General features: G+C 36.3%; 1 pseudogene; it reads left to right on the top strand.

The window, feature by feature from the left end:
* Positions 1-76,719: 76,719 nt before the first annotated feature.
* On the top strand, positions 76,720-201,148 carry LOC121497675 (annotated as a pseudogene).
* Positions 201,149-288,358: the final 87,210 nt, after the last annotated feature.

Here is a 288,358-nt window from a genome sequence, read left to right as displayed (position 1 = left end):
TAGAGTGGTGGAGGAGTGTCATGACCTGCTCAGAAGGAGAATGGAGAGCAAAGGGGTGGAAGCAGGGAGACCAGGTGAGAGGCTACTGCTAATAAACCAGGTGGGAGACCATGGTGTCATAGGTCATAATGGAAGCAGCAAAAATGGTTAAGAAGTAGTCAGACTATGGATATATTCTGAAGACAATCTCAACAGTGTTGACTGTAGTATTGGAGGAGGGAGTCAAGGATGATTCCACATCACTGGGCTTGAGTAACTAGAAGAATAGAGTTTCCATTGACTGAGATATTGCATGAGGAGGAGATTTCATGGTGAATGAGGGGGCAGCAACATAAAAAATGTAATGCATTTTTCACTTTAAAATTTAAACAATTCTATCTGGCTTTAATTTTGGCTTGAGAGTCATATTAATCTGCTGAGAATTTCTTTGGAAGACAAGATTTTCTCTTTAAGGCAGTGAGTACAATTTTTATTCATCATAACTTAAAAGGATAATAAACTAAAGTTCATCATGAAAAAATATAAAATCTCTGCAGTCTGTGTATACAACTGTCTTGTGGCTTTCACCTCCTTGAATAACAGGGATGATTTTGTGGTGTGTGAAGCCAGAAAGCATATGGTAAATGTAAATAGTGAACTAGCTATCTGGGATGTTAAAAGTCTGGGCTTAGACTAAATTAATGGCAACTGTTTACTCAGAACCCAAGGTGTAGATTTAGATCGGGTACCCCATAGTGGCCAAGATGTCCCCTAGCAGAGGTAGGTCCTGGCTGCTGTGGTGGCTCAGGAATATTTTCTGAGTGGCTTTCCTGTGCCCATAAAGAGGAAGACATGCATGGATGGCCGAGAACCCCCCCCCCCTTCAAGGGCACAGAGATATTTAATAAGCAGGAATGCCTGCTTCTTTTTTTTTTCTCTGTATGCGCAATTGAGAATTGTTGACTCTGGATTTACTTTTCATGCACTGGTTTGAAATCCACTTTCTTTAACAATTAATCTGTCTTTCTTATTTAATCCAAACAACTATACCTTGTAGCTATCATAATGTTTACTCAGAGTAGTAAGTGGTAAACCCCCACAGTTAATATTCCTCTAGGGAGCAGCTATAGTAGCCTCTTCAGACCCTTGTGTGAAAAGTCTCTGCCCCCTCAGTGCATGCCTAACAAATGCTGTTCCTCAACCAAACACCACTAACGCCTAAATTAGGAAACAAAATCCTAGGAATAACAGACTTCTATAAGGAGGTAAGACTCTCTGACCAGCAGCTTCAACAGAGCAATCTTGTTTCTAAACATAGAAGCAATTTTCGGGCCTCTTTTCAGGGCAGAGAGACAATTATTGGCAAAACAAATAAGGCAGTGTCTATACCTCAGGCACTGAGTGAATGCCGTCTGGTCAAGGTCTATAGCATGGGACAACAGCACATCCGTTTTGCTGGGCTGTGCTAGGCTAAAGACCACTCCTAATTGTCTTTGAACGGTTGCAGCATGTCCCCTTAAATGATGGATTAACTAACTAAAACAGAATGTGAGACACAGGGGGATCACGATGCACTTCACACCCGCTCGCCTAACAACACAAATATATGGTACTCACTGGAGACGGACGACTGTAGTCAAGAATGCTAATAACGTTTGAAGCTTCAGGATACAATTTCCAAGTACTCTCAAAATTCTGATTATGCCCTGAAACTATCCCTTGGAATTTATCTGAGTGTCAGGGCAGGGATGTGATGGATTAATGTTCTCCTCTCCAATGACGCTAGAACTATGAACGGAATATATACAGTTTCTACAAATAGCTTCATTGAGCTTCCAGATTGTTCCTCATTAATGACCACTGTAGGGTATTATTTCAGGCTCCATGACATCTACCTGCATCAATGTGCTTCCTCGGAATTCCACCCCCATCCCTACTTCATGATTTTACCCCAGGATTGCGTTCTTTATTTCCACCCATCCACAGTAACTTCCACACAGGAGTTTAAAGAAAGGTTGTTCTGATCTCAAAATTCTTTTATCTTCTTGACCTTTTCCCTTCTCCTGTTTTCATCTTGACATCTTTCGACTCTGGATGGCCTTCATGTTCTTTCTTCTCTGCTTTTGCTGCCATGCCCCAAAGCAAGTCACAGTAATTTCAGTCATTTTTTTGTGTGTATGAGCATCCTCAAGGTTTTCGCTTCACTTCCCTTCACATTTAGCCAATGACTTCATTTCTGCTCTGATGAGAATGAGATCACTTCATGGGAATTTGTTCCACTTCACTTCTCCTGCATCCTTAGCCATACTGTCCTCTTTTGTTCATTTCTCTCTCTCTCTCTCTCTCTTTTTCTCTTTTTGCCTGGCACATAGTAGTAATTAAAGAAATACTTGTTGAATGAGTGAATAATTGCTTCTTGATATCAGTCCCTCAAACTAATGGTAGTACTTTGCCCAGCTCCCCTTCACCTTCATTCTTTCCTTTTCTTGAATACATGATTAATTTTCTTTGCTTTACTGTTTTTTTCTCTAAAGGACATTCTCTTTTTTTGATTGTGCTTGTTGTATAAGGGGAAAAAGATGAAAAGCTCGAAAAATATTTTAAAAATTACTGGTATATAGAGAAAATTGCTGATAACATTTAGGTGTTTTTTTCTATGCTTTTATTTATTCAAACTAAATAACTCCTATGTTTATCCAAAAGCCTTCCATTTATGCCTCAAGTTCTTCCATTTATGCAAGTTTCTTCTACTTGCCACATTTTTTAACTGAGTCACTGGAAGCAAGTGAATTTTTCTCAGCTTAAGTTTATGCATCTATGAAATCAATAATAAGAATCACTCACATAACTATATGGTGGAGATTAAAGGCAATATTAGATATAAGAATTTATATAGGGCTCGGCACACAGTAGCTGCTCAATAAACAATAAACATTAACCCTTGTCATCTCCCTTCTTTCATCTTTAAGATTCTTTAAAAATTATCTACTTTGGATAAAAATTATCCACTACTTCCCTTTCACAACCATTAATTTACTTCTTACCTACTGTCTGGTGTATTCAAGAGAATATATGTAGCAGGCTCATTATAACTTGTAACAATAGTATGAATACTTGTGAGTCCCATCATCTTAAGAACTACAACATCCTCAGGGCACCTGGGTGGTGCAGTGAGTTAAGAGTCCACTCTCGGTTTTGGTTTAGGTCATGATCTCCAGTTCATGACATAGAGCCCTGCATTGAGCTCGGAGGGGTCTCTGCTTAAGATTCTCTCTCCCCCACACTCCCCTCTACCATACTCTCTCAAATAAATACATCTTTTAAAAAAAGAGCTACAACATTCCCAATATCTCCACTCGTTTTTGTACTTGATATCTTTGCATGTACAGTTATCTCTTTTTGGAGAGACAGTCCTCCATTTCCAACTGCAGAAATTCTTCCCATTTTCTTGTGTCCAGACTACACACCACCCACTCCTTTGTGTTTTCCTTGATTGCCAGGCTGCATATTACCTCTTAGTTCTCTGAGCCTTTATCATGGTTCTTTCCTAATATAATTTTTTGCGTTGCAATATAATTATTTGTGTGTAAACATACTCTACTAGATAGTATGGAAGTCTTGGTGATAGAAGTTGTGTCATTTTTACTTCTTTGAACATAGTATATTCTCAAAAAATATTTGTTGGTTGAAAAATTTGGCTCACCAAAATATTTATAATATTCTCATGAGAAAGGAAATCACATCATGCTTCTAACACACACACACACACACACACACACACACACACACACACACACACACTCCATAACAGGAAGCAGTTAACTGATAGGACCAATTAGGAAATTAGAAAGTTTAGATGGAAGAGTCATTTTCAGGATGTGTAGAACTCCCTCTTTCCATCTCCTACTGAAGCTCCTGCTTCTGTCATCCCAACCTCCAAATTTCACAGCCATAATGTTCTTTAGATGAGATTCAAATTCCCACCATTAGCAAGAACTGAGAAGTTCAAGAATTAGCATAGACAATCACCATAAAATGTGTTCATGTTAAATCAGGTTGGAGATAACATCAACAAGCAATAATACAACTAGGATGTGCCTTGCCCTACAAGGCAGGGTCCTAATGGATAAGATAGACAAAAAGGTAATGTTTTGAGAGAAAAAAACTTAAACTGGTTTATCTGAAAAGCTATCAGAATGTGGACCCTACTTAGGAGAGGGTAATTCCATGCAGACTCTGACTTTCACTCTTAGCTAAGGACTAAGGACAGAAGCATAGGATAACTACAAGGCAACATGATAGAGTTAAATCTTGGTCGACTTTATAAGGTTCTTTCTTAGCTTAGAAGTTGTATAAAATATATTACATTAGATTTTCTCATCTTTAAGTTCTATAAAACTCAGGTAATACTTTTAAGAATCTAAGACCCTGAAAAATATACTCTAATCAGTAGCACCTAGTGAAAATAAAATCTTGCATAATTTATAATTTTATGGTCCACTTACTATTTTCACTGCAGCACAATTCTACTTAGGTACCTTCTGGCTGCAGTGGAGTTACTAGCTGTAGATCAGCCTTCCTCCTGTAAACATCTATTACACTGGGAAAAGTTTTTTCAGGCATTAGACTGCAGGTAGTGATTCCTGAGAGAATGCAAAGTCATGAGGTGGCTGTCATGAGCCTCAGTTTCTTTCTAGAAACAATTTCCAAATAATAGTTCAGAGATGGGGAGTCTGAGCAGAGTACACAGTGGTTCCTCTGAGGTAAGGAGGCAGAGATTAGGTTTTGGGGTAAACAAGTGGCTAGAATCTGTGATATTTAGCATGCAGAGAAAGAAGCTATGCACAGAAAGGACTATACAGATGTATGCCTGGGTTGTCTATAAATCTGTGGCTGAAGGCTAGGCTGCACACATGAAAAGCAAGATCATCTCACACCTATTAGAGAGTGGCTAGCATGGCATTGGGAAGAGAAGAATGGAATTACAGATGTAGCAATTTTCTAGGAATATCAGTGTCAGAGAACTTTAGACTTCTAGATTGACAAGCATGGAAAATTCCTATTAAGGCATGCTCTTAGTAAGGAGCATATCTTAGAAGTAAGGATTATGAGTTAGAGGAAGGTCTATCTGTCTTAGGCCCTCCCAAACAAAACTTAAAACAAACTCCAACAAAAAACACAGGGAGAGAGGGCTTGGAGATTGAGTCCTGCCAAATTAGGAAGACTTGAGAAACATTAGAGTCACTCCGCAGTTCTGTACTTATAGAACAACAAACCAGAGACAACATTAAATTCAAGGCTATAAATGAAAAATTGGACTACATGTTAAAACAAGCATCCAAATTTGTCAGAGGAAGATAGCAGCATCTATAACCTCTTCAATGTATTATCCATGACTTGAGACCTAAAAGACAGAAGAAAATGTGATCCATAAGAAAAAAAATCAAGAAAAAAAATGAGTGTTAACCTATGCAAACTTTTTCAAAAGAGAAAACACTTCCAAGTCTTTCTATAAGGCCAGAATAACCCTGATAACAAATTCCCCAAAGATATTTTTTCAAAAGGACATTATAGACCAATATGCCTCACAAACATAGACACAAAAATCTGCAGCATATTATCAATTTAATCAAGCAAGTGAGGGTTTCCCTAGGAATATAAGGTTGGTTTAACATTTAAATATCAATCAGAATAATTCACCACAAAGAAAAATCATGTGATCATCTTTTTTTTTTTTTTAAGACTTTATTTATTCATGAGAAACACAGAGAAAGAGAGAGGCAGGGACACAGGCAGAGGGAGAAGCAGGCTCCCTGCAGGGAGCCTGATGCAGGACTTGATCCCAGTACTCCAGAATCACACCCTGGGCTGAAGGCAGGCTCTAAACCACTGAGCCACCCAGGAATCCCCCCATGTGATCATCTTAAAAACGTAGAAAATTCATTTGACAAAACGCAATGCTCATTCACAATAAACATTCTACAGAAACTAGGAAAAGGTGATAGCTTTCTCAATCTGATAAAATGGCATCTATGAAAATCTATAGCTAATATTATTCCTACTAGTGAAAGATTTGAATTCTTTCTCCTTAGGTTCAGGAATAAGCTTAGATGTTCACACATTTTCTATTCAATACTGTAGTGGAGGATCAGGAGTTCAGAGAAGGCTGGGGTCGTTGAGAGACAGTTGAGGAAGGCTATAATATCTTGACACTATGATGTATGCATAGACTGGGAAGAAGCAGGACCAATTAGAGAAAATGTGTAAAGGCAGAAATAAAACTAGCATAATGGTAATAAGTGAGGATCATAGGTTGGGTATAGGTAAAAATGCAAATTCCTGTTCTTATAATTTAAATAAAACTTTCTTTATGGGTTCTATATTAATTTTTCTGTGTTATATAACAAGTTACCACAAATTTAGCAGCTTAAAACCACATGTACTTATTATCTCATAGTTTCTGTGGGTCAGAAGTCTGGGCACAGTTTAATAGAGGTCTTCTACAAGACTGCAATCATGGTGTAAGCCATGACTGGTTTCTCATCTGGAAGCTCTACTATAGAAGAGTACTTCCAAGCTCACTCAGGTTGTTGGCAGAATTCAAATCCTTGTGCCTATAGGATTCATAGTTCTTTGGTTCTTCAAAGCTAGCAGTGGAGAAAAAGGGATAGTAGAAAGTGTCCTCTAGTAAGATAGGGTCATATAAATAATATAACCACAGGTGTAACATCTCATCATCTTTGTCATATGATCATGGTCACACAGGTCCATAGATACCACCTTCACTCAAATGGAGGGCATCAGAAAGAGCATGAAGCAGCAAGGGACAGGCATTGTGGAGACAGGCTGTGGTAAGAACTGTCCACCACAAGCCTCTGTTTCAGCTTATCTATAGAAATCATAAATATAGCTGCTTCTGTGTATTTTAACCACTTCTGGCTCAAAACAATCTGTTTGGGTGAATTTATTCAATCCGGTCTGATTATCCACTAAGAACCCCTATCAGAGGCTTGTCTCGCTTTTGGAGTCTATCCCAACCCTCCCTCTTTGATTTTATTACTAATTAGCAGAACTCATGTAGGAATAATCCAGAAGTGACCAGAAGGAGAGAGAAGGTGGGGATGAGAGTGAAATGGACAAATCATGTGTGTATAAGGCCAAGTGCAGGTTAGAGGAAAAAGTAGAGCTGGCCACTACTTAAGTCAGGCCTGCATTTCAGCGTGGTGTTGGCACCACTGTGCTGCTTTATAACTATTCCTGGGCTGCCATAAGAATATACTGGATGGCCTAAAAAACAGGAATTTATTTTTCATAGTTCTAGAGGCTGAGAAGTTTAAGATCAAGGCTCTGGTTAATTTTGTTACCTGGTAAGGGCTCTATTCCTGGCTTGCAGATGACCACCTTTTCACTGTCTCCTCACATGATGCAGAGAGAGAGTGAAAGAGAAGAAATAGAGATAAAGAAGAGATAGAGAGGGAGAGAAGGCTCCCTGGTGTCCCTTCTTACTTCTTACTAATCTCACCATGAGGGCCCCATCTTCATGACCTTATTTAAACACAATTGCCTCGAAAGGCCCCATCTCCAAACATTATTGCATTGGGGATTAATTTTTCAACATATGAATTTTGGTGGCAGGGGGCATAATTCGGTTCAAAGCTGCTGCTAATATCCCACTGGCTTCTTCAGTGTCTGATTTAGAGTCACTCATTTGCCACATTAGATATTCTTGGGGAACTTAGGCAGCTACCACCATAACACTTCATCCCCATGGTTTCTGTGGTAGATGATCTTATGGGGGCACAGCAGCTTCTTTTTTAATGGGGGATCCATTCCATGTCCCACATACTATGTTGGTGGGGTAAATGGACTTCAGGGTTGATATTGGGAATTTTGAATCTGGAAAGCCAGTTTATTCCTCCTACTACCTTTTATAGACTTCTATAGGCCCACACAGAAAACCTAGGAATTACCATCATGCCAAATAGGACACCCCAGGAAACCAAGTGCAATTATATACTCTTCCATCTCTCTATGCCACACTGTCTCTCTGAAGTCCTTCTTCCACATGCTAGTAGTGCTGGATAAGCTCAGCTTAGCAAAAGAGACAAAACTCAGAGATTGGTCCCTTAGGTTCAGAACCACCCCCAAAATATCTAGGGAGATTCTTTTGGAGATTTTCTCCTCATTTGGAGATGACTGAGCAGATGAAGGTGGCAGAGTACATAGTCCTTTCCTTCTTCCTTAGTCACTGTTCTTCCCAAACTCATTTCTAGTTCCTTGTATTAATCTACACTAATAACTTTCCCTGAGTTGAGGGAACATTAGTTCTTTAGGCTGCCATTTCCTCCATAACAGCTTCTTCATCTACCTGGCTGATTCTGCATTAAATCTAGTAGTTTGTAATCTTGCTATGTCTCAGCAGTATGTGTTGGGTGTGGGGGCTGAAGAGTTAGGGTGGGAATCAGGACCAGATTGAACAACCCTGGGGAAAGAGAAGGAGAACATGTGCATAAAGTTATTGCCAGAAATAAACATTTCACTGTTTCAACATTTGGAGAGTAGACTTTGGGAGAATGAAGAAATCAGCAAAAGGGGAGAAAGTTGGGGCCATGAGACCAGACATATGAGAAGGGCAAACCTGGTGTTTGCCTTCAAAGTCTGACAGAAGAGTGAATTAGAGGCATAACTTGGTTTTTGCTTGTACTGACAGTCCTGTCCATCACTGCTTCCAATGGGTTATATTTGGAGGGTGTAGGAATGGAATTACAAAGTATTTTAGGAATTGAGTAGAGAGTCAATTTTGGGGGAAAAAATTGAGACATAGAAATCTAAGAGTTGGTATTCTCTTAGTTTTCTTTCCTTTTTAAAAAATGATCTTTTTAACTTAAACTTTTATCATAATTTCTATTCATACTTTCTTCATTTATTTCATATGGACTTCTTCATAGGAATAAGTTAAATTCAAGGATAAAATGCCAGCTTTATTTGGAACATAAGAAATGCACACTGATTTTGATATGGGTAAATGTGTTGGAAGCATCAACTGATTTGTAACCTTAACCCAATGCAGAGCTAGAATAAGGTTTCATTTAAGGAGGCTTCATCTGAAGATGATGAAAATCCTTTGGTTATGCAGCAGTGATTTTGGGAATCCTGCAATAACTTGGGCACAGTGAATAATATATATCATTTGTTATTGACTGTGGAATAAGAGGGAAATTAAAGAAACATGATTTATAGGTGTTTTTTGTTTGAATAATGCTTTATCTAAAAGCTTGGCATTTCCCATTCTAACAGGGAAATTAAAATAACCACCCCCTCTATAACAAGAGACAGAGGACACTACTGAATCATTAAGAAGACAATCCCACAAGATGATATAATAATTGTAAAAATTTATGCACCCAACACGGGATCACCCAAATACATAAAACAGTTAATATGAAATGTAAAAGAACTAACAGTGATACAATAATAGTAGAGGACTTTATCATCCCCCTTATATCAATGGACAGATCATCTAAACAGAAAATTAACAAGGAAACAGAAGCTTTGAATGACATACTGGACAAGATAGATTTAATAGATATATTTTAGAAAATTCTATCCTAAAACTGCAGAATACATATACTTTTCAAGTGCATATGAATCATTCTTCAGGATAGATCACATATTAGGCCACAGAATAAGTTGTAACAATTTCAAAAAGATTGAAGTTATAGCATGCATCTTTTTTGACCACACTGCTATGAAACTAGAAATCAATCATAAGGAAAAAATCTAGAAAGAGCCCAAATACATGGAGGTTAAATAACATGCTACTAAATAATGAATGAGTCAACCAAGAAATCAAAGAGAAAATAAAAAAACACATGGAGACGAATAAAAATGAAAATCCAATGATCCAAAATCTTTGGGATGCAGCAAAAGCAATTCTAAGAGGGAAGATTATAGTAATACAGGCCCATCCCAAGAAGCAAGAAAAATTTCAAGTAAGCAATCTAACCTTATGCCTAAAGGGGTTAGAAAAAGAACAACAAACAAAACTCAAATTCAGCAGAGGGAAGGAAATAATAAAGATTGGGGAGCAGAAATTAATGATATAGAAACTAAGAAAAACAATAGAACAGATCAATGAAACCAGGAGCTGGTTCTTTGAAAAGATCAGTAACATTGATAAACCTCTAGCCAGACAAAAATAAAAATAAAAATAAAAATAAAAATAAAAATAAAAATAAAAATAAAAATAAAAATAAGAAAAGGGAGAGAGGACTCAAATAAAATCAGAAATGAAGGAGGAGAAATAACAACCAACCCACAGAAATGCAAAGGATTTTAAGATAATATTACAAAAAATTGTATGCCAACAAACTGGACAACTTAGAAGAAATGGATAAATTCCTAGAAATATGTAAACTACCAAAACTAAAACAAGAAGAAAGAAAACTTAAACAGACTAAGCCTAGAATCTTCAGCAGGCTCTACACCCAGCACGGAGCCTGATTTCAGGCTTGATGTCAAGAACCTGAGCTCATGACCTGAGTCAGAATCAAGAATTGACTGCTTAATGGACTGAGCCACTTAGGTGCCCCTATTGCCTTTTTATAAAATCGAAGCATTTATTTTAGGTTTTTAAACCAATATGCATTTAGAAAATTTTCTAGTTTTGTATAAAACCAGATTCTTTTTCTTGACACAAATTAGTCTATCTTAACTGTCATCACTATGAATTCTGAATTATTATGTGTTTGTTTTCTGTGGCTAGATTTTGCCTAATCTTCAGTTCCATAAATACACTTAATGACTTCCTGGAACCTGGCAACAAACTATTTCCTTACCCTATTGATGATATCTACAGTGGCTTCCATTTAACTTTAAAAACTGAATATTTGTTTCTCTTTTAAAATGAGAGAAAATATTCATGATATTTGGAAGCTCTATGTTGACTGCATAAGCCTAGGCTTAGCAAAGTTTCACAAGGGCAGTTTTAGGGTGTTGCATTTGGAGATTTAAAAAATTTTATGTGTAAAGGATTCTGTAGCACTGGTTTTGAACCAGTAAAGGGAGTTGGGTGTCACTTAAAAATTGCTCTGTGATATTCCTGTAACCAATCCTTTTGTTGTGATTGAAGAAGATATTGAATATAAGCTAGAAAACATATGTGAAATTATGAATTAGCTACACCTACAATATTGTATGTAGTTTAACACCACTTAATAATTAACAAGACAGGAAACAACAAATGTTGGAGAGGATGTGGAGAAAGGGGAAGCCTCTTGCACTGTTGTTGGGTATGTGAACTGGTACAGCCACTCTGGAAAACTGTGCGGAGGTTCCTCAAAGAGTTAAACATAGATCTGCCCTATGACCCAGCAATTGCACTGTTGGGGATTTACCCCAAAGATTCAGATGCAGTGAAACGCTGGGACACCTGCACCCTGATGTTTCTAGCAACAATGGCCACAATAGCCAAACTGTGGAAGGAGCCTCGGTGTCCATCGAAAGATGAATGGATAAAGAAGATGTGGTTTATGTATACAATGGAATATTACTCAGCCATTAGAAACGACAAATACCCACCATTTGCTTCGTCGTGGATGGAACTGGAGGGTATTATGCTGAGTGAAATAAGTCAATCGGAAAAGGACAAACAATATATGGCCTCATTCATTTGGGGAATATAAAAATTAGTGAAAAGGAATGAAGGGGAAAGGAGAGAAAATGAGGGAAAATATCAGTGAGGGTGACAGACCATGAGAGACACCTAACTCTGGGAAATGAACAAGGGGTAGTGGAAGGGGAAGTGGGTGGGGGGTTGGGGTGACTGGTTGATGGGCACTGAGGGGGGCACTTGGTGGGATGAGCACTGGGTGTTATGCTGTATGTTGGCAAATGAGCTCCAATAAAAAATAAAATTAAATTATCTACACTTTAAAAAAAATAAATAAAACCACTTAATATCAAGAAAAGGCCCAATGAAGGGAAAAACAAACTAATTACAGGCTTGGTGTGGTATCTATACCATGAGAGTCTTGAAGCACAAGATACTAAAACCTCAAAGATAAAAATGGGTAAGGAAACATGTGTAACATAAAATTAATAATAAAAAACACTGATTAAACACAAAATGTTAGATGCTGTGCTAGGTGCTTTACATATATGAGCTTTATTGAATCCTTACCAAAATAAAACTAAGACAAAAACAGAAACACTTTAAAGGTTAAGTATTTATTATTTCCATTTTACAGAGAAAGAAAAACTGTGTTCAAAGCTGAAGGCAGACTTGTATGGTAGAGGGTGAACTAGAAGAGTAATCTGATAAATGACATTTGTGGGTAGAGAACAAGAAGTAGCACATTGACAGCAGTAGTAAATTCATGGACTTAATACCTCCAGGACTAGTATTGGAAGAGAATCTAAAATAATTTAAAAGGCTTTAGAACAATTTACAAATCAACTGTAAAAATCCACTGAGGGTGACTGTACATGCTGAACTTCTAAGATTGATATCAAAGAACATCCATTTGTAGCACCTTACCTGAGACTGGCAATAAATTGGTGCCAGACAAAATATGAGTTCAACCTCAAAGGTTAATTTCTCTGTTTCATTTATCAGTGTTTTATTGAATAAAAATAGTCAACTATGGGGGTCCCAGGATGACTCTGTTGGTTAAGCAACCGACTTTTGACTTTGGCTCAGATCATGATCTCAGGGTCATGAGATCAACCCCCAGGTCAGTCTCTGAGCTCAGCATGGAGTCTGTTTGAGATTCACTCCTTCTCCCTACCCCTTTGCTCCTTCCCTCTCTAAAATAAAGAAATAAAATCCTTTAAAAAATCGACTGTGTTAAATGAGTGAAATTTTCTTAATCACCTTAGTTCTTTAACTTAAAAAACGTTTAAATTGGGCAGCCTGGGTGACTCAGCGGTTTAGTGCCATCTTCAGCCCAGGGCGTGATCTGGAGACCCAGGATCGAGTCCCACATCGGGCTCCCTGCATGGAGCCTGCTTCTCCCTCTGCCTGTGTCTCTGCCTCTCCCCCCCTCTCTCTCATAAATAATAAACAAAATCTTTAAAAAAATTTTTAAAAAGTTTAAATTTATTAATAGTAACTCATAAATACTATAATAACTTATATTGTAACTTTCTAAATGGCAATACATAAGACAAATTATTTCCCCATAATCTACTACTCCAATGTATTTTATTGTATTTTGTTCCCTGGTCATGTTTCTTCTTTAGCTATATTCATAATATATATATAATACATATGTGTGCACGTGAGTGTATTTTGTTCTCTACTTTTTGAATATATTCTTTCATAAATAGTTTTCCATGATATCTCATAGTATAAAAACAATAGTTTTTAATGGCTGTTTAATATTTTGCTGAAAATGGAAATTTAACTCCCTGCTGATGTTGATATTCAGATAGTTTTACTTTGCCTGTAATTGTAAATAATGCAATAGATCTTTTATACACATTTGAATATATTTGGTAATGTTTATTTAGTATAGATCCTAGAAGTGGATTTATTGGGAGACTTTGTATCAATTTATACCACCAACAAAATTGTCTCAGTATACCTTTACCTTTATTTTCTAATTAACAGTTAAGAGTTTTAGTACTTACAGATTCCTCATTCTTCTTTAAAGTCTTTATGGATCCTTGATGTATTGTAAACTCTCTTATTCATCAATAGGCTGTCAATGCTTTGCGAGGTAGAATGTGATTTCTACTCCACGTAGGGGGTATGCTCTTTCGGGACACAAACTTGGGTATACAAAAAATTAAGTTTACTTTTCTACAACAGAAATTTCTCACTTACCTATTTAACCTCATGGTAGAAATGAAATTTCGATCAACTCAAAATAACCCAAATGGATTCTGTTTTGATTTTTTTTCCCCCAGTAACTTCAGTTCAGAGTCGTAAGACCATCTTACCCTGCTGTTCAAGACTGCACATGCAGAGTATGTTGTCTCCTGGTGAAAGCATTGCTTTTGTCTCATCATAAGCATGGGCTTGGTAGTTCTGACAGCATGAGTCTTATGCCATCTTGGCTTCTCCTGGAGTGTAGAACAGATATCGATGTTGTGTCTCTCACAACATCTCTACTAGGTAGATGCTAATGTCATTTTCATTTTCAAAATAGGAAAACTGGGCATACTGAGGTGAATTAATCTGCTATAACACTAATGTGCTATAACACTAATAAGTGGTAGAGGTAAGAAAGGCAACTGGCAATAGGATCTGGCCTCCATCAGCTCTACAGTACATGTAGTAGATATCATGTGATACTAAGAATCTTTTCTTAGTGATTTTTGTAAGTTAAGTGAGATGATTTTTGTGAATAGCTGAACATAGTGCCAGGCCCACCATCAATTCTTGATGATTATTATTTATATTTAATTTTCCATTACATTTACTTTCTTCTACGTTCAGATGAAGAAACTAGAGAATTTGTAAAAAAAAAAAATTGTGTATGTGTGTCTGATCTGGGCTGTTCTTGTTTCAGTATTTAAACCTTAAAATGTTGAAATAAATGAAATGTCATGTTCAAAATTATTGTGTTTTGTCTTGTTTCTATACACAGGTCTGCACTATTTCTATGACCAAAAACTAAATTCTGTGTAAATTTAAGGTTTCCTTTTGAATGGATTACAACAAGTGGAACTGACTTTTCCAATTACCTACTCAATTGACCTGGTACAAAGAAGGTTAAAGTTCCCACCTAATATATGATCATTAAAGCTTTTCATGTAGCTTTTCAGACAAGGCAGTCTGGGAAAACCCTGACACAACATCATTTTTGGTGCCAGACTGATGAAGCATTTAGCATTTGTCAGTTATAGGAGGAGAAGAGGATATATTAATTAGATGTACTACTTTACTTAGACAACATGGAAAAAATTTTCTGTTGTTGTTTTTTTTTAAAAGAAACATGTCAGATAATAAAAGGTAAATATAGGGTGGCTTAGATAATCTAAAGAATCCCTTTTATAATACCAGAATTTTGAAATATATTTTATGTATATATGCATGTATGTGTGTGTGTGTGTGTGTGTGTGTGTGTGTGTATATATATATATATAATTGGGAAATATGCACTAAGCAATATTTTTCATCATCACTTTGTTAATTTTATGGTTGATAATTTCACCAAGGATGATTTCTAATGCCTAGTACCAGCTAAGGTAAATTAGGAAAAGAAGTTTTGGGAAAAAAACATTATTTACCTAGAGAATCAATTTCTCAGCTGTCACACACTTCTTCAACTTTGTAAACAATTTTTTTTTTTGCGAACTTCCGAAATGTTGCAAAAACAAACAGTGAGTAAATCCAATAATTGTCCTCTAAGATTTTAGTCTTAGTTGAAATCAATCATGTAAGCCATTTATCTCCTCTTTTTCCTCCTTACCCGCCACCCCCAACTAGACCAGTGTGGGCTGGTCACTTGAATGGCGTTCATCCACATGTGTTTCAGTTTGAGGATCCTTCACCATAATTGATGAAGGATTATTTTTCTTTTTCTTTAAGACAGCTACACAGCATGCTTTTGGCACTGGGTTCCATAAAAGGACTCTAAATTCCATATTTAAAATATTTTACAAGTTTTTTGAACATTGAGTTCTGTACATCAGTATTCAGAGAAAAAAATGTCTGGATTGCATATATAAGATCAGCACTTTATTCTAGGGCACCAATTCATGCTTATCTTATTTACAGAACTAGCTACTATTGTAAAAATCATGTATTGTATTGTAGTATATTATAGTGAAATCCTTAGGATGGCTTTATTTTATTTCTTTTTAATTTTATTTCTTTGAGAGAGAGAGAGAGAGAGAGAGCATGGGCGGGTGTGAGGGAGAAGCAGGGGGTGAAGCAGACTCCTCGCTGAGCAGGGGGTTTGATCCCAGGACCCTGAGATCATGACCTGAGCTGAAGGCAGACACTTAACCAACTGAGCCACCCAGGCCCCCCTTAGGAAGGTTTTATATTATTGTTAACTTACACTGTGGTATTAACCAAACTAGATTTGGTTTCTTAATTTATCTCCTTGGGTGGAAATTTAAAAAAAAAAAATGTTTTTGTATTGTTTTCACATTTTTGCTACAGAATATCTGATTTCAGTGTATATTGATGGTGGGCACTTAGGTTTAGTTCCAACGATGCAAAATAGCTATTGCTAACCTTTCTCCCTTTTTTCTCTCTCTTGAAGATAAACTAAGACATGGAAGACTTAGGAAAGCATCTAAGAAAACATGTGTAGAACTAGTAGTTGTAGATAAAACCCAGATTTTCTACCTTTGATAAGTGCTCTGTTTTAATTATATTCTAAGTCTTATGAACTCAAGAAGAAAATGTAAATCACAGCATTTTCTTTGTATTTTATTTTTAAAAGATTTTATTTATTTATTCATGAGAAACACAGAGAAAGACAGAGAGAGGCAGAGACGCAGGCAGAGGGAGAAGCGGGCTCCACGCAGGGAGCCTGACGTGGGACTGGATCCGGGGTCTCCAGGATCACACCCTGGGCTGAAGGCGGCGCAAAACAGCTGAGCCAACCAGGCTGCCCTTTCTTTGTATTTTAATGTATCCATTTAAAATATCATTTTTCATGCCTTTGTCAGTTACAGGAGGTAGTTGCACATTCCTACGTTAATAAGATGTAATATTTAACTATACCGCAGAATATGTCATTATTTCCCTTCATTTTGAAGGGCAAAAATCTTTCTGGACCTTGGAAATAGGGCTTAGAAATGAGAGACAAAAACCTTAGAATACCATATTCAACTTCCATTAAATTATGCAGATCTCAAGGTATTGCATGTCATACTGCTATGAAATATTTTATAGATATTGCCAATTTGTGTATGCTAATGTCAGCTTTGTATCTGTTTGTTAGCATTAGAGAGTACAAATAGTGGGAGGAACTGCCTATGTGCTAAACTAGCTGTGAGTCATGAATTCTGACTCTCGATCTCATCTGGACTTATCTTATCATAAACCAGTGGGGAGCAGAGATTGTGAGGCTCCTCCCGTGTACATTTAGATACACAGAGCCAGCTCTCTTGGTGGGGCTGATGCCAAAGATAAGTGTTGAAGGTGAATGGTTGTGGCCATCCTGTGCTGTCTGAGGAAAAACACTGTAATGTGTTACGCCCAACATCCACTTGTAGTGATATCAAGATCTGAAGTTTGGGTTCTCAACAAGTCATTGCAAGCAGAGCTTAGAATTGTGCAAGAGACTTAATCATATTCTGTCTTTATTCTAGTAAGAATATTTTAAATCTAAAAGGTCTTCTATTCAGGACTTTATTTTTATTGCCCCCGTGTGTCACATCTGCAATTGTTTCCGTATAAAGAGTCGATAGCCTGCCTCGGATTTTGGATATTGTTATCCAGAACTGTGAAATTATTAGCTCTTTCTGAACTATGCTGAAGTAGAACTTTAGCTCTTCTGTTCATGTTTACAATGTTTTTCTTTTGCCAATTGAAGGAGACACAAGAGCTTAGTATAGGCTCATGCACAGGTTTTATAGGATGTCAGACAAAATGATTTTTTATTGAGGAAGGGTCAAAGAAGTTGTGTTTTCTGTTGAGTCACACTATACAATATGAGGGCCACGTTATAAAAATTCAGGGCTCCCACAAGAAGGCAAAGGCTAAGAATGGTGATTTAAGGCTACATTATCCTGTTTCTAATTCCTTCTCTTTCTTCCTGCGGAAATGTAATTGCAGAAGCTGGGAGAAGGGATTGGAGCATGGGCTTCTATATCTGCCTTGAAGAGAGTCGTAAAGTCAGTTTTATGAGTCTCTCTCTAGCCTCGTTCTACTTTTCCAAATTAAAGGAGACAATATGACAATCTCACCAGGCTGGGATCTTACATCTTAATTTGCAAACTCAGCAGCAATATCAGTATCTGGTTTAAGTAGCTCAGATGAAAGTGTTGAAATTAACGGCTTATCTCTAGAAATTCAGGAAAATGTTCTATGTATTAAAGCTAAAGTCATTTTTTAAAAAAGAATATCTTAATTACAGAAATTATTATTTCCTAAAATTGATGTACTCTATATCAGTTTCTTAGTTCAGACAAATGTACCATGGTAATAGAAGATATTAGCAGTGGGAGGAACTGGGTGAAAGGAATCTCAGTACTGTTTTTAAAAACTTCTGTAAATCTAAAATTATCCTAAAGCAAGTTGATGTATACATTGCAAAGCCATTATATTTGTCCTAATACATTTGTGATATGACAACCTAAAGACTGGGAAGTAAATTCGAAGTGCAGTATTTCTGCATCAGATTAACCGAGAGCTTTCATGGTGTAGGCTGTTGCCCATTTCCAGGATTTTAACTACCATGAGTACTTTTTTTCTTAGTGTCATGTAAAAGGGCTATATCTGCTTGCCTGAAGCGTAGTTACCAACTGTTGTGTTTATAGTCCGGTCAAACAGAGCCTCACGTATTACGTGAGGTCCCTTCACCTGCACAGGCTTTGTCAGAGATTTGAAACAACCATGACCAACAGTGTCCCTTGATTATGGCTTCAAAGGACCACCCACTTCTGAGGGTGAGAGGCTAATTCTGACTCTCCAACAGGCCCATTTCAGACCTTAGGAAAACAAGCATTTCATTTAAGCTTTCCCAAACAAGGACAGAGCTTGTTAGGAGCTATGGTTCTAGTATTTGGAACAGAGTCAAGATTAAACCTTCTTACTATTTAAATAGAAGAGAGATGAGAGTTTACAGTTTATCTCATCAAAACCAAAATAAAAAAAAAAAAAACTTGAGTGAGAAAAAAATGCGTGTGGGCTTTACACCGATTTTACATGTAATGACACACTATTGATCATCTGGAGAGAAAAGTATCCTTTGACATGTAAATCTGTACACAGTGCTTCTGGAAGCTAAATCTGTTCCTTTGTTGCAGTGAAACATTACTAATGAAAACCAAGAAATGCACAAACCTGCATGAAAAAAATAAATATATTGCTAAGACTTTACAAATCACAATGAATTGAGTCACAGCAAAACCTCAAATAAAGGAAACAATGTGGTAATTGGGCCCCTTGTCCTATATAATACACTTGTTGGCATACATTATGGGTTTGCTATCTTCTAAGAGTATTAAATCATTGTACAAGAACATTGCCAAAAAAACTCTTCATTTCCTTTTAGTGACTTCTTACTGCCCTCAGTGGAAGTTTAATAGAAAAGGAAGGACATGATGTAGTTTTAATGACAGGAAACCCATAGCCTTCCAAATGAATAAATTCCATCACTGGCTGCCACAAAGTGTGCTAATTATTTCCTTTGATAAATTAAAAGCTGTAAAAGTCCAAAGTATATAAGCATGTGGTTTACAGTTATAATCAACCTGTCTGCATCACTGAAAGTTCATATTATCCTCATTATTTAATAAGCATTACATTTATTTTTTTAATTCCAGAAAACTGTATCAAAAACATGTGTTAAACTTTTACTGATTTGACAGATTACTGCATAAACTAATTAACCATCCTCTTTCTGGGCTACAGGATGCTAAAATCAAGTACTAATCTATTCCCCAATACCAAACTTTGAGGATGAAAAGAAACTATATTCATAAAGAAAATATAAACTATATTTATGAAAATGTGAAACAAAATCAAGCGAGAGCCACTCATATTCAAAATGTGTAAATAGGTATTACAATATTATACTTGATTTTATTTCATTTTTTATACTTGATTTTATTAATTTATTTTAAATATCACCAAAATCAAACTTCTGGGAGTGCAATAGAGCAATTCTTTTACTCAATAAAATTTATTATGTACCTCTGTGTGCTCTGTATGAATTTATTAACTTCACAAACACTTATTTAACATGTACCACGCGTTCTGGGGATGCAATAGGAACTTAGATAACCTCCTGTCCTTGCCTACATGGAGCTTGCAATGTAGCGGGAGAGCTGTGAATGAAGTGATAGTACAATTGTAAACTTGGAAATAGGGTTTGTAGTTTGATGAAAGCCCACTGACTGTGGGGAGAACTGTCCATATCAGAGAGGTTAGATTTTCTTCATGGAAGGGGTATCAAACTGAAATACGAGCAATGTGCTTAAGAGGACAGGGAGAAGTTTAGGCAGAGGTATGGCATATGCAAAGGCTTTGTGGTGGAACTCATAAAGGTCCCTGTGACATCAGGACATGGAGCGAGGCTGGCCAGAGTCTAGTTTGCCCATCCAGTGCCTTTGTGTACCGTTTATTCAAGGTAGATGCAAACTGTACGTGGATTGTCGAATGGAGTATGGTTGCATTTCATCCTCCATCACCACTTTGCTGAATGCCCAAATGCCATGATTTGCACAATACATATGGCAGTCCTGGGAAGGTGGAATGAGATAAGGTAATGGAGGGGAGGTAGGTAGAGGTCAATTCCTACAAGATGCTATAGAATGAATGCCTGTGTTCCCCACCCCCCAATTCATATGTGGAAACCGAATCCCTAATGTGTTAGTACTTAGAAGAGGGGCTTTGGGGAAGTGATTAGGTCATGGGGTGGAGCCCTCATGAATGGGGTTAGTGCTCTGACAAGAAATCTCAGGGAGCTTGCTTGCTTGCTTGCTTTTTAAAGATTTTATTTATTCATGAGAGACAGAGAGAGAGCATGCAGAGACATAGGCAGAGGGAGAAGCAAGCTTCCCACAGGAAACTAGATGCAGGATTCGATCCCAGGACCCTAGGATCATGACCTGAGCCAAAGGCAGATGCTCAACTACTGAGCCACCCAGGTGCACCCCCCAGGGAGCTTTCTTGCCCTTTCTACTGTGTAAAGACTCAGCAAGAAGAGAAGATGCCACGTATGAGCCAGGAAGCTGGTACTCACCAGACACTGAATCTGCCAGTGCCTTGGTCTTGGACTTTCCAACCTACAGAATTGTGAGAAATAAATTTCTGTTGTTTATAAACCACCCAGTCTATGGTATTCTGTTATAGTAGCCTGAAAGGACAAAGACCTAAGACTTTGCAACTTTGTAGCAAATTAAAAAGAATGGCTTCTCTTAAGCTTCACGTTAAATGAACTAATTTTACAACTTTAATTTTGTACCATTTCCAACATTTCTCAAGTTCTAACTCAAGTAGCTCTTTGACTGAAGTGAACATAACATCTTACCTTTGTCTTGTCTTTGGATTCAGACATATCTGTTGGGTTCTCAACCATTTGATCTTGTTTAGAATGCCTAGAATAAAAGTCATTCAAAGTCATTTAGTAGACCTACATGTATGTTAAATTGAGGCTTCATAATGCCTTACATAAAGGTACTGTGGTTCTGTTAGAATTTAATGGATGTTATAATGGTGTCTTACAAAAGGGTTGTAGAATAAATAGGCTATGGTTTCATGCAGTCATTCATTTATCCTTTTTTTTTTTTTTTAAACTCTTAAAAGCTCATGTTAGGTCTACTCTTATTAGGATCTACGAGAGAGAGTAGAAGACTCATGGAATCAGTCCTAGGCCCTGCCCTGACATAGGGCCTAGAAACTGATTCCTACTGGGGAGATCACCTGAACAAATAATTAAGAGACAGAGACAGAGCAATAAGACTCTGACAGGGTATCTTAAATCAGGGTGAAGGACGTCATTCCAGGCAGAGACTGTAAGGAGCTAGCCTGGCAAAGAAAGGGGGAAGAGCCTTCCAAATGGAGGGGTCAATGGGAAGGGAAGCAAGGGACAGGAAAAGCATGTGGCTGGAGTATAAATGTAGGGAAGAGTGGAGCAGGGGCTGAGACAGGGTGGTAGGAGGGCTCCGGTCAAGGGGAGGCTTGAATGTTAAGAAGCTTGGACTTCATTTTTTAGAGATGGGGAGCTATTGAAGAAGCTATCACTTCTTCTCTAGTGATCCAACCAAGGAAGTCCATACATATCTGGGGTTAAGGCTTCAGACCAGATACTATTCTATACAACTTTGGGTCCAGCAGGTGTTACACAAGTGTTTTTCAGAATGACATGATAAGGAATATGGTGGGAAGACTTTTTCATAACTCAGTTTAGTAGCTCAGATTTGCATTTTAGATATATCACTGGATGTCTGGAAAGAAGCAGAGTTTGCGCGGGCCCCAGCCCTAAGGACAGATACCAATGAGGAAAGTGCTGTAATTGTCCAGGTGAGAGAACCTCAGTAAAGACTTTCTTGGTGTGCGGGAAGAGAAGACAAAAACCTGAGAGGCGTGTAAGAGAGAAAAAACAATTGCCATGCTCACTGATTAATTGAATATTTGGAGGAAAGTAGGAGCAGAAACCAAGGATGACTGTTGTTAGCCTTCTAGCTTGGAAAGCAGAATAGAATGTGGAAGATTAGAAAAGATAAAGGCATCAAAAACACCAAAGCATTCATACATTGAATTAGGAAAAAATTCAGTGCAAGAGGAAATTTCAACAAACGTAGACTTTGTTCTTATCCATATGCAATAGCATTTAGTGACACGTAATTGTCCACAATGCTATTAACAAGTTTTTCTTTGGCAAGATGATGGTACTCTACACAGGCAGCTTCTTGGCATTGTCCAAGACAAACCTTTCCTGTGGCAGATTCAGTACATTTTCTTTTACTGTATCTCCACATTCTTTCTTGTCATTTCAGATACTAATTAATCACACCTAACCTCTGTGTATCTGCTTTCTCTTCTCAGTACTAAATAAACCTAATCCTTTAGCTTCCACTCAGAGACTTTATTTTGCAAACCACGAATCACTTTGCTTCTTCTCTTGGGATTCCATCCAGGGAGTTCATTCCTCAGTTTCAAGGCCTTAAATCAGACACATTTTTCTGGCATTTCTACGCCTTGCATCCAGTAGGTGTTTGATAAGTCTTTTCAAAATGATAAAATCCTGAGGACGGTGGGAAGACTGTCTAGTAACTCCTGCATGCTACAATCCTATTTATTTCAGCTTTTTATCAGCACATTTTTAATCATTAACATGGCATTGGTGACTTATATATGATCCTCTATAATCCTGTCTTTTGTTTATGCTGTATTTGCCTGTGACCAGGTCTTATCATCATTTCTGTACAGTCTGTTCTCCCCTTTTTGCTTGTTCTGATTAAGCTTTTATTCTCATTATTTCTGTTTATTTTCAAGGTCACTTAAAATTATAATTATCTTCTCCAAGTTGCTAAGCTTCCCACTCAACTCGGTGCCACTAGTAATTTACTGAGCTCCTCCCAAATTCATCTGTGCCATTAAAGATGTTATAAAATATTTCTGGCTCAGGGTGATTCTTATGAAAACACATTCATGTTGTCCAGGCTGATATTGCATTGTGGATAACTAACTCTCGAATATTTTCTAACAGGTTTGTGTTCTCATCTAGTTGCAAAAGAGCTTAAATAGTAGTGAATAAAATAACATACGTCTGTAGAGGATTATAGAATCCTTCCATCATAGATCATTTAACTTCATGCTTAAATAACCCTGCAAACCAGGGAGGAGAAGATTTTCAAAGACATGGAAGCTGAGATTCAAATTAAGTGACTTGAATAAGGTCACTCTGCTAGTTAGTAGAACCAGGTCTTAAATGTATATTTACTAGCTTCAAAACCAATGCCCTTACTAGTCTACTATGCTGAACCACTCTGTTTATATATTAATAAATGGTTTAAGACTAAATTAAGATCCCTTATTAAAAAAATTCCTGACTACTCTATTCCAACATTGATCTTTCCATTCTTTTTTTTTTTTTTTTAGATTTTATTTATTTATTTGACAGAGAGAGAGAGAAAGAGAGAGAACAAGCAGAGGGAGGAGCATAGAGAGTGGAAGAAGAAGGCTTCCCCACTGAGCAGGGAGCCCGATACAAAACTTAATCCCAGGACCCTGGGATCATGACCTGAGCCAAAGGCAGATGCTTAACTGACTGAGCCACCCAGGGGCCCCTGATCTCCCCATTATTTTAATAGCTAAGGCATAATTGGTCTACACAACACAGTTCAATTCAACTTGTACTGATGGTTCAGGAAATGCATAAGGCACTGACCTCAATGCTGAAGGGTACATATAATAGTCACGACACTATCTGAAGGAGCTATCTTAATAGATACCAAGGGGTAGACAGTCTAATCTGATACGAAGAGCCATAAGAGAAGAAAAAAATTGTAGGGTATTAGGTAGAACTTATTTATGTGAAGTTTTGAATTTTCATATTTATTGTTTTAAGAAAAATGGCTCACTCCTTGAGAGTAGATTCTATATAGTCTATATTTGCATCTTCTAATCACACATGGCAAGTTCTGGGCAAATGGTATAGATTTTTAAAATACTTGGTGACTTATTTTGCTGGTTGCACTCCATATTTACTGAATTCCTACTACATGTCCAGTGCTGTGCTAGGCATAATGTGGAATGCAAAACTCGATCTCCTGCAAAGGGAGCACTGATGAACAGGGTGTGTTTGGTAGACATTTAGGACACTCTTTGACCTGACTAGACTCCTGATTCCTGGGTAGAGTTCAGGTTTTGAGGTGAGGAGGAGGAGGAGGAGGAGGAGGAGGAAATAAGCTTGAAAAGATCAAATTGGTCCATATTATAAAAGACTTTGAAAATCAAGCAAAAAAAGTTAGACTTGAGTGGTAAACAAGAAGTATAATTTCCATATCAAACAAATCCATTACCGAGGATGAGAAGAAACATTAAGATCATATTATCAATTGTTTTGTGTGTGGTAAGGTAAGTATTCCAATTCATATTATTTGAGAGATAATAAAATAAAAAGGAGCTCTTCCTACATTCTTGAAACAAAATAGATTTTCCTTAGTGTTACTTTTGCCCACCTGTCTAGACATTCTTTATCTAACAGCACATTCATGGCATCCTGTTGCTTCTTCTGGAATCTCTGCCTTGCTTCTTTTTCTCTCTTTTCCACACATTTGTTTCTTCTGGAGCTAATGAACTGTCTTAGCCATCATTTGTGTTTGCAAATGATTATTAAAATCATCATGGTTTCAGTCCAAATGATTTAAGTTCTAAAAAGCTACTCATTTTGTCCTTTAATCAATTGACCTATCCATTCATTTGACATGAATGGAAAAGACAAATTACATGGAAGGAATCTGGATTCTGTGGGCAAGGTAAGGAATAAAAAGAGACAGTTGAGAGCGCTGAGAGGCTTCCAAGCAAGTAATGCATTACAGTGTCATATATCCCAAGTGTCTTATATAGTCTCACATTTAAGAATACCATTATAGGGGATCCCTGGGTGGCGCAGCGGTTTGGCGCCTGCCTTTGGCCCAGGGCGCGATCCTGGAGACCCGGGATCAAATCCCATGTCAGGCTCCCGGTGCATGGAGCCTGCTTCTCCCTCTGCCTCTCTCTCTCTCTGACTATCATAAATAAATCAAAAAAAAAAAAAAAGAATACCATTATAGTATGTTGTTTATTCCATAAAGCAAAATACAATTAAAAATTTTTAAACATCTCATTAGTATATTTCTGCTACAGTTTTACTTACTTTTTTCATGATGCTGAAGAAGGCCGTTCATGTGGATGCTGGGGGTTGGCTAGGTTCACCCAATGTTAAGTACATTGCTCTCAAATAATTTTATTTTAGACTTTTCCTCAACAACTTGCAAGTGATCATATGCCATAGAACTTTTGTTACTAGTAAGCATGATCAAACCCATAAAAGTTAAATCTGAGAATGTTTAGGTCTGCTGAAGTGAGAATAAAGTTATTTTTGTAGAAAGAGGCCCCAAAGAATGCTAAAATTTGAAATGGCTTTATTTACAAGGCAAGAAGAAAGCACCAGTCGAGGAAAAAATCAGCATGTCTAGAAAGTAAGTAGACCAACGTGGAAAAAATAGCCTTGGGTGTTGTTTGAATTAAATAAATGTTACTATGTGAACAGCCTCTGGTAAGTAGCATGCTCTTAATGAATGTAGCTTCTAGAATTACTACTACTGGCATTGTGTTACTCTTATTTGTGTTACTGAAATAGTCTTGGTGAGAAATGAGAAAGGATTAGAACATGTAAAAGTTTCAGAAGTAGGGATGGAAAAGGAAACTGAGATTCTCAAAAATCAGCAGGGGAATGAGGTAGGAGAGGCTAGAATTAAGGAGTATTTTTAGGTGACAGGATAATGTAGAGGGAGAGGTCTAGAATGTGCTTCAAGATTTTGAATCATGGCCTATTAGTGAATTGTGAAATCAATCTGAGGGTTATGACTGGCCATTAAAAAAACCCAAAATAGAATAGAATTGAAAAGTTCACATGGAGTATCACAGATAATTATTTTGCAAGACTTTTATGTGGACGGTATATGTGAGGACATTTTCAGTAGGTCTACAGTGTATCAAGGCACTATATTTAGCACAGGTCTGAATGAGTCTGGGTGATTACAGACAGCAACGGGATGGACAGCTCAGAGAAGACTGGTACTCAGACTCCTGAAGGCATGCTGAATGCAATGGGGAACAGAAGCTAAGAGATAAAAAATCAATCCTCTTCATGGATTACAAATATGAATAAAGGACAGAAGTGGTTTCTGTTGTTGTTGTTGTTTGTTTGTTTGTTTGTTTTAGGAAACTTATCCATAGGGGAGCAAGAGGAATTTGGAGTGTGTCTTCTCTGATAGATGATTTATCTTCTTCCAATTTTGATGAGGTTATTGCCATAATTTTTAGTTTCATGGAGATTGGCACTAAAATGGACTTAAGATGACAGTTTTGTGAATTCAGAAATTCAACCCAATATCACTATGCTAATATATCTGAAGAATTTTTGCTTCCATAAGGAAACAGTATCTTTCTTAAGTGGGAGCATATGGGTCTCCTGGTTTTCTTATTGCTAAAGGTAGTGTCTGAACAGTGTTTTACTGTTCTGAAAGAAAGACTATTCTAAGACTCTGAAGATGGAAACAATATAATTTGATTTTTAAAATAATTTATAACTGTCTATCATGAATGTCAAAATATTAACTTGTGATATGGACGCAGATTCTAACTGATTGGACCATAAGATTTCCAGTTTTCTTTTTTTTTTAAATTAATTTTTATTGGTGTTCAATTTACCAACATACAGAAAAACACCCAGTGCTCATCCCGTCAAGTGTCCCCCTCAGTGCCCCGTCACCCATTCCCCTCCAACAACCGCCCTCCTCCCCTTCCACCACCCCTAGTTCGTTTCCCCGAGTTAGGAGTCTTTATGTTCTGTCTCCCTTCCTGATATTTCCCAACATTTCTTTTCCCTTCCTTTATATTCCCTTTCACTATTATTTATATTCCCCAAATGAATGAGAACATACACTGTTTGTCCTTCTCCGATTGACTTATTTCACTCAGCATAATACCCTCCAGTTCCATCCACGTTGAAGCAAATGGTGGGTATTTGTCGTTTCTAATGGCTGAGTAATATTCCATTGTATACACAAACCACATCTTCTTTATCCATTCATCTTTCGATGGACACCGAGGCTCCTTCCACAGTTTGGCTATTGTGGACATTGCTGCTAGAAACATCGGGGTGCAGGTGTCCCGACGTTTCATTGCATCTGAATCTTTGGGGTAAATCCCCAACAGTGCAATTGCAAGATACATCCACAAAGGCAAAAGAAACAAAAGCAAAAATGAACTATTGGGACTTCATCAAGATAAGAAGCTTTTGCACAGCAAAGGATACAGTCAACAAAACTAAAAGACAACCTACAGAATGGGAGAAGATATTTGCAAATGACATATCAGATAAAGGGCTAGTTTCCAAAATCTATAAAGAACTTATTAAACTCAACACCAAAGAAACAAACAATCCAATCATGAAATGGGCAAAAGACATGAAGAGAAATCTCACAGAGGAAGACATGGACATGGCCAACATGCACATGAGAAAATGCTCTGCATCACTTGCCATCAGGGAAATACAAATCAAAACCACAATGAGATACCACCTCACACCAGTGAGAATGGGGAAAATTAACAAGGCAGGAAACAACACATGTTGGAGAGGATGCGGAGAAAAGGGAACCCTCTTACATTGTTGGTGGGAATGTGAACTGGTGCAGCCACTCTGGAAAACTGTGTGGAGGTTCCTCAAAGATTTCCAGTTTTCTGTTTTTTTTTTTTTTTTAAATTTTTCTTTTTTTATTTATTTATGATAGTCACAGAGAGAGAGAGAGGCAGAGACACAGGCGGAGGGAGAAGCAGGCTCCATGCACCGGGAGCCCGATATGGGACTCGATCCCGGGTCTCCAGGATCGCGCCCTGGGCCAAAGGCAGGCGCCAAACCGCTGTGCCACCCAGGGATCCCCAGTTTTCTAAGCTGCGCATAGCTCTAGGATTCTTTTTTTGGCCTTTATTTTTCCCAAATCCAGAAATACAACCTCTTTTAAACGAATTCTTATTAATTCTCTTTGAAATGTATACTGGTTCTGATTCATCCTTCCTAATCACGATACCACAGGGGTATAGCATGAATTATCTCTGCCTGGATCATTATGACTTACTTCTTCTCTGCCTTCCCTAGGCAGCCCTTCCTAGACTCATGGGCCTGTCTTCTAAGGGGCTGCTTCAATGGGATCACTTGCCTTGCTCAAAATCCCTTGATGGCAGGGGTACCTGTGTGGCTCATTCTGTTAAGTGGCTGACTATTGATGTCCACTCAAGTTATAATCTCAGCATATTGAGTTAGAGCCCTGACTTGGGCTCTGTCCTCAGCAGGGAGTCTGCTTGAGATTGTCTCTCTCCTTCTCCCTCTGCCCCTCCCCACCTCACATGTGTGTGATCTCTCTCTCTCTCTCTCTCTCTTTCTCTAACAAAAATAAAAAACTGTCTAAAACAAAACAAAAACTACTTGATGAGACAATTAGATTTCCATGTAAGAAAAAACAAAGGGAGGGATTCTGGTCCTATCTTACATCATGCACATAATTCCAAATAGAATTAAAATCTAAATGGGCATGGCAAAACAAAACACGGCTTAGAAGGCAATTCAGGAAAAGAACATCATTAAATGGAGGGTTACCAAGGGTTCTTTAAACAAACATGAGAAGCACTAACAACAAAAAGGATAGATAGCTCAGACTAAATACAAATGAGAAATTAATGTTAATTAAGATTAGGTTTTATTCAAAGACACCACATAAAAATGAAAAGCTTCAGAATAGAAGGTATTTGCAACACATATCCAACAAAACTCTAGTATCCAAAATATTTTAAAGAACTCCTACAAAACAATATGAAAAACCAGACAACCTTAGAGAAGGAAAACAAGCAAAAGAACAGGCGCTTTACAAGAGAAAAAAACAGAAACAACTCCTTGATGAGTGTTTATTGTCTACAATGCAAACTCCAAATTCTGCCTTCAAGATCTTTTGCAAACACGCCCTTCCAAAGACTGCCTTTCACTTTCCCTCAGACTTCCAAAGAGTCAAACTCAGTATTTCTCAATTAAACCTTGTCTTTTCCTCTCTCCAGGCTTTCAAAAACAGATAGGGAATGCCGCAGCTCCTAGAATCCCTCCCTGTTCGCAAACATACATATGCTATCGATCCCCTCTAGTATGAGGAAGGATCTATGTTCCAGTCATTTGTTTTAAAATGTCTCATGATCCTTGTGTTCTTCCTTTGTATCAAATTTTCCTTTCTCTGTTCATCTCCTTTCCTTCAACCAGACCCTGAAACTCATTGAGGTCAGGAAGCACATCTCCTTTTTTAAAAAAATCTGTACATTTTTCTAGGATGTACTTTATGTAGACTAGATATTTTTGATTGATGGTAGTGAAAAGAGAATGTCTTTTCTGGATATTTTCTCAGTGTAAATGAGGTCATCATAATAGCATCTGCAATTACTCTGAAGCTTTGCTCTTCAGCTCATTTAGTTTGAAAAAACATTTTGCTAAAATAAAAGTAATTTCTCTCTCCTTAGTTTGTGTCATCCACATTGTGTCCACTTTCTCTTCTCACATCAAAGGACTCATACTATGCTGCTGATCCCATCCCCTAGGTATTTCTTGGATCTATCTTAGATCTCTGATCTCATCTCCTTTCCATCCTCATGGCTACTGTCTGGGTTTTGGTTCTCATCATTCCACCTGGAACTTTCCATACACTCTTTCTCGATGTGGAGCTGTCCTCCAAACTGCTATGGACTGAGTTCTCACACCCCTGCTTTGACAGCTTTGCTTCCAGGCTAGTGCATAAAGTTCTCCAAGGAGGGAGAAGCACAGTGATCCTGCCTTGTACAAATAGCCCAGCACTTGAATCCTGGCAGTGCCACTTGTAATTTGAGTGGGGATAGGAGGAAAAGGAGACAAAGAATTAATGCAAAAGAACTTCCAAAGAAATAACCACTAATTGACAACAAGAGAGGAAGAGTAATCAGTGATGACTTTGGGCTTTTGAGTTTGAAAATGGTATGTATGATGAGACAATAATAGGAAATTTATAACAATGAGTGAACAAATAGTTCTTGTTCTGTGGTTGTTAGTATGGTACATTTGATCCTTAAAATATTCTCACAGAACTGATACCGTTTTCTAGAATTGTTTATTATTATTTTGAGCAAGTCACTCAAGCTGTGCCTCAGTTTCTTATTTACAGAATGTGGTTAACAACACCTACTCCTTCGGGGTATGATAAGGATCAAATAAGATGAGAAGTTATAATCTTAGAATGGCAACAGGCACATAGTTTGGGATGAGAAAATGCGAGCTGTTATAATGATAATGGTGGTGGCATATGAAATGTCTGACCAGATTCTGGCTCCCGACTCCACCCAAGCCAAATTAATCACACTCCTTAAACACATTTCTTAGCCAGGGGTGTTCTCATCATCCCTTTTCTGCAAATAAAATGTAAGCATCCTTGTCATTCTTTAGAACTAATTCTAAATTCCCTCTAATATTTCCTTATTATTCTAAGCACTGTGAGCAATTCCTACTTCCAAGGTCCCTAAAAGTTTAATATAATTTTTGAAGCACCTGTAATACTGTAATACTGTAATGATATTTGATGTGATAATATATTATGGTTTTTAACACATGGAATTTAGGGAAAATGTGTATCTGAAAATAGGGCTTATTGTTTTATTTTCTCACTGTAAGAAAGTGCACATTGTAAAAAAGTTGGGAAAAAACTAAAAATTAAAAAAAAAATCTGTAATGTGATCACCTAAGATAACTATCACTTATAATTGACAATGTTTACCTAAAATATCTAAAGGCATTAAAAAAAATTCCATTGGGTTTGTCCTATGTTACAATTTTGATTCTGGTTTGTTTTATATTTGTTTTTGGCTTGAAGATCGTACCATTTAAGGGTGTCTATCTCAATCATTTCGTGTTGACCACGCTATCAAACACTTTGTCATAAAATCTCATGTGCTCTGCTTTTCTCATCCTCGTTTCTTCCTTCACTCATTTCAAAAGTGACTAAAGAAGCTATATTAAATAAATGTCTGTTTCATGAATTAAAGTCTAGGTAACCATTATGGCATTAGACCCTCTACTTTGTTTTCTAAGAAATGAATCAATTCATTGTCCTTATTAATTGATATTTGAAATTCATCTTGATATCACTCATTAGTTTTGCTTCAAAGGTTTGAAAACAGTTAAGAGGGATTTCTGGGTGGCTCAGTGGTTTAGCGCCTGCTTTTGGCCCAGGATGCGATCCTGGAGTCCCGGGATCGAGTCCTGCCTCGGGCTCCCGGCATGGAGCCTGCTTCTCCCTCTGCCTGTGTGTCTCTCTCTCTGTGTGTGTCTATCTTGAATAAATAAATGAAATCTTAAAAAAAAAAAAAAGAAAATAGTTAAGATGTGAAAAATTAAGTTGACATGGTGATGTCTACACATGCTGCCTTCTGATCATTCTTTGTTTGGAAGAATAGAGTATTGAAGAGATGGAAGAAAAATGTAGCACATTTGTTCTTGGGCAAAGGACAAATTTACATCTGCAAATTGCCCTTTAAAACAGCAACATTTAATGTCAACTGTGTCTTAGCACAGTTCAATTCAAAGCGAATCTTACATTTTGTTATTTCTTTTAACGATTAACTCTGCTTGGGAGGTTAAGTGTATCTCTGAGGTGTACTTTGATAAATATTTCCCCATTCTTCTGGATGAGAAAAGCATCAGGAAATCTTTTTTTCTTTTTTAATTGAAAATGTAAGGATACTATTCTTGCCTTCATATAACAAGTTTGTTTCCAGGCTTCTGGTTAGTGGAGGACAGATCTAGAAGACACAGGAAAAATCACAGAGGTAGGTTTTATAAAGAATTCCTTAGAGAGAGAAAAAAATACCAATATTATTATTAATAAATTATGAGGGTTTTTTTTTTTTTTGGTTTATATGTGTTTTAGCAACCTATAGGCATCAGTTGCATTTTTTAATCCTCTTGGGAATATTTTACTTTTGGCTAGCTGAATGCTAGGAATGCTTTATGCAGTATTTTCTAATTTCCTAGTGTCACAACTGAGTGTAAAGGGCTGCTTCCGAAAGAATACCCCTGTGTAGGTTCTGCTAGGTTAAAGAAAACTCCCTGGGAAAAAAAACAATTATCCACACTTATCTGAAAGTTGGCACTATCATGAATGAGAGGCATAATAATATTATGGTAAGATACATTTCCTTTTTCAGTCAATGTGGGGACAAAGGAATGGGAGATGAAACAGCTTCCCCATGGCTCTTGGAGTTAACTAAAACAGAGTTCCTTAAAATATTGTTTATTGCAGTGATATTTGTGCTACTTGGTTAAGGATCTCAACATCTCTACCATCAAATTTCTCTTCAAAGCCTTGTGACATTTGTAAAGCCTTGTGACATTTTTAGAAGAAATAACTCTGGTCTGAAAATTGGCAAATAATATCTCAGTATAAGGACAGATCATTTCAGGAGGAATAAGAAAGACTCAGACATGTACAGAGCTTTAGAGGAATTCTCTTTTAAGAATTTTTCTCTGTTTAAGGAGGAGTTCTTCATTAAAACAAAACAAGGCAAGTGCTAGAACTTGACTTACATATACTAATCATGAAATAATGTGAACAACCGTAAAATTTAACCAGTGCTTGTTATGGACCAAATTGAATTAGTTTATTTGAACAAAATACTTTTCTAATGATTTTACTAACAGACTCCTAATTCTTTGCAAAAAGGATATAACTAGAGATTATTTAAAAGACTAGAGAAGCATAAACAAATGATAAATTTAGGGCAAGAACTTTACCTTGTTTTGTCACGGCTGTGTTTCATTTCTTTGGATAGCATTTTTAAGAGAAGAGTGTTTGGCTGCTAGTTAGAGGGTTATACTCCCCCTCTTTTTCAGGGAGAACCAGGCAAGGAAATTATGATGTGTGCCATATTGTAAAAAGAAACATTTGCTTCGAAGCCTGTAGCTGACATTTTTATGCAAGATCTTGTGCGTTCAAGGCAATGAAAAGCTGGAAAATGTTTTCCTTTTAGAGTGTGAGGAGGATCTCACATTAAAATAAGCCATATTTACTGGTTTCTGATTTAAAATGTCATGTTTTGGCTTATTTCTTCCACTAGGTGCTGGTTAACCACAAGTATGATATGCTTAATATTGCTACAGAACTGGACTCACTCTGAATATATTGTGGAGTTTGGACAAAATAAATTTTCTTTTTCTAGAACCTTTGCAGAATGTATCTGATAAGAGTTTTAGTAAAATATGAAGAAATGGTTAAGTTCTTAGAGTGTCCCATTAATTTAATTTCATTAGCTCATCATGCATCTGAAATGGACATATCTCATATTTCAATATTTCAAAATTTTCTTATTTTCTCCTTTGCTAAAGAATCACGTTTTTCTTCACAAGCCCAATGTTCATGAGAGGACCTTTATGGACCTGTCTTCATGTGTTCCACCGTCCACTTTTGCCTCTGCCAACAAAGGGCTTTACAGGTTAATGTGATTCTATTTACTTCTTCTCTTCATCTCGGCTTATTAGTGGGTAGATGAGTGAAGAGCACAGAACACAGGGCCCTCAGCTGGAGCTTGTTCCTGCTCATGTGAAGAATGTCTCTTGATGACCGATCATCCAAATGGAGTAGTCAGAGATAAAATTGCAAATCTCACCTTTTACACAAACTTGGTTTAAAATTTGTATGAATTTATAAGCTTTAAAATAGTCAGAATAGCACAGATCCTGACATAATCAGTAATAAGTGTAAATATAACAAGTGTGTGTCATCAGTTTTCTTATTCACAAATCATCAAGTTAATAGGTAAATAACAGCTTTCTTACTGAATGTTACCACCACAAAAGCAGAAATTATTTTCTATATTGTTTACTGATGTGTCTTCAGTATTTCATACTCATTCACTCATTGATTGATTGATTCATTCTTTCATTCAAAAAGCATTTACTGAGCACCTAGTGCAAGCTTGCCAAGTACTGGAAGGAGAATGTTGAGTAAAACATGTATGACTTCTGCTTTCATGGGTGTGTAGTTTAGTAGGATAAATTACCAGAAAAGAAAATAACAAACATATAAATGCTGATGAAGCAAAAAAGTGTACAAGAGATTTTAAGAGACAAACTAAGTAGTGTTATTAGTAATATAATAGTAATTAGGAATATTTGGAGAAGATGGCAGTCAGGAAAACTTCTCTGATGGCAATGACATTTAAGTGAGATCTAGGTGATGACTAGGATTAGCCAGGAGTGCAATGAGTAGAAGGGTAGCTCCAAGTATGGCTGGAGAGATAGATGGGGTAACTCATGTAAGATTGGGTATGAACTGGGAATTTATTCTAAGAACTAAGAAATGCCATTAATGATTTTTGGGCAAGGAATGACCCAAGTTATATTTTAAAAAATTGTCTGGATGCTGCATCGAAACTGAATATAGGGGAATACGAGTAGAATGGGAAAGAAAAATTAGGGACTATCACAATACTTCAGGACCCAAGAAATTGTTGGCTTATTTCCAAGAGTATGGCAATGAAGATGTAAGAATAAGAATGGTAAGTTCAATATGTTTTGGAGATCTGATTCCTGGATCTTTATGATGGTTTGGATGTGGAGTTAAGGATGAGAAAGGTGTCAACAATTGCTACCAGGTTTCTAGGTTGAGCAACTAGGTGGGTTTCAGTGTGATTTATACAGAAAAGGGAGAATTAAAATAGAGCAAATATCAGGTTGATTATCAAGAAATCAGTTTTAGATGTATTAAATTTAGGATGCCTGTAAGACATCTAAGTGATGATGTCAATTAGGAAGACATAAAAAGTGTTTGGATTAGATCTATAAATTTAGACTTCACTAACATATAAATGGATTTTAAAACCAGAGGGATAGGCAAGATGGCTTAGAGCAATACTTCCCAAACTTGTTGAAACATAGAGATTCCTGAGCAATTGTTTAGAATATATACTCACAGGCTCTATCACAGATCTACTGAGTCAGAATTTCTAGGATTGGTTAAAAGGTAATCTGTGTTCTTAATAAGCACCCTAGCTGCTGTTTATAAGCAGGTGTATTTGGGAAACACAAAGCTAGACAAAGCATATAGACCAAGCTCAGAATTCTAGTATTTCACGATGTGGGGAGGAGGGATGTTGGGAGTATGGTTATCAGGAAGAAAAATGAGAGAACAGGGGTGCCTGGGTGGTTTCTTCCTTTGGCTCAGGTCATGATCCCAGAGTTCTGGGATCAAGCCCTGCATCAGGCTCCTTGTTCCCACTACCTCCTGCTTATGCTTTCTCTCTCTTTTTTTGTCAAATAAATACATAAAATCTTAAAAAAAAAAAAAAAAAAGAATGGGAGAACCATGGAAGCATTAGAAATTGTAGGGTCTTGGGATCCCTGGGTGGCGCAGGTTTGGCGCCTGCCTTTGGCCCAGGACGTGATCCTGGAGACCCCGGATCGAATCCCACGTCGGGCTCCCGGTGCATGGAGCCTGCTTCTCCCTCTGCCTATGTCTCTGCCTCTCTCTCTCTCTCTGTGACTATCATAAATAAATAAAAAATTAAAAAAAAAAGAAATTGTAGGGTCTGAATCAAAAACTAATGCTCTCAATCCCTCTGCTACAGATTTAATAAACAGTACCACTAAATAGCTTTATTTTATATTTTCACATTCCATGTTACTTTTGAAGATGTCCGTATCTTTATTTAATATGGATTTATAGGGATCCCTGGGTGGCGCAGCGGTTTGGCGCCTGCCTTTGGCCCAGGGCACGATTCTGGAGACCCGGGATCGAATCCCACGTCGGGCTCCCGGTGCATGGAGCCTGCTTCTCCCTCTGCCTGTGTCTCTGCCTCTCTCTCTCTCTCTCTCTCTCCCTCTCTCTCTCTCTCTCTGTGTGACTATCATAAATAAATAATAAGAAATGTTTTAAAAAAATAATATGGATTTATACACACAAGGCTTTCCCATACATTTTACCAAATTATGAGGCAGCAGGCAATTGGAATTATTTTTGCTCTTTCTGTATTTAAAATATTGTCTGTCTCTTTCAAGGAAAACAGTGCTGTGTAAGTCAAATAAGTATATTTTGACGAATTTGGAAGCTAGAGATAAGAATCCTGGCCTCATAAATGGAAGCAGCCCCAGAACTCTTTCTGTAAATATGGCGTTTTACCATTAGAATATGATCATTTAAAATCATAAACAGCAAGTATAATGAGGCTATGAAGATTGCATATGAGGTGTGACATTCTTTTCTGTGAATTTCATAACTGCCATTTTGATTTTATTGTGGTTTACTTCATCCTCAGTGGTGCTATTAGGAAAACCAAAAGAGTCTCTTGCTCTTAAAATTTAAAGTTCTTGCTCTTAGCTCAGCCCAGGCCACAAAAAGGGAGGAGGAAATGCAACCCTATATTTCACTGTCATAGACTTATACCCTATATTCAAGTCAAATTATATTTATTAAGATCAAAAGGAATTTCTATGGTTATTTGTTTGCAGATTTAAAGCTTAAAGGAAAATATTAAATAGTATGAAGATATACATTCACTTCCTATCTCAACATGAGTGAAATTGGTTGAGTTTATTCTATAAGTTTTGGTGGTTCTATTTTCTGTCTTTATTATCTAGTGTTTAAGTGAAGGTGAGCTTAGCCGATCTGTTTTATGTCTATGTGACATGCATCCTCCTTCTTTTTTGGCTCTCTTCTCTCTCTTGGGTCTTGACTTCTATCACTATTTTGGAAAGTCAGGAAGTCAGCCAGAATAAAATGAAGTCTAGCAGATTTTTTTAATAGCATTTATTTAGGACAGTAATTCCAGGGGCAGCGAGTCCACCATTAGCAAGGATATATTGGTTACTTTTATTATGTATGTCTGAATTCCTTGTCTGTCATGCCACACGTAAACCCAGAAGAGAACAGTTAGCAGATTTGTGGTTTGCACTGTCTCTGAGATGTTGCCTTAAATACCTGATTCATAATTCTCTGGAGGGAAATCTCACTCTCTGGACAGTGGAATATGAAGGGGCTGGGATGCCATTAGAAGCAGTGTTGGGCTTCTGTGCACTGCAGAACCCAGTTCTTTCTCCAGCTAAGCCTGGAATTTTAAATCCAGGAATATAGCTAAGAACCCTGACTTCTTGGTTCTGCCCACTGCTAATTGTCGATCAAGGCAATTATTTAAAAAAAATTAAAATTTGGACTCAACGATGTATTGAAGGTATATTTTCCGAGTAATTCATGGTATTAAGTATGGACTTGCTGATGCAGGAACACGTTGGTGATGTTTACGCTGACAACATCTGATAAAATGTCATGTGGGAATATATCCCAATGTGCTAAAATATGGGAGTATATCAACATAAGCTCTGAGGAAGAGCAAGTTATTGAAAGGCACCTGGCTGTCATGACAATAGCGATCCCTAATGAATCTGCACGGATAAAGACTTGCACTTCTCCTAGTGGCTTTGCTATCTCCACACATTTCATTTATTTCAGACACATTGAGAAAAAAATGTATGTTCTAGAACTCGAATGGAATTTTCTTGATAGGTGGAAGGGCTAATGAGGTAAGGAAGATTACCAAGAGAACAGAAAGAGAGGTCTTGTATTCTATTATTGGCCTTTTTCGGATTCCTTTGCACTTTGTGTCCTCAGGGTGTGATGGAATGGATGGACGGCAGTGATGATGAAATTAGGCTAAATTAAATGACCAAAGTGTGGGTTCTGTTCACATGCTGCTTATCACCTCTGCAACTTAATGCCTGCATTTTAAACTGAGAGAGTAATACCTCTCATGCATCTTTCACAGGGCTTTTCTATAGAAAGCAAGTGAAAAAAGTCCTATAAAACTCTAAAATTTTATGTCAATTCAAAAATATTTGTTCTTTTATAAGTTGTACAAGTTGAGTATTGTGAAGGACTGAAGAAATTCAAATAGTAGTTAGTAGTACGTCAAGTTACTCAAATAAAAATAAAATTTTAAAAATCAAATTAGGAACGTATAATTTAAAAACAAAAAAAAAAAAGAAAGGAGAAAAATGAGTGGGAAATATCAGAAAGGGAGACACAACATGAGAGACTCCTAACTCTGGGAAACGAACTAGGGGTGGTGGAGGAGGAGGTGGGTGGGGGGTGGGGGTGATTGGGTGACGGACACTGAAGGGGTGACTGGGTGATGGGCACTGATGGGCACTTGATGGGATGAGCACTAGGTGTTATTCTATATGTTGGCAAATTGAACACCAATAAAAAATAAATTTATTAAAAAATAAAGGAGCTGAAATGTTACTTAAATGCAAAAAAAAAAAAAAAGAAAAAAAGAAAAAAGTTGCGAAAAGAGTAAATCCAAAAACAAAGCAAATGATAGTAGTAGTAATAGTTGTAGTAGAAGTTGTAGTATTGGACGTAGTAGCAGTAGCCAGAATTTGTTGAGCACCTGACACATGCTAAGAGCTGATCTGAGGGTCAGATTCTTTAGAGACATTGCCTTAATATTCACAGTAACTTTATAAAGTAGATTAAAAAAAAATCTAAGTTAATTAAATAAAAAAAAATCTCAATTGCATATATGAAGAAATTGCATTTCAGAGAGAAATGAAGCAATTTGCCCAAAGTCACAACAGATAAGAAAGAATGGTGTCAATAATCCCCAGTCTATGGATGACACACAGACCTGCATGGAACAAAAAGATACAGATGGCACCGATTTCCAGTACTTAGCTTTTCTTCCTGCTTGGAGCTGTCATTAATACATTCCTAATTTCATATTTTTATCTTTTGCACTAAGATGCAAAGAATCAGCTCTACAGGGTGCTTGTTTTTCTTTGAATTTTTGGAAACTAGCATAATTGGAAGAGACTGAAATTACCAAGATCTTTATGTGCAACTCCACATACAGAATAAGAATAGTAAGCATATTGTCCCTGTTGCATTCTTCCATTAAGTTTCCAAAATAACCTGATGGAGATTTTGAAAATATCTGTACCTAAGTAAGTGTGTTAGTAAGACTGATGTCAGAGAAAAAAAAAAAAAAAGAAGATAACTTTATAAAATAGGTCACTAACTGGAAAATATCAGTGAAATTGCATATATTTTTCTTCAAATGAATGTGACTATAAGGTAAGTCTTAAAATGACTAAGCTTTGGAAAGATCAAACTGGATAGTTATTACAAAAGGTAAAATAATTTAATACACAAATAATGACACAGCATCTTTCAAAATTATGTCCTTAAAAAACTAAACATGCAATATGAAAAAAAATGCCATATAATTATTCATCCATTGTAAGATATTACTAAGAGAAAAAAAAATCTTGTAATGTCAATTTAACTGAAAGTAAGTTTAAGGAAATTACTCATCTCAAGAAAAAAGAGCCCTAATTGGCAATTCTTAAAAAACTTTCTAACAGCCAACAAACATAGGAAAAAAACCCACAAAACCTTGCAACTTACTATTCAAACACTCAAATTAAAAGGAGAAAAACTATTTCAGTATCAAAAAGCCACAGGGTTAAACAATTTAAAACAGGTAAGCCTTTCTGTGACTGGCAGGCTTGTTGGCTGCTAGTAGAAGGGAAGGTGATACAATCATGATGAAAAGACATTTGGAAATGTTATTAAATAACTTCCAAAATTTCATACTTTTTGAACCTGTAGTTCCATTTCTGAGCAAATAGAGATGAAGTACGTGAAGTATAAGTATCATCTTTTAATTGTTGTTTTTCATAGTAAAAAATTAGAAAAACACTATGTTCAAAATAAAGAAATATTTTGGTGAAGATGCATATGGCAGTGCACTATCCAACCATTAAATATATTTTAGAAAAAAATATATTTTAGAATATTATCTAACAGAGATTATAATTAGGTGGAAAAAACAAATATAAAAATACATACAAAGTATACACATGATTTTGTTTAAAAACATGGAGCACAGGAAAAAAATACTAGAAGAAACATGCTGAATTTGGGTGGAGGCATAAAATTTAATTTTTCTTTATAAACTCTGTATTTCCAAAGTTTGTACAAGAATATATAATATAAAAAGCTTATATGAAATTGTTTGTAAGCGTATTATATGTTAAAAAAAATGAGTGATGCTAAACAATAAACTACTTTGACAGTTAATTAAGGAAGTGAGTAATTAACCCTAATAGGCCATCGTTTTATTTGTAAGAATAAAATATTTATAATTTTCTAAAAGATCTCTGCTTGACATTTTATTTGGCTTGAAGGGGACTCTGTCATTGTCAGACATAAGATCCTTCAGTTGTTTAAAATGAATCCATCGATGCAACTGCTTTCTTTCCCTGGAAGTAGACTTTGCACTTTTTCCGATTTCTATTGTTGTATTTTCTTAGTTGTCTAAATAATCTATGCCCAGAGAGATAATGTTTTGGCAACCCATACTGGTTGTTCCTTTCTTCATAGTCACTAAAAAAGTAAATCCTTCAGGAGAACATTTCTTTAGCTTACTTTTTCATTATTTCCAGAGGCAAAAACTGGCAGGGCAATTTATAATTCAATTTTTGCTAAATCCATGACACCCAATATATATGTCAGGCATTTCAACGGCAGGGTACTTTGGGGATAGGTGATAAATTGTACTGATTATAAGTGCAAGCTGTTCTTCTAAAACATCATATCAAAAAGAAGGTAGGTACCATTAGGAAAATGTAATGTGTCTTTCGATTGTCCAGAAACATCAGAAATAATCACTTCAGGTGAATATATTCCCCTTAGTGTTATACAGCAAAATATTATGGTTCTTACCATGTTTTTGATAGCACTCATCTGGAGAAAGGGGAAAAAAGACCCTATCAGTTCACAAACCTATCACAGGCTGGTAGTCTTTCAGCAGGCACGTAGCTCTTAGAGTTGCAATAACTCATACCTGCCAGAAAGGACTCACTCTGAAACCCGAAACATGGCCCTAATCATTTTAGGACCGTGTTGGTATATATGAGTAGTATAAATATTATTTTATAATATAATCTCCTCTGATCTTTTTAAACATCCTTTCAGTGTTCCAGATATTGCCCTGTGTGATATACACGGCTTAAGCAAAGCCACAGGATCTCTTAGGTTATCTCCAAAAAAATGCTTAAGAAAAAGTGGACAATTGAAATATAAAATTCTGCTTTGGTGGTAGACATGTACACACCCACACGTGCTGCAGTGAAGTTTGGCATTCCATTAATGAGTGAAGTAATTAAGCAAAGCAAACTGGCGGGTTGGCTACTCCAGGCCTTTAGCATAGGGAATGGGCTAGAGAGCCTTTCACCTCTGGGTCAATGGTTTCTGTTTAATCGGGCTGTTAATGACTAAAAGTCATTGTTTCCATCTGAGAGCTGTTTGGTCTCAATGTGAAGTAAGTTGGTGGTCTGCTATCAGTTTCTTATGTGCAAATGTACAGATCGTGAAATCCACTGCTGCTTTTGCTAGGCTGTTGGACAACTCGGTAAAAATCCTGCTGTTTGAAGGAAATGACAAAACAAGTCTCTCTCAGAACAGAGCATACCTCTATCAGGAAAGGTATTCCTAAATAGAAAGCTATAGAGAAACAGTAGTTTACATAAAGTAAGAGAGGACTAGTGAAAGAATGTGCATTTAATCCTCATGGTAGTCTTTTTATATAGTTGTTTCACAAACCCTAACTTACTTGAACCTTCAAGTTACTGTATAGCATAGAGGCCATGCTGATGATCATATTTTAAAGTTTCAGAAGCCAAAGCTCAAAGGGGTCAGGGCTTGCCCACGATCATGCAAGTAGTACATTTTTATGTCAGTGCTGGAGTGGTATGATAGCTTCTTGGAAGAGGGGGGCTTGAGGAGGGCTTTCAAGACCTGGGAAAATTGAAGTAGAACAGAAAAATAAATGATATTTCAGGAAGGATGTCAGTATGAGCAAATCAAAAAGGTAGAGATTAGCACAGCATGTTCATAGTTGATGACACTGCATACACTTTATGTTATGTGTTCTCATGGGAATACATTTGACTATAGTTTTCAAATAGTTTTAACACACACACAAGTACATTAATGAACACCTGTATGTTCACACAGACTAAGGTTATGTAAACAATAATGAATTGTAAGTGGTGTTCTTTCAACAGAAAAGGTAGCAGTAAAGATCCATTCAGAACAAAATGTTTAACTACTTATGAAGAAGCAGATGTGAAGCTGTTGCTGGAGACAGACAAGAAGTATATAAACCTCCTTTGGGCAGTGGTGGACAGATACAGACTGTTACGATCCTAATAGCAAGCTAACAATATCTTGATTAGGGAAGAAGTGCTTCTGGTGATCTCACAGATAAGAAGTTCTTTTTAAAAAAAAATTTATTTATTCGTGAGAGGCACAGAGAGAGAGAGAGGCAGAAACAGAGGCAGAAGGAGAAGCAGGCTCTCTGCAGGGAGCTCAACATGGGACTCCATCTCAGGACCCTGGGATCATGGACCTGAGCCACCCAGGAGCCCCAATAAGAGCAGTTCTTGTACTTTTCAGTCAAGAAAATTCCTGAAGTCTGTGGAACATCCTGCTACAGTTGTGAGAGGAAATCTAGCTCAGGTATCTATGCTTCTGAACTGGGAGATGAACTCTCCCACACACAGGGGTTGGAGAAGAGTAGGGATAATTTTGATTTTCACTATGATAGGGGCTCTAAAGGGCAAGGCCAGACATGCTCAGCTTCGGTCCCACCCTGTGAACCCTTGCCCGGTCCCCAGTGCCAGGAGACACTGTTAACATTTTTCTCATCAGTTTCTCCGTAGACCCAAGACTATAACTCTAAGACTGACAAAGCAAAAAGACCAATACTCATTATCTCAGTAGTTTTATCTTTATTTATCCTTCACCTACTTCAATTTTGTCTTCATTTCTTTTTTTTTTTCTTTTTCCTTTTTTTACATAGGCTCCATGTTGGGCATGTGTGGCTTGAACTCCCAGACCTGAGATCAAGACCTGAGCTGAGATCAAGAGTCAGAGACTTAACCAACTGAGTCATCCAGGCACCCTTTCCCTTCCCTTTAAAAAGTGATTTTCCTACTAAGATTATTCCACCAGAAGTGTGCCTGAGTGAGGAGAGTCTGCTTGAGATTCTCTCTCTCCTCCCTCTACCTCTCCCCTTGCTCATGCTCTCTCTTTCTCAAATCAATTAATAAATCTTTAAAAAATGATATTCCTACTAAGATTTTCCCTAAACAAAACACCTAATCTAATGGGTGCTTTTGAGTTATCATCTTTGCTGGACATCCACTTTTGCTGGAAACTCTCTTCTGTCTTGACCACTTTAGCTCCCTTTCTTTAAGTTTTTTCCCTATGACCTCGGCCTTAGCTACCATCACTGATGATTCCCAAATCTCTATCTCTAGTGCTAATCAGTCTCCTAAATTTGAGATCAATAGTATTGAGACAAGACCAATTGTCTACTGCACATCTCCATCTTCACATCACACAGACAGATGTGGGTTTTCAGAAGTGTCAAAATTATGCCACGGTAATCTTCTCTTTTCTGTTTTCATCCAAGTGACAGATTTTTCTTAAGTGGAGCTAAAAATAAAATATAACTAGCGCCTTCTAGTTTGGCTGAAGATACAAACATAGGTAATTATGAAAAAGGAGTGTCCACAATTCCATGGGAGACAAAAGAGGGAGGGTTCAACTCTGGAAAGAGAGGTAGAAGAGGTGACTAGTCAGAGTCCAGGAAACATCTTAGGGTACATGTTACTTAAGCTCAGAGTCCCCCATGATCAGAGGACAAACTAACAAGTAACATGTACATTTGGCTGAGAAAGATTAGTGTGTGTTCTTGCACCTCTTTGTCATTTGGTGTAGCTTCAAAATGCACAGGAGGAGGGCAAAAGTGCAGTGAAAGAGAGGCAGCAACAATATCATAAAGGTATTTTATTTCTCTACAAATTAATTTGGGCCTTATTCTATAGGCAACTGAACAATTGAATTAGTTTAACTAGAGGTTGCATGATAGCGTAAGTTTTGTGTTTCTGATGATTATTCCCAATGTGGTAAAGAGGATGATGGAGAATACAGAGCAGTACATAATGGAAGACAAGGACAACATCAAAGGATTTTTGGCAACCAACTTAGAAATCACGAGACTCTGATTTAGGATGTCAGAATTGAACACAGTAAGAAGTGAAGTCCCTATTTCCTATTCTGTGGAAGTAAAATCAACAGAATTGAAAGAATTGAGTAAAATCAATAGAGAATTGAGGATGACTACCAGATGTCTGGGTTTGGTGATGCAGGGCACGATGCCAATGAAAGAAAGAGAGATAAAAGAGGAAAGAAAAATGAGAACATTTTTTAACTTCACCATGGGCTTAAACACACTCAGCCTTGAGGGTCAAGCTGAGGAATGATCTCTTTATTCTAGGTAGGATCTGCCCTATACCAACCCTTTCCTTCTTAAGACATTAAACTTTGGGCTTATCCTTAATGGTAGAATGGGTACAATAAATAAAGAGCATTGGAAAATATCTCAAAAATATCATTTTTGCGATATTAAAATGCCATGTGTGATCTTTGACGTGTCACTTAAACCTACTTGAGTTCACTAGTCCCACCTACCTAGAGAGCAGAATGATATCTACTTCATGGTGATGCTATATCAAAAGAAAATGACTCATTTTAAGGTACCCACACACCTTTTTACACTCAGAAGTCTCTCTCAAGATTAGGTGCATCTTTTCCTTCCCGCAGTGTGGTTTTCAAAGAGCTTCAGAAATATGCCAAATGTTCTCCAGATATTCTTTGCCTTTTAAAAATAAAATCATGCTTCTTATTGAACTCCTATATTTTAGCACCTTTGACAGAGAATAAATAATTTATTGGCATTGTTCTTGGCCTGTTTGATGTGCTTAGAGATTCAGCAGTCTAGTCTTACCTAACTGTGAAGCTTTGTGGCAGCTATATATTTTTCTAAAAATAGTACTTAGAAGAAAATAACCACCTTTAAAGGGCAGGCTTTAAGAGTCCAAACAGTTTTTATAAAAGTTACCATACATAGAGGCAAATGACTGCAGCAATTGGAATCCAAAAATGAAATTTTCCTCACTGTGGGGGTGGAATGGTATGAGCAGAGATGAGAAAATCCCAACTTTAAATTTGGTAGGTCCAACTGATGAAACGTTTTAAAACTGATGGCTAAAAGTGGAATTTGATGTAGGAGAGTCCCAGAAGACCTGATAACAAAGAAATTATCATTTATAATAGCAAGATTGGGGAAAACTTTTGGTATAAAACAAAACAGACCTAGCAGTTAAGTTTCTATGGAATTATTCCAGCCACAGGGTTCCTTATTAGAATCTATATAATTTGGTTTGGTTGATGTAGTTGTGTGGCTGATTTATGCTACTGATAACAGAAGCTTATAAATTTCTTCAAGGGAAGTGTAGGACTTTGTAGTGGACTGTGTTTTAATTCACTTACACAACCAGTTTCCACTAGCAGCAACTTAAGTCTTTTGTATAAATCAGAAGTGCCTGCCCTTTCCAAAGTCTTGTCTGTACCCTTGTATATCCATTAAAAACATATCAATATGGAATATAATTGGCAGAACTTTGGACCTAATCCACTTTCTCCCTGTTTAATGCTGCGTTTTGGCTCATAGATCCACACAGAAGATGGATGAGGCATTTTCATTTATAGCAGTGGTTTTCAACTAAATATTTATAGTAACATGAAAAAGGGAGAAGGCAAAAAAGCATGTGTTTATGTGAAATGAAATACAATAGAGAAGTAAATATTGATGAACTCCATATAGGCCTACATATGGGTGAACTGATTGACAGAGGGAAGAAAGAATGAGACACGAAGAAATCCTAGGACTTAGACTTGAGTGACTCCATACTTGGAAAGGCAGGATAGAAGATGATGAGTTGTCCAAGTCGACTGAGTATGAGATGCCAGTGAAGAAGGAAGACTACATTTGCTCTTACTAGGAAGCCAAGAGCAGAGAGAATGTGTTTGGTTTTGAAGGGAAGGTGAGAAGCAGTATATAGAAGAGGAGCTAAGAGTATTTTAGGACTTGAGTATATTTAAATGCTAATAAAAAGGATCTAGTAGACACAACATGAGCAAAGAAAAAAAGGAAAGTAGAATCCCAAAGGGGTCTTGTTTATATGGGTTATATCTAGTAATATTTACCATATGAGTAATTAAAACTAAGAAATTATTAAAATATTCACCGATATTAACTCACTCAAATTGCCATGATACACCCATTATATATTAACACAAATGCTTTAATTTAGAAAAGTATATTTTCTAAAATATAAATAGTGTTGAGTGCCACTGTTTTATACTTTCTCAATTCTTTCTAATATCATGCTCAATAAAAGACATCTAGGCTCTTATTTCTGCCTCTGCATTCAGTTAGTTGCCGTATGTTGTTTTGGTTAATGTATATTAGGCAAATCTGGCCTCACACAAATATATAGTTGAATAATGGGAGAACTGTCAGTATGTTTCTTTGATGATAAACTAGGATTCACCACATGGTAGTTTCTTAAAGGTTAGCTGCAATGTAAAATCTGCAGCCTTATCATTAAATGAATCTCTTGTACCCTACAATACATTTTTCTGTTTTGGCTTTGAACTGAGTTATACAGATGTTCTACATGCTGACTGATTTTACCACACAATGTTAAAAAATCACATTTGTTACTATTATCACTGATCTCATCAGAAATATCTTTAAGTATTGGGAGGCTGTCAAAATTATGATGTTAGTTACAAGTTTCCCAAAATTCTAATATTCACTTGAAAGCTAAAATTTTACATGTGGCAATACTTTAAATAGTTTTTCCTTAAAGTGGCGGGTACATTTAGTTCATTTTCAAGAAAATGTCTGCTGGGTACCTGAGTCAAAATGACCCTTATTTGTCTATCAGTTATTTTTTCAAGTAAAATGGTGTTTCATGAAGAAGCTCTCAATTCAAACAATTGCACAAATGTTTTTCCTCAAAACAACTATCATTTTCACTATACAGTAGAAGTATTTTAGGTGTACTTTCTATTATGTCACACAGAATATTATAAGGTTGAGTATCAAGGTTTGAGATTCTATTTTTTAGTTTTTTTAAAGATTTATTTATTTATTTGAGAGAAAGAGAGAGCATACATGTGTGTGCACACACATAGACACACACGTGTACCAAGGAAGGGGAAGAGGGAGAGGCAGAGAAGTAGACTTGCCACTGAGAAGGGAACCCTAACCAAGCTTGATCTCACAACCCTGAGATCACGACCGGAGCCAAAATCAGGAGTTGGAAGCCCCTCAAGGGAGCCCCTCAAGGGTTGAAATTCACTAAGATTAGCAATTTTTGTGGTTTCTTCAAAGTTATTTTTAAGCAAGCTGGCTTTCCTTCTTAAGTGCAAGTGTGTGGACATGAAGAATACAATGATTACTAGCACATATGTGTTAAAACTGCCTTGACTGGTGCTAAGGCATCCCGACGTTCCACCTGCCGTAGACTATGCTTCAGTGCAAAAGTCAAGACAAGTGAAATAGTTTTAAACTTGTGGAGGCTGTGACATTTTCTAAGAAATTCCTGAGATCCATGGACCACACCTTGAGAACTGCTACTCTAAGAATTTACTATATAAAGACAGAATTTAAACCCATTTGAGAAAATCCTACTAAATAAATATTTATGTAACCATCGGAAATGTATTTGGAAAGTAAAAGGTCTATTTTTACCTCATATCATACAAATATAATTTTAATAGATTAAATGGTTACATGTTTATTATTTTATTAGCTAAAACTAATAGAAAATATAGGTGGATATGTATTTAACTTAGGGGGAAGATTTTCTCTGCATAAACACAAAAGAAGAAACTATAAATGGAAATATGGATAGAGTAAAAAAATTTGAAAGACTTTCATGTCAACAACAACAGTGTCCAGAGAAGTATAAACAAACTGGAAAACCGAGAAAACAATATTTGCAACATATGACGGTTAAAGAGTTGGATGCACCTTTTATACATAGTTAGCTCTCATGAATTAATAAGGAAGAGGGAAAATATGACAAATCACTTTTAATAAAATAACTATAAATGGTCAATGAAACAAGGGAAAACAATGTTCAAACTTTCTTTCTTTTTTTGGGGGGGGGCTGTGATAGAATCTGTTTTCTTTTATTTATGGTAATACTCTGAGAAAGCGAAATAACAAAATTATTTAAATAAGGAAATGTATTCTATTTGGAATTATAGGAATAATGAAGAAACATAGATGCTTTTGTTCCAGTCATAATAAATTTTGTACTCTCTAATGTGTTTTGACATTTAAGCTATTAAAAAAGATGCAACAAAGAAATAGTAACCGACCTCTTTTTAACTAAAAGCCAAAGAGAATGGAATCAGCTTGTCATCAATACTTACTGATTGGGTTTATAAAGCTTGTTTATTTTTTTATTTTTTTAAAAGCTTGTTTAATATCAAACTTTTTTTTTTTTTCAAAATTAGTATTAGTGAAAGAATAAACAGTAGTAAAGTTCTTCCTTATGGACAAAAGCTCCCTGGAACATTAAAGATCCCAGCCATACCCACCTCACACAAAACACTATGAAAAAGCAGAACCAACCATTTGTTAATTCTTAGCAGTTTCCCATCTTAGAGCATGCAAAAGCAAGATTGCCTTTCTTGACACTACTAATCTATATCTATGTATATATCTATGTTTTTTAAAGTTTATTTTTTTATTGTAACTCACATTTGAATCTTTAAACAACTATCTATGAAGGAGGAAGGTGGATAGACCACTGACAATACTTGTTTCTCCTTAGCCACAGGAACAAAGGCAGAGTTCAGACCGGGCCTCTGAGGGTAATAAGGCTCCTGACCCAAACCGACCCCCCTGCACTGGGTTCCTAATCACAAAAATTACAGTTTTGGTAACAGGTTCCTGGACAGTCTCCTGACCTATTTCCAGGGACTGCATGGCTTCATCCAGGCTGCTCATTACTGCGGTGGAGAGGAAATCATCAGAATGAACATTTTCTCTTTCAAAAGACTTCATGGTTTCCAGGCTGAACATCATCGTGCCTTCGTAGCGTCTCCCTCGGGGCTTCGCCGCCAAAATGCGAATCAGCCTTTTCGCACGCTTCCCGGTACCGGCGCCTCCCCCTGGTGAGGACCTCAACCTTGCCCTCGGGGTTGGGCTCTCTCATCTGGGGCAGGACCTTGAACTCCCGACGAGGGCTCTGCTTGGTCCCAAAGCCTTCTCCAGCAGACGGGCATCCACATGAAGCACCGATGGCTTCGGAAAGTGCTTAAACCTACACCAGTACCGTTGAGCGTGGACAAGGAGCCAGTTCTTGGAGTGACAATACTTCTTGCTGGCTCCTGGGCCGTGCGCTCGGCGCAGGGTCTTCATCACGAAGGGCGCCGTTGCTGCACCCTGGACGCAATCCCTGTCCAAACTTTCTATTGATACAGCAAATCAGTAAAGATAGAAAAAAACGATTATCTTAGTTACGATTATGGCTACTGAACAACTTCCCCTAACTAAACTCAGCAGCTTAAAATAACAGACTGTTTCTCACAGTGTCTGTGAGTCAAGCATCTGGGGTAGCTCAGGGTTGGTTCTGGCTCAAGGTTTTTTATGATGTTGCCTTGAAAGATTGAACTGGAGCCAAAGGAGTCTCTTTCAGACTCATCCCGTGCCTGCCTCTCCACTGGACTTCCAACAACACGGATGCTTGCTTTTCTCAGCATTGAGTGATGAGAGAGAGAGAGAGAACAAGATGGAAATAGTCTTTTTATAACTCAGTCTCTGAAGTGATAGCCCATCAGTTCTGCTATGTTCTATTCGTTAGAACCGAGACACTCAGTGCACCCTACTCTGAAGGGGAGAGGATCATTGGACAGCATCTTAGAGGCTATCTCACTCAATGATCATCTCCAACATGGCTGGACTATGATGATACAGGTGGGAAAAGGTATAATTTCTGTCTCTCTGGAGGAATTGGGCAATTATATCAAAGCATTAAACATCTTGGCCCTTGTGACATAGCAATTCTATATCCAAGAAATAACGAATATAAAAAGTATATAAAAGATATTCACAGTAATGTAAATTACAATAGTGAAAAATTAGAAGAAACCTAAGTGCCTGAGAATATTTAAAAATTAGTTAAGTAAATTATTATATATTGGACAGCCTGGGTGGCTCAGCGGTTTAGCGCCACCTTCATCCAGGGCATGATCCTGGAGACCCGGGATCGAGTCCCACATCGGGCTCCCTGCATGGAGCCTGCTTCTCCCTCTGCCTGTGTCTCTGCCTCTCTCTCTGTGTGTCTCTCATGAATAAATAAATAAAATTTTAAAAAATAAATTATTATATATTCCAGGAATATAAAATTTGCAGCTCTTAAAAACATTTTTTTAAAAACTTTTGCTAACAAGGGCAATTACTTGTGATTTACAGTTTATCGGGGATATACTCTATGCTGATATGTTTTTTAAAACTTAATGCGTGTTTATATGCATTGAAACCATGTTTAAAAGGATACAATTCTAAATGTTAGTGATTTGTCTGTGTGTATGGTGGGGAAAATTTCTTGTTTTCATTTGTATTTTTTCTGTTTCTCTGTTTATACTGAAACTATTATACGGGCAATCAGAAAATATACTCTAATAAAGAAGTAATGGGGATCCCTGGGTGGGCAGCGGTTTAGCGCCTGCCTTTGGCCCAGGGCGTGATCCTGGAGACCCTGGATCGAATCCCATGTGCATGGAGCCTGCTTCTCCCTCTACCTATGTCTCTGCCTCTCTCCCTCTCTCTCTGTGTGTGACTATCTTAAATAAATAAAAATTTTTTAAAAAAAAGACTTGCAGTTGTCTTTAAAAAAAAAAGAAGTAATGAATTAAGTTTTTTAAAAAATCAACAGAAAAGGAACTTTGATAGAAATGACTTTGAGACCAATCACTAAAACCATAATATAGAGTATAATAATTATGTTTTAAGATGCTATAGTTGTGATTCTTTTTTCTATACTCAATATAATATCACATAAATGGCAACATAGTTTTATATGTGCAGTCACAAATAAAATTTGAGTTAGTGGGGTTGAGGGTTCGAGAAAAGTCATTAACAGTTTAAAAGTTTATCATTTAAAAGTAAATTATCATTTCTTTCTAAATTCTTGAAAAAGCAGACAGGTTCCAGTTTCTTTATTAAATGACTGTCCTGTTCGCAAAGAACATGAATTAAGTGATTTAAAAGATTATTTCTAGTCTAAGTTCAGTGATTTTGACCAATTTTATTGGAATTCTATCCTTAATTTTTGCTTTTAAGAAAGAATGCTAGTTCAAAACACATTGGTATAATTTAAAGTAAATTTCCCAAACCACCCCTGGGTATCTTTCCTTGTGTCCGTGGTAGTGCTACACTTGACTCCAGTGAAGCATACCTCTTGGTGAGGCTCGTAATACTTTCTACTGGCTTTTAATACCGTCTTATTTCTGAGGACATACCATTTATAAGTGAGAACTTTTGCAAGAGGATATTTTTTTTTTTTTTTGTTTTTTTTTGCAAGAGGATATTTTTGAGACTATTTGATGTCATGCAAGTTAATTTAGATTTGGACTGAGCTGATACACATAAGCAGAACAAGAAGACACCCCCCCCCCCCGCAAAAAAAAAAAAAAATCAAGCCAGCAAACTGAGATTAATGCATTCTTTAGTAGGTATTGTGGAAATCCCCTTAAGAATCTCCATTTTATAATATGTTCTTATGCGATGCATTCAAACATTAGGTTTCATTTGGAGTTTCACAATTGCCCTGTTATGATGGTTTTTAGTAGCTGGCCCATTGTAATATATCTTTGGAGAGTGTTTATTATGTTTTAAAATTTGGATCTGAATCCATAGCCAAACTTAATGCTGACATTCATAAGGGCTTGATAGGCTCTATCTCTGGCTGGAGAAAGCTCTTATTGTGGTCAATGTAACTGAGCCAACTATTAATAATGTCAGAATACCATTCTGCAAAGCAGAGCAATACTTAGTCAAAGTGATTCATATTAGCTGAGCATGAGCAAAGAAATCTCCACAGGCTATTTCAGAATCCTGGACTGCCATTGAATCCATTGCTGTTGTGAACACAGTGGAAAGAATCAGGGTTCATGCTCCTGGCTGTTCAGACTTCTTAGTAAATGTTTCACTGTGTCCCAAGGAGAAGACAGAGTGTTTTAATGTGGGAAATGGAACCTTCTGTGCTGTCTGTTCTGGAGAAAAGAATGTGGCTTCTAAAATATTACTTTTTGAACTTCCTGCACTGTATTTATACAATTCTGACTCTTTAAAAGGCTAAACTGTGTTATGACTAAACGAGTTACTGATAGACTTAATTTGTTCTCTGAGAGAAGTGGTCTCCTTGTCGCTATGCACTTCCCTTTATGTGGTGTGGTCATCTCTTGGTCTGTATTATTCAACATTCAGCAAATCTTTGACAAGGAAGCATTAGCTGGGGGACCTGTTTCTCCACTTACCGTGCTAGATACTCATATTGTTCCTTGAGAATGTGTTATGATTCGGTGGTGAAAAACAAGGTTGTGGAATGAGACCCAACTGGAATTTCATCTTGTCTTGGGGTTCCCTTCACTGAATCTCAATTCCCTTTTTGTAAAGGGAGGATAATAGTACTTCTTCAAGCTGTTTTGAAGATTAGTTCTCACAATTAATAATTGTTCAATAAATTATAGTTTTGGGCCAGACGACCAAAACATTTGATTTCATTTGGCTGTGGAAAATGGGTTCGGTTGATGAAAATGCATTAGTGAATTTCCGAGCACTAGCATGTACTCCAGGTCATCATTATGTACACTTGGAAAGGCAAAAATAGACCCTGATATCAGAACTGAGGGAACAGATTAAGTAAGCAATGCCTTATTTTTTGAAAAAAAAAAATGCAACCCACAGTAAGAAATACATTTGACTTTGTGACCTGCTCTACAATACAGAGACATGCCATATTTGTAACTGAGACGACAGTTTAATGGAACTACATTCTTCTGCGTATGAGATACTCTGATATTTTCTCTCTTTTTCTTGTCTCTTCTTTTCCTCTCAGGTTAGAACCAACTAAGTTAATTTCATATGCACTAATGGTGTGTAAACAGTATGAAAAACACTAATTCAATGGAGAGTAAATTAATTTATTGCACAAATTTGTTTAGGACAGTATTCGTTATTGAGTGTCATTTCCTTGTACTTGTATTTTGTAATTTTTAATTATATTAATGAATGTTTGCTTCTAGAAAGGGGAAGGACACTGACAATTGCGAATATGTACTGTGCCAAATATCATCTATATCGTTTTGCACGTTATCTCTTCTTTCATTACAAGAGTCTTACCATTCTTTCCATTTTACAGATAAGGAAACCAAAATTGCAAAAGATAAAATATCTTACCCAAGAATTCAAAACCTTTGATTTTCCACTGTCTCTAAATGCAAGAGGCAAAATAACTTACAGTAACACATTGATAAGATTTTGTCTGTGAGCTGTACTCTGTGTTCTTTAATTAAATTGTGCATCCTTGATCACTTTTAATAGAATTTGAATGTAAATTATAACACAAACATTTGGAAAAGGGATCACATATTAGTTCTACTTTGTATGATCTTAATAAAGAGTAGCCCTCACCAGGAAATATTCTGAAATGGTAGGATAATTAGGCTAATTTAGCATCTCTTGGTAAAATAGAATTTCCTGGCATGTGGCTATTTTGCTCTATGATTCTAAATCCAATAGTTTTAAATTTTTCCTGTAAAAAATACTTTTAGAAGAGACAATACGGGAATCTTACTCTCTTTTAGTTAAAAATAAACCAACTTTGATAGTACCATCATAAACCTAGAAGGATTTTAGTTTGATTCAGTGTTTGAAAGAATGACCAAACTCTAAGTTTATTTTTTCATAGTTCTTTTTTTTCTTCTACAGATCCTTCTCCACAATGGATTAACAACAGACATCTAAAGTTGTACTGTTTAAATATCTTTGAATTATTTTTGTTTAAAAATGTCAATGGGTACGATAGGAAAAGTACATTTTTTTCCCTGTAACTTCAAAACAACTGAACAGAACCTTTGGACTGAAACCAAGAATTGAATGCTTTAGCTTTAAGAAGATTTTCCTTTCTGAAAAATAATGAATGAGTCTCTTTATAAGTTTAACTATTTCAGGTTTCAATTCTCTGACTTCCAGTGTGCTATTTTTTTTTTAAATGTAATGCTTCATGAGTAAACATTTTTTTCTTCTTCAGTTTTCTCTCAAGTCATGTAGATTTCAGATATAAAACTTCTATACAGATGAGTTACATCATGCTTTTAGGTATGTAAAAAGTAGGGTTCCATTTTCTTAATGGCTACTTTTGAGTGTGTATTCGTGAGTGACAGTGCTTGAGGACAGCCTGCAAAGACTGCTGGAATGAGAAGGACATAGTTTTTCTACTTGCTACACATGGGATTTTAATAGAGGTTCATCTTTGTGATATTCCTTGGTGGGGGCACAATGATGTTTAGTAATTTTTATTTTAGTAGATTACAGAAAACGTGTTCAGGCCATTGGACACTGTGGAGACTGACCAAGATCCGTAGTGTCTGAGACTTCATGTTGGGACCATTAATTCCTGAGGTCTGCTTCTAGATACAGCCAGACATGCAAAGCAGACAGATTACCATAGGCCTTCTGTTTTAGAAATCAGAACACATAAGGGCATCTGGCACACTCTGCTCTGTCTTCCAAACCACCAGAGCTTTCTAAGGCCATCAAAACTTGCACCTGCTACCTACTTAAAGTGCACACATTCCTTGACTCACAGTGTTCCAGCTGAAGCCTTCTCAAATCATTTGTGGGGAAGGCAAGCCAGTGAACAATGTGAAAATTGCAAAGGCAGATTTTAAATTATAATGACTTTATGAAATTACTCTTAATAGTCTTAAGTGTACACTGGCTCATTTTTCCCCCAAGAACACAGTATATACATCCCTTTTGTATTTCCATTCAAAACGTGTATCTATAAGGCAAATGCACTCCTCTGTGAAGGAAATTTGTATAGATAAGATGAATGGTAGCTATCACCAAGAGTTAAAATGGTGACTCAGTTGATAGGTGAAGGTTTATCAGAAGGAAAATATGGAATGATAGATTAGCAAACCTGTTGATGGACTCATTTTGCTTTCTTATTTTCTGCAGTGCTCTTTGATAAAACCAAATTTGATAAACCAAATTTGGGACAAAGAGCTGTAATACAAAACAGAATATAATATTAACTTGGTGTGATAGAAAATACATTCTACTGGTTTATCTTCTAGTCTCCAAAGTGGTTCTATGGAATATGTATAATATGTAAACTAAAGTAAAAAGGTAACATACTTATTATAAGAATTTGTTATTTTTATTGATCATGATTTAATATTTTATAATTACATAGAAATAAAGGAGCAGTATGTTGAGAATTGTATTTCAGGATGATTTATCTGGCATCGTGTGTGGTAAGAAGAGAAAGACCATGAGAAGAAAAAGCAATTTCATTTCTAGTAATAAAGGTTATGTTTTAAAAATCAGTATTCCACATTAAATTTATTATAATAGGATAGCCATACGGTATAGTAAAGAGACATGGGAAGATAAGAAAAGACACCAGTGTTCTAGTTAGAATTTGTTTTCTAATGAGTGACACTTTGCCGTGCTGAAATTTAGCTTTCTGAACTATAACATAAGAATTACATCACCTGTAACATCTTTTAAAGTTCTAGAACAAAAATTTGGAAGAAAAAACCCTATTTCACCAAAACCGAAGTGCCTGGGAACCTAATAAACAAAATTGCTTTTTATGCTTCCCAGAATAGGGCTCTCCGTGCCATTCCCTGGAGGAGTCTGGAGCACCAACTTTTAAGGCTGCCATCCTGCAAGTTGTGAAACTCACTGTCTTGTCAGCAGTCCATCTTTATTTGCTCTACCTGGATTCTGTGCTTTGACCATTCTAGACTATTCCATGAAGAAACATCACACCCTCTTCCTTCTCTGGGTCCTTTACCCTCCTCACACCAGTATCTTTCTGTGTTTCTGTCATAGCTACCATCCTCAGTCTTGGGTAACTTTTTCTTTTTCAGTCTCAATTATAATCCTGTGGCTATGCTGTTAGACACCGGGTGTCTGAGTACCGAGATTCAAATTCCGAGCCCATTGCTTTTAAAAATAGTTGACTATGGGTAAGCAACTAAGTCTGTGTTTTTCTCTCTGTAAATGTAAGGACCCACCCCTTAGGCCTGTTATGAGGTTTAAGTGAGCTATTAGACTTGAAATGCTGGCTCTCTGCTGCACAGTAAGCCTTCTTGGAGTGTTTAATACTATCATGAACCCTAGAGCTGTTGGTGTTTACCTGTAGGATAGCATTTAGCTCCTTGTTTTAGAATTGCCTTTTTAGTCAGTTATCTGTATCTATCCATTACCTACTTCTACCTCCCAGTTAGGCCAGATGGTCCCAGAGAACAGAAACTAGGTCTTGTTCACTGCTGTGTCTTCAATGCCTAAAAATTAGCCTGTCTCATGGTGGAGACCAAATGAATCTTGAATGACAGCATGGTCATTACATCTTAGAATCTAATAGGGGAAAGAATCAGCAATTCTAATTCAGAGATATAATCTATAGACAACTAGAATGATTTATGAGTTAATTTTTTAAAAAAGATTTTATTTATTTATTCATGAGAGACACAGGGGGAGAGAGAGAGAGAGAGAGAGAGAGAGAGAGAGAGAGAGGCAGAGGGAGAAGCAGGCTTTATGCAGGGAGTCTGATGTGGGACTTGATCCCGGGTCTCCAGGATCACGCCCCTGGCTGAAGATGGCGCTAAACCACTGAGCCACCAGGGCTACCCAGGAGTTAATTTTTTAACAACCCAGAACTTTTGGCATGCCAACAAATCATTTGAAAAGAACTTACTCATTTTAATATTTTGGTCATTTCGGAAGACTAAGCAGGTTTGACTTCCCTCACTGGGGAACATTGCTCTATGGTGGTTTGCTCATGGGAGACTAAATTTTATGCAGATCTATACTGATAAAGGAAACTGACAATATGTTGAAGTATTTCTTTATTTGGGATCTTGCTGATGAAGGTAACATAAATCGGTAGATTTTCATTTGGCCAAGGCAGCCAAGAAAACACTTTGTTACCTCTTTTCTAAATTCTAGCAAGTAATTCAGGATCAAGTGGGTAATCTGTGGGCAATTCTTCAAAAATGACAGAACCTTATACAGATTCGTGTCTAGGAAACTTCACCGAAGTTTCCAACCGAAGATAGTCATTCTTATTTTCTGGAAAAAGAAATAAGAGGAAAAAAAAAAAGAAGTGATTTGTTTGGTCATTAGGGGTTTAACCTCAGGGTTCTTTCCCATTATTTTCTCTATAATATAAACTGTTGCCTGAACCTGTTTCCTCCTGCACTGTCCACTAGGTTAATGTTATCACATCCCCTTTGTCTTGTAAGAATTTGGAGCCATCCCCACCCCTTCATATTCTCTCTACTCTCCATCTTCTTCTGGACCCTTCTGTTGGTGACCAGGTGTTTTGTTCTTGAAGGATTCCCCTCTTCAACTCAAGTGCCACTACCAAACAGTGGCAGCTCAGGGGCCACTTATAGATGAGTGTTACTGAAGTTAGGACAAATCTGTAGTAAGCTCATTTCCCTTAAGATGTCAATCCTAAAGGACAACACTCAACTGGACACATAGACTCAATTGGACACATGTGGTCATGACTTTGTCAAAAGACATCCTGGATATGTGTGTGAAACAACCAAAAAGTTACTCCGAGGATAAAGCTTTCTTAAAATATGAGACTTAGCACCAGGAAAAAGGAGAAAAGTTAGAAGTATGGAACTCATTTTAAAAAATTATGATAATTTGAGCGTATATTTTTTTCAAATGAATCATTGATGAGAAAATAATTATAAATCTATGAGGTACACGAAGACCATTTTCAAATTAAAAACTATGTTTATGTTTTCCAGCTATAGAGTAATTTAAAAGTAAAGGAGGTCACCACCTAACCTGATTCTTTAAATAAGCATTCGCTTGCTTCAATAATTGTGGCTTTACAGATCATCTTGGAGTTCTTCCTATGATTTAGTTAGTGATATTGAACAGGCTCTAAAGCAAGAAAAGAAGGGAAGCTGTATAAAGTAAATAAACTTAACAAGGCAGAAGATACATGTGCCCAGAAAGTTCAACAATTTAGAAGATTTGTCGGACTTTTTTTAAGTCCAGAAGTAATCTGTGTTGATTATAACAGGAAACTAGTCTTCCAAATTAGAGACTGTACATGTGTGTGGTCAAAACCCTCTTTTAAAAAAAATGCATTGAAAAATGTAAAAGGCTGTTTAAGGAAATCACAACTTCCTATATTCTCTCTTCATTAAGTCTCTAAAAATAGTTTTGTCAATTCATATGTACAAATGCATGGTTCTTCTAAAAAGGTGTGTGGGAAAAACTCACATTGAGACCTATCTACAACACTGTTTTGTACATAGCAAAGTTGTATACATGCTCACCATTGATGAAACATGCTAGCAACTTTTATTTTGGATCTCAGTGATGAAGATAACATAAATTAGTAGCCAGCTTTTCATTTGGTCAAACTGTCCAAGAAAATGCCCCATTGTCCGTTTTTAAAGTGCTAATAAAGTTAAAAAAAAATAATGAAAAGGCCTTGATACGACAATGCCATCATTTCTCTGGTCAACATTTTAGGGATGTCAAGTGTGATCCCAAAACAATCCATATTATTCTGGAGTTCGGAGGTTCTAAGTTTATAATAATTTTTAAATGAATGCAGCAAACTAAATTCATTTTTGTGGGGGGTGTTGGGATGAAGTGAGGGAGGCGAGTTATGTTAAGAGAGAGAAAAGGGAGAAAAAGAAGGCAAACTGGGAACTAGTTAATTAAAATAATAATGATGTCAGTCTTTTTACATTGGAAATATGTGCTCCATCATGCTCAAATAACGGGGAGTGCAGATTTACTGATAAGGACTGGGGGACTGTAGTTGGGGTTAGATGAATGCTTACCATGTGTGACCAAGTGGGAGGAAATGGGTGAGGCAGGGAAGGGGAGAAATAATTCACTTGGCGTCTGGCATGATGATGTTGAAGCTCTTTAGCAATGGTTTGTGTGTTATGTATGGGTTATGAGACTTTGCTCTTGCGCTGTGCCTGCTGCAAAGAAATGCCTTTTGGCTCAGATTAAGTTGTAATCACTTCCCTTTGGCACCCCTTCAGTGGTGTCAGCATTTGCAGTTTATTCCCAGACATGGCTTCAGGAAGTCTTTGCTTCTCAAAAGCTGGAGAATGCAAACCCAGGTCGCACACATTGAGGGGACTTGCCCAATTCCCTAGGGTAATGACACCTGACTCTCTACCCATGATCTAGTCTGTTCCACCATCAGTGGCAGCTCTTGCCAGTTAATTGGGTTCATTACAGCAGAAAGGGAATCAGGAAGATAGAACTGGACAAAATACTTCCACCACAATTTTCTGGGGTATTTAAACTGGAGGAAGGAGTTCTTGGCTTTTCCCCAGACACTATGGAGAAAGGAGAGAGACAGTTGAGGTAGAAAGTCTCATACACTATGCAGATTATTATGATTAAATCCTCCTAAGTAAACTCTGCTGCTGGGTATCCTTTACATTTTGTCTTTTTGAAATCCCAAATGTTTTTGAAATTTGAAAACTCAAACTACTGGCCTACCAAACCCTAGAGAAGCAGCAGACCAGGAAAGGAAACCTGGCAAAATAAGAATAAACAACGATTCTGTTTAAGATGGATGTGAATCGTCAAAAGAAAGGGACAAGGCAGACAAATTTCAATCTCTCCAGACCTTTTCCAATTCTGCTTTTCTTTTTTTCCCCCTCTGACAGCTCCCTAGTGGTTTCTGATGTCTTTCTTGAAAAATTCAGGTAGCTGATTCATTCATCAGTATTCCTTAGTGTCCTCCAACATGTTTTTGCCTTCCCTGGGGGGTTTCCTTACATCTTTATCTGTGATAAAAATAATTAGATTTTTTTAAGCCTATAAAAGTCCTAAAAAAAAAAAGCCTATAAAAGTCCTAACTACATGCCTTTAACTACTTTTTTTTTTCCTTTTTACTTTGTTTTGTTTTTCTTGTTTTTTAAGGAGGTAAAGTGCTGCACTGCTGGATTGCTGTTTTCTGACTGCACTTCCAAAGGCAGTAATTCAAACAAAGGCTTCCAAGACAGGTGAGGCTGGTATCACCAGCTCTGAGACCCTGGGCTTTCATTTTGTCATTTGCAAGATAGGAATATTCATATTGCGTAGTTATGTAATGATTAGATTATGTGATGCCTAATACACATGAGCTACTCAATAAATGTTAAAACAGTTTTTTCCTGTAAAGAAGGTAGCAACTGAAAGAAGTGACTTAAAAAAATCCATAGGATTGTCTACCACCAAACTTTGTCACCAATATAATGTTAAGACCAGATTAAAAAAAAAAAAGATACATCTGACTTAGATCTCTCCATCAGGCTACATCTGGTAACTCAGAACTGCTCAGCTTTGACCATTCCCCAAGATGCACTGACAAATCACACTGCAGTCCTGTATTTGTCATTTAAAGATATCAGCTCAATTAAAACAGTCTCTATATTACCCTTACTGCCTCTATTCACACTTCTTACCTGTTGTTTCTTTTGGTTTCCCTTGAGGCGATATCGCTCCAGCAAATATGTGCCTCTTCTATAAGACCCAGACCTGATTAATATTCTTTTTAAATGATTTTTTTCATTCAGTAAAGGCCTATTAATATCTTTATTTACAACCAGGTGTGTGTGGTTATTTGCAGTACTGGATCATTTAATCCACTGGATTATTTAATCTTTTATATTATTTCTAATAACTTCTGTTTTTAAATATAAATCTGTGAATTCTAAGACTTGGGCTAAGGGATCTAACAAAAGCTTTCCCTAAAACTAAAGGTTTGCCATCATGGTAACTGGTTGTTTTCCAGGCTGAATGTGGAGCACATAATCAGTGTGAAAAGTATAAAAATTTAAATATTAAATAAATTTTAATTTATTAAAATTAATATTTTAAATATTAATTAAACAAAACAAAACTACCATCATGATTCCTTGGCCTTTTAAACTGGACTTGGCTCAAACCTCTTGGAATAGTTATTTTTATCTCAACTGTCTACTATGGTGGTCTCCAAAGTGGAGTATACAAAATGATCCATTAGGGTGCAATAAAAATATTAGAATTCTCCTCTTATTCTTTTATTTTTAAAAAGAAAGAAGTGAGCTCTACTATACTTAATAAATTAATTGTTATGAGTTTCTCCCTCAGCCCACCATTGTTCCTATATGTCAGATGATTGCCTGTCCTGCCCTTTATGCAAAATAAGCTAAGGTAGGAGTGTTAGCTCATTGAGAGGAGTGTTAGCTCATTATTAGCAATATCTTTATTAAATTCTTTGATCTAATTTGATCTCTGCATATTACAACATAATATAGTTTTTGTGTGTTCTGGTTATGTGATTTTATGGCTATCACTAAAACACCCCCATATAATAAACATGAGGCTTTAAAATATTCATTCTGGAAATTGCTCCTTAAAACAATATTATTAATGCAAGCCCAAGGGGCCAAAAACAAAATAGCACAATCAGTACATTTTTTACTATTAATAAAGCTCTCTGTCAGCCACAAAAAAAAAAATGGTAAAAACATTGACAGTCAAATAGTATTTCTCAAGTGGTCAGCCAAAAGAAAAATATCAAGAACACTACATAAAACGGATTCACATCCACCACCTTTAATTCAAACATTTCATTAAGTATAGACTGTACGAAAAAATGTTAACTAATGATAGTATGAAGCTATCACATTGAACTACTCACTTCAAAACATAATTTCCTCTTTATTTCTCCTTATCAAAGAATTTGTATTTTTGTGTATTTTTTAAAATATGTAATTAGCATGGTAGTCCACATCTGTCACTTGTAGATAAATGAACAAAAATGAAGGGCATACACAAAAAACACCTTTACAGAGAGGTATGAAAATCAAAATGTTTGGGCAGCCCAGGTGGCTCAACGGTTTAGCCTCGCCTTCAGCCCAGTGTGTGATCCTGGAGACCCAGGATCGAGTCCTACGTTGGGCTCCCTGCATGGAGCCTGCTTCTTCCTCTGCCTGTGTCTCTGCCTCTCTCTCTCTCTCATTCTCTCTCTCTCTGTCTCTCATGAATAAATAAATAAAATCTTAAAAAAAAAAAGACAAGCTAAATGTAGACACCAGTGCTCCTCTAGAATGTATATATCTTGCTAAACTGTAAGGCTCTTGAGGGCAAGGGTTATAAACTAACTGGAATCTCTGTAAAGAGTGAATGAACAGGGGAGTAGATGAATGAGTGAAGATTTCAGTGACTCACATTTCTTGACTTTAGGGCACTTAGGCATCTTTAGTGTTCGAGGCAGCATTTGCTATAAAAAATATAAACTGTGAGTATACTCTACTTTGGAATTGTGGCAACAGCAGACTGACAAAAATAATATCAGCTTTGACCTCATTAGATAATAAAAAAGATAATATCTTCTTTTTTGATAGAAATTCATCCCTATCCTTATATTATGTTGCTTTTTTGTCTAACAGAAATGACTTATATCTGTAAAAATATAAATTTTCTTCATTTTTGGAATTATCTCTACATCTATAGTTACTTCTAGACTTCTACATTTTGCCTATTTTCTAAAACTCATAGTCCTTTTTCTTATTAACCTTGCTCTATGAAGAAATGAACCTCTGTCAATTTATGACCAAACTTCATGACACTGAAATTATGTGCTCCATTAAATTCAATTCCACAGTTATTAAGTTCCACTTATTCTGAGCCTCGACTGTGATTCTTATGAGTTATGCAAACAAATCCTCATCTTCAGAGAATCTGTAGTCATTTTATTTTTGTAAGCTTTAAATTATGTGTGTATACATGCAAACACACATGCATATTTATATAATTTTTATTTGGTATGATGTTTCCTTTTGAAGCCAGATATAAACTACAATTAGAACCCAGGTTTATAATTCCAAAGGTACTCTTTCAAAACCCCAGACACTTCTGTCTGTTGAAAGTATGACATAGATACAAGCAGAAGGATGAAGACTTCAAGAAATATGATCCCATCATGTGCTTTCTCCAGAAGCAGAACCCATAAGAGTTGAGCAAAGGCATGAGATGAGCATGGTCTGAAGATAAGAAGATGTGGCTGGTAAATAGGAGTTATGGAACTAATGTCATTCTGGGGTCCCAATGTTGGTCATAGGTTTACACACAACCTCCTCTCTCCAGGTTCAGAAATTGTCCCCTGAATTAAGGAGCCAGGACACTTCCTAAGAGAAACTGCTATTGTCAGTGACATCCCAGCATTCTCTGGCAGTTCAATTTTTTTTCACCTTTCCCTTTCACCACCTGCCCTCCTCTCCACTGTGTGTGCATGTGTGTGTGTGTATGTGTACACACACACGTACACACACAACTCCAGAGAAGCATCTGACACAACTGCTCTTCAGTTCCCTCAATTCACAAAAAGAACTAAAAGGTTACTGATTCCTATATTAGACTATGGCTTGTATAGAACATAGAGACAGTCAATTTTTCCTTTAATAATTCATTCAATAATTAAGCAATGAACATTGAGAACTTAGAGTGTCAAAACCGTTTAATTGCCCCCTGCTACCCAATCTCCCTTTCCTCATGTTAGCAAACTCTTTGAACTTTCCATGGAACACAAGCCTCCCAGCTAGGTCCTTTCTGTTGGCTAATGTGAGCAACATCTGGGTTGCTTCCTTAGAAAAGAAGCTTCTTACCCTCCACCTTCTTTCTCTCTCTTTTTTTTTAATTTTTATTTATTTATGATAGTCAGAGAGAGAGAGAGAGAGAGAGAGGAAGAGACACAGGTAGAGGGAGAAGTAGGCTCCATGCACCGGGAGCCCAACGTGGGATTCGATCCCGGGTCTCCAGGATCGTGCCCTGGGCCAAAGGCAGGCGCCAAACCGCTGTGCCACCCAGGGATCCCCACCTTCTTTCTCTTTATCCAGATATAGGAATATGGATGTGATGCTAGTGAGCTAGCTTCAATCTTTTAGATGAGGGCAATATTGAGGCTAACAGGGCAACAGGTATAAGGAGCCTGGGTCCCTGTATGACCTGGTGGAGCACAGAGCTACCTACCTGCCCTCGAGTGCCAGCTCACAGTTGATTGAGCTTGTTCAACAAGGGAGAAAAAAACTTTCCATCTTGTCTGGGAAACTGTGCTTTGGGGAATACTTAGTCAATATTCTAATGAGGAGACCAACTTTGGAGATGAAAGGGTGGAAATTTATGTAAATATTTAATAAAATATTTTCTTAGATATAAAATAATTTCACCTTATACCTTTACAGCATCAGACTTTATATATGGTCCCCCGCCTCCTGCTCCTTATAATGCCTCTATTCCATGGGCTGAAATTCTACTTTTCTGTCAAGGTCTTGCTCAAACATTACCTACTTAGTAGTTCTTGTGAATTTTGTTCCTCCTCCTGAACCTATCCTATGCCTTCTATACTGTTCCACATAAGATCAATCTCTTCCTTTGTGCTTCTTTCAAAATATAGTTTTTGTCTAATATTATGACTATGCATATGTTTGTATATTCCACTAGAGGCTTCAGAACAAAGACCATCATCTCACTAATTTTTTTATTTCCCTGACATCTAGAGCTATGTCTTCAATAATCAAATAAATGTTTGTGGAATATTCATTGAATGCAAGCTTTATCCTTTGTATATTTATCAGACTAAAATAGTAGATGTTTTTCATAGTTAATCTGAAGAAAATGTTCCTATTTACTCCTTTTCTATATATCAAATGGGAAAGTAATTGTTTTTTCAAAAATTGCAAGAGAAGGATATCTTCTTTTTCTCCAATTAGATAGTACTAGGCTGTCTTGGAAACATATGGCAGAAAAACTATTGTTAGGATAAGATAATTATGATTGTAATAACCCATTTAAGAGACATATCAGCTGCTCCTGTTTTATTTTCCACATAATAGAGCTATGGGCTGTTCCAGTATGATGTTTTCAGGACCCGGTATATATTTTTATTTCCCTTCATGAATCTTTCATCCTTTTACTGACATTTATTCTTTTTATGCAATTATCCTAAAAGGAAAGCTCTGGCCAGGCAAATGGGTTGTTGTCTGCCTCTGAAAAGACATTCATACTTTGTGGCTTAGCTTTCAAGTTCTGCGATCAGGAACCCTCGGGCCCCTTTTTAAGGAGGTTGCAGGCTAGTTGAGCTTCACTGTCTCCCAAAATGTCCAAAATGAGATTACATGATGGGCAAGATCAATTTACTGGAAGGTACTTAAGCAATAAATCTGCAGCTTTTGGTCTCGTCACTGTTTCTTTCAAGCTTTGTGGCAGAAAATTAAGCCGCAAGAGCTTTGACAAATTGGATATTACTACATCTAATTGTGTATGTTTAAGCTTATCACAGTGAATCGCTGCATTGTAACTGACTAGTGTGCCAACAAGGCCTTCGTTTAATCGGTGCAGTGCCATTTAATGGCGATTAATCACCCGACTAAAATGTCATATTAAGGTCACAGAAACTTGAAGGCTCAGAAGAGAGAACATTAAAGCCAGCTGATAAATGGAGGAAAAGCGCATGTTGTGCCAAGGGAAGTCGAGCACTTTGCTTTGTTAGAAGCTGGTAGGACCTCTAACGAGAACTCGGGCTTAACTTTCAACTCAGATCAGAAACACTTGCATTTTCTGGATTGGGAAGGAAGTCAGTCTATCTCAGTTCTTTAGTGAGCTTCTGTCTGTACATAGGCAACTCCTGCCCACAGAATATTTGAAACTGGTGGTCCATTTTACAGATGTTTGTATCTCCACGGATACTACTCCATGATTTAAATTTAAAATTTAAAAATTTAAAAATTTAAAAATTTAAAAATTTTTTGGCTTTCTTCCCCTTGCTGTTTTTTTGAAGAAGAGATCAGATAGGATACAGTGTTCAAGACACGATGAATCACATCACTGTTTTGTTCACGTGCAAAATATTTATGAAAAGGAACAATCTGAACAATTTGATTTTGTTTGCAAGAACGCTTGCCAAGTTGAATGTTACGGGACAAAAGGAAAATGACTAAAGATTTTTTTTTCACTTTTATTCTTAATGCCTACGAGGGAATTATGCGAATAGGTAGTCTAACAAGTCCATTTAAGGTCCTTATAAGATAAAACTTGTCAAAAGTGGAAGTAATTTTACCTCAGTGGATGTAGGATGGAGACTCCTTAGATGCAGAGACTCTGGTCCTCGAGGTTTATTCTAAGCACTTTAACCATGCCTAGCCCTGGTAAACAGTGCTTGACTAATCAACTGAAACAGAACCGTGGCAAACGGTAAACAGAAAAAGAAAAAAAAAAGGCACAACTAGTGTCTCTTTTCATTAAGGAGAACTAGGTAATTACCAATAAGCTTATAGACTCCATGTAGAATTTTGGAATATTTTTGTAATGTGATACAACTTCCTATAATGACTGTTGTTTAGACTTGGAATAAATAACACAGAGACTGAGAACAAGGGCCACCTCAAATAAGAAGAATGGATTTATCTTTATGTCCAAGTGAGTTTATCAGCATGGGAGGGTTCCATGTTTTGAGCAAGGTTCACGGAAACTGCCAGCCAGTTTCTGTAGGCATGTGTGGTCCCATACAGTACCGGCTAGCCACATGTGGTTGGGGAATGCTTGCATGTGACAAGCCTGAAGTGTGATGCGCTGCAAGTATCAAATACATACCAGCTTTCAAGGATAGCATAAATAATAATGTCAACTATTGCAATAATAATTTTGTTTACTGATTACATGTTGGGATGATAATATTTTATCCTGAGTTAAATGCAATATATTATTAAAATTAGTGTTGCCTGGGGCACTTGGGTGGCTCAGTTGGTTAAGAGACCAACTCTTGATTTTGGCTCAGGTCATGATCTGAGGGTTTTGAATCCTGTGTCAGGCTCTGGAATCAGTGGGGAGCCTGCTTGAGATTCTCTCTCTCTCCCCCTCCCTATACTCCTCCCCCTGCTTCTGGGCCCTCTCACTCTTTCTTTCTAAAATAAATAAATAATTCTTTCTTTTCACTCCTTTTAATGTGGCTTCTAGGAAATTTAAAATTACATATATGACCCACCTTATATTTCTATTGGACAGTGCTGGTATATATACTAATGAGGAGTCACTTATGCTGGCATCTTCATTAACCTGGACCAGATGTGATCCAATAGCCAGGAGTGAAATGCTTCCTGACCCATTTTAATCTACTAAACCAGGCTGTCTCCCAGAGCTTTAAGCTCTTAATCAAAGAGATAGAGCTGCTATAATACCGAATGGAAAACAAATCTAATAACATCAACAGTGTACTTGACAATTTTAGGATTACTTCTGGAAAGACAGAAATTGCCATCATTCAGCTTGAAGGAGAGAATGACAAAACACAATTTAATAGGCACCTTTTAGGGACATAATAAAGCAAGCTAAGATGGCAGCATCAAGGGTGGAGGTTAACTGAAATGATTTCTTAAGAGTCAGAGTTGTTTAACACTTGAGACAGGTTGTGACTCTTTTTTTTCTGGAGGGCAGTGATAATAAAGTAGGGCCTCCTCTGAAGTCCTAGATAAGTATAAGATTGGAGAAGACAATTTAAGATAGTGACTCCAATATCAGTACTTATTCAGATACCTGGAGTGCTTCTGAAAGTTGGTGACAAGACAGGACAAGATTACTAGTCTTTACAAACACAGTGAGCCTCTAATTGGAGCCATCTTTAATTTCTCTGTTTAGATATTAATGAAATTCACTTTTAAAATTTTGTGATATCTGATCTTTCTCTATAATATTTGCATTTAAGATTTATCAAAATAAAAAAAAAAGATTTATCAAAATATTATATCTGGAACTGAATTGAAAGCTCCTCAAGATCTGAAACAGTGTATTATTTTAGCTTTTTATTATTATATGCTTTTGTGTGCATATAACTATGTTGTATTTATTATATAATTAAATGGGTACATATACTGTAGGACATAATAGCCATTCAAGAATATTTGATGAACGAATAGATATATTTTGAATAATGCAAAAATCAAATCTATATGCTGCCATAGCTTAGGTAGAGAAAGCAACTAAAGTGTGCCAGAAATCTCCACCTCCCTAATTCTAGCCTAATACATTTATATAGCAAAACCTTAATGAGCAAATACTGCACTTAAAATGTAATAGAGTTGGATTTTTTGCCAGTGAGATATGATGTTAGATCAGTTCTGCTTTAGGAAGCTAGCACTAATTTCTCTAAAAATATTGATGTTTTAAAATACTTTGCAAGATAAGTTCTTCTGGTAGTATGGCATTAAATCACAAGGTGAAGGAATAATCACTACATGTATCAATATGAGAAAACCAAATGGAATTCCAAAGCTCTTAAAAAAATGCATTCTACTTAAATAGAAGTACCTGATCAAGTTAAAAGCAGGGTTTATAACTTGTAAGGCATTATCTAAAATCTACATTCAAAATAGCTTCTCGAATGGAAGACCCCAGGTTTCTTTTTTTTTTAATACAATGCTTCTGGCCTCCATTTGTATCGTGTTTGTAAACTCACATGCTGAAATCTTTGGTGAATCACAGGTTTATTTTTTTTAATACATTTATATCCAGACATCAGTTTTTAAATGGAAACATCTGAGTTTTCAGTGGCTATGAGCCAATCCTGATTGGGGAAGGAGTATTCACACAACACATGGTATAATATCCAGGTGTGGCCAAAATAATGCACATCCATATGCATCTCTGAGTTTTTGCCACATAAGGAAATTGATAGTAGAGCTCATCACTTATGGGAATGTATTGGCCTATTCTTACTCTGTTACTGAGAAAAAGTAATTTTATCTCGGTCCAAGATTCAAACAATAATCTATTGTTTCTTCTTAAACTATCAGCTTCACATCCAACGTTTCTAACAATGCCAAAATTAGTTAATTTTGAGCCATTTATTCTACCTCTAGCTGGACATGTTCCTTTAATTTCAATGCCAGCACACAACTATTTGGCCTTTTATAAAGGTCACATATTTCCCTTCTAAGTAGAGTTAGTTGCTCTATGTCAGAAAACATGTGTATCCATTCTTCCAAATGAGAGACTGATAGTCTCAATGATGAGGATCCTACAGTGAGCCCCTCAAGCTTTTGTTACCTTTTTTTTTTTGAGGGGGAGAGGGAAGACTATTAGTACCTGTATAAAAATTGACTTAACTTTATGCAGATATCGATAAATTACTTGGCTAGTCAGGAGAGCAACACTGGATTGGGCTGTGATGTTTATACCAATACCTGGAAAACTAAGTTGCTCCTATATGCAAATCATATGAAAAATGAAAACAAAAAAACACATAAATTTTATCATCTTTCCAAGAAGTTAGTGGAACTGTTCCTTTAAATATTCAGAAAACACACTTCAGCTAAGATAGTACTTAGTAATAATTAAAATGCTGTTTTGGAGAAACACAGTGATATTGCTAACTGTCCTTTAAAAAAAAAATCCTTCTGTGCCCCAGGCCCCATCTTCCTTTGAATGAGTAGCCAATGCTTGGGCCAGACAATTTAATTCTTAGTACTTTTATCAACATGAGAGGTCCCAGCCTAAAACAGGGAACTTGGTTTTTTTTTTTCCTTTTATTTGTTTTCTTTTTGAGATATCAACGATATGCCCCTATCAAATGTACAGTTTAGTGAGATGGATGACACTTCACTAACTGGCAGTTCAAGGAAGTCTTACCCTGGCTTGTTTATATGAACACGTTTTAGAACAGCCATTTAGCTTCCAGCCGGCTCTGCCCCGCTGTCCAGCACTAAAGGGGAAAAGCAGTCCATGGGCCTATAGGTTGCTGATAAACTAACTCCCCATTTGGCAAGCAAGGAAGCAGAATGATAAGGGCTCTGATTTATGTTTTATCTGTCACTAAGTTTTCAGTCAAGTTGGGCAGCCAACCTGAAATGACTCCGTTCTGTTATCACCTCAGATGCCACAGGTTTCTTAAGTGAGGCAGATTCTTTGGCGACTTTTAAGGAGAACTTCATTTCACCTCTTGGAGAAGGTTCCTGATGCTGTTTTAAAACACCCGTGTGTAGCTTGGGGAGATTTGAGGCTGTAAACCAGTCTGTGGGGCTCCATTCCTGGGCTAATTCTTAACTGCCTATATTGCCAACACATGTAACTGGTAACTCTGTTGGGAACACAAAACCCGTCTGGATGATATTACTATGGGAAGGCTTGAAGTTTTATTTTAATTTTTTAAAAGATTGTATTTATTTATTCATGAGAGACACAGAGAGAGAGGCAGAGACATAGGCAGAGGGAGAAGCAGCCTCCCTGCGGGGAGGGGAGCCTGATGCAGGACTCGATCCCAGGACTTTGGGATCACGACCTGAGCCAAAGGCAGATGCTCAACTACTGAGCCACTCCAGTGCCCCAAGGCTTGGAATTAAAAGAAAAAAATAGACAGCTGAAAAATATGGGATAATATGAAGACTGCATACACCTTTCCATTCAAATCTACCTAAAAAGAAAACATTCTACAAACAGCACTCATCCCGATTCAGAATAAAATACAGGTCGACTTCAGATAATGCAAAGGAACTTGAGGGAGAAGATCATCTATCTTCAGGGAGAAAAAGAGTGTCAGTGGATACAATTAGAAAGCAAAAAACTCCTGTTTACTCTGTGATGGATGCCGGCAGTATGGCCATGGGGGTCAATGGGAGATTAGCCTACATAAAAGTGAGGGAGCATGTCCTTATCTAGTCAACTTACACAAGTCAGTAAATGAAAGCCCTCTGTACCCTTCCCCAACCTGTTTCAAGTTGTTTCCCCCCACTTTTAAATTGGCTTGTCTTTTTACAAGGATGGATGGGTATTATTTTTAAGCTTTTATTTTATAATGAAAGAATGTGTCTCACCAGTGAAATTTTCCCATAGAGAAGGGCATAGTAATGAATCATAAACAGTGTAAACACTCCCGAGCTTCTTACATACATAAGGTTATATTCCAGTATCTTCTCTCCCGGTCGTGTTTTCTTTCCAAACATCACACAAGGAGATGTGGGGGGTGGGGGGGGAGGCCATTGGGCGCTATCTTTTGAAAACAGTGGAAGTCTATCTCTTGTATTCTCAATTGTATAATTTTTTTTGCTATCTGACACAGGCCCAGAGAAAATGGCTATGTATTTTCTCTGAGGAATATTGTTCAGTGATGCCTCTCCTCTCTCCTCTTTGTTCAGTATAAAACCAAAACTTGTTAGGATGAAAACTAGACCTTTAGGATCTGCCACCGTTTGCCTATCTGGCTCATTCACTGCTACTTTCCACACATGCTTTTCACACTAAAGTACCAGAATATTCCATGTGTTTGTTTACTCTTTATTGATTTTATTCCTCTCTGTGAGAGTGGGGGTCTTCAAAGACAGCAGTTTTGATCATTACCGTTTCCCCCAATGCCTGAAACTATTCCTAGAACTTACTTCCTGTCAGATAACTAGTTGTGAGTTGAATAATGTGTGCATGCTGGTCCCTTAGCCTGAAAAACCTTCTCCTTTCTTCCTCTGACTGAATTTTGCTTACATTTCAAAATTTAGGTGACTTTTTGGGGAAGTCTTCAATCTCCAATATCCAGATCAAGGAAATATGTCACCATTGCACCACGCACCCCTTCCACATTTTCTACACCGCATTTTATTTTCTAAATTGTTTCTTCTTATTATTTTTAAAGATTTTATTTATTGATTCATGAGAGACACATAGAGAGGAGGTAGAGACACAGGCAGAGGGAGAAGCAGGCACCATGCAGGGAGCCCGATGTGGGACTTGATCCCAGGACTCCAGGATCACAACCTGAGCTAAAGGCAGACACTCAGCCATTGAGCCACCCAGGTGTCCCTCTACACTGCAGTTTAATTGTTTGTACCCACTAGCAGGCAGAGAGCTCCTTGGCAGGCACAGAACTTGTTTTCCAATTCGGCATGCCTTGTGTCTGCTTTAGTATATGATAAGTTTAATTACTGGCCAAGTTCTCTCCATGCCCAAGGGCCTGAATGATGTGCTTCCTAATTAACCTTTCAAATCTCTCCGACTGCTCTCCACTCTCCCTCGCTCTAATCTAGTGACAGGGCTTCTTTGCTGTTCCTCCACAGGCAATGCAAGGCTTAACTCTTTCACACTCTGTTCCTTCTGCCGGGATTGTCCTTCTTTTAGGTATTGCTCTAAAACTGCTAGCCTTACTCAAAAGATCACCTGTTCATGAGGTCATCCCTGCCCTCACCACCTAAAACTGCATTCCTTCTTTACCTCATTCCTGACTCCCTGTACCCTTGTTACCTTCTAACACACGGTAGGATAAGTAGTTTGTGGGTTCGTTGCCTATTATGTCACCCAAATGAAGGTAAGTTTCATAAATGCAAGGATCTTTGTCCATTTTATTCATTGAAATATGTAAAGCAATTATTATGATGCCTGAAACACAGTAGGCAATCAATTAATAATTGTTGAAAAAATAAACACTTATTGTATACATATACACATTTATATATACACATAAAGTTATAATTACCATTTTAACCTATATAAATATATGCAATTATACAGTTGAATAGTGTTATTATCTAGGTTAACACATGTCCTTTCTTTCCCTTAATGAAAGCTATAAAGAGGTTTTTATTGCGTCTTTTGAAGGCTTCTATACAACCTAATGGAAGTCACAGTCTGGTTCTTAGCATGACATTTAAATTTTCCTTTTAAATCAAATACTTGCCTTTATAAAGAATACCTTCTTTGGCTCAAACTTTTTACCAACTGGCAATCCTGCCTCATAAGCCACAGTTTTCAGCCCCTATTTAAAATCACGGTTGATCTTAAATTGGCTTCTCCAGTTTTGATGACTTCAATAGAAATCATATAGTAGGTTTTTAAATTCCTCAGTGTATTTACAGTACATGTTGGTCAACTGAGAGGAAGATGCCAGAACCAGACTGATGTTCCTGCACTTTGGCTTCTGAAGTTTTCTCTTGCTGTGCAACTGACTATGAAAGAGTTCATATTCCCTATAAAAATATTTTCACTTTATTTACTTACCCACTTTTTACCACCAATATGTATATATTTTTGACCACTAGTGAGCACAACATGAAAATATTTATACTTGCTTTCTCATCACCATGTTGGCACATTACCACTGACACTGGGCATGGAAGAGATGTCAGTGGAAGTCCAGCGTACATTTTGCCATTCTCCACGTAGTCCTGTCAGTAGAGAACAGAGGGATGCAAATTTTGCTGAAACATGGTGATTTGATAGTTCTCTTGAGTTTATGTATGGCAGCTTAAATAGTAGGTTCAGGAAATAGAATCATTTTGCTTTTGTTGTATTTGATTTCTCCTTCTCTTTATGTCTTGCTGTGCCTTTTCTAATATATTTCTTCCTTTCTACTTTTTTGCAGTTACTTTTTTGGGGGCAGTTAATGAGGTTATCTCATATTAGCTCCCTCATTTTGATGTACTTTTGTCTGTTTATATGTACTTTGTATCAGTATTATTACCACAATCTTGTTATTAACCAGTTGCTCTTCCCTTGTTCACAAATGTCATATCCCCATGGAATTATTTTAGGTATACATGTGATTTTCTGTATTTGTGCCTACTTAATAACAAATGAATCAGTTGGCATGCAGTAAATCCATGTTAGTTACATGCATGACAATTATGTACAATGGTATGCATAGTTGATCTATATCCTTAAATCACTGCTTACAATTTATAATAAAAGATTTGCATGTACTCTGTTAAGGTGAGTTCTTCAAAAGGTGTCCTAATTACTTTGAAAACATTGTACATATCTTAAACACATTGTACCGGGAAACAATATCTGGGCCTTATATATGGTAGAACAATAATTCATTTGAATAGGATATGAACCAATCCAGGCTCAACTAAATGGTATCATTAATTTTTAACATCAACTAAATATCTTCAGTGCATATTAAGCAAAGACTTGGTGTTGAATTTATGTTTGAATGGCATCTGTGGTTAAATTTAATCACCACAATCCAGTGAGGTTAAGTATCTTTTTAAAAAATAACTTCTCAAAACATCTTTATTGAAAGTCACTCATTTTTATTTAGAGAAAAAGTTGCCACAAATTACACTAGTACATTCATGCTTATAAATTGTTATGAATAAGTTTCACCCAGCTCATTGTAATAAGGTTCTGGAGGCAAGACTGGTACATTTTTAGAGGGATGAAGGGTGGTAGGTTATTGGAAACCTTTATGTTGGGTGTATCCAAGGTAGCCAAGCCTGATAGATTGCTGCAATGGAAAACTGTGGGTAGGCTGGGGCCTTGAGAACTAGGTAGAAACAAAAAAAGAGAGCAAGGGGTTAAAAAAGGAATCTTTAGGGATCCCTGGGTGGTGCAGCGGTTTGGCGCCTGCCTTTGGCCCAGGGCGCGATCCTGGAGACCCGAGATCGAATCCCACATCAGGCTCCCGATGCATGGAGCCTGCTTCTCCCTCTGCCTATGTCTCTGCCTCTCTCTCTTTCTCTCTCTGTGACTATCATAAAAAAAAAAAAAAAAAAGGAATCTTTACTTCACTGGCTATGGTTGTAATAATTCCAAAATTTTATAGTGGGAAGCATTCTATTTTTATAATAAGATAAAGAGTGGCATATGTTAGACTGTCCCTTGGTTTGATCTTCATTGTAAATAAAACTTGAGGCACTTTTCTCCACTCAGCTGGACTTACCTTCGCTTAATAGCTCAAAGGAAGGCTATCAGAGACCAAGCCTTGGGCCATGTACAAGAGATCCAGGATTTAGGGGAAATGGGTCAGGATTTTTTGCACTACCAAACTCTTTGGGTTAGAAAGGGAATTGGAGGGGTACCAAGTAGGTAGAGCTGACTGGACCTCAAAACTCCGTCTGAGCAGACTATCAAGCATTTGTTGTCACTGGTACCCAAAAGCCTATGCATCCCGGAGATCATTCATGATCCCCTGAGGTATACAGTGGATATCATTGGTCCCCATAGGATTGAGAACTGTCCCTTTCTACTTGCTACTTTTCTTTGAACTTTAAACAGATAGTTTAGTTCATACATCACAAGGGGAAAGTGACTCATCACATGCACAAAGACTTTTGTTTTGTTTTGTTTTGTTTTGTTTTGTTTTGTTATTAGACTTTTGTTTCTCTTAAAAAGCCGACACCTGCTGACAGTTATGCCTAAGCTAAGACTGTCAGAGGCACAATATGAACTGAAGGTTAAAAACCATCCCTTAAAAAAAAAATCCTGTATCTTTAAGAGAGTGAGTGAGCCCAACAGATAAAAAAGTGAAACATACATTCATTTCCATTTACTCTTGAATTGCTTTGGTGCTTCACAACAAAGCAGGAATTTTGTTTCAATCATTTAGATAAACTAAAGCTGGATAAATCTAGTACAATTCCTGAATATAAATTACGAAGTTTCTTAAAAGAATCTATGAGATTAAAAAAAATAGTGTCAAATACGCTACACAATATTGTCTGCCATATATGTATGTATAATATATAAATGGCACAGTCTGCCATTTATGTAGATTGTCTCAGCTGTATATTAATAAGGTCTAGAATACTGCAGCAAAACATTGATTCATTTCTAGGACTTAAGGCATGAAACAGCCACCAAATAAAGATAATATCCTAAAGAAGTGTCAAATAATGAATGATATCAGTATTGTAATATGTGCAAACAGCAGACATCACTAGTGTTGACAAGTTTGTGACTATTTCACTAACAGACTGTGTCCCTCAGGGAATACTGTTTGATTCTCAAAGCTGGGCCTTCTTTGGATTACAGCTTTTCCAGCTGTCATCTAGGAGAACCCCAGAGCATGAGACAGCTGCTGTTTTAGTAGAAAATGTAACAAACAATTTCTCCTAAAGCATTTGTAAATCTGAAGTGAGAGATTGTGCTCTCACATCCTCATTTCTGACTTTTGCCTAAGGATGTCGCTGCTTCTGATTCTGGATTTGGGAGAGAGATTTTGAACGTCTTGTTATGTATTCATATGCTGCCCCAGAAGGCCTCATCAAAAACTTAACACTTTTTCCATCAACTTTATTTTTAAAGGAAATGGTTTAGAAATAGCCATGTGTTCAGCCGTTGCCAAGGATATTGGTGAGAAAACACCTAAAATATGTACAGCTTATGTCATACCATTGCCTAATAAATTAGTACAAAGAAAGTGCAAAGCTTCAAGAATATCTAATGATGACAGTATATTTTATCACACTGTACAATATGAAAACAGTCTGGAAAGCTTGCCAGAAATTTTAGGGACAAAATTCAGCAGTCCATTTCACATGCTATATGATATTATGGGTGTCCAGATGTGGAAAATCCACTTGGATATCCAGATTGGAGACACTCAGGATCCTTATCGAGACCTTGTCTACCAGTTTTTAAAACCATTTTCAAGTATACACAAAGGTATAAACAACCCTACAATGTGTCCTTTCTGCCCCTCACTGAGTTTCAATAGTGATCAACAGTTTACGACACTTTTTTTTTTTCTCCAGACATCTCTCCCAACATTTTTAAAGGAATATTTATAAAAAAAAAACTCAGGCATCATGTCATTTCACCTGTAAATATTGTCAGCATGCAACTTCAAATTCTAGGGGCTTTTTAAATTAACCACCATACCCCCACATCAAAAATGATTAATAATTGCAAATATCATTTATATTCATATTTCTAGTCTGCACCCAAATTACCCTAATTGTTTTGAAAATACAACCTATGGCTTGTTGTTTCTAATAGGGATTCAAATAAAGCAAATAAATACAAATACTGCAAGGTATCATTTACATGAGGACTCTTAAAAAAAAAAACCCTCAAACTCATAGAAATAGAGAATAAAATGGTGGTTGCCAGGGTTTGGGGTACAGAAATAGGGAAAGATTAGTAAAAGGGTACAAATTTTCAGCTATAAAATGAAAAAGTTCTGATAATGAAATGCATAAAACATGGTGACTATAGCTGATAATACTGTATTATATAATTGAAATTTACTAAGAGGCTAAAACTTAAATATTCTCACTATATATATATATATTCATATATATATATATACGTATCTCAATATATGGTAATGGATGTGTTAATTAACTAGATAGGAGAACTCTTTCACAATGTAAATATATATATATATCAAATCATTATGCTATACACTTTAAGTATCTTACAATTTTACTTGTCAATTATATCTCAACAAAGCTGAAAAAAGATCAACACATTGTATTTTTTCATCAGTCTGAAAATCTCTTTTATTCTGTAAGTCTTCCTCACCACACTCTTTTTGCATCATTGATTTGCTAGAAGATTTAGAATGTTCTGCCTTCTGGATTTGGTCAGTTGCTTTCTCTTGCTGTCTTTTTGGTCTTTGGATTTTTCCTAAAAACTGGTATTTAAATCTAGAGGCTTGATCACATTCAGCTTTCAATTATTCATGGGTGGTGCTGAATACTTACTTCAACCAGTCATGAGGCACCTGTCTTATCACTCTGCTCTTAGTATGGCTAATACTGATCAGTAGGATCAGATGGGGTCAGTCTGATTCTTTATTATAAGGATATCCATCACTTAGTTTTTTTTAGCAGTAACTGATGATACAGATCCACTATTTCACTGTGGTTGGCAAAATGATAATTCTCTGATTTTGTCATTTCTGAAATTCATTTATAAGGGAATTAAGAGTACACTTGTCTTGATGAGCACTGAATAACGTATAAAATTTTTGAATCTCTATATTGTATGCCTGAAACTAAATAACACTGAATGTTCACTATATTGGATTTAAAAAAAATTAAAGTTAAATAAATAAATAAATGTTTAAATTGAGTCTCTTTAAAAAAAGAAATTCTATTTTATCAATTATTTAGTTATCTTAAAGACAGGACAGTTTCTGTTTATTTATTGATGCTCAGGATAATGTACTATTGTACTAGCAACCTCGAAGATACCCAAGGGGGTTCTTTTTGATGTAATTATGAATGTAGAGATTCATTGTAATCCATTGCAGTTATTATGCCAAAACTGTCCCATATTAGGCTAATGCAAGTATCTTCAAGTTGTCTCCTATACCCTTCTGACATGACTCAATTTCTCTTTGCTAGATTCCTTGCTTTCTCCATTAAGATCTCCCAGACTCATTTTTTATATTTGCTGGACCTAATACCAGTTATTTCCTTAAGAATCTTTTGTTCTTGTTAGTGGGAAATATGATGAGCAAAATTTTACTTTTATAAGAAATATGCCTTTGTGTCATGGGTATAAACATTGCATGTAGTGTCTTTCATATTTTTCCTCCAAATTCCTAAAGTATTTGAAAAAGCTAGACATAGAAAAATGGACCTTAAAAATGGACCTTTCAAAATCTGATCACTCAACTGCTACCTCTATAACAATTTAAAAATTTTATGTAAACTTGTAAGTAGCTTGTATAAGTTTTTCATCTGTGTCTTTAAAATTTTTATTTAAAATAATTTCAGTTTTCCAAAACTAGAAATGTGTACACGAGTGTTCACTAAGTAATCCTAAAATGCATGCAAAATACAGTTTAAGGGATGATATCCTTAATCACACTATTATTGTTTCTTATTTTCAATGATTTTTAAAAAATCCTATGTGAATCTGCTTTTCTGAAGCTAGCATGGTTTTTTTTTTTGTATGTGTGTGTGTGTGTGTTTGTTTGTTTAGAGAAAGAGAGGGAAAAGGAAGAGAGGGAGAGGGAGAGAGAGAGAGAGAGAGAATCTTAAGCAGAGGTTCAATCTCACAACCCTGAAATCATGACCTGAGTCAAAATCATGTCAGACGCCTGACTTACTGAGCCACCCAGATGCCTTATGAAGCAAGTGTTTCTATAATGGAACAATCTATAGTTTGAAGTATAGCGTTGAAGTAGGTTTTTGGTTATAATTTAGATAAGTCAAAGCCATTTTTGTAAGAAGAAATGGCTTGTTTGTTGCTGGTAATTAGAAATACGGCATTTAGGATTCAGCTTCTCAATCGCACTCACAGGATGCAGAAAGGAGAATGACTTAAAGGAAGGACTATTTCATCGATTGTCTGGACTTCTTTACCAGTTAGTGTTCCTGCTCAGACCCGAAAGATAAGAGTTTTGTACCAAAGAAAGAATTTCTTAGCTCATTGTCTTCTGAAAATCCCTACAGCCTGGCATGCAAATAACTCTATTTTGTCCAGCTGTCTTTCAAAACAGTGCAATCCTTAGTCAAGTAGTGCTGGAAATTTCAATATGAGTAGAATCTTCCTATAATTCCAAGGTCTAGTCAGTGTCCGTGGTGCGAAATTCACCACCTAACCTTAAGCCTTTGTTCTTCTTCTTCCCTTTCTCCTTTCCCTTCCCTTCTTTCTCCTTCTTCTCTTCCTCCTCCTCTTCTTTTTATCTTTTATTTTTGCATTATTTATTTTGATTACTTGACCCTTAATAGGTAGATTATAAGAGTCAATGTTACTTAAAGGTCCTTAGGCACCTGGGGCTAGTAGTGCTAAAATATTTTGAAATCGTGCCAAAGAATCTCATGAGCATGCTCAGCATTAGGGGACACAAATGGGTGAAAAATCAAGGTGGAAAGATGAAGTAGTCTCTGGGGTACTGGCTGGTCCAACACAGCTGTCCTGAAATTGGCCTAAATGGATATGGACTCTACCTGCCTCCCCACCACCGTTTCTCTTTTACTGCATTTTGAGTCATTTAGGTCATTCATTTTTAGATTTTATATGCAATATTTTTGATTGTCAAATCGTCTCTTGTGGCCTTCTGGAAATATTGGTCAAATTAGAGATTTGTTGTTTATCTATTATGAAATAATAGCAAACCCTTATATGACACGTTTTCCGTGAGTTGTCCTAAGACGCTGTCCTAAGAACTATACATATGTCGACTCACAAAAGCCCTGTAACAAGGCTACTGCGATCAATCTCATTTTATAGATAAGAAAATTGAGATGCCAGGCGAAGATCAAGTACCTTACTCAGCATTACACAAACAGTTAGGGACAGGGCTGTGGTTTGAACCCAAGAAATATGCCCTCTTGTCTTAGAGCCACTTGAAGCTAGTTTAACATAAAATTAGCTTCTGTGATCTGGAGCTATGAGGTGTTATTAAGAACTGGGTTTTGGTCTTCAAATGGTCTGCAACTTAATCTTGGAACTGTGAAAATAGCATAAAGCCATTCTTCATTACTGTAACAAAAATTGCAGTGAATTTCTCCCTAAGGTAAACAAAGCAGCAACTATGTAGGTCTCTGATAAATAAAACTGATACCTTAGGTTGTCCTTGAAGATAAAGTGGAAAATTATATATCACTATTAAAACAACTGCATTCTGCTCAACTAAAGTTCCTGGGATATAATTTGAGAGAGTATCAAAATAAAGGTTGCAAGGTAACAGTCAAAGGAATGATGTGCATGTTAGAAGGTATAGATTAGAATCTGGACTAATCACAATGTATAAAGAAATATTCTAAACCAAAATCATGAATTAGAGTATCAACCTACACACAAAAAGTTGATATACTATCCCCACCAGCACCCGGCCTATACAAATTATTTTCTACAAAACTGGAAGTTAGTGGAAGTCAAAACAGAAAGTGTGCTAGATCTGGAACAATGGGAGTGAAGGGAAATGATATGTTGTTCCCCACAATCCTGTACCCACACATTGGGCTGCCATTTCCTTCTTGGGATAAATGTAATGTTGCTTCAAGTGCCATATGGTTGTGTGGCATTGAAAACTAGCTGGTGTTGACTAGGTAGAGACCACCAACCTCTAGACGAGCTTGGAACCCAGGTCTCGGAAGGTGAAAGGTCACAGCCTCACCTCACAACACCACGCTGGGTCTGTTTCTTATTACCAAATAATTTCCAGAAGGAGACCAGGCTGTGGGCCTGATTTTCCAGTAGTGGTACAGAGGGAAATGAAGAGTTTGAGAGGGAGAAGTGATATTCTCTGTGCAGCAGGTTTTCAGTGACAGAGTGAGAGCAGTGGTAGTGTCCGGAGAAGGCATCTCTCTCCCAGTCCTGGCCCCAACTAAGTGTGGCTGCTCCCCACAGGACAGAAGGTTCCTGTGAGGAGATAGGAGGAAATCAAGAATCTGTTAACAGAAGGTCCAGCTAACCTTCAGAACCCCATTTGACAGAGCCTTTGGCAGGCGCAGTCCAAAGAGAGGAGGTGAGAATCACAATCATGTACCTGAGGTGAAGGACCACCATTAAAAATAAATAAGAAACTCCAAATGTGTAAATCCGATATAAGCCAAACCATATGGTATGAAATGAAAACATTTTCTTTGTATACCTTTGGTAAAATGGTTTCTTACCAGATTTTACATACAGGCAAGTATTAACACACCTTTTGTCATGTAGTTTCTCCCCTGATATATGGCATTGATAATATAAGTAGTTCAATGATACTTCCACTGTTTGTGTAGCGAGGTATATAAAAAGAATGTTGTGCATGTACGAAAAGTGCTAAAATCCTGGGGTAACACCTCATACATTAGTGGCCTTCCATGGTGAACAAAGTCATTTTTCAGGCAAGTCATAAAGTAGCCTAAAACACAAGTATTTCAGTGTTTGCTCCAAATGAGGCAGTGGCCCAGGGACCGCTGTTCATCTGACATCATTTCTGACACAGCGCTGGTTTGGTATCTGATTAGGGCTCCCCGACACAGTGGTGCCAGACTTACTCTTTAAGTGAGGTGGCTGAGGGAAATTAATGTGTCAGAGTTACCAGAAGGTGAGAGTGTCTGCTTCAAGTTTCCTCTGGAGCGCTTCAGCTGCAATTGCCTTTGATTCTTTCCCAGAGGATCTTTTGAAGCTATTTATGGAGTTCAGTAATAGGTAAAGATGAGCTCCCCACAGAAAACTTAGCCAGCATCAGAGGTGAAGCTGCCCTGGAGGATGCAGTGATGTTTATATACAAATGTAGTAAAATAGCTGAATTGTCTAAAGGATGCACTGGGGTCTCCTGGGAAGTGAAAGCAACCGTATTCCTTTACCCCTAAAAGGTTACATTTTTAACTTGGCCGTGCTACTGACCTACTGCCTGGTTCTGGAAAATCACATAACTTCTCTCAGTGTCGATTTATTTACCTTAAATAATAAGGGAAATGCTCTATGCCTCACTGATGTATGGGAAAATTGGGCAGAAAATACCAAAATGTGCTTCGAGATTTTTTGATGAAAGGTGATACATACATAAAAGTATTATTTCTGTAACATGTTTTTTCTCTACCCCTTTTCCTTCTCCTGGCCTGTCAGCTGCTACATACATAAAACTTATCCCAACTCCCGACAGTTTTCATTTATTTTCACTTTCCAGGCCAACTTTTGGATCTGAGAATGGAAGATTCTGGGGTGCACCCTTTCTTTATTCAGTTGAAGAAAGGCACACAAAAAATATTTGCAGACCTTAAAATCAAACAGAAGTATCAGTTATGGGTGCGTGGGTGGCTCAGTCAGTTAAACATCTGCCTTCGGCTTGGGTCATGATCCCAGAGTCTTGGGATCAAGCCCCATGTTGGGCTTCTGCTCAGTGGGGAACCTGCTTCTCCCTCTCCTTCTCCCCCTGCCTGTGCTCTCTCTTTATCTGTCAAATAAATAAGTAAAATCTTTTTAAAAAATACAGTTAGTATTTCTTTTTTTTTTATTAAGAAAATATAGCATAAAGGTACATGCTTTGCATCAGACAAATCTGGACTTGCACCCTCGTTCTGCCATTTACTCACACTTATGTACAGCTCATTTATGCACACATGCATTCACATGTGCACACATGAGCCAATACAGTCACAGACTACTCACACACATGTACACATGTACACAGATGCTCTCATGCATACACGTATACACATGCTCAAGCATATAAACTCACAGGCATGCCTACAATATGCAGCTTCTGCACATTTAAGCTACTCTTTCAGAGGTTCTGGGATCAGAGAAGCAGTTATATGTGTTTGGCTACTTTTGAGCATACTGCTATACTTTCTAGGAAGGATGTTTTATTTTACATCTTTTATATGGTACAGAAAGTCTTTTCTCTTAGTGTAGAGGCCAATGGCACCAATTCAGGGCCAGAAGGCTGGGTTTGAATCCTACCTCCACTACAGCTGTGTGCCTTGGACAAATCCCCAAACATTGTTGCCTCTGTTTCTTCATTTGTAGATCAGGAGTAATAATAGTACCTACTACACCACCTTATAAAATTGTTTTAAGGATTAATTCATAAGCTACTCAGAACTGCGCTTGGCATGTGGTAAATGCTACATACTTGTTTGCTATTAATATAAAGAGGGGCAACAGCACAGCTAAAAGGGAGATGTTTTTATGCAACGGTCTTTAATGCAATTTTCTATATGTGAAGGGGTGAATGAAAGATACCATGTATAAATTACCAAAAATTTTAGTGGACCAGGTTATCCTAATACTACAGAGTAGGAAAGAGAGGAAAGGAGAGAGGGAGAGGAGAGAGAGAGAGAGAGAGAATCTTAAGCAGAGGTTCAATCTCACAACCCTGAATCATGACCTGAGTCAAAATCATGTCAGACGCCTGACTTACTGAGCCACCCAGATGCCTTATGAAGCAAGTGTTTCTATAATGGAACAATCTATAGTTTGAAGTATAGCGTTGAAGTAGGTTTTTGGTTATAATTTAGATAAGTCAAAGCCATTTTTGTAAGAAGAAATGGCTTGTTTGTTGCTGGTAATTAGAAATACGGCATTTAGGATTCAGCTTCTCAATCGCACTCACAGGATGCAGAAAGGAGAATGACTTAAAGGAAGGACTATTTCATCGATTGTCTGGACTTCTTTACCAGTTAGTGTTCCTGCTCAGACCCGAAAGATAAGAGTTTTGTACCAAAGAAAGAATTTCTTAGCTCATTGTCTTCTGAAAATCCCTACAGCCTGGCATGCAAATAACTCTATTTTGTCCAGCTGTCTTTCAAAACAGTGCAATCCTTAGTCAAGTAGTGCTGGAAATTTCAATATGAGTAGAATCTTCCTATAATTCCAAGGTCTAGTCAGTGTCCGTGGTGCGAAATTCACCACCTAACCTTAAGCCTTTGTTCTTCTTCTTCCCTTTCTCCTTTCCCTTCCCTTCTTTCTCCTTCTTCTCTTCCTCCTCCTCTTCTTTTTATCTTTTATTTTTGCATTATTTATTTTGATTACTTGACCCTTAATAGGTAGATTATAAGAGTCAATGTTACTTAAAGGTCCTTAGGCACCTGGGGCTAGTAGTGCTAAAATATTTTGAAATCGTGCCAAAGAATCTCATGAGCATGCTCAGCATTAGGGGACACAAATGGGTGAAAAATCAAGGTGGAAAGATGAAGTAGTCTCTGGGGTACTGGCTGGTCCAACACAGCTGTCCTGAAATTGGCCTAAATGGATATGGACTCTACCTGCCTCCCCACCACCGTTTCTCTTTTACTGCATTTTGAGTCATTTAGGTCATTCATTTTTAGATTTTATATGCAATATTTTTGATTGTCAAATCGTCTCTTGTGGCCTTCTGGAAATATTGGTCAAATTAGAGATTTGTTGTTTATCTATTATGAAATAATAGCAAACCCTTATATGACACGTTTTCCGTGAGTTGTCCTAAGACGCTGTCCTAAGAACTATACATATGTCGACTCACAAAAGCCCTGTAACAAGGCTACTGCGATCAATCTCATTTTATAGATAAGAAAATTGAGATGCCAGGCGAAGATCAAGTACCTTACTCAGCATTACACAAACAGTTAGGGACAGGGCTGTGGTTTGAACCCAAGAAATATGCCCTCTTGTCTTAGAGCCACTTGAAGCTAGTTTAACATAAAATTAGCTTCTGTGATCTGGAGCTATGAGGTGTTATTAAGAACTGGGTTTTGGTCTTCAAATGGTCTGCAATTTAATCTTGGAACTGTGAAAATAGCATAAAGCCATTCTTCATTACTGTAACAAAAATTGCAGTGAATTTCTCCCTAAGGTAAACAAAGCAGCAACTATGTAGGTCTCTGATAAATAAAACTGATACCTTAGGTTGTCCTTGAAGATAAAGTGGAAAATTATATATCACTATTAAAACAACTGCATTCTGCTCAACTAAAGTTCCTGGGATATAATTTGAGAGAGTATCAAAATAAAGGTTGCAAGGTAACAGTCAAAGGAATGATGTGCATGTTAGAAGGTATAGATTAGAATCTGGACTAATCACAATGTATAAAGAAATATTCTAAACCAAAATCATGAATTAGAGTATCAACCTACACACAAAAAGTTGATATACTATCCCCACCAGCACCCGGCCTATACAAATTATTTTCTACAAAACTGGAAGTTAGTGGAAGTCAAAACAGAAAGTGTGCTAGATCTGGAACAATGGGAGTGAAGGGAAATGATATGTTGTTCCCCACAATCCTGTACCCACACATTGGGCTGCCATTTCCTTCTTGGGATAAATGTAATGTTGCTTCAAGTGCCATATGGTTGTGTGGCATTGAAAACTAGCTGGTGTTGACTAGGTAGAGACCACCAACCTCTAGACGAGCTTGGAACCCAGGTCTCGGAAGGTGAAAGGTCACAGCCTCACCTCACAACACCACGCTGGGTCTGTTTCTTATTACCAAATAATTTCCAGAAGGAGACCAGGCTGTGGGCCTGATTTTCCAGTAGTGGTACAGAGGGAAATGAAGAGTTTGAGAGGGAGAAGTGATATTCTCTGTGCAGCAGGTTTTCAGTGACAGAGTGAGAGCAGTGGTAGTGTCCGGAGAAGGCATCTCTCTCCCAGTCCTGGCCCCAACTAAGTGTGGCTGCTCCCCACAGGACAGAAGGTTCCTGTGAGGAGATAGGAGGAAATCAAGAATCTGTTAACAGAAGGTCCAGCTAACCTTCAGAACCCCATTTGACAGAGCCTTTGGCAGGCGCAGTCCAAAGAGAGGAGGTGAGAATCACAATCATGTACCTGAGGTGAAGGACCACCATTAAAAATAAATAAGAAACTCCAAATGTGTAAATCCGATATAAGCCAAACCATATGGTATGAAATGAAAACATTTTCTTTGTATACCTTTGGTAAAATGGTTTCTTACCAGATTTTACATACAGGCAAGTATTAACACACCTTTTGTCATGTAGTTTCTCCCCTGATATATGGCATTGATAATATAAGTAGTTCAATGATACTTCCACTGTTTGTGTAGCGAGGTATATAAAAAGAATGTTGTGCATGTACGAAAAGTGCTAAAATCCTGGGGTAACACCTCATACATTAGTGGCCTTCCATGGTGAACAAAGTCATTTTTCAGGCAAGTCATAAAGTAGCCTAAAACACAAGTATTTCAGTGTTTGCTCCAAATGAGGCAGTGGCCCAGGGACCGCTGTTCATCTGACATCATTTCTGACACAGCGCTGGTTTGGTATCTGATTAGGGCTCCCCGACACAGTGGTGCCAGACTTACTCTTTAAGTGAGGTGGCTGAGGGAAATTAATGTGTCAGAGTTACCAGAAGGTGAGAGTGTCTGCTTCAAGTTTCCTCTGGAGCGCTTCAGCTGCAATTGCCTTTGATTCTTTCCCAGAGGATCTTTTGAAGCTATTTATGGAGTTCAGTAATAGGTAAAGATGAGCTCCCCACAGAAAACTTAGCCAGCATCAGAGGTGAAGCTGCCCTGGAGGATGCAGTGATGTTTATATACAAATGTAGTAAAATAGCTGAATTGTCTAAAGGATGCACTGGGGTCTCCTGGGAAGTGAAAGCAACCGTATTCCTTTACCCCTAAAAGGTTACATTTTTAACTTGGCCGTGCTACTGACCTACTGCCTGGTTCTGGAAAATCACATAACTTCTCTCAGTGTCGATTTATTTACCTTAAATAATAAGGGAAATGCTCTATGCCTCACTGATGTATGGGAAAATTGGGCAGAAAATACCAAAATGTGCTTCGAGATTTTTTGATGAAAGGTGATACATACATAAAAGTATTATTTCTGTAACATGTTTTTTCTCTACCCCTTTTCCTTCTCCTGGCCTGTCAGCTGCTACATACATAAAACTTATCCCAACTCCCGACAGTTTTCATTTATTTTCACTTTCCAGGCCAACTTTTGGATCTGAGAATGGAAGATTCTGGGGTGCACCCTTTCTTTATTCAGTTGAAGAAAGGCACACAAAAAATATTTGCAGACCTTAAAATCAAACAGAAGTATCAGTTATGGGTGCGTGGGTGGCTCAGTCAGTTAAACATCTGCCTTCGGCTTGGGTCATGATCCCAGAGTCTTGGGATCAAGCCCCATGTTGGGCTTCTGCTCAGTGGGGAACCTGCTTCTCCCTCTCCTTCTCCCCCTGCCTGTGCTCTCTCTTTATCTGTCAAATAAATAAGTAAAATCTTTTTAAAAAATACAGTTAGTATTTCTTTTTTTTTATTAAGAAAATATAGCATAAAGGTACATGCTTTGCATCAGACAAATCTGGACTTGCACCCTCGTTCTGCCATTTACTCACACTTATGTACAGCTCATTTATGCACACATGCATTCACATGTGCACACATGAGCCAATACAGTCACAGACTACTCACACACATGTACACATGTACACAGATGCTCTCACGCATGCACGTATACACATGCTCACACACAAGCATATAAACTCACAGGCATGCCTACAATATGCAGCTTCTGCACATTTAAGCTACTCTTTCAGAGGTTCTGGGATCAGAGAAGCAGTTATATGTGTTTGGCTACTTTTGAGCATACTGCTATACTTTCTAGGAAGGATGTTTTATTTTACATCTTTTATATGGTACAGAAAGTCTTTTCTCTTAGTGTAGAGGCCAATGGCACCAATTCAGGGCCAGAAGGCTGGGTTTGAATCCTACCTCCACTACAGCTGTGTGCCTTGGACAAATCCCCAAACATTGTTGCCTCTGTTTCTTCATTTGTAGATCAGGAGTAATAATAGTACCTACTACACCACCTTATAAAATTGTTTTAAGGATTAATTCATAAGCTACTCAGAACTGCGCTTGGCATGTGGTAAATGCTACATACTTGTTTGCTATTAATATAAAGAGGGGCAACAGCACAGCTAAAAGGGAGATGTTTTTATGCAACGGTCTTTAATGCAATTTTCTATATGTGAAGGGGTGAATGAAAGATACCATGTATAAATTACCAAAAATTTTAGTGGACCAGGTTATCCTAATACTACACAGAGAAAGGATATGTAGTTTTCATAGTAAATTCAGGCTTTTTTTTTTTTAAGATTTCATTTATTTATTCATGAGGGACACAGAGAGAGAGAGAGAGAGAGAGAGAGAGACAGAGAGACAGAGACAGAGACAGAGACACAGGCGGAGGGAGAAGCAGACTCCATGCAGAGAGCCTGATGTGGGACTCGATCCCGGGGCCTCCAGGATCATGCCCTGGGCCAAAGGCAGACACTTAACCGCTGAGCTACCCAGGCTTCCCAATTCAGGATTTTCTGGTTCACCTATAGGTTGAGTCAGGTCTGTGCTCCAGTGACTTCCAGAACTGAGACCACAGCCGAGCTAACAGCCCTAAGTGCCTCGAAGTTCATTTCAAGCTGTTCTCCTAAGAGTTTAATGGTAGGCATTTTTTTGCCTTCTCAAAAATCTGGGGTGCTGGATCTGGCCTCTAAATGTGAAAGAGAATAGGCCTCACTATTTAATATTTAATTTTTTGAGTGATGTAATAAAGCTGGTCATCATTCTCCCATACCCAAACCCCTTATGTATGGCTGTATCATTTTTTGTGTCATATTTAGCTGCTTTAGTTCATTTTTAAAAAATATTTTATTTATTTATTCATGAGAAACACACAGAGAGAGGCAGAGACATAGGTAGAGGGAGCCTGATATGGGACTTGATCCCAGAACCCCAGGATCACAGCCTGAACCTAAGGCAGATGCTCAACCACTGAGCCACTCAGGCATCCCAGCTGCTTTAGTTCATGAGAATGGTTTAAAAATGTTTATTGCTTCTCAGATTCTGTCTATATAATTGTGATGTACTTTGAACATATACCTTGATGGTGGACTCCTGGGCTGAATAATCAGCCTTATGGAGATGCTAAGAGTGGGGAATGTGTATTAAGCACTGTACCTAATCAAGATTTGAAGACTTATCTCCAAGTTATCAATCTTAGTTATTCATTCCAAATTATCTTTCATCACAGCCTATCTGAGCCTTGATTTCCAACAGATGTGGAGATATTCCATCAACTCGGAGTGAAACTTTCTATTTGTAAAATAAAATAAAACAGAATAAAATTTCCTTCAACATATAGTCTTCTGGGCCTATGCCATAGCATAATATGAAAATCTTTAAAGGTTTGATTTCTAAATAGAAACTTATTTCTGTATATTCTCTTCTAGAACTACTGTTGACAGGTCCATACCCCTTTAGTTTGACTCATGGAGACATGGTATACTTACACCTGAGTTAGGTGCTTTCCTTTCTCTCAACTGTAAATTTTCAGTCACATTAACAACTTATTTTCTGGGTTGAGCAGCACAAAGTTTTTAGAGAAATATAATTAATATTTGTATTTATTCAGCTTACCATTTCTTTCTGTGAGAAATCCCCCTACATACCAGAAAAGTTTGATAAAAATTGCTTTCAGAGAAGGTTTGGAGTTATGCTAGATTTTAGCTGAAATATTTCTATTCACACGAAATTTAACAAAATGTGTAAATGAGATTAAATGATGGGAAGGAAATTAATTTTTTGTTAATCTAATAATTAGTGATGTCTCAGGAATTAACCTATATTTGAATTACTTTGTTTAATCACCACAACAAGCATGTGAAATATTAAGTTATAAGGACAAGGAAACCAAGGAATTGTTGAAACCAAAAAATTGCACTCATAAATATAAGAGGTAAAGTTTTTTCCCTAGGTGTAAATAACTAGATATTCTGATTTCCTAATATAGAAGTGCTTTATGAATATTTCAAGCTATCTGTAGTATCATTTTTCAGTCTATGAGATTTATAAAGGCCTTAGAATATACAGTGTTTGATAAGAAACACTGGAAAAATGAAAAAATTGATCTTCATATTCAAAGATGGGGATTTAGTTGGAGAGAGAAAACATACAACCCACACCCTCAATAATCATGTCACTTTATAAAACAGAACGTAAGACAGACAAATAGGAGTAAAGAAACCTAGGTCAGTACTAATTTATCCTCAAGGATGGGCAAGAGTATATTGGGTGAAAACAGAATCTATCACCAACTTGGTGACATTAGAAAGGCTTCTCACACTACAGATGTGCTTAAATCAAAAAGTAATGAGAAGGTGAAGAGTTGGTCAAGATTGGAACAATAGGTGAAAATTCTGGACTTAGTGATGTAAATAAACAAGATAATATTAGAATTTTATGAGCACTAAAGTATCATAATGGTGGAAGTATTTAAAAACATTGTGGGATCAAAAGGGCCTATAAATGATTATGTGATTTGGAGGATAATGAGGGCAATTTAGGCTTGAAGTGATACAACCTGGTTCAAAAAGATGGTAGTACATGTATAAAGCGGGGGGAATAGAATCTGGTGACTCATCAAAGCTATGAGATCTAGGGGAAAGCTTCAGTGATAATTATTTGATTTGGAAAATGGTTTTGCAATTTATTTGATGTATAGGGGAAACCAATGATCCGATACAGTTGTCACTGGTGTTTGGTTGCCTAACTGAATCACTTAAAGGGTAGAATCATTTGGAAAATAATATAGATTGGCAGTTTAAACATTTTAGTTATTTTGAAAAATACTCATGAATTTACCAATATTTGGTGCAACTCCTGGATTTGTTCATTGGAGTTCTATATCATCTTTCTTGTATAAGTCACACCCTTAGGGCATTATTTACAATATCAGATTATTTTCATGTAATTCAGGACAGCTAACAAAACAGTGTGATAGAAAAATTCATCTGTTTTGATTTTTTTTTTTACTCAATGTCTCAAAGCAGCTTCACCTACACCACATTCAATCACATTCAATAGCAATCATTTCAGTGATTAAGTTTATTGAATCTCTCCAAATAATTCCCGTTAATTTTCATAGAAAGACATCTTTTTTACTAGCATTTCATTGATTTATATAATATCTAACTAAATTACATACATAACAAGTGTAACCGATAAAAGTAGTACAACTGATATAAGTAGGTTAAGAAAGCAAAACTGAGAGGCCCCTGGGTGGCTCAGTTGGTTGTCACTCTTGATTCAGCTCAGGTCACGATCTCAGGGCTGTGAGATCCAGCCCCAAAATCAGGCTCCATGTTCATCATGGAGTCTGCCTGAGATTCTCTTTCTCTCTCTTCCTTCTGTCCCTCTCTCCACTCAGGCACACTCGCTCTCTCTTTCTAAATAAATAAATAAAATCTTTTAAAAAAAGAAAATAAAACACAAAGGACTCTTGGCTTGAAGGTGACTCACTTGGTGGCCACAAAAATGCATGAGACCTTGGGGCTTTTGCTCCAAGGTGGCATAGGAGCTCTTGGTGGGCTCCAAGCTGCAGTTACAATTTGTTTGTTTGTTTGTTTGTTTGTTTGTTTCCATAGCATGATGACATTAGTTAATCCAGCAAGTCAGTGAAGAAGAGATTAGTAAAAAACTTGTATTGTTCTGTACAGAACACATCCTTCTAAAAGCTAAATGGTAACAGACATTTAGCATAGTTACTGCTTGCATTAAAATGGAACCTGGAATGAAGTGGTCCTCATTTTATAAAAATAGTATACATTGAGTTGAAACATATAGATCTGTATTTTTTTGGAGAATTTTTAGTTCAATTTAGAATAAATGTCAAGTCTAATAATTTTTAAATTTGTTGTGAAATCAAGGCAGCAAGCAGATAAATGAGATAGAACTTGGCATTATAAAATAAAAAAAATTAAATGTATTTAAGCTTTGATTTTATTCTTTTTTAAAGATTGGATTTGTTTGAGAGAGAGTGAGGGAGTACACACACTGGTGCACATGAATGGAGGAGAGGGACAGAGGAAGAGGGAGAAGCAGACTGCTGAGGAGCTTGATCCCAAGACCTGGAGATCCTAACATGAGTTGTGAGCTGAAGGCAGATGCTTTAACCCACTGAGCCACCCCAGGCACCCCAAGCCACGATTTCATTCATTTTTCACATAGAGGTCAATCCAAATGAACATCCATTTATTTTTTAAACACTTTGTTTTTTCCAACATTTATAAAATTATAAAATACTTATTTGTAAAAATCACTTAAGGGATTTTTTTTCAACTTTAGAAAACAAAATCAATGGATCATTCTAATCTCCTAAATAAATGAAGTGAAGCCAAGAAGTTATCACATATTACTTATTTTCTTGAAGTGCCCTGAAAGGTCTATGAGAGCCAACTATAATGAAGCAAGTACTTACATAATACAAAGTTTCTTCTTTGACATGATGCCCCTATATATGTTATCCCATCTCATTCTTTTTTAAATCTAAGACTTTCATGGACATATCTGAATACAGAACTTTGGACACATGCCAGATCCCTAACACCATGGCAGGCTGGTTAAAACAGTTCCTGGCTTCCACTTTGGTGTCTCGGGTCCATAAATTAGAAAGCACTGCAATGGAGGGTGTTAAATTTACAGAGTATGACACTGCACACTATGGCTGGTGATCAAATCATGCCATCACATGCCAAAAGGAATCCTTTGTAAGGGTAAAAAATATAAATGTGAATATCTCAACTCTTTATTTTAAAAAATAATGTAATTTAGCACCATGAATTATCTAAAAATAAAAATCAACAGAAGGAACCTCAGTGCATTAATCACTGAAGATTATTTCCACCATAGTTCATCTTTTAAACCCCTATGTGTGATAACCATGTCACATCTAGTTTTTATAAATTGAGTGACTCTCAGAAATCCATTTTAGTGGTATATTTCTCTTAGTGAGCATTTGGATGGCCATTAACTGCTTTTAGCTCTCAGAGATTTTTAATTATGACATGATGGGTAGGCATGCAATGTAACACCAAAAACCAGCAATAGATTACCTAGATGACATTGTACTTAAGAAGCAGGGGAGTTTGGAGCTGAGTACTTTCACTGATAAAGCACTCATTTTTCACCTCTCAGATCTCAGTTCCAGTTGTCTCTCACTCCTTAAGCAAAATTAATTTTGTTATGTCAACTATGCTACCATTAGTAGGTAATCCAGGAGGCAATAGATGCCAAGCATATTTTATTCTTCGTTAGATTCATGGTGAACATGGGCTGAATGCAAAAAGAAAACATTTCAGATGTGCTTAAGACCTGATGACTTTAGCTTTAGCTCAGAAATTATAAAAGTTTGGTAAATTGTTAACAGTTCTGAACAGAACTGGTGAGACACGTGAGGTGATCATTCCAACTTCTATAAAGGAAAAAAATATGAACAGATTAACTATTGTCCCATGTTTACCAGATTCAGAATTAATTTGTGTTTCTATTATTAACTTTGTGAGGATATGAATTACTTTCAGAGTTCTTGTGTTCTGTGTTTGCCTCACATTTGGGCCCCCGAGGTTCCTCTAGGATGAAAGCCTAAATGCCTAGTGCAGTGTTTAGTATATAATATGTGCTTAAAATACAAAGTTGGGGGTAGGGGGATAAAGGTCCCACTGAACCCATTAGGAGCATTGTCAAAAAAGATTTAGGAATTAATGATCAGACTTCAAGATACAGGAATTAAGATTCTGGAAAGATGGTAGAAGAAGCCTTCAAGGAGTACTTCAGATAGACAAGAAACTCATACAAAAATAAGAATGAAAAAAAAAAAATAAGAATGAAAAAAAAAAAATAAGAATGAAGCAGATGTCTGAGTTTTGTCCTAGGATACTGATTGAGTTGAAGGCAGAGAGTGCGCTACACTTTTAGGTAAGTGCTTTTAGATTCTACTCAATTATCCTCCAACTCATCCTTGGGAAAGCTTATAGCAAGTTCTGTGAGGGGGAAAAATCAGGAAGCTAAAAAAATAAGATCACTCTTCCAGGAACCTTGAAGAATTACTTATACCATAATCAGGGAGGGAGAACTCACTTGTGAAGCACTTGAGAACTTTAATAACAAAACATAAGGACAGGAGAAAGCCCATGATCTACCCTAGTTACATACTTTAACAACAGGGCTGGCTTTGAGGGATTAGAGGACATTCTCAACCACAGTCCCTACACTTGGGCTTGACAGGGAGATAGTGTCATTCACCAAGAGGGTCTGGCCTGGTTGTTTGGTAATGTTAGCAATCGGTCATGGGCAATAAGTGGTGAATGAAGAGAAGTTCCATGGGCAGCAAGATAAAGGAATTAATTACCTCCACAGAAAATGTGTGAGTCACTAGGATTGTATCTGGGAATGGAATGGCCTTTGGGGGCAGAGTTCAATGGTGCTTCTAGTTTCATACCTGAAAATTGGCTATATTACTAACATAGTAGATTTATTAACACTGCAACTTACACAAATTTACCCACACTACAATATAGACACATAGAAAAATAATGTAACTTATTTTGTCTGTAACTAGTTTATGAGAATAAGAATCTTTAATGAGAATTGAGATACAGAGAAAAGTAATTTTTTTTTCCTGTTTCCTTCTCAAATTTCTGGAGAAAGATTGCCCTTTGACTGCACTGAGCCACTCAGAAATATAACCACATCAAAATAGACTTGGTGGTTCCCTATAGTCAAGTAGAGGGAAGCCTGGATGTTCAGCTTCCTTAGAGTGCTCTAGGTTCTATGTAAGAAATGGCCTGGATGGCAGTCACAAGTTTCTACAGGCTCCCAGGTGGATGATTTGCCAATCAATAGGTTTGTCCTTGAGCCTGCTTTAAGAGTAGGTGACATGATTCCACAGAAGAAGTCAGGAGCTGAAGAAGTCAGTAGTGGAGCACCTAGTAGAGAGCTAAAAGGGGATCTTTTAATATGCTGCTTGGATTTTCTTGGCCATACCCTTCTTGTCATGGAAAGAACTAGCCACTGTCATGTTGCCACCATACCTGTATCTTAGATCTCATTAGAAAAGAGAGATTATCCTTCGGTGTCATTCAGCAACATTTCAACAATTTTATTATGATGATATGTAATGAACATAAATGTTATCTTTGAGAATCCCCCCATTAAGCTATCTGTTCAGTAATTAAAATTTGGAAATAAAAGAATTGCATTGCACTGGTGCCATACACATTTTTTTTCTTTATCTTCTCTGCATCTACAAGAAGTCTCAGTCTACCTGTAACATAAGCATTTGCATTATGAAAGTTGCTCTTTAAATATGAATCAAGGTGTGAAGAGCAAGAATATGATGTGAACTCTTTCATCTAAACTAATTTTAATAAAAATCTTGAGGGATAAGCTCTGCTCAAATGTTAAAGTCAATTTTTATCATCATATCTGATTAAAAGGGGGATGGCATCTTTAGGGACAACATGGTGATATAATGGTGTTTTTGAATTTAAAATCTCATAGCATAGTAATTCTCATCACTCTGTGTCTCAAAATATGTATAGTATTACATGTGGTGACATAAGTAGCATCTGGTCATCAGCAGAGCAAGGAATAATGGGAACTTGGCCCTGGCCCTGGTTACCAAAAGTTAAGGTACATAAGACAAATGAGGAAGAGCTTATCTTTCCCAAACTTTTTAGATAACTACTGTCAAATCTAGTTAACTGAAAAATATGAAAACAGGAGATACAGGTTTTAGAGAGAAGACTGGTGTGTTCAAAATGAGAACATTATATTTTTTATTTATTCTAAGAAGTAACTTTTGAGAAGTCAGAGAAAAGAAATGAAAAAGGATATTTCATTTTTGAAAATTTTTTTCTGTCATATTTGAGACCATGGGTATTTTCTACCAAAAGAAAAGGCAAAATTAGTAAAAGTCACTCTGCTAAAGAGTGTGATTCTCCTACATCATAGCATCTGTATTTTGAGCTCTTTTTCATATGCTGTTCACAAAATAATTAATAACCTAGAACTATAAGATTGTGAACTCTGGCAACAGAAAAGCCCGACAATAAATTTTTGAACATTTCTCTATTATTTACGTAATGCTTTCCTATCTATCCAGTCCCCTGTTGGCTTAAATTAGGTGAGAGAGGATATTTGATTGTTAGATTTCTGCCCTAAGGTTAATGAGTAATGTTTGTGATCTGAAACAGGTATATTACATTGATTGTGTCAGGAATGACTCCTGCTGTGCAAAAAAAAGGTGTCAAAATGCCAATAACCAAGTGTGTGGTGAGAGTCATTGGGACTATATCTCGCCACTTGGTGGGCAGACCATAAACTCTTAATAAGTGGCACTTGGGCTGGGAAAGCCTCATAATTTGTCCACACATGTCTTTTCTTCTGTACTACCACACCCCATCAATTCACAACCCACAGCTTTAAATATTTTCACAAGCAAACCTCAAGGCACGTCTAACTCCACTATAACTAGGTTGTAGAGAGGCATCTCCTTTGCTTTCAAAAGTCTATCTTAGACCTCCAGGTGTCTCATCCATTTTCATCTTTTTTTAAAAAATAAATTATACATATGAATGTATATCTCTAAAATGACATGCTTTTTAGATCATCTAAATCATGAAGTCATATTTAAACCTTCTGATTGCCACAGCATAAACCTCTGAATCATGATGGCCTTCAGAATCAGTTCATAGAGTTTCTAATCCAGCTATCCTGTTAGCAGCTAGAAAGACTAACTCATTTGTCAAGTACTTAGTGGATTTTAAATTTTTTTATTTTTTTTCCAAATTAATATTTATGATTATTTATAAGAATATCTCTCATATAGGTGCCTGGGTGTCTCAGTTGGTTAAAATTCTGACTCTTGGTTTCAGCTCAGGTCATGATCTCAGAGTTTTGAGATCTAGTTTTCATGGAAACTTGGAACCAAGTCAGGTTCCATGCTCTGCTTAAGATTCTATCTCTGCCCCTCCCCCCTGCCTCTCCCTCTCTCTCTCTCTCTCTCTCATTCTCGTTCCCTTTCTAAGAAACAAGACAAGATGAAATGCAAAAGAGAGCTTTAAAAGAAGAGTATTACTTTCTCTTATTCAATATTCATTGAGTGCTTAGAATTCTAGGGTTGGAGGCATTAGTGAAGAGAACGTATTTGGAAAATTTGTTTTTGCATAATTCATAGATCTTGGCTAATTTGATATGTGGACTACTTCCATTTCACTAGAACTCAGTGCAATAAAGAGCATTTATAGTTAGACACTGATTTTTGTGTAAGAGGACAGCCATAGCAATTCAAGGCATTATTCTTCTTATAAAATTATTTTTTATTTAAATTCCAACTAGACAAACTGATGTTTATCAGAAGGGAAGTGGGCAGGGGTGGGTTAAATAGGTGATGGGTATTAAGGAGGGCACTTGTTGTGATGAGCACTGGATATTGGATGTAAGTGTTGAATCACTAAATTCTACACCTGAAACTAATATTATACAGCCTGTCATTGCATTATTCTTATGTAGTAGTTGTGCATAGTGTTTCTCTACTCAGAAGTCAAAGGGAATTATCCTTCTTCCTTTTCCTTCAATCTATCATCTGCCATTCAAATAATTAATCTGCCCACCATGTCTTGGATAACTATGATTCAGCACATCTGTGATCCATATCTGGGACAATAGCAGAGGAAAAAATTATGACAGATCCTGGTAAACTCCCAGTGTTCTACTTTTTCTGTCTCTGGCTTCCTTTCTACTTCTCTCAATGCTGTCATTAGCTTTACTTTTAATTCCTGAGGAGAAAAATAAAAGAGACAGAAAAAGGCCACATATGTGTTGTGGCATGTAGTACTTGCATCTTGAGATGGGGCTTTTTCCCAGTTGCCCATTTGGCTCATGTTATAAACGGCTCCTACTGGTAGCAGAATACAGTCATGATGTGTTAGATTTCCATGTTGGAGGCTCTGCAGTCCTATCAATATTCCTCATTTTTGGAATTATGTCTGCCTTATAATACATGAAAGAGTTGTATTAGAGGTTAGAAGAGACTTATACTCAAGTCTTCTCCCTCTGTGACTGAAGAACTTTGTGTACTTTCAAATTCAGAAGCTTTGATGACTGATCCTTTGTTGATAATGTTCTTTCCCCGGAAGGGTGATAGTATATCTTGGATCTAAATTCTCACACATATTGTACAAAAGAGTTTGGATCATACTTCTCCCCTCTCCTTTCAGAGCCTTTCTTTGCTGTTGGTTATGTGGGATGTCAAGGGAGTTGTTAATCTTTTCATGTAGATCTATGGGAAATGTGGTTTCTTTAAAAACAACCATTTTGTAAGAAATCTCGTTTTACTTTCTTACAGAAAATTTAAATAGTTCAATCTTCAAATGATAATTATTCATCTTTGTAGAAAAAGTTTAATTTTTCTTTAAAAAAACCACATACAATATAAGTTAATGCACTATTAATCAGAGAAATACACTCTAAATTAATGACATTACTATTATCTCTTTACATAGTTTTGGTAAAACATATTAGAAATAAAACAACTTCAAGCTAGGTCATGAAATTACCTAAAAAACTAGAAGAAAGCATAGGGAAAGCATAATGCTCTTGTTATGGTGTGTGTGACTTAGAATCCAATAACATCACTTACTAAAGCTTCATAATCAGAGAGGTGTGTATTATGAGTGAATATGTTATTTTGGGCTTTCTAGAGCTAAATCAAATAGATTTAGTATCTTTACTAACTTTTTCACATAAATATATATGTAATATAAATATGTATAAAATATTCTCTCAGATGATGTTCATGGAAGTAATTGCCATAGTCTGCTTTATTTCCTACTTATGGTTTTAAGTTTTCAGTTTTCACCTTGACTACAATTTCAAATTAACTATCTTCGTCAAAATGAAATCCCATATCAACTGAAATCTGTGAATTCACCACATAGGAAATTTAGATACTAATGTAGTAAAAATAGGTGACATCATTTTTTTAATTGTGGCACATCATTTATTTCCCCATTACAGTTTCTGTCTCTTAAAGGAATGATGACTCAAAGTGTGGTTTAGTTAACTAAAACAGATTACTGAGTTAGCATAAACTCAATCAGTGGGAAATCTGGCAGCCAGCACAGTTATTTATGATGTGCCAGATGCAAAATCATGTTTCTACTTTGAAGTTTTGCTAACAAGGCACATTGCAAATTCCAGAAAGGAAGAAAAAAGAATCTTTTCTAAAGTATTTGGACATGCACATAGCTTTACAATTGTATTTATGAAAAGGTTTCATGGTTTGATGTATATGTTTATACAGGATTGCTTGGCAAGCAATTTATAAAATTAAACAATTATATATTTTAACTAAAATACAAAGCAACTGAGAAAAGGCAATCATTGCATTGTAGGAAACAGATTTTTAAATATTTAGGGTATATCAAAATGAATAGATTCTTATCTAACTTTTTTGACTTATCTATAGGTATCTTAAAATTGTCTTCCCTTTATTTTTTACACTTTGTGCTTATTCAGACTATTCTTTTATCACTGAATTATGGAAATATTTCTATAACACTACCACATTAATGAGACAACTAAATTTCTGTGTGCAAGTCAATTGTGAAAGTAAATTTTTTTGATTTAATAATAATGTAAAAAAATAGAAAATATAAGTTCATGTTACCTTTGAGTGCACTTAAAGTAGGAGATAAACATTGTTAACATGTCTTTGTAGTCAGAAAAATATTTTGTCATACTGCATTGTTCTGTTCAGATGGTATCTGTGCCTAAGTTTCATTATTATATTGTTAACATTTATTTTCAATGGAACAGAAACTGATTTTAACTGTTACAACTGGGTATTTAAACTTCTAAATTAGAAATACTATACAGGTACTCTAGCTGGGTATAAAAGAAGTAGAAAAGAAAAACTATACATTCAATTCAACACTGATTAAGTCTCTATCATGCACCAAAAACTAATTTAAATGTAGAATGCAAAAGAAAAAAAAGAAGAAGAAGAAGAAGAAAGGAGAAGAAAGAAAGAAAGAAAGAAAGAAAGAAAGAAAGAAAGAAAGAAAGAAAGAAAGAAAAAATACAGTGGTACCTGTTGTCAGACCTTCCAATTTGTTAAATAGATAATGTATGCTTCCATGAATAATGTTTATTTATGACAATTCAATATTGAAGGTAGCTGAGAGGATGGTGTATTGAAAATTTAGAAAAGAGAATTAATATTTCTGTACCGTTTGGGAAAGTCTCCATGGTCAAGGAGGAGTTTAACCTGGACAGAGTAAGAACATTTCAGTTAATAGAATGAGTAAAGATACGATGACCAGACTAAGAAGAACCTGTTTGGTAAGTTGATGTGAAGAGCTCCTTGCTTGAATAAGAAAGAAGTCTAGGGAAATAATGGGAAATAGACATAAAAAAGAAATCAAGTTCTGATCAGATTTGGAGGACTTTAAATAATTTTATAATATGATAATTTCTATATCCTAGATCCGGGTAGTTGGTTTCTGTCCCATAAGCCTTAGAAGTCACAAAAAAGCAAAACAAAACAAAACAAAAAAAACCCACAAAAAAACAGAGGAATGCAGCGTTGTGAGAAGTGTTATCCAAGAATAACATTTAAGATATATTAGTGGGAAAGATAATAGAAGCAGGAAGACGAACTTAATGCAAACATGCAGTTATTACTAGGACATAAAGAGTAAATAGTAGAAGCAGTGAATAAAAAGATAGGCATTAAAGACATGTTCAAGGAATATTTATCCTCCAATTTAGTAAAAGGATTTTCTTCTAGTCCTCATCTAATACATTTTTGTTTTCTGCAGTTGTCATAGATTAAAGATGATTGCACATTTTCTTCCTCTACTTCTCATTGAGAAGTGGAGTTAAATCCCCTCCCCCTTTTTTGGGCTAAGCTTGATGAGACTTGCTTCAAAAAATAGAGTGCAACACAGGTGAGACTTCTGGAACCATAGGTCATAAAGGACTTACAGCTTCTGCCCAGGCCTCTTGGAACATTTGCTCTAGGAGTCTGGCTACTGTAGGATTGGCCAACATGGAGAGAAGCCAAGGTCCCAGACAATAGCCCCAACTGAGCTTGTGACCATCAGCCAGAACCAGTTGACTAGCCTTAAACTGAACAGTTTGGAAGTGGATTCTCCAGCCCTATTGAGCTGTACCAGTCTCATAAGGAACAGAGATGAGCTACACATGAAATTATAAACAGAATAAAACTTTAAGTGCCCAAGTTTGAATGTCATTTGTTATAAAGTAACAGATAATCATCAGGATAGAAGCAAATAAAAGTATTTGAAGTCAACATAGAATCAATCAATTAAGATCATATTATAGGTGATATTTTGTTTCCAGTTATTATTCTTATAGAAATATTAAATACTTACTGGATAAGGGATTCAGATGAAATACATATAATGAGAAAAGTCCTCACTGTCTTATTAAGGCCTTGAGGGAAGGAGAGTCTTTTAACATAAGATTCCATAAACATAAAATAAAAATATATTCCATGACACTGAAATCCATGAGTGTCTTTTCTTCTTCCTTTTATCACTAAAATTAATTAAAAGATTATAATTTGTGTGCTCTCTATTGATACTATTTAAGAAGCAGGAATCAGGAAGAAGCAGGAAGCAGGAAGCAGGAAGAAGCATGCTGTATTGATAATACAGCATGAGATATTTAAATTTTGAATTTGTTCAATTTACTTGGTGATATCAAACCATTTTGAAACTTTCATTTTAAAAACTTGCTCATAAAAAAAAATAAAAAAAAAAAATAAAATAAAAACTTGCTCATAAGTAGTTGCCGTGTTAGAAACATAAATTAATTACTAAATCAGTAAGTTTAAGTTTTTCCAGAAACTTCTTATAGATTATTAGCTTATGTAAAGTAAAAAGACTTTATTTTATACTTTCATCATATGCCTGATAATTGGGCAGATGAATTCTATTCTCTCAATGTGGAAACAAGACAAGGGGTAGCACTTTTTGGAAAAATCAACTATTATTTTAATGGACATTTCGTGGGGAATTCATAAACATTTAGGGGAACTCCTAAGGTACCTGTTTATTATTATTTATTTTGTTTATTTTTGTAGAAAGTAAAAATAGGGGAATATTTGTGCAGGAAAGTGCTGAAAAGGCAAACCAATACTTTTTCTTTTATATGATTCAAATACTAATTAGTAAAGAGGCAAAAAGAATTAAAAATTTTAACTCCAAGAAATGCTTCAAAACATAAAAATCAAATATAAACATGTTTTCCAGCATTAAGGCAAGGAGAGGAGAAATAAAATGAATACACTAATCTTTTTAAGTCATTGGAAAAGAAGGAGGAAAACATAAACCTTCAGAGTTAATAAGCACATTTAAACAAATTATTCTGTAGTCAGGTATTCATTAACATCACAAAGCTCCTACGTGTGGCTGTTTAGATGGTTTGAAAAATACAACAGGGGGCTGTTTTAACAGAAACCTAGAAGAAAATTGACTTTAGGACTGTGTGGTGGGTGGAAGTTAGAAGGTCATCAAGGTGACTGTTGATGAAGTCTGTAGGTCCTCAAAGAGAATGTTAGGGCTTCAAGCAGACTATTGTGAGGGTGTATAAAAAAAGTAAGAAAAACATAACTCAAAGTTGGGGAAAAGTAAGCCTAGTTTTGTATGTAGCAGGAGAAAGTTTGGCAACACTACTACCTGTGGTAACTTGAAAAATAGAAAATGAATTTGTAATCTGTCTAAGAAATGTCCAAGCAGTGTGTTGAACCCTCTTTGCCTGTGATAAAATGTGAGGGGGAAAAGATAAGCAAGACAAAAGGCTGTTTCTAAAATCAGAGGAGGAAAAACTGGTCTCATAATGAAACTATTACCCCATGTGGAATGGTTTCACACTGAGCTATACTCCCATAAGCCTTATTTTGAACATATTTATCCAGGAAGTTAAATACCACAGGCATCCACAAAGAGAATTGTTCTAAAAGATTTTCAAATAGTAACCATATTTCCAAGTGCCCTATCATAATGTATGATGGTGTATGTCTGTGAGGAAAGTCCATGAGTCAGTGAATAATCAGTCAGAGGAGCCATGTGCCCAAACAAGATGTGAGTAAAATGGCATGTCTCTTTGTGGAAGATCACAAGGGCATTAGGAACTCAAGCTGGTCATAGAGAAGTGGGGATAGTTCTAGGTTCTTTACATGTGTTGTCATCTCCAATTGCTTTAAGTAGTATACTGAAGGAAATGTATATATGTAATAATTCTGATATTTTTCCTTTTCAATAGTTGGCATCCTTTTAAAAATATTTTATTTAAATTCAATTAGCCAAAATATAGTATAACACTCAGTGCTCATCCCATCTAGTTTAGTAGTTGGCATCTTTATTTTTTTTTTTTAAGATTTATTTATTTACTCATGAGAGACACACAGAGAGAGGCAGAGACACAGGCAGAGGGAGAAGCAGGCTCCTTGCAGAGAGCCCGATGCAGCACTTGATCCCGGATCCTGGGATCATGCCCTGAGACCAAGGCAGATGCCCAACCACTGAGCCACTCAGGCATTCCAGTAGCTGGCATCTTTAGAAAATAAAATATTTAAACTTTAGAAATGCCATTTATCACAACACAAATATTTCAGGTAATCAATATTAAACAAAATTTACCCCAAACATTTGCTATCATTACTTTGCATTCTGACCACATGTTTAATTACTAAATAAAACAAGAAGGAAAAGATAGCCCTCATATACTGAATTTGAAATGCTCATGCAGCTTGTTTCCACAAGCAGCAAAAGTTAGGGAGGATGCTTCCTGTGATGTAGGAATGAAAGCAATGACTCAAAAGTGGAGCCTTTTATTTTATTTTATTTTTTTTTTTTTTTAAAAGTGGAGCCTTTTAAAACCTGGATGCTGCTGTTTTGTTCCCATGTCCAAGCCAATTATAAAGACACCCCTGCTCCTGCCCCCAATCCTATGCCACGGAACTGAGTCGGGAGAAGAAAGCCAATCCTGAGTGTGTTACACAGCTACATGTCCAAGTGGAGATTTCTAGGAGCCAAAAGCTGACCATATTTCATGTGCAAAATGATTCTGTTGCCTGGAACTCTTCTATGTAGCAATGGTGAAATGATAAATAAAATTTGAACTGAATATCTGATTTGGTCAGAATCTACCAAGTGATAGTCACTGAGGAAAACAAATTGTAAGTAAGCCTTAATATATAGATAGATGATAGATAGATAATTGATAGATAGGTAGATAGATGATAGATAGATAGATAGATGGATAGATAGATAGATAGATAAGCCTGTGTGTAGCTTACAGATAAGCTTTGCACAATTCTAACATGACACAGTATACAATGATTGTAATATTAAAAATATAATATAAAAGTATAAATATGACACAAGAGCATAGAAAAGGAAACAATTTAATCTGGGACTGTGTTATTTAGAGTATCAGGGAAAATTGAGAGGAGTTGAGGTGGTTTTAAAAAGCTGGTAGTATTTTTAGGAAGAAAAGTAGGGAACAGATACTCCAAGCTGTATAACAGCATAAGCAAAGAAATGGAGCCATGAAAATACATGAAAGATTTGAAGAATTATGAGCATTCTGATATGGCTACAGTAAGAGGTGACTGCTACCTTTGGAGGCAATTGGTAAAGACCCTAAATGCTATGCAAATGAGTTTGGACTTGTACCTCATAGGCAATGAAAATCATAGAAGTATTTCAAGCAAGAATATGGCATAATCAGATCTATGTTTGAGAAAAAAAACAAACTACATCCTCCAATACGGTGGTAACAAGCCACATCTGGCTATTCAAATTTAAATTAATTGAGGTTAAACAAAATTAAAAATTCAGTTCCTAAAATGCAGTAGTCACATTTCAAGTGCTCAGACACATAGGGACAAGGCACACAGAGAACATTTCCATTGTTATGGAAATTTCTGTTGGACAGTGCTGGTATAGAAAATAGACCACTAACATCAAGCATCAAAGGAAGGAAAATGACTTAAAGGGCTATTTTCAAAGTCACTCAAAGAGATAATGGAGGCCTGATGTAAGATGAGTGGCAGTGGGAATACAAATTGAAAGGATAGAGGCAAAAATCAAGATAAGCCATGGGTACTGGAGTGGCTCAGTCAGGTAAGTGACCAGCTCTTGATTTTAGCTCAGGTCATGATCTTAGGGTCCTGGGATTGAGCCCCCCATCAGGCTGCTTGATCAGCAAAGAGTCAGCTTGAGGATTCTCTCTCCCCCTCTCCCTCTGTTCCTCTCCCTGCTTGCATGCTTGCTCTCTATAAAATAAATAAATAAATCTTTTTTTAAAAAAAGAGGGCACCTGGGTGGCTCAGTGGTTGAGTATCTGCCTTTGGCTCAGGTGGTGATCCCGGGATCCTGGGATCAAGTCCCACATCAGGCTCCTCATAGGAAGCCTACTTCTCACTCTACCTGTGTCTCTGCCTCTGTGTGTGTGTGTCTCTTGTGAATAAATAATAAAATCTTAAAAAGAAAAAAGATACATGGTAAGGGTGATTGGAAGCTAATTGTGAAATTGAACTCATATGCCCACCCTTCTGAAAGGAACTACTTAAGAAACAGATACAAGTTTCAGTATCAAAATACTAGCCAACTTACTAGAATAGCAGATTGGAGAATGTGACTTAAATAAAAGGCCAATCCAGGTTTCTTAATACTTTTGCCTTAAGTCTAGATTTTGGAGTCTCCATGGAAGAAAGCCTTTGTCACACAGGGAAGTGTGCTAACCAACCTCCATGATGCTCCCCAATGATTCTTAGCTTCTGGTAATGGATAGTTGTTCAGTCTCTTTTACTTTAAGTAGAGCTGAGTTGTGTAACCAATAAAGTATTATGGAAATGACAGGGTAACTTCTAACTTGACATAATGGACATTGAAGCATCCACTTCCCTCTCTATTGGATTTTATCATTCTGGAAACCAGCCATACAGCAAGGATACTTAAATAGCTCTATGGAGAAGCCCACAGGAAGAAGAACTGTGGTCTCTACCAACAACTAATACTTGCCAGTAAGTGTAAGCTACCTTGGAAACAGATGCCTCAGCCCCAGTCAAGCCTTCAGATACTGCACCCCTAGCTGACACCTTAGCTGCAGCCTCATGAGAAACCTAAAACAGGATATTAGCCAGACACCTAGTTGATCTGTCCTTGGAATTCTGACCTCATAGAAACTGTATAATATGATAAATGTTTATTGTTTTAAATTGCTAAGTTTGGAGGTCATTTTCTTTTTTAAAAAATATTTTATTGGGATCCCTGGGTGGCGCAGCGGTTTGGCGCCTGCCTTTGGCCCGGGGCGCGATCCTGGAGACCTGGGATCGAATCCCACGTCGGGCTCCCGGTGCATGGAGCCTGCTTCTCCCTCTGCCTAAGTCTCTGCTTCTCTCTCTCTCACTGTGTGCCTATCATAAATAAATAAAATTTAAAAAAAATTAAAAAAATATTTTATTTATTTATGAAAGACACACATGGAGAGAGAGGCAGAGACATAGACAGAGGGAGAAGCAGGCTCCATGCAGGAAGACCCACATGGGACTCGATCCCAGGACTCCAGGATCACACCCTGAGCCAAAGGCAGATGCCAACCAGGCATCCCAAGGATGTAATTTTCATGCACCAATAAATGTAGGGAGTTATTCTTTATGAAGTTGATCCTTCATTCAAGTATTTTAAAGAAATAAGACACACATGTATATGACTCTTGAACATATTCATTCTGCAAAGTCAAGACATGAGCAGATGAAAACCAGTCTTACTACCCATACCTCTCTCATAAAGGCTTTAGGGGAGGAATTTTGCAAATATTATCCTGAAAGAAATCCCATATGGGAGAACGAGACCAGCTTCCCAAACACCAGTGACTGGTTGTAGAACACAAAGTAGAAGAACGAGGCTAAAATCACATTGGACACAGCCTACACTTAGACAAAGGTAGGCTTTGCAAAAGAATTTCCATAGCTTCTACTTTTTCATTTTCAAGGAAAAAATGTGGGAGAGGTATGAAAGACAATTTAGGAGTTCCACAAGCTGACTCTACTTTCCACATTCTGATTGTGTGTTTGGTTACTAGTATTTTATATTTCTACCCATAGTGTCTGCTATGGATATACTATCTTCATTAAGTAATTTAAAACATTCTAGTTTATTGTTCTAAATCTTTGAAAAACACTGTTATAACTTTGCTTCCTTTTACCATAATGGCTACTTATTTTGTTTTTTAGAAGGAATTTCCTTTTTTAAGATTTTATTTATTTATTCATAAAAGACACAGATAGAGGCAGAGACACAGGCAGAGGGAGAAGTGGGCTCTCTGTGCGGAACCCAATGTGGGTGGGACTCAATCCCAGGACCCCCGGATCATGCCTTGAGCCAAAGGCAGATGCTCAATCACTGAGCACCCAGGTGCCTCAAGAGCTACTTATTTTAATAAGTTTTTTTATTGTGATCATATAAACCTAATGCCAAAAACAAATTATAAGTCGATATATATTATTAGAATATAAGTAATAACAAAATTCATGTATCAAGTGGAGTATTGTAAACCAAAGACTTTGATAGTCACCATTCATTAAGCACCTATATTAGATGTTTTTCCTCAAAGTAGCATCATTGAGTTGTCTGAAAGAAAATGTAATTTTGTTTTTATGCTTCAATGATAATCTAAAAAATTACTATATGTATATATGGGCTGTGTATATGACCATGTTATACCCATGTATGGCCACTCAAGTTCAGTTCTCATGTTTGTCCATGTGTTTACAATCCCATTTGTAATTACAGAAAATTTATTTATTTAATAATTGTAATCCTAGAGTATATAGCAAAATTAACAAGTCAAACCTAACAAACAAAACCCCTATATTATGGCTGTAGGTGACATATCTGGGGTATGAATGGACATATTGGGCAGATTCTGTTTGCCCACTTACAACCATTATTGGAAGTAAGTATAATGGTAAGTGAAGAGTAAAAAATATTTCTGTCTGGAATCCAGAAATAATTGGTTTAAATATCCACTTAATGTTGATTTCAATTGCACTCAATTTCAAGTAAACAATATACTTTTACAGAATTATCAAGAAGTACCTTTTTAATTTGGAGTCTAAATATTTCATTTTGTGGTTGTTTTTGTAAGCGACAGATAGAATAACTATCATTTTATACATGAAATAATATGCCTATAGAAGTGGCCTTTTTTTGAGGTAATGGTAATAGTATGCTCAAAACGACAGGAAAACATAAGGAAACACAACTTGTTTATTTATCAAACCTTATGTAAGTTATTTGCTATACATAAGTTTTCAGGATTAGCAAATTTTTTAAGTTAGTAATTCTACTTTTTCCCTAATATTTTCAACTTCCCAATTCTTTTTTACTTAAAACTAACATCCTAGTGGGCTCAATTCTCTAAGCACAGGTTTTAAAAGCATGAGAAATTGGCATATATTATGTAATATGTTTGTTAATGGCATAATATGTCACTTCAGTCTTTTGTTTCTCCTCACACCTACACCAGTAGTAAAAGATGCAATAGAGTAATCAGCAAATATACGACTTTGTATCAACTAAAAGCACTTTACAGAAGAGGAGAGACTCCAAGGCAACAGATTTCCTACAGCAGTACTTTCCTAAGTGTACTAAGGTAATTAGCCTCAATAGGAGATAATTTTGGTTCACAGGGGTTGCTGTTGTTTTAAGTCTTTCTGGGAAATTTGGATTTTCCATTGATAGCAGTTTTAACATGTCACACTGGAGCCAGAGTGAATTAAAGTGAAGAGCTACACAGTCTAAACAAACATTCCTTCCCATTATCAGAAGCCTGACAACATAATAGCATAAACTATAGTCATGTGGTCACACTCACAAGTAATACAAGAACAATTAAAAATCAAAGAAATGCTACATTTCCTAAACCAGACTTGAGCTGAGGTGAGCATGTTTAAAATTACCACGTTCTTCCCCTCCCCCATAAGTTTTATAGTAAGTTTTAAATTGAAAAAAATATACGACAATGTTTACTGGAGTCATTCACATGATTAGTCTACCTCAATGTTTTGTGAGATTCAGACAGACCATGGTGATATGATAGTATAATTTCAGGTGTTTATGTCTTGAAAATACTTTTGATTTGGCATTCTTAATGTTTCTAAAAATATTTTTTTATTTTACCAAAAGTGCACAATTATGCAAACTAATTTAGAGCTGTACCTCCATTACATTTTACATTTTCCCCAAGGATGTTAATAAAATTTGGTTTTATTTACTATGAAGACCCCTTAAGGGTAATGTAATTTACATGTTAAAGATGAAATATTTTTCCATGTAATTTTCCTACTTTTTATAAGTAAGAGAGTAAAAAATAACTCCTAAAATTATACTTTAGTTGTCTCCAAAATGAAAATATTTTGTCATAATTTTGGTATTCTAATATTACTTTACTACTTTTAGATGAGCATTATACAGATAAAACAAATTTGTCAAAACACTTTTGTTTACAGAATCTGTTATAAAACAGAAGCAGGGGATCCCTGGGTGGCGCAGTGGTTTGGCGCTTGCCTTTGGCCCAGGGCGCGATCCTGGAGACCCGGGATCGAATCCCACGTCAGGCTCCCAGTGCATGGAGCCTGCTTCTCCCTCTGCCTATGTCTCTGCCTCTCTCTCTCTCTCTGTGACTATCATAAATAAATAAAAGTTAAAAAAAAAAAAAGTTTAAAAAAAAAAAAAAAAAAAAAAACAGAAGCAGATTTTTCATTGTTGCTTTAAGGGAGGTTATATTCATTATATTAAAAAAAAATCCTTCGGACTCTGCATGTATGTGTATGATGGAAGATGAACTCACCTGCATGCACTTGGAGCTTAGTGACCACACATCCTGCACTTTCCAAGACCTCATTTTCAAGTACTCCATTTCCCTAAGTATATCCAGATTTGCCCAACCTAATTATTTTTATTCAGAAAAAGAAACAAATCGATCATGATGATATTAAAACATCTTCAAACAAGGCTTTGTTGTTTCTTCTGTAGCAATTCTCTAAGTAGTGGTTTGGCAAACAATTCACTTTATACTCAACTTGCCTTGGAAAAACAACTGAATAGTGGTCTGAATTCAGGGATTGGGGGTCAAGTGATAAGTGAGCAGGAAATATCAAGATGCACCAAAATGAATGATGGTATTCAAATAAGTTGAATTCAATTCAACTTATTTTTTAAATGTCCACTGTTTACTAAAAATTGTGCTAGGTACTATAGGGGATACTATGGTTAGAAATATCCAGCTCTATCCTCAGTGAACATACAAGCAGTAGGGAGGTAAACTATATAAGACACATTGTGAAATGTGAAAAAAGAAGAAAAAGTGCTGATAAAAAAAAATACAAGTTCTGGTTAATATCCTCAGTTCAATGATTCCCAAGCCAGCCCATAAGTGAGAAGCACCTAGATCTACACTAGCACTTTCTTTGACTCACGGAATGAGAATTTTTTGGGGTGGTGGGGGGTGGGCAGGGGTAGATACTAGAAACGTATTTTTAAAAATTTCTCTAATAATCTTGAAGCACATTCGTATTTAAAAACATTAATCCCCACTATCCAGGTATAGGAAAATTATGGAATTTTATGTAAGTCTATCTTTAGCCCTCCTAATTATTTTCTGTTTGGAGCTCATTCACAAGGAACTAACTCTTTCAAACTGACTTCCATTTGCAAAATTCAAAACATCTCCTATGTAGTCCTATCCATCTCCAATCTCTTCATTTACTTAGATAACCTCTTATGATTTCATACAAAATTTGTTGACATATGCTTCCATTTTTTAAAGGAATTCTTAATGATTTGTTCACCATGTTATTTTGAATAGACTATGATTTAAGGTCATTGTGAAAATTTGTTATTATACTTATATACACACACATTCATATACAAGCCTACATATGTATACTAAGATCATAAATATATACACATTTATACATTTTGTCACATCACCATAGTCTTGTATTTTTCTGTGGTAGTGAGTAGTGAGTGACTTATCGATAGAAAATTTTGGAAAACATTACCAAATTACTCTTCACAAGCATGAAGTTTATTTTTTTCCATAACAATATTTGTTAAATGCAAAGTTAATTTTATTTTTTTAATTGCTCAGAATATAATATTTCTGCTAAACAGAAGAAACTTGCATAAGTATTAATAACACAAGGAAACAAAGAAAGTTCCCAGGAAAGTGCAAATATAAAAATTTTTTTGTAATGCATACATTGGGCTAAAGTCCAATGCCAGTTCATGGAAAATGGCAATATTTCACATTTTAAAGTCATTAGACAGATAGGTATATAAGGATAATGAAATGTTTGTGACAGCACCACTGAGTTCAACCAGCTGGATTTGGAATGAGATAAGAGAAACTTTAACCAAAAGCTCCCTGTGGGAAATAATAAATTTCTTTCCTTCTTGGGATAAAAACAACAACATCGACAACAAAAGTTCCATGAAGCAGATGAATGGGGGAAGGGAAGAACAGAGTGAAATTCTGGCATTGTGTTCTTTCTGTTGAGAGCCATTATACTAAAGCTATTAAAATCTTCCTGGCTAAAAGGACTCGAGTTTAATCATGCCATGCTTCCAGACCATGCAGATTTCTGATCCAAAACAATTTTGTTTCCAGCTAGCCCATAACACAGTGAAAAATACCTCTGGGTCAAGGCACAAGAAAAAAACACCCAAGATGGAATGAGTAGCACATTCTCTAAAAATTCCCCAGTGAAGGAAGATGTCAGTAGAAAGTTGGAACGTTAAAATAGTTGAAATGGTGCACCGAGTTAGCTTTCAGCTTCTGATAGCCATCCCTGGAGTAATGACATTAACAATGAAATAAACAACAGTCTTAGGCTCATCTAATTTTATTTGAGTCATTATTTTAGGTCTTAACCTAAATATTGTATATATAGGAAAAATATGTTATTTATCTATTTATTTATTCATAACCATCATGAGAAATTTTCCCAGAAAATAATGGCCAATTTAGGAAAGGTATTTGCAGATTTAATAATCATTCAACCAACAAGTATTTACTGAGCATTTCTATATCTAACCTCAAAACAAGGTTTAAAGTACGAGGAAGTCGGCCTGGGTGGTGGTCTTGGACTTCGAGAGAATTCTGTTCAGTGAGAAAAGACAAAGAATATACCTGAAACAGGATTAATAGACATAAAAGGAGGTGATTCTAAAGTGGCTAGAAACATTTTCCTTAGTGTCCCTGTGTTGCCTCTTGACATCCAGCCTTCACTTTATTATTAATTGGGTGTGGTCAGTCGTAGAGAAGACAAAGATGAGAAACACGACAAACAGCAACATCATCTCTTTGGATTAGACTGAAACTATTCAAAATTTTTATTTTTAAAAAACACCCCTTTATAATAAGTTATACAAAAGTAAGATCATCTGGTCAGTTAAAATCAGCTTGTACATAAAAAGAGAGAGGCAATATGCTATTTGTATACATTTGACAAATACTTGTATTTTACGCTCACTACAATCATAAAGGAATTCTAACAGAATGATTCATATGAAGTGGGTTAAGTAATAAAATCACTACCATTAGAACTTGAATGAGTTTCTCTCTAGAAATTCCTAATGTGGGGAGTAATTTTTATCTGACACTCTGCCCATTAAATGACTTCTATTAAGCTGTGAACCCCTTGGAAAAAAATCTTCTTAGTTTTGCACAATACTTTCTGCACTCAATTTAGTTTCTAAAAAGCATTAGTTAGGCTAATGAAACATTATTTTTTAAAGGTATGCTTAACAGACATCTTCAATGCACCATGCCCCAAATTATGTTTTTGATCTTGCCAAAACTGTCCTTCCTTCCCAAGTTAGCTGCATCTCAGTAAATGGTAATTTCTTCCTACCTGAGCTCAGGTCTAAATCTTTGTAGTTATTCTGGATTCCTTTCATTCTCCCACATTTACATGTGATCCATCAGCAAATCCTATGAACTCCTATTAGGACAGAGGCTGAGAGCTGCCCTAATAAGAAGACCACAAAATAGAGGCTTAAGACCTCAGAAGTTAGTTCTTTGTTGGATAAAAGTTCAAGAAAGTAGGTATTCAGCCTTATGCCCCGGAAAGAGAGAACAGATGCAGGAGGACAGCCAGTATTCTCTGCCCCAGCTTATATTTGCAAATTATATTTGGTCTCCAGTTACTTATCATCTCCACTGCTAACCACCACTGCACTGCTGGAAGGCCCACCATCCATCACCTGCAACTATTGTTACTGTTTCTGCTCTGATCTCTGTAAATCTACCCACATCTCAGTCAATGATGGTGTTAAAATTCACATTGGACCAGGGCATTTTTCTGCTCTTAACCTCCCCAAAACTTCCCACCTCAGTCTGAGTAAGCACATGGGTTGGTTCTGCTATTTCTTGAGCTCAGCTCTTACTCATGCAGTGGACCACCTGGCTCCAAACACAGCCTGCATAGTTCCACTTCGGGGCATTTGTGCCCCTTCAGTCTAGTACTTTCTTCCTCCAGCTCTCCCCAAGACTCACCCCCCCACCTTTATCTTGCTTCCGATGACCCCATCTTGGCAACACCTTGCCTGGCCACCCTGTTTAAAACTGCATCTTTTCTACCACCTGAATGCCTTAGCTTCTCTTCCTGTTTTATTTTCATCTTTAGCACCTTCTAACGTATTATGCATTTTACCTAGTGCTGTTTATTCTCTTGGCTCCTCCTTCTCCTCCCCACATCCAGAAGGTAAGCTCCAGGACAGTAGATGCTTCTGTCTGTTTTATTGTCTGTACCTTGTATAGCGCCTAGATTATAGTAAATGCTCAATAAGTGTTTTTGAGTAAACTATAGGGAAAAATAAATGTATAACCTCAGGCACCTGCCTTCCCATTTAAAATACCACCTTGTAAATACTTAACAGGATGTAAGAAATCAATCTCATAATAGTAATTAATGTTGCGAAGCCCAAAGACTAGGAATTGAATATTGAATGAGCTATGGAAGGAAGCAGAGACCTGAAATTGGGAGATTTTATGTTTATTGCTGTTCTGAGACTAACCTATTCGTGAAATTAAACAACTAATTTCCTCCCTATTTGCCCCAGTTTTCTCAGCCCAGTAAAACATAAATACTTACTTTAGGTTTATAGGGATTTAGAAACTTAAATATATGAAAAAGGCAATGTAATATCCCAAAACTATTTGCATATAATTATCTTTAAGTTTATAACCTTTGTTAAAGTAAAAAAATACCAAAGAATTTGGTAATTTCCAACAGTATATCTGGGTAATTTGTATAGATCAGTCTTTTTCTATTTTGTGTTTATGTCTCAGGTTGTAGTGAACCCCAAAGATGACTTGAATATGTTTAATAAAATTATCATAGTAATAGTAATTGAGAACTTCTGTATGTGACTTGATTGTTTTTATGTGTTGTATTAAATCCTTATAAAAGCCCTATGAGGTAGGTACTTATGGAGACATGCAGGATATGATTATAGCTGGCTTTAACAGTTAAAATAATAATAAAATAAGCATAATTTGATAACTTCCAAATATGTCAATTTTGACATGAAAGCACAGTGAATAAAAAGTATAAATATTAAAAAAGTATATTTTTGAGATGATTACTTACACGAAATACTCCACTTTTCTTTCAAAATCTGTTATTTTCTTAAGTTCAACCAATAAAGAATGTCCAAACAGATGTAAAATGTAAAAAGCAAAAGCTGTTAAAATCCTTTCCTCTCTTACACTATGATAAAGACGCGATGTGTGGCAAAGGCCACTAACTCCAAACTAAACTAATTTCCAACCAATTCAAATTGCTTGTTTTCTCTCCCAAATTAGAAAAAAAAATAAAAAAAGAACACGAGTTTGTCTGCACATTAACCACACAAAGCCTCACAAATAAGTTTTTCTGTATGTAATTTATAAGAGTGACAGTCTTGGGAAAAGGATCCAATCATGAATTAAATGACAGCGTGTGGAAGGATCAAGGAAACAACCCAGATTCCTGCTAATTTAGTTGCAGGAGATGATAATAATGTTTTTTATCGCCAAGTTGGCTCGAGGTTGGGGAAAAAATATTTCCCCAGGAAATTTTAGCTCAGCTGCAGGAATTGATGTTGATGGACTAGACCCTCATTTCTCAAGCTTTGCTACTTAATGTGTGCTTGCTCATTCACACACATTTGAATGGTTGTTCGGAATTGAATGAACAACTTCGATGGGTTTCATATCCCTGCTGGCCTTTCCCTAAATGCCCTTGTGACTCTAAAAGATGGACCAGAACCAGATTAGACTTACCAGTTTCCTAGCTACTGCAATTGAGACCATTGAAAACAGTGTTTGACTATCCTCTTTTCTTAAGATGCCATGAAGGGAGCACAGATTTCCAAAAGGACACATACAAGTTTTCAGGGATTAAGGTTTATCATATTCTAAAAAATATCTCTTGAAAACTACATTTCAAACCTCCTATTGTTTTATGGACAAGCCTGGACACACTCACAAAACATGTTATTGCTACAGAATTCTCCACGGTGGTGGTCATAATAAAATTCTTGACAGTATTACCCTTAACACAAACAACAGATAACTTCACATTCATTGAAATCAAAATGTAAAAGCTTTCTGCACGTTAAAAAATACTGTAATGGCTTTTTGGAAATCTCAGATAAATTTTATATTGATTATGGAAGTTTTAGTATGACCATTACTTTCATTAAGTTTTATAATGGTAGCTGAGATAAGTATGGCTAAAAAAATTCCAGAGTGTTCTTGGGTTTAAAGGGTCACTTCCTTAATAGATGGGAGCTGTGTCAAATCTACTTTAAAATGAGATGGTACATATAAAAACACTTTGGAAAGTTAAAAGCATCGTATAAATGCAAGACCTTTCATAGATTGAGACCTTATTTTGGAAGCACTTAACTATAATTACAAATGCTGATAAATGAAAAAAATAGGGCACCAAAAACGCTTTCATTGCCTTTTCTCCCCATTGCAAGTGCATTCGCTGATGAGGAGAAATTGATGTCATATATTAATGTGGCAAGACCATTTAAATACCAAACATACAACAAGTACTCAAATCTGGTGTCTCCTTTGAGCTGAGTGGGGAAGGAATGCTCCCCACCACACACACACTTTCGGCCTTGTATAGATATCAGCCTGTTTCAACCATTTTTTAAAATTGTGGTATTCCAAAGAACATAATTATAAAAATTATCTGTCTTTCAAAAATGATTCACTCTTCCAAAGCTAGTTTGAAAACCAGTCAACTTCTCCTGACTTAGTGTTCTCCTCAAAGGGCAGAGATGGTTTCTTTTACTTCTTTACTTTTACAGGAAAAATAATGAGCAAAAATTTAATATTCATAAAGTATTAAGAATCAATATTATACAAAAAAAATGAGTATGTCCTTCAGTTGTGCCACGTGAAGCTGTGAGATAGCGCTATCTCCCTCTACTGGCTAAATTAGCATCCAGTTTCTGAGTTCCGGTGACCTCAAGACTGACACCCCCTCCCCAAACAAGGAAGAAAACCAAGGAGAGCTACTCTGGCAGTGGGCTAGGCTTCCAGAAGAAGCCCTGTGCCAAACAAGGCTGAGAATGTACCTCCCATCTTAAAAAAAGAAAGAAAAGTGGTTACCAGGAATAAAGACTCCCTGATAAAAGAAAAGGAAGTATGTTTCTTAACAGAAAAAAAAAAAATTTTTTGAAAAAAGTACCGAGACAGTTCTCGAAGATTAAATACAAAGGCAGTGCTCCTTGTGCACAGTGACTTTACATGCTAAATAAAAAAGGAGTCATTTGTAAAATACAGTCACATCAAATCTCCTGGCTGAGAATGTGTGGACGTCAGAAATATATATCTGATATTTACCTTCTTGTTAAATGGCTCATTAGGGTACTACTACTAGAAGCTGGGGAAAGCAGAACCTGGCTTTAGGTATTTTAAGTAGCATTTCATGTTTTCTTTAAGTTCAGAGGGTTAAACAGGTAAGTGGTTTCACATGTCGATCCTTCCTAAAAATTGAGGACAAAAATGATGAGCTAGTCACTTTTTTAGAGGTGGAAAAAAACCGAGTTAGGATACGCGATCTCTGGAGACACAGCCCTGCTTTAAGTGGAACCTTCTGACGTCGGGGGCCCTGCGAGTCAGCAGCTGGGTTGTGTCACCCTGACTGGGGCGGCCTTGTTAGTGTAGTGTGACCCCTGGAGCACTCGCACAGATAATACCGGCACCTCTCTCCACTCTAATCTCCTCCCCGTCTGAGCAATTCAGCAGGAGATAGGGGCATTAAGGCCATATTATTCCAAACAACATTTAGCTGAATGGTAGCTGAAGATTGTGACAGCAAAAAGACAAATTCTCCCAGTCAAATACGTTCCTTCCCAGAAAAGTTTCCTGTTTTCGTACTTTTGAGACACAAAAATGTCATTAAAATGGAACCCAAATGGAAATCCCGCACCATCCTTAGCTGAACCTAGGAAAGCTTAAAGTTCAGACAGAATTTTTTGGAATCCTCTTATGCCACAGTGGGCTATAATAAACACCACCAAATGTCCAGATAAAGACCAATCCATTCATTCGGGGTTTGCATATTTTGTTGGTGTTATGCTGTATCACCAGATAAGTGCAGATAGCCTGTCTGTGCACTGTAGATTTAAACACTTGGTGGCCTGTGGTCATTCTTCCCAGGATGAGACAGTGTTATGGGCACATAACTTGGGTCAAAATTCTAAATGCCAGTGGCAAAGTGCTGCTTTTCATGTTAGTGATACAACCTGCCTTACGCTTAGACACCAATGAATGTGTTTCTCACAGTCCAAGTTAGCAAAAAGTTAAAAACTTTCTTAAATTCATGTAGCTAATTCTTAGGGATATAGTACACCTACAACCCTAACATTATTTTCTATTTCTATGTGGGAACCTAGACAAATCAATATTTAATGTAGAGAAGGAGAAGTAAGAGCCCTCCATGTAGTTACTTTTTCTATTTGTTGTTTTTCCTTTCAAAATGTACAGCAACAGGATTTTGCTGTGATGTTTTAATAATCCAATTTGGGTTTTAAATTCTGGCAATAAGACTTATGGGAAAAAAATAAACTATCTCTCCGGTAATCTGCAATGTCTGGTGCTCTGAAATAAGATCAGATAGTGATCAGAGATGATTCTTTCCTGTGACAGGGTACTGTGTTTTGGGAAAGGCTGATTATTCTTTTAGTTTAGCCTGTGCAAACATGACCTGACTTGTATGATAACGTTTGCTTGAATGCTACCACTTGCTTGAATGCTACCACCAGTGTCTCTCACACCTTGAGGCTCACAATTGTGATTAATTATGAATGATGCTAATCATTGAAAGGAATCTCCTTTCAGAAAAGTGTGAAGAAGTTCAGAAGTTTATTCAGAAGAATTAATATATTCAGAAGAATTCAGAATATATTAATTCTTCCAAATATATTACACACTTCAGAAGAAGTTAATATATCAATAAAGAGCCATTTGCTATTCCATTCTTTAAAACAACATCATTCTTTTAAACAGACCTGCTTAATAATAGAGGGTAGATTTTCTTAACTGAATAGTATATTATATAGCATCGGAATTAATACTTTATCTGAGAAAACTAGATTTTCCACATGTCAACTGAAATAGGTTTTGTTTGACCTTGTTTTGTTGGTCAAAGAAAGTAAGCTTACTCATGTGAGTGTGTATGTATAAGGAAGAGGGGCCAGTAGAGATGGTCATCCACTATTGTACACTAAGGTAAATCATTTGTTAAATCTGCCCTATAAATCTTTTTTTTTTTTTTTTTGCCCTATAAATCTTAATAGATCATGAAACATGGCCAATTCACCCATTTTTATTAGAATGATTTGATAAATTTATTAACAGCTGTATCTGTATGTGATTTTTGTCATAATAGCAAAAGGGAGAATTTAATCAGTCATAAACATGCTCACTGTATCATCCTAATTAGGAGCATATCATTTTACAATCAGAACTTTGTCTTTTTCAAGCCAATCCCTTTATTTTACCAAGTCAGACACAGAATCAAAGAGGTGAAATAATTCCTTTGAGTTCACCAAAGTGATTATCATAGGAGCTCATGATTGATCCAAGTCTGGAGAATGAGTCTGCCCTTTCTACCTCAGTCTCCTGTATTTGACAGTTTTCAGCTATTTGTGATAAGTCAGCAAATAAATGGAGAAATAGAAATATAAACATCTTTTTACAGTTAAACATATCCAAATAAAATTATAGAAGAGACAGATTTTTAAAAACAGGCAATGTGTGCAGGGTACTGAGCTATATAAATCACTGGAATAAATAAGAAATATCATGCCAGGAAACAAGGGTTTCTGCAGAACACTTTGTACATAACTGATAAACAGTAACTTGGTCCTGCTCTTAGGGAAAATAAAAATATTCTTTGCCCATATTAACTTATCTGAGTATTTTATTTTGGCTGTGATTCACAATTTGGCAGGGAGTGCCAGGGACAGTTTGCTAAAATTCAGAAACAAGTAATACAAGGCTCTACAGAAAGCAGGTTTATTATGCTATTGAAATAATCACTTAAATTTTAAGTTGTTTAATATACTTCCTGAGAAATTGTCTATTTCAGAACATTAAAAATGCAAATTAAAGAATAAAAAATGCAGATGAATGAGAAGATTTTACAGACATGAAAGCCACAAGAAAACAAACATTTATGTAATTTGGAGCTAAAGTGTATGATTTTAGCTATGCAAGGCATGGCTTCCAGTAGTGAGTGATGAAGAAACTGAAATAAAAGACCAGGACCTTAAAATGTTATCTTTTTAATGGATAGGAAAGCCCCATGTATTATCCATAATAACAATGACAAAAAAATGCTTAGAAGTAAACTTAATGAGAAACATTCTAATCCTACATAGAGAAAACCATAAAATACTATTGAAAGCAAAATATTCTAGAAGATATGAAAGACATTCCTTGTTCTAGGATTGGATGTCTCAATATTAAGATGCCAGTTCTCTGTTAGTTAACTTATAAATTTGATCTAATAAAAATACCAAAGGCCTTTTGTTTTTTACAGAGCTAGATAAGTTTGTATTTAAGTTCATGTGAAACAATAAATATAGAAGACTAACTAGAAAAACTGAAAGGAAGAAGGAGGCCTATGCGATAATAAAACATAGTACAAAGTATCTGTATTTGATACAGTATGATATTGGGGTATGACTAGATAACCAACAATATAGAATAGAAAATCCAGAAATAATCCTACTATACACAGAAATCCAGTGCATGATAAATAGGTTGCTCTCTAATCACTGAGGCCAGGGTTGTTTTGTTTTGTTTTTAATAAATATATTGGAAGAATTGGATGACCATCTGGGGAAAAATAAAATAAGATCTAATTTCTTTCATTATAGACAAGAATAAACCCCAAATCGACTAGAGAACTCCAAATACACAGCACACACATACAGGCATTAAACAAGAAAGTGCATAAATTCTTCTCTAACCTGAATAAAAGGAATTTCTGATTATGAATAAAAGTCCAGATGCAATAAAAAGGAATGTTAAGTTGTACTAGAGAAATCAAACAATTATATAGCAAAAAAACAAAAACCAAGACCAAAACAAAACAGAAAAACAGACAAAAAAATAACACAAATGCAAATATCATAAGCAACATTTGAAAAACAAATGATGAACTGGGAAAGATATTTGCAAAAATACCACAGAGAAGTTAATTTCCCTGTTATTCGAAGAATTATAAAAATTGAAGAATCCTGTAGAACAAATCCAGCAACATGAACAGACAAGTCACAAGAGATATAAAAATTACCTTTAAACATATGAAAAGTTATTACCTTCTCTTGAGTTTCCAAGAGAAACTCAAACCAAATTACAGATAAATACTATTCCCTATCAGGTTCACAAAAGAAAAAAAAATCAAAGCTTGATAACACACTTTTCTGATGATGATGTTGAGAAACTGACATTCTCAAACATTGCTGGTGGGAATGCAAAGTGGCAAAATCCATCTAGAACGATATTTGGCAGCATCTAACAAAACTACTTATTCATTTAATATTGTAGGGGTTTACCAAAAAGACATATTCTAGCCATATGAAGAAGAAGAAGAAGAAAGAAAAAATATATATATGCAAGGTATTCACTATGGAGCACTTGAGAGGCTCGGTCAGTTAAGCATCTGCTTTCTGCTGAGATCATGACCCCCAGGATCTTGGCATCAAGTGGCATGCTTCTGCCTCTCCCTCTGTCCCTCTCTCTGCTGCTCTCCCTGCTTCTGTTCTCTCACTCTCACTTTCCTTTAAATAAGTAAATAAATAAATAAATAAATAAATAAATAAATAAATAAATAAAATATTTAAAAACTTAAAGATTATTCACTACAGCAATTGCAATTACAAAAATATTGGAAATTACCTAAATGTCTACACATAGGAGTTGGTTCAATCACCCATATAACAAACACTCAATGCAGCACTTTGCAGTTGCTTTCAAAATGAATTTATATGTAGTGATTTCTTTTTTTTTTTGTTTGTTTTTTTTGTTTTTTTATATGTAGTGATTTCTAAGAGATACTTCAAGTAAAAAATACAAATGCAAAATAGCATGTATGTATGCACGCTACTTTTGGAGTAAGAATGAAGGGAAAATGAGAAAACACACACACATATATCTTATCTTTACATAAAAAAAAAAAAAACACCCACACACGGAAAGGGTAAATCAGCAAAAAAATGAAGTTGATTACTTATAACGTATGGGGGGAAATGAGACGGACTACGAAAAGAAGTGACACTTCTCTGAGTTTTATAAATTTTGGCTCTCTGAAAGGTTGTTAATCGAAAAGTAAAATTAAATCGGTAAGAATGAGAAGGGAGTTCCTAACAGTAAAGCAAATAGAAGTAAATGAACTAGATAGAATATAGTTCAAATGAATCAATAATCACACTGAAGGAAGGTAGAGAACTAATCTAAGGAGCTCACCTGCCTCTAGTAGATTATTGATTGTTACCTGGTAAATGTGGAGACAATAACAGAGGTGGAAAATCATCATTTTGCACCCAACATAGTATAAAGACTGGTTCAGGCAAAAAAACACTCATGGGAGCTAAATCAAGAGGAGAGTTTTGAGGAAAAGCAGGGCGTTTGCATGGACCTGAAGTGTGTCCTACAGATCGCTATTAGCTTGCAGGTAAGAAAAATAATACCTATCCAATGGAGACACCAGACAACACTCTGACAGGGTGACCAAAGTGAACAACATCAGCCAGAGGCAGATGGACACAGTGCCCCAAGAAGACTACAGCTTTTTCTGTGTAATATTTCATCAGTGGCCACAAAATGTAACTTCAGTCTAATCGTGAAGACACATAGACAAAAAATGAAAGCATTCTATTTTTTAAAATAGGGGACTGTTCTTCAAAAATATCAATGTCATTAAAAGACAAAGCTGAGGGGATCTCCCAGATCATATGAAGTTAAAGAAATGCGATGGCTAAATGTCATACCCGATCCTGAAGTAGATCCTGTACTGGAGGAAAAGTGATGTTATATAGGTCAATTGACAGATTTCAAATACAGCAGAGAGATTCGACTGAAGTTCAGTATGTCAAAGTCAATAAATGTTCGTGGTTATGTAAATAGATATTCTTATTCCTAAGAAATATACCCTGAGACAATCTGTGTATAATTCTTTATCTTATAATTCTTCTTTAAGTCTGTTATTATTTCCAAATTAAAAGCTTTTTGAGGGATGTCTGGGTGGCTCAGTGGTTGAGCAACAGCCTTTGGCTCAGGTCAGGATCCCCAGGTCCTGGGATCAAGTCTTGCATTAGGCTCTCCCCACTGGGAACCTGCTTCTCCCTCTGCCTCTGTCTCTGCCTCTTCTGTCTGTCTGTCTGTCATAATAAATAAATAAATAAATAAATAAATAAATAAATAAATAAACTCTTTAAGAAAAAAGCTTATAGACATCACATATAATAATACCTAATTTTGAATATAAAAATATGAACATTTTGACTCACATGAAATCAATTTATTATCCCCCTCAAGCCCCAAATAATGTCATGTAGCAAATGTTAGTTTGAGGAACACCAAATGTTGGTCTGCCTGAAGTCCATGGCTCAGTGGTGCCCTAGATATTAGTGGACTTGTGAAATAAGCTATGTTCCTCTTGATATTGTTTATATCTCCTGAAAATTAGAATTCAAAATCAACCAACAGAAACTTCTGGACTACTTCGGACCCATAAGAAAGACCCACTTGGGCATCATAAAGGAAATGTTAAAATCGATGGAAAAAAGAGCAATAATATCATCTTAGAGCCTTTAATAGCCATTGAGTGAAAATATAGATTGTTAGACCTGGTATCCACAATTTTAGAAGAGCAGAGTTCAAAAAAGATCAGAGAAAAAAATATATTTGACCCCAAAGCATGAATTCCTGAAGAGTCCAGAATGTTTGAGAAGCTATGGATACCTCATAAAGGTAATCTTCACAAGATTACCTTTGTGAATAGTAAAAAGGGAGACACAAATAGGATAAGATTACAATGTATAATCATTTACTTAACCTCAAAAAAAATTAAAATAAGCATAGAGGTAAAAGAAAAATAAAGACAAGTGGGTGCATAGGAAAGGATGAGTGAAATAGGGTGGTGGGGACACGTAAAACTAAGGTCAGGAAGACTAATGTCCTCAATGAAGGGAGGCTTGCTCACTACCCCCATCCCCCAACAATGCTCAAGAAAACAAATTTTCTTTTGCAGCTATATTGAAGCAAAAATAAAGGAATAGAGAATACTTTCATCAGCTTGACTGGTCATGGATGAGACATTGCTGAAACTGAATTTTATAAGAAAAGTTCAAGAAATAAAGTCAAGAGGGCTTTCTATGTAGAGGAATTGTCACAACACATGCCACAAAGGTGTGCAGTGAGGAAGGAGCCGTAAGGACTCTGTTGGAAGGTGCAGAGGATGAGGTCAGAGCATCTCAGGTAGGAACCAGATTATGCCTAATGCATCACACCAAGGATTTCAGATTTTGTCCCACAACTGGAGATGGGGGAACATTGAAAGTTTCTAATATTAGCATTTACAGTTATGTGATTTATCCAAGCACCATTTCAGCCACATCTCGCAAACTTTGATATGTTACATTTCCATTATCATTTTGTTCAAAACATTTTTAAATTTACTTTGTGATATTTTCATTGACCCATGAGTTATTTAGAAGTATGTCATTTTATAAAATACTGTGGGTCTCTCTCCATACTGTTTTACTATTCTTTTTTAATTTAATTCCTCTTAGGTCAGAGAACATTCTCTGCAAATTTTATCCCTTAAAATCAATTTGAAAATCATTTTGTCGCCCAGAATGTGATCTAACTTGGTGAATGTTCCATGTTCATTTGAAAAAACTATGTAGTCTTTAGTTGTTAGGTGTAATGTTCTGTCACTGTCAACTTGGCCGAGGCTGTTGACAGGGTCATTCTGATCCAAATCTTCACAAATTTTGTATAGGGTTGTTCTATTAACTACTAAGAAAGGGATTTTAGAATTTCCAATTTTAACTATGGATTTGACTATTTCTATCTTTATTTCTGTGAGTTGCTGCTTCATATGTTTTTTTTTTAAGATTTTTATTTATTCATGAGAGACACAGAGAGAGACAGAGACATAGGCAGAGGGAGAAGCAGGGTCAGGCAACCTGATGTGGGACTTGATCCCAGGATCCTGGGATCAGGACTTGAGCTGAAGGCAGACGCTCAACCACTGAGCCACCCAGGTGCCCCTGCTTCATGTATTTTGAAACTTTGTTGTATAATTGCTCTATTTTTGTAATATATCGAACCTTTAACATCATGAGGTGTCTCCTTTCGTGACTAGTGATCTCCTTGTCTTGAAGTCTGAAAGGACAGAAAACTCACAGATTTACCCAGTGTAGTTTGTCCTTTGAGTCTCGAGTCTCCCTCATCTCTCCCTGCCCTTTCCCAAGCCCCCTGCAGTAATCCTCACACGTGTGCAGTTGCAGTTTCCAGGGATTTGGAGAGTTTATGTTTAGAATCTGTGAGCCATCCCTGCTGCAACTTTATTTCTAGGACTTCTCCCCTAAATAGCCAGCTGCTTTGCTAACATTAAACTCAGTCTTTCTGCCAGCGTGGTAGTAGGATATGACCCACTAGACCATAACTAAGACCTTAGATATTGTTCTAAATGCAGTGGGATGGATTGGAGCTTTTGAACGGGGTATGAGACTATTTGAATTTTATGGCAGTGGTATTACTCTTACTCCTGCAGGGAGACTATGTTGTAGAGCAGCAAGAAGGAATTTTGGGAGACTGAGAAGTGCGTGTGACTGCAGTAGTCCAGACATGTTCTCTAAGCTTCATTGTCTACTTGGCTATCTGCAGAAATAAACACACACTCTGGGAAATTGAAAGTATCATTTTTCACAAAGAATCAATCTTCATAACTGTCTATATTTCTGGGTGTATTAGGGCCTGATACACTATATTTTGGCTTGTGAATAGTAAGCAAATGAATAGTTCTTTTAAGGAAGAAAGAACCAGCTGACATCATCGTATTTCACTTAACAAATACTAATTGAGGGACTGCCAAGTGAAGCCAGGCTCTAATTTAAGGCAGGGGGCATATTAGCACAGTCTCTAGCTTCAGAGAGGTAATAGCCTAGAAGGAGAGATGATAATAAAGAAATAAGCTAACAGGTAAGTATTTGGGCAGGTAGCGATACAGGGCAGGTGTGGGGAGGCGACCTAAATGAAGGGAAAGAGGCAATTATGTCTAAATCCAGCAACGAAAATGTCAAGATGGGAGAGCACTTTGGTGTTCAAGAACTGCAAGGAAGCTAGTGTGCTGGAATTTAGAAAGATGATGTCTGAGATACAGCCAGGGTAACGTCAGGCCCCATCTGCCACAGTAAGGATCTTGGATTTTAGTCTAAACATGACCTGTACTTATTGGACCAGGGAACTGATTTATATTTTCAAAGTATCACCAACTATTTGTTCCAACAATCCTTCTTGATCAATTCCTTTTTTGGAGAAAAATTTCCATGACTGTCTTGCATTTCTGCACATCTTGCAAGCAGAAATACTGGCCTCCATTGTTATAGATGATCTTTCTGAGGATGTTTGAAAGAACAGCCTTGGATGATAGAGATCACGCCTTCCTCCAGAGAACATATTCCCTAAGTGTGGATTCCTCCCTCTAACTTAACCCAATGCCTGAATCACCTGGCCCTCTTGAGTCACCCTGTGGGACTGGGGGCTTGGAAAATAACAGCAAACATTGATTTTCTGGCTACTGCTCTCGCTGTGGGTAATAAAGTCCTTTGTCTCTGACTCAAGAGAATTACATGTTTTTCCAGCAGCCATGAAATTGTGGCAGTCTGACTTATTAGCTTGTGAGTAGCATAAACTCTCCCATCTTTCACAATTTTTGACAGTTTGGGCGATGAGAATAGAATGCTGACAGACGTATCGGTCTGTGGAAAAGAAAAGATTAGAGCCTCTCGAGCCAATTAACAGGAATGGAGGGGAGTCTGTGGAAATCAGTACTGACCATGACCAAACTGTATAGTCGACTTGGCAATAATTGGTGTCCTCTTCATTGCTTGTTAATGAGGAGTTACTGGGGAGGCAACTGCAGGTTGCGTACAAGAAAGTAGATTCACAGATCGAATCCAAGTGGATCCTGGCTGGTTGTTAATTCTCCTTCATGGGGGATGATGGAAAAGGAGAATGTCTTCTCTGATCTGGTGGTCCACCACAGATCTGCTCTAGAGTAAAAACTAGTGCTGAGATTCATCTTGGGTGGTTTCCACCCACCAGTAGACAATAGTTACAGTAATACTCACTTACATTTAGTGTGAAAGGAGGAAAGCCCTCAACCAATCCAGGCAGAAGCCAGGTAAATCTTAGAACGTTAGCTGGTTCACCTGGGAGACAAGGGGTGATGGTATGTAACACCCAGGGAAGAATGGCAACAGCTGAGCCATCTTACACCTCAACCCCTTTTGCATTCTACCATATAAACCTTACATCCTTTCAGAAAGGACAGCAAAAGATCTCAAAGGGCTTTATTTATTTGTTTGTTTTTCATTGAGTCCTAGCTGCTGTAAGAGAGCTTTGGTCCCCTGGGTGAAATGTCCATGCAATGTCCAAAAGCAAACTCCAGTGGGAAGCCATAGATGAGGCATCAACTGACATTTGGGTTCACAGTGGTTATGAATTTTTTTTTCAGTAAGACATCCATGAAACACCTATTGAAGAATAACTTTATGGTAAACCTTCAAAATAAAGTCGTTGTAAAATATACCGCTAGATAGCTGAATGAATCTCTAAGTAACAGATTCCTATTAATGGGACCATGAGACCTCCATCATTCCTTTTCTCAAAAGCCATGTGTTTGTCAATAACCAATCCACATTGCCAAAACCAAGACTTTGTGCTAAATCAGTTCTTAGGAAGGCTAGTAACAGGCCAGTTAAATGTTGGCAGCATCTAACAAAAATTATGACTGGTTTTGAAAGACTTGATCCAGTCTTCGTTCATAGAGAAATTTGCTAACAGAGCAAAACTTCTCTTGTAGTTAGTCCCAGTTTATTATTATGCAACCATATTACCTTATATTTTTCAATACACTATGGTGGGGAATACAGTGTTTGTACTCGATTTCTTCTCCCTTTATCTACTCCCCCCAAATGAGAATATATGTATGCAGACAACTGTTAATAGAAGACATTTGATCTGATGCTGGAGTCTGGAGCCTTTTGGTTCTTGTGATACAAAATGGGTAAAAGTACTTCAGATCCACTGCTGCATGCCACTGCTTGTAGAATGGTCCATACAGAGGTGGTGGTCTGCCACCTTGGTAAAGCTTGGGGTGAAGACATCTAACCCAATGCACTCCTGAGAAGATCCAGCTATTTTAAACAATTCTCAATAAATATCACTTCTGACACTTTTCTCATTTGTTTTGCAAAGTCAAGGGAAGAATTTTCTTTTTTTTTTTAAATAAATTAATTTTTATTGGTGTTCAATTTACCAACATACAGAAAAACACCCAGTGCTCATCCCGTCAAGTGTCCCCCTCAGTGCCCGTCACCCATTCCCCCCTACCCTCCGCCCTCCTCCCCTTCCACCACCCCTAGTTCGTTTCCCAGTTAGGAGTCTTTAAGAATTTTCTAATACTAATGATGCCAGCTTCTTCTTTTCCATATTAACTGAACTGTTGTACTCTTGAAAAGTCAGGAAAACAATAATCCTCTAAGATTGAATTTCCCAAGATCTGCCCTAGCCTGTTCGCTCCCTCTATGCTGTCCTCTTTGTAAGAAACAGATTTATAACTTACATTCTCCCACTTGCTCACTCTCCACTATCAGGCTGCCTTCCAGACAAAGCTAAGTGGGTTCAGAAGAAACAAATAACTAGGATGTTTCCCATAGGCCTGGTGAGTGCCAGTGATAATAAGAAAATGAAAAATTAGTAAACATTTCAGAGTAATCTACAGTTTTAAGGATAGAAATGAAGTTGAAATTACTAGAACAGATAGATATCATTGAAATAGGGAAAAATATGGCAGAAATGTAATGATGAAAAAAGGAAAGAACTGAAAAAAAAATCATTGGTATCTGAAGAGAAAATCATATAAAAGAAGAGCAATCTTAAATTAACAACTTTTTGGAGAGCAAATATTATGATGTGTGCAATTTAAAAATCCAATAAAGGCAGAATAAATGCTGATTTAAAAACTTCATTAATAGTATAGTAAATGAACTGGGAATTATTCTAAAATAGAGAGTAAGAAGAGAAAGAGTGGTTATTTGGAAATTTAAAAAAAGAGTAAACTTAAAGATAGATCGAAAACATCAAATGACCCACTAATCAAACTTTCAAAAACAGATTTAAAAAGATGAAGAAAGTGAAACAATCAAAGAAATAATAAAATACATTTCTGAACTGAGTTTTCAGATTAAGGGTCCTGATTGTCAGCCCAGATTAACAACAACAAAAGACATTCTATAAAACCTGGAAAATTTTCAGCCCTGAAAGGATAAAGAGTAAATCTCTCAAGCTTCCAGGAAGAAAAGTTTACCAATAACAGACCAGAATAGGAAGAGATTTTGCCTCTGCAACTCAGAAAGCTACAACAGAGTAAAACAATATTTATAGTTTTCTAAAGCAAAAAGACTAGGATTCTACAGGCAGCCAAGATATAACTCAGGGGTGAGGGAGACAATTCAAAATTTATCTCACAGAAACTGAGTGAATAAGTAGACAGGGAATATATAAGAACATAAAGAATTCAAATAATATAAATTGTTGTATGAACCGGGTACAGAATAAAAACTGAGAAGAGTCCTTTTCTTTTTTTTTTTTATTTTTATTTTTTTTTTAATTTATGATAGTCACACAGAGAGAAACAGAGAGGCAGAGACACAGGCAGAGGGAGAAGCAGGCTCCATGCACCGGGAGCCCGACGTGGGATTCCATCCCAGGTCTCCAGGATCGCACCCCGGGCCAAAGGCAGGCGCCAAACCGCTGCACCACCCAGGGATCCCCAAGAGTCCTTTTCTTATGTCCATGGATTATTTTAAAAATTTGCTATGTGCTTGGTTACAGAAAAAAAAAATCTCTGCAGGTTCCACCAGTGCATATTTTATAGCAAATTTGAACTAAAGTAATATAAAGCAAAAAATTAGAATTTTTTGTTATTTAGAGATTAGTAAAAATGAGAATATCACATGTCAAAACCTATAGGGTACAGCTGAAGGAATATTCACAGCTTTAAAGGATCTCACTATTAAGTAAGAAAGATTTAAAACAAATGGAATAGCCATTCAATTTAAGAAAGAGGAAAAATATAAGAGCTGGAAATTAATAAAGATGAAAGCAGAAATTACTAATTTAGGAAACAATAGTAATAGTTAACATTTATAGAGCATTTGGCATATACCAATTACTGAATAAGTGCTTTGTAAGCATTGTCTTATTTAATCTTCATAATAACTCTAAGAGATCGTTTTCGTCATGAAAAATAACAGTCGTGGATCTTTATGAGGCAAATAATTACATCAGACTCTATAAAGAAAAAAGAATTACAACTGCCATAGATGTCTTTTAAAGGATTCTTTCAGCCTTTGATGAGTTTAGAAAATAAAAGGTCAACACTGCCCGCAAAAACAAACCAAACAAAAAACAAAGCCCAGAGAATTTGAACAATAAGATGAAGTGGAATACACATATATGTATAGTTTTCTTATACAAACATGGAATATGTTTGGAATTAGTAAATACAACCCATCTATTCAGACCCCAGTGAAAATGAAATTGAAAAGTTAAACCGTGTACAGGTCACTATGTAGAATGCGCTATATCAAGGAACTAACAAATATTTCCAAATAGAAAAATCTGGGGATTTGAAGACTAAATCCTCATCTAAAATTACATATGTTGGGGATCCCTGGGTGGCGCAGCGGTTTGGCGCCTGCCTTTGGCCCAGGGCACGATCCTGGAGACCCGGGATCGAATCCCACATCGGGCTCCCGGTGCGTGGAGCCTGCTTCTCCCTCTGCCTGTGTCTCTGCCCCCCCTCCCCTCTCTCTCTGTGACTATCATAAATAAATAAAAAAAATAAAAATAAATAAAAATAAAATTACATATGTTGGAGCACCGGGATAGCTCAGTCGATTAAGCCTCTGCCTTTGGCTCAGGTTGTGACCCCAGGGTCCTGGGATGGAGCTCCTCATTAGGCTTCCTGCTCAGCGGGGAATCTGCTTCTCCCTCTTCCTCTGTGCTCTAACTCTTGCTCTCTCTCAAGTAAATCAATTTCAAGAAAATAAAATTATATATGTTAAACAAAATAGCAAATAAGGAACTTTTTCCCCCAAAATGTATGGGATGAATTCAAATCTCTAAATAAAAGCATATTAACAGCCTCAAATCCTTTGAATATCAAACAAGAGAGAATGGAAACAAACCAATTATTCATCTCAAGAAGTCTTAATATCTAAACACTAAGGAAAACTAGCAAGGAAGGACTTCTGAAACCAAAGTAAAACAATTATTTTAAAGGCAACAAGAAGAGTTGTTAAGGCTTTTTTGATGCTATTTTTATTTCTTTTTTTTTTTTTTTTTTTGTATTCCAACTCATTCGAAGTGGAGTTAAATTTGTATCATAATAGTATTTATTTGTCAGTGTTAATTCTGCTCTGAACTGTCTTGAAAATTGATTTTAGTGATGGAATCTCTTTATGTTCTTTCCCAGTATTATTCAGCTACCTTTCTAGTTATGCCTGCCCCCCATCTTGGTGTCCTTTCTTCCCATCTACAGTGGACACTGTTGTGCCCTAGACCCAACCTTCTCTCCCATAAATTGCCTACTCCTTCATGATGTTGCATTAGGACTTGGGTGGGTTGCACCAGGCCCAAGGTGGGAAAAATCAGTGCCTTCTCCCTTGAGAACAAGAGAAAGTTAGAGAAGGAAACACAAGTCAGGCTCTCTCTGGGTACGTGGACCTGTAAAATGATGTTTCGGTAGCCTTCACTGCCACATGGCCTGGTCTGTAGGGAGAGAATGAAGAATGCAGAATGAAGCAGGTGCATGGGGCAGGACCAAATTAAGAGAGTAACGAAGCTTCTGCAGTGCTCATCCAGGTCATTCTGACCACTCTGTTTCATGCTAGCCCTGTGTTAATGAGCTTTCCCAGCATGTCTCTAACTATTAATTCTGTTTTTAGCTACTTGGATCCAAAAAAGTCTTTACGTGTTGCCTTATCTTACTTTTCTTATTTTATATTTCTAGTTATTATTTTTCACTGACTATTGAGAATATGAAGTAGATTCTTTAAATATCTAGTTCTGGTTCTTTTAGTCAATCTTTTCTACAAGTATGCTATTCCTCTGTGCCACAAGTACTATATGCTCCATCTTTATATTAAATAGTCCTGCAGAGGTGCTTTTTTTTTTCTTTTGTAGTAATTTATTCTTGGAGAAACACAAGTCCATCCAGTTGTGGGTGGATTCTCTTTGATTCTTTTTGCTTTGGTGCTGTTTGATGTATATATCCCTTAAGTCAATTATCTGAAGGGTTATCTCCCTTTCTCCATGTGACTCCGCTCCTGGACATCTGGCTGTGAATAGTAGAGTCCATCCCTGGTTATGGTGAAGCAGCCTTACATGTGTCTTGCCAGAATCACTGTACGAAGACCTGTAATCCCTACATGAGCCACTTTCAGCTCTTCCAAGCTCGGCTTGTTCCTACCACTGATTTCATATCTTGGAATGTCAAGTACCACTCCCTATCCAGCCTGCCGTCTGCTCCAATGCATTACTGGCGATCTTTTATCCTCCTTCTAGCCCTGCAGGATAAAGGTTCATGTCAGGCTGTGCTTCTTTGCCACTTGATGATATACTTTGCCAAAACCACTGGTTCTGTGCATCTGAGACCACAGAATATTTTTTAAAAAGGTAACTCCAAATATAAAGATTGCATAGTATAGAAAACATAGAGTATTAGAAAAGTATAGAACTCGCATAGAGAATAAATCGCCCTGTGGAATATTAATCTGTAGGTCCCAGAGTGTGTCAGGGTTAGTATTTTTTTAAGATTATTTATTTATTTATTCATGAGAGACACACACTCTGTGTGTACAGAGGCAGAGACATAGGCAGAGGGAGAAGTAGGCTCCCTGTGGGAAGCGCAGTGCAAGACTCCATCCCAGGACCCTGGGATCACGCCCTGAGCCAAAGGCAGACACTCAACCACTGAGCCACCCAGGCGCCCTAGGGTTAGTATTTTTAAGAGATATAATTTTAAGGAGGATTGGAATTCGACTGAGGTAACTGGATAGAAGGCTGAAGGGAGAACAAAGGAAAAGTCCCCCCGCCCCCCACCTCTTGCTTGTGATGCAGGTACTGTCTATTTGTGTCATTCTCTCTAGTTATACTTTTTATAGATCCTCATAGAACCCAAACAAATCACAAAATTAGAGGAGCAAAAAAATCTAAATGTATTAATGAATCGTTAATTAAAACTGAATAAAGAGTGACACCTGGGTGGCTCAGTGGTTTGATTGTCTGCCTTTGGCTCAGGGCATAATCCTGGGGTCCTGGGATCGAGTTCTGCATTGAGCTCCCCACAGGGAACCTGCTTCTCTCTCTGCCTAGTCTCTGCCTCTCTCTGTGTGTCTCTCATGAATAAATAAACAAAAAATTTTTTAAAAAGTGAAATAAGAGTAATATTGGACATATTACACAATTTAACATTGTTTGAAGCAGTCATATGAAACGTAAGAGAATTTAACTACAATGCAGAATATCAAAAATTTTTAGCATTTTTAAGAAGATTAGCAGTGTGAACATTGTTCCCAACACTCCCTCAGCACCAGATAAATGGCATTCTCAAAGTGTTTCCATTTACAGAGGAGTGGAGAGAGTTCGAGAACCAAAAGGACTGGTGAGAAGTGAGAAACCATGAGGATTTCTAGGCTTGAAAGCAGAACGGTGTTTCCAAATGGTTTTACTGGAGCTGGGGAGGGCCACTGCCAAGAGGAGGGTCCATTTGAGGTAAAGGAACTGCATGGTCAGGTAATGAAGGGCCTTTCTCACTGGTGTTTCTCCTCTTACCCTCTAATCTTCATCCCAGGTCTCACAGGGCACAAAACAGAGCTGAAAAGAGAAGAGAATAAATCTGGAGAGAAAAACTAACTTGAAAGGAAAGGAAGTTAAGACTAGAAAACATAAAAAAAAATAAAAACATGAAGGTTAAGCGGGGAAATGTTGATAAATTAAAAATGTTAAAGCCCAGGGCGCCTGTGTGGCTCAGTCAGATAAGTGTTTGACTCTTGATTTCAGCTCTGGTCAGGATCTCAGGGTCCTGAGATTGAGTCTTGCATGGGCTCTTCACTCAGTGGGGAATCTACTTGGGATTCTCTCTCTCTCTCTCACACTCTCTCTCTCTCTCTGTGTTTTTGTCCTCCCTCCTGCCCATTCTCTCTCTCTCCCTCTAAAATAAAAATAAATAACAATTCTCTTTAAAAAAGTTATAGATTATTAAATGAAAATGAAAAGAGTATAATACTAGTGAAATTATAGAGTAAGAATAAGAATTAGGAACTAGAAATCTAAGTAAAAATATGAAACATTAGACAAGTAAGTAAGATACCAGGCAAAATAATTTGTTTTATAAAATGAAACCAAGGCAGGAAGTTGAAATGTTACAAACAGGTGATAAAACCAGAATACAATAATAAAAATGAAATCAGCAAAAATAAAAGCAATAGTATGTGTGAAGTAACCTACCTATGAATAGTAGTATAGTTACTTTTATTATTTTACTTTGAAATAATTAGTATGCTTTATTTTTATGATAAAAAAGGGGAAAATGTATTTAGAAAATAAAAAACACATATTAACCCAGCCCAGTTAGCCAAATATTCAGAGGGCTAAATCAATTAAAAGAATATATTACAGATAGAGAAACTGTTCGTAAGTAATTTGCCTAAAACCATGTTAAGAGTTAGGGAGGAAATAAATTTCTACTACTGTGCGGTGCCCTCTCCCTCTTGACTGTGCTTTATTTTATCTATTTTTAAAGGTTTATTTATTTATTTATTTATTTGAGATAGAGAGAGAAAGAACATGAGCATGTGGGGGAGGGGCAGAAGGAGAGAGAGAATCTTCAAGCAGACTCCTGACTGAGCATGGAGCTTGACTTGGGACTGAATACATGGACCTTGAGATTATGACCAGAGCTGAAATCAAGAGTCGGACAATTAACCTACTCAGCCATCCAGGCACCCCTTGGCTGCATTTTAAACTCAATCACCATAGATGCTCTCTCTCAAGGTTTTTACCACAATTATTTTGTCGCTTCTCTTCTCAGGTAGAGAAGAGGCAAGTATCTCTCTCTCTTTTTGTATATGCCTGTTCAAATAATTTGAGGAAACAGACAAAATACATTTGGCATCTAAACCCCCATGTAATAGTCCAACATTCAAAAACATAAGATTGTCAATGTACATTCTCAAGGCCACCAATTGTTTGATATAAACATGAAAATGAAAGCATAAGCATAAAAGATATCAGGCATGTGCTGGCTTCACCACCAGGGTAGCCGGTACCTATAGCAGTGTTTCTAGGCTCCCACAAGTACCCCCAATTCCCACTGTCTGAGGATTCTTATGTTTCTCCCCCCACCTCCATTGTCCACCATGGGAAACATGTCTGTTGAGAATAACTACATTTTTTTTTTCAACTCAAAACAACTTCTCAAGCTCCACTTTCTATAGTTTGTATTATGAAATCAAGAGTTTTCTCTCCCTTCCCATACAATAAACATTTAATATTTAATTTTTAGAAATTTTAGATTTAATATTTTTAGAAACATATGCTAGTCCCGCTGATCCAAAACTACCAAATATTCTCTTTGATAAGTCCTCTCTTCCTAGCTTTTGCCTGCATAATCACAGCCACTGTTGCCAATCTGAGATTTATCATCCTAGAAAGTAACCAAAAGTGCTTATATGAATCTCATGGTGGTTCATATCTCTAAAAAATCTGGAAAAAAATTCTTCTAGACCCTTATATTTTCTCCTTTGTATAATAAGGCTGTGTTATCTCCAGGTGTGCATCTTTGTTACCCGATCTGGATTTTCAAGGATTAAATTCCCAAATGGGTTTGGTCACCATACATTTGGATAGGTAAGCCCATGTTCAGGAAAACTACTCTGTGGTTAAGACACAAGAGAACTGCTTGGACCCTGCAAGGACAAAAGGGAAGTGCTGCCCATACTGGGCTTCCCTGTCATTGCCACCTCCACCAAAGTACCCGAGAGAATCCATACCGAGTGTCTTTTTTGTATATGCAAGCAAAGGCTACTTCTATGTCCCTGTACTTCTGCTCCTGACATTTTACATTAAGAAAAAGTCCAGACATCAAACAGAGATATAAAGGGAAGCTGGAACTGAAAATGGATAAATAAAGTAAGCCCTGAATAATGGAAGTTGTTGATGGCACTATAATTGGTCCTTGCAACTTTGTAGAACAGATGGGATTCCTGAAAGATCTTAAGAAAAGATAGCTGGAGGGTGGCATATATTATATAACTGTCATATTCTGAACTGAAGGAGAGTTCTGGGGGGAAATAACTAAATTAGGAGCATGTAAAACAAATGTGTTTATTGTTATCTATTATTTATGGCCCTCTGGATAGCGGGTAGTTCATTTGACTATACTTCGGCCTAAACCAATTTAAATTAATCTAGCTGGTAAATTGAATAATGCTATATCAACTGCTTTGCTGCAATCAAGATATATTGCATATACTCAACTCTCTTAATCTAGTAACCATATTTTCCAATGTTGATGGATAATTGCCTTTAAGTGCATCCCTGCCCTCTCTGCTTTTAGGTCTGGTTGATAGGACCATTACTGGAAGTGGTATGTTCCCAGAGCCATTTTGAGAATGCAATTTGCCTTAACTCTCCCATCAGTAACATCAGTATAATCTGAGGGTTCTAAAGGCTATTAGCTTTCCCTAATGGTCTTTGACTCCCTTAAATAATGATCAAAAAGGGTCCAACAAACATGAAGAGACAAACTTCAACTTTCAACTCCCTAATATTTTCTCCCCTTCAATGTGAATGTTCACTGTGGTTCATAAGCACATACTCCCGAAGGCAAAGAAAACCTCTGTGAAGATTTGTGTGTTGTATCAATGAATGCAGCCTAGTCAAATCTGTCATTTGCAAAATTGCTAACTGTCATGAGTTTGTCTGTTTCCATTTATACTTTCCCAGGACATTGCTATGGCATATCAAGAAGCTATAAAGAAACAATGTTAGTGAAAGTCTGGTTTTGTAGATTTGTATTAACAACTAAACTAAAAACATGTCAATAATGCATGAAATTTCAAGTCTTTTTCACCGAAGTGACAGGGTCAGAATTATGAGCTGTTTACACCTCCTGTTTCTTCTTTTCTTTCTTTCTTTTTTTTTTTTTTTTGAGATTTTATTTATTTATTCATGAGAGAGAGAGTCAGAGATATAGGCAGAGGGAGAAGCAGGCTCCCTGTGGGCAGCTTGATGTGGGAATCCATCCGAGGACGTGGGGATCATGACCTGAACCAAAGGCACACATACAATCACTGAGCCACCCCCACCTCTTGTTTCTTCTTAAACAGTTGCTCGATACTATGATTGGCTTTAAAATCGCAGTTTGTACATGCACCTATTCTGGCCAGGAATTTTTTTCTATTAGTGTTTGTCACAGACTGCTTATTCCTTTAATGTTCAGTGTTAGAGTGTGATTTTTGTGAACTTTGCTTAGATGTCTTCTTCACTTTTTATAATTAGGTTTCTAAAAACTCCTCTGAAAAAAATAAAAAAATAAAAATAAAAATAAAAACTCCTCTGATAATGATTATTGATAATTATAATGGTAGATGTGAAGATGATTGTGCTCCCCACTAGAACATACACTGGAAAGGATCTTCCAGGTGTGGTTATAAGTAGTTCTGGATTACCTTGCTACTCCCTCTTGTGATCAGTGAACCCAAATGTTGATGTAGCATTTAGTTCTGGCAGTGTTGTTCTAGGTAAGAGAGGAAGGGCTGCCTGTTTTAGATCATAGAGAAAACCAGACATTTCCAAGAATTGTAGTTCTTTTCAGCTGAAAAAATAAAAAGACCCACAAAATCTTGGGGGTTAAACATTAGGAAGATAAAATCTCTAAATAATGGCACCTCAAACCTCTAATTCCAAGGGAAAGACAAAACATAAATGAACAAAAAATAAATGCTTCTGTTATAGCTCATCAATGAGACTTGATTTATGACTGTATTCTATTCTATCTTGAATTGACATGAATGTGTACCTCTAGTTTGTATATACATAATAGAATATATTTATATGTGTTTGGACCAAAATCAAAATGAGATCAGCTATGGGAAAGTACTTTATGCTTTACAATACATTTAAAATATAAGATTTATTATGTATAGATTTAGGTAGACCTAAGAAGCAAGATGTTTCTTCAGCACTATTACATTGAATTATCCATTTAGAAGTACCTTATCTGTTTCTTCCCTGACATTTCCAAGTAATCATTTGATCATCTATAGTTTCCCAACCCAAATCCTTCCATAAATGGAAAACTATAAATCATAAAATATTTACCGGAGAATTTAAGATGACTGTCTCAAATCTTCTCTGGTTTTCAGATACATGTGCTAGGCAATATTTCAAAAGGCATAAATATGTATAACTGCTCTGTGAAAGTCCATGCATACATGCATACATACATATGTATATATCCATCCATCCATACATATATAAATAAATTTAGAAGACAAAATTAGGTACAGGCTTTGTACAGTGGCCAGTTTTTCAATCTTGCTAAAATATTCACTGTTGTTTTAAGAAACAAAGATGGTTTGCATTAACTTCAAAGTGTTTTAATTAGCAATCATATTTCAACATATAAAACTCACAATCATATTTTAACATATAAAATACAAATAAAAAAAATAAAAAAAATAAAAATAAAATAAAAAAAAAATAAAATACAAATAAATTCAACTGTATGCTCTTTGAGGGTAAGGACTAGGTCTTTTGTTTCTTGCATAATTTTACCACAGATCTTAGGATACTGCTAAGTCCAAAGTGGATATTTAATAAGCATTTATACTGTATGGTTAGCTAAAAAAATATGTCTCTAATATATTCCAAAAATGGGATTCTATGTTTGACTTGGAGGTGTTTGGTTACCAGTAATGATACTAAGAGATACATACTTATAGTATGAGAACACTGGCCCAGAAAAAAATTGATAAAATGTCACATCAAGCCATAAAACCACCAAGAACTACCTAACCATTTATAGCATGAACATATTGGAAAGATAGAGAATTACTTTCTCTTTCTCAAGAGACACCTGTGTTATAAAGTGATACCTGTTTATCCAGGTCATTCTTGTTTTATGTCAAACACAGCGTGCAGGATATTTGCTTTTGTCTACTACTGCCAGACTATGAGTTGTGTATGATAATGACAAATCAACTACACCAGGGGCTGAAGTAACAAGACACTTTTGTCAAGTAGATCTTATGAGTCTGGAATGTTCCAAATATTGAGCCATGAAATAATCAAGTAAACACTCTAGTTAGACTCAAGTCAGCAGATTTTTCTAAAGTGACTCTTGTGTACTTAGCCTCTTGATAAAGACTCCTGAAAAGTTTCTGTCCCTTGGGATTTGCTCTTGTTGGGGAGGACAGAATTATGAATATTTTTAAAAAGCCAACTAGATAACAAGGCAATCACATAACTCAGTAATAAAATAGATGCTACAGATTATCAGTGTTTGAGAAATACAGATAGTATGATCAGCTGTGTTCACAGACGGGTTTATGAGGGGAGCTGGCCCTGGGAAATGAGCAGAATTTTGACTTGTAGGGAGGATAGCAGAGGCTTGAGAGAGGAGGATGGCTCAGACAAATGTGTAAATATCAAGGATCTGCATCTGAGGCAGCACTGCAGTGTTTCCTGGGTTCAGCTCAAAGTCTGTTCCTGTGTTACCTAAAGGGCTTTATCTCAATTTTCTCATATGTGAAATGAAGGAAGGAATAGTGTGTGTGTGTGTGTGTGTGTGTGTGTGTGTGTGTGTGTGTGTGATTCTGATATAATTCTATTTTCAGATATTATTTTACATTTTATGGGTTCTGGATCTCTTATCTCTTTGAGAATCTTAATTAGGTATACTTTTTGTAATACTTTTGTCTTTCCCCTCCATTACCTCTGTTTCCTTTAAGTTTCTTCTATCAGTCTGTGTTTGGTTTTTCCTAGTTCTTTGTTTCTCATGTTAAAGATTTTCCTCAGATATCTGGTGAGTCTGGCTGCCTATGTTTAGAACAAAGTACTTAAAACTCATCTATTCAGTATTCAATAAATACTTATTGAATGCCTACTGTGTGTCAGGTACTGTTATAAGTACTTGGAATTCAGCAGTCAAGAATTGCTTGGGAATTCTGTGTGTGTGGTTGAAGAATAGAGAATGCCTGCCTGCCTCCTTAAATGTCAATATGTCATTTTCTGAAACCAAGCAGTCTCTTCAAAGAAGAACCTGCCTATCTTCTTCCCATCTATTCATATATATATATATATATATATATATATATATATATATATATATATTAAGGAATATTTAGTTGTTTCTATTCTCGATGTAAGGCAGGGAATTGAGATTGGGCCCTGCCACTTTTCAATAAGCAGCCTTTCAACTCATCCTAGCATATACCACCAACTCATCCTACCATCCTTTCCAGATCCTAAACATCTTCATCTTAATTTTTACAGACAAAAGACTTCCTGTTTCTGGCCTAAGAGCAGGTAGTTCTTGTCTGTATGAATAAGAGGAAGGGAACTGAGGTATGACTGCTTTTCATGTAGGTTTTCTTTTTTTTTTCTTTTAAAGATTTTTACTTATTTTATTTGAAAGGGAGAGTACACTAGCTGAGGGAGAGGCAGAGAGAGATGGAGAAGCAGGCTCCCCTGTTGAGCAGGGATCCTGATGCGGGACTCGATCCCAGGACCCCAGGATCATGACCTGAACCAAACGCAGATACTTAACCATCTGAGCCACCAGGTGCCTGCTATGTAGGTTTTCAAAACAATTTCCTAGTTCTCAGCCCATCCCTTCACCCCTCACCCTTTCCAGTCCTTGAAACCTTTTTTTTTTTAATTAATTTTTATTGGTGTTCAATTTACCAACATACAGAAAAACACCCAGTGCTCATCCCGTCAAGTGTCCACCTCAGTGCCCGTCACCCATTCCCCTCCAACACCCGCCCTCCTCCCCTTCCACCACCCCTAGTTCGTTTCCCCGAGTTAGGAGTCTTTATGTTCTGTCTCCCTTCCTGATATTTCCCAACATTTCTTTTCCCTTCCTTTATATTCCTTTTCACTATTATTCATATTCCCCAAATGAATGAGAACATACACTGTTTGTCCTTCTCCGATTGACTTATTTCACTCAGCATAATACCCTCCAGTTCCATCCACGTTGAAGCAAATGGTGGGTATTTGTCGTTTCTAATGGCTGAGTAATATTCCATTGTATACATAAACCACATCTTCTTTATCCATTCATCTTTCGATGGACACCGAGGCTCCTTCCACAGTTTGGCTATTGTGGCCATTGCTGATAGAAACATCGGGGTGCAGGTGTCCCGACGTTTCACTGCATCTGAATCTTTGGGGTAAATCCCCAACAGTGCAATTGCTGGGTCGTAGGGCAGGTCTATTTTTAACTCTTTGAGGAACCTCCACACAATTTTCCAGAGTGGCTGCACCAGTTCACATTCCCACCAACAGTGTAAGAGGGTTCCCTTTTCTCCGCATCCTCTCCAACATTTGTTGTTTCCTGCCTTGTTAATGTTCCCCATTCTCACTGGTGTGAGGTGGTATCTCATTGTGATTTTGATTTGTATTTCCCTGATGGCAAGTGATGCAGAGCATTTTCTCATGTGCTTGTTGGCCATGTCCATGTCTTCCTCTGTGAGATTTCTCTTCATGTCTTTTGCCCATTTCATGATTGGATTGTTTGTTTCTTTGGTGTTGAGTTTAATAAGTTCTTTATAGATTTTGGAAACTAGCCCTTTATCTGATATGTCATTTGCAAATATCTTCTCCCATTCTGTAGGCTGTCTTTTAGTTTTGTTGACTGTATCCTTTGCTGTGCAAAAGCTTCTTATCTTGATGAAGTCCCAATAGTTCATTTTTGCTTTTGTTTCTTTTGCCTTTGTGCATGAAACCTTAAGTCTAGAGCCAGGGGAAAAGGAATGTTGAGTAGTTAATTACATTTACTTCTTATTGATAGGTATTTTATGAGTAGCTTCCTCTGCTTTGTTGTATCAGTTAGCAAAAACATTAAAATCTTTTCTAGGATATTTTTTCTTTGTCCATGTATTTCTTTAATTTTTATTTTTTAATTTAAATTCAATTAACTAACATGTAGTATTATTAGTTTCAGAGGTCGAAGTCAATGATTCATCAGTCTTATATGACACCCAGTGCTCATTATATCCCATGCCCTCCCTGATACCCATCCAGTTACCCCACTCCCCAACCTCTTCCCTCCAGTGACCCTCAGTTCCTATGATTAAGAGCCTCTTATGATTTGTCTCCCTCTCTGATTTCATTTTATTTTCCCCTCCCTTCCCCTATGCTCCTCTGTTTTGTTTCTTAAATACCACATATGAGTGAGATCATATAATTGTCTCTCTCTGATTGACTTATTTTGCTTAGCATAATACCCTCTAGTTCTCTCCACGTCATTGCAAATGGCAAGATTTCATTTTGTTTAATGGCTGAGTAATATTCCATTGGAATACATGCCACATCTTCTTTATGTATTCATCTGTCGATGGACATCTGGTCTATCTCCATAGTTTGGCTATTGTGGACATTGCTGCTATTAACATTGGCGTGTAGGTGCCCCTTCAGATCACTTCATTTGTATCTTTGAGGTAAATACCTAGTAGTGCAGTTTACTTACTTATTTTTAATGGGGTTTCAGGAGGAAGAGGGAGAAAAACACATTTAGTTAAGCCAGAGTCTTTAAAAGGTTTGTTTTTTGACTTTCATATACTACTATTTTATGTAATTGTAGAATACTGCCATAAACACCCAGATTTGTTCCCTTCTTCTTGTGTGCATGCCTTGGGTAACTGCTCCCATACCAACACTGGACATGGCAATGTGACTTTGGCCAGTGGGCAATTGCAAATGAGAAGTTAAAGAAATATGAAACTTGCCTGTAACACTCTATCTTGTGAATAAGACTCAGCTGGTCTGCTGCAGGCTGATAGATCTTATGAAAAGATGTTCAGTCAACAGCTATCCCTAGTGAAGACCAATCACAAGCCATCTAGACTGACCCACCCAACTCACTACTTGATTGCAGATCCAGGAGTGAACACAAGTGAATTGAACTTTTCTGGCCCAGCTTATACTGCCCACTTGTAGAATCATTAACTAATTTAATGGTGCTGGTTATGCAGCTTTTAAATACCTCCTTTTAAAGCAAATATTGCTATGCCTATCTGAATATTCTTGAGGAGTCCATTTTGTCTTTGACTCCAATCTCACCTCTTTCTTCCAGAAGCAGAAGAGAAAGAAGGAAGAGAGGAGGGCATGTGAGCACGGAGTACCTTGCAGAGTTTAGTGTGTATGACCATCATTTCCAATGTGCAAGGTCTTCTGCTATTCTGTAGGAGAAATCAAGAATAAGAAACAATTTTGGCTCCCAAAGGCCTGAGAAATGTGTCTCACTAATGAGAGGCCTATATTTCTTCAAGAACTGCAAGTATCCCTTTAAAATTCACATGACCTAGGGCAGCCCCGGTGGCTCAGTGGTTTAACGTTGCCTTCAGCTCAGGGTGTGATCCTGGAGACCAGGGATCAAGTCCCATGTCCTCAGACTTCCTAAGTAGAGCCTGCTTCTCTCTCTGCCTGTGTCTCTGTGTGTGTGTGTGTGTGTGTGTGTGTGTGTGTGTGTGTCTCATGAATAAATAAATAAAATCTTTAAAAAATAAAATTCAAATGACCTAAAGATATATGGTACCTTCTTAAACTATTACCAGCTATAACAATTTACTGCTGAGCTCTGTAAAAATGGGATGGAGAATAAGTATTTCTAGGGGATAAATGAGAAGAATGAGAAAGGATGTTGGAAAAGAAAGTAAGGGGTACCAAGAGTAACCTTAGTAATCTTGCTTCTAAGTGTTCACAGTAAATAATGGTGTCTTCCTCACCAGAAGGGAGGCGAGTAAATTTCCCCTTGGCCTTTTTTGGTCAAATTAAATAAATTAATTCTCCTCATCACTATTACTGTTCAACCTTTTACTCATGAAGAAAAGCAGAGTCTCTTTCTCTTATAATCCTAATATATACCAATGACCAATACATGTTTGTAACTAAAAGAATTGCTTTTCCATCCTCTAGTGTCACAGTTTTGTCTCCTTGCACAGCATGGTGCTTCTTTTTATACATCATGCAGTAAAATCTTTGCTGAGTAACTACAATGTCCAAGGCACCCACTTTAGCAACACAGAAGCAAATACATTTTTTCAAGTTTTTATTTAAATTCCAGCTAGTTAACAGACAATGTAATATTAGTTTCAGGTGTAGGATTTAGTGATTCATCACTGACACACAACACTCAGGGCTCATCACAACAAATACCCTCCTTAACTATTCACTCATCCCCATTTCACTTATCTGCCTCTCCCCCTGCCCACCTCCCCTCCAGCAGCCATCAGATAGGAACAAATATCTTAAAACAATAACAATAAACTTGACCCCTCTCCTGAAGAGAGGAGGCACATTCTAGTTGGAGATATGGGACATTAGAAAAATACCAATAGAGGGGCTCAGTCAGTTAAGTGTCCAACTCTTGATTTCAGGTCAGGTCATGGTCTCAGGGTCATGGGATCTAGCCCTGCATCAGGCTCCATGCTCAGCGGGGAGTCTGCTTGAGATTCTCTCTCCCTCTCCCTCTGCCCTTCCCCTGGCTGACTCAAGCACTCTCTCTCTCTTCTTTCTCTCTCTCTCTCTCTCTCTCACACACACACACACACACACACAAATAAATAAATAAATAAATCTTATTTTAAAAAAAGAAAAACACTTGTAAGTACAATATGACAGAAATGGAGTGGAAATTATTATAAGGCAACAAATGAGAGGGGTCACAAGCTAAGCAAGCAGGCAGGGTGTGACAATTTTAAACCTGTATAGTGGGTAGTTAAATCTTCTGTCCATGAAGTCAGAGAGACCTAGATCCTGACCCTGTTGCTTATTAGCTATACAACCTTGCTCTAAGTACCTCAAATTCAAACAGGCTCCAAGTACCCCATCCTTGAGATAATTATTGGCATATTACCTAATTTGTTCTGTCATATTTGAGCATCTGCCAGACACCAGACTCTTGGATGCAATGGTGATTAAGACAGTGCTTCTTGTTGAATGAGAGCTGAGACAGTTATAGTCTCAGCTCTCATTCAACAAGAAGCAAGGAGTCAAAAATGTGGTTATTCTAAAAGGGAGATAGAAGAATAGAAAAAACAAATAAACATAAAAGAAAAAAGTGTTCCTGAGGCAGTGGTCTTTTAAGAGGGTAAGAAGAGTTGGAAGGCCTGCAGAGAAGGGGTGGTTGGTCATGTCTTGGAGGAAGGAACAGAATCCTGATGGCTGGAGCAGATACAGACTAGGGTGGGGCAGAAGAGGAGGCCAAATATTTTGACAGATGGTGGATTATACAGGACTGGCAAACCACAATCAGGAGGCTAGACTCTAACTTAAGCATGATTAGAGTCTATTGAAGGATTTAAAGAATATTTCATCTAAGGAAGTATTATAAGGATTACATGAGAAATTACATGTAAAATTTCTCATTTTCCTTCCTTTCTTCTTTCTTTGCTTCCTTCCTCCCTCCTTCAGTCTCTATCATTTCCTTTTTATTTTTATTTAATTTCTTTTTTTTGTTTGTTTTCAAATCAAGGGCTCTCTCTGCTTCATGGGCAGTGGTACTAAGTTACATCTCATTCACTATATAAGGAGATATGTGTTAAGAAACTTCAAGTCATAGAATAGCCTATTTCTGATTCCTTTTGTGGATGCTTAGCAAGGCATAGAGCAACCATTTCCCAGACAGTTGCCCTGGTGACCCAGTCTTTCAGTCAATTCTGATGAAAATAAGTTTAAAAATTATTTTAAAACAAACATGTAATTTTAAAGAAATATATAAGACAGCCCCTTACTTCCACCCACCTTTGAAATAGTATTCATTCTTCTCTGACAAAGGGAGGACTTGGCGGGAAAGTTTTACAAGCTCTGGCGGCATAAGCTCTTAATAAGTGGTAAAATTGTTATTTTTCAAAGGAAAGATGGAGAGAAGATTGAGAAAGGACTTGAGGTCCAGGGGAGATTGAACCAGGCTTTTCAGGGATGGTGGGATAGATGCATGAAGAAAAAATAAATGTGTTCTAGGCAGATGATATAGTGAACGAAAATGCACAGTGGACTGATCTGCATAGGACAGGCTCAGGGACTGAGATGGGTAGAGAATACAGCAAATCTTGAGAAAAAAGTGGAATTATGTTTCAGAGTGATATATAACTCTTGGGGCAAAGGGGTGCAGATAGTGGAAAAAAAGTATGTATGATTTTGATTCAACAACATTCTTCATTTTCTAAGGTTCAAAAAAATGTTTACAAAATTTTGAGTATGGGAAAGTAGCCTCATAGATACAATAAAATCACTAGATAGTGTAAATATATTTCCCCTCATATACACTGATAAAGAAAAGAACCTGTGGATACAGATGAATGTTACTGTATGCTGAACAAGCTTTCACTGGACCAAACAGAAAAAAGAAATCTGGGATTAGATCCCTTCAAATGATAATGCGTGACTGAGCTTCATAAACCAGGAAGGGAAAGAGTACATTAAGTAATTAATATACAATATTGCATTGCATCATAGAGTGCATTAATTCCTTTCATATACAAAATAAATTGATCAGCTATGTAGTGGTTTATCTATAAAGTATTAAGTCAACCTGAAAAAAACTTCATATAATCATAAAACTAAAGAATGGCACTAAGGAAAATTCAAAGCTTTTTGGAAAATCTGTTAAAAGAAAACTAGTAGTGATCTATTAACAGAAAAGTAGCTTAATAAATTAGTTTAATAGGGCAGCCTGGGGGCTCAGCGGTTCAGCGCCTGCCTTCAGCCCAGGGCATGATCCTGGAGTCTCGGGATCGAGCGTCACGTCGGGCTCCCTGCATGGAGCCTGCTTCTCCCTCTGTCTGTGTCTGCCTCTCTCTCTCCTTCTCTCTCTCTTTCTCTTTCTGTCTCTCAAGAATAAATAAATAAAGTCTTTTAAAGAATTAGTTTAATAGACTTAACAAAATCCAGCACAAAGGAAGTTCAGTGTTGGAGTGTCGTCTGCCTTTTTTTATTCTTGCTTCAAATCTAAAATCAACCTTGTTAATTTTTTTAAACATTGGAAGAATTTTTTGTAACTACATAAGTTGCCAGATAAAATGTTTCCCATATCACTGTGAAAATGCTAGAAAAAGAGCGGCTGTATCATAAATAATTTGTAACTGTCTTTGCTTATATACATTCTGATTTAGATCTTCCCCTATTTTGATAAATGTGCTGAATTTCTGTATGTGAAGTTTCAGGAGAAAGCATTTGTCTTGTACTGTTCTTAGTTTGTACATCTTGGGGAAAAAAGTCAAAAGAAAGACAACAGAGCTATTTTTAGGAGGTTTTCCTACATTTTTATTGCCTTTTAATAAAATAGATCCTTGGGTTTTGGGGAGGAGATGATAAATAGTAGGGAGTGTGAAATTTAAAAGAACATATATCTTGGCTATAAACTCCATAATATGGATACAATCCCCTTTGTCTAAATCTCTTGATTTTTCTCTGAGCAATGTATAGCCCAGTTGGGAATCATTCACACGTTTATGAAATATTTACATAGCAAAATTATGATTTAGTGGAATAGGTGATAAAGACATGAGAATCTTCTAGAATGTAAAGAGGAAAAATAGCCAGATAAATAGGACTAAAAAAAAAATCACTTTTTTAAGTTTAAAAATATCCTCTTGTATTCAGATTGAGACAGCATACAAAATGCTGAGCACATTCATCCTGATGAAATTTTGTGATTTCAAAAATAAAGAAAATAATTCTATAAGCTTTTTGAAAGAGAGAATGCACATGTGCCCACAAAAAAATAAGAATCTGAGTGTGTTGGATTTTAATGAGTCAAAAGCTAGAAGATAATGGAGCAATTTTTTCAGATATTCAGATTTCTAGTGGAAAACTTTGAATCTAGAATTTTTAAGTTTTATACAATGCATATATACATATACATGTATGTAATACTATTTTTGAAGAAGTATGTTCAAATGGTTCAAAATCAAAACAATATAAAATATATAATCTACAGAGAGAAGACTCCCACCTCTATCCTCAACCTCTCCCTTACAGATGATGACTGTATTCTTTTTTGTGCATTCTTTTATTATTTCTTTATAAATACATAAACCAATATGAATATATGTATTTCCCCTTTCTCATACAAAAGAGAACGTGCTTTAAATATTGTTCTATTTTTTTTATATACTTAACAAAAAATGTTGAAGATCTCATCACTTCAGTACCAAAATCTTTGCCATGTCATTCTCTTATCATTTCTTAGGACTGTGTTGTATGGAAACACCAGAATTCATGTGACTAGCCCCTCATGTCAGATGGTTGAGCAGGTTCCAATTTTGTAGCATTATAAACAATCCCTCAATTAATGATATCCTCTGTTTCTTAAATGTTCATATGTATCTGTAGGATTATCTCCCAATAGTTGGATTACTAGGAAAGGTTAAATGATTTGGGTAGATGAGATCCAGTTTCCTTTCTACAGGGTTGTTTCATTTTGGAATCCTAAAAACAATCTATGAGAGTACCGGTTTTCCACCAATTTTGCTAAAAGAGTATGTCAACTTTTTGGATTTTTGCCAATATAAAAATGTGAAAAATAATATCTCAATGTAAATTAAACTTGCACTTCTCATATTACCATGGACATGTTGCTTCTTTTCCTATGTTTGAGGAGCATTTATATGTTTATCTGTGAATAATCTTAACCACGTTTCTTTGGGATTGTTAGTTTTACCTCAATTTCTTAGAGCTACTTACGGATCAAGGAATTAGCCTTTGTTAATGATATGAGTTACAATCCCTCCATCCACCAACCATCACCAGTTTTTCATTCATCTTTTGAGTTCACGTATGTTTCTCATTTCATGCAGAAGTTCTTGATTTTTATCTAGTCAAAATTATCACTTTTAATGACTTTTGAATTTTTCATTATATTAAGAAAGGCTATCCCATTGCAAAGATATAATAGAACTCAGTGATTTTTTTTTTGTACCAGTTGTATGGTTTTATTTTCAAAATTTCAATCTTTGATCCATTTGGAATTTATCCTGGTGTAAGATGTACAATATTAATTTACTCCAGATGGCTTAGCTAAATTGTTCTAACATTGCTGACCAAAAGTTCACATTTTTTAATAAACAAAAACCATGGGTTAATTTTTGCTTATAACTCCAGATGGGGAAGACTTTTCTAACCATGATACAAAGTGCAATAGTCATGACAACTTGAAATTAATACCTTAGGGCACATCAAAATAGAAAATTGTATTTTTTTTCATTTTTTTCTGATAACGCTTTTATCACATATTACATACTTGTATATATTTTGTTTATTTGTAATCTTACTATCCTGTTTCATGTGTCAGTTCATGGGCAAGTGTGACAGTGTTTACCTTTTGTGGCTTATAGTATACTTCATATCTATTGAGCTAGTTTCCCCTAGTTTATGTGGCTATACTTGCATATCTTTTTTATGTGAACTTCAGAATAATTTTATTTAGTCCCAGTTGGTATCAAATTTAAGACCACATTAATTTAAACAAACAAATAGACAAAAGAACTTAGGGAATATAGACGAATTGATATTGAAACTTCCTATCTGCAATTATGATATGCTTTTCTACCAATTTGTGATTTTCTATACTTTGGGAGTGGTTTTGGTTTTTTTGTATGGGGTTTGCTAATTTAGGCCTATATGGTTTTATGTCTTTTATTTTGCTAATAAAAATTGATCTTCCATTGTATCTTTGAACTGGTTGCATTATGTTTAGATAAATTCTATTTATATAAATAGTAATTTTATATTCTACCATAGTACTGTATTATTTTATACATGTAGGACCTTGTTTTCCTACATAGTATCTTAGGTTTTCCACAAGTAACATTACAGCGATTGCAAATTGTAATAGTTTTGCCTCCTCCTTTCCAATATTTTAAACTTCTAAATTTCTTCTCTTGCCTAATTTATAGATTAATCTCTTTTCAAAAATGTTAAACTGGGGATCCCTGGGTGGCGCAGCAGTTTGGCGCCTGCCTTTGGCCCAGGGCATGATCCTGGAGACCCGGGATCGAATCCCACGTCGGGCTCCTGGTGCATGGAGCCTGCTTCTCCCTCTGCCTGTGTCTCTGCCTCTCTCTCTCTCTCTCTCTCTCTCTCTCTCTGTGTGTGTGTGTGTGTGACTATCATAAATTTAAAAAAATGTTAAACTGTAGCAGTGAGAGAGGACATTCATTTTTGTTTTACTTTGGTAAGAATGCTTATAGTATCTCCACATTCAGTATGACTTGGACTTTTAGATATATACCCATGTTACTTCAAATTGATAGAAAATCAAATTAAGAAAGTACAAATAGATTACTGTATTGTTGAAAACTTTTAACAAAAACTAATGTTTATTTTGTCAAATGCCTTCTCTGAATCTAGGTAGATTATCATATAACCTATATGAATATTGAACCAGAGGGTATATGTGTAATATCTACCCAATTTTGTATAAACCTAAAACTTCTTTAAAAAATTAAGTCTATCAAAAAAAATTAAGTCTATCAATTAAAAAATTAATTTGTTTATATATTTAAAGTAAGAGTTTCAAGATACAGTGTCAAATGAGAATGCTCAAGAAGACAAGACGAAAGATATTTAGATATAGAGAACTCATTAGCCTTTACCCTAGACAAGTCTCTACCAAATCACAAAGCTTCAGTACACATTTCCTTCTCTAGAAATTCACTATCATTTTGATCTATCCCCACTGAATCTTTGATATCTATACCATGGCATGTAATCAGTACTCTTAAATGAATAAAGACATTGAAAAACGAATAAAGGCCAGGGTCAAGGTTTATTTCTTTTTTTTTTTTTTAAGATTTTATTTATTTATTCATGAGAGACACAGAAAAGGAGAGAGGCAGAGGGAGAAGCAGGCTACCCACGAGAAACCTGATGTGGGACTCAATCCTGAGACTCCGGGATCACGCCCTGAGCCGAAGGCAGACACTCAACAGCCAAGCCACCCAGGCATCCCCCAAAGTTTATTTCATTACTAGTTTGGGGAATTTAAGAATCCCAGAAGTTAATATCATTGCTTCTTGGACAGTTTTGTTGTTTCTCGTTCTGCTCTGACTTTATAAGGTGGTTGTTGCAACTTGCCTTTACTCTACTTCTTATCTTCTCTGCCTGGATCCCTCAATTTGATCCCCTGTCCACTTACTTTCCTTGGAATCTGACTTTTTCATGCCAGTCTTGCTGAACATGAGAGTCTTGCCCCGAGTCTTCATTTTCTTTTCCTAGATCCCTGCTTTCTTCTCTCATATCAACCTGTCGGTAATCCCTTGTGTCTCACCTGTCATAGATTCCTCTAATGTCATATTAACATATCAACCAATCAAGGCATCTGTTTCAGGCACATCTTTTCTATTTCCTCAGATTCACCTGGCTTGCCAAGAGTGGCTGATTGATTCCTACTAAGTTCAGAGGGCTCCACTGCTGGAGGTCTATCCACCCAGTCTAGAGATCCTTCCATCACTTGTGAATTCACAGGAAATGCTACACAGCATAACTTTTTGAGAAGCTGCCAAAGCAACTAGGATGAGAAGACCAGAAGCATGGGGGATTTACCACACCAGGGAGAAAATTTCAACCAATATGAAACAGAAGAAGGAGCTTAGACGATAAATTCTCTTTTCTCTCCAAAGGACTGCTCCAAAGCATAGATTTCCCTATAACCTGCACTTGGAGCAGTCTTGCATAGAAATTCCTGCTGAGATACTGTTTGGATATCTTCACAGTTCACAAGAAAGCATGGCCAGAGTGGTAATACATGTCTCTCTTTGCTTCACTTCCTTTTATTCCTCACTCTTACTTCCCCTGAGTTTTTACCTTTTAATAACAGCTTTGGTACTTGATACTTGTTATGGACAGAATGTTTTTTCATAACTACCAATGTGATGGTACTTGGAGATGGGGCCTTTGAATGGTAATCAGGGTCATGAAGATGGAGCCTTCACCATAGGATTAGTTCCTTTTTATAAAGAGATATCAGAGAGGACACAGTGATAAAGCAGCCATCGACAAGATAGAAGAGTCTTCACCAGAATCTGGCACCCTAATCTTAGACTTCCAGGCTCCAGAACTATGAGAAACTAAATTTTTGTTGTTTAAACTACCCAATATGTGGTATTTTATTAAGGCTGTCTAAGCTGACTAATACAATACTTAAAAATTTTTTAATTTTTTTATTTATTTATGATAGTCACAGAGAGAGAGAGAGAGAGAGAGAGAGAGAGAGAGGCAGAGACACAGGCAGATGGAGAAGCAGGCTCCATGCACTGGGAGCCCGACATGGGATTCGATTCCAGATCTCCAGGATCGCGCCCTGGGCCAAAGGCAGGCGCTAAACCGCTGCACCACCCAGGGATTCCCTAATACAATACTTAAATGAAGCTCTATCTTCTAGGGAGACTGAGCTAAAACAGCACTCATCACTTTGTGAATATAAGATGCACATATTACCTACTGCCTATTTGCCTGAGCCTTGGTCCATGCTTGTGGTGTTCTGCTCTGTTCATAGAGCTCCTTCATTTCCATTCCTTAAGGGGCTATCTTGCATATTACAGCATGTGGTAGCATGTGAATCTAGTCTCTGAAACCTAGCTCTTGGGGTTTAATTCAGTTGAGGATACCCTTGCCAATTCTGCAAACCAGCAAGATAAAAACTGGTAAAAATCTTGAAAAAAAAGCTCTATTGACTCACACTCAGAGTCTCCACCACTTACCAGTATGTCTGACCTACACAAAGAATAATTTATGAAAGGAAGCACTTGTTTCTTATTTGTATGTCTCTTGCCCTTTGATTCTGACTAGCACCCCTGAAGCCAGACCTTACACCTTACTCTGTCCTGGGAGTAAACACTACTAACTATTACCACCATACTCCTTATGTGGGTATTGATCACAAACTTCCTTTTCCATAGCCTTGGTGGTACACTGCAGAAGTTTTGCCTATTTAGCATAACAGGCTATTAAGTGGGATTCTTTCTGTCTCAGTTTTGGTGTAAATCGTCAAATCTGAGAATAATGTGGCCCAAGTTCTAAAGCAAAGTCTAAGCCATATATGCTGCACTTGAAAGAATTACCCTAGTTCCTCCAGCCTTTGCCCCTTCATCAACTTTGGAGTGCAGAATTTTGAGGCCAAAAATCCTGAAAATATGAAGTGTCTTGGAGAAGTGTGTCAGTATTCTAAGCTCTAAGGAGGGAATTCAAGGGACAGAGAAGATTTTAAGACCAACACTCTGATCTTGACTGGTATAGGACTCTCACGAGGAGAAATGTGATGATGAGAATCTGGTTGAAGGAATGCCTCAGAGAAAGTATAGCATTGGGAAGTAACTGCATACCAACAACAATGGGACAAAGACATTTATGGAGCAGATGTAAATTTTGCAGCAATAAACTAGCCTGGGGGGATCCCTGGGTGGCGCAGTGGTTTGGCGCCTGCCTTTGGCCCAGGGCGTGATCCTGGAGACCCGGGATCGAATCCCACGTCGGGCTCCCGGTGCATGGAGCCTGCTTCTCCCTCTGCTGTGTCTCTGCCCCTCTCTCTCTCTCTCTCTCTCTCTCTGTGACTATCAAAAATAAAATAAAATAAAATAAAATAAAATAAAATAAAATAAAATAAAATAAAATAAAATAAAATAAATAATTAAAAAAAAAAACTAGCCTGGGGATGCACTTAGCAATATTCCATTCAAGGAAATCACTTTGGAAGACCAATTTGATCTAAATGAATGGGCCACAGGAAACCGAATGGAGGAATGGAATCTCATAAATAGCTAGCCAGAGAGGGCACATCAGTCAGTTTTAGATATTCTCTTGCAGCAAGGGCCACCTATGCCTGATCACATCTTTATGAAGACAAATTAGCAAGTGGGGAAGCAAGTGGACGAAGAAGAGGACAACCCCTCTCACCCACTGAAATATTACCAATTTGAGTTAGACCCAAGCTGCTGGAAAGTAGAAATTAAGCTGGTTAGGAATTTAGAGTTTTGATATTACTTTGTACTGGACCAGTCTACCTATTTTTGAAGAGTGCTCAGACGTTAAATAATCAAGTTTGAGAGTCATAACAGGTATATTTTAAAAATAAGTTGTGAAACTGAAAGAACAATGGGTGAAAATGAAGTGGGTTATTGGTTACCCTTCCAAAATCTAATTTGTTCAATAAATCAACAAGAAATACACTTTATTCAATCCTTTTGTATATCTACATTTTAGTGAAACTGGAACAAGACTTCTCAGTATTTAGTGACGACCCTATTGATATTTTGTACAGATTAAGTAATTTACAAGGATTGGCTCATCGTGTTATTATAGAACTTTTAGCATTCTGCATTCTTGTGCATTAAAGACCAGTCAAGATCCCCAGTAATTTTGACGAGTGTTTCCTTAAATGATACCCCCACAAATTGAGAGATACCAACTCAGGGTAAATGAGGTAAAGTTCACAACATGGGTATCTTCAAATGACATAGTAAATCCCCAGTAAGGTATAGCGAAAGCTGAACCATAGATGGAAAACTCTACATTCCCTTTCCAGTTAAGATTTTAAACATTTAATAATTTATATCTCAGTAGCAATAAAAGAAGAATCCGTTGAATCTGATCAGTTCCCTGGGGATGCACTATAGCCCTTGAAATGGAACCTAAAATCCAAATTTGACTGTAGAAAAAATTCTATGTTAGAAAATTTATGAAGTAGAATCTAGAATAAATTCCATGTTGGAAAATTTATGGCTCTGCCTCAAGGCCCAAACATAATACACTACAAAAGTTTATGATCCCAAAATGTTATCTGCAATAACATGGTGAAAATGAAATCCAAAGATAGTTATAAACTGTGCATACTAGCAAGTTCTGTTTTATGAAAAAATTATATTTGTTACAGATACTACCAAAGAATTTCAAACCTACAAATAGGAAGTAGTGTCTAAAATATAGCTCTATATGACATTTAAGGATTTATGATGAGATTTCTGGCAACTGGGACCTGCAAAAATATTATGGTCAAAAAATGGGATTAAAATATAAGAATTAATTAAGAAAATGAAAATAAAATATTCCACACTGTGTCAAGAATGTTGATGTTTCAACAAGCCAACACACACACACACACACACACACACACACACATATACATACATACAACTAAAGGAAGAGAGCACAGAGGAAGAAGAATGGATGAAAGTAAAGGAAAAGAAAGAGAAAAACGATGGGGGGGGGGGTGTTTGATAAATGGAAGCAGAGGGAGGTAGAACCAGTAACTATACATCAAAGAATTAGTTACCTCTCTCCCAAGAATTTGAGGGATGACCTGTCATCAGTTATCAAGCAATGAGAGTTTGAAAGTAAAGAGGAAGATAAGCATTGGCTATATTGAAAATTAAAATGGAGACAGCCTGAAGGGAAGTAAAACCATAGATACAAGCATTCTATGCAAAAAGTTCTTAAACCAAATCACTCAAATGTAGATAGACATTCAAAGGTAGACATTGCAAAGTACACTTTAGCCTCCAACATTTCCTCAAAACAGTAGGTTTATGATGGTTACTAGAAAAAACGAGTAGATATAACAGAAGTATAAAATAAGTGGACCAAGGAAAATAGTTCTGTAAATTGGAGCTTTATCTATAATAAACACACTATGGTTGAATGTATAGAGACTTATTTTACAAAGTAGAGACGTGAATTAATTAAACTGAATGCAACATTTAAAACAATATTACACAAATAATATAAAAATAAAAAATCTTAATAAAGTGTTCCTTTAAAAGTACCCATGGTTTATTACTTGGAAGAAGAGCATAAGGAGACACCCTTCATTATACTTAGCGTACTCTTGTCCCATTACAAAAAAAAAAAAAAAAAAACTCTGGAAAAATAACAATGAAAACATGATTTTCCATTAAAATTTTAAATAATGAAATGGGCCACCACTTTCATTCCAAAATTGAGAGTGTAAGAATTTAGCCAGACTAGTTGAACCAAAAATGAAGAAGGGTTGCAAATATAAGTCAATTGTTGTTTTTTTCTTGTTCCCTGTTGACTACTTAGACATGACCCCTAGATTTTATTCATTTACCAGCAGTAAATTACTGCATCATATGACAATTCTATTTTTAATGTTTTAAGAAACCTCCACACTACTTCAATAATTTTATTAAATGTTAACAATGGGGGAAAAAGAATTGCTAATGCTAATTAAGCACTTAAAAACATTCAGCAGAATTCTAAGCACCTTACATGTACTAATGTATTTAATACTCAAGTGGCTCCTATGAGATTGATACTATTAATCACACTTGACAAATGAAAGTTGAGAAACCTCAGCTACCAAGATATTAAAATAACTTGTCCAAGGGTATGCAGCTCGAAGAAGGAAGAAGAGCCAACTTTTAAACCTATGTAACTCTTCACTCCCAACGCAAAAAACTGGTGATGTGCTTGTGTGTCTAGTCAAATGAGACATACATTTAATAAATGCCTCTTTAATTCATAAGAATGAGCTTAGAAACTTGGCTTGGGAAAAATCATTAGGAAATGAAAACCCTCAGAGGATGAAGAGTACTGGCTTGGAGAAGAGAGATGCAATGTATAGAATAAACGGAAGGCTCCCAGGGTGTGTGGGAGATTGTGGTAATGTCACTTCTCATCAGATATATAAGGTCTGACGCTTCCTTGCTTCTGACCAGGAGGTACAACAGAAAGAAAAATAGTATCAAAAATGGAAAATACATTTTTGGGAAGATAGATGGTTATTTGGAGGCATAATATTATAATATATATTATACATATAATATATATGTCTATATATATAGACAAATCTGGGTCAGCTAAAAAAAATAAAAGTTAAAAAATATTCTAAAATTTCTTATTAGAAATAAAATTTTTGAGAACAAAAAGCCCATCCTAAAGCATTATCTCTGTACTATGCTTTTATGCAGTTGTGGCACATACAAGCCATTTGTTGGCCTCCAATATTTTAAAATCTCTGATAAATTTGAAATTACTAAAGAGGATAGCAATCATTTCTTTCTTATTTTACAATTCTGTAAATTGCTCCCTAATTCATCTTATGAAATTGTACTGATAGAAAAATCAATTCCGTCTACAATCTTATTAAATTAAAACCTTTGAATTCTTTCTGTTGACTCTTCAGTTTTCAAATTTTACCAAATGTAACATTTGTTTATATTTTATGCCTTAAATATAGATATTAGTTTGCCTATGAATATTTTAAAGGTGCACTAGAGAAGAAATCTACACAACCCAAAATTGTTAACCGCCAGAAAAAATAAGTAGGTAAAACACTAGGTTGATCAACCAATATTTTGTTGACCATTTGCTAACTGGACAATTTTATGAATAGTTATTGAACATTTTCTATATGCTAGATATAGAATGGCACACAAGATTATGGAAGGCACGGTGGCTCATGCTTGCCAGGAGAGGTCTACAGTAAGCACACAGTCATCGTAGCAGCAGGTATATGGCAAATACCACAGAAATGGTGTAAAACAAGGCAGAATGAGAGAGGAAGTCATTTGTGCTAGAAGACAAAAATAAATGAAGGCAATCTGGGGCAAAGGGAAAAAACTAAGAAATGGAAAAGGCGGAAGAGTAATTTTTCCAGATTCGCTGAACTACAGATTATTATTTGGAGAAAATAGAAGTGTAAAGAAAAATGTAAGCTGAATCAAGGCAATAAGGGACTCAAAGGCCAGTCTAGAGCTATTTATTATTAGATAGATAAAACATCTGCTTGACTGAACTTTCTATCCAAATAGTTGGCATTATCCCAGCATTTGACTTGGAGTTTTAAGATTTAAAAAAAAAAAAAAGAAAACATAACCCTTTCGGTGAAGGTCAAGGAGTATCTGAATTTGACGTTGGAATTGTTCTTTCCCCAAGGGGAGAAGTCTTACTACTATTCCTTGAGGCTTAAAAAGAGGCCACAATTAAGAAAGTGAATTTTTTAAAAGTCAAAAAATCAGAAGCCCTATAGCATAAAATGGGTCCACTCCAATTCTAATTTATACAATTTTATGGACAGTAATATTTTAATGGCCTATAAAGTGCTATAGTACCCTCACCCACAAACATCCGAGATGCAGTATCATTGCATTGGCTCTTTCTAAATCCGTATTTTAAATGGTAACTGCACCTTGATGTCCACTGAACTTCCTCTGTGGTTCAAGAATCTTTATTTATTAGTGTACGCACTTAAATCTGTAAGCTGGAAAGTCGTGGGTTCGATCATAAATTTAGGAGCCATGAATTTGTAGGCAGTCTAAGAGTTCAATCATAAATTTGGGAGTCATGAATTTGGCATTGGTTTCAGTCTTACCAAAATGTATCTTCCGAACTCTAATCCAGTGACATCATTGTGGCCTTCAAACCTTAATCCCTGAGCAGGCGTGACTCCAACTATAAACACTACGAGTTTTTCACATTTTTCAACTGTAAACCGCACCTAACCAAGAGTTTGGTTACAACTTTTAGTGTATATAAACTCAGATTTTAATTCTTATAAAACAAAAATAAAAATTCTTCAAGCATTTTTTTTTTTTTAGGTACTTTAGTATTTTTCTCTTTCTTGAGTGGGTCATGAGTTAAGGACAATCTGTCACCATAACTTCGAACTACTTGATCTTGGTATGCTTTTTTGGTCTAGTTTTAATGTCTCTAAAACCCAATTTCTCTTGTCTTCTTTAAAATGGACTAATCTCCAATCATCATGGAAATCAGTCAAGTAAATGAAAAATCGTAAATTACATGGGGACTACTAATTCACTCAGTTTATTTGAAAACAAATGCCTGGGGCTTCAAAGAGAGGCAACTGCCTCAGCTCCAATTCATCGTACACATCGACCAATTTAACTTGCCAAGGAAATGATAGATGATTTAACAAAGTGAGTGGTCATTGTGACATTCTATTCCATCCACAGACGTGTTGGGGGTGGGAATGAGGTGGGTGTCAGGGAAGGATAGAAAAAGTCTGGAGCATTAATTCTAAATCATGGTTTTTATGAAACACTCAAGTTAGTTGCATTTTACCCCCTAAGGAAGTATCATAAAACAACCCCAACATTTTCAAAGTTGAAAGCTTTCAATTCAATTCTCTTTTAATTATACATACTACAAAGCACTTTAAGGAAGCTGCAAATCCCCAAGGGCTATGAAATATAAAATTAGATATGTGCCAATCAGAAAATAATTGAAATTCCCTTATAGTTTGTTACATTATGAAAACAAAAACCCTAAGTTTTCAATAATAACAACAACAAAATGAATTCAAGACATAAGTGACATTTATCTTACAGGCATATTGTGGTTTCTAGGTGTAAATTACATTAATCATATCTATGTCATGATATATTATGATGTGAGAGGTAGATATTATTGTTCCATTTATCAAAAAAAGAAAACAGAAGATGGGAAAGATCTAATGATATATTCAAGGCCACACAGCCAAGAAATAGAAGAAAACAGATATCCGTAATTAATACAACTTTCCACTATAATTCAATAATTATTAAAATGGAAGTGAGGAAAAGTGTAGGAAAAAGAGGTATAAAATATTTTATAGACTCTAAGATAATATTCATTAATTTATTCATTTAAAAATAATTTCATATGTTAATCTGCCCCACACCTTCTTATGGAACTAGTGAATAAGGTAAGATAAAAAATAAAATATAGTTGACAAACATAAAATTTTTAGAGTGGCCACTAGTTAGATGAAACTAGTATTTTCACATGATTTTGCCTTCATACCATGTATAAAGTTGCTGAATTCTTCTCTCCTTGCCACCTTTTAAAAGTTTTTCAGAAGTACCTGGGATGAGAACTTCAAAACAAAATTCTATCTTGACAAAGTTTAGTTATGAGGGAATTCTCTACCAATTCTTACCTCAATATCAGGTGATTTATTCAAAATATACCAATGTATTATTGGGCCAGATTACTTTTTAAAAAATTTAAAAATTGATAATAGCAGAATCTCTATTTTTTTTGTCTCAAATTTTGGATGGATATAGTATAGATTGGCAAGTGTAGACCTTGCCTAAGGGGTAATTTGGAAAATATTCCTGAATTCTTGTATTGATGTACAGGAAGTAGAAAGCAAATGTCAAATATAAATGTAAAACAGGACAGAATAAACTATTACAGCAGACCACGAAAGTGGCTCAGTTCAAACGGTCTTGTCTGGGAATTTTGTGCTATCCAGATGGGTCAATTTGATACATGCACTTATATACATCCTACAAGAGTCAACTAAAGTCTCTTATAACTGGAATGTATCACAAGCTGACAGCTTATGAAATACCAAAGTATTGAAATACAAGCACAGTGTGATGAAAATTAGAATAACATACAAAAATCAACCTTAATTAGTTGTGCATTAATTGGATCCAAATTAGTTGTATACTCACAAGTAGAAGCATTTGGATGGATGATGCAGACATCCGTTCAAGTATGGGCAAAGGCAGAAAGATAATTTCATTTTCGACTGCTTTAGGAAGGAAACAGAAAATATGGCAAATATGATAGGCTAATTAAATAAATTAGATATTTACAATTACTGTACAAAAAATTGCCATGTTATTTTGGCCATTTCGAAAACAAAGCAGAATTTTTTTAAAAAATGAAATATGAAGACAATGGATTTTCTAAATATACATGTAAACTAGAGCCTTGGAAATGAAGATTAAAAAAATAAAATGGGAAAAATATAAAATAAGGCAGCTGAAGATCTATAAAATTTTATGTATAAATAGAACCTCTTTATCTGCTGGTGGCAGCAGTCATGTTAACTCTCATAAAACTGAAACGATTGCTGAAGAAGATGGTCACCCTTAGCCAAACTGCAAACAATCAGGTAAATTAGCAGGAAAACCTGCTGCTCTTTGCCTCCTTGCTCCCTTCCCTCCTGCTCTCTTCAGAAAAAAAAAAAAAAAAAAGTACAATTGTCACAGCACATGTCTCAGAACTTTGTTCTACTAGTATGACTTTTGTGCTCTTCTGTTTCTGGTCATTGTACATTGAATTTACACCCGGACCCACAGAGCTGGATAAAATCCATTTTGTTAAGTCCCTTCATGTTTAGAGATCCTAAATAAACTACCTTCAACAGACTATTCCTGTGCCTGTGTCCAGATTTAAAGCCATGTAACACCTGGACTTTGTGAGCTTAACCTGCTGTGACAAATAAAAATAAATAAGAAAGTTTCCCGTAGTTGACAACCCAGGTGGAAGTTTTACTACAATTTCCATCAGTCACAGGGGCAGGCTTCAAGTGAAATAAACTGTATTTACATGCAAGTTTGTTCAGAGAAGTGGCTGTATTATAGCTTTATTCAACCTCTGAAACTTGCAAGAAGATACACAGATGTAAATAAACTGAAAATAAATCCCCTTGTCCACTTGAAATTTTTATTTATCTGTTTACATGTATTTTTTCTACATCTAAATAACTTGGACCAAGTGAATTTTGCCCTGATTCAGGGTACAAGATCTGGGGACTCTATGTTGAATGACATAAATGCTTTGGAGGGGAAAAAAAAAACAAGTATTACACATACTGTCTCAGAACTACATCTCACATTACATTGATTCTGTAATTTAAGTTTTCCTTTTACTTTGATTTACTGAACTGATGGAGTAGGGGAAATGTGACATTTTTAAAAATATTATAGAAAGACAAAAAAAAAAATCCTCATGCAACAATCTAAGATAGAACACCAGTTAAAGAAACCAAGTCTAGGGTTTAAATCAAATCTAAAAAGTATTTTTTTTAACAAAATAAATTTTTCCTAAGTGTATGGTATGAAAATCCAAAATAGGTAAAAAACAAGATTTATGAGAGAAGATTTTCAGTAAGATATAAAAATGTGTTCTAAAGCTACCATACTTAATAAAGTGTGGTGATGTGGACACAAAAATAAAGCCAGACCAGAGTTCTAAGAAACAGAAAACGCTGCCAAAAATACAAATGTTGTATATGAGAAGGACGGCGTTTGAAAAAAATTGGAAAAGACATAGCCATTAAAATAATGACGAGATTTTTCGGGAAGAAATGAAGTTCTATCTTTGCTTCTACCACAGGTCAACAGGGTTTGTTCATTGTGGATGGTTTAATGATCTTACTATTTAGGAAGGACAAAAAAATGTAAAAGATCAAGAAGAAAATCTAAATGAGTATTTTTTCTGACATTAAAGTGTAGAATGTAAGCATAGAGGCTAAGAAAACTATCATAAAGGGCAAGAGAAGAATGTGTTCACAACAGCAGAAATATCTGAAGCAGAAAAACACAAACACAAACAAGATGAGAAGAAAATGACAGATCAGGAAAGCACAACAACACACAGGGTTGATTAGTGGTCACAGTCCTTAAAAGAAACTATGAAGAAACGAAAAGACAGACATGCTAATGAGGTTATACACAAAAGACAGGGACAGACAACTTAAAAAAAGAAAAGAGAAGCAGATATTCAATATACAAAGTAAGGCTCGGTTTTACTTTTAATCTGAGAAATATAGATTTCTCATTTTATCTTTGGAAAATCTAAAAACATAATAACTTTACCCAAGTTGTTGGGTAAAGCAGGCGCTCTCAGATACTACAGTCAGGAGTGTAAGTTAAAGCATTTTGAAAAAATAAGTTGCTAATATGAATCAAGATCCTTAAAAATGTCTATGCCTCCTGGCTTATCAATTTGATACCTGGGAATTAATCACGGAATTAATTTGGAGATACACACTAGGATTTATGTATGAGGATGGACATAACTGCTTTATTTATAATAGGAAAAATAACTTAAACATTCATTTAAAAAGATGAGCTGAATAAATTACAATATATACACTCAACGCAATAGCCTACAACCATTATAAATCAGATCTTCAAAGACTATTTAGTGACATGCAAATTCTTATAAGAAATTCAGTATACAAAACACTATATATACCTTGATTCAAATTGTGTCGTACACAGACACAAATGCAACAAACAAAAAATTCTATACTGAAATATAAGAAAATATTAACATGGGTTAAGTATCAACCTTGGATTTTAGCTGATTTAAATTTTCCTTTTCACATGTTTCTGCATTTTTCCAAAATGTCTACTCTAAGTGCACATTGCTTTTCTCATAGGAAGACAAAGATAGTATACAATTCCATGTGGTTTTTTTTTAAGATTTTATTTATTTATTCATGAGAGACACAGAGATAGAGAGACAGGGACACAGGCAGAGGGAGAGGCTCTGGGACAGACAAAGGGAGAGGCAGAGGCTCCATGCAGGGAGCCTGATGTGGGACTCGATCCCAGGTTTCCAGGATCACACGCCTGGCTGAAGGCAGGCGCTAAATCGCTGAGCCATGCAGGGATCCCTAAAATTCCATGTTTGACCACAGCTTCATCCACTATGTGAACTCAGCCAGATCACTTAATCTTCTTTTCTGTTCTTCATTTACAACCCACCATCCCAGCTATACTTTTCAGAAGTAGATAGATAGTGTGTTTCACAACTTAGGAATAAGAAGAAAAAGATTACACATTTTTAATGTTCGTCATTTCACAAAATAAGAGGACATTTATTACTCATCCCTGATGCCTTCCTGAAAAGTAGAAACAAAAGCTCAAAATTATGGCTTAGGTTTTATAGTCAACAGAATTATTCTGTAAGGTGTACCTAACTACAGTTCTGCACTAGGGTTGCTGATGGCAAAATGCTTACATCATCCACCAATTAATAAACTAAAACCAGGCAGAAAGACTCTCACAGTGTAGGCATGAAAAAGCAATCTTTCTACTGTGTCCTAGATATTTTTTGTTAATGTGGAAGATAAGCACTTTATTAAGGAAAATCTCAAGTGGATTTTGGCATTGCTTTTGGTGATACATTGTTTCCGAAATATTAGATCATGATTGATTCTACTTCTTAGTCAGGTGGCGGGGTATGCTAATGTCTAACAGAGGTGAATGAGATGGGTCTTGGTATGTTGTAGTCCCTCACCATTCTTTGCCTATTTCTAACCAATGTGAAAGTTAAAATTATTATGTTGGTCATCAAAAAAGGGCCAAATAGGTGATTGGATGCATGATATATATGAGGTATATGGAAACAGGAAGAGCAAGGTGGGGTTGCTGTGTTTCAGATTTGCCCTTGCATTTAACTGGAAGAAGAATACTATCACAAGTGATAACAGCACATAACATTATTTTACACTAGTGAATTTCCATCACCTTAATAAAGAGTCGTATGCTGAAAATTATAAAATGTACCCTTTCATTATACTGTTCCAAACTGGTGGGGTTTTTATAATATTGAGGGGAAAATATTAACCTCAGTGGTCATGTTTTTAATCTACCAAGAATCCTCTTATATTTGAGATCAAAGGATCTACTGTTGGACAGGAAAAAAAGGCATAGAAATTTCTAATATTTACATTTTTTCAGTATTGAATTATAGCAACTAAGTTTCTGAGGTTTTGAAGGTTCACTAAGCTTAGATTTCAGAGGCTTTAGAATGTTAAATGTTCACTGTTGTTGAATATTTAGCCATATTCTACCTTCAGTAAAAATCGGTGAGATGTTTTGCATGGAAGAGGAAAGAATAAGCCACTTCACCATCATCACCCTTTGTGATAGCTTGCTGTTTAGCCAGGAATCAACAACAGCAGGAATTTCTAATAGTAGTAACTTATGGTGTCAGTTGCAGCCTGAATCCTACTCTGGTGTGCTGGTCCTAGTTGGTCATCTTTGTTTTTAGAAAGATTAAGCAATCTCTAGAAAGATTTATTATTATGATGTCAACCTCAAAGCATATTCTTTGATGGAGAAATTTGAAAGAACAGAAATAAGTTTCATATTCAATGGTTCCAGATAATACCCTTCTCCCACTTTAAATCACCATATTTCTTAATATGTTTTCTGGAAGGTGAAATAAAGCTTCCCTAGGGAGTAACCAAGGTGATCAGAGTACCAATGTATTTTCAACACAAGCAACAGAAAGTTCACTGAATTTCTTTTCAGAAGCTCTTCTCTCATGGCCTCCTCCCTCTATTTTAGTGAAGGAAAACAAATTCTCCTCTGGGGGTTTCCTACATGCTACTTTCCACATCCCAAGCTTGACTTAAGAACAAATACCTATTTGCACAGAGTTACACTGTGTGTAAAATTTTATGTTACTATGTACTCAGCTTTCTCTAAAAGTGTAAGCATATTTATATTGCAGACATCTGTGCCTTCTCTTATATATAGGTAAAGGCAGCAGAGGGTTGTATTTGTTTTTTGTTTTTGTTTTTGTTTTAATTTTTTTATTGGACTTCAATTTGCCAACATATAGCATAACACCCAGTGCTCATCCCATCAAGTGCCCCTCTCAGTGCCTGTCACCCAGTCACCCCTACCCCCCGCCCACCTCCCTTTCCGCCACTCCTTGTTCATTTCCCAAAGTTAGGAGTCTCTCATGTTCTGTCTCCCTTTCTGATATTTCCCACGAATTTTTTCTCCTTTCCAGAGGGTTGTATTTGGACACACCTGAAGAGGCTCGGTGTCAGGTAATGGCAAGTTCAGAGCTAATTTGCTAAGCACTTTAATTGGCACATTCAATAATAATGAAAATTTTTTTTTACCCTTTATCATTATTGAGTTTGTTGAGAAATAATCAGTCATGTTGGGAAAAAAAACATGGACGTCAGAGCCAAGTATTACTTTAACTTCATCTCAGCTCTAATTTACAGTCTCTGTGATGAGATACATGTTACTCAATCATTCTGATCCTCAAGTATCTCCATCAGTAAATAGCCACATTTTGGGGGCAAGAAAATGCGATAAAGGATGATAGTGTGATGCAAACATACTATACACTCACTAAAATAGGGGTGGAGTTTTAAATGCTTGGCGAAAATACACTAGAAAATATAAAACAGGCTATGCTTCCTATCTACTGAAAATCTGTTCCCTTCTTATCCAAAACATTCAGAGCATGCAGTAACTTTTAAGAAAAGTAGTTTGAATGTTCAAATGTTAAATAATAATTGAAATCTAGAACTGGCACTTCTTTTCCTCATTTTCCTTATTTGTAGGCTGACATTCAATTATTTAGTTTTTATTCCTTTAACATTGTTTTTTGCCTCTAGACTGTAAGTTTCAGGAAGTTAGGGACCAGATCTGTTTTTTCTTCATTGCTTTCCAAGTGCTCAACACACAGTAAACATTTGACAGGTATGTGTTGATTGAATGAATGAAAACTCCCTAAAGAGAGTGAGTGGTGAACATAAGGAACGTACTACCCACAGCAATGACCTTCCGGATTCACTAAGAGTTCAGGAGAAGACCATGCATCTACAGGTAGAAGATAGTCCTCTGTATCATTTGATCTCTGCTCAGTCCGGTAAATCCTTATCACTGGTACAAAATAATACATCAAATTAATTTTATTTTGCACTTACAAGTGACTTTGCTACTTTATTCCAGAGTTGGGAAAAGAAAAAGCAAATGTTCTTGTCTATGGAAGTCATGGAAGAGGCCCAGTTTCCACCCCATTATCATTTGGTTGCCCGGGAGATCTCTGTAATGAGCCCATGGGAGGTATCAGTGACATCTCAGGAAAGAACAAGTCAGATCTCCCTGCTCTACGGAAACATTAGGTGGCCAGGGACTGGGGAACTGGGGCAGGGGTAGTTTAGCTTTATATTTTACTATCTGCCACTTCTTTTGAACAGCATGGGTGGTGCTGGGGCCTCTGGCAGTGTTCCCAGAAGCACTGGCCCCTGCCAAGCAGAATTTGCACCTTCACAAGTGCTGATTGGCTGTGATAGAAAGGTATGGTCTCCTTTTGGAAGCAGCTTTCTGGGAAAGATATTATACTTTCAGTCCAGGGGACTCAAAGAGAGAGGAGTATTTGTCCTGTACTAGTAGGCAGCAAATAATCTGATTCTTTCCTCGTTACATCTGTTCATTCTACCATTTATATTTTGAAGACTTAAGTTCCCTAGACACAGATCATAGAAAAAAAATAATAAAATATGAAAGAAATAAGGTTTCCCTTTTTCTTTCTCTCTCTTTTTTTTCTTTTTTACAGAGTATTATAAAACGTTTGTTTTCCTGGCTAACAGCAGCAAATGCACAAAGCTTTCTTCGTTAGGGTTTGCTATTTAAACCATCAGCTCATTCTGCAAGAACATCAAACATATGTCTACCAGATGCTGGGGAACAGCACGGTCCTAAGGATCTGACTCAAGTGAACAATAATCTGTGGACAGCGGGTGTGAACCTGAGCTGGGCCAACACCTCATCAGACCGAATGGCTAATTGATTTCAAAATTAGACTTGGTATTTCTGAACAATAATCTTAAAAGGCAGCAATAAAATACATCAGGATCCTTTGAGCTAGCCAAGCTTTCATCCAAATGGCTTATTACAAAGAGCTGGCACACCTGAACTTTGGCACAGTCAAATAAATCCAAAAACAGCAAATGGAAACCACATTTGGCACTGGAGGTTTGTCAGGAGAAGTTTGTATTCATGAGGAAACATGATTTTTTATTTTGAAAATAATTTTTAGGTTAGTGGCAGGAAGCAATTCATTGAATGTGTTTTACTTTGACACCTGTGATTTATGCAATAAAATATGCATAATAGGTATCTGAAGACTTTGGGGTGTCACATAATCTTTGGAACACCAGGAGCAGCCAGGGCACAGCAAGGGTTATAGTAGTTCCATTAGCGATAACTTAATCGCATGTGTAGGCCTACCCCTTTGAACTCTGAATAGCTGTTTTGTGGCATCAGGGTCCTAACAGGTTTAAATCTGACTGCACTGCAGTGACAATAAATTATACCAACTATTTTAGAAATGCTTGGAATCTTATCTTGCCTTCAGAGTGAGCAAACTAAGATTACGATCCCTGGTTGAAAATAATGGCATAAATTCTGAGAACAAACACCTAAGATTTACACAGTGGCAATGGTATATTTCAGTACTCTTCTCTTGAAACATTTTATTAGAAATCCTACAGTTACATATCGAAAGGCTCTTTAAAAAAAAAGAAATGAAAAGAAAAGAAAAAGAGGCTTTACAGTGTTGAATAGGGTACATCTGCCTGGATAAAATGGATTAAAGAATTGACTGGTTGCATAATCCCTGTAAAAATGTAATTCTTATTTTAACTTCCTGGCTATTTTCGGAGAAACACTTCTGGCATTTTCTTTACATGTATTATCCAAATAATTGACTCGATTTTTTAAATTAAATTCTATGTAAAAGCTCTGCTTAACTGGATCTTTAGCTAAGTCTTTTCACTTCCTTGCTAGACTCTATCCAAAGGTAACAAAATATTTCATAGAAGGAGGAGGGAGAAGAAAAAAAAAAAAAAAACAAGGAAAGGAAATAGATTCACAAGCATGGGTCTAACCCAGAACTCATGCAGTAAAGAATTATCCAGAGAACAAGGAGGGCAGGGAGTGACCCTGGAGAACTTATCTGCAATTTAAAGCATTTTTCCTTCTTTGGGTTCTCCCTTTTTTAGGGCAATATCTCTCTGGTTCTTCAAAATGCTGACAACCTAAGAGCAATTGTGATTATGATTTTTTTCACTAAGAAGTTACTCCCAGTCTACAGCCTGGGCTGAGCTCATTAGGAGGTAACTGCCCCTTGGGAATTCGTGGTTAGAGATCTGAAGAAATAAAGTCAGATGTGAGTCCTATCCTCTGCTCTTCCATTAATTCTCTTGATGATCTTGGACACATCTTCCTTTCTGGCCTTCAGTTCATTCATTTTTAAATGATGAGAATTGAACCAGATGATGTCTAAGGACTATTTCAGTTCTAAAATATTATAAAGCTATAAAATAGTTCCTTCAAAGTTGATATAAACAAGCTTGGTGCATGTACTGCTTAAAAGAAAACATCAGAAAGAAATACTTAGGCTGTGATATTTAATGAACTGGATTAGGACACGTGCAATGGTTTTAGAAATTTGGTTTAGAACCACATTCTTCAGCATAATGAGATAGAGAACTAATCGACAAAAACTTTAATGAGAAATGCTATTTGAAGTGGAAATGATTTTTTAGAACTAAGTAGATGGAAAAATCACTCATTAACTCTACTAGCACAGGGTAATAGCAAAATTTTCCAAAATAAAATTAGTTTCTGAGAGTACATCTCTCAAATCACATTCTTCATTTATCTAGTTAGCCAGCATATTCTGAGTGATTCTTTTATAAAGACAAATGAATACTCAAGATATACAAATACTTGAGAGAATTACTAGTGTCGAGTGTTGAATTCTGGAGACTTTTAGATATTATGAAGATTAACTACTTGGCATTCTGTTTATGTATTTTGTCAGTATACAATAAAAGAGTAAAGCATGTATTTAGTTTCAAATGTTATTAACTCTCAAAAATTGGAATCCAAAACAGTGCTTAAATTACAAAAACACTTTTAAGGTCTATGCTCAAATCCAAAATTCTTAGAGTTTGTATTTTAATACATATTTAGCAATTTAAATTTATGTTAATATGTTATCTATTCCTTTAGATACTTTTATCTGGAACCTTTTTTTGAGAGAGAGAAAGAGAGAATGTACACAAGCAGAGGGGAAGAGACAGGGGGAGACGGAAAGAGAATCACAAGCAGACTCTCCATTGAGTGCAGAGCCCCACACTGGCTTGATCTCACTATCCTAAGGTCATGACCTGAGCTGAAATCAAGAGTCAGACACTTCTGCTGAACTGACTGAGCCACCCGGCTGCCCCTATCTGGAATCTTAAGTAGTACATTTTAGACAGTACATATTTTTATTTTGTTCAATAGGCCTTTGGTCTCAAGTAATTTTTTAATTTTTGTAAAATGACAATAATAATGACAATAATATTTAACAAATGTATCCTAGCCTGGCAAGGGTGCTAAACACGGTGACACATATAAATTTCACAATAAATTTGCCAGGTGGGTACTATTCTATCTATTTTACTTATGAAGAAAATTATAAAATGACAATATTATAATTTATATATTTTATATGATTTTATATTTAAAAGAAAATAACAATTATAAAATGATTAAGTGACTTGCCCTGGTTAGTACAGTAACTTTTAACTGGCCATTGCTTACCAGTTCCGATTTTCTGCAGTAGACACCATTACTATCCCAATGAGTGCAATCAATTCATTTATTCATTTATTCCACGAATACTCATTGGCAGCCTGCTAAATAGCAATTACTTCTTGAGACATAGAGGATAGCAGTAAATTTACATTCTAGGGTGGGGCATTGGAAAATAAGTAAGTAAATACATAATAAATAAGATTATTGCAGTTAGGGGATTAAGTGCTGAAGGCGACCATGTTTAGCCATGCAAGTTGTGACTCTATTGTGAAGAAAACAAAGCAGGATGGTGCAATGGGGACTGGAAGTGATTTCAAATTAAGTAGTCAGAGAAGGCTTCTTGGAGGAGGTAGCATTTGAGCTGAGATTTAAATTACAAAAAACAACCAGCTGTGGGAAGGTCTTAGGCAGGGACGTCATGCAGAGCAAACAACTAGGACAAAAACTGAGACAGGGACAAGATTTCTGAGGACAAGAAACATAAAGAAAGTCGGTGAACTAGACCATAGGCAGTCATCCTAGCCAAAGTAAGGAGCATAAAATGCATTGCTAAAATACTAATGTAAACCCTTCTTTTGAACTATTGTCACTGGGGTGCGTGGGGTGGCTCAGCAGTTAAGCATCTGCCTTTGGCTCAAGGCTTGATCCAGGAGTTCCAGGATCAAGTCCCACATCAGGCTCCCCACAGGGAGCCTGCTTCTCCCTCTGCCTGTGTCTTTGCCTCTCTCTCTCTGTGTCTCTCATGAATAAATAAGTAAAATCTTAAAAAAAAAAAAAAAAACATTTATAGAGATAAAGCAGAAGCTTGAGAACTTTTCTGACTCTTGGAGTGCTTGGAGATTTTAAGGGCAAAAAAGAAAAGAAAAGCTATGAACCATCTCTCTGGAAAAACACACATATACACAGAAATGTGCACACTATTTCAGTAGGTATCTGGATTCACATTCCCTCAGCAGCTTATATATGGGCTGTAGACTTCGGGTTCAGAAAAATCACAAAAACTATTTTAACAGTGAGCTAAATGAATTGTGACCATTAAAAAATAAGTATAATCCACACTTAAGCAGACAGTTTTCTCCCCAAAATTATATAGTCCAGTCCAAACTATAAGGCATACCACCCTATGCAAGGCTAAGTTTCCAGTTTCAGCCTCAGAGGTGTGTGTATATATGTATATATATATATTTTTTAACAGATCCACAACCTCCTTTTTGCAATTCTTACATGCAAACTCCAAATTCCAAAAGTTGAAAACAACAATTTCACAAATCAATTACCAGAAAAATTTGACCTAACCATTATGACATTATTTATGATTTGTCTTTATTTGTACAATTCATATGTTTTGCGGCAGAGATAATAATGTGTTAGATAATAGAGTGATGCCTTAGTTTTCACTGGTTATGTTGATAGATGATAGATGGATGATATAGATAGATAGGTAGGTAGATAGATACATACATACCTAAATACTCAGGTAGATACATAGATCCCTACATGCCCTCCAAAAAAATATCAAAATTCTGCAACACGTGAGGCCTTGAGATTTGCGGGTAAGGAAACATGGACCCATAGAAGTTTTCTTCCTTCTGAAATGTTTCTGGAGTCTTTTACATGTCTTCTTTATGTGTTCGAGATACCAAACATAAGTCAGCATACGAGGTTCTAACCACTTACATCCAGCTGGTGTTCTGACAGGTTTTAGATGACAGCCTAGTATTTCCTCAGTGCAGACCACCTCAGGAGTAGGAAGGCTACAGGACACTGCGAACGTTATCCCTCAGCGTATAAAAAACACCTGTACCAAATTAATTTGTGCTTATCCAGTGTGAAGTTCACAGGGTCCCTCAGCCTTTCTTACCAATGAAGGGTGGTCTATTGACTTAGCTGCTGTGCAAAACAAGCCCATGCAGGGAGCCCTGGCCTCTCCGGGGGCTTTTCCAGGAATTATTCCTAACATATTCCCAAACTTCTTTCTTCCTTTGTTTTCTTCATTCTTATTTGACGCTTTTTTTTTTTATATAGTGCAGCTTTGTATTTTCAAGGCATTTTTACCACCATTTAATTGCTAATACATCCCACATTGCTGTAAAGTAGGCATTATTCTCCTCATGCTGGTGAGAGACCCAGAAATGGGTTAAGTAATTTTCTCAAGGAATCTGAATGTGAGTCAGTGATTAGGCTTCTATTAGAACTCAGTTTCATATGCGCAATGTTCTTTTCTCAGGTCTCTGGGGCACCATGTTATTATCTGGGAAACATTCCCAAACTAATTATTCCTAGCTATGATGCTTCTGCCTAAGAAATAAACACTTCTGGAGGCAGAAGAGGAGGGAAGAACCATAAGGAACTAAATTTTCTAATTTTCCATAATTTATTAATGTATTGAATGTAATGAATGTACTATTTCTTCAGTCTTTGTAAAATCATCCCCCCAGTATTTGAATATATTCTAATATGATGATTAAAATCTAAAACAATTAGACCTTCAGAAATAAAACATTAAATTAAAGCTATTAGAGTTGAACTTCTGTTGAGTACATTCACTTATTTATTTTTCTTTGTGTGCTCAACTGAAAAGTTAAAGCTAATTTTTGCAGGTCATAGAAAATCAGAAAAGAATGTATATTTGATAGAAGTCTCTAGTGGAGATCTGTCAAAGTTAAAATATTTCTTTTAATTGGATCCATAGTTTTTCAAATATAAAAATCTGACAGATGACTCAATAAGGAAAGGAGGGCATATTAGGAGGGATTATTCTTCTCTTAACTTTCCCCAGTTCCTTCTCTCCCCTACGTCATCTTGTGGACACCCCTCAATTAGGTATTTTTCTTCCCCTGCTGCTTTCAACGCTGTAACTAACCTTCTCCATTCACAGACAAGTTGCATCCAGGTTTTTCTTAACCTGCACCTCACCCCCTTGAGTCATTGCAGGATCTGCTATTGTGCACCTAAGTTTCCATCTGTATCTATTTCAGGTCTCCAGAAGTCCAACTTGACAACTCAATTTTGTATTTATTTTTACACTGCCTCACTTCCCAACATGGTCAGTGATAACTCCCTTGGTCTTTGGATCGTCTCTTTTTTTTATATATGTTTTAAAGAAAAGTAACACATTTTGCTTATAAAATAGTACTTTGTTCCCATTTCCTACCCTTGCAGAAGCCTGATGGCTCTGTCTCTCAGGGGGATTTTGCATGGCATCACCAACATAATTGCCCTGTGTTCATCATTCAGACAGCATCAGAGCCATCCTGAAAAAATGTTTGGTGGTTCTCAGGAGACTAGCTTTTAAAAATGGGCTATATAAACCATTCCGTTTGTTCTTCGAATACCACACTTATATGTTCCCTGAAACAATTTTGGGTGTTCCTTTTTCTTCAATCATGGCCCAATTTGTTGGTCTCTAAGGGCTTGACAGAATTCTTTCTGAACATTCCCTAGATTTCCACTTAACACATGTAATAGCCTCTTCTGTTCCATCCCACACATTGTAATTTTCTTCCTTTAATCTTGAACTCTTCTCCTTTCACCAAGAAGTCTTTCCTTATTAACATTACATGCCCCAAATATCTCCACTTACCAATTGTTTATTACTTCTAATTTCATACTTTGGTTTCTTTAAATTCCTATTTGGTAAATTCTTCTTGTTATTCTCACATCTGTCTGGCTTTGTCTCAAAGGACATAGTCTTTATAGCTAGTGAACCACAAACATACAAAGCCAATTCTATGCCATGCTCTTCATTTTTTGTTGTCTATTTACTTTTTTTTTTAAGAGAGACATTGAAATATTTAATGTACCTTTTTTTCTACCAGAAAAAAAAATCTCTGTTTTTTTTTTTCTGTTTATTTGTGTCACTCATATGTTTTGTAGTAGAGATGATGTGTATGGGATTATAGGATGATGTCTCATTCTCCACTGGTTATATTACTATATATAGTGTTACTGTGTATAGGAGAGAGCAAGGGAGAGAGGGAGAGAGAGAGCTCTATCTATTGGAGGTAAGTATAGACTGAGTAGATCCCAGATCCAGACTGTCTTAAATTATATTTCAGTCCAACCCTTAATGAATGAATAGCACTGTCCACCCCATCAAGTTAACTTCTGTTTCAGTTCCCTCACTGATTACACAGAAATAATCATAGTACTTACCTTTAAGATGAGTGTGAGGCTTTAAAAAGAAACTGTACTTAAAAACCTTTCTTTTAAACATTTTATTTATTTATTTGAGAGAGAGTATACAAGCACAAGTAAGGGGGAGGGGAAGAAAGAGAAGGAGAAGCAGACTCCCCAGCAGAGCAGGAGTCTGATGTGGGATTTGATCCCAGGACCCTGAGATCATGACCTGAGCTAAAGGCAGATGCTTAACAGAGCTCTGTACTTAAAAAACTTATTAGCATCTTGCACAAAGTAAATCATAATATATAACATCATCTTCTTTAAAATTAGATTGAGTTTCTTATGTGGCTTTCAACATGCTGGCTTGAGAAAGAGATTGTAGAAAGAGTGTAAAAGAACATACTACAAGCTTCAAAATAATTTGTAATATAAAATATTTAGTGTGGTTCATGATTAAAGTTACAACTGTATTTTTTAATATTCATTTATTTATTTGAGAGAGAGAGAGAGAGAGAGCATATGCAGAGGGAGAGGGAGAAGCAGACTCCCCACTGAACAGGGAGCCCAATGCAGGGCTCCATCCCAGGACTCTGGGGTCATGAGCCAAAAGCAGACACTTAATCAACTGAGCCACTCAGGTACCTAAAGTTACAACTTTAATTATAGTGTATTCTACTTAGAAATTTCATATTTCAATCATTCAGGTATAAAATATGCATTTATTTAAAGAAAAAGTATATATGTGTTGATATAGGAATTCCTCTATATGTTCTCAGTATTGAATAAATGTAAATGTAAACATAAATATTCTTCCCTGAATAGTGGAAAACAATTGAGATCTTGGTGGTGAGCGATTAAGAGGAGGTTTGTAACCCCATGAGATTAAAAGCTAAATAGTAGATGAACCAGAAGTTTAAAAGAGAGGATCAGAGAAAGAGACAGTAAAAAAGAGAACTTCTAGGGTGGAACCAAATCTCAAAGATCATCTTTAAAGATCACCCCTTCTTTACCAATCCAAATAGCAAATTTTATAATAGAGTGTTCTAATCCTATTGGATTATTAACTCTAAAAATTCATTCACAGCATTATTTGTATCTGTTCTACAATAGCCATTTATATGTCCAAATTTTCCCCAACTCTATAATCAGCAAAATTATAATAAATGACCCCACTAATATATCTCCCTAGTACCATTCTTGCACATAGAAAAATCATCAAATAATATTTAGTAAATTGAATTGACTAACGTTTCACCATAAGTATAAAATGAAAACCAACATGACCTGGTTCAAATTTGTGAAAATAATATAGTAACTATGCAGGTATTTACATAATCAAATGAAATAAGCTCTGCAAACAACTAATAAATTTGGGAGTAATTTTGTTAGTTTCAGAACTGAAATATAAGGTATTTTCCTAATAAAGTCAGAAAAGGTTACCAGTCAAAATTGCACAGAGAGTTAACACTTTGAAGCATCTCCTGCTTACTGGATACATGGGAGCAATATAAATATAGAAACTAAAACTTATTTTTTTTAAGATTTATTTATTCATTCATTCAGAGAGAGCAAAGAGAGAGGCAGAGGGAGAAGCAGGCTCCATGCAGGAAGCCTGATGTGGGACTCAATCCTGGGTCTCCAGGATCACACCCCAGGCTACAGGCGGTGCTAAACCGCTGTGCCACCAAGGCTGCCCAGAAACTAAAACTTAAAATGATAAAGTAAACTCAAAAGCAAGATAAACATTTATAATGGATTAAAAACAAAGCCAAGGTACAAACCTATGAGTCATGCTAAGGTTGACCCAGCAACAAGCAATAAGTAGTAGCTGGGAGGGGACAGGGTCTACAATGTGCTTGACAATTGGATTTTAGTGTAGCTTTCCTACTCTTGAGTAGAGGCCCAAATAAGCCATTCAGGGGACAAGACTAACTAGATGTGAAGCTAGGGAGGCACACTTTAGGCCCTGATCCCAGTCCTCAGCACTATTTTAGGCAGACATGGCCAAGAGACACAATTCTTAAGAATAGAAAAGAAGCTCTAATCTAGGAGCAGTAGGCTGAGGATACGAAGACTTAAGTGCCTCTGCCCAGGCTCACTTTTAGGGCAAATATTCCATGCCAGAAGGAGCTAATTGAGAAGATCAGGGTCTTGAGTTTCTGCTTAGAGCTGTACTCATAGACCACGGATATCCCTCTGGCAGAAGTGGGCTACTGTCCTGGCTATGGCTCCAAAGCCGTGGCACAGCAGTTTTGCTTAGGGGGAGAGAAGGATTAAAAGAACAAAGAGTAGTACAACTCAATTTAGGATTAATTGATTTTATTCAGAACAGAGTATGAGGAAGTTCAGACTAAGGGTATTGTGGAAAACAATTGAGATCTTGGTGGTGAGCAATTAAGAGAAGCCTTGTAACCGTATGAGAAAAAGAAAGCTAAATGGTAGATGAACCAGAAGCTGAAAAGGGAGACCAGAGAAACAGATAGTAATAAAGAGAACTCTTAGAGTGGAAACAAATCTCAAAGATTCTCTCCAAAGATCACCCCTGCAAAGGGTACCCAATTTATCAGATCAGACTATGGAGCAATTTATGCCCCAAGTCATCGTCAAAAACAACGGAGCAATCTGCCAGCAATGAGTGGAAGCTAGCAGCAATTTGTGATAACAACAGAGACAGTCAGTGGATAGAGAAATCAGGGGGGAAAAGCACTGCAAAATCCTTTCTCAACTAAGGGTGATTATACACATGTCAAGGCTGTGACCTCTAAGGAATGACATGAGAGGCTGCTCCCAGAAGGAGAACTAGACTTTACTAAAATAGTTCACCCAAGTCACAAAACAACCAACATGGAAACAAGAAGCCTTAGTGTAGGGAAGGAGAATTGGTACTAATAGTTTACAATAATATACTTTATTATCTAAAAAGTCTAGATTTTAACTAAATACCATGAGACATGCAAAGAACCCAGTAAGTATTACTGACAGGAAAAAAACAAAACAAACAAACAAAAAAACCCAGCAACAATTTGTCTATGGGGGAGTCCAGATATCAGACAAGAATTCAAAGAAATGATTAGAAATATGTTAAAAATGTAAAGGAAAGGGGTGCTTGGGTGGCTCATTTGGTTAAGCGTCTGACTCTGGGCTCAGATCATGATCTCAAGGTTGTGAAATTAAGCCTAGCATCAAGCCCAGCATCAAGCTCCATGCTTAGTACTCAGTGCAGGGTCTGCTTGATGAGAAGCTGACTTCATTTAAGTTATAAAGTTCTGCTCTGTGAAAGCCATTCTTAAGAGAATGAGAAGACTAGCCACAGACTGGAAGAAAATATTTGCAAAAGACCCATCTTATTAAGGACTGTTATTTAAAATATACAAAGAACTCTGAAAACTCAACAATAAGAAAATAACCCACTTGAAAAAATGGGCCAAAGACCTTAACAGATATCTCCCCAAAGAAGTTATACAGATGGCAAATAATTTTATGAAAAGATGCTCTGCATCATATGTCATCAGGGGAATGTGAACTAAGACAAGCCTAAGATACCACATCACACCTATTGGAATGGCCCAAATCCAGAATACTGACAACACCTCATGCTGATGAGGATGTGGAGCAACAAATTCTTCCTTCGTCTCTTGTGGAAATGCAAGCCACTTTGAAAGACAGTTGGCAGTTTCTTAGAAAACTAAACCTACTCTTATCATAGCATGCTTTCTTACCACAGCAATCACACTCATTGATTTTTACTCAAAGGAGGTGAAAATGTATATGCACACAAAAACCAGCACATGGATATTTATGGGAGTTTTATTCATGATTAACAAAACTTGGAAGCAATCAAGGTCTCCAGTGGGTTAAGGGATAAATAAACTGGTACCTCTAGGCAGTGGAATGTTATTCAATGCTAATAGGAAATAAGCTATGAAACCATGAAAAGACATGAAGGAACTTCAAATGCATATGACTAAGTGAATGCCGATCTGAAAATACTACACTCTAATTCCAACTATATAACGTTCTGGAAAAATCAAAGCTATGGAGACAGTAAAGAGATCAAGGATTTGAGTTTGAGGGAATGAATGGGTGGAGCATGAAAGATTTTTAAAGCAGTGAAAATACTCTTCATGATCCTAAAATGATAGGTATGTATTAATACACACTTTTCCAAACGCATAGAATGTGCAACACCAAGAGTGAACCCTAAGGTAAACTATGGGCTTTAAGTGATTATGTTGTGTCAGTGTAGGTTCATCGATTAGAACAAATGTACCACACTGGTGGGAAATGCTAGTAATAGGGGAGGATATGCACGTGTCAAGGCAGGGAATATATGGGGCTATCTACTTTACTTTCAATTTTGTTGTGAACCTAAAAACTACTTTAAGAAATTAAAGTCTTTAAGTATGAAAAAATTAGAATACCTAACTTCAAAGGAATATAAAGAGCGACAGTATTGATTAGCCAATTATCAAGTTTTATAATAAAACTACTGAAATGAAGACAACAGGGAAATTGTGCCAGGATAGACACAGATTGCTGAATGGAGAGCTCATATACAGAAATATGTTACAGAAAAATGGTAATATTACAAAACAGTCTGGAAAAGACTGAAAGGGAATATGTTTGATAATTTCTTATCTGTATGGGAAAATAAAACCAAATTAGATCCTTACCTCATACTTGATATGAGAACAAGTTTCAGATGGATTGACAGACTAAATATAAAAAAAGCAAAGCAATAATATCTTGAGAGGAAAATTATCAGATAACATCTACATGATGAGGTAGCAAAGAATTTCTTTAAAATATAGCAAAAAAAAAAAGAACAAGGTCATGAAGCAAAAGAATGATAAATTTGACTAAGTTAAACTATAAAATTCTTCTTATAAACATAATAGAAATGAAAATATAGGATTATATCTTTATGATTTTGGAACAGGGAGTGTGATATTGTGATATAAGAAATACACATTTTGGCCTAAGTCCAGGTCATTACTTCTAAAACCCTTGTAATTTCCCCAGAGAAGGACTTTAGGAGCATCCTTTGTTACAGTATTTGGGTTTTGTTGACAGTTCTGAAATAGTTCAAGGGTGATAGAGGTGAAGGATGTCTTCTATTGCGTATCAAACCCTGTTCTACCACACCTGAGCTTATGTTAATGAGGTGCCTTTTTAAAAGCCTCTAGAGATGGGGAGCTGGTTCTAGGGGAAACAAGGATGTGATTAGAGGGTTGAAACTTTAAGCCCCACCCTCAGTCTCTGGAAGAGGGGAAGAGGGGTTGGAAATGGAAGAGATTACCAATGGCAAATGATAAACTCATCATTATCTATGTAATGAAGTCTACATAACCCTCACCTAAGGAGTTCAGGGAGCTTCTGGGTTGGTGAACACATTGAGGTGCCTGGGGTGTGGTGAATGCAGAGGAGGCATGGAAGTTCCGTGCCCCTTCCCACATACCTCGTCCTATGCATCTCTTCCATTTGACTGTTCCTGGGTTGTATCCTTTGTAATAAACCAATAATAGTAAGTTAAATGCTTTCCTGAATTCTGTAAACCATTCTAACAATTTATCAAACCCAAGGAAAAGGTCATGGGAATGCCTGCTTTTATAGCCTATTGATCAGAATTATGGGATGCTGGGATTTGGTGATTGGCATTTACAGTGGGGAGCAGTCTTGTGGGACTGAGTCCTAAATCTGTAGGGTCTGGGCTAACTCCAGGAAGCTAGTGTCAGAACTGAATTAAAGAATAACAGGGTGGGTGTCTAGAGAGTTGGAGAATTGGTTAGTGTGAGAATCCCCACTACACAAATATGTGTCTGGAGTGGTATATGAGTAGAGAAAAAGAGTGTTTTTCCTTTCTAAATAAGACAGACACCTTCATACACACAAAGAAAGTGGGAAGATGGATTTATCTGTCTCCTTTGAAAGTTAAAACACTTAAAAAAAAAAAAGACCCTGTAAATAAAGTAAAATTGCAATGCATAATGCAGAACAAATAATGAATTAATATCTGAAATATTTTTTGTATATTTTTTATTGGGAGTTCAGTTTGCCAACATATGGCATAATACCCAGTACTCATTCCACCAAGTGCCCCCCTCAGTGACTATCACCCAGTCACCCCATGCCCCCACCCACCTCCCTTTCCACCACCTCTTGTTCGTTTCCCAGAGTTAGGAGTCTCTCATGTCCTGTCACCCTCACTGATATTTCCCACTCATTTTCTCTCCTTTCCCCTATAATCCCTTTCACTATTTTTTATATTCCCCAAATGAATCAGACCATATAATGTTTATCCTTCTCCGATTGACTTACTGCACTCAGCATAATACCCTCCAGTTCCATCCACGTTGAAGCAAATGGTGGGTATTTGTTGTTTCTAATGGCTGAGTAATATTCCATTGTATACATAGACCACAGCTTCTTTATCCATTCATATTTCCATGGATACTGAGGCTCCTTCCACAGTTTGGCTATTGTGGACATTGCTGCTATAAACATTGGGGTGCAGGTGTCCCAACATTTCACTGCATCTGTATCTTTGGGGTAAATCCCCAGCAGTGCAATTGCTGGGTCGTAGGGCAGATCTATTTTTAACTCTTTGAAGAACCTCCACACAATTTTCCAGAGTGGCTGCACCAGTTCACATTCCCACCAACAGTGCAGGGGTGTTCCCCTTTCTCCACATCCTCTCCAACATTTGTTGTTTCCTGTCTTGTTAATTTTCCCCATTCTCACTGGTGTGAGGTGGTATCTCATTGTGGTTTTGATTTGTATTTCCCTGATGGCAAGTGATGCAGAGCATTTTCTCATGTGCTTGTTGGCCATGTCTATGTCTTCCTCTGTGAAATTTCTGTTCATGTCTTTTGCCCATTTCATGATTGGATTGTTTGTTTCTTTGCTGTTGAGTTTAATCTGAAACATTTAAAGAATTTCCAGGATAAAAGACACAGATCCCAGGAGAAAAATACGGAAATGATGTGAACAAACAATAGAAGCCAAAATCTTACTGGTTAATATTAACACATATGAAGCCTTTGTTGTAACAAGGGAAATACAAATAACAACCACAATGACCTCATATTTTAAATCCCATCAGATTTGCAAATCCTTGAAAGTCCAACCAAAGCTTGCCACATTGGCAAGAATGTGGAGAAAACTACTCTTATTGGCAGAGATATTTATCAATAACTAGCAGAGTTAAAAATGGTATATCTTACGGTCTAGTAGTTGTGGTATGATAACACGACAGTAGTTCTACTTTTAGATATGTATATTCTCAGAGAACAATATATGTTTATATAAAACAAATACACCCAAGGTGTATATTACAAAAATGTTTCTGATGGCAGCTTCTAGAAGCTTCTTAAATGTCCATTGGTATGGGTGGTAAATTTTGGCATATTTACATAAAGAAAAATCATACAATAATTAAAACTTGAGTTCCGAGTATCAATGACTCAATTTCAAAAACATGATGTTGAGGGAAAAAGGATAAACTCAATATATTGTTTATAAAAATACACAAAGACCTACCTTAAATCATTTGTAAATATATACAATCAAATTATACAATACAGCAGGAATACACAGGAAGATAGTGTTTAGTGCTGGGTAGTGGGAGGAGAAGAGATAGGACTATAGGTGGAGAAATGCAATGACTTCTTTTTTATTTTTTATTTTTATTTTTTTGCAATGACTTTTTAAATAGATCTATATGATATTTTCTTTTCTGTAAACATTTTGAAAGCAAATTTGACAAAATGCTATATAGTGTTAGTTTGGGAGAGCGATTCATGGTATTAGTTCTGTTATCCTCTATAACTTTATTTCTGAAGTATTTTCTCATAAAGATATTTAAGAACATAGTAGTAGTAGATACATGCAATACTGTACAGTGGAAAGAATGAACTTTTTGTTGTTTATTTTTGTTTTCAAGTTGTTATTCAAACTCTAATTAATTAGCATATAATGGAACTTTGGTTTCAGGAGTAGAATTTACTGATTCATCACTTTCATGTAACACTCAGTGCTCATCACCAGTGCCTCCCTTAGTACCCATCATCTGTTTCTTTTGGAATCTAAGGCAAGAGCTTTGTGCCCTTGAGAGGTTTTTTTAGCCTCTTTGAAGTTTCTTCTTTTGCAAAAGGACAGATAATAACTTCTGCTGGCTGGTGTAGCTATGAAGGCTAAATTAACTGGCCTAAGAAGAGTTGTCTAATATCTAATACATGCACAATAAATATATTAACTATCTCATGCCGTGGACATTACTTCAAGTCACACACATATATAATTGCGTTTTATTATACCTGGCAATATTCCTGAAAAGTTTACTTCTGAGTCTAAACCAGTCAGGAATAGGTTTGGCTACACAAGAGTTTTATGTTGTTGTGGAATGGTTTGTTGACTATAATGCCTTTAGGAAAATGAACCTCTTCTGTCTTTCTCTCCAGCCATCTTTGGCATGTGGTTTGTCTCTCGTACCACTCCCTTCCAGTCACGAGATGACCACACCACATTTGCTGTTATGTTTTCTATTCAGCCATGAAAAAGAGCCAAGTCAGTTGACTCTTTTGAAAGCTTTCTAAGAAGCTCCACGAAGTTTCTATATCATCCTCATCTGGCATCTGTATCAGCAGGAGAGACTTGGGACAGCAATCTTGTAGCTGGGCATGCTTCCTTGAACAAAAGCGGACTTCTATTAGCAAGCAGATGAGGATAATGAACAATTGAATTGGGAGCCAGCAGGACTACTGCAGAGATCATTGTTTTATACATTCCAAGAGGACCTTCATTTTGAGTCAGGTCTGCTCAACTGGAAATGATTTGGGGTGACAATCTGATTGGAAATGAATTTTTTTATTTGATTTAAGCCTTTGTGCATAGCAGGTGTACTGCTCTTATTTAGATGGCATGTATATTTGGGGTGTGGATGTAGGAGAGGGAAGTGGTTGATGGTGCTGATGGGTACAGAGCTTCTGGAGTCCCTTAGAGTCCTCAGGTGAGCCAAGGCTTCCGGCAATTTTGCTTTTAACATCTCTGGGCACAAATGTTTCAACAAGTTGTCTTTGCCTGTGAACTAAACCAGTACAGTGTGAAGATCACAACTCTTCATAATGTGTTTTCATGAAGGGAATTCACTTGATTTTGGCAGAATTATGCTTTTCTCCTTCTATTTTTTTTTCCTTTTCTTCTCTTGGTTTTATAGGAAGAAACTATTAGAACTAATATTTTTTAAAGAGAAAACAATATTCCTCCCATGAGAGATCTTGCCTGAAGCAACATCTTTTATATGGTGCTTCCTAAGGCACTAAGTCCAGCCTTTTATAGACATAGTACAACACAGGTGTGCTAGAGCTGCACTAATGAGCAGCATACGCTTTTAGTTACATTCTCATTTGTGGTGTCATCAGGTTCCAAGAAAACAAGAATATTGCAAATTTAAGAGAGGAAAAAAAAAAGAAGATTCTGAGGCTCTTTTAAAAGTTAAGTATGCTGGGGATCATAAATAAAATAAAAAATTTGACTTATTACAGTGCACCTCACTTACAGCAAATCATTGACCAGTGAAAATTACATGGACAAAGAATGTTTTAAAGTCTATAAAAAAAAAAGAGAGAGGAATAAAACAGGTTTTCCTGTGATGTCAATTTGGGCCAACCTTGACCAACCTCCATTCTAGAATCAAAGTTTGGCCTAGTACCTTGATCTTTATAGAAGTTCTGTTAACAATGGCTTTTAAACAGGGTAAAAACTGAAACCAGATTAATGACTTACCTCAAGTCTTAATTTCCCCAGATACTATACACCAAGCCTCGGACTCCTTAAAGTTCTATTTCGCTCATCTACAAAAGTCAACTTCAGATTTTATCTTGGTGTCATTTGGAAAGATCACTCCTATTACAATCATAGGTGGTTATGATAGGGCACCTGGGTGGCTCCTTCAGTGAAGCATCTCCCTTAGGCTCAGGTCATGACTCCAGAGTCCCAGGATCAAGCCGGAGTCGAACTCCCTGCTTAGTGGGGAGTTGGCTTCTCCCTCTGCCCCTCACCCTACTTGTGCTTTCTCTCTCTCTCTCTCTCTCTCTCTCACACACACACACACACACACACACACACACACACACACACAAATAAACAAATAAATAAAGTCATAAAAAAAGGTGGCTATGAATCTTCAGGATCTATTTGCAGCTACAAACAATATCTGGATTAATAAGAACCACCTTGGATAAGGACATATGCGTGATCTCTTTACTGTAGTCATAAGAAATAATGAAGACACACAATTCACAATAATACCCTCTTCTGTTGCATAAAAATTTAAAATTGTCCTAGATGCTAATATGTGCAAAAAAGTTAAAGTATGCTTCCACTTTGATTTTTAGCTCCAAACATCAGGCAGTGAGGCTGAAGACAGAAAAAGCATAGTGATGAGCAAAAGTATTAGCCTTTCATGGCTAATGTTATAGTGTGTGGGTGTGAAAGAAGTGGGAGAAAATAGAAGATTATATTTATACATTCTGGACTGTTGAGTCCCTTCCAATGGTGACTGATCACTCAGGAATGGTGAAGCCAATCACTAGAGGGGTGAGGTCAGACAGTAGACCCCACCCAAAGCCTAGGACTTAGAGCAAAAGTAGAGTAGAGGAGAGACCAAGTCACATACCAGTCAATTGGCAGATGACACCAGGTCCAACCAGGGCAGGTGCAAGAATCAGGGTCCTGGAGCCAGGTAAGATGAGAGCTGACTGGAGTTGAGGACAAAAGGGAACAAAGAAACACATCTCCATTTGGGAGAGCTCAGTTCCTTGTGGGTGCTTCTTACAAAGGCATGTGCCCTTCCCTGCCCTTAAATATCACGCTACCTCTGGTATTTGAGGGGTAGCATTTGATAATATTTCATCAGGTTGTCATCTCCCCCGCACACACCTTTCTAGTTTTGACACATTTCACACAGTTGTCATACCCACTGTCCTCAGACAACTCTGTGTGCTTCGGACAAACCAAGCTGTGCTAATACAAATGTCTGTAACTGATAAGGAATGAGGCATCTGGAAGATTTATTGCAGTGAAGACCAGAAAAGACCTCTGTCCCTTCTCCTTCTCTCCTTGGAAACTGGTGCCCTTTCATCTTTCCATCTAAACACTTGTTCTTCCAAATTTTCTATTATTTGCCAAAGCAAAGAGAATTCTTCCAGCTATCAAATCTGTCCCCTTCATCTTCTACATGGAGCCTCATCATATCTGCCAATCTCTGCTTTCTGAATAGCTTTCAAATTTATGCTTCCTTGTTTGTCACTATCATCACCTAGACCAGACCCTGATCCCATTAAACCTGGATTATTTTAATAGATTCCTAATTTGATGAGCTTGTCCCAGTCTTTCCTCTCCTCTATATATTTTCACTGTGGGATCCCTGTGCAATCTCCTTACCTGTGACAATGAGTCTAAATTCCTCCTGTAACACTTAGGATCTGGCCCACCTTCTCCATCTGATCACATTTCCCCGCCTGCCCCTTCTTACCACTCATCTCCTTATTTCCAGTTTGGTCATATTTTGCCCCACTTATTCTAATCCAGTCTCTGTTTACCATGACTTCGCCTTCCTCTCCAGTTATCCAAATGCTACTCATAGTTCCAAGTTCATGTCAAATTATCTCCATTAAGTCTTCTCTGAAACATTTGGTCCCATTAAATTCCATAGCCCTAACTGTCAATACCATACATTTAGGAATCTAGAAGATTATGTTCTGGTTTGTGTTATTTAATTCTTGTTTTATAAGTTCAAGATTGCCTCCTTAAACTGCTCTTTAGGGCAATGACTTTGTGATACATTTCTCCTATATTAAGCTGTCATCCTTGTAGTGGACATGTAAATGGCACACTATGGTTGTTTAATATATATTAGTAATATTTGAAAACATGAAAAAATTACATAAAGAAGGGCTCTTGGAAAGTCAGCTTGGGATTTGGAGAGGTTTAAACATTTTATACACAAGAATTAGTTTGAAGGCACACACAACGAATGAAATATTCTGCTCCCTCTGACCTTTGGACCAGCAGCAATGCTGGCACATTATACTCTATTTTTTGGCCCTTCTACCACAGTTTCTGGGCTGCTTAATTGGCCGGCATTCCAAGTTCATCACTGGAATGTAAGACATCACCTACACATTTAAATAAATAGTTAGCTCTGACCTCCTGCTTTTCCAAGTGGACTGGTGGTTCCAAAAATGGGACCCCACAGCTCTGCCACACCCTTTGCAACTTGAAGAAGGTTCTGTGTGATCTCCTCACATCTCTGTGTTAAATTCACCTTCTCTTCCCCTGAAAATGATGCTACAGCAAGACAGGGGTAATATCAGAGCCCATGGGAAATAGAAAGATTAAACAAATTTGATTTTAAACCGAGAAACAATTTTCATCCTAAATAGCTTGCATACATGGTACCTTCAGTTAAACAAAATAATACGATTTTTATTAAGCATCAAAGAAGCAGAGAGCCTGGCTGAAGTTGTATCTAGCTGGGGATCTGCTCAGTGGTTGGATGATCTGATTAGTAGACACTATAACAAAGGTAGAGAATATACTCAGAATATGAAAATTGATTAAATAACATAAAGTGAAAATTCTCTTCAATTAGATCTCTCTATTCCATCTTCAGGGACTATAGTAAAATTATTTAAAACGTGGAAACCATGTAAATTTTATAAAATCATAAAGGAAAGGAAAGTTGATTTTAGACTATTTAAATAACACCAGGACTGGGATCAGGGAAAACTGAACTCACAGGCATTATCCACAGGCAGAAGTAGAATCTGGGAGTCATCAATTAATTTTGAATAAGACCATCTCATTTTTATTATTCTTTTTTAACACATGTGGTTTAGAATTTCAATAATCAAACCATAATGGGTTGAAAATACCGAGTTGGCTCACCAAATCTTTGTGTAGACGAGATTAGCTTTCAATAACGTGCTGACTAATCTCACTCATCCTAAACATATTATTTTCAGATTTGACTTAAATAGCTAAGTTACCACTTTATCTCTTTCTTTGTCCAAGCCAATCTCTTCCCTCCCTTCCTTTCACAGTGCCATCTTTTCTTCTTACTCAATATTATCAAACCAAACCACAAATCTAATTAAGCGGTCTTGATGCCAAAATCTCTGCTCCTGGAGAAATGCATCATGCAGCACATCTAGGTAAGTGAATTAAAAAAGCATCCAGGCAGGTATCTGGTGAATGTCTCAGTTCATCCTTGCATAATAAACTATCTTCTCCTGCTCATTCATTTGTCAGTCACAGTAACTAAGGATTATTATTTGCTGAATGTACGTGACACCAGCAATTTGCAAAGTCTGTTGGCAAGAAAATCAGGTTAGAATGACAGAGTGAGAAATTAAGCAGAAGCCTGATGTAATTAGCTACAACAATCAGTGCTCTAATTTCTGATTTATTGTTTCCTGTTTTCCTGCTGTGCTCCACTCTGTGTATACTGTATGTGCTTCATATAGGTCAAACAATTGCCTTATCAGTCCTGGCAAAGCGAGGGGTCAGAGTTAACAATATTTATTTAAACATGCAGGATGCTTCCCACTGCAATTAGGAAATAACTATTACTAATAGGTCTTTGGCAGTACTTCCTCATTTATACAGTTTTTGGGAAGAAAAAAAAGAAACAGAAACAAGGAAGAATTGGGATTCATTTCTTACATATGTACAAGAGTTGGTTTAGTTCTTCTTGTAAAAGAATTTTCCGTACTTTAAAGAAAATCTATGATTTGAAATAAGCCAAACAAATTGTTGTTGTCATAGCTGAATGTTCATAAAAATATGGAAAAAGTATCCTTCCTGATAATTAATGTGGTTATATTTTCAAATCTCTGTGAAAAGGTTATTATTGACCCCTCCCCCCTTCCGTAAACTCTATGGAGAATTTCTTTGCTTTCCATCATCCAGCCACAAAACATAAGATGGAATTAGTAATTTTTTTCATGTTTAAGAAAGCATTCTTTAAAATTGCATGTAGGGGGGATCCCTGGGTGGCGCAGCGGTTTGGCGCCTGCCTTTGGCCCAGGGCGCGATCCTGGAGACCCGGGATCGAATCCCACATCAGGCTCCCGGTGCATGGAGCCTGCTTCTCCCTCCGCCTGTGTCTCTGCCTCTCTCTCTCTCTCTCTGTGACTATCATAAATAAATAAAAAATTAAAAAAAAAATTTAAAATTGCATGTAGGGTCTACTTTGAAGAGGAAAATCATGAACATTTTTAAAATCAAAATAGAATTTTTAAAAAATATTTTATTTATTTATTCATGAGAGACAGAGAGAGAGAGAGAGAGAGAGAGGGAGAGAGAAACGCAAGCAGAGGGAGAAGCAGGCTCCATGCAGGGAGCCCGATGTGGAACTCGATCCCTGGGACTCCAGGATCACGCACTGAACTGAAGGCAGATGCTTAACTGCTGAGCCACCCAGGTGTCCCCAAAATAGAATTTTTAAAAAGAAACCTCTGAAATAAAGCAATAAATTCCTAAAAGATAAAAAATGCCACTGTACTTAAAATAATGTTTAAGTTTCTGAAAAGATGAATATAACTCAGTTCAGTGTAAATTCAGATGAAACTTTTATCATTGGCCATGTAAAGAACAATATTATAACATTTTGCAAAACAAAGGGACTAGATATGATGAAATAAATATTTTTATCTTTATTCCTTTTTTAAAAAACCAATTTTAGGTTTTTATTTTCATTTCAGTTAGTTAACATACAATGTTATTTTAGTCAGGTACAAAACAATTGAGGTACAAAACAATTCCATATGTTTTTATTCTTTTAATTTCAAAATTTTACATATCCAGTGCTCCCAGAGCACCATATATGTACAATAAGATGAAATAGAATGTTTACAAGGCCTTCAGGGGGCCCTCAGCTGACTACAAAGCAAGATGGGCCTTAGAAGGACAACATCGAGGGTCAGGAGACCTGGATTTTTTTTTTATCTAACCCATTTCTTTCATTAACTAGTAGCTTTGAGCAAGTCATTTGCCCTCTCTAGATTTCATTTCCCTTATAGATAAAATAAGAAGTTTAAACTAGATCTTTAAACCCTTTTTTGAAAAAAAGGTTTATTTATTTATTTGAAGGGGGTGTGTGTGCATGTATGTGCAAGGGTGGGGGTGGCGGAAGAGAGAATCTCAAGCAGACTCCCCGCTGAGCATGGTGCTTGACTGAGGGGTGGGGGGCTTGATCTCACAACCTTGAGATCATGACCTGAGCCAAAATCAAGAGTCGGGCACTTAACCGACTGAGCTACCCTGGCACCCTGATCTTTAAATCCTTTTTATAATAAAAATTAGTATAAATCAAGCACCTGTGCTCTGTGTCAGCCATTATACTAAATATTTCAGAAACCCTATGTCTTTTTTTTTTTTTGCTACTAATACAACTAAATTAAAACATTATCAAATTCAAATTAAATTAAAATCTAAAACATTATAATGGATAAAAGAGGGGCATTACTTGTAAAACACATGAGGAGAAAGATTACATATTATATTTGCCCATATTTCTGCTTTTATCATTGTTCTGTCCTTCCTGATGCTCTGTGATTCCCTCATTTGTCATTTCCTTTTCATTTGAAGAACTTCCTTTAACTATTCTTGAACAGTTAGTCTGCTAGTGACAAATTCTTTTAGTTTCCATTCATAAGAGAATGTCTGGACTTCCTCTTCATTGCTAAAGCACAGTTTCCTTGGATATACAATTCACTGTTGACAGTTCTTTCCTTACAAGTTGACAGACATTCCATGTTTTTTAATTCTCCAAATGGCCTATGAAATAGGAAATCATTATATCTGCTTTATAGATGAGAAAACTGAGACTAAAATTCAGTGACTTGCTGAGGTTATTCAGCTGGAATGAGACCCAGGGATCATTCCAAATCAGGTTAATCTGTGCTCAAAACCCACGTGCTTGAACTTTTTGTTCTGCAGCCTTACATCTTAAGCTCTTAACATATTAGAATTCTAATCAAACATACATACAAATACATGGAAATCAACATTATAGTAGATCTTAAACCAAAATGTAGAAATCCACAAAGTTCTGCTGAAATAAGATTAAGTACATTAATGTGTGAGCATCTAATTGTATTTGTGTCTAAGAATAGTTCCATGAAAATGCAGAGGAGTTCCAAACAAATAACATGAAATTAACCACTAAATAGCTGCTGAGCACCTATTATGTTCTTAATTCAGAATTCTATCCTATAGAAAGGTATAGACATTTAAAATGCATCTTCTTCTCCCGAGAGATTAATGATTCAGTTAGAGTGATAACCTATGTTATACATTTATGATAAAATTTGAGGTACACACAAAAAGTACTGAAGGATTTCAGCTGAAAGATTTCAAATCTCAGAGCAAGAACAGCCAGAAAATATTCATGGATGTGGTAAATGAATATAATCTGAATTAATGGCAATGAGAAAGAAGAGCTTTACTGGGAAAAAATGGCAGGAAGATATTGTTGTAGCTATTCCCTAAAGGATTGAATAGAAACAGGAGTGTTCAAGAAAGTCTATAGAGTTCGGGCCTGACTGGTAAGAACTGAGTAGATAGAGGCCAATGGCATTTAGGGGAACATCTATGAGGATCTCCTGATTAAAGCTGACCTCAAAGACATGTCTTAAAGCAGATGCCTGAGCTAAGTTTTGAGGGATAAATAGATGATGTCTAAATGAAGAACCGAAATAAGGGTATTCTAAGCACAAGATAAGCATGCTTGAAGGTGAGATATACCACTACATGTTTGGGGTTCTGAAAGAAGTTTGGAACAGGTGAAATATAGGCTGCTGGAGTGCAGGATGGGAGAGATAACACTAGAAAGGAATACTGGACAAAGTCTTAAAGTGTCTGTTATATCTTCCTCTGAAGATAACAGGGAACAACAAATGGATACTTGGGTTGCTTCCAGTATCTTGGTTATTGTAAATAATTCTTTTTCATTTTCTTTGGACAAATGCCCAGTAGTGGAATTACTGGATCGTTAGTAATTCTATTTTTAAGTTTCTGAAGAACCTTCATATTGTTTTCCATGGTGGCTGCACCAATTTGCAATCCTACCAACAGTGCACAAGTGTTCCTTTTTCTCCACATCCTCACCAGAGAAACAAAAATACCATATGATTTCACTCATGTGTGGAATTTCAGAAACAAAATAAATGAATAAACAAAAAAAGAGACAAACAAAAAAACAGACTCTTAAACACAGAGAAAAAACTGGCAGTTGCCGAAGAGGAGGTGGGTAGGAGGATGGATGAAATAAGGGAGATTAAGAGTACATATATTTGGATGAGCACTGAGTAATGTATAGAATTATTGAATTATCATATTGTATACCTAAAACCAATATAACACTATATGTTAATTATATTTCAATAAAAAATTGAAAGGGACAGAAGAAAAAATAATAGGGAATAAGAATAACATGATTGGACTTGAATAAGCCAGATATTCAGCATAGATGATTATGTTATCTGGAAAGGTAGTTTTATTTCTTACTTCTCAATCTATATACCTTTTATTTTCCTTTTTGTTTTATTGCATTATCTAGAACTTCCAATACGGTAGTTGAAAAGAAGTGGTGAGAGGCCTTATTCTCAATCTTAGTGGAAAAGTTTCAAGTTTTTCATCATTAAGTTTGTTAGCTGTAGAGTTTTTCTGTTTGTATTTTGGTGGTTTTGTTTGTTTGTTGTAACTATTCCTTATCAAGTTGAGGAAATTCTCATGTATTCCTAGCTTATTAAGAGTGTATATCAAGAATGGATGTTGGATTTTGTCAAATGCTTTTTCTGCACCTATTGATACGATCCTGTGATTTTTCTTTTTTAGCCAGTTACTGTAATAGATTATATTAATTGATTTTTGAATGTTGAACCAACTTTGTATACTTGGGATAAATCTCACTTGGTTATTGTATAATTCTTTTAAATCCACATTGTTGGGTTTTATTTGCTAATATTTTGTTGAGGATCTTTCCATCTATGCTCAAAGAGAAATTAATCTTTAATTTTCTTTCTTCATAATGTCTTTGCTTTTGGTAATAGAGTAATGCATCACAGAATGAGTTAGGAAGTATTCTCTGAAAGAGATTGTAAAAACTGGCATATTTTCTTCCTTTAATGTTAGATCGAATTCAAAAGTGAATCTATCTGGGCCCCAGCTTTCTATTTGGGGAGGTTTTTCATTATCAACTCAAATTCTTTAAGAAATATAGCCTGTTCAGTTTTTCTACTTTTTCTCGTGTGAATTTTGGCATTGTATGTCCTTCAAGGAACTGGCCCATTTAATCTACATTATCAATTTATGAGAATAGAGTTGATTCATAGTATTCCTTGATTATCCCCTTAATGTCCAAGAGATCTATAGTGATGTCCCTTCTTCTATTTCTCACATTAGTGGTTTGTATTGTTGCTTTTTTTCCTTAGGTAGCCCTGTTAAAGGCTTATCAATTTTATGTATCTTTTCAAAGAACAAAGGTTTGGTTTTGTTGATTGATTTCCTATTTTCAATTTCTGCTTATTTCTTCTCTTTACTCTGAATTGAATTTGCTCTTCTTTTTTTTTTAATTTTCTAAGGTGTAGACTTAGATTACAGATTTTATATTATTTATTTTCTAATTTTTTTAGATTACAGATTTTAGATTTTTCTTCTTTTCTATTATTTTCATTTAATGTTACAATTTTCCCTCTATGGGCTGCTTTTGCTACATCCCATAAACTTTGTTGTTTCCATTTTTATTTAGTGCAAAATATTTTTGAATTTCTCTTGATATTTATTCTTTGATCCTTGATTTATTTAGAAGTATGCTGTTTAATCTCCATGTATTTTGAGATTTTCCACTTATCTGTTACTGACTACTAACTTAATTCCATTGTGATCTGAGAGTGGAAAGAGTATGATTTCTATTTTTTCAAATTTGCTAAAGTGCATTTATGGTCCAGAAAATGGTTTGTCTTGGTTGAATGTTTCATGTGAGCTTAAGAAGAATGTCTATTCTGTTGTTTGATGAAGTAGTCTGTAGATGTCCACTATAGCCAGTTGTTTGATGGTGCTGTTGAATCCAACTATAACCTTATAGACTTTCTTACTCTATCTGCCCATTTCTGATAGATGGGTAATAAAATCTTTAACTCTGTTGTGGACTCTATATCTCTTTGCAGTTCTTCCTTATGTAGTTTAATGCTCCATCATTAGGCACATACACGATAAAAATCATGTCCTGTTGGAGACTTGATCCCCTTGTCATTTTGTAATGCCAGTATGGTACTGGCATAAAAAAAGACAAATAGACCAATAGGACAGAATCAAAAGCCCAGAAACAAATCTAAGCATATACAATTAACTAATATTTGATTAGAGAGCCAAGAATACTCAATGGAGTATTCTTTATTGTCAGTAGTATTCCCTACTTCAAAATTTTCTTCCACATGCAATTAATATAGCTATTTATTTATGCTTTTTTAAAAATTAGAGTTATTATGGTATATGTTTCTTTATTTACTTTTAATCTGTATGGGTCTTTATATTTAAAATGGGCTTTATATACACAATATATATTTGAATCTTGTTTTTTTTTTTTATCCATTCTGACAATCCCTGTCCTTTAATTGTCCAGTTTAAACCACTGATGCTTAAGGTGATTGTTGATATAGTCGAATTAATATCCATAATATTTATTAGTTTTCTATTTGTGGTCTCTGTTCTTTGTTGCTTTTTATCTTGTACTCTTTTTCTGCCTCTTAATTGAACATTTTATATAATTCCATTTTTTTCTCCTTTCTTAACACACCAGTTACACTATTTTTTATAACTTTTTTTAGTGGTAGTTCCAGAGTTTCCAATATGCATTTATTATAAATCTAAGTATACTTTCTAATAACACTATACCACTTCCTGGATAGTGTGAGTACCTTGTAATAACAAATTAATCCTAATTTCTCTCTCTCATATGTTGAATCAGGAGCAAAAGGAAGATTCTTACTTTCATCATTCCAACTCAACATAGTACTGGAGGTCCTACCTAGAGAAGTCAGGCAAAAATCAGCATTTTTAAACTAACAGTTAATTTTCTGAAAAAGAAACAAAAATAGGGACACCTGGGTGGCTAGGTGGTTTAGCACCTGCCTTCGGCCCAGGGTGTGATCCTGGAGTCCTGGGATCAAGTCTCACATTGGGCTCCCTGCATGGAGCCTGCTTCTCCCTCTGTCTGTGTCTCTGCTTCTCTCTCTGTGTCTTTATTTATAAATAAATAAATAAATAATTACAATCTTTAAAAATGAAGAAACAAAAATAATTGATTTAATTTACAATTACATCAAAACAATAAAATAGGAATAAATTTAACCAAGAAGGTGAAAGATCTCTATTAAAACTATAAGCCAAAAAAAAACAAAAAACAAAAAAAAACTATAAACCATTGATGAATAAAACTGAAGGAGACACAAATAAATGGAAAGGTATCCCATGCTCATGAATTGGAAAAAGTCATAGTGAATATTGTTAAAATATTATCTGTAGACTCAGTGCAATCCATATTATGGCATTCCTTATAGAAATAAACAAAAATAATCCTAAAATTTATGTGGAACCACAGAAGACCCTGAATAACAAAAGAAGTCCTGAGGAAGAACAATGCAGGAGGCATTACACTTTCAGATTTCAAGCTATATATAAAACTATAGTAATTAAAACAGTATGGTACTGGCATAAAAATAGACAAATAGACCAATAGGACAGAATCAAAAGCCCAGAAACAAATCCAAGCATATACAATTAACTAATATTTGATAAGAGAGCCAAGAATACTCAATGGAGAAAAAAACAGTGTCTTTAATAAAGGGTGATGGGAAAATTGTATATCACATGTAAAAGAATGAAAGTTGATCCCTATCTACACCACTCACAAAAGTTAATTCAATTAGATTATTAAAGGCTTAAATGTAAGACCTGAAATCATAAAACTTCTAGGAGAAAATAAGAAAAAAATCTCCTTTACATGGATGTTGGTAAAAATTTTTTTGGAAATCATACAGAAAGCACAAGCACCAAAATCAGGTACGAGGGGGACAACATCAAACTAAAAAACTTCTGCACAGCAAAAGAAACCATCAACAACAGAGTGAAAAGACAACGAATGGAATGGGAAAAACATATTTGCAAATCATATATCTGATAAGGGGTTACTATACAAAATTTACAAGGAAATCATATAGCAAACAATAACTCAAGAGCAAAATTAATAACAAAAATAATAATCCAATTCAAAAAGCGTAAAGAACCTGAATCAATATTTTTCCAGAGAAGATACGTGAATAGCAAAAAGGTACATGAAAAGATATTCAACAGCACTAGTAATTAGGGAAATGCAAATTAGAACCACAAGGAGATACCACCACCTACCTGTTAGAATGGCCATCATCCAAAAGACAAGAGAGAACAAATGCTGGTGTGGATGTGGAGGAAGGGAAACCCCTTTGCATTGTCAGTGGGATTGTAAATTGACAGCCATGATAGAAAAACTGCATGGAAGATACTCAAAAAATTTAAAATAGAACTACTATATGATCCAGCAATTCTACTTCTAGTGATATAAAGGAAAGCAAAACACAAATTTGAAAAGATATCTGCACCCCATGTTTATAGCAGCAGTATTTATATAGCCAAGACATGGTAATAACCTAAGAGTCCATAAGTGGATGAATGGATAAAGTGGATGAATGGATAATGTGCATAATGCATAATGGGATATTATTCAGCCATAAAAAATGAGAAAATCCTACCATCTGCAACAACATGGATGGGCTTTACAGGCATTATGCTAAATGAAATAAGTCAGGGAAAGACAAATACTGTATGATCTCACTTGCATGTGGAATCTAAAAGCAAAACAAAATAAAACAAAGCAAAAAACACCAAACTCAAAAAAAAAAAAAAAAAAAGACATCAGATCTGTGGTTACCAGAAGGAAAGAGTGGAGGGTGGAGGATCTGGGTCTGGAGGAATGTAGTCAAAATATACAAACTTCCAGGGATGAGACAAATAAGTACTAAAGATGTAACGTGCAACATGATGACGAATACTGTTGCATGATATATAGGAGAGTTGTTAACACTGTAGATTTTAAGGGTTCTAATCGCAAGAATTTCTTTTCTTTTTATTGTATTTATATGAAATGATAGATGTTAACTAAACCTATTGCATTAATCATTTCACAGTACATATAAATCAAACCATCATGCTGTACACCTTAAACATTTACAGTGATGCTTGTCAAATTGTTTTTCAAATAAACTGTTAAAAATGCAGTTACTATTATTTTAAACAAATTGTTGTATCTGTTATATCAATTAAGAGTAAGAAAATTTAAAAAAATTAACTTTACTATTTCTTCTTCAGTGCTCTTTCCTTCTTTATATAGATCTGAGTTTCTGACCTATATTATTTCTCTCCTCTGTAAAGCACTTCTTTTCACATTTCTGTAAGGCAACTCTAGTGGCAACAAATCCCCTCAATTTTTGTTTGTATGAGAAAGGCTTTAATTCCTTCTTCCTTTTGAATAATACTTTTTCAGGATACATAATTCTAGTTGGTGTTTTTTTTCCCTCAACACTAAGTACTTCATTCTCTTCTCACTTGAATGGTTTTTAAGACATCAGATATAATTCTCATCTTTGTCCTTCTATAGTCAGGGTGTGTCTTTGCCTCTTTCGGGATTTTTCTTTATCTTTGATTTTCTATAGTTTAAAAAATTGTATTCCTGGTGTAGGGTTTCTTTCACATTTTTCCTGCATGATGTTCTCTGAATTTTCTGTATCTATGGTTTGCTGTCTGACATTATCTTGGGGGAAATTCTCAGTCATTACTGTTTCAAATATTTATTTGTTCCTGCCTCTTTTTCTTCTCTTTTTGGAATCCTTGTTACACATATGTCACACCTATTATAGTCGTCTCTCAGTCTTAGATATTCTCTTCTCTCCCCTTCAGTCTTTGTCTCATTACTTTTCAAGTAATGGGAGGTTTCTATGGACATATCCTCAAGCTGAGAGATTCTTTCCTCAGTCCTTTCCAGTCTATTAATAAGCCCAAGCATTCTTTATTTCTGTTACAGTAGGGTTTTGGGTTTTTTATCTCTAGCATTTCTCTTTGGCTGTCTTCATGATTTCCATCTCTCTAATTACAATTGCCCTTTGTTCTTGTATGCTGTATATTTCATCCATTAGAGTCCTCGGCATATGAATCATCATTGTTTTAAATTCCTGGTATTATAAATCCAACATCCTTGCCATGTTTGGTTCTGATGCTTGTTCTATCTTTTCAAATTGTTGGAGGTGGGGAGTTCCTTTTGGCATGCCATGTAATTTTTTTCTTAACAGTCACACATGATGTGCTTGCGTAAAAGGCATTGCTATAAAATAGGTCTTTAGCAATGTGGTGGTGAGATGTGGGGAAGAGAAATGTTCTATAGTTGTATGATTAGGTTTCAGTCTTTTAATAAGCCTTTGCTTCTGGACTATGAAGTTCATAAGTGTTTCTTAGTTTTTTCCTTCCTTCTTTGGTGGTAAAGAACAGCTAGAATGGGCTGGAGTTGGGATATTTCCCTTCTTCCATATGAAAGGCTAGAGTGACTGGAGTTTGGTTTTCTTATCCTCTAAGGCAGTTAGGCTCTGATAATATGTGGTTCACATGTCAATTTCTACACAGGAGTCTCTGCTCCAGTAAGCTGTGACTATCTGTATTCACCTGTCTCTCCAATAGTGGGGGCCTTGGTTTGCCCTGTGTTCTCATTTTTCTTTTGGATCTTAGGAGAGCTGTTGATTTTCTGTCTGTTCACTATTTTACTTGTGATTAGGATTAAGTGGTAACTTCCAGGCTCTTTATGTATGGAACCAGAAACAGGAAGCCCCTAGTTTTTTATGTGAGTGATAGGGTAAACATTGGTGTCATTTATAGAAACAATATTTATCATTAGTGAGGTACTGTTGATGTTTATACAGGGATAGCTATGACATAAACCTATACATGGTCCATACCAAGCTATACTATGAGAGGCATACATTCCTTAACTCTTTCATTTATCCCACAAATATTTACTGAGTGCAAAATGGGCTCTATGCTGTATTGAGAAAACAATGGGGAACAAGTAAGACAGATCTTTATTCTCATGGCAGAAACTCCGCTGTTCAAGGTATCTGTCAGAAGGTGAAAGTCCCCATGAATGGTAATTGGCTGATGTTGAGCCACCCAGTTGTGATCTTTAAGAATAGCAGGACAGGCAAAATGGACAACATCCAGGTTGGAGTGCTAATGGAAGTCATCTAGTGTAGTGTAGTTCTGGATTATAAACTTACATTTCTCACACACACACACACACACAAAAAAAAAACCCAGCCACCTTTAGAAGAATGATGGCTTACAAGAATCTGGATTTAAGAAACTCTGATTTCTTCAAAACAATTGCCTTGAGCTAATAGAGAAGGCCCTATGTACTAAGGGCTAAAACTGAGGACAGTGAATTTTGGTGGGCTGCTGTTTTCCTTTGACATTGGTAACTAACTGCTTTTTGAAATATCCCTGGGCAACATGTCCCAGTGCACCATAGGCAAGAATGAGGTGCCACCAGAATCCCACCAGAACATTGATGCCAAAGTCTTTTCTATGTGCCTCCCACCTTAGAGGATGATGTGGCCCTGCTCAAGGACTTTGCTTAGTTCATAGTAAGATGTCCATAATCCTGTATGCATTTTCCAGAAGCAGCAGTATCTGTCTTCTTGTGGCTGTGAGAACATTTGGATCTACCACAACTTTCTGCACCTGTGCAGCAAGACCTTTGACTATAAGATCCCCTATACCATGATACTTAATCTCTTTTTGCTATCCTACAAGGACCAGCACCAGATGTTCTTTGTGATCAGCCTGGATTTGTCCATAGGGAGAACCGAACTTATTTCCACTGCCTGATCCATCTTTTCTCCAAGAAAAAGGACATTTTCTTGACTCCCATTATGAATGAAGATGAGACGGAGAAGCACTTTGACAGACAGATCACCAAAAACATGTCAAGATCCCTCCAAGAGATAGTTAATCGGGTCATGGAAACACTAGTGAACCACAGGTTTACAGTTCCAGACAACTTTCAAAAGCACTCAGAGACCCTCATCACCTGCTCTTATAAGGCAAGTTCAAGACTACTTTATCTTCTGTAGCAAGGTTTTATCTAGGCTCATAAGCCACCCATGCATATCTGCTCTGACAAGATCTCCTTTGTTAATTTTGCCTGTGGCCTCACCACTTCTTGTTCCTTGGACTTTGATATTGAGACCAAGCAGGGCATTCAGAACACTGCCAGAAGCATCAAAAGGTAGATGTATGGGAAACTGATTTTGTTAATGCAAAAAGTTCAAATCAAAAATGAAATACTGAAAAAGAGGATAAATCAAAATTACAATAAATAGGCTTCTAATTGCGATGAAGATGAGTGTGATGCCTATTTGGAACTAATAAAGGATGCCTACTTAGAGAATGTCATCAACAACAGAGATGACTCAGGAGAAGGAGCCAATTAGGCATTCAACTCAGGTGAGGAGGAGGAAGAAATGGCAGAGAAGTTTGACAGCAATGCCTCTGCCAGGTCCTACAGTAAAGAGGATGACAGTGACAAGAATGAAAAGAACAGGAAACACTTCAAAAAGACCAAGAATCATGAGGGTTGCAAGAATCCTGTGGAGATGGAGAAGGGCAAAGACCTCTCTGTCCCCAAAGGGCATATTTAAGCACAGATGCTATGACTCAATGCTGGGTGGTGTCAGAGCACCTTAGCATTAGCATTATGGATCTTCCCAAGAAGGCTAACAAGACCTGGAAGGGAATGTCCAAAGAGAAGAAAGAGGAATGGCATTGCAAGGCTGAGGATACCAGGAAGGAATATAAAAAAAGCTGTCAAATAATATAAAGGACTCCACAGTGAGTCTTCTAAGAGAGAGAAGTCAAAAAAAAGGAAAAGAAAAAAAGAAAAGAAAAGAAAGAAAAGAAAAGAAAAGAAAAGAAAAGAAAAGAAAAGAAAAAAGAAAAGAAAAGAAAAGAAAAGAAAAGAAAAGAAAAGAAAAAAGAAAGAAAGAAAAGAAAGAAGAAAGAAAAGAAAGAAAGAAAAGAAAAAAAAGAAAGAAAAGAAAAAGGAAAAAAAGAAAAGAAAAGAAAAGAAAAGAAAAGAAAAGAAAAGAAAAGAAAAGATGGGAAACAAGTCAATGCCTTCTGGGGATTCATTCTCCAAGTCATTCTCAAGGGACTAAGCAAGGACTTTAAAAAAATAGTCCATGTCCTATGATGACAACTTTTAGGTAAGAATAAGAAGGAAAAAAGAAGAAGAAGAAGAAGAAGAAGAAGAAGAAGAAGAAAGAAGAAGAAGAAGAAGAAGAAGAAGAAGAAGAAGAAGAAGAAGAAGAAGAAGAAGAAGAAGGAGAAAAGAAAAGAAAAGAAAAGAAAAGAAAAGAAAAGAAAAGAAAAGAAAAGAAAAGAAAAGGAAGAAGAAGAAGAAGAAGAAGAAGAAGAAGAAGAAGAAGAAGAAGAAGAAGAAGAGAAAGTAGCCAGTACTTCCCCAGCTTAGAGGACTGCATGACAGGATCCTATAAGTAGAGAGGAGAAAAATATTCTCTCCTCACTCTTGTCCTGTCACACCTTAGTCCCCCCATCCATATTTTGGTACCAGTTTCTCCCCATGTGAAATATCATCCTGATATTTATGTGCCATCCAAACAAGTTCTTCTGATGGGCATCAAGAGAGGTGTCTTATCTGCTGCTTCACACTGATGAGTATTTATTTTTTTTTAAAGATTTTATTTATTCATGAGAGATGCACAGAGAGGCAGAGACATAGGCAGAGGGAGAAGCAGGCTCCATGCCAGGAGCCCAATGTGAGACTCGATCCCGGGATGCCGGGATCATGCCCCAAGCCGAAGGCAGATGCTCAACCACTGAGCCACCTAGGCATCCCTGGATGACTGTTTATAACTTGTGGAGAGATTGGGTGGGAGGCAGGGCAATGTAGGATCAAAATCCTCCTAATTCTCTAGCTTTAAGAATATGTTTGAGTTGCTACAGCAGGGGTCCAGTGAGGTCAGGTCTGCAGCATCTAACTGGGGGCTTTTTCTACTTTTATTTTGTATCTCTGGTCTGTAAAAATCAACATTTCATAGAGGGAAATGACTTTTGGGGAGAAGGAAAAGAAAAGAGTGAACAATTTTGCCAAACACTACTGGTTGGTAGAGAAAGATGAAGGCAGATAATAATAAATGGAAGTTAATTGATGAAGTCTTTGACAAAAGCAGATTCATGAGATTTGGGGCAACACATCAAGGGATTCAATATTAGGCTCGACCACTTAATAGCTTATGACTTTGAGCAAAAAGTGAAATCTTCTGAGCATTAATGTTTTCAGCTTGGCTATCTGGTTATAGTGGCTACAGTCAAACTAGTCTGATGATTAACAAAAGAACACATGGGAAAGCTCTCATGACTCAAAAAATAAATAGTTGCTTTCTGTTCCTCTTTTCCTGAGTCAAAAATTGAAAATATTATTAATTAACTAGTTTTGTTAAAGCCAAATAAGGTCCAGGTACTGGAATTTAGAGAATAGATGCTTATATTTCTGAAGCTACTCTTCCACTCACAAATTTAAGACAGCAAAGTTTAAACTTTGTAATGGAAATGGTCATAAATTAAATAGTCACATAATAGTTAATAATTCTAATAAATGCTTTAAATTTCTATCACAAAGAAAATAAAACATGTTTCTTGCACTAGGAACTGATTTTTTTCTAAAATAAAAGCAAAATGAAAGAAGGGATCTTGACAATGGGAGTATTAATAAAATTAAAGGCATATTAACTTAAATTAAAATGGTAATGATGTCCCAATAGGAATGAATAAATTCTTTTCAGACTGAGGAAACAATTTCGTGGGGAATTTGTGGCAAACGAAATGCTATCCTTGTAATGGAATCTATCATTTGGCAATTAATTAAACATTTTGTCTGGGTTAAGTTTTAATTACTGCACAAATATTCTTAAAGCAACATGAATTTCTGTCAAGACATTGAAATAGTTAAAACATTTTAGGAATGTTTGGAAAATACCTGAGAATTTCTGTAATACATTCTTAATTGTGTCTTCAGAGAAAGAAAACTTTTAATTTTAATGGAGTCTGATATGTCTACTTTTTTCTAAATAGCTAGTGCCTTTTGTGTCCTATTAAAACTTTTAACGATTTTTTTAAAAGATTGTATTTATTTATTCATGAGAGACACAGAGAGAGAGGCAGAGACATAGATACGCAGAGGGAGAAACAGGCTCCACACAGTGAGACTGATGTAGGACTTGATCCCAGGACCCCAGGATCATGCCCTAAGCTGAAGGCAGACCCTCAACCACTGGAGTCACCCAGGTGTCCCTTTAAGGGGTTTTAAAGTTCTTTTATTCATTCATTTATTCAATAACATTACTTTTTGCCCCTCTGGGTCAAAAATAGGATACCAAAATGAACAAGATTAATCACAGTTCCTAAAGAGCTCCTTGTACAATTATGGAAGTGTGCCAGGCATTAAAAAGACACTTAGTACAAATAAGTATACATTAAAAACTAGTGTAATGGGGTGCCTGAGTGGTTCAGTCAGTTAAGCATCTGACTTTGGCTCATATCATGACCCCGGGGTCCTAGAATCAAACCCCGCATCTGGCTTCTGGCTCACTAGGAAGCCTGTTTCTTCCTTTTTCTCTGTTCCTCCCTTGCTCATGCTTTTTCTCTCTCTTCCTCTCTCTCTGTCAACTAAGTAAATAAAATCTTAAAAATAAAACAAAATACAGTGTGATAAATGTTATAGCACAGACATACATGATATGCCAAGGGAGCAGAAAAAAAAAGGAGGTTAATTCACACTGCTAGGGGGATAAGACTTACTTAAGAATTAAAAATATATTTCCAATACATCTAAAGGCTGTAGAAATAGTATATTCAGTCTTATTCCTGGGTTTATGTCTGGCTTTATTAGCTATATAAATTCAAATAATTATTAGCTAATCTGAGTTTCAGCTTTGCCCATCAATAAAATAAGCATGGTAATGCCTGCCTGTTGGGATAATTAAAGGTTTAATGAGACAATTTGTAAAAGGATTGACCTATAATAGTTTCTCAATAAATGCAAATTCCCTTCACCTCTACTTTATCTTAATTTATTAAATCCATCTCAGTTTAGGTAAATTATCAATTGAAACCAGAAAGCTGGGGGCATCACAATGCCAGATTTCAGGTTGTACTACAAAGCTGTGGTCATCAAGACAGTGTGGTACTGGCACAAAAACAGACACATAGATCAATGGAACAGAATAGAGAACCCAGAAGTGGACCCTGAAATGTACGGTCATCTAATATTCGATAAAGGAGGAAAGACTATCCATTGGAAGAAAGACAGTCTCTTCAATAAATGGTGCTGGGAAAATTGGACATCCACATGCAGAAGAATGAAACTGGACCACTCTCTTTCACCATACACAAAGATAAACTCAAAATGGATGAGAGATCTAAATGTGAGACAAGATTCCATCAAAATCCTAGAGGAGAACACAGGCAACACCCTTTTTGAACTTGGCCACAGTAATTTCTTGCAAGATACATCCACAAAGGCAAAAGAAACAAAAGCAAAAATGAACTATTGGGACTTCATCAAGATAAGAAGCTTTTGCACAGCAAAGGATACAGTCAACAAAACTAAAAGACAACCTACAGAATGGGAGAAGATATTTGCAAATGACATATCAGATAAAGGGCTAGTTTCCAAAATCTATAAAGAACTTATTAAACTCAACACCAAAGAAACAAACAATCCAATCATGAAATGGGCAAAAGACATGAAGAGAAATCTCACAGAGGAAGACATGGACATGGCCAACAAGCACATGAGAAAATGCTCTGCATCACTTGCCATCAGGGAAATACAAATCAAAACCACAATGAGATACCACCTCACACCAGTGAGAATGGAGAAAATTAACAAGGCAGGAAACAACAAATGTTGGAGAGGATGCGGAGAAAAGGGGACCCTCTTACACTGTTGGTGGGAATGTGAACTGGTGCAGCCACTCTGGAAAACTGTGTGGAGGTTCCTCAAAGAGTTAAAAATAGACCTGCCCTACGACCCAGCAATTGCACTGCTGGGGATTTACCCCAAAGATTCAGATGCAATGAAACGTCGGGACACCTGCACCCCGATGTTTCTATCAGGAATGGCCACAATAGCCAAACTGTGGAAGGAGCCTCGGTGTCCATCGAAAGATGAGTGGATAAAGAAGATGTGGTCTATGTATACAATGGAATATTACTCAGCAATTAGAAACGGCAAATACCCACCATTTGCTTCAACGTGGATGGAACTGGAGGGTATTATGCTGAGTGAAATAAGTCAATCGGAGAAGGACAAACAGTGTATGTTCTCATTCATTTGGGGAATATGAATAATAGTGAAAGGGAATATAAAGGAAGGGAGAAGAAATGTTGGGAAATATCAGGAAGGGAGACAGAACATAAAGACTCCTAACTCGGGGAAACGAACTAGGGGTGGTGGAAGGGGAGGAGGGCGGGTGTTGGAGGGGAATGGGTGACGGGCACTGAGGTGGACACTTGACGGGATGAGCACTGGGTGTTTTTCTGTACGTTGGTAAATTGAACACCAATAAAAATTAATTTAAAAATAAATAAATAAATAAATAAATAAATAAATTTCAGTAATTGTACAAAAAAAAGAAAAAAAAAGAAAGAAAGAAAGAAACCAGAAAGCTAAACAAATGTCCATACTTCCTCCAAGGTTAAAAATTGTAATAGTTGAGAAAATGTTAGTGTATCAGAGAATTCTAGGGCTTCCCACTGAAATTTCTATCTCTTCCTTCTCGGTAAATAAAAATAATACTAATGAAAAGTTGGGCATAGAGCCAATGAGATTGAGGATTAAATCTCGATCTTCCTTATAGTCTATATATGTGGTCACCTGCTAAAGTTCTGGTCAATGGTGGGGAACAGAAGTATTGTGGGCAACTGTCAGACCCCCCCTTACTACCTCGTATTTTTGTCAATTGCCCTACATAAGCACTTCATCCCATATTATTTCATATGATTGTGGATATTCTGTTTGTCCTGTTAGTTGTGTCAACTTTTGCTTTGCATGTTGTTAAGCTGTGTATTATGTCCATACAAATTTAAGATTCTTAAATCATCTTGCAGGATTAAACTTAATCATTACAAAATGTCCTTCCTTTTTTCTATTTATGTTTCTTGCCTGAAATCAAGGTTGATATTAGTTTGAATGCACCAGCTCTCTTCTGGTTAGTTAGCACTGTGTGTAATTCTTCATTCTTTTGCTTTCAATCTTTTGTCATTTTTATATTCAAAGTATATCTCTTGTCAGTAGTGCATAGTTGGCTTTTTAAAGGAATTTTATTTTATTTGTCTTTTAATGAGTCTTTATTATGTTGTATTTAAGTCCTGATGTATTGAGGTTTAAATCAACTATCTTACCATTTACTTTCTTTTTCTCCTCCCTACCTGTCTGACATTCCATTTCCTCCTCTTTCTTTCTGTATGATTAATCAAATATTTTTATATCCTCTTATGTCTTTTTTTGTTTCTTCTCAATGATAAATTACTCATTTTAGTGATTAGGTTGAAGGTGATAGCATGCTTTTCTGACTTCTTAATATCCGATATAAATTAGTAGCTTTACTACCTTCCAAATATTGCAAACACCTCAAAATAGTAGAACTCCAATTATCTATCTTTCCTATGTAATTACTAATATATATTTTAATTTTACACATATCTCAAATCCAAAAGACAATTCATGCAATTTTCATTTAAAGGCACTAAAGTATTTACCCTTTATTGTGCTTCCTTTTATTGCAGCTATATACTTCCATCAGCATCTCTTCACTCTGTCTGAAGACATCCTCTCAAATCATTTCTGCTGTGGTAGCTTACCAGTACCTACAAACGATTCTTTCACACTTTGTCCAGATTTTCTAATTATTCTTGGTAAATGTATTGCCCTGAAATTAGGTAGTCTGTTATTGCTGGAAGCAGAAAGTCTCACTGGATATCTTCACTTCAAACCTCTCTTCCAGATTCTCTCTCAGATTCATATATATGCAAATGCCTGCTCAACATCTTCATGTAGGTGTCTAACAGCTCAAACTTTGGCCTCCCCCTGACACTCCTCTCCTCATCCCAACAAACCCTCTTTTCATCTACAGCGTTCCTGTCCTACTTGATAATATTGTCAGCCTTTTAGTTGGTCAGCCTCAAGTCTTTGCAACCATTTTTCATTCCTTTCCCTTAGATCTCAGTCAATCTTTCAGAAATAATGTTGGCTCTATCTTCAAGATTTATCCAGAAATAAACTATTCCCATCTGTATCTTTACAACTCTAATGTGAACCACTATTGTATCTCATGTGGATTATTACAAAAATTTCCTAATAAGTCTCTCTGAATCTACCCGTGACTCCCAACAATCTGTCCTTAACAGTGCAGCTATAATATCCTTTTGATATTAAATCATCATGTCACTTTTCAACTTGTATCTTCCATTTAAATAATCAATTACTATAATTTGCAAGGCCCTACCTGATTGTCTTCTCCTTGGCTATCTGACCTCATCTGCCATTTTCACTGTACTCCATCACATTGGCCTCTTTGCTCTTTCCAAAACATAGACGACATTCTCATACTTCAAAGTTCTCACTCTAGCCATTTCTTCTTACTACAGAGCTCTTCCCTTACATAATCTATTGGCTAACTTTCACCCTGTCAGGGCATTTCTCAAGTCTCATCTTTTCAATGAAATAAGACCTACCACGACCAACCTATTTAAAATTGCAACTTGCCGGACTTCTGAATGGCTCTCTTGATCCCCCTACTCTATAGTTTTTTTTTTTCCATTGAACTTTTTAATTTAACAAAATATATGATTTGCTTATTTTATGCTTTATCTTTACTTATATTCCAATTTTCAAAAAAATGGAATTTATGCTAGCACAAATTTTCCAAAAAAGAAAGAGTGAGGGGTGGCTCAGCGGTTTAGTGCCACCTTTAGCTCAGAGCCTGATCCTGGAGACCCAGGATCAAGTCCCACATCAGGCTCCCTGCATAGAACCTGCTTATCCCTCTGCCTGTGTCTCTGCCTCTCTCTCTCATTAATAAATAATAAAATCTTTAAAAAAAAAAAAAAGAAAGAGTCCTTGTGTTTTTCATTGGTGTATCCCAGACAGAACAATGCCTGGCATATAACAGGCTCTCCATCCATGTTGGTTGAATGATAAATGAGTGAAGGAACACATACCTTCCTTTAACTACACATTCTTATTCAGAATATAGGTATTGCCTCTCTGGAATCATGAGAATATATATCATATCCTAGTGTGTTATATCCTGTGTCAGTAGCAACAAAGTACCACAAACTTAGTAATTAAGGGCAGCCCCGGTGGCGCAGCGGTTTGGCGCCGCCTGCAGCCCAGAGCATGATTCTGGAGACCCAGAATCGAGTCCCGCATCGGGCTCCCTGCATGGGGCCTGCTTCTCCCTCTGCCTGTGTCTCTGCCTGCCTCTCTCTCTCTCTCTCTCTGAATGAATAAATAAATAAATAAATCTTAAAAAAAAAAAAAAAACCTTAGTAATTAAAACAAGAGACCTGGATGTCAGAAGTCCAAACTCAGTATCACTGGACCCAAGTCAGAGTGTCAGAAGCTATGCTCCTTCCAGAAGCTCTTAGAGGAGAATCTGCTTGATTCTCTCCTAGAGAATTTTACACACATTTTAATTTAATGAAATATATGTTGAATTCAAATTTTAGAATGGAATTCCTAGGCTTGACCGTATTACTCCAATCTCTAAGACCAGAATCTTCAAATCTCTCTCCACTCTGCTCTTGCACCCTCCCTTCTTTTTTTTTTTTTTTTAATTTTTATTTATTTATGATAGTCACAGAGAGAGGCAGAGACATAGGCAGAGGGAGAAGCGGGCTCCATGCACCGGGAGCCCGATGTGGGATTCGATCCCGGGTCTCCAGGATCGCGCCCTGGGCCAAAGGCAGGGGCTAAACCACTGCGCCACCCAGGGATCCCTGCACCCTCCCTTCTATATGTGTGTCAAATCTCCCTCTGCCTCCACTTATAAGGACACAGGTGATGGCATTTAGGACCCACGTGAATCCTCCAACATATCCCTCCAACTCAAAATCCTTAGCTCATTCACATTTGCAAAAATTCTTTTCCCAAATAGGCTAATATTTAAGGTTTCAGATGTTAGGACCTGATATTTTGGAAGCCATTGTCAGTCTCCTACACTTATGGATGGTAGTGTAGATGAGGAGAATTTCCTTAAAACTTCATGAGGCAGAGTTTTCATATAAGCCCCAGAATCCTTACTTTGGGATATCAGGTTAAAGAGAAACAAACCTATTTTGATCCACTGCTACTTTGGGTCTTGTTAAGTCCAACCAAATTGAATCCTAACTGATAAAAGCTGGTGAATCGTTAATATTTTTTAATTGAAATATTGTATTTGCCTTAGGTGAAGTAGCACGGACAAATCTAAGGTCATGTTTTTTTAAATTTAGATTGGAATTGTATTGGCTCTGGGCGACATTGGTTATTTCAAATTGATCAGAAACTCTGAAATGACATTTAAAAAAATTACAACTTGATAATGAAGTACAGTATAACTTTAAAAAACTTGAAATACCTAGAGCATATAAAAAGTAGAGAAATCTTATTATAGAACTGTTTAGAACTATTGCTCTATATGAAAGCACATTAAACAGCTGAACAGTTATCTTCTTTACCCACTACATTTTCTCAAGAAGCCTAACAAGGAGCAAATTATAAAGTCTAGACTGAGTCACAAAGACAAAAATGTTCAAAGAAAGTATGTTCTAAACAAATACTATATTTGGTAAGTGCCAAAAAAATGACTGAAAAACCTAGTTTTTTTTAATTTTAAAAAAAATTGCTTTTTTTAGCCCTAGCTGTAAAAAGCTGATTTTTATTCTGACATGTTTGTCAAACTACACATTAAGGAAATATTGGGCACTTCTAATTCTGCAAAAATAATCCCCAATAATCTTTCACAGTTATCCTAAAGGGAAAGGTATTATTGAGGATTATAAACCAAAAATGCTTTAAGAGATTAGCACTGTGAAAGACAGTTCAACAGGCTGTGCAATTCTAGCGGACATCTGTGTTTGGTCATGTATGGTCATTGCCCACATGTCCTATTAGTAAGTAACTCTGTTGGGGAAAATGTCTCAGGCCAAAATCAACTTAATTACCTGACAGAGTTATGTACTAAGTTTTATCATCATATAATTAATATACATTGGTTCCCAATGGCTTGGCCAAATAATTATATAGACCACACATTTCATCAAGATACCCCAAATTTTATGTTGTGGCTTTTTCTATAAATTATCATTTGTTGGTTTATCCAGTAATTAATGAATTGATTACTTAATTCAATAATTAACCACTATCCACTCAGCTGTCCAAGCCCAAATCCATTTTTCCAGTTTTCCTTTCCACATCCAGTGAGAGTGTAAGTCCCACTGTTCAGTATCTCCATTCCTGTAGCCCTCCCCCCCGGTCAATTACAACCACTCAGGTCAACTCTAGAACTATTATTTCCCATCCAGCTTGCATTCAAAGCTTCTAAATGATCTCCACACATCTATCAATGCCTTTCTAATACATTCTCCTACAGAGGGATCTCTTAAAAAGTTAAATACATCCTTCTTCTATTGAAGACCATTTGATGACCCACTAGATTCTCTAAAGTAAAACAGTGGAGCCATTAAGAACTTGGGTCCTGGATCCAAACAATGTGAACTCAAATCCTGACTCTACTACTACCTATCTGTGTGATTCTAGGAAGTTATTTCATGTCTCTGGTTCTCAATTTCCCATCCTGCAAAATAATGAATATAATAGTACTGTCACATTAATGTGTTTGTAGGGATTAAAAGAAATGATGCTTGTAAAGTCCTTAGTCTAGTGGCTGGTATACAGTAAACACTCCATAAAAATAAGCTGCTATGTCTCTAATCTTGTGCTCACTACAGTTATAAGAAACTGCTGGTAATTCTCTGAAGGTATCATTCTGTCTCTGGTTTCTGTCTTTATATATGCTACTTCCTTTTACTGGAATCCGGAGTCCTTTCCCTATATCCTCAATACCACTTTCCCTAATTAATTTCCACTTTTATCCTTAAAAATTAACGAGATCAGGGTGTGACTCAGTTGATTAAGCATCTGACTCTTAAATTCTGCTTAGGCCATGATCTCAGGGTCTTGGGATGGAGCCCCGAGTCAGGCTCCGTGCTCCACAGAGAGTTTGCTTGCCCTTCTGCTCCTCCCTTCACTTGTGCTCTCGGTCTCTCTCAAATAAATAAATAAAATCTTGTAAAAGAATAGTGAGATTGAACATCCTCCTGGAAGCTTTTCCTCACCCACCCTGGTCTAGGCTAAGTCTATCTATATCCTCACAGAGTAGTTTGTACTGTGGGACCTGATATGCCATATCACAATTGCTTGTCTTGTATCTCCATATGGATTTTAAGAACTATAGCTAATTCCTCTCTGTATCTCAGTTGCTTAATATGGGACCTGTTCAATGAAGTCTTATGGCATAGTGATCAACTAAAGATACTATATGAAGAAAAGTGGCAGAAATAAGGGTTCTGTAAAATTGGATGAACTTGAGGGTAAAGGAGTCATCAAAAGGATCCCAATTGTCAAGTGGATAATCATATGCAAATACTTAAGACTGTATCTTTTTTTCACAGAATAAATTCCAAACTAATCAGATCCAAATTAGGATATGAAACCATACAAGTAATAGATAAAAAACAATGGGTAAACTCCTTTACAGCTTAAGAAGCAACAAAAGGGAAAGAATGATAATTTTGAACACACACAGGTGCTGCATGACAAAAATAAAATCGTAAGCAAATTAAAAACTATGTTTTTAAAAATCCTACTTATATCATAGGCAAAGATTTATTATTCCTAAGATGTATTTTAAAAATTGATGTGTAAAATGAAAGAATAGAGCATTTTTCCTGTCTGGAGAACTTTCAGATGAAAAGATAAGATTTTTAAGGCTTGATTTTTAAAAATTAAAAAAATTTTTCCCACAAAAATTGGGGGGATAAATGAAATAAGATTGACAAAATGGTAGCTGTTGAAGCTATGTAATAGGTAAATGGAGATTCATTCTTCTGTTCTCTCTATTTTTATGTGTAAAATTTCCACTGTAAAAAAGCTTTTTGAAGTGCTTAGAAGAAAGAAAATTCAACATTTGAACGTTTAGGCTAATCGAACTCCAATGTTTATGTATAAATATTATAATTTCTAAGAAGAATATTTATGTTCTAATCTTCACTTTGGATTGAAATTACTATATTCTAGGTTCTATAAAGGCTAGCAATTTTATCTAGTATATTTTGTTTCATGAAAGGTTAGCTGTGTTTGGGGAGATGTCTTCTGAATTAGATACTAAGCTTCCTTGATCTCAGCCTGTGTTAGATGTATCACAATGGTTCTTAACCTTTTCATGCATATCAAGCTGGATTTTTGGCAGTCATCTAAATCAAGACCTTAGTAGACTCTGGCAGGCCAGGCCCACACCTTTGAGCTTCCTTAGAGCCAGTGTTGTTTCCGGGATGGGAACTCAGTGGTGGGTTTCAAATCTTTTGCTAGAATGGCAATAAAATGTCTTCAAAGGCTGAGAGGTTTATTTAAAACTTCTAATAAAAAAAAAGTGACTTGCCACAACTGTCATTGAATGACAAAAAAAAGTCTGTTTTTGACCATTTCTCTACTTCCTACTGTTGCTTAATAAAGTCTGCTCTGCATTTGACAACAAAATTAATTTCTAAGAATTTTATCACTGTAATCTCTTTTTGAAAAACTTTCTATTTTTCTTTTATCGTTTTTAAATTTAAATTCAATTAACCAACATACAATAAATCAGTAGTGTCAGATGTAGTGTTTAATAAATTATCAGTTGCATGTAATACCCAATGCTCATCATATCACATGCCCTCCTTAATGCCCACCACCCATGAAAAACTTTTAACAGCTTCAATGTCTGTAAATTAAAATTCACATTCAGAAATTCATGGCCATCCACTCCAGGCAAACTTATCAACCCCTGGGCCTTTTCTCATCTGACTTTCGATCCAACAACCCTTGTGGCACATCTTACATTATTATGTTGTTTGTTTATCTTTATGATTTTATCCTTTCTATTCTCACCTTGACACTAAACTAAGCAGTGGAAACTGCATCTTTTTTTTTTTTTTTTTAAGATCGATTTGTTTATTTGAGTGATAGAGAAAGCCAAGCAGAGGGAAGGGCAGAGGGAGAGCAAGAATCCTAAGTTGGCTCCCTGCTGAGAATGGAGCCCAGCTTGGAGCTCCATCCCAGGACCCTGAGATCGGAAGCTCAAGCAACTGAGCTACCCAGGGACCCCTAGAAACCATATCTTAAAGTTATTTTTCTCTCTAGAGTTCTTAGCAAAGTGTTATAATATGTAGTAAACAATTAGATTTTTAAAAGGCTTGCTCATTTGATTCAGCTTAGCATTTTACTTTATTTAGGTACTAAAGATAAGGAAACTAAAGAGAACCTGTTAGGTTTCTTTTTCTGGGTTTCTCCATTCAGTCTCCCACATGCTTGAGACTAAAGATGGAGACATAATTCAAAGGAGCCCATATGTTTGTAAATGCATTTTAAAATCTACGTGACTACTGAGCACATTGATGACTCATTTTCAGAAAAGTCAAATTTTCATATTTACATAATTTCTTGGATAAGTCTAAAAAGTTAGTTTTATTTATTTTATAAATAAATGAGTCTACCAATTGTTTTTCTGAAGAGTCATAAGTTCTTGATGATACATGACATCTAGGAAGTTACGGATATGTGAAAGAAAACGTTTACATGAAATTGTAATCACTTATTTCTCTTGTAACATCGCATGTGACCTTTGCTAGAAAAGTGTAATGAAATACAGGAAGTTAAGATTTCCTTCAAAATACCAAGACCCCTACATTTTTCTCTAAAAATTTTGAAAAGTCTCTCATAATGATTACACCCTACAAATTGAAATCACTTTAAAAGATGTGCTTAGAATATGTATATGAATCTATCAATCTATCTGTGTATCTACCCACCAATCTACTCTCTCTCTCTCTTTCCCTACCCAACCACCTCTCACCTAGGCTCACCTTAGGAAAATATGACACTTTGAATAAAAGTGTTGCTCAATCCGAGCTATAAAGCAAAATTAAGCATGAGTATACTCTGATGCTTATCATCCAGTATCTGCATTCAGCCAAACACACAACAATAAAAACTAAATTCTAGGAGCGCCTGGGTGATCCAATGGCCTAAGCATCTTTTCCGCTCAGGTCATGATCTCAGGGTTGTGAGATGGAGCCCCAGCTTGGCTCTGTGCTCAGCTCAGGGTCTGCTTAAGATTCTCTCTCCCTCTGTCCTCCCCAGCTCCCCACCCTTGCTTTCTCTCTCTCTCCCTCAAATAAATAAATAAATCTTAAAAAAAAAAAAAAAAACACCTGTATTCTGTATAGTAAACAAACCTGCTCTGAGCATGATGTTAATGCCTGGGGATTTTATTCTCTTAAACAGGAAACTATATCCTATTAGTGGCTACATTTATGGAAAGAAATCAAAGTGAAAGATATCACTCTGCTTCTTTCAGTGTACAAAACTCCACATACTGTTGCCCAAATGGGCACTTGCCGGTTTTTCCTGGGATTGTTTAAGAAGGAAGAGTAACTGCAAGATGTTGTCGCTAATTTGCTGCTAGTGAACGTGTGGTACCAACCAGAATTTTAGTCTGACCCTTGATTATATAATTTAATACCAATATTACTTACATTATTAGTTTTACTGGTAAATCAGGAGCAAGTTGTTGGAGTCCAGCTGTGACCCCAGGGCAAGAACTTTTTGCCTGCTGTCACCTTCTGACAGTTTGGGCTGTTAATTACCTCAATCAACTAGCACACAAGCACCTCTCTGTCTGCCAGCTGGCCGACTCCGCTTCAGAAACTGGCAGCTTGGGAAGATTTAAAACCTGTAAAAAGGGCTGCTATGTAAACAGTTTCTTGTATAATATTTGATGACCACAGTAGACCCGCATCAGTAATCAAAGGTAGGGTCTGCTATTGTGCCTTAAAAGGTTAGCAAAGAAGAAAGTTAAAAAACAGCTCTAGTTTTTATCTCTTTTATTCAGAAAAATGAAACTAGGGATTTGGGATCTGGAGGCATTATGTTGGTGCCGCGGAGGAAAGTCAGTCACTCAGCTCTACCGAAATAAATGTGGAACTGAACAAAAAAGAGAGGTGAGTAAGCAGTTGTGCTTACTTTGCAGAAATCACAAAATTGGTGGAAGAACTTAAAGCTCTCTACTGGATAAGGATGCTGTACACACGAAAAGGAATCAGTACCAATGATGCATGATCTACCCAAGTATTCCTGCTACTCTATTCTGACCCAAAAGACTCCCGTTACATTCAACGACATTTAGAAATGTGATGGCAATCTTATGACTTATACATACATACATACATATGTGTGTGTGTGTGTGTGTGTGTGTGTGTGTATACATACATGCATGCATGAAATAAGAAGTGTAAGATACTGTGATAAAATAAGTAATTTTCAGATAAGAAATAAAGCCAAATTAGAATCTATCTGCCTTTGATTCATTTCTTTAAAGCATTTCTTCATATATCTTTCCAGAAGAAAATAGAGAAATAGTAACCTTCTCGATATCTTCTTTGGAACCTCTTTTTATATAAATAATCAAAACTATTTAGAATTGACTATTTTTATTCCAGTGTGTACACACACACACACACATACATACATATACACTATCTGAACATCCTAAAGGTAAGAATTATAAAGATATCTGTATTACAAAAAGACCTGAAAGCCCCATGTCTGAGTAAAAGTAGTCCCTACAAGTTTGTAATCAGAGAAACAAATCTGTTTGTCCCCCTCATTCTTTTCAAACTCTCTGCAGCATCTTCTACTGTTGTTGATAATAGTAGATAATATTGATTGTTAACTACATGCCACACAAAGTAAGAAGCATGTTAAGGGTATTATTTCTCATTCATTCTTTGCAACAGCCTTATGAGATAAGTCAAAAATTGCCTTCACCATCCAGATAAAGGTTGTATAACTTGCTCACACAGTCTTGCAATGGACAAATGTTAAAGCAGAGCTTCAACAGGAAATCTTTCTGACTCCTGGCTCTAGGCTCCTCAGGGCTCTTCTACACCGCCTCCCAGTCAGCAGCATTTCCTGGAAATGCTTTCTTGAAAGACAATCACATTTCTGGGCTTTCTTGTCTCTCCTCCCTCTTTTGCCAGAACTTCACCAGCTTTCTCTTTTTTTTTCCTCTCCATATATGGAGCATTTTCTCCATTCCTCAGGTTTCTTCCCGTCTATTATTCTCAATTATTTCAGTGGCTTTGCCTTTTACTACTATGCGTGTGGCTCCACCTTCTTCATCCATTTTCTTGAGTCCCAGAACATATTCTTTGGCGGTAATTTTGCTCCTCTTTGCAGCAAAACTGCCCTTTCATTTATAATTGTGTCTTAGTTAATGGGGTTACTGTTCACCCAGATTCAGGATTACCCTCACTTCTTTATTTACCAGGGATCCAAGTGAAAAAGATCTTAAAAATCCCACTTTTGGAAAAAAAAGAAAAAAACTTTTTTCCCTTATACTCGTAGTATGGCCAAGTTTGAGTCCCCGTTATTACTCGCTAAAGTAATATTTCAGCAGCCTCCTAAATGCTTTCATTCCCTCTTGTCTCCATGTTCTCTAATCAGTCCCACATTGTGCCACCAGAAACATCTTTTTAAACACAGAACAGTTCTTAGAACTCCCCTTTTCAAAAACCTTCGGTGGCTTCTCAATGTATACAGACTAATATCCAAGCTCCTCTGTTTGGTAAACCCCTGGGCTTAGTTCTGGTTTATCTTAATCCAGCTTAACTTTGACTTCAATACCCCAAGATATACACTCTGCCATTCCCTAACCGTGCCCTGCCCTTGTCTCCTCCTGATTATGTTTGTGCTGTCCTCTCTTTGTGGGCTGCTGCTGCTTCTCTCATCTTAACCCCTCTTGATCCACCTCTGGTTTTCCCCCTGTGAAACTCCTCAGGGTCCCACTAAATATTCACCCACCTCTTCATTAATTTAAGAAAAGTTTATTGAATATTTACCATGTGCCTGGTAAGAAATATTTACTGAATATTTACCATGTGCCTGACACTATGTTCAGATCTGGAGTCTTAAAAATAAAAGGCAATTTCCCTCCTCTCAAGGAGTTTATAACAGTCTAATGGGGAAAACAAATAAATAAGCAATTAAAATGACGTACAGTTTTCATGAAAGACACAAACTTCCAAATCTCACTCAATTAAAAAACAACCCTAAAAGTGCCATGATTATTTAAAGAAGAAGGAGGAGGAAGAAGAAGAAGGAGAAGAGGGATGATTCACTAGTAATTCTACTAAGCATTTACAAAAGAAATGATACTAATTATTCACAAACTCTTCCAGGAAATAAAGATTCCTCCATTACATTATAGTTACGCAAACTAACAACCTAATATCTTAATATGGCAGAAGTTAAGTCATTTGCAGCTTAAGGGAGACATCCATTAACGTTAAAGCCAGACAGAAACCTATGGAAAAGAGGCTAGAGACCAATGTCTTTGGTTAATATAGGGGTGTTTGATGTCTATGGCTTTGCCACCTTTATAAGGCCTCAAGTTACTCCACTGCATCCTCTGCATCCAGCGGAAAGACAAGCAGAAATAAAGAGTGCGGAGATCACAAGATTGGTGACCAGGTACCAGGTCTCAAAGTATATATTGCTTCTCCTTGGGTCTATTGACCAAAACTCAATATCCCGACCCCATCTAAAAGCAGGGAAGGTGGGAGATAGACTGTGTACTCAGGAGGAAAAGGTAACAAATGAGTACATACAATTGTCTCTGACACAGTGACCCTGAAAATAACATATACTTCACCATTTTCCTTTGGTATTTACATGTACTTTAGTTGCCTCAAAATTTTTAGAGCTAGGTGAAGTACAAATCAATTTATTATACTTTTCTTATCATTAAATCATAACTAATTTAGTAACAGAGATGTTTTCTATGCCGAAAACTTTCCATTGTACCTATGATAATTATGGAAGGAGCACATCAAACTTCTAATGTGATCATTGAAAAAGGCTAAAGAAATGATTCAGCAAATTAAATGAAACTCAGAATCTTTCCATGTCTGCATGTGTATGAATGAAATGAAATTATTGATATCTGTATCCATGTTTCTAAATAAATTCAAACAAAAATGCCTGCTGTATGGTACAGGCTATTATTTTGTTTGTTTGTTTTTCTACTGTTTACCTAGGATAAAAGAAATACAGGTATTCTTTGGCTTACAATGGGGTTATATCCTGATAAACCCATCATAAGTTCAAAATAATCATTAGGCAAAAATATATTTAGTGCACCAAACCTATCAAGCATCATTAATTTGGCTTAGCCTCTTTTAGATGTGCTCAGAACACTGGCCTTAGCCTACAGTCAGGCAAAACCATCTAACAAAGCCTATTCAATATTAAAGTACTAAGTATATCATGTAATTTATTGAATACTGTACTGAAAGGGAAAAACAGTACAGAATGGCTGTGACTGTATCAGTTGTTTACTGATCATGTGGCACTGCGGCTCGCTGCCACCGCCCTGCATCATGAAAGAGGGTAGCACTGTGCATCCATGACCCAGGAGAAGATCAAAATTCAAATTCCAAAGTATTTTTTACTGAATGCTACCACTTTCTCACCATAATAAACTTGAAAAATCCTAAGTCAAATCATAAGTCAGGGACCATCTGTGCATATTGACTATCTCATTATACTGTGGAGTAGTGGAAAGAGAAGTGGCTTATGAAATAGGAATCCCAGGTTCTAGCTCTGGCTCCATTAATATCTGAGGTCTTAACAAGCTGGCTTGCCTCTCTGGATCTTGTCAGTAAAGTGAAAGATGTGGATGAGATTATCTCCAAAGTACTTTCCATCTCTAGTGTTCTGAGAGTCTTTACAAAGTTGTAAACTCAAACTAACTTGCTCCCTTTGGAGTCAAAGGGGCTTATCATTCAAAGACTGAATGTTTTAGTAGCAGAACCTCCAAGGAAAGGAAAAGGAGAAAGGAAGGGAGACAGAGAGAAACTAAACTGAACCAAAATGCCTCTTTACCTTAGGAACTTGTAACATACAATTAATTCTATCTAGGAAAAATCATAATTCTTTTTATTCTTCCCATGAGAGCTTGGTTATTTGGGGCTCAGTAAGTCAGTAGTCATTGCCATGGATGATAACTTTACCTGCCCGCACTTACCAATTTTGCAGTGGGTTCTAACAACCCAATAGCTAAGTCTATCAAGTGAATATTAAAAATACTGAAATTTCCTGGTTTGTATTTAATTAATTTCTAAGGAGTATGCACAAATAAAAGGATTTAGGCTTTAGAAGAGACCATATGAAATAGAAATAACACAGAAACAGAAGCTTGAGGGCACTTGGGTGGCACAGTCAGGTAAGTGCCTGCCTTCGGCTCAAGTCATGATCCCAGGGTCCTGGGATTGAGTCTTATGTTGGGCTCCTTGTTCATGGGAAGACTGCTTCTCCCTCTCCTCCCTGGTCATGCTCTCTTTTGCAATCTCAGTCTCTCAAATGAATAAATAAAATCTTCTTTTTTTAAAAAAAATTAAGAAATAGAAGTTTAAAAATATGCATTCTATTCTCTACTGTGATCCAAATTATTTTCAGGATGTTGGCAAGTCACTTAAGATCTTTCGATACTGGTTTCATTATTAAAGAAAGAAGTGGGGCACCTGGGTGGCTCAGTGGCTGAGCGTCTGCCTTTGGCTCACACCCTTTGGTGTGATCCTGGGGTCCTGGGATTGAGTCCTGCATCGGGTTCCCAGCAAGTAACCTGCTTCTCCCTCTGCCTATGTCTCTGCTCGCTCTCTCTCTCTCTCTCTCTCTCTCTCTCTCATGAATACATAAATAAAGCTCTAAAAAAAAAAGTGTTTGGATTTGTGGAACATTAAGATGCCTGACAATCATGAAATTCCTTTAATATATGAACAATAAAATGAAAATTGAGATATACAGATAGTCACATAATATTAAAAGCCTCTCTCAGATAATCCAGAGGGACACTCATAGGCAGCATTTTCCTCAGGAACTGGCATTCTAGCTTACCTGGGACCTACAACCATGGTTATGAGAAAAAGCAAAAGGACAATTACCTTCTGTTTAGAAGATAAAAGAGTAAGTTCATATGTCATAAGGCTCAAAACCAGCAAAGTCTAAAGGTAGAATAAGTAAAAAATAAGCAAACATGTAACTTAGATCAATGGAAAGGTGAGAAGTTTTTTCACATTTTTTTCTTGTCACTTTATCAACGAATGTATCTGTGGAGAAATTAACTTCAATTTCCAACCTCAGTTTAAGACTTGCCAACCTTTATATAATACATTTCTTTTAAAGAAAATAGGAAGATAATATATACTGAAGAATAATTCAAGATAAAGTGAAATATATTTTCTAACAAAAATTATTAATGCTTTTAGAACTTAAGATGCAAAAAATTTTAAAAAAGAGATTTTATTCTCGGAAATATTCTCATAGCAGGAAAATTTTCTAGAACCATATTAGAATATGTTTTGGATATTATAGTAGTAAATTAATTTCTCTAAGTTTATTTTGCTTTGGATCTCATGCACCAAATATCTTACCAGTCAAGGTGACTCAATTGTTTAAGTACAGTCCTTTTCAATCATTTGATTACTTTAGGTTATCCCGTTAGAACTGTTGGAATACTTAGATTTTATCCTTGACAGAACAATTCTGCTGTCAGGAAAACAAAGACTGTTGTTTAACTACTCAGGTCGTAGGACAATCATAAGAATTTAGATTCATAAAACCAAATAAACGAATGTGGTTTTTGCCTACTGACCACATGATGAGCACCAAGCTGGTTGTGCTTTAAACAAATATGGGTTGTCGTTTTAAATTTCTTCCCATTGTATAACGTAACAAAACATTTTACAAATAGCCAGGAAGGAAATCAGAATCATGAGGACTCTCAAGATAGTTATTTTAAGTGCTCATGCACATTCATTCACACACACACACACACACACACACACACACAAACACAAACACACACACACACACACACACACAGCCTGTCTTCAAAAGGAAAAACAGTCTAATAGTTTCTGCAAAAAATACCTTATTAACCCTTGGGCAAATCATCATGGGAACATGTGGGATCTGAAATCTTGAACAGGACAGGCCCTTTAAGCTATCCATCATTCTCATATTAGAAATAACTCCTGCTTTTTCATAGGTTACCTACAGTGTTTAAAGTGATAGAGATCCTGAGTACATAACCAAGTCAGAAAGATTTCAGAAATAATTACTCAGATGCCATTTAACAATTCCCTTCACAGTAAATTTCTTAAAAAATTATTTTTAAAATTATGCCTGTATTCTCTGTTTTTTGGTAACCTGTCATGAATTCTTCTGTTTTTCATAATCATCATACCTCTGTTCTCAATTAAATTCAGCAATGGATGAAAAATTTAAATACAAGGAAAAAGACAGAAACTAGAAGATTAGAGAGAAGAAGTTAAAGGAAAAATAGAAATTGAACATTTTGAAAATAATGATAAAACATCACTTCTAGATTCTACTACTCAGGCCTTTCAAAATTGACAGTTGGAGACAAGCTTGTAAGGGTTGAGTAGTATTTTGTAAAACTTCACATACTCACTATTAATTAATTAACTTATTTATTTGAGAGAGAGAGTGTGTGGGGTGGGAGAGGGGTGGGCAGAGGAAGAAATCTTTTTTTCTTATTATTCTTAAAGATTTTATTTATTTATTCATGAGATACACACACACAGAGAGAGAGAGAGACAGAGAAAGAGAGAGAGAGAGAGAGAGGCAGAGACACAGGCAGAAGAAGCAAGCTCTATGCAGGGAGCCTAACATGGGACTCGATCCTGGGACTCCAGGATCAGGCCCTGGGCTGAAGGCAGCGCTAAACCGCTGAGCCACCCGGGCTGCCCAGAATCTTTTTTTTTTTTTTAAGATTTTATTTATTTATTCATGGGAGACACACAGAGAGAGGCAGAGACATAAGTGAAGGGAGGAACAGGCTCCCTGCAGGGAGCTCAATGCGGAACTCGATTCCACGACCGCAGGACCATGACCTGAGCCAAAGGCAGACACTCAACCACTGAGTCACCCAGGCACCCCAAGAGAGAGAATCTTAAGCAGTCTGCATGCCCAGCACATAGCCTGATGCAGGGCTTGATCTTCCTACTGTGAGATCATGACTTGATCTTCCTACTGTGAGATCATGACCTGAGCTGAAATCAAAAGTCAGACACTTAACTGAGCAAGCCCCCCAAGGGCTCCCTTCACATATCCTTTAATTCACTAACTGTACCCAGAGGAAAACAAAATTCACCAGGAATTTTAAAGCTCTCTTGGATGTCATAGACACCCCACACTCTATGCATATTCTTCCAGAGGGAAGTTTTGCAAAATTTGTAAGATGAGGTGTTTGTCCATACTGGGCAAATCACCTGTTGACATTTAGCAGACTTTTAAATATGCCATGATAGATTTTACCAGTAGCCTTTGTAGGTCTAGCTTTTCTTCCTTCAACTATCTATACTAATACTCTAATTGGCAGGGGCAAAGGACAATCATCAGCCCTATAGAGTTAGACAATAACCTTACAATCAAGAAAGGGTAAACTGGAATCCGAATAAGGCTTGCATGTGCCTCTCATCAGTAGCGTTCTGATACGTGTTTAACAACAGGCTCTCCAGAAGAAAAAATATATATGTGCATGTGTATTGTCTATGATAAATTTTATTGATATAAAGATTGTGTACATACAAATTACAATTAGTAATAAACTTTCTAAAACCATTTTTTCCAAATTTCATGGAGCCAATTTATGCTCATAGTAGGCTTTTGTCAATTTTTGCCAAAATCTTAAATACACAATTGATCTCTCATTACAAGAGTTAAATGAATATAGTTCCAACAAGAACATCGGTTAATATCTTATTTAACTTAACAAAAAAAGATAAAAGTAAAAACCCTGAAAAATACTTTAGAAGTTCACTCATTATCAATAACATGGGCATTTCCTATGCTACATCTCATAATAGTTTGCAAATACTAGAAGACTGTGTCAGCAAACTTTGGACTATTCACAATATAACAATTACAGATATAATGCTCTATTCAATATGATCTGCATTATTATTAACTCTTCCTCCAACATTTTTTGAAGTCTAACAAACAAACAATAAAGAAAGCGATGATTTATAGTGTCTGCCAATTTCTGTAGTTTAGTACTTTCACAATAATGGTATTCAAGCTACTTAACATGCATCCCTGAGGCAGAGTTAGAAAGAAATATACAGTAGCACACCATTGCATGGTGTTTCCACCATACAGGTACAATAGACATAAATTGTGTCAAGAGCATAGGTGATAGTACAATATAATAAATTAATCAGGAAGTAATACATTTTGAGAATTTATTGCCTTTTTTAACATTATTTTTAAAATTATGAATTTATATAGTCCAATTTTTAATAAGGACTATGTTTAACAACCACCTCACAAAATTATTTGATATCTAACAATCTGCTCTTGTGAGCCAGTGTGAGCACACTCCACACTACTATCTCCTGTTCAAAATGCCCAAGAGGTTGAATACCAGCATTTTGTCATAGCTTCATGAATATAAATTCTTGCTTTGATAAAAGGTTGTTGGAAGTACCAGAAGAGAACTTCTTTTAACTTCATCTAAGAATATACCTTTTGGTAAATAAGTTCTAAATTTGGCAAATGCTATAAAAGCTAATTTGTGAATGTTACAAACTTCTTATACCTATGTCTATTTACATAACACAGAACAATAGAGGATTTACAAAGGTTTACATCTTATATGGGTTTAAAGGTTTTCTGTTTCTTTGTTTCCATAACAATTACAGTGATCGGAACAGGAGGAGCAGGCAAATAGTCTGCTTAGCCTCATTGAAAACATTCAGAACAAAATTTATTTAGGGTATGAAACACCAGAGCCTAATTACCAACACCCCATCTTCAAGAATGTAAGCAAGATACTTGGATCTGTAGATCAGAGTCTGGCCAGAATTCCATTAAGTGTTCTTGAACCTTGTCAGAAAATTAAGTTAAAGATACTTACAAACAAGTCTATAATTACTTGTGAATCAGGCTGTACACCTGAAAAACAATGAGACATAGGAAAGAAGAAGCAGGAGGAGAAAAGGTCAGAGTGGAAGTGGGCGTGGGGTGAAATTCCAATGAAGCCACTTAACTAACCATGTAACTTTGGAAAATAGTCAAAGCTTCCATTTCCTAAAAAATAAACTAGAGATTACAATGCTTAGTTTACAGTGCTATCAGAATTACAAAAGAGAGTATGTATGCATCACCTGGCACATAATATCAGATCGATAAGTGACAGTATTATGAAAACATATTCCTTTCTGTCTAACCAAATGAGTGGAGACAAAGGTAGGAAGCCATCAGAGGAAGAATATTTGTAATGCACTCGAGATTCTTTTTCTGGGCAGAGTTTATGCAAAACAAAGTAGACAGTGATTTGTATTAGCCCCAAAAGTGACCTCAGGTCCCAAACACTTCTCTGGGTTAAGGCCATGAAAATTAAATGTGAGACTCTGAAGCTATATTTGATCACCATCAAGTACAGGTTCTCAGAAGTGCTGTAATCCCTCTGCAGTCTGTTACAATGCAACATTTAATAAAGAAAAAGGACATATCAAATATCCGTTACTTTGTGACTGAGTCCTATTCAAAAGGCACAATTTAGGAATTAGAAGATTCTAGTTCAAATGCATATTCTACCTAAAATTCTATCTAAAATTGATTTCCCTAGCCTTCAGTACCTACTAATTCATTAAGATAAATTAGCTTTTCACTTAGTTTTCCTGGGAGAAAAAGGGGCAAAGAATGGGGAACTTAAGTGGGGATGGGGAAGAAGCCATCCTACCTGGACAGCTACCACCTGGGAGAGCAGGAGGCAGTGGTGATGCACTTGGGCCCACCACAGCCACGGGTTAGTGGTGTGGGGAAAGAAAGAAGGGGAGCTGTGTAACCAAAATTATTTTATTTGCAGTTTTGTAGGAAAACAGTACTGGCCACAATTATAAAAGCACTATTTTTTTGAGCCACAAAGACTATTTTCTTGGGTAGTCTCCTTAATATAGAAATGTCAACAACTTTGTAAATATTTTCACTTGGCCTCTTCTTCAGTGGCAGAAAGCCATCTTCTGAGGTATTTAGCTACCAGGAAGAAGTACATCAACTAAGTTAAAAGTAGCTCTTCTATGTACTTGTAGGTCTCTGGGGGAAAAAAAAAAAAGGTTGAACCAGAACCCCTGAAATAGTAGATAAAGAAAATAGCAGCCAGACAGAAAATTCAAGTCTGAAAGCAAAAGCAGTAGCAACTCCAGAATGTCAACATAGGAGTGGCTTGGGCTAGTCATCAGGTTGGAAGGGAAATTAGAGGACTTTCCTTAACACGGTATTCACTTAGCAAGCACCTGGCTTTTACTTACAGAATGTTTTTATTTAGGGCAACTTGGCAGCACGAATGGGAGGGAGCCCTAATGCAGATTATGAGGGAATTAAATCCTCTGCAAAAAGAAAGAAAAGAAAGAAGGGAGGGAGGGAGGGAAGGAGGGAGGGAGGGACGGAGGGAGGGAAAGAAAGAAAGAATCCCACATTTCTTGGCCAATATATTTGTAATCATTAAGATGGGAAGAGATAAAAAACCAAATATTATAACAACTCAAAAACCTTCCTCAATTTTTTTTTTTAATTTTAAGATGCTAATTTAATCAATAATCAATCAATATTTATTGATTGCCTCCAGTGCCCTTTATACTGGGTAGAAAAAAGATATGTCTCCTGATCTCTCATTGTGTGGCAGCAGGAGGGAAGATGGACACTGGGCAAGAAAGTGATATAACTGGTCTTATAAAAGGGAGACAATGGAGATTCTCTCTGGTCAAGGCTCAGGGAAGGTTCCCTACGGAAGTGACATTTCAAGGATGAGTTACCTAGCCAAAAACTGAAAGATAAGTAGTAAAAGAGGGATGGAGGGAGAAAAAGGACAGGAAAAAATCCTAGCAGAGAGAACTGAATGTGGGAAGTCAAGAGTAGAGTCTTAGTAGTCTGAGGAGCTTAGGATATCTGTCTGGAGCAGAGAGTGTATCAATCAGCCAGAGTCCAGAAAGAAAACAGAAACTGGGGGTCGCCTGAGTGGCTCAGCTGGTTGTGTCTGCCTTTGGCTTGAGTCATGTTTCCAGGGTCCTGGGATCATGGGCTCCCTTGCTTGGTGGAGTCTGCTTCTCCCTCTGCCTCCTGCTTGTGTTCTCTCTTTCTACTCTGTCTCGCTCTAAAATAAATGGATAGAATCTAAGAAAGAAAAAAGGAGAAGGAGAAGGAGAAGGAGAGGAGGAGGAGGAGAAGAAGAAAGGGAGAAAAAGAGAAAGAGGGAAAGGAAGGAAGGAAGGAAGGAAGGAAGGAAGGAAGGAAGGAAGGAAAAGAAAGAAAGAAAGAAGAAAGAAAGAAAGAAAGAAAGAAAGAAAGAAGGAAAGAAAGAAAGAAAGAAAGAAAGAAAGAAAGAAAGAAAGAAAGAAAGAAAAAGAAAGGAAGGAAGGAAGGAAGGAAGGAAGGAAGGAAGGAAGGAAGAAAGAAAGAAAGAAAGAAAGAAAGAAAGAAAGAAAGAAAGAAAGAGAGAGAAAGAAGAAAGAAAGAATCCAAACTGGTATCCTAACAAAGAGAACCCGGAGTTGCTTCACAAGTGTTAGGCAAGGAGAGATGGTAACACTGTGGAGAGCAGGGATCCCTAAGGCCAGGAGAAAAGGAAGAGGGTAGGGTAATGGGAGCCTGGAAATTCTGAGGAGAGGTCAGAGCCAGAATCCAGGTCTTAGAGGAAGGGACTGGCCAGCACATCCCAGTTACACCTGAGAGGACTTAATGAGACTGGTTCTGGGAGTATGGGGAAAAGGCTAGAGGCTGGAACCCACCCGTACAAGAGTAAAGAGCTGCTGGGTGCATAATTGAGAAAAAAAACAAAAAGGAGCAGGTCTTTTTTCTCTTCTCCAATCTCTCTCTAGCACGTCATATTGGCCAAAGTTAAATACGAATCTACCTCTCCCATAAGAAGGTCTTTGTGCATGTATCCAACTGTATTTTGATATGGCATTGGTCCCCCCTTTTATATTAATACTTGATTTGCATGCATTTTTTTCATAGTCAAAAAGTGATATTCCAAAAAAAAAAAAAAGTGATATTCCAAAAAAAAAAAAAAGTGATATTCCATTCAAATATTATAAGGTGGGTGGGAGGATGGATGAAATAAAGGGGATTAAGAGGTATAAATGTCCAGTTATAAAAAATAAGTCACAGAGATGAAAAGTAGAGCACAGGAATTAGTAAGATCATATCATCAGTAAGATTATAAAAACATTGTTTGGTGACAGTTGATGACTACACTTATCATGGTGAGCACTGAGGATTTTATAGAATTGTTGAATCCTTATGTCATATGACTGAAATTAATATAACACTGTTTGTTCATTACATTTCGGTGAAATACATATAAACAATAAAGTTATTTTATTTTCTATTATTTTGCTTTTCAATTAACCCCTTCAGTTCCCATCCTGAAATATTTCACTTTGACCAAAGCCTGTTGAAAATTTGTACTGCTTACTATGTATGCTCTCTCTTTTTTTTTTTTTTTTTTTGGCCATGTTCTCAAAGGGACACCACTCAGGGCACCTCACTCTCCATGACAGCTTTGGGGAGAAAAGTATAGGCTTTTGGCTCAATAAAAGCAAAGAAAGAAAAAAATGAAGCTGAGTGTTTTGCTCTTGTGCTATTGTAAAATGTGGACACTGAGAACAGTTTCAATGTCTTTGATCTCAAAAACAATTTAAATTGGAAGAGCAAATAAAAAAGTGGGACTTATCCTGTTCTCTTAATCTCAATTGCCTGACGTTTCTAACTAGTCTTGTAGGAGGATGAGAAGGTCAGATTTCGGCAATTGCTGTACGTGGGTGAAATAACAGATACAGTTTTAAAACGTGTCTGAGTATTGAAGTCTTTATACTACAATAAAATTACATACTGCAGGTGATTTGCAAGAAGGTTTGCTTGATCTTTTGATTTTTCTCCCCAAATCACCTTAAAAAATGTGAACTCCAATAATTTGTCAAATAGTGACAACCTCCAGGATCTCTCATTTTATTTCTCTTGGGCTCCTAAGTCTCTTTCAGAGATACTACAGCAATAGTTGGAAAAGCCCAGGGGATTGGGGGTGGGGGGTGACAGGCAGGGGCGGGAAGCAACGCTTGCTTCATCATTTTAAAACATCAGAGCTAAAATATATTATGTACATAAATACAAACCCACAGAGTTTCCAAAATGGATATAATTTGCATGGTTCAATGTTTGATATCTAGATATATTTGTAACATCTCAAAAGCACTCTGTGCTGATTTTTTTAGACAGATTTTACAGAACCCAGCTTAAGTTAACAGAAGTTGTAAATTATGTCTAAGTGGACTTTATAAACAAAAGTTAAAGTTGAGCATGCAAGGGAATATTGAAAAGTTTGCATAATGCTGTCAACATCTACAGTGCCAATGTTCATCCTTTCTTTTATTATTAGCTGAACTTTTTTCTATATACATGGATATATGTCTAACTAAGTATGTGTGTACAGATTTATGTTTTCAAATGAAACAAAGCTGTGCAGTTACTATTGTAGGGGTCGACTGGTCTCTGCAAGCACGTGCTTCCTCGAGCCTATTAAAGTACAGTACCGACATTTCCCTCTTGTAGCTTTGTGAGTGTGATCCGACCTGAGCTTGAGTTTCTGGGAAAGCGCCTGGAGAATACCAATTTAATTTAGAAACTGCTCAGCTTAAGTGTTTGGTAGGGTTTGACAGCACTGCATCAGGTGATCAGATATATTTTCAGAGATACCACAAAGAAAGTTGGAAATGTCACCAAAAAGTTTACATTAAATGTATTTTTCCTGCTGAGGAATTGATTTTAAACATCATTTAAATTTATAACACGTGCCAGATTCCAGTGTTTTGTTACATTACGGCATTTAGTTGCTGGTTCTCTGCTTTCAAATTATTTTAGTGCTGGTATGGGCTTTTTCTGGAATTGCAAATGTTATTACTCTGTTGTATACTCTTAAGCTAATGGCCAAACTGGAAATTCTTAAGTAATAAAGATGAACAGCTATTTCTCTTGCTGGTTGAACTACAGTAATGTTGTACAAACAAAAATTTTTTGAACATGTTCTTTCTTTTCTACATAGACTTTTTTATTCCTATTACACGGAACTTAAAAAGTACAAAATTTTGTAGTTGGATTTACCCTATAATGTCTTTGAAAAAAATTATTTAAAAAAATTTATCCTTCCCTACTCACCACCCCCATCCAAAACCATGCATTCACCTCAAATTTTATTGAACACACCCAATGTATCTTAGATACTATTATGTATTGTCTCTGAAATTAAAGGGGAGTAGTGGGTAGAATATTCTAGTCTAGGTGAAATCTGTTCATCAGTAACAGATATAAAAACAGTATATTTCCAAGGACGAACTACCTTTTTTTTTTTTTTTTTTTTTGGATGTTACTCTAGGGAGAGGGAAAAATAATTTAAAAATTGAGCTGTGTCTCCTAAACTGGCCTACCAGCTTTCTTCTCTGCCTGCCTTTTTATTGAATCCATACTTTGAATTTCAGTGGCCCGTTAAATTCTTCCTGCTTTTTTAGAGCTTCTTTGAAAATATCTTGTGATACTGAAGGAGAAAAAATTTCACTAACAGTCTCACAAATCTCGTGGATTCTCTAAACAAGAACAGAGCTGTCTTCAAGTTTTATTTTGTTTTGTTTGTTTTGCTTTGTTTTGTTTTTGAAGGAAGGGTAAAACATTAACACATGACAACAGTGAGATTACACAGATAAATTTCTGAGTTCTTTTATCTAGTAAACATTCTAATGATCAACTTCAAAGACAAGACGGGAAGAAGCTTCCTTGTCTTCTGTGCCAGAATGAGAGGCGAAGCTCTTTACCACTCATATGGGAGATATGAGGAACCTTTGAATGGATCATTGCTTTTTATGAGTAGTAATGAGGTGAGAAGTATTCTGGTGTGTGGCACAGGCCTTCATTAAAAAGCGTGAAACAGAATGGCTTACGGTTAAAGGGGGTAATTTGTTCTAACATACTTGCTAAATTGTGCTGTAACCATGCCAGTTAACAGCACTATATTTTCCATAGGATTCCTGAATGCATTTGTGTGCAATTATTCCGCCCATACAAAGTTCAGGGATTTTTCCAATTGCTTATGCTAACTACTTGACAATGCTCACTCCTTCAGTGGAAAGTATATTGAGCCCCATAGTTAAAGAGGGGTGAGAGAATCCAGAGATGTTCTCATTCTCCTTCCAAAGCCAAAGGGTTCTTGTAAAATCAAAAATTCACAGAACCTAAATTTAAATGAATACCATTTGCCTAAAAGGTAATATCAGAAGTCATAGCCAGTTGAATAATGACAAAGCTTAAAGTTTTAAAATATGCATTATAATAAAGATAGTCCATAAGAAAGGAAATCAGATCTGGTAGTTTCAAGTCCACTGTTTAAAAAAGAAGAAACCTTGAAAAGCAGGAATTTTGCTACATTTGTGAGGAAATTCTGCCCGTAAGAGATCTTGAAGTTCTGCAACATGCCAAGAAGATTACTTGTTCAGGCTCTTAATGGGGAATGTTGGACTAAGATTTTCTTCATTGGAAAAATCATTCTGCTTAGAGAAACATAAAATTCTTTTTTTTTTCACATGACCTGCTATCAAAAGAGAAAATATAGGAGAGAAATACAAAGCTTTGGACGGGACCTATAATTTGGGTAGATTGTGTGGGAAAACGGTTTTATAAGTGACAATTTTTTAAGATAGGTTTACTGTTATACTGAAAATGTTATAACATTAGGCTTCAAGGAGAAAAAAAAAACCTCCTTTGAATTTTCTAGAATTTTCTTAAAAACTAATAATACAAATATTAATTGTTTCATAAAATATGCCCCAATTTTATAACTGATGACACAATTTTATTGGAACAGCAATGTATTAACTAAATGCAATTGATACGCCACCATGGACTAACATGGAGACAATTTTTTTTTTTTTAAGCAGGTTAAGAAGTAGAGTTTTTGTTAGGGATACAATTTAGGCAATATATAATGGAGAAATATTTCCAACATCTGTTTTCAAAATGCTCAATGGAGACTTAAATTTAAGCACCAAAAGACTTTACAGTGAGACAGGAAGTATCAGTGTCTATCCACTAAGTGGAATTTCTGAGACTGGGCAGTGAGGAGAAAACTTTCAGGTTTGTCACTTTCCACCCTTCTCATTATTATTATTTAGGTTTTGCATATTTGATATTTGATCTTTTGGGAAAAAATATTTACCACTACAGTTTTGTACATTATTCTAGCTTCAAAAATAAATACTGTCAAACTTAATAGAAAGCAGGCAGTGGACCTACAATAAATATAATAGGCTCAGCCTCGCCTTTCTATTTCTTTTTATTGGGTTTTCGGGAAAGTCTATGAAGGAAATTCTAATTGCAATTGCGCCTCAAAAATGCTCAGTCAGGTTCTTTTAGCCTTAGGGAGGGAAATGCTAGCCTGGGGTTATGTAGTAGAATCAGTGGTATTTTTTCAAGCTAAATTAAATATGTAGCATAGTGAGTAATGAAAATTACATTTCACACGGCTTAATCCTCATCATTGTACCACTTGACAAGAAGTCAAGTCAGATAAGGGCTGTGACTGCATATAAAATAAGATCTTATTCTGTGTTAGATTCATTAACCTGGAACATTGCACTGAGAAAAGAACCAATCTTTTTATTGCGGTCTTTGTAATCACTCTCAGTAATCAGAACTTCACTTTTCCTCATTTTAATACAAATGTGGACATTCTGAGTTACTCAGAAACCACTAAGATAGAGAACCTGGGAACCAATGTAGGAGAAAATGTTCATTAAAGGGACATTTACCATCCTATAAGCTTTCTTTTGCATTATCTGCTATTTACATCTAACTGGAGAAACTAAAAGCCCTGCAGTCTGATGCAAAGAAGCAATACAAGGACCAGGTAAATACAGTGTGAAATGAATATAGCTGAGGATGCCTGGGTGGCTCAGTTGGTTGTGTCTACCTTCAGCTCAGGTCATGATCTTGGAGTCTTGGGATAGAGCCCTGCATGCGCTGAGCAGGGAGTCTGCTTCTCCCTCTCCCTCAGCTGCTCCCCCAACTCCTGTGCACTCTCTCTCTCTCTCTCTCTCTCTCTCTCTAAGTGAATAAATGCAAATCTTAGAAAAAAAGAAAGAAATGAATATAGCTCATTGAGACCATTTCGAGTGAAGCTTGTCTAACTCCCTTATGAACATCATGGATCCCCATGTGGGAATTCCAAGTGGCTTCATGATGCCAAATGCCTCTACTTGAGAAAAACAAGTATAAGGAGACTAGAATACGCAATAAATATTGCACAGAAGATGTTCATCCAAATATGTTAAGACTAAATGTTATATAATGAAAACATTTTCTCTCTGGAGAGAAAAAAAAGGTAAAATATTCCAAATGAAATATATAGCTACACTTGAGAAAAGTTTTCATTGGGACACTAGTAGTGGTTGTGCTTTCTGAAGAAAGTTGGGGCCATTTTATGAAACTTCCAAGTGCTCCAAACCTCTGGCAGGTGTGTAGGGACTAATAGGTATAAAGAAATACACAAAGCTCTGGGCGGTAAGAGCTACCTGGGCAATTGATGCTTGTGGGCATCTCTACTCAGGACAGATGCAAAAGAATGCAAAGGAGAATGTAAAGGAAAATTTTGAAAAACATCTAATCTCATTTTGTTTCATGAGATAGTGTCTAAACATCGGGTAGTAGAAAGGAAGAGGGGATAAAATACACTTGGAACACTAGAATAAGCCAAAAGATTTAAGCAGTTGGTGTTGATTTTTTTTTAATTCTTTCTTTGATTATATACACACACCTTTCCAAAGCCCCAACATGTGAGTCTTTGATGGATGCTAAATAAACTTGGGAATGTCTTCCATGACTCAGCACATCCAAGGTGATACTCCGGCTTCCCCCAAGTTTATCTCTGCCGTGTCAGCGGTTACCGTACTTGGAATTTCTCCTTTGTTGCCTCTATTCAGTGACCATCTCTGGACTCCCACTCATTCTTTATATAACAATCCAAGGTCCAACTCAAGTTACTTCCACACATAAACTGGACTCATCAACTCCCACCCTTGTCCTGGCTATTATCTGCATCATATGTATTTGAAATAATTACATTTAATTTCTCAATTTGTTATTTGTTTTCTTGGATTGTTCATAGATTGTTACAGGTGTATTTATTGTTTCATAATAAACTCTTCGAGGATACAAATCATGTATATTATAGTATTTTTGTTTCACCAAAAAACAATGTACAAATGAAAAATAATATATAAATAGAAAAATTGAGGAAACATACCAGACTCAATCCCTTCTTTCTCATCACATAAATTTATGTCTTTTAAGGTAATTATCCTGCCCTACTGTCTATTTTCTAACAAATAGAATAATGGATTTTACTGTCTATATAAGAAGAAAGGAGATCAAATGGGCAAATAGTGGGAGGAGTCTTTGTGGTTCTAGAAATTTCTCCCTATGTTACCTTGTTTGCTTGGGATTATGTAGAAAAGGATGGAACAAAGAAATGAAAGTAAAAATGACTATGAAATTTAGGATACTTAAGATACTTAGAAAAAACGAGAGGAGACTACTATTAAGGAATAAAGGAGGGCGAAACATGCTTGCATTTTTTAAATCCATTTTCTGTAAGTTCTTCAAATGCTGGGTATGCTAACTTATCATATTGAACCAGTGATTTGGTATATCCAATTATGAATTTTTGTAATTTAAAGAAATTAAGACTATAGTGAATGCCTAAAAGTACAATCAATACATGTTTTTTATTCATCAAAAAACACTAAATTAACATAATGTGTTTGTCCTATTTGTCATATTGAAATGGGTGAAAGTATAATGATTTTATACCTCATTGAACAGAAAGCCTTTTATTCTTTAATCAGGGAAGCACCTTTCCACATTAACCTACAGGTCATAAAATTATCTCTTATACCATTATTTCCCATATTTTAAGTTACTGGTCAAAATTACCTCTGAATTAATATTCATGTATATGCACCAGAGGCATGTATAATTAGGATCTCTGTGGTAAGACTAATCCATTTAATTTTCTTATTTACTCTACTCATAACTGGAGGAATTTAAAGAAACTAATAAGTACTGCCTCAGTAGTCTCTCTGCTCCATTTCAATGGAGAAATGATTGAAGTTTCATTCCAGTTTACAGAGAAGTGCCATATATAGGGACATTTAGCAAGACATTCTCAAGCTGTAAATAAAATTCCAACTTAATTCCAAATACTCTCCTATACCTCAATAAGTAGAACCATAGAAAATAGCTGGCTGGCTGCCAAAAATTAGGCTTTCTCACATCCAAGTTAGTGAAATGAGAAAACTGAAATGAATGTTCCTTATGGTGTGAAGAAATCTCCATCATCCTTAAGCTAGCTCAAATCAGTCCAGTTTTCAAATTAATATTTCTAATTAAAATAAATAACTGTGAAATGGCTTAAATTTTTTTGTCCAAATGCTTTCTGGCAGTGGGGATAGGGTTATGCTAATGAGTTTCCTAGAATATGCTCCCCACAGCCTAGAAGCAGATTGAAAGCATTCATTTCCCTTGCAATTTTTCTTTCCCAATAACAACATGTTAAAATCCAAGCATTTATATTGAATTATTTCAATTTTTAAAAATTGCTGATCTGAAAAACCTTTCTCTAATTAGTGTCTTTGCAAAATTGAACACAGACAGATTTTAATCCTTCATTTACTGATTTTATTTTAATGCCATTACTCAGCATATGTTGGCTACATTAAACCATTACAGTAAAAATTAAAATGAAAGTCATATGATTTATCCCCCTTTAAAAGTGCTCAATCGGTCTAATAAAAGTCGAGTGCCAAATACCAGATGTCTGATTTAAAAGAAATTCTGAACAAAAAGAAAAAAAACCATCCCATTATTCTCTTAAGATATTTTGTTGAGATTAATGCTATCCAGGGAAAAACAACATTTATATATAAATACAGTTGTATGAATATATTTAACTTAAGTTAGAGAATGCAGATAATAAAAGTATATTAATATTGGTCTTGATTGTTTTAAACCTCTGTCTTGATAAATAAATCTGTATTACTTTTGCACATAACCATCAAGTTAACTTGATATTTTAAAAAGAAGATGAGGGTGGTTGTTTCAGCTTAGAATGCAGAAGGCCAGAATGGGAATACAAGATATAATCAAGATAGATATTTATAATCAAGTTTTGTTCCTTATTTTTCTTTCAGATTTTAGTTCCTCCTCACTATTTAATTATCAGCATAATTTCTGGCCAAAATCCATTGTCTGGGAAAATAAACTAATGTTCTCAGTTCAACAGAAAGATGTTTTCAAAAGAAAGAGCTAAATAAGGCATTTACCTTATTGGGTTTTATTACTTTAACTCAATCACGCCATATTCACCACTCCCCAAACAGTTATTTCCTTCAGCTACAGATCTTTGCCCATATACTTTTGTTTACAAAAACAACTCCCTCCCCCCAGTTAAGATCTACTCCCCAAAAATGATCTCACCTAGCAATCCTTTCATACATTTTTTTTCCTGATTATTCCTCCCTCCCACTGTCCTGACTATAATACTGTTATGGTAGTCATTGGTTTTAAGCTCCCAAACCTAGAAGATGACATTCCCCAGCCTCCTTTTCCATGAGGTATGGCTGTGTGATGGTAGACCAGCCAATGGGCTATCAGCAGAAGTCATAATACCCTGCTGTGTGAGCCACTACTGTCTCTTTGGCTGGCTAGATTTTATTTGCAAAATTCAGATTATGACAGAAGCCACATGCTGGAGGTGGCAAAGCTGGAGTCTCCAAAGACTATGCAGAGGAGCCTGCTCTCCTTCCCATCCCCCCACTCTCTGCTGCTGGTTGAATTTTTGTGCTTCTACCCTGAGATTTCTGGGCAGCTGATATTATTTTAACTAACACAATGAAAATCACATTCTCTCCATTGACTGAATAGCCATAACACTCTTGTTGTTCTTGTCACTGTCTATAGTCTCCTTATATATCAATGATATCTCTACTTGCCATTTTTCTTAAGGTCAGGAACAACCTTCTTTTTCAGTTTTTATTCCTTGCATTATTAAGCGCAGTATCTCGTACAAAGTAGATCCTTAATAAATTGTCCTGTACCCATCAGTCTGAATTTATTAGATTATCCCAAGCTAACAGAGTCTCTTGATTCTCTCATATTTTTATTCGTCTATGTGTTCTAAATATCTATTGCATCCCTATCACATGTGAGTACAATGGACAGCTTTTGGGGACAGCTTTGGTTTACATTGATTCTCCTTTTTTGAGACAACATGAACGTCCAGAAGGGATGCATCTCTAGCAGCCATAGTTATTTCACATGAGCTTGTGGCCAATGTGACCAGTTTATTATGTCACTCAAATTGTGCCTATTAGATTCTGTCCCCAAGAAGGTGGCTGGGAAATAGCCAGTTAATCCTTTATTGTAGCTACAATTGTCTCATATATAACTGGGAGCAGGAGGCAGGTATATAATACCATTTTGGCCTGAGAAACCCCAAAAGCTGGTCGATTGAGGAAAGAAGAGAAACAAAATAAGCACTGAGAAAGAAGCATCAAATTCTGCAGGCTTTCTAAGGCTTGTTTGCAATTTTTTCCTAAAGCCAGGCTATATTCAACCACTGAGCTCTATAGTCTTCTAGTTTACCTGTTTTGTATAAGTTGTCTCTGGATGGTTCCTGCTACTTACAACTAACACTTAGCTAGTAAAACTAGACATTGCGCTTCCCCTCAGGGATACGGTGATGAACAATAGATACATAGCTCTTACCCTTGCGGTGTGGTCAGTAGGTGGTAATGTAGTAATATTGCTAAGAGAGCAAAGGAACTTATCCTTGCAATGCTCTTGGATGCTGATTTTCCTCCCTCTTGATGAATGAAATTTGGAGGTGATTTTCTTTTCTGTTACACATTGGACAAGTTTTTTATTACCCAGGAGAGTATCGCTTACCCCCATCCTGATTTTTTCCTCTTGTTATTTTGCCATTTGAGAGTGTTATAAAACATATAAAACCAAACATCAGCAAAAGAAGCTAAACACATCAACGCTGGAAAGAGAGAGGGTGGGAAGTTTTGCATTGGAATAATGGTGCTGCTGATGAGACAAGATGGAAAGGTATAAGACATTAGTGAGAGAAGGGGACTTTGGTGGCTCAGTCGGTTGAATGTCTGTATGCCTTCAGTTCAGGTCCTGATCCCAGGCAGACTTCTGGGATGGAGCCTCAGCAGGAAGTCTGCTTTTCCCTCTCCTTCCGCCCCTCTTCTTTGCTCATGCACTCTCTCAAATAAATAAATAAAATCTTAAAAAAAGACATTAGTGGGATGAAAGTTGCAGAGTTTTGGGACTAATTATGCACAGCTACAACAGAGAGAAAAGTAAAGATGATGGAACTTTGAGCAGGAGTGACTAGGAAGCTGTTCAAGACCAAGATGTTGGTCTAAGGGAAAGCTATGTGATGTATCCAGGCATTTCAGAGTCTCAAGCCTCAGTGTCTATCAAGATGTTCTGGAGAGCTTTAAAAGGATACCAGTGTCCCACCTCCAGCCCTAGAAATTAAGACGTAATTAATCAGGACTGAATTCTGCCATTAGTGTTTTGTAAAAACTTCCCCCACCTGTCCCCATGATTTTCTTGTCTTGATGGGATTGAAAACAAACTTTTACATGTCTGGACTTTCCATTAAAAATGCTTGTTTGCTTGTATCTATAAAGCAGTTCCATTTAAAATAATAAAACATTGTGCTAAAAACTGGAAAGCTATGACACTTAGAAAATGGAGTCAAAGATTAAGGCAGAAGAGGAGTGGGGCATAAAAAAGAGATGAAGTGAGAAAAAATCTATAAAGTCATGCACGGGTGGAAAGATAAACTTGCAAAGGATATATTCTGTAAGTCCTGCTCTTGTAGTTGCTTCTTTCTACCTCACACAGGGAAGCTTCTGATGACTCAGAAAATCCAGGAGATGGCAAGGCTGACCTGTGAAGTAGTTGAAATTTCACTGCAATCCCTTCTTCCTGTTCAATCCTCAGTCTTTCCAGGGCCTCTCCAACCATCTCAGAATTGCCAATTCCTCCCACTTACACAGATAGCCGAGCCTCAGGACTCTGACCTCAACTTGGCAATGTTTCTGGGATGGGAAATAAGAATATCATAAGCTGGGTAATTAGCCAAAACATTGTTAATAGATATTTCCCTATTAAATAATTAGCTCCTAAGAGACATTAAACGAACACATAGCCACTTGAGAATCAACTAGAACTTTGTTTCTCTTCTTCCCCTCAAAAGACAAAAAAAGAGAAGAGATTTTGTCCACCATTTTTTTCAACTGAGCATGAACAGGAACTGAAACCAAATTTAATTTGTCCTCCCCTACAGAGTAGACAAAACAAACATGTGTCCAAGAAACAAAACCGTGTAATGAAAAAAGTGGAAAGTAATAGGTTTGATTTTGATGTTAAGTATTTGATAGATTCTCCAAGTCAAATTTCATAGCAGTAAAAATGACAGAAGTCCTCCAAGAATGGATTGTGTGTGTGTGTGTGTGTGTGTGTGTGTGTGTGTGTGTGTGTGTGTGTGTGTGTGTGTGTACATGCGTGCCTGTAGGAAGAGGGATGGATTCTTTTCCAAAGGAGTGTCAGGGAAAAAAAAAACATATCATGCCACCTAGTGGTAGAAAATAAGCCAATTCGTTTTAATGGCACAGAGCAACTTTGCCTTTTCATCAGAAAAAGCAAATGAATTCATTAATATAGTGGAATCTTGCTTTTTACAAATTACACAGTAGTGAAAAAAATATCATGCCTGTGTTTTAATTTTTCATCTACCAATGGCATTAAAAAATTGGTGAAGTTTAAAAAGTCCTATAGTCAGAGTTAGGATACTTCCCATTTCTCTTTCTAACCAAGTCACTTAACCATCCTGGAGATCATTTCTTCCACAAAAGGGCAAGATAGTTGAAGCTAAACTGTTATCATGCTCTTAAATTCCATGTTTCAAAGTAAGCAATAGGCCATATAATAAGAGTACTCTTATCTAATGCAGATTCTTGTGACAAAGTCAAGCCACCATCTTTATTGACCAAATACTTAATTACATGACATGGTTTCCACACCCTCAACCCAATTCCAGTCACATTTTACAGACTCTGCTCTTCATCTCAAGCCCTTCTTTATTGCTGCTTCTCATTACTGGATACCTACTGCAAATAGCCCCTTGATTATGTTTGTGACTATCAGTGGTACATATTTGTAATAAGTTTTTCTAACTTACATAAATGTTCACATACTCCCCCTTTCCCTTGGAAATCAGATAAGCTATTCCTCAAAGAGGAAATGAAGTAGAGTTTGGGATCTTGCAGCAATATTGCTCAGACATTATAAGTGTGATCTCCCCTTCCCCCCACTCTCACTGATAACGTATTCCAAGGGCGACCCTGTTAATCAGAATTCAGAAAGGCATTAAAAGCCAGCACTTAATCTGAGTTCTTTGGAATATTTAATCTCCTAATAAACAGTCTGTTCTTGGAACCAAGAAACAAGAATGCTAAATTTTTTTTTTAATTTCCAAAAAAAGAAAAATTTCTTAAAATACTGTATTTTAACTCTTCCAAATATGAACATTTCTCCAAAGTAACTGCTTAAAAAATGTTGGAGTCAGGATGCCTGGGTGGTTCAGTGTTTGAATGTCTGCCTTTGGTTCAGTTCTAGATCCTGGGGTCCTGGGATTGAGTCCCACACTGGGCTCCCCACAGGGAGCCTACTTCTCCCTCTGCCTATGTCTCTGCCTCTCTCTCTGTGTCTCTCATGAATAAATAAATAAAATCTTTCAAAAAAGTGTCAGAGTCATCTGCAGAAAGTCTTTTCATTTGAGAATCTGGCTGTCCTTACATCAGAGCCTTGCCCCTCACCCCAGTCCCCCCTGATAGCAGTAATTGTAAAGAACTCTCTAAAGGACATAAGTAGTCGGTGCCAGCACATGCTTATATGATCTAAAAAGCCAGTCGTTGGGTTATACTCTAGCCTTATTGTGTCGTCACTATCGACAACACAAAGTGTCACAGACGAAATTATGCAGGGAAGGCAATCAGTATTTCTTCTCTAAACTGGAGGATAGAAAACAAAAGGAACAAAACAGGAATAGAGAAGGGACAGGATATACATCAGCCCTATAAGCACACAGAGGGATTGGCAAGTAGATTTATGGTTAATATTGTTGACATTACCCTGAGGCAAACTCGTAAGATAGAAATAATCTTCTCAAACATGCTTATCACTGGATTTGTTTATTTATTTACTCAACTCCCTTTCTTAACTTACCCCAACATCTTTCAAGCCCCCAGCTTCCTCCACAGACAAACACACAAATGCATCTAAGCTCTTCAGTTCTTTCCCTGGCGCTTTATACCTCTATCCAAGGCTTCGGCCTCTTATGGTATCTGTTTACTCGTCTGCATATCTCACTAGATTTTTAAAATTAGAGGAGGCAGCGATTTTGTCTTTGTTAAACTGAAGACCTATACTATGACTGGCAGATAACAGGGTTTTTTAAAAAAATATTTTATTTATTTATTTATGAGAGATACAGAAAGAGAGGCAGCGACATAGGCAGAGAGAGAAGCAGGCTCCTCACAGGGATCCTAATGTGGGACTCGATCCCAGGAACCTGGGATCACTCTCTGAGCTGAAGGCAGACACTCAACCACTGAGCCACCCAGGCATCCCTAACAGGTATTTTAAACAAAACTTGTATTGAATTAAATAGATTCTGTTAATTTAAACTGTGTTATTAACACTGGGACCAGATGATACCAATTTACTCCCTGTTTTCATTGCTAAGGGGGATGTGTATTCCCAATAGCAGAGTTTCATAAATAAAGTAGTGTTCTATTCCATTTGAAACTCTTGGAAAATATTGCTTGCTTGCTTTGGTGCTCTTTTCAGAGTGCAGTTAGTAAAAATCTCTACTGACAAACATTTCTAATAACTGGGAATAACTGGGAAGTCTCTTCAGTGAGGTCAGAGGCAAGAATCAGAGGACTTTGTTACCTCCATTTTCAGAATATTACGGGGTAGACCAAAATTTTAATTTTTCTCCACATACTTGGTTTCTTCCTCTCCTCTCCCATTGTAAGAAGATCTTTGAGCATAATGTGTTGGACATGGTAAAATTTAGCCTGAGAAAAATGTGGTTTTATTGTTGATGATGTTTGTTGTACAGATAGTTTACTCTGGAAAAATCTCGAAGAACAACCTAAGCTTTTTTCTACAAAGATCTATCAATTCCCATAAATAGAGCCAAGAGTAAAAGTGGCAGAGGCTTTGATCTTGGCATGCTACTAAACAGAAGCCAGGATCTCAGAGCAGGGGATGGATGAGGGCAGATGGGTAAAAAAAAAAAGATAGGGGATATGCGCCCGTAGAATTCGATTTGAGGCTAACCCTGTCTGAACTAAACCGTGCATGGTGAAGAAATGCTGGGTGGCATCCTCCAGGTTTCACACATCTTCATAAAAGGCTAACATTAAGATGATTTTCCAGTGAAATCATCTTTCTGGGATTGATGTAGACTAACATCCTTCCAGATATTGGAAAAAGTAATGGAGTGGCCGTGGTCACAGAGTTCTTGGGTTTCTAGACATGAATGAAGAAACAGTAATCACTGTGCTCACTAAGGCATAGACAAGTTTATATCAAAGGGAGGTGGTACTAGGACTATCTAACTAGTAGCTTGTTTGTCTGATACTCATTTTCACCGCTTTGTGAGATCTTAGTTGTTCAAGAGTAAGAGCACTTTCTGACTCTTCTACTGGATGGCCCACACTTCAAAGACAATGCTGTTTTCTGTTTTCTCCTATTTCATCCTTCCCATTGTACCCCACAAATAGTCATTCTCCTCCAAATTCTACATGTGAGAAAATCTTAAATTGATTGTGTGTGAAATGATGCTAGAGCTCGAAGGAGTTCAAGCAAGAGAAAAGGTAGAGGTCATATTGAAATATGGAAATAATTAAAGAAGGGGTAAAGAATTAAATGTTTATGCCTGTTGATTTTTAAAATTTTTTAAAGACTTTATTATTTATTTGAGACAGAGAGAGAGATAGCAAGAGGGAGTATGAACAGGGGACTGGGAGAGGAAGAAGCAGAGCTTTATCCCAAGACCCTGAGATCATGACCTGAGATGAAGGCAGATGCTTAACCGATTGAGCCACCTGGTACCCTGTGCCTGGTGATTTTCAATAATTATAATAGTCACTATTTACTGAGCTTTGATTAGGTGCAAATTACAATACCAGATTATTTTCAGGCATCAGCTAATTTCATTCTTACCAACACTCTCCCATATAGGATATTACTAGCCCAGTTTTTCGGATGAAAAAATAGAAGATCAAAAAGATTGACTTGCTCAAAGTCACACTTCAAGTCAGTGATAGAACAAATGCTCAAACTCAGATCTATCAGATCCATATTCCTGACTTCAACTCCCACACTAGATAGCACTTCTCAAACTTCACCAGGGTTTCTTTTTTTCTTGTTTGTTTATGGAAAAGTGGTTGTACTTTTACTCAAGATGATTTATGAAAGCTAAAAGAAAGCTGAAGTATTGTAGATAATATAAAGAAAGGTATGATAAGGTCCCAAAATATTTTGAAGTCAAGATTATATTTTGTCATATTTTTCACTTAAGGACGGAGTTTTTTTTTTTTCCTGTGGATCCAAATATTCAGTGGATCACTAAATGCCTCATAAACTTCAAATTCAATTGGTCAAAAACAAAGCACTCATTTTCCCCAGCCCAGTCTAATATCCTCTTCTTCCCCACCTCAGTCTGCCCTCTGGTTGAAGGAACTAACATGCAATCTTCCATGTCAAAAGCTTGACAAACATCTTCAACTTCTCCTAATTGTTTTGAACACCTCACAGATCTGATTTTTTTTTCCTTTTCTTTTTCTGGCCCCTCCTCAGCTCCATTTCCCGCTTCTCCTTCTGGTAATCATCTTTCCCGTATTAGGTTCCGTTGTTTTCCAGTCCTCTGCTCTCTTTTCCCTCCTTTACATACTCTTCTTATGTGATTCCATTGATGCTTAATGCCTTATACACCATCTTAAGATGGTAATAAATTCGAAATCTATGTTCCCTACCCAGAACACATACTCTCTCTGTCATTGTCCCTGATAGACAATAGACACCTAACAATTAAATCTCTAAAACAGAGTTTCATCTTCCAAGCCAGTTTTTAAATGTTTAAAAGCCCTTCCTCCAACATTTAAATGGCACTGCCATCCTGAGGCGCCTGGGTGGCTGTCAGTCAAGTGTCATGCTCTCGGGGTTATGGAATTGAGCCTGTGTGGGGCCCTGCACTGGGCATGGAGCCTACCTAAGATTCTCGTTCTTCTCTCCTCCTCTCTCCCCTGCTAAAAAGAAAACTTTAGACAAATAAATAAAGGGCACTACCATTCACAAAGTTGACCAGGCCAGGAATTTGGTATCGTTTTTAACTCTTCTTTTTGCTCTTCCCATCCTGCCTAAACATCACACTACTCATAAATTCTGTTTACTTCATGTCCTAAACAGTTCCTAAGTCCCTCCACTAGGCACGATCCCCTCTGCCACTTTCCTACTTCACCTTCCCCATTTCCTTTCACTCACATGACAGCTTAGCACCATACATGTTCTTCTTATAAGTTGTCAGTCTTTCAATATCCTCTCCACACTGTCCTGAGAGCACTTTTTCAGAGACAAAAATCCAATCTTTACTAACTTTAAACACGTCCATGTTTAACATCTTGCCATTTGCAACGGCATGGATGGAGCTAGAGACTGTAATGCTAAGCGAAATAAGTCAGTCAGAGAAAGACAAATACCATATGATTTCACTCATATGTGGAATGTATGAAACAAACAAGCAAAGGGAAAAAGAAAGAGAGAAATCAAGAAACAGACTCTTAACTACAAAGAACACACTGATGGTCACCAGAGGGTGGGGGAGGGAATGGGCAAAATAGGGTTAGGGAGGGCACTTATTGTGATGAGCACTGGTGTTATATGGAACTGTTGAATCACTATATTGTACATTTAATATTGTATTGTGTGTTAAGTAACTGGAATTTAAATAAACACTTGAAAAAGTTTTTCCATGTTTTACATTTGTTCTCAGGATACAGACCAAATTCTGCAATGTGGCTTTAAGACTCTCTGTGATTTTGATTTTATATATCTTTCTGATCTCATTCCTAGACACTCCCTCCTTAAACTCTAAACCTGGGGTATCTAGTTTTGGAAGACTGCATGCTCCTTCTCACTCTGGGCTCCTTCTCATCCTCTGGGTCTAGTTTTGGGCAGACTCCATGCTTCCTCTCACCTCTGGATCTGTACTCCTTCTCACCTTTAGTGGGGACAGCATGCCCTTGCCAGCACCACTTTTTTACCTTAAGAACTTCACTTCCTCTTTAAATTTAAGTACTATAAATAAATAAATAAATAAATAAATAAATAAACAAATAAATAAATAAATAGACTTAACTACTATTGCCTCTCAGAAGCCTTTTGAGAATCCTCTCCATAAAGTGCAGGATAATTGTCTTCATGCATTCCCTTGTACCCAGTTCTTTCCCTAAAACCACTGATTTTATCATACTCTATTGTATTCTTCAAAAATGTATGCTCAGCACCTAATGACGTTTTAGACATATAGAGGATCATCAGTAAATAAGTGCTGGAAAAATGAATAAGAATGAATGAATGAATGAATGAATGAACACCAACACTAGGTTATGTTCAGAGCTACTTCACTCGTGGGGAGCGGGAGGGGTTGTAGACTGTACTAAGAAAGAGAAAGGGCAGACAACTGATAATACTATCCCATCCTGTGGATTCATGGCACACTTGAGGCTAGTTTGTGACCTGGAATATGGTTGTGAATTTAAACTGATCAGCAGTTGTGACACTTTGGATTCATGCCTTGTAGAAAGTACTGTTCTTATACCTGAATTTGCTATTGAGGAAATAATGTTGTTGGAAGAGCCACTGGGAAGGGGCTTTTGGAGTTCCAGGGGGAGCAGGCAGATGAGAAGACACTGGAACAATCAATTCACACCAACAACCCCTCTAGCTCCACACCCAACTTTCAGAGAAATTTCCCCCTGCTGGCAGCCTTCCTTCCGTTCTTTGCAGGCTACATGCTCTACTAGGCTGACTCAGCTGCCTCTGAACTCTGAGAATCCTCATGTCTCCCCTCCTGGAGTTTCCCAACTACTAAGTGTTCCTAGGCTGCTTTGTACCAAGACAGAGAGAGAGAGATCTCAGTACCCAGCATCATTGGATTGTCCCATCAAAATCTCTGCCTATGAGCCAAAAGAAATTGAAAAGCTTTATTCCAAAAGGCCCAAGCCTCATAGTGGCTGGGATCCTTTCAATGGAACATCACATTAAGAACATTAAGGTCAAGGGGCGCCTGGGTGGCTCAGTGGGTTAAGCTTCTGCCTTTGGCTCGGGTCATGATCTCAAGATCCTGGGATTGAGGCCACATTGGGTTCCCTGCTCAGCAGGGAGTCTGTTTCTCCCTCTCCTCCCCACTCCTGCTCTCTCTCACTATCTCTCTCTTTTCTTAAATAAATAAATAAAATCTTTAAAAAATAAACAAATAAACAATAAGGCCAAATCTTCAGACCCTAAAGATTAGTCCATACAGTAAGCAACAGATCTCCAGCAATGTTACCAGTTGGGAACTACCAATCTTTCATACTTTAAACACAACTCAGTCACAATGCCTTCCACCACCATCAAGAATCTGAGGTAAGATTGAACTCTCAACAGAACAGAAAAGGTTTGGAAACTAGGATGGGATTTGACTGGATGTCTGAACTTCCTGTTACCACTAGAAAGTGAAGGCCTCCTGCATTTGCATGATAGAAGATGAATTGAAACCAGTGAATTATACCTTTCAAGTTGTGGGATGCCAGGCATTTGAGCTTAATTTCCTTTCATGTTGTTCTATTCATCTATTTATCAAACAATGATGATTTAAAAAGGCTATCTAGACTATCAAGTTTGGAAAAAGGAGACATGAAAGACTCTCTAACGTTGACGTAGACATGGAAACTGACCGTTGGGAAAAATAAACTGAACATCAAAAACTGTAGGAAATTTATTTAACAAAGCTTAGAATTGTCAAATGTAGCAATATCCAAGAGTATTCTAAATTGGTTATTTTATAGGCTCAAGTTATTTAATTCTAGGTCAAAATTTTAACAAAGTTTTGAAGCTCAAATGATGATTACACAATACTGTGGATCATTGTGCATTTCACAAGTTATTGTTTCCTCTTTAACCAAGTTTTATGATAGTTGCATGAAAGACCATGTATTTTATATTCATGAAATCTATCTGGACTAAATGGAAATAATCCTACAATAAGCATGAATTAAGAAATATTATTTTCATTGGCCAAAGTTGGGACAATTTGAACAACAAAAAAAGTAAATGAAATCAATTAATACACATTGAATAGATATTTTGAGAAATAAATTTGTTGTGGGTACCTTTGGAAGTAACTAGGACACCAACCCTTCACTGTTGAAAGAAAACAATTGAGCATTTATGTTGACATCCTCATATGAATTGTATTTTGTCATTTTTTACACAGGGAAATTTGATTATGGATAACATATTAGGTGATATATGTGTTACTGTTAATTTTATTTGGTGTGATTGTGCTCATGTGCATATGTTTTAGTATGTAAGGGCAAAATGAGATAATGTTTGAAATTTAAAAAACACTGTAGTAAAAAAATAAACAAATGTAGCAATATCTTGATAATTGTTGGATCTAGGAAAAGTATATTCTGTGTGACTTACTACACTATTCTCCTTTTGTCTTGTTTTGAAATATTTCAAAACAGAACTTTTATAAAAGAAATATTGGCTTTCTGAAGTGTTGGTTAATTCACCAGTATAATGGGTCTAAAATGTACCATGTCAGGTAAATACCACTTCCTACACATAGATGCTCTCAAATCTGTCCTGTCCTCTCCATTTTCATGGCAGATTTGCATTATCTCTTGCCTCACTGAATGAATTACCTTTCTAATTACCCTTTGTAACTCAAATCTCATAGTCCATATGGTGTGCCATGGTCCCCCAGCAGGCACTAATCAAATGTTCTGAAGCAGCAATCAGGAAACTTTCATGTCAGATTGGTCACACAATCACAGGGAGAGAAGAGCAAATCAGTGAGAAAATATGCAGAAAAGATAGGAATCTAATGGTGGCTCCAAAGTAGGGCTCCTTGGGTTCACTGGGTGGCAAGTCCAGGTGAGTGTGAGCTATTCTCAGCTATCATGACTTCTTTTCTGACGTATACTATTTCCATTGATCAAATATTAGGTCTCTTAGGAGTCTACCATCTACCTCTAGTTTTCATTGTTTTAGTCTATTTGGGCTGATATAATAGAATACCGCAGACTGGGAGGATTATAAACAATATAAATTTATTTCCTACAGATCTGTAGACTGGGAAGTCCAAGATCAAAGCCCAACCAATTCAGTGTTTGGTGGTGTTTGCTTCCTACTTCTTAGATGATCATCTTTTCACTGTGTTCTCATGTGGTGGAAGGGTTTGAGAGCTGTCTGGAGTCTCTTTCAAAAGGGCACTAATGCCACTCATGGGGGCTTCACCCCCTTGACCTAATCACTTTCAAATACCATCGCGTTGGGGGTTAGGTTTCAACATATTAATTTTTAAAAGACACAAACATTCAGTATATAGCATCCATCATGAATGTTGAGGGATATGGGAGAGGTCTCCATTATGGGCACAGCTGGTAGAAGTGGAGAGGAGAATGTATCTGCATAGATGGGCCAACTGAAGACATCATCTGATAGGCCAGTGATGTCATGGGACACCACCTCAAACAGCAACTGGAATCAATTGTCTTGCTTTTATGTGATTCTTAGCTTGGGAAGAATTTTTTTAATTAATAAGCTTAATTTTCTAATTTTCTTCAAATGAAATATGTCTTTAAGAAGAATGTGAACTTTGAGATGGCTCTGGAAGGAATGAGTAGGATGGTGTTTAGGGGTCCACACTGCATGGGAAAATGCTTTCTTACAAGTAGGGAAAATAAAGGACAGAGGTGGAAGAGCATGGGGTTCCAGAAGAATTGCAAATAGTCATGTGGGTCTGACATGTGGAGTATATTGATTATTTAGCATGAGCCATTATGTGCATTAAATTCCCTTTAGGAGATACAACAATGAACCAGTCAAGTCATTCACACATTAATTCACACATATGAGACAGGTATGTATTGAATGTGTACTACATACTGGATACTACCATAGAGGATAAGTAAGACATCATCCCAATTCTCTTACCTACTGCTGGGAGATTCAAATGCACTGTTCATTAGGCTGTTGCTTGGGAGTAGGACGGTCAGACTAAGTGTTTTGACCTTATATCTGTATTGACAAGAGAGTTACTTTGTATCATTTGCCACATCCTTTTTATAACCTAGAAAACTGAATAGAAGAGGTCCTCCAAAAATGATTCCTCGATTAAAAAAATTAGAAATTATGTATTTAATGGAAAAGTACATTTTTACTTCATATGAACTTTGTAAGAAAGGTAATTGGTATTCAAAACTGAGAGGAGTATATAGCAAATGGGAACAGAAATTAGCTCAAAATATATGTCCTAAGTCCATTTTGACAATATTAAATGTATAGATTATGATAACTTAACATGAAAAGATTGGCTGGAGTAAAAACCTTGTAAGATGCTAAAAGTGGGTCATTTCTATCATTTAAGTTTGCAGTTTGAAGCCAGAATGTAGGTAATCTGTATATTTTTATTATTCTATAATTTCTTTATTATAGAATTCTGCTCATTTCAACTACACCCAAACTTTATTTGCAGTGCATTTGATAGCAGAATCATAGTCATTAGAATTTTCTTTTATTATTATTATTATTTCTCAAATCATGAAAACTGCTACTTCAGGACACAGGGTCAGGAACTAGATGACTGAAGAAGTATTATAGTGAACGTGAACAGTCTACTTGATTTTAATGTCATTAAATTTGAAGTATATTTCTTTTAAATGAATGTAGGGCAGTAATATCTTTAAATTTCAAAGGGTAATTTTTAGATGGGCTATTAGTAAATGTGTTATTATAGCAAGATTTCAAAGAAATGATGAGTGGGAAATGAGTTGTTAGTTTAACAGCAGATCCCTGCAGTCTTAGGCACTGGACTATTGCCTTTTGTTGGTATAGTGCAAAAAAACAAAGAAATTTTCTAAAGCTTTTAAAAATATTTCCAAGAACATGACAGCTAGAATGTATGAGCCATACTTCCATCTCAAAGACTTCTATATCACTAAGGTTTTAACTCAATCTGTTGGAAACTCTTTTCCCAATATCCTTAATGCAAGCAAAATGGAAAATGGATTCTCATTTCTAATATTTGCTTTACAACCATTTTTTGCTAAAACATTTGTATTGTTGAAAGCAAGGACTATTCCACTCCTTATAATTGCAATTACTTCACAATCAATATTTTCAAGATAACTCTAAAACAATTAAGTTATTTATTAAAATGTGAAAGGAAGTAGTGCATATCCTCTAATTATATGATTCCTTGTGGTTGAAATGTCTCAACTTTAAAATTAAGAGTTAGAATGCTATATTTAGTTGGTGGATATACTGAAAACCTACTACTTGAAGCCTCCTGTGGATGTCATCTTACTAACCAAATGATCTCTAAAGATAACTACTTACAAGAGCTACAAATTTTTTATTAATAAATAGGTTACATGAGGCATTAAATAATTGATCCATTTATTTTGAAAAAGTCAACCCAATTAAAGAAGACGAACCACACCAATTGTTTTACTGTGAGAAAAACGTGTTGCTTTTTGCCCCTGAGACATACAGACGCAGCTCTATTTCAACAACAGGAAAAACAGTACTCCAAAGATATGTGTAAATTATGCCAATTATTTTTTATTGTTCTCCTGTGGATAAAATTCTTACATGAATATGTAGTGTATCATTTACTTATTTACTTACTAATGGAATTTTCCTAGCAGGAATAAAACTAAGAAAACAAACATAAAATTATTAAGGATCTTGGGGATAATACATTAATAATACCATATAGTAAAAAAAAACAAAAAAGTCAAAGTTATTTCTGCTCCTGAGTCAACATGATGAAGCTTTATTTGGTTAAGTAATATGCACTATATTATATGACAAGTAAAATAACCAGGTTAAATCTAAAAATCAGAGACACAGAGACACCCTTTTGTGCATGTATTAATGATAATTTAAAAAGAATGAGTAGTATAACTAGCATGAGATTTTGTGGGTGTGTCTTTAATGCTTAGTTAAAAGTGTATCTCTATTACCTCAATTAGTAACTCTTAAGATTGCAAATGATCTAAATAATTATTTTTAAAGCATTTCATTGAGATGCTCCCCAAGTGTTTCAGCTGTGAGTGAGAAAAAAATAAATAAATAAAATAGGAGGGGGGTTTTATATATACAATAAAACATGGATATATTCTTTATTAGCGTTTATTAAAAACTAAAGCTAATAAGGAAAATGTAAAAATGTTTTTATTTTCAAATCTTATGTGTGTTTACTTGTCTTTTAGCATTCAAAGATTCCAGTATGACTTTAACTCCAGTATTATGCTTTTGGAATCTTTTTTGTTATTTAGTTTAAAAAACAGCTCATATCTTTAAAGCTCTGGAATGGTGTAAATCATTACAGTGGTTTCACATTTTCATGGGATCAAGGAAACAACAGTAAGCTCATAAAACAGATACCACTAATTATGCAGAGGAGAAGTCATAAAGTTACTAGGAGAAGCATGTTTTATATTCATGGACACATCATTAAAAGTTTAAGACATGCTATCAAATTCTACATTTTAATACTATACCCAACAGCATTAAACCCTCCCAACAAGAAAATCAGATTGTTTAATGATCCTTTTTTGTCACACTGGTTTTATATGTCTGCAGTTGAAGCAGATGTGGAGTTTGTATTGCTCAACTTTTTTTAAAAAACACTGAACAATTAAAGAATCATTTTATCCTTTATATCTAGTGTTTTTAAAAGATCTAAATCATCTTCTGGTATATTTTTCTTAAATAAAATGTATTTATTGAGGTAATAAGCTTTAATTCCAGATAGCATGTGTGGATTTTTAAAATAACGACTTGAGTTTTCTTCAGATCCTACAAAACCATAAGGGGGGTTTCATAATGATAAAATAGCTTCCATTTTATATTAGTTTCTAAAAATTTAAATTTAAGAAAATAAAATCAAATTTTAGGGCACATATAAAAACACAAAGTGTTGCTTGTCACTAAGAGAAATCACTTAGAAATCCAAGAATCATACAAAACATTAACATTACAGGCAGTAATTTTAATAGATGAACAGAGCTGGAACATCACAGGCATTTACCAACACTGGCACACATGTGTAAGCGGCAGCCTTTTTTTACTTGTCCACAAAGAGGCTGAAGATGATCTAAGATCATAAGTTGTGTACAATTCTAAAATGTTTCCCCTTGTACATAAGTAAATGTTTTTCATTCCACAATTTAAGCACATCTGATAGCTCCAGAATACACACTTTCTTGAGTATTTTAATGGGAATTTTACATATTGATGGCTTCAAGCTTAATCTCAAAGTGAAAGTAAAATATAGCTATGGCAATTCAGAGATGAGACCTAAAAGGCTCCAAATGGGGGGAAAAATAGAATGATTAGTTGTTGGGGATAAGAAATAAACCATGGGAAAAGCAAAGTCGTTGAAAATGCTTAAAAACTACAAGAGAGATTTATGCACCAGATCAGAGTTTGAACTCAAGGACCCAGTCACTTCAAGGAATTTAGTGAGGGTTTATTACTGGAACGTGGTGAAGTCAGCTGTGCCGATGGATGGCCATGGGAAGAAGACAGAGCTTGGTGCTGCTTACCGGCTGTGTGCTTTGTCATCTGATTTTGCTACGACTTCACTATCATTCAATAATTTCCTCTTGATTTTTTCATGCATTGCACTGAACATCAAATGGTGAGAAGCTATGGATAAAATACTGAAGGAAAAATAAAATCCTCTTGCTTTGATTTTTGGATTTACCCTATCAGGGACACACACTGGTTTACAGTTTAAAAGCTACAACTATGTCCCTCAAAATTCACAACAGCATGTTACATAAATGCAAATTGATCAACATCGTGCACTACAATGTGATGTTTCCTCAAAACAAATTGTCCTAAACTGAAACACGGAGGGAAAGGCACGTATATATAGGTAGATGACAGATAATGAGAAAGATTATAATAGACCAATTTACCTTTTGATAAAAGTGTATTTGATTTATATGCACGTGCCTGCACACACACACACACCAGCAACTACCAAACACTCCACATTATGCTAAGCACTCCTCCATATACAAATTTATTTAATCCTCTTGACAACTTTAAGAGGTAATTACTATTTTTACCCCTATTTGATAGTGAGGAGACTGAGGTAAAGTCTGTCCGAGGTCCCAGAGCTTATAAATTTAGGAACTGGGATTAAAAACTAGGTAATTTATTAAACTTTCTCAGAATATATTGTAATCTTGATCTATTTCATAAATCATGTAATATATATGAAAATTACAGAGCCTTTTAATTATCCTCAGATATTCATATGATACATACACTTACTTTATTAACACACAAAAGCTTGTATGCTTTAGCTATCAGAATCTCCTCTTGTGAGAAAATCTTTAGTCGGAGGTATCAAGAACATGAGGACTTTGACACTAAATCCATTTAACCTGTAACCACAAGAACTAAAGAGTTGGTTCTTTGAGGTTAACAGATAAGTAGCTATTTTTATTGAAACTACCGACAGATGACTTTTAGGAATCGAAGCTTTTAGGAGTCAGCTTTTACAGATTTTGGGCTGGTTTTAATTTAAGCACTGCAAGCGAAAAACAACAAACTTAGAAGAAAATATGGTTACTCATTTGCATCTCCAATTTAATAATGCCCATAATTGTTTCGGATACCAAAGTTAGATCCAAATGCTTCTCTACCAAATGCAGCTGCTCAGCAAACGAACACTGATTTGATTTTTCTGCAGGGTACATGTTCACTCGCTGTTCTCATGATGAATAAATAATGCCACGATGCCGTGGAGTTGCGGACCTTGCCCTTCTTGTGAAAAGGGCTGCGTCTGCTTATTCTCAGACATTCACGATCCTAAAGGAATAAGACACCAGAGGCCTGTGAATGAGAAGGCCTTTTCAGACGTACAAAGCCTTCCCTCCTGAATCCACCTTAACCAGTTTGGAGAAAAGAGCTTTTGGCACCAAGGCATCCTCTAGGAAAGACTGATAATGATCACTAAAGACATACTGGGGGCTGCTGCCTCACTCACTTCAAAGGATTTCTCTCTTAATCAACATTAAATCATCATTTTGCCAGGGATATAAGGACAGCTGTACACAATCTATTTGTTTTAAACCAGATTACAGCCAGGTCCCTCTGCCAAAGTATAAACTTCTTAATGTTGCCTGTGCTTTAATATTTTTTAACTTGGAACTTTTATTTCCAATTCAGTGTCCCAAATTAGCATTTCTGTCTTAGTTTATGGATTGGGTCTTCCCATGAAAGCTGAGCTAATAGCTTTATCAATTATCCAGATAACTTCTACAACCAAACAAAATAGACTGAAACAAAACTTTTTCACATAAATTACTCAAACATTTTAGGCTGCAAAATCTGAAGTCTCAACTTGCTACATCATTTTGTGTGGTATGTACTGATTGTTTGGTATTACCTATCTGGCATATACAGTTGTGCCTCTTCTTTTTTTCTTCTCTAAAATGCAGATCCACGTGCCCTACATCTCTTACCTTTGTTTTGATCCTGTGACATTAGCAACCCTAATCCTTCTTATCCCTTGGTGGTCCTGATAAGTCAAGGATAACTACAAAGACATTTTATTGCCCAATTAAAGAAAAGATATTTTAAAAAGATAACGAACCAAGGCCCTAAATTTCAGCCCCAGTTGATCTCTCTAGTTTTATGCAAAAGAACATTAAGCTACAATATCTAAAATCAATCAGCGATCATTACTTCAAAATTATGTATTAAGTAGGTACAATATAAATTAAGTAGATGCAATTTCTGCTACATTGAATTATAGTCAACTAATACAGAGTTCTTAGTTAAATTTGGTTCAAAACAATGTCATTAACAACATGAATGATTATATAACTGGAGAATATTCATGGTATACAATATTTCTATTGATTTTAGAGTAGTTTATGCTTATTGATAATCCATTCTGAGTCATTACCTCTATTGTGCTGATTACTGAATGGAACAACAGAGATTTTTATTAAATTACTTTGCTACAGTATTAGATGAGAAGCAATGAATATTTCTTTTGGTCTTACAATTCTAACATCTCTTGCTAGCAACATATTTTGAAATCTTCTACATTTTTTTGCTAGCAATGTAGAAAGAAGAAATGTGGGTTAGAATTTTCTTTAACACATATACCAGAAGATGTTGCTTTATGACTGTATAGAATCTTAAGTTAACAAAACATCAATTTTTAATTATGATTGATAATATATATTATGCAGGCACTAGGGGAGGCTTTGTGTATTTATCATAGAGGTCCATTTAATTTCTACTGCTTTCCACCCTCGAGAGGAATTTTATAAATGGAAACTGAAAGAGTGAAGACCCACAGAATAGAAGACACTCAAGACCTCAGATGGATGAGCACCTTTTTTTCTTCTGTTTACATTAGAAAAAGTGCCAATTGCCAGTAAAGGTAGTGTCATTGGGCCTCCCTGTACGAGTGATACAATATGGAGCCCTAACCTCTTCTCAACCACATGTCTGAAGCATGGAGAGATCCAGGAATGGAAACCTTTAATCATAGCTATACTACCTTTACACCTTCCAGGTAAGAAGGAAACTTGTGTCTCTGTCCGTATTTTGAGTGCTGACATTTTATAAGTGGTTTAGGGAAAGTCCAAAAGGACTCCTGCGTCAAGACTGTTCTAGGACAGTTCAGTAGTGGGTGAACAGTAGTCTCGTTATAGTCCAGAAGATGTGAAAGTTACTTCTCGTTTTCTCTTCTGCATTATTTCCCTTCATTCTCCCCAAGCCTTGCAGCCCTTCTGACCAAATTCCTAGTCTGTCTTACTGAATTCTTGGGTCCTCAAGTGGCCAAAAATGGAACAGTTATGGAGCAGTATAATTTATAGTGCTAGAGCCTCATGCACTGCATAGGTTCAAATCCTCTGCCACTGTCTAACAGTGTACCATTGAGATGTTACTTAAATTCTCTGATATGTCATAGTTCCTGTAAGGTTACTTTGAGAACTGAATGAGAGAACATATTTAAAGTGCTCAGCATAGTACTTGGTATACAGTAAGTGCTCAATAAATATTAAGCTATTATTAATTATTAATTATTACCACCTATCATAAAAAGCACTCAGATTTGTGAGGATATAACATAAAACTACAAAGTAAATATCATGATTAATTACAGGGTGAAATTATCATTCCAATATCACCAATTGACGTAACACCACAAAAGGATTCCCAATACAGTTCTCCTTGCTTTCTGGAACAGAAAGGATTATGATTCCAAAATAACAGATACTTATTAACAGCCATAATTAGGAGAGGGGAGGAATTTACTTTTTAGGTTGATTTATATGATGGTTGTGAGCAGCTGTCTTCAGAATTCCTGAGAGGACACCAAACTCCCAAGTGAAGCAGTGGAAATGCTTTGATTGCTGCATTCCACAAACCATCATCAAAGTATTTATTTAGTCTGAACGCCTAACTGGTTCATCATCTCTAGAGGTTTGATAGCTAACAGTTTATCCTTAAGCTCAAGAATTCGTATCACCAGTGGAATTTTTTCCATCAGAGTGACATATCTAGGTTTCAACACTGAGGAAACACATCCAAGCATTTTATGACTGGACTTCTTAAAACTTCTCAAGTCTTAAGTAAGAATTTTACTTTACATGTTATGTGATGTAAACATTTATTATCTTCAAATTCCTAAGCCATTTCTCTTAAGGTGTTTTTCCTTGCAATAATCTTTTATGACCATCTCATAATTTTCATTTTTAGAAAGTTTGGTCATTTTGTATATTCTCATTGCCAAAGTTGCACAAAGTCGAACACCTTTGCCCTGAAATACTGAAATATCAGAGTCCTGAATATTGAATGGGGGAAATTATGGATAACTGAGATATTAACAAGGGATAACTTAGAGCCCCTAACACTCAAAAACTTCACATATGCAAGGGCAGGAAAATAATTGATAAAGCAAAAAGGTGTTTTTTTTTTCAAAGATTTTATTGATTTATTCATGAGAGACACACACACAGAAAGAGAGAGAGAGAGAGAGACATAGACACAGGCAGAGGGAGAAGCAGGCTCCATGCAGGGAGCCCGAGGTGGGACCTAATTCCGAGTCCCCAGGATCCGGCCCTGGGCGGAAGGTGGCGCCAAACCGGTGAGCCACCCGGGCTGCTCAACAAAAAAGTTTTTAAAAGAAAATCAGTGAAATTACCAGAAGGGGAAAAAAAAAATCCCTTGAAGATAAGAGCATGTTAGAACTGCTTTGAGGAAATTAAACATGAAATGAATTGTATTTTACATATTATTATTTTTTTAATATTTATTTATTTATTTATTTATTTATTATTCATGAGAGACACAGAGAAAGAGGCAGAGACATAGGCAAAGGGAGAAGCAGGCTCCCTATGGGGAGCCCCACGCAGGACTTGATCCCAGGACCCTGAGATCATGACTTGAGCCAAAGGCAGACGCTCAACCACTGAGTCACCTAGAGTCCCTATTTTATGTATTTTAAAGGACAGTATTGGTCAAAGGTATTGCTGAAAGTTATATTCTACTCAAAAATTATCCAGGTAGCAACAAACTGAGAGTTACTGGAGGGGAAGTGGGCAGGGGGGATGGGCTAGATGGGTGATGGGCATTAAGGAGGGCACTTTTGTAATGAACACTGGGTGTTGTATGTAAGTGATGAATCACTAAATCCTACACCTGAAACTAATATTGCACTGTATGTTAACTAGCTGGAATTTAAATAAAAACTTGGAAAAAATTATCCAGGTAGGGTAATAAAACATATGTTTATAATAAAATATTATATATATATTTAACAACATTGAATTATATAAAAGATGCCTTATTTTATCTATATAAGAGTGGCATTATCACTGGGGCCATTTTATTTTTGATGATTGAGCCTCTTAAGGTAAGGCTGGGTTTTCATTCTTTGTGGCAGAGCCAGCTAAGAAATTGCACACCTGGCACCCACCACTTTCTCTAATCCCTGCTCCCCTCTTTATTTTAGTTTATACATTCCTGGTGTTAGCACCCCATATTGCCCCTACCATTCTACAGCACACTGTTCCAAGCCTGCCTTCTCAGAGGAGAGCCCTTCCATCACAATGTATCCCCTTGAGTCTTACTGCTGCAAGTTGCTTACAACCCCCAGGGAAAAGATGGAATAGTCCCATTCATGATTAATGTCACTAGTGCTAACGTGGCTTCAGAAATATCTGGTTTAAATATTTTACATTTTAATAAGCATAAAAGTCTATGTTTTCATGTGTTTCCTATTCCAAGAGTTAGGACGTGATTCTTTAACAATTAACAATTCCAAATGAACTATAAATCCTGAAATTTCTTATAGGTGAGAACTTTCTGGAACTTCATGTAGGAAATCACCTACTTCACCCTCATATATTGCTATACATTTGACCACCTGAGACATTTGGTATACTACATCATTTTTTTAAAATTTATTTATTTATTTATTTATTTATTTATTTATTTATTTGAGAGAGGAGTGGGGGAGACTAGAAACAGGGAGAGGGGCAGAGGGAATGAGAGAATTTTCAAGCAGACTCCCCATTGAGCATGGAGCCCCATGTGGGGCTAAATCCCAGGATCCTGAGATAATGACCTGAGCCAAAATCAAGAGTCAGAAGCTTAACCTTCTGACTAAGGTAACCTAAGGTAACCCAGGTGCCTCTATTCTACATCATTTTATTCAAAGCACCATGTAGATGATTTTTTAGATTGTTCTTACTTTATGTAAAACAAATGAAATTATTTCCACCTAAAATAAAGAAACAAAAGTTTGCTGACCTTCTCAAAATTAAAGATAAAATCTTTGGACATTTTAAATGGTTTGTGAAGGGTGATTATATTTACATGGGAAAAATGGTTAATTACTCAAGGTTTTCCAAGCTTTTTATATTTTGTATTTTTAGTCCATATATGGGAAAATATCATGAAAACTGTATTAAATAATTTGATCAGTAACATTATGTCTAATAAAGAAATAGAGCAATTTTCAAAAGAACGGTCCTTCCCAAATGCTCAGTGTTGTGAAATATCTATATAATTAAGACAAAATGACATTCCAGCTTGAACTATTGTGAATAATTGGCTCAACTCTCCAATTTGTTTTGCAAATGTAGTCACGATCAGAATGATAAAATTATATCTATTATAAAGAGACCTCAAAAGGCTGAGACATTCAGGTCAGAACATTGAAAACAAAGCCAAATGTTTACTCAAAATCAAACCCAGAACTTCTTTTGAAATTCACTGAAAGAGCAATCATTTCCAATGTCTTTTCACCTTCTGGTATGAGATGGAAGTCAAACTGGAAATACTGAAACACTTTAAGAAAGGCAGTAAAACAAAAACAAGCCTTCTTGTAAGACTTCCAGATGAAAGAGTTTTGAATAAGCATTTAATCATGTGGATCCTGGTTCAAGCCAAGCTGAACCTCAAAGGTTTACCTGCGCTCATTATTTAGAATTTACAAAGAAATGGAAATGCATTGCGTCTACGGGGAACATTGAAGATGAAATGATTTTATGAGGAAACTGAATATTTACATTTAGCGCCTTGTTGTGGTCCATCTGGCAGAGGGGAACAACTGAGTGCTGCATTTCTCCCAGGCTGTTTGGAGGTATTTTTGTTTTCAAATGTTGTGCTTTCGCAATGAGTCTTTTTTTTTTTTTTTTAAACTTAACACAGGATGTTAAGTTTAAAGTAATGCGCCAGCTGATTTTCCTAGCCGATTTTAAATCTCTGTAGATTTGTATAATGAGTGTTTGATAAAAAAAAAAAAAAAAGTCCTTGGGAAGATAGTAGTTTAGAATATGACAAAGAATGTTACTAAAATTAAGTGCTATTAGCTACCTATAAACTGTTCTCAAGCACAAATTTGATGAATCATAATTTATAATTTTTTTTTAATTTTTATTTACTTATGATAGTCAGAGAGAGAGAGAGAGAGGCAGAGGCACAGGCAGAGGGAGAAGCAGGCTCCATGCACCGGGAGCCCGACGTGGGACTCGATCCCGGGTCTCCAGGATCGCGCCCTGGGCCAAAGGCAGGCGCCAAACCGCTGCGCCACCCAGGGATCCCGATGAATCATAATTTAAATTTAACTAGTGTAGTGAGTCAATTAAGAATGTCCATCTCCAAAGATATTTTTGAACTTGTAATATTTTGCAATTGATTCTGTTTGACTGCCATACTGGCAAATCAACCTAGTAAAACTTATATTTTCTCCTGTGCCATAAAGAGGAAACCAATAATCAAAGAGGAAAAAAAATCAGGATTTTTCTGTAAGCAGAATTACCTTTCAGAACGCCAGGTCAACTTTCCTGACATCTTGTCTTAAGAATTACTAAGATTGTAAACTGAATAAATTGGCACTACCAAGAGGTGGCCCTAACATAATTTGGCATAATTCCAGAGCTGATTTTATTTCTTCTTCCTTTTAGAAGGTGACAGCACCTCTTCCCTGAGACAGGATATCCAAGCACACTGTATACACACTCTGAAAAATCATGCTTACAACTGTCACATGAAAGAATTTACAAAGTTACATTTCCACACTGTTTTGGCTTCCTCCACATCCTGACAATAACCAGACTATATGTTTCACTTGTTCTGAAGCCATATATAAATAATAGAATGATATAAAGAATAAAACAAACTGCTTTCCAAAAACGGAGTCTGTAAATCACAGAGTGCAGCAAGTTTTGCTTCTAAAACATCTAAACTCTTCCTGGGTGCCAGTACTATCTACCACAAAAGAGTCACTGGATTACTTTTGATAAGGACTGGCTAATCTTACAAAAGGAAATTATTAAAAAAAAAAAAGAAGAAAAGAAAGAAAAGAAGAAGAAGAAAGAAAGAAAGAAAGAAAGAAAGAAAGAAAGAAAGAAAGAGAAAGAAAGGAAAGAAAGAAAGAAAGAAAGAAAGAAAGAAAGAAAGAAAGAAAGAAAGAAAGAAAGAAAGAAAGAAATCCTTGGAATATTATTTCAAAGAGTTTATCATAGTTTATCAACTCTATCATTGAAAAAGTTACTTCAAAGGGTTTATCATATTTCATAGCACCAGAGAAAAAAGGGCTGCATGTTAAACAGGTAATAGAAAAAGTACTGTGTAAAAAAAAAACAAAACTATCTTATTAAAAACCTAAACAATAAGGGGGATTGAAATCAATGTTTGTATTGGATAGACCACCGTGCCCTAAGTCATCACCAGTAACTGCCTAGCTGAATTTGAAGGTTGTGTGGATTAAGTTAGTGATGTATAGTTGTTTTATTATTATTATTGTTGTTGTTGTTATTATTAAACTCTTTTCTGGAAGTATTACATAAAGTGGGAAATAGTAGGTTGGCAGCTCACTGAATTCTTACAAAATAAATATTCCTAAATTATCAGACAAAATCAAGAAATAAATTATTACCTTAAATCTTCAAAGACCCCATAATGGCCCCTCCAACTCACTACCATACTCTCTTCAAGCACCATAAATTGCCTGTGTGGGGAGCTTATATAAATGGAATCATGAGGTATATAGTATTTTGTCTGTCTTCTTCTGCTTAACATTACTTTTCTGGGATTGGTGCACATTGATGACCTCATCTTTTTCATTGTTACATACTATTCAATTTTGTGGCTATACCACAGTGTATTTCTACTGCCACTGGACATTTGGGTCATTTTCAGCTTTGTACTCGTACAAATAGTGTTGTTCTAAATATAATCATCCTTGCCTTCTGGTGTACATTTTTGTGCATTTCTGCTTCAGGTATTCCCAAAAGTGGAATTTCTGGGCCATAAGGGACACACATCTTCAATTTTAGTGGATAATGCAAAACAATTTTCAAAGTAGTTGTGCCAAATAACATCCCCACTGGTAGCTGATGAGAGCTCCATTCGTCCTACAATTTCACTAACACTTGAAGCTGCCTTTTCATTTAGCCAACTGGTATATAGCAGTAAAACACAATTTTTCTGATGACTATTGAGCCTATACAGTTCTTCACATGAATATCGTCCATTGGGATATCTTCCTCTGTGAAGTATCTGCTGAAGTCTGCATGGCTTAATTTTGCTTAAATGATTTCACTTTTCTCTCCTTTCAGGTGGAAAGTTTTTTTGTGTGTGTGGAAGACCAACTCAGAGCAGTCCTGTGACAAATCATACACTGCTTTCTCCATCCTCACAGTTCTGTAAGGTAAGTCATGCTTAAAACTACCCCCCACATTTTTTTAAAAATAAGAATACTGGGTCCCAGAGAGGGAAACTAAGTGATCAACTCATAATCACTAGAGCTAGGATTTAAATCAAGGATCTTTCTTTAAATTTCTGATCTTTTCACTTGTAGTCTTGAATCTAGGCAAAGTTGTTATAACAAAGAAATACAATCCAATACATAATGAAGAATACTCAAAGGAAAATATTTGAAAAGTATGTTTGCATTTATTCTCACATGTCTTTGGAACAATTAATATTCTACTGAAGAGAGGAGTTATTTGTGACAGTAAAGTCCCAGCCAAGCAACTCTTTTTGTAGAACCACAAAATAGAATTACAAACTATCAGAAACAAGGGTTCTTTGGCCATATATATTTATGATGCCACTCATCCATCCCAGACCGGAGTGAGTGATTACTACATTTGACATTTCTACAAATCACCTATCGAAGTCAGAAATACAAAGTTTCAACTTCACATTTTACCTATAAAATTCTTCTGGTGAAAACACATTTTACTAAAGCATTCAAAATCGAATAGAGTTAACTCACTCATCTAGGTTTTCTGGGGCTTTAAGTGGATTTCAGACACAGAAGACATTCTTTCAATTTAGATAATGTTTAAATTGAGAAAGAGAGAAAAGGCAGAAAGGAAATCTGTCATTCCATATGAGTGGAAACAGTTGACAGGCCAAAAATATGATGGTTTATGAAGAGATTACCTAATTATAGAACTTTTATTATGCATATTATTGTAATCATCATGCTGTCTACTTCAAACATGGTTCAAACTGGTGCCCCAGCTTACTATCAGGATAGATCAAGACAGTTCCATCTGTTGATCCATCAGATCATTCTGAATTCTGCAAGACATAAAGTGACACTGTCTGTTCCCTAAAGACAAATTATAAAAATTGAAAACCAGAATTTTAAGTTACTTAATGCCTTTTATGGCTCTTAAAATATACAAAATTTAAGTAACAAATATTCTATAAGGTTTATATTATGCAATCGGAACCCTTTATGACTTATTTTAATATAAATTGAGCCAAAGCTCACAGCAATGCAGAATGAACCTGGAAAGGAGAAATAGCCTCTAGTATTTGTGAGATTTTACCTCTCTTGGTTTCTATGTCCTTCTCCATAGCGAGGAAGACAGACATTGTATCTCTAGTGTTCTTCCAGTTGAAAGTGCAGCACCTTTCTATAGTATTATTGCTTCCAATTATACGAAAACATAAGCAGTTGGGGGAAGATCTCCCAGAGCAAGACATCAAGTGTAATGGAGGACAGTGATTTGCTTGGTCGGCCTTTCAATCATATGTATTTGGGTACAAAATCCTGGCTCTGCACCTTTCTAGCAGAGTGATTACAGACAATTAACTCAGCCACTGAAAGATCTACTAATCAATGAAAGAATGATCCTTAGAGAGTTGGAGGAAATTCTGGGGAGAGAAATAAAAAAGATTCAAGAGGAAGGGGAAAGTCTTCCACATATATCTCTTCTCCAAGTTCCTCAAGTAGCATCTCTTGGAAAACCAGGACACAAAATGAGGCAATATTGAATACTCTGTATGGACAACTTACCATGTGCTGAGCACTTCCCATATTGCAGAATTTGACACACAGTTGCACACACACAGAGAAATAGGTAGTATGCCTCCTGGTCTCTTCAGTTCCTCCTCTCTGTAGAGGCCAAGCTTCTTTATGGTTTGATATTCATATTCAGATTTCAACTAGTATTTATGCACTACCACACTTAACACTTGCTTGCTTTTTAAAGCTCTGTTGTATGTTTTTTACAATAACAATTTCTGAGGAGCATCTCTTGATCTCTTGCATGACCTCATGCAGGTGGTATTCGTCAGGTGCCTCATCTATAAAATAATAACAACTGTACCTTTTTCATAGAGTCATTACAAGAATTAAATAAGCTAGTTTTTTTAAACGCTTAGAACATTGCCTGGCACGTAAACAGAACAATGCAAATTTTTGTCAAATAAAATAAATCTCTTTTGTTGTCATTTACCTTTTCATGTTCTCTTTTTTCTCACCAAATTTTTTCTCACCAAATTTTCTTGTCATGTTCTTTTTTTCTCACCAAATTTTCCTTAGGGGAAAAGATCTGTGTCATGGGTGTTTGCGTTTCCTACAGGAAGGCGGAAAACCAGGCCAGGAGAAAGAAAAGAAAGAAAATGATCTCTTATTGAATAGTTCCAATAAACCAAGCACTGGACTAGATGTTTTTTAAGTAAATGTTCCATTTAATCTTCCAAAGAACGTTATAAATTTGGTAAGATTCTTCCTGTTTAAAAAATTAAGAAACAAGATCAAAGAAGAGAAGTTTCTTGCCAACGAGGCATAGTAGTGGCTCAAAAAAAATTACTTTGAAATATTTTGCTTTTCACATCCTTTTGTTCATTTCTAAATCTGGCTTTTTAGAATTTCTAGGCCAAGATGTATTGAAACTAGTAATAATGACAGCTGTCACCCCACTTAGTGCCTGTCATCTACCCATCTACCTACTTACCTTCTACCTATGTCTTCTTTACTCATTGTCATACTCTGTGCTATAAGCGTAGAGTGAACCCACTGGCACTTGTTTACCATAACAAGTGCCATTTCTGAAGCTTGGTATCCAGCAAGATACTAATAGATGTCCTCTAAAAAGTCAGTTCTGTGATGAAAAAAAATATGTGAGAAGTTCTAGATTAAACAAATTTAAGCTGGTTGCTTTGTTGCATAACTTCTCAGAGTTTGGGATATCTCAATATTGCCATTATTTATAGAGTATGTAACTTTGTCAAAATGTATTTTACTACAAGATTTTTTTTTTATTTTACCCGTTAACATCTCACAAGCTACTGGTGTTCAACAGACCATGGGTTAGAAAATTCTGGCGCCTTTTTTTGGTGAAAGACCAGACACAATGAGGAAGCACATAAAAGTTGAGAACAAGTTAACACAAATATCAGACTATCAAGAGGAACCAACAAGCCAAAGAACAGCATTTTAATAGGACACTTATAAAAATAGCTTTTACAGGCCAGTGACTAGAACCATGCCCAGTTCCTTGTAGAAACAGAGTGATATATGTTTAATAATAAATGGATGAATATGAGCCAGTTATTCTGCTAAAAGAAAATGTGTCACCATTTCTTTTCCTCATCCTAAGTGGATTCAAAGTTACAAAGGTAAAGAAAGGAAGCAGGCAGAAATAACAAAATACTTCAAAATCTTGGTGTCCCTATTGAAATCAAGCTCCCTATGCAAAAGATTTTAAAAGGTCACCTATTCATTTATTTAATAAATATTTGATGAAGGAATAAATAAAGAGAAACTCAAGGCAAGAAGAGGGAGACTAGGTATCCGGCACTAGCACAGAGCCAAGGAACCAGACCCTTGAGAACAAAGATCACAGATGCATGTGCACACCCACACAACCACACACACACACACCCCCCAATCTCAAATGTTTCTTTTCTGACACAAACATTTGAATCTTTTTACTATCTTGCTAAAACAGACATTGCTGAAGGCAGAAGAAAATATGGCACATGGGGAGATTTTGATATGGTTCTGAATTATTCAGCTACAAATATACCAAATTTATTTTGGACAAGATTGACAGAAGGGAAAGGGAATAGAAAACACAACTGGACATTTGGTTTGTGAAGCTTTTTGTTTTTGTTTTTTCTAACACGTCTCTCTTTCTTATTCCTCTACAAACCCTTTTTTCCCCTGCTCCCTACTGTTCTTCTCCAAGACCTATTTTGGTTACTTCTGACCTTGACCTTCTATGTTTTATTAAGAAAATATGGTCTTTAGAGATGGAGAAAGAGATAAAGAGAGAGAAGGAAGGAAGGAAGGAAGGAAGGAAGGAAGGAAGGAAGGAAGGAAGGAAGGAAGGAAAGAAGGAAGGGAGGAAGAAAATAACTAGAAAAATAAGGAAATGGATCAATGATAATTTCTGGTGAAAGAGATTTCCAGATGAACTTTAGAGGTGAGAATTAAATGTAGCATCAACTTATTTCCAGCAATATTCTTAAATTGTGAAACTTTAAAAATTAATAGTAGTCCTTGTCATCTCCTTCCTGATTTCATGGAGTCATACATTTGGATGAGACCGAGACTGTATTCTTGGTGGAACATACCAAATAAAACCAATTCATTTATGCACATTTTCCCTTCTGCTTCGTAGACAGCAAGGACCCATTATTCGAGCACTTTCTTTTTTTTTTTGGAGGGGGAGGGTCCAAGTTTTATTCAAGAACTCATACAAAATATTTGAGATAAATGAGTTTTAATCCTCACTTTCCTCCTCTTCCTCGTCCTGGTTAATCTGGAAATAATGCAACTTGTAACTCTTTGCTGTTAGCAACTACGTGCAACCAGTCATGGAAGTTATTCTTCTTCAAATATTTTTTGGTGACATATTTCAAATACCTTTTGGAAAAAGGCACCTCAGAAGTTACAGTAATTTTGCTCTTGCTTCTTTTGATGGTTATAACCCCTCCAGCAAGATTCCCAGCTTTTCCATTCACTTTGATTCTCTCTTGAAGAAACTGCTCAAAATTGGCAGCATCCATGATTCCATCTTCCATGGGGTGGGTGCAATCAAGGGTAAACTTCAGAACTTGCTTCTTTTTTTGCCCCTCTTTGCCACAAGCTTTTTCATGGGCTATGGCGGCAGCGGACTAGCACTTTCTTTTTTGAACCACAACAAATTGTGCTTTTTTGAGGAGGGTGCTGGCACTGGTTACAACCATTACAGAGAGAAAAGAGGTTAAGAGGAGTAAGAATGTGAGTGTAAATGCATAGGCAAAACATAAAAGACTTTCCCATTTGCCTTGACTTGCTCCATCAGTTCCCATTGTTTTAGGGCAGCCCTCAATTCCAGCACAGTATCTCTTAGTCCTGTGTATAAATTTGCTCTGTAAATTAAAATGTTGGCTTGTGCTCCCCTGGTGTTTAAGAAGGTGAGTGATGTCCTTAGTGGGAGTATGTTTGTGTAGAAATGTGTCATAAAAGATGATGTCTTTGCCCAAGAAATGCAGGGTCCAAGTTTAGTCATTTATAAGAAAAAAAAAAAAAAACAGAGTTAAACATAACTAACACATCATGAGAATAAGGCTCTTGCCAAATGTGACTTTTTTTTTTTTTTTGAAGCTGAAATGTCAGCTTTTACCCTGTGTTTTTAGAGGAATATTTTTAGCATTTTTCCTTCAAAGAGTTTCCCTGCTGATTTTGATCACTTTAAGTTACAAAACAAACCAGTAAATGGTATATATTTTTCACTAAGACATTAAAATATGAATAATTGATTATTCTTCTCTTGTACATTTATTGGATAATTATGGATGAAATTCAACATGGCCTTTATTTTCTGACATGATTAGGATTTGGCAGGAAATGGCAGTATCCATTTATACTCTCATTTTGAGGTTTGGACATTGGAAGATTGGTAATAGACTGAGTGAGGAGTTTTTTTCACCTTTTTTCCCCTATCATTTGTTTTACTAGTTTCCATTTTACATGTTAAATAAAAGAAGTAAGTTGATGCCATCCATCCACAGAGTTCTTTGACAAATCACTTTTAAGGGAAGTCCCAAAAACAAATATCAAAAGCAGACTGGCTTCATCCATCTACATTGCTTCCCAGAAAGCAGTTCCCATAATGTTCTCCTATTCTCACACTAGGTAGTCAATTTTTTAAGGCAGAAATAAAATCCATGTTTCAGGTTGATAATATTGCCATTTAGGATGATTAACATATATTAGGATGTCACATATGCTAATAATGTGCTATTACAGAGGCAGCCATTAGACAAAAGTATGCCAGAGATGCAGATTTCAGAAACCTAAAAGAAAATATACTGATAATTAAGAAAATGGCTAAAAGTATTACATGTGCCTGAAATCTTCAACTAAAATTTTCCACACGTTCCCCCAAAGTCTTATCAGTGGTTTACTATCTCCAAGGAATGCCTAACTCAGTAAAGATTTCTCAGGGAAGATGAAATATTATTGTTGTCTATAGGAACAGTGGAAAATAACTACTAAATTATCTGCTAAGTGCCACATAGCCTGTGCCTAGAGAAATTAAGTAAAATTCCTCATGATTTGAACTATGCATATTAACATTATAATATTGTGTGTTCTAATCTAATGGAACATAAACTCTAATGCAAAACTCAGTAGGTTTGTTCTGATCAGATCAATGTTCATGTTCATGGATTCAAAGTGATAGCCAGGAGGGTCACTGGATTAAAGCCCAAAAAGCTTATTTCTAACTTCAGTGACTGTGTGGACAGTGCCTTCCTTCTCTGGGCCATTCTTCATCTATCAGGTGAGGAGGCTTTTAAATTAACATTTAAATAATATATTTTTAATTTACCTTGTTGATTATCCTGACAATAAACTGAGACATTTTCTGCCTTAAGTTGAGCATAAATACTGCTGTAAACTACGGCCATGAAGACAAAGTCATAATGTGAATGATAAGTCATGCTTCCTTGCCACAAAAGTTTCTTTTATTTTTTTTATTTTATAGTAAACTTACCTCAATATACGTCTGAGTCATCATTTCTGTTAAGAGTCTTTTCTTTGGGCAATCGCTTAATTTCTTTTTCAGCATTGTTTTTTCCCCCTCAAAGATGTCAATCTTTTGCAGAACTTGCTTGTCTTGATACTCTTGAAACTTCTTCCAATGACAAAATTTTAAATCTTAGAAGAGAAAATAACCATAGGAGTAGTCCTATTCCTTAAACATTAGTGCAGGCAGGCACCCAACTGTTGCAAATCTCTCCATGCCACAAAAGAATAAATACTCGATCACTCATTGCAATTATTTCTCAAAAGCATCTCTCAAGTTGCACATTATGGAAATGAGCTCCATTCGTATCCCTGTGCCTGTTACTCGAGCATGGTAAGGATACCACAGTTATGGCTGGCAGTCTCTGGACCCAAACATATGGGATATGCTCAGTTACAGGCAAGGAAATTCTCTCGAAAGGATACAAAGACGAACAAAACAGTTGCTTCTCTTTACCATGGAGAAGAACAAACTAGCATTCTGTTAATGAATACAGATTTTTTGTTTTGCTTTTCTACATGCAAAATTAAAATTAAAGACTGTGAGAGTCATCTTCTTATAACAGCTGATTTTAGTTTATTGTGTTCAGTTTGTTACAGGATGAACAGGAGAGATGGGTTCCAAGGACAGAGTCTTCATCAAATCGAAGACACTACAGAAAAAAAAACAAAATAAGCCCCCCTCCCAAAAACGATAGGGTGAGAAGCATGTGACAAGTAAGTCTGTGTTCAACCACAATACATCTTAGATTCCACTCTTTTAATCCCATTTTGCTTAAAATTATAAGTTGAGTTTTTTTTTCCAATTGTAAAGGCTTCCAAAGTAGAACTACAGATGGTTCCTAGTAAAATTTAAAAGGAGGAAATATGGGGAAAATCTGAGTGATAGCTTTCTCTCACTTTCAAATAGTGACATAGTGATTAATAAGGTAAGGCAAAGCATACAGGCATAAAAGTTGAAACATTTTCTTCCATTGGCCGTTTCCTCCTTCACTGGGCAACCTCCATCTATCCTACTTTTATTGTCTTTTAAAGTACAGCTCACTTTTTAAACTTTCTTGAATCCTTTTTGATCAGGGGCTCATTACACCAGCCGCAGCTACTGCTCTCTGTAGAACTTCTGCAAACAGGCACAGTGGAGTTTGCACATTGTGTTTGAAGCCTGAACCGGTCCCTCAATGCATCGCTATTTCCCGAGTAAAGGGTGAAAACTAGAAATTGAGCGCAGCCCTTCATTAAAAACATCAGCTTTTTTAAAATTTAGTTTTACTAAAACATTGTTTTCCCCTTTTAAGATGATAAAACTGACCCCTGGTTTCAAGATATGAGAACAGGAACCTAATGTCAGATAATTAGACAATTGAATGTTCAGCACTACAATTTTTTTAAATGGGACTTGTTGTGATAACTGGGCACATTTGAGCAGGGGTGGAGTGGGCAATGGGGTGATACCGGGAAAAGAACACTCATACAAAAAGAAACATGAAAGAAATACACAGAGGAATGGAGAGGGCAACGGAAAGTAATTTTTAAAAAGCATAAAGGATCTGGGATATGTTGCTGTTCATTTTAATTCATTTTTCATCTTCTGAAAATGTGATTTTCCACTTCTTCAATGTGAGGCAACAGAGTTGTGAAATGTACACGAGGTAAGTAACACCTAAAACAAAACTTAGCAGATGTGAAGTAATAAAAAAAGATAGATAATAAGAAATGTGATCGGAAAGTGGATTACTGCTTTTTTTCATAGCAAAAAAAAAATCTTCAAAATAATTAATGTTAAGAAAACCAAGGATCAAGATACATTCGGAAACAAACTGTCTTGCTCACGTCTGTTTCTTTTCCACATGCTAATCACCAGCCAGGTGAATAATTCTCATGAAAGCCACTGCAGGACACTGGCATACCAAGGGTGACAGGTTTCCTAGTGATAAAATATCAGCAACTTTTCCCTCCCATTTTTCAAGCCAAACGCATTTCACTGATAATATGTTTTCAATTTCAAATTTTATTCCCATTAATTTTTCTCAAACTTTTAGAATGTACAGCTGTGGGTCAGCTAGCAACTGCTGGCAAGAGACAAAATAAATAACCAATACAGGAACAGTAGCTTAAAAACCTAGTATAAGGAGATCCCTGGATGGTTCAGTGGTTTAGTGCCTGCCTTCGGCCCAGGGCGTGGTCCTGAAGTCCCAGGATCGAGTCCCACATCAGGCTCCCTGCATGGAGCCTGCTTCTCCCTCTGCCTGTGTCTCTGCCTCTCTCTGTCTTTCTCTGTGTCTCTCATGAATAAATAAATAAAATCTTAAAAAAAAAAAACTAGCATAAGAAGGATGCCTGGGAGGCTCAGTCTGTTGAGTGTCTGACTCGATCTCAACTCAGGTCTTGATCTCAGGGTCACAAGTTCAAGCCCTGTGTTGGGTTCCACACTGGGCATGGAACCTACTCAAAATCAAACAAACAAACAAAAATCCCTAGTATAAGAATATTTGTTTCCATGGACTCATAAGTTGAAGCTATAATTGTATGCTTCATATAAAGTCAGATTTTTTTTGCCAGGAAAAAGTTTCCACTTTGTATGATGTCATATTTTCTGGTGTTCTATGAAGACCATCACAAATTTGGGAGAGCTATTCACTTCGAAAAGTTGGATATCCACTAGGATGAGAATAGTATTAATTTAAGGCCACGTTCTAACTTATCTTACGGTCCAATTAACAATGACAGAAGAGAATTCTCTAATTAAGGAATAATAAGACATGTAGAGCAAAGATTCCATGATTTTTCATAATGCATGGTTTGTAATTTGCTTAGTCATGACTGAAAGGTGGGAGGAGCTTGTTATGTTTTCTATCAAGTCTCTGCATTTTGATTGAAAAGATTGGATTTTAGACCTGGCTAAAAATATTATCACTTCTGATACCATGATGTCTTAAGTTTCTTCCCGTTGGATCATTCCTTCGGTTTACGGTACCATGCCTAACTAAAATGGACATGTTTATCAAACTATTTTTGTCCTTGAGGAGGGATCCATGGTAGGCATTTAATGTAGAACATTTTTGCAGTATTGAGGATTAGAGAAAAGTCAGATTACTGCTTTACAAAATGTGTACCCAGAGTCTCCTATAAATGTGCACATAGTAAATACATAATAAATGTTGGCTGACAAAAGGAATAAGGTTAGAAACCAAGTGAGTGTCGAAAGGAGAAAATGCAATGCTAAAATAGGCAGAGCCATACCCAACCCACACTCCTTAGAAAGGCACCTTGGGCCCCTTTCCATGGTCTCTGCTGTCAGGCTTCTAGCCTGGTGAGCAATTCAAAATAATAGTCTGAAAGGAGTTCAGGCTTTTAATAAGCAAGTCAAACTCTCCTCTCAAAGCCTTCTTTTTCTTTCATTTTCACTCTGAAAGGAGAAGGTCTTGCTTTTGCTCCGTAAGTAGGAAAATGAGAGCACATGGGGAACAAGCATCTGGACCCTCTGGAGATTCCTGAGGCTAGAGCTACACAAAGGAAAAAACAAATGGCTTTTTCTTAGGAGACTCCAGCCTTTACTTCCATAACTCTATACTCTCTACTGGATTGGGTTTTGAAATTCAGAAAATAGATTCCATGTTATCAAAACAGAGGGCAGGGCTAACTCCAAGTCCCCTAACGACTAAAATTGACCATCTTCTGCACGAAGTCTCTAAGGAGCAAGTGGTTCAGTCCCACACTGAGGAGCTTTAAAGAGGATTCCCAGGTCCTTCCCACCTCATGCACATGCCTTGGCTAAAGAGCAACGCTTGCTCCCACTCCTAGTTTTACAGTGAACCTGTCAGGAACCAGCAGTTGGGCCATGGGGAAGATGGGTGAGGGGGTACTCTTTGGACCACCAAAATTGGGAAGAAGCAAATGCTGCCCTTCCTCCAATGTAGTCTCAAGTTCCTGAAGTTAGTTTAAGGGTAGAAGAATCCAAAAAATCTAGCTGTTTGCCCTAGGAATTTTGTCTTCTCATTGGGAAAGTCTAAATTAGAGCCTCCTCTCTCTTTGTTAAGCAAAACAAACAATTAACTATAAAATAGGGTTTTTGGGGGTCTTTTTCCTCCTTGGAAGTAATATGATTTTTCTCCCTTTTCTCACCCTCCATCATGTATAGTGGATATGTCTTAAATAAGCATTATGATGTAAGATACGCATTGTGGTTTGTTAAATGCTGCTGCTTTCTTTTTTTATTCCATTCCTTTTACACCAGCTTATAAATATGATTGAAAGCATATTCTTAAAATTACTAAAGTTTTGTTCTCCTTTTTAACTTATCACTTATGTCCTATGTAACATGATAATCTATCTGATATGTAAAATAGATATGTACATGTTTAGCTCCTAAGAATGTTTTCTTCAAATAGATCCAAATGCTGGTAAGGAGACACACCCTATCCACATTCAGAAAGTGATTTAGAACCCCAGGAAATCCAATGATATGGTGGTACTTTGAAAGGGGGGCTATCTTCAATTTTTACAAAACCAATTTAAAAAAAGCCATGAAGAGAATACACCCAAGAATACCAGAGTTTGGGAAATCAGCTTAATAATATCATTATGAAAAATGGTAATTTATCTGTGATAAAGTCCCATATTCATTAAATGGCTGTACAGGTAGATGTGTTTATAAACCAAATTAACTTACAAATCATTACATTTGTGGATGTATACTAAGCAAATGTATAATGAAAATAAATACATCAATGATTTTTAATTGTATGCTTCAAGCCCTACAGTTTCAATAAACAAAACTTAAAATCTACATACATATATATGATTTTTTAAAAATTTCTATTAGTCTACTCAGAAAACATGTAATAGATACTGAAGCTGAATATTTATGCCTTTCTTAAAAGCCTGGGCTTAGGTTTCTTTATATGCCCCAACGTGTGCTAATGTAACAAATGGATATAACTTCCTTTTTCAAACTATCCATATCTTAAATATTCTCATTTACTGTACATTTGTCTCAAGTTATGTTTTGAACGAGGTGGAGTACATCTAAACAAACAACATTTGATAGTTGTTTTGTTGATTGAAATTGTAACATGGTTAACAGCTTTCTTTATTTATGCACTTTCCCAGAAACCAGTTTAAATTTTCAATAGCTTAAGAGTCATCAAAATTCCACATTCTATATTTTCAAATTCTCTTTTTTCAAGTTATTTATTGACATTGAGATTATTATAAACATACATTCTGTGAGGAAATTTTTTAGACTAACAACACTGTAAAAACTACATTACTAAGGAGGCTAAGGCTCTGGTTTGGATTAGAAAATTCATTTTTAGAATCATAGTTTCGATTTGCAGCAGGAATGACTCAGCCTCTGATGGTAGTATCATGTATTGAATGCTTAGTGATTCAGCCTGGGGCAGTTGTGGGCATAGTAAAGAGGGTAGATTTTCTTATTAAAATGTCAGAGTTTTTCTTCATGCGCATTCTTACAATCTGTTCAAGAAACACGTAGCACTCATATCATAGCCACAATACAAAAATTTTTTGTCAGTTACAAGAAGTCAAGCAAATATTAACCTTAAAATGTCTGGATTACAGTTCATCTAAAGAAAATAGCATATATTCTTTCTGGGCAAGCAGAAAAGAATAATAATATTATTGATTTCCTGTTATGTATTTCCAGAGATGAAGTTGATTTTTTGCAGCTTTTTATTTTCAAAAATATCAAACCTGCAGGTGTAGTTAAAAGAATAGAAGGAACACCAATATATCTTAGATTTATCCTTTTAAAATATTTTGCCTCATTTGTTTTTACTTTCCCCCTCTCTATGTTTATACTTTTTCCCATTTATCCATTTGAAAATTAGTTAATCAAGGTTAACACTCCAACTCCAAATACTTCTGCATATATCCACCTAAGACCAAGAACTTCTACAAAACTATATCATAACACACCCAAGAAATTTATTACCTAGGATACAATCCTGACACTTTCTTTTTTATCTAGGATCTAATAAAGAATTACACATTTTATTTAGTTCCCATATCCCTAGAATCCTTTGATTTGGAATGGATTTTAAGTCTGACAATGTAAAAATGCATAGTTTCGAAATTAGTCTCTGGAGTATTAATTGGTGAATTAACACTGACCTCAAATAATCATGAAAGCCACCTTAAAAACCTGGCTTTGTACCTAATTTTTTAAAATTCTATAACTACTTCACTGGAAAAGTTTCTTTCAAATTCAACTCACCTCAACTGTTGTGAGGTAAAAAATACAAGAAGCAGATTTGAAAGTAATCAGGTGCTTAAGCTATACAGACCCCATTCATTAAGTTCAGCATGTTGAATTGAATCCCAGATTGAATTGGTAGTCAGCCCAGTTTATACAGGACAAGGTAAATGTGCTGGCGAAGATGCACTAGAGCTAGCCAATAAAATAAATGTTTATTTTAATTGGAACCTCAGTGTTCAAACACACTGCCCTTTCTTTTTCCCAAAATCTTCAATGTTGTATTACATAAGAATTTGAATATATTCTTACAGCAATTTTATTAATATTACTGACTACTATTATATTAAATTCACTTTCCTTATCAGAATAGTTCTCTTCCTCACAGTTAACATATATTAAGCAACACATTGGCATATCTTCATTGGCAATAAGCTTACTTCTTCTTCCCTTCGAAAGAAAATGTTCACTTTGTCAGAAATGCAGTGTTAGAAATATATCCCAGTGGTTAATAGGAAAGTATTTTATAACTGAATTTGATTCTCCTACACAATTGTGTGCTTAAAAGTGCATATTTTATCTTAGTACAATAAAATATTAATGTTTTCTAGCATTAGTGCATAAATGTGCCATCTTCAATGCTTTTAATAGGTGCATGTACGCATGACAACGAAATTAATAAATGTACTCAAGTTATTTTCCAAATCCTATGTCATATACACATGAATTTTGGTTCATCTGAAATAGAAATCTTTATGAAAAGAAAGAGAACATATGGTGATAGTAATGAAAATATTGCTGTTTTTCTGTTTCTAATTTTATTGTGAAACTCAGAATCAATCAGAGAGTGGATTTCAAACTTAAGGGTAATAGACAAAAGCAACAGTGTGTCCAGTTTGGGGGGTTTGTATTGCCACCTAGTGTCTAACTGTATAATGGACATGGGTTTGAACAAGACGTCGGTCGTGCCATCTGCAACAGTCTCTTTGAAAAGGAAAAAGTAATTACAACACTTCCAATCAAAGAATTTCTTAGTCTATCTTTTTTTTTAAGTCAATCCATTGTCATTATGTTGTCTGCATATGAAAATATTTAAAAATTCACTTTTTAAAAAGTTGTATTTATGAAGATAATGATTTGTGTATATATAATGGCATGCATTTGCATTCGAAATTGATTTCATTATACTTTGGGATTAGCATAAATATTTGAAAGGTATAACCCCTGATAAGGCAAAAAGTATTAATACCTATCAAGCTTATTCCATTGATATTGTTTTGACATATTACTACTGATTTTCTTCACTTTTTAAATTTACTTCATATAAAAGAATCTAATTTGAAAAACACATTCTATGTGCTCTAGGTTTTTTCCACTTGATAATTAGGCTCTAATTTTAGAAAATGAGTAGTTTGTTACATGACCATCAAAACTACTTCAGTTCCCCACTTAAATGTCCAGCAGCTCACTGAAATAGAAACCAATGAAACGAATTTAACAATGAAAACATTCTAGTGAAAAGTTCCTAGAGATATGGCCCAACAGAACTGTAACCTAATCAGCCAATCTGACACAGTTGAATAATTACATATTTTCATCCTTTTCATGTCATGAGCATAATGCAATAATGAAGATTACATTGTCTGAGGAGTGGTTTAAATTGGCGTTTTATTGGTTTGCAATACGATTGTCAAAGTACAACTCCCTTCTTTCATGAATAGATATCTGCAGCTGGCATAGAGATGTTATTTTCTGTTATAATGGTCTGATAAAAATCAGGTTTCAGCCTTTAAAGTTTCTTTTTAAAATCAAGTTGAATATTTTAGCTATTAATTTTATCTGGTATGAGGCAAGCCTGAGTGGTATATGCAAGTGATAACCACTCCTTCTTTGAACATAAAATGTACAGTTTGGCTTTGGCAAGTTTTCAACAGTGGAAGACTTAGTGCTTGTAAAGTTCTCCCTCACATACATGGTTACTCCACTTATATTTTTTTCTTAGTGTAGTAAGTACTATGGAATGTGGGAAAAAATAGCAATAATAAGGATTAGCGTGTGTGTATGTGTGTGTGTGTATACTCCTGCATTATTTTCAAATAAAAAAATTGTTTTCTAAATTGTACCACATTAGAATGTGAGTCTTTGAAAATTTAAAATATGGTGGTGGTTTATTTTCTTAAGACACTTGCAATAATATAAACCATATAGTTTGTCATTTCATATTTTTATAAGGAGGGCATGATCTCAAGAGCTTATGATCTTCCTAAATTATCAATTATTCACAAAATTAGGTCTAGTCATTACTCCTTTGGCCACAAATACCGATGCCTGTTATTACCAATGCACTCATTAAAATAGGACAGACTAAAAAATAAATAAATAAATAAATAAATAAGTAAACAAACAAATAAAATAAGACAGACTAGATGATATTTTTCATAAATATGTATGTATGAAAATAGTAGCAGAGAAATGAAAAAGTTTTACCAAAAGATGAAAGAAGAAGAAAATTGAAACAATGCTAATTCTTCACGTAAAAAGGAAAATGCAAACCAGTATACTTCTAGAAACCTAAATAAGAAACTGCAGTTAGGATTTCCTGGTAATAATTAAGCTTCTTTAACTATATATAAAAATTGTATTTTCTTCAATTTATTTAGTAACAAAATAGTTTTTTCCAAGTTTTTTAAACTTTTGCCAATCTTCTTTACACACACACCCATGCAAACGCTGACTTGTAAATGTCACCTGTATGTGTCCCCAATCTCCCTGACCATATAGACAGATGTTTCCCTTTCATTATTTCTTTCAAAGTTAGTATTTTTCATCTTGAAATCCCATAAGGGGATGAGGTTCCAGGAGAATTAGGCCAATTCAAAAGTAGGGGGGAAGGTGACCTGGAAGATTGCCTTTTCTTTATAACTTTGGTTATCCTACTGGTAGATGGGGACGGAGCTTTAGAACAGATTTAGAATCGTGTGGGGAAAGCCATGACCTAACTTCATGCTGTCCAACTCTGTGTCGTGATAAAAATAAATTGTCCACGTTCTGGAAGGAACCTAGCTCTAGAGAAGTAACCACAGTGGAGCCTTGGCAATGGTAATTAATGTAGGTTTCTCTTATTAGTGGTTTTATCTCCCAGTGCCTCATATGTAGGAATTCACTAAATGGTGAAAAATGAAATTGAAATGCTGCAAAAATGAAATTGCAAATGCTTTATTCTTTTTAAAGATTTCAGTTTTTTATTTGAGAGAGAGTGAGAGAGATCAAAGAGGAAGAAGCAGACTCCTCGTTGAGCAGGGAGCCCGACCTGGGACTTAGTCCCAGAACCCTGAGATCATGACCTGAGCTAAAGGCAAATGCTTAACTGACTGAGCCACCCAGGTGCCCCACAAATATTTCATGCACAAAGAGAAGCTAAGTAGTTTTGGGGAGCTTTAATGAGTATTTCAGGAGACCAAAAAGTTACCTCAAAATAATAAGTTTTACCTCCGTAGGCTCAAAGCATTATTAAAATATTCTAAATTAACTAGTTCTGACTATATGAAAATGTATTGAGAATACAAGAAGGATAAGGCAGGTCTCATGACCTAAATCTGTGGAGACTAGATGAAAATTTGAAAACTTTCTAAAAGCAGAAGCAAAGCAAGTAAATGTCAATTCACTAAGACCACATTTACAGAGTTCAGAGGAAGGGAAATTGACAGTGGGAACAGTCATATGGATGCAAGGACTCAGGATCTATCTGATCTTGAAGAGCCATTTGGACAGGGACCTGTGGGAGTGAGTAGGGGAGTCAGGACAGGGAGGAAGAGAAGCAGGCATAGAGGCTGAAGTCTAGAAGTGTGTTTGCGTCCCTCTAGAATTTCACTGATTATCCCCATTCATTCAAAAACAAAACAAAATAAAAATCTACTCTGTTCTTTCTACCTAAGAGATGGGAAGTGTGTGTGTGGAAAAGTGCATGAAGATGAGAAATAATATTTATTGACTCTCCTCCAAGTGCCAGGCATTATGTTAATTGCTTTACCCTCATTACCATTTCCAATAAGTTTACACTCTAAAACAAACAAACAAGAAAGCACACCAATAATTACAGAGCTAGGTAAAGATGAGGGTTGTTATATGAAAGTTAAAACATTAAGAGAACTCCCAAGCATGGAGATACCACCACTCTAGATGAAGGAAATCAAGAATTGCTTCATTGGGGCACCTGGGTGCCTCAGGGGGTCAAGTGTCTGCCTTCGGTAAGGTTATGATCCCAGGGTCCTGGGATGAAGCCCTGCATCGGGCTCCTTGCTCAGCAGGGAGCCTGATTCTCCCTCTCCCTCTGCCTGCTGCTCCCGCTGCTTGTGTTTTCTCTCTCTGTGTGTGAAATAAATAAATAAAATCTTCAAAAAAAAAAAAAAGATGGCTTCATATAGGGGCGCCTGGGTGGCTCAGTCCATTAAGCACCTGGGTGGCTCAGTCAGTTAAGGACCTGACTCTTTTTTTTTTTTTTAAGATTTTATTTATTTTTTCATGAGAGGCAGAGGGGGGCAGGGTAGAGAGAGAGAGGCAGAGACATACGCAGAGGTAGAAGCAGGCTCCCTATGGTGAGCCTGATGCGGGACTCAGTCTCAGGACCCTGGGATCATACCCTGAACCCAAGGCAGATGCTCAACCACTGAGCCATCCAGGTGCCCCAAGTCCCTGACTCTTGATTTCAGCTCAGGTCATGATCTCAGGGTCCTGGGAGGAAGCCCCACATCAGATTCTGTGCTCAGCACAGAATCTGCTTCTCCCTCTGCTCCTCCCCTCACTCTCTCTCTCTCACTCTCTTACTATAAAGAAAAAATACAGTCTTAAAAAAGAAAAAAAGATGGCTTCATAGAAGAGGAAGCATGTTAGTTGGGTCTTCAAGTTTGTGTGGGATTGAAGATGAAAAAGGAGAGATACCCCAGCAGAGAAAGAGCCACTCTGTGTGGGCTTTAAATAGATTTAAACTGTACTACATGGGAGGTGAGGGGTATTAGAGGTATAAAGCCATAGAGTAGAGGGATGAAGTTAGATTTTGAGGAAGGTATTTTGTGCTGAGGGTCAGAATACAGTTGTGTGAGAGTCTGTTCAGGCAAAGCAAGGGACCAATGCCCTGGAGGGAGAGGTGGCAGCTAGGTAAAGCTGGGTGGTGTCTGAAGAAAGAGCTCCTTTAAATATCAAGTCAAACAGCAGAATTTTGGTTCAGGCTTTATCTAAAGGTCAATAACTACATTGTAAATTTGGGCGAATCTTTTATTCTTTTTGTAACTTAATCTTTTTCTTTCTAAAGAGAGAAAATTGGACAACATGATTTTTAGGTCTTAGAGGATATCATTCTGATCTAATCATCAATCTATTTAAAAATAACTAGATTATGTTCCTGGTGGTATTTCCAGCCAGATAATAAAACCCTTTTGATATTATAATAGTTCCTTTATTAAATGCTAAAGAAACCTGAGTGACCATCTTTATTAAGTGATAGAGATTTCTAAGTAGTGCATTTTCTGGGAAATTGATAATTTGTATGTGAGCAGCCAATGCCCTTTCATTTCTCTCTAGGGTTTTTGATATGTTAGGGTCTACTAACATTAGTAGTTCTCTTTTTAATTAATGAGATTGAGGAAAAAGTGTGTGCAGAGACATAATCTAAACAATCTTCAAATTACTGAGCTTTATAATAGCTTGATAATCTGAGTGGATCCATCACAAAAATTCAAAGTCCAAAAAAATCTGAAAGGTCATCTAGCTCAATCCCATTTATAGATTAATAAATTAAAACTCTCAGAGGTTTAACAATTTCATGGTCACATAGTGACAAAATTGGAATTTGATTTGTGGTATCTGGATTGTTGGACCATGTACTTTGATTTGGCCATGCTGGGGGCACCTGGGTGGCTCAGTCGGTTAAGTGATTTGGCCATGCTGTCTCTTCAGAATATATTTAATCTTTTTAAAAATATATAAAATGGATGCCTACTATAAAACTAGGCACAGATTTTTTTACTTAGTTCTATTATTTGAATAGACCTAAATTTATGTTACCCTGAGGAGGCAACAGAGTATAGTGGGATTTGGAAATCCAGATTATTGGATTAGTATTCTGGCCCTGCCACATCAAACCTTAAGCAAGTTACTGAACGTTGAATTTGATTTACTCATTGATCAAATGGTGAAAATAACTTCCCTATAGCAGTAGGACCAAAAGAGAAAATGTAGGTAAGATACCTACTCTAGTATCTGGTAGCTTATAGATATTAGCTATGTTTTCTTCCTTTCCTTCTGTCTCACTTCCTAACTCTTTGGTTCTCCAAAATGTGACATCCTGAATTTCTGACAAAGTGTATGATGATTAAATGAATGACTTTCCCTGAACATGCTATGTTCTACTATAGGGTTTTTCATAATGATGTTATTCATCTAACTTGCTGAATGAATGAATGAATGAATGAATAGATGAATGAATGAATGAATGAATGAAAAGTGAGTGATTAAAGGAATGAAAGAGAAAATGATGAAGAGTTGGACAAGAACTGTGAAATTTCTTGGAGTTGTGAAGTTCTCAGAGACTTTCTCCGAAATATGGTGGCAAATCCTAAATTGGCTCAAGTCCTCTCAAATCTAAGGACTCCTCAGAGTATTCCATCAATAGTTTCATGAGGTGCCAAATCCTAATCCTCAGCAAATACTTGTAAAGGTGTGTGCAGGGGCAGCCTGGGTGGCTCAGCGGTTTAGCGCTGCCTTCAGCCCAGGGCGTGATCCTGGAGACCCGGGATCGAGTCCCACATCAGGCTCCTTGCATGGATCCTGCTTCTCCCTCTGCCTGTGTCTCTGCCTCTCTCTCTCTTCTCTCTTCTCTCTCTCTCTCGTGGATAAATAAATAAATAAAATCTTAAAAAAGAATCACTTTTGAAAGATATCACACTTCCTAAGATACAGCCTTCCCAGCAAACAGCACCACAGCTCTTACATTTCAATGGAGGCCATGTTTTATTTGCCAATACCATTCCACAGAGAAATGGCTTCCAATCAGGATCTTTCTGGGAAATATGTCGATGTTTCTAAAATCTGTAAACATCAAATGTACCTTATAGAGAAAATGGTCTCAGCTAAAAAGTAGAGAAATAGAAAGTAAATTCAAGGCATTATCTTAAAATTCAATGTGAGTATGCAGTTGAAATTCAACTAAGACACATCAGGGACAACTGAGTGGCTCAGTGGCTTTGGCTCAGGCCTTTGGCTCAGGTTGTGATCCCGGAGTCCTAGGATCAAGTCCCGCATCTGGCTCCCTGCCTATGTCTCTCTGCCTCTCTCTGTGTCTCTCATTAATAAATAAATAAAACCTTTTTTAAAAAATAAGATAAATCATTCTATTATATGGGATATATGGAAACCAAGTAAAATATAGGAGTTCAATTTATATAGAGATGGTAATTATCCTATGAATTAATGAACTGGTGAAGTAATGGTACTTGGCAAAAAGTAACAATAGAATCAACAAATATTTATAAAGCGTCCACTGTGTTTGAAGCTCTCTATATAAAATATTTTGCATTCAATTAACTTGCTGACCCACAAATTGGAACATACATTCTACTAAAGAAAGAAATTTCCATTTTCACAATGATTTTTCATTACTTAGAAGTTATAGCTTTTCATATAAAGTATAGTTCAAATTCACTGTATGAGCAATTCCTAATGTACCAATTATCTCAATGTATTTATTCAGTTCCTGAACAGTGTTTTTGTACCTTGAAAATTCTTTATAATTATCAGTTTTTCACTAAATAAAACATCATTAATGTGGCAAGTGAGCTTGTCAGATCTGAATGCAGTCTTACACTGCTTCACAAGATAAAGAAGAATATTTGTAACCATGGAGAAGTTTTGCTGTTGATGCCACTACTGTGAACATGAAGAACTCTCTATGAGATAGGAGGGTTCCTCAGTGACATACTTGGTAGAGTTTCCATTTCTTTTCTTTTTTTTCACCAATAAAAGCATTCCAATTCTCCTTGGAAATTTATTGTTCTTCTAATCCCAATCTATGAAGAGATTTCTCTTCTAATAATCTGTCTATTGGAGCTGATTATAGCACCTACTCCATGAGTGAGTATTTGACCCAGTTCTGGTGAGTCAGAGCAGCACAGAGTCGGTGTGAGTCAGATTTCTGTCATTTGCAACCAAAAGCAAGCCTGATACATTGGCCTAAATTCATTTTTCTCCTGGGATTTTTTGGCCACTCTGTTCTGATATTACCAGCACTCCTATTACCTATGTTGATACCACATTTTATCATGCACAGCTCTAGATGGGCTATTACCATTATCCTTGGGTAAGAAAATTGAAAAGTGTTCTCGTGATTATAATAATATATATACAGTGCTTTGTGGTTTGCAAAGCACTTTCACATATGCCATCTTGTATATTTTGCTTATGTTATACACCAAACTTTTCTTATAACCAGCTCACAATTATCAGAAATGGTTCAAGAAGTCATGAGTAACAGAGGAATATAGCCATTGTGGGTTAAAAACAGAAAGTAGAATTATATTTAAAACCTACTGAGTGCTCATCAACCACCAAATTCTTTTTAATTTTTTCCAGTTTTATTAAGATATAATTGACATACATCACTGTATAAGTTTAAGGTATACAGCATAATGATTTGACTTACAAATATTGTGAAATGACTACTATTCCAAGTTTAGTTAGCATCCATTATCTCATATAAATAAGAAAAAAATGAAATTTTTTTCTCGTGATAATAGCTCTTAGGATCTACCGTCTTAATGACTTTCATATGTATCATGCAGCAGTGTTAACTGGAATCATCATGTTGTACATTACATCCTTAGTACTCATTTATTTTATCATTGGAAGTTTGTACCTTTTGACCACCTTCCTCCAATTATCCCTCCTTAAAACCTCCACCTCTAGTAACCACAAATCTGATCTCTGTTCCTGTAAGTTTGGGCTTTGTTTTGTTTCTTTCTTGGGCGGCGGGGTGGGGGGGTTGTTTTTGTTTTTGTTTTAGATTCTACATATAAGTGATATTATATATTATTTGTCTTGCTCTGTCTGACTTATTTCACTTAGCATCATGTCCCCAAGATACACTTATGTTGTTGCAAATGACAAGATTTCCTCACTTTTGATGGCTGAATAATATTCCATTGAATCTGTCTACCACAACTTCTTTATGTGTTCATTTATTGATGGTAACTTTCATTGTCTCCATGTCCTGGCCTTTGTAAATAATGCACTATTAACATGATGGTGCAGATGTTTTTGAGTTAATGTTTTAGTTTCCTTTGGATACAGTCTCAGAGGTGGAATTACTGGATCTTATGGTAGATCTACTTTTAATTTTTTAAGGAAACTCCATATTGTTTTCATAGTTGCTGTACCAGTTTACAATGCCACCAACAGTGCATGAGGGTTCCCTTTTCTCCACATCTTCACCAGGATTGATTATCTATTATCTTTTTGATGATGGCTAACACCATCATCTAACACCAAAATTCTTTAGATTTTTTAATTCTCATTTACATTTCAAGCATTTCTGTAAGTCAGTGTTATTAATCCCTTTCTATAGATGTGGTTTAGAGATGTTAAGTACTCATCCAAGACCACCCAATGGTAGAATAAAGATGAAAATCTAGCTCTGCCTGAGTCCAGAATCAAATTGTCTAACTGCTATGTTAAACTCCTGTCCCACTCACAAAGAGAAACACCTGTATTTCTTGGAGCTCCTGGAGGAAACAGCAAGGATGCTAATCTCCAAAGTAGATGAATGTAGGTGTTATCACTGAAGATATGTTCAATTAATATTGACTTTATCCCTTTCAGCTCCTATTCCAACAACCATAATTTGGAGTACTAAGAACCAAAAATAAGAAAAGCATTGTTCCATGATCTCAATCTGAAAGGAGAAAGAAAAGAAAGGAAGAAAGAGAAAGAAAGAAAGAAAAAGAAAGAAATAAAGAAAGAAAGAAAGAAAGAAAGAAAGAAAGAAAGAAAGAAAGAAAGAAAGAAAGAAAGAAAGAAAGAAAGAAAGAAAGAAAGAAAGAAAGAAAGAAAGAAAGAAAGAAAGAAAGAAAGAAAGAAAAGAAAGCAAGCTCTCAGCTGGAGACAATGTACATGTTGGGAAATGTAATCTCTGCTCAAATGGATAAAGGCATTAGAGTGAAAAATGAAATTGTTAAGCTGAAATGATGGGAACTGAAAAGGGTCACAGACGGATGGAAATGGAAATAAACTAGATCTATCCGCTGGCTGCTATTTTGTTCACTAGAGGCTGCTGGTGCAGATTTTGGAGTCAAAGGTGAACTATGAATTCCATACAGGCTACTCGGTCTCACATGTGGAAATAAAATTCCAAGAAGGAGGACATAAAAAAATGGCTTTGATAGATTCAAAGAGATATTAGCCAGTCACCCTAACTATAGAGAATAAAAGACTGTTTTAGAATTGCATATCTGGCACACTCTTCGGGATTCTTCCTAGAGATCAGTAGGTCACACTGGTGGGAGGAAGAAACGAGAGAAGATCATCTTCCCAATGAGACCTTGTTGTTTCTTTGCTATAAACAGTTTATTCCTTGACCTACGAAAGACCCACAAGTATCCTTAACTTTTAAAACATGAACTTGGAATAAAAGAGAAAAAAAGAAACGTGTGTAGATTATTTTAAAACAATCGAATTCGAATTTTACAACTGCAAATAGTTCTCTCCTAATTGTCCACTGAAGAGAGTGATCATCAATTCACTCTCTCCTTAGAAGATAGTCGCTGTCGGCTCCATTAAGTTATCATCCTACAGCAGGAAATTTATCATAATTTATTCTTGGATATTCTAAATTTACCCTGTTGATTACCACTGTGTAAACAATGTCTGCTGTGGGCCAGGGTTGGATGATTGAGGGTTGCAACAGTCACTGGTTTGGAGTTGCCATTTGCTGAAGAGCTTCATGGTTGTTATATCAGTACAAACTCCAGGGATGTCTAACAAGAGGTTCAGTGGTTATGGGAAAAAAAATGAGGCTCTTCCTCTATGTAATGGTAATGGGCCACTTACTGAAATATCTCTCTTTGGAAAGGCAAGTCCAAATGGCAGAAGGTTAAAGAACATTAGAAAGTGGTTTGTGCACGAACAACAATATGGTTTTTCTCATTTGAAAAAAAAAGAGGGGGAATCTTCTTACAGCATTTGTAGGGTCATCATGGAAAACTCTTTAGAAAACTGTCTTCGATGACAATCTACAAAATTTAAGTGATGGTAAGTTTTCTCATAACTGTAGTAGAAGCTGTCCAAATTGGCAAGGAAGGACTTATTTTTTAATTTGTATGTTTCTATTCACCGAAAAAATATTAGGAATTTTTTTGATGTGGATTGAAGACATTGAACATTTATTAAAATTAATGACATCTGGCTATTTCTTTCCTTCAGACATTGCTCATAACTCTTCTACCCCCTTTCTCCCCAAACTATCTCTTGCTTCATTTCCAACCATATGTTTGTGGTAACTTAGTTATTCTAAGTTCCTCAGGCTGTGGCAGTAAGGACTTGATTTTTGCCATTCAATCCTACCTTGAAGTTTTTCCTTTCTTATCTTTCTGAATAGACAAAGTCAATGTAGAACCTTATTTGAATATTTGCCACACAATTTTATTTATAAATTTATTCTTTCCTATCAAAGTTTCTTCTCCATTTGTGCTTTTTCAGAGTGGGAAAAGATATTGTAAAGTCTTCCTTGAATATTTTGGCCTCTCCACATAAGTTGCTTGCTTCTCTTTGTTCTCCACTCTTTGTCTCTGGAAGTCCCTCATTATAGGGAATATAAATATAAGAGCCACACAGAGGCTAGAAGGACAGTAGTGGAAAGCTACCAGTGCCATCATCAGCAAGGAAGACAAAATGACCAAGTCAAGAGAGCTGCTACTGAATGCCAAATTAGGATGTTCCCAATTTTATGAGACCTGTGGTCTAGAATCACTCTACATCGTCTGACATGTTTGTAGCTTTCCATGCTTCCCAAGTACCTTTACCAAAAGAAAGAAAAAACAAGAAAAAAAAGCATATTTCTTTGGAACTTTAAGGACATTCTAGATTGCCTTCCAGTCTCACTGAGTGTCCCTGAGTAAGTGTATCTTCTGGTCCTAATCCAGTATACCCTGTTACAAGATGATACATGAGCCCTACTTCAAAGAAGAAAGTATGGGAAACCTGAGTGGCTCAGTGGTTGAACGTCTGCTTTCAGCTCAGGGAGTGATCCCCAGTATAGGGATCGAGTCCCATATGGGGTTCCCTGTGAGAAGCCTGCTTCTCCCTCTGTCTATGTCTCTGCCTCTCTCTCTCTCTCTCTGCGTGTGTCTCTCATGCATAAATAAATAAAATCCTTAAAAACATTAAAAATAAAACAGAGGAGAAGGTATAAATTTCATGGCATAAAGTAAACTCCTTGAAATCTTGCTTTCTGCAAGATTGGCAAGTATCATATTATTCTTGCAGCTATGAAATGCCCAGGATGAGTGAGGAGTAAGAACAAATTTATCTCCTTAATTACTATTTAAGAATATCCTTACCAAATATTTTTCAGAAATTAAATTAATATTATATTTTATGGGATATAATTGTGCTCAATTCACTAAATGAGCTGAAGTCGGGAAGAAACAAAGAGAACACTACTCTCTCTCCAAACTTCCCCTTTTCAACTCCATTCTATTATCTATTGCATGAAGTTTTTCCATCAATGTCAGTTTTTAAAAGTTTAACAATTCTATGAGCTGTTTATTCCCTTTAAAAAGTTAACATCATGATTAGTAACTCAAATAATGTACTTGGTAGATAAATATGATCAACAGATATTAGACTAATTCCTAATACTTTAAAGATGTATGACATTTATAAATATTTCTTATTAAATAAGCACCTAGTGCATGTATATAAGAACATAAAACACAAATGTTTCAAATTCTAATATTTGTAACAAAATGGAAAACTATACTATTACTACTACTATGATCTTCCCTTTTTAGCCATCACTTATATGGCAATTCTGATACTGCTAAATTCCTTACAAATTACCTTAT

This window comes from Vulpes lagopus, chromosome 8, assembly GCF_018345385.1.
Source record: "Vulpes lagopus strain Blue_001 chromosome 8, ASM1834538v1, whole genome shotgun sequence".
In the NCBI taxonomy this organism is placed as follows: domain Eukaryota; kingdom Metazoa; phylum Chordata; class Mammalia; order Carnivora; family Canidae; genus Vulpes; species Vulpes lagopus.
Note: the sequence above shows the minus strand (reverse complement) of the source record. Positions and strands in the feature narration are given on the sequence as shown.